Below are 288,358 nucleotides of genomic sequence, written 5' to 3'. Positions count from 1 at the left end.
CATGGATCTTTCCATTAGGATAGAAGACAGATTTTAATCTAATAAACATAAAAATAATAAAATTTCAATTGTGATCAGTCCTATGAATAAGAGATGTATAGTGAAATAAAAACTGCATAATTGGAAGGTACATTCTGTTTAGAAACAATAGGAAAGTCTTTCCTAAAGCAAAGAATTGACATGAGGTGGTAAAAGTCAGAAGTTACCTGACTTGATTTACTTTTGGATCAGGTACTTTTACTTTTGCTGAAGCGCAAGCAAAAGTGTGGTAGAGTCAAACAGAAGTGTATCAGCTAGTTGGGAGGGTAGCTAGTAAGAGAGGAAGACTATTGTAACTTTCCTGGTATGATATAGAAAGTAGCTTAAGTTAAGACATTATTGGAAGATAAACTAGTGGCAAATGTTACTTATGCTATTCATTGCATGACATGATCTTGTCCCTCAATTTCCATTCAAATATATCTTCTCAAAAAGGCTAACTAACCTAAGATAGCCAAATATGTAAGTCAATAAACACACACACACACACACACGTGTGTGTGTGTACATGTGCTTTCTGTATTAAGTAACAATAATAAAGAAGTTTTGAGAAGCAGGTTCCCAGGAAATACTTGAAAAAAAATTATTCCCCACTGGAAATCATAAGCCAAAATATCTTTAAAATGTGATAATTATTGGAGTGCCAGGGTGGCTCAGTTGATTAAGTGTCTGACTGTTGATTTCAGCTCAGGTCATGACCTCAAGTTCATGAGATTGAGCCTCACATCAGGGGGTGGAATCTGCTTGGGCATGGAACCTGCTGGGAAATATCTCTCTCCCCTTTCCTTTGCCCCTTCCCCCTGCTCGCTCTCTTTCTCTCTCTCCTTCAAAAAAAAAATATGAGAATTATTGCAGAAATATGGAGCAGCTGAATAGAAAATAGTGAATAGAAAAAAATTAGAGTACTACCTAAGAATTCTGAACAAATAAGAATTTTACAAGATTATGTTATCTCTGCTTGAGGGTGAAACAGAGGAAAGCATAGCTGCAGATCCACCTATTATTGCTGAGAAGAGATAACTTTGCAAGTCTTATACCCAAGTCACATTCAATAAGAATATATGGGACCTTATATTATCTGTTTTCCTTTCATTTATTTGAATTTAAATATAATTAATATACAGTAAAATTCACTCCTTTTATCATACCATTCTGGAACTTTTAACAAATGCATAAAACCTTTAGGTAACCATCATCATAATAAACATACAAGTGAGTTTCATTATTCCAACATTTCTTTGTGTTCCCTGTAGTCAGTCCCTCCTCCAACCTATGTTTTTTTTTCCAACACCAGCAGAATCGAATATAAGTGGAACCTAAACATATGTAACATTTAGAGATGATCTCCTTTCATTTATCACAATGTAATTAAAATTTGTAATGGGCTAAACTGTGTCCCCAAAGATATTTGGTCCTTGTACCAGGAAACTGTGAATGTTATTGTATATGGCAAAATGTTTGCTGATATAGTGAAATTAAAAATTATTCAGATAGGTCATAAATGCCATCATAAATGTCTCATAAGAAAGAAGCAGTGGAATATTGCCCATACACACAGAAAAGGATGAGGTAGAGACTGGAATGATATAGCCACAAGTCAAGGAATGCCAGCAGCCACCAGAAGTCAGAAGATAGGAATGAATTCTCCCCTAAAGCCTCTGGCCAGAGTTTGGTCCTGCCAACACCTTGATTTTGGCTCAGGAAAAGGCAACATATAAATAAAGTCATGCCCAATTAATAAAATTACCAATTCCATCTCTCATTTTTATGTTTAACTTTGTGAACAAAACTAGTCCATTATTGCATTTATTTCTAAAATAAATAGTGAGATATCTTTTAGAGAACATTACATAAACCATACCAAAAATATTTTCATATTACAGAAAATGTCCACAAGTCCACAATGACTGAATATTATTCATGCCTTAGGATATACTAAAATATGAGCCTGTTCTAATAAATTATATGAAAAACTTTGATATCTATGTGTATATATAATTCATATATATATGAGTTATCAGCAAATTTTGGAAGGTTTCAATCAACTTTGATTTTTGTTTTGGTTTCCTCTTTCTCTTCTTTCCTGATATATATATATATATATATTTCATTTTGTAAAAAAATACTAAAGTAATAAGTGTGTCTGGAAATAGAATTAATTTCTCTCACTTAGAATATCTTAATAGAATATGATTTCACTGGAAACCTAGGAGTAGAGCTAATATTCTCTTTAATTTATATCATCAAATGAATAGAAAGGAGTAATAATAGTAAAGGTATTCCAAGTTATTATTTAATAAACAGATTTTTAACTGTTATAAAATACTTATAAAATACTTGAAGGCATGCAATGAAAAATATCATATTTTGTGTGAAGCAAAAATTGATTTGTCTGGAATCAAGGAAGAGAAAAGCTTTGCAATTGGTACAGCAATATTATAGAATATAATATAAATATAATAAAAATTCATATGCTTGAAAAGAAATGACAAGTAATGAAAGACCAAGAAGCTTATCTGAATGATAAAGAGGATTAAATTATATGCAAAGGATATACAATGTTTAATGTTATTTTGTATTTTTATCAAAGCTCCTTCCCATTCTAATTCCTCTTCCCTCGAGCTGTACCTCTAATTCCTTCCTTTCTCCTTCAAACTTTTTGAAAGACAACATAAGAGGACTTAGAAGCATTTCAGAAAACTGCAAAATTCTGAAAAGATATTAATCTCAGTTCTACCACATACTAGCTAGTTGCTACCTTGCAAGCGGCTTCACCTGTCCTTGCCTAGACGACACATCTTCTAACTGGTAGTAGTAACAGTACTTTGGCCAAAGAATTAAGAATATGAAATAATTCCCAATAATTTAATGAATTGGTTTTATTTCTAGTTAGGAGGTAGGTGTTAATGTATATGTAATTATTTTGGATAAGCAAGGAGAAAATGTTCTGCTAGATTTTGCTATGTATTATTGTAGAGCTAGCCTACATGACGTTAAACTTATAGAACTTGTATATTGGTAACACAATATGGACCCCTCCCCAGCTTCTTAGGGATTTTCCACCTGTAAAATGGAGTTATGAATATTAATAATATTAATACATGTTACCAAAATAGTCACTGTTAAAAATATTTAGATTTATTCAAAACTATAGCTCTATTATTGGTAGTGACTGGAATAGAGATTTGGCATGTAGAAAGTTACAGTAGATCTACAATTCATCAATTCCTCAAGTTACTCCATAAAATGTTGATAAGTAGAATGTAAATTCATGAAGTTAAGGATGGCATCATTTTTCTTATCGTTATATCTTTCATAGCACTCTACCTGGCTGATGCTGTTTTTATTCTGGCTTCATTTTTGAAAGATAGTTTTGACAAACATAAGATTCTTAGTTGGGAGTTGTGTTCTTTCAAAACTTTGAATACGTCATCCACTGCCTTCTGGTCTTTAATATTTCTGATGAAAAATCAGTGATTAATCTTATTAGGGTTTCCTTCTATAGGACCAGATGAATATTTTTCTTTTACTCCTTTTAAACCTTTATCTTTGTCTTTCAACATTTTTACTATGATGTGTCTGGTTGTGGTTCTCTTTGTCTATTCTACTTGGAGTTTATTAAACTTCTTGAAAGTGTAAATCAATAGTTATCAATAAATTATGGAAGGTTTCAGTAATTTTATCTTTCATTTTTTATCTTTTCATTTTTGTTTTTGAATATATCTTTTTTCTCTTCTTTCCTGATATTGCCATTTAGCATATATATTTGTGTCTCACATTTTCTAAGGCTTTGTACATTTTACTTTATTCTTTCTTTTATCTCTAATCTTTGAATGTATATTCTGTAATGATCCATCTTCAAATCTATTGTTGAGTCTTCTAGTGAAAATTTTTTTTAAGATTTATTTATTTATTTGAGAGAGAGAGAGCAAGGGAGAGGGGCAGAGAAAGAGAGATATCTCAAGCAGACTCCCCACTAAGCTGGAAGCCAGTTGCAGAACTTGACCTCACGATCCTGAGGTCATGATCTGAGCTGAGATCAAGAGTCAGACTAAACATAACCGAGCGACCCAGGCGCCCCAAAATTTTTCATTTCAGTTGTACATTTTTCAACTCAAGGATGTCCATTTAGTTATTTTTATAATGTCCATTTATTTACTGCTATTCTCTGTAGATACATGAAATGTCTGTCAATGGACTTTTACATTAATTTTATTAGTCTGAGGACTGGGTTTCTACTTTAGATAAGTAACCAAACAGGTCAGCTGAGAATATTAGCTCCTATGGAACTCTAAAAGATTTAAAAATATATCTGTGTAAAATCTACAGATGATTAAGGAATTTTTCTTTAAATGTGTGCAGAAGAGGTCACTACTTTTTGGGTTATATTTATTGAGTCAGTATTATGAAATTGTCATGAGCCCAACTGCTCACGCTCAGTCCTAGCTGTGACAATGAGTAGCTGTGCAAGCTTCAGAATGGGGAAGTTATTTAACCTTCTCATGCTTCAATTTCCTTATTGGTAAATTAAAGAGAATAATATTTGCTATTGCTTAGGATAGAAATTAATTAGTATCTAAAAAGTCATGTAACACTGCTTGTGATGGAGTAAGGCCTAAATGGATACCACTTAGTATTATCCACTAGTTCTGGCTATTTAGGAGTTAATTTGTTTTTGATATAATTCAAATTTTGTCATTTTGTTTATTTGTTCCATTTCAGGCTCTTTTCCTTTGGACGTTACATTATTTTCTTAGCAGGACAACAAAATTTCAGTGTGCATTATCATCATAATACAAGCTTCTTAAATTTCATATTTTGTAATTATGTGGAATATTTCTCATTTTTGATTCAACCATGTAATGTTTTTTCCTTCACGTCTAACTTTGAACAGGACAAAGGTAATTTCCAGTAAATTTCTGTAGTAGAAGATAGATGAGCTTACTTAGTATAAATCCTTCATTCTACAGTGAAAAAGGAAAAAAGGAAAAGGACCTATAATGTGCTTTTCCCAGAGCCATGGGCCTTCAGAAATCTTCAGGGAAAAAAATGAGGCAGAGATCTGTTTATATCAGAGGATTTGTTTGTTTCCATGTAAGGACAAACACATAAATCCTGCCTTCTTAGGTGTTTGCTTATTACAGAACCCTCATCTGACTGTGAATCAGAATCACAAGGGTGCTTGCCAAAATGCTGAGTTCCAGATTTCCACAATAAATCTAGGGAATCATAATATCTGGTAATCTGCAGTGTGAAAAACACTTCAGGTGCTCCTATTACTACGCTTGAAAAAAATACTGCCAGAACTGTATTTTTCCTTCACTTGAATTTAATAAACTGCTAAAGGCTACACATAAAGGGTATAGACTTGATGGAAACTTTAATTAGATGTGTCTATTCCCCTGAAATGTGAAAATTGAGAAGTAATTTTAATGTGCTCAATGAATGTCATTTTTCATTTCTGTATTCTTTTTTCTTTAAAAGAAAACCTTAGATGGAAATGAGACATTTACATTTGAAAAGTACAAATTGGTCTGTAGTAATGTAATTCAGAGTACATGCATTCATCAGATTAAGAAATTATTGAATTAGTGATTGAAATTTAGGCATGGGAAAATTTTATTGGTGATTTCAACTATTATTGTGCTATTTTATATACTGTTGGTAATTATTACAAAATTATAGACCCAGCAATGGAAAGTTTAATATATACATGCCACTGCTGTGCAAATTTCCACCTACACAACAGTGATATTCATATACTAATGATAAAGAATTACTATTACTTAATTGGCTCTTTTCAATTTAAGTTTTGTTCTTCTTTGAAAATGTTTTGTTCATTTTTTTTTACAAGGTTTCTAGGAATTTCATCAGTGTCTTTAAGTTATTATATAAGGGAAATGTGTGAGTTTAATGGAAATGTAAAACTGTTTATTTTAAGCATGCTGAAATCAGCAGATCCCCATGGTATGCAAATGCTCTGCACTTATGAAACATTATCCTGGAGAGGATCAGTTTTCTGTTTGAGATTTAAATGACCTTTGTTATTTGTTCCTTTGAAATCCAGGTGATATTGTGGAGGTTACATGAGCTTGTAGATTTTGTCTATCTTAATTTCCTTGGGGATGAAACTTAAAAGTCTAAAAGTCAAATTTTAACTTATTTTGCAGAGGGAAATAAGCAATAAATGATGTGTAGGGAAAAGTGCCTTAAGAAAGTAGCAAGGAGGGTGAAATATTGTCTGAAAGAGCATAATGAGCTAAAATGCATCTAGGTTGGCGAGGGTCTTTGAACTTGGAGTGAAATGCAAACTCCTAACTGATCCTACAAGACTCTGCAGTATTTGGAATCTGCAAACCCTTTCAACCTCATGTTATGCTACTCTCTAATTTTCTCATTGTCCTCCAATATCAGTAGAGCCATAGTGGTCTTCTTACTGCCTCGGGACCTTTTAAACAAGAGATCACCTCTTTGAGGAACATGGGTCCCTGACTCTTTTTTATCCTGACTCTTTATTCATGAATGAGTCTTTGTCATTCTTTATCCCTCAACATAGATATTACCCTGCCTTGAAGGTCTTCCAAGTTAAGTCTATGCTCTTTCATTCTCTATGGCAGAACTTTCTGCTTTTTTTTTACAAAGTATTTGTACATATTGCATTTAGTAATTTTATTTTTTTAATTTTTTAAAAGATTTTGTTTGTTTGAGAGAGGAGGAGTAGAAGAGAGAAGCAGACTCTTCCACTGAGTAGAGAGCCCCAAATGGGTCTCAATCCTAGGACCTCAAGATTATGACCTGAGCCAAAGGCAGACACTTAACTGAACCAGGTGCCCAGCATTGAGTTATTTTAGTGATGTATTTTGGTTTCTCCTGAATAGTCAACAATTTCCAAGGGGACAGGTAATATTGTCATCAAGTTAACTAGTGTAACTAAACCAAACACTTAGCATGGAAGCTCAATAAGGATTTTTTAATTGAGTGAACACTGTTTTAATATTTCCCAAGAATGTTACACACACACACACACACATCAAGTACTTATTCTCGTTAGCTTATTCCTCTTAGTACTTGATGTCAAAATATAACAGCTCATCACAAATGGCTCAACTAAACTACAGAATCAGAATTTTACTTGTTTTAGAAATAAGAATATATCTCTGGCTTTTTATGCCGACCCATACAAAAAGGGAGGACTGTATTGTTTATTTTTATTTTACATATATCCATAAGGCCCAAATGAAAAAAAAAAACATGGAGAATAAGAAATAGTTTCATTACAATGTTTTCCTTAGGCAAAATTGATGCATTGTTTCATATTTTCATTATTTTTAAAAATAAATCTCGGACATTTGTTCATATTGGTATTTTAAATTTTAAATTAAAATGTGCTCAACTGAACCACAAATATAGTTAGGATGAGTTTTGCATTTATTTTTTAGGAAAAAAAACATAATAGTATTCTTTAGGAAATTCTGATTGTGCAGGCTAATGTTTGCTTACCCTTTCTTCACCCCACCTAATGCTATATAACTGTGAACAGTAGTTAAAATAAGTTGAGTATACAATATGATAAATGCTTTTGTAGGAGCATTACTTCTTCTTCAGTGTCACAGACAAAGAAAAAAGCAATTCTACCAGGATTATCAGGAAGGGCTTCACAGAGGAGTTATTTGAGGCAGGACTTGACATATGAAATGAATATAATTGGATTATAGAAAATGCAAGGTGAGGATTTACATAAATCTTTGACCTTTGTTAATAAAATAAAACTAAGATCATTTAGGATTGACAATAGAGGAAAAAACTCCATTTGGACAGCGGCTAAGTGGACTATAAAATACTGACTTGAGTTATGTATAATTCACTATAATTTTTAGGATAATTCACATATTAGAGCTGTTCACTATATTTACTGGCTTCTAGAGAACAAAAATCTCAGCTCTCACTGTGCTTACTTTATAATGAAAGAAGATAAACTTTTTTAGTATATGTAGTATATATATCTAAAGTATATGTACTTTAGAATTAAAAGAGCTATGGGGAAAAAAGTTGAATCAGAAAGAGAGAAAGAAAGCATATTTTTTGTGAGGTGGAATTTTAAAGAGTACTCAAAAAAAGACCTGAATTAGAAGGTAACATATCAAAAAAAAAACATATGAGTAGCATATGAAGGAGGTGAGAGATAAAGTCAGGTCTTATGAGTTGCACATTGGGTTTACTGTTGTAACTTCTGGACCTAAAACAATGTCCAACACATAGTGAACACTCAGTAAATATCTATTGGATACACGCATGAATAATTTAATTTGTAGAATAATAATAAGGTAGCAGGAGAAAGTATCAAGAAGAGAGATTGGATAATTGTTTAGGTTGGATATATAAAAGGACACTTGTTTTCTGTTAAGTGAAGAAAAAAATTAGTCTTGTAGGCAATGAGGAGTCCATGAATACCTTGATATTTTTAGATTTACTGAAGATGCCATCAATCATATTAATTTATTGGGAAAATATGAATGACAAAATAGTGGAATAAAGAGAAACATTTTCAGACGGGCCATTTGGAAAGGAAGCTGATGATAAGACCATAGATATTTGATACTGGTGGTAGATTTAATACAGAGAGGTTATGAAGGTTTGGACTTATTTTTTTTTTTATGAAGTACTGACAGGATTTTAATTGTCAAATAAAATTGATGGTGAGGCATAGTGTATTTTATTTATTAACAGTTTCTAAGTTTCTGATTTGGTGGCTGAGATAGATGGTAATTCCAATCACTTACATAATTGATTTGAGAATATGAGCAGTTTGGCTTGGAAAGGATGAAACATTGAGTTCACTTTTGCACATACTGGATATGATGTGCCCTGAATCATAAGACTGAGATATATGGTTTATTATACTATAGATGTTAAACAACATATACAAGTACAAATAAAAGGCCAATTACAGTGTGTTTGGGAGTAAGAAACTTTAAGGAAAGCAACAGAGGGAAAGTTTATTTGAGGTGAATCATGAAAGATGAAATAGCCAGTGGCAAAAACAGAGCACAGTTTATTCCAAGCAGGAAAATCATCATAAATTCATAAAACCCTGAAAGTATATGTTCTAGACAGAGAAGAGGTTTAATGAATTTACACCACTAGCATCTTTATTTATGTGAGGAATAAGAAGGAACAGCCCCATAAACAAACATGCTGTACATGGAAATGAGTTCTTCACATTGATTCCGTACATGGAAATTTGCTTTCATTTTTAGGAGTAACTTACCAGTTTATATTCAAAGTCCCTAGAGGAAGATTTACTCTTATAAAACATAGGCATATTTCTGAAAGATGTAAAAGACTGCTGGATTTGACTATTATGAAAACAGGCTATCACCATGGTCACTTAAGTGTTTGAAGAATATTTTGTTTACAATGGAGTGTTTGTGATATTGCTTGTCACTTCCCATTACCTTTTGATCAACAGGATAACAGGAGTGGCATTGCCAGAAGCAATTGACTTTGACATTGTGAATGTGTTTAATGGAGTTCAGTTGTGGGTATGAGTTTCATATGCTACCCATTTGATTTCTACTGTAATCAATTATTATAACTTTGGGGGACAGCTAAATTGAGTGACCTCTAGGGCTACATGCTTGAAATAACATTTTAGTAAATCTATATAATATATAGGCCAAGTAGCAAATCCCAACTTCAGTTCTGGTAGCATCATTTACATGAACTTGGAAAATAGCCTATTTCAAATATGACAGATGCTTTTGACAAAGATGATATTTGTTTATGCTCCAGTGGATCAGACAATTCTAAAGAAAACTCTAAAAGCTTTGTTTTTACTTCTTTATTGCCGTTATCAGACTTTTTTATTTTAGTGCTGTTGACACTACTTCAACTATCTGTGTACATGCATATATAGATTAAAATGTATTACTAATAAAATTTAGAAAGTAAAGTTTGGGTTGTTACTATAGTTACTCTGAAAAATTTTCAATGTTTGGAATTCTCTAAAATCCACTCTGGATTAACTAGCAACTGATCAAGTATTCATTTAATGCATATTGTAATCTGCATTATTTTTATATGTATTTCCAGAACTCAAGAAACATAAAGTTTATTTTGGAGCTATATTTTAAGATTTTAAAATAAAGTTAACAATATACCATACTATAAGGAAAATGCCAAACACCAAATGCTGATGCCAAATTATAACAAACAAAAAGCATTCGTAATATGGAAAGAAAGAGGCTTGCAAGTTTATATATATATATAAACTAAAATATATATATAAAGTATATATAATTAAAATATATAAATTTTAATATAACTTTGTAACTTTATAAAGTTATTTTATAACACATATATACTATATAATTTAACCAACTTTTCTCCCTCAATTTAGCGTGACTGTCTTAATAAGCATATGACTAACAAGTATATGACTGATAATATGACTAATGCTGACATCTGATGAGCATATAGGCCACTTTCTTCTGTAAGTATTTATAACATTACTTGCTGTGTTTCTCCAACATTAGTCTGTTTTCATATATTGAAACTCTTCATATTGAAGTATCAGGTTACCATTTACAGGTATAAGCACTTAATTACTAGTAATTGACTTGCACATCATTTTTCTTTTTTTTAATTTTTTAAATTATTTTTATTTATTTATGATAGTCACACACAGAGAGAGAGGCAGAGACATAGGCAGAGAGAGAAGCAGGCTCCATGCACTGGGAGCCTGACGTGGGATTCGATCCCGGGTCTCCAGGATCACGCCCTGGGCCAAAGGCAGGCGCTAAACCACTGCGCCACCCAGGGATCCCAGCACATCATTTTTCTAATCAACTGCAGAGTTCTAGACTTGGACATGGATTGAATGACATCACAAAGTGAGTTTTCTTTCTCCCTTAAGCAACATGTTTGTTTTCCCACCTACTGATCTCCAAGTAGTAGCATTCAATATGAGCTATGTAATAATAAAACTTCTCAAAAATAATTCTTAGGAGTGGAAAGCTGTGGACAATCTGTTTCCATAATGCCCTAAATGTGTTTCGGCTTCTTACATTTGATGTATCTTACATTCCCCAAATAATGATTGGATCTAGAAGAGGTGTTCCTGTGTTTTGAATAAACAGGCTAGATAGACTAAATTCTACTCCTGAAACCAATATTATACTATACAATAACTAGAATTTAAATAAAAATTTGGAAGAAAAAATAAAAAAAACAGGCTATAAGCTTACAAGAATTTAAACAGTAATAATAGGGCAGCTCCCGTGGCACAGCGGTTTAGAGCCTCCTGCAGCCTGGGGTGTGATTCTGGAGACCAGGGATTGAGTCCCACATCAGGCTGCCTGCATGGAGCCTGCTTCTCCCTCTGTCTGTGTCTCTGCCTCTCTCTCTCTCTCTCTCTGTGTGTCTCTATGAATAAATAAATAAAATCTTAAAAAAACAGTAATAATACAATAACTAATAAATACTAAAATAAAATCATAAATAGTAAATAGATTCCTTATTGCAATGATTAAATTAGTAGAATGCATACAGAATGTTTAACACAGGACCTGGAACATAGAAAGGTATGAATAAGTTATATTGATAGTAATAGTAGTACTACCACACCAAAGCCACTACCATGAACATTACTACTATTATTATTTGATTTGGTGCTCCATAAAATAGAGATCTCCACTTCTTTTATTATCTTTCCTATAATTGAAATGAAAATAGGGATTAATTTAATTTGATGAAATAATATATGAAAAAAGAAATTTAATGCTTACCTAACATAATGTAGAATTACTATCTTCCCTTTACTTATCCACTGAAGGTTCTGAGAAAAGATCAGAACTAAAGGTTACCTGAGCTGCATTCATCTAGAGATATTTAAACATTCTCATTACACACTTCTGTTGCCTTCTAAATGTATTGCCCAATTTCATTTTTTTAGCTCTGCATTATCATATCAACATAAAAGTGTCAGTATTAAATTCAAGTAATAATAAAGTAATTATTCAACATATTATGAGCAAATAGTCATAACCAGAGCCATCTGCAAATTTTAATATATGACTTACTAAATTTTCCAGATCATTAATAAATTTGTATGATAATAAAGGAACTAACACTGACCTCTAATGAGCATAATAGCCACTTTCCTCTGTGAGAATTGACAGCATATTACCTTCTATGTTTCCCCATCATTAGTCTGTTTTCATATATTGAAACTCTCCTTTTGGAAGCCAACATAAATAATTTCTGTGGTAATTTTATTAGGAACACTATTATTTCTTTGGCTAAGAAACAAATATGAAAATGTTATCACTCTTTCTCATTTTGTAAGGATGCAAGTTTTTGAATTCATTTAATTTGTTTAATGCTTGTATCTACATTGTGCCAAGCACATAGTCTGTGTTTTAAGTCAAAACATAAACTTCTTTTAAAATTCTCATACCACATGGGGCTCCTGAATATTTCAGCTGGTTAAGCATCTGACTCTTTTTTTTTTTTTTTTCTTTTATTTATTTTTATTTATTTTTATTTTTATTTTTTTTATTGGAGTTCAATTTACTAACATACAGAATAACACCCAGTGCCCGTCACCCATTCACTCCCACCCCCCTGCCCTCCTCCCCTTCTACCACCCCTAGTTCATTTCCCAGAGTTAGCAGTCTTTACGTTCTGTCTCCGTTTCTGATATTTCCCACACATTTCTTCTCCCTTCCCTTATTTTCCCTTTCACTATTATTTATATTCCCCAAATGAATGAGAACATATAATGTTTGTCCTTCTCCGACTGACTTACTTCACTCAGCATAATACCCTCCAGTTCCATCCACGTTGAAGCAAATGGTGGGTATTTGTCATTTCTAATAGCTGAGTAATATTCCATTGTATACATAAACCACATCTTCTTTATCCATTCATCTTTCGTTGGACACCGAGGCTCCTTCCACAGTTTGGCTATCGTGGCCATAAGCATCTGACTCTTGATTTTGGCTCAGGTCATGATCTCAGGGTCCTGAGATAGACCCTGATATAGGGCTCTGGGCTTCAGGCCCTGCGCTGAGCAGAGAGTCTGCTTGTCTCTCTCCCTTGCCCTCTGCCCCTCCCCATGCTCTTATGCACAAAGGCACTCTTGAATAAATAAATACATAAAATCTTTAAAAAAATTCTAATACCATGTGTTGCATCTCTTTCTATTTATGTATTTTCCCATGGACAAATGTTTTATTCCTTTTTTATAAAGCTTGTCATTTGCACTGCTTTTATAGTATTCTTTCCCTTTAATCTTTTTCCTTGTTATAATTATCATTATCTTCATTTCTTTTATTTTTAAAATTGTTTAAATCTTATTTGTCTAAGCATTTATTTATTAATCCCTGACCACCATCCCAATTATATTAATATTTTTAAAATGTCCTAAGTCTTGTAATTGGATAATTTTCTATCTAATTGGATACTTATTTTTGTCAGGTGTACCCCTAGTACATCTGGTCTGCAACTGTCCAAAGAAGTATCCTGCTCAGATCTGAGTAAGGAAAAGTGCAAATATTTACACATAATATCCTGGGTGATGATTTTTTCCTTGTTTTTTTTTTATATATTTTTGTTGTTCTGGACATTTGAAAATTATTATTATACTCAAGTATTAATGGGGTAGGAGAGAGTGTCCTTGAAGACAGTATAATTCAGTACCACAACTATCAAGAAATAACATACAGAAACTAGGACATTATGTCATTGGTTTCATGTGGCTGCTGAAGATTATCTGTAGTCCTCAATAAGGAGATCATATTATGACACATAATATGACCAGAAAACAATTCAAGCTTAAGGAAAGTATCATTTTTAATGTTCTTTAAGAAGACATTTTTAAATTCCATTTAATGGAGATGCTTGCACATCATAGAGCTAATCTTGCATGGGATTCAAATATTCATTGTTTCTGAATTGTGGCCAGCTCAACAAAATATGAGGACATGATGAAATTCTGTTTTAAGATACTGCATTTTTGGGATCCCTGGGTGGCACAGCGGTTTGGTGCCTGCCTTTGGGCCAGGGCACGATCCTGGAGACCCAGGATCGAATCCCACGTCGGGCTCCCGGTGCATGGAGCCTGCTTCTCCCTTTGCCTGTGTCTCTGCCTCTCTCTCTCTCAGTCTGTGACTATGATGAATAAATAAAATAAAAAAAAAGATTATTAAAAAAAAAGATACTGCATTTTTTAAATAGAGGTATATTTGAAATATTGATTTACCTTTTAGTTTCAGTAACTATCATGTGGTGGTTTCTCTAAAATAGGTACATTCTCATCTTTAAGGAGAGAAGGATGGAATGCTAACTTACCATTTCATGAATGATTTAGTGAATCCATCCTCTTCTATAAAAATCAACATTAGAAGAGCCATATATATATGTGGTGTAAATTTCTCTCTTCAACACAATACAGTATATCAAGAATTGCTAAAAACTAGAGAACAAAAATTCTAATTTATTTCAATAATTTTATTATAAAACCAAATGTTTCAAATGTTTGCACTTATATTTTATATTCTTGAATATTTTATATTCTTGAATATTTTATATTCAACAATGTTGAATATGATATTTGTAAGTGAAGTTAGTTTGAATTAAAGTAAAAGAATCATTTTACACTGTCCATATATTCAGTCACCCTAAGTCACTGACCAATTGGAATAAGATATTAAGCATCTTCTGGGCTAGAACAAATTGTACATAAGGTCCAATGGAACTATGAGATCAGCACTCATTCTACCCAGGTAGTGTAATAATTAGAGTATGTGGTATTTTTAACCTTCAGCCTCCAATATGTATAACGAATAGCCAGTGGAAATACGTTTTTCACCTTGCAAGTAATCAGCCAAAGGAAAAAAATATTTGGTAATTATGGCAACGTCCACAATTAGTTGATCATTGTGATCCTTTAGACAGATAAAAAATCAGTCAAATGTGTTAAACATTCTTGGAATTTAGAGAAAGGAGGGCAATCTTTGATTTGAACATCTCTGTGATCGAAACAGTTGTGCTTAGGCCGCCTGGATGGCTCGGTGGTTGAGCGTCTGCCTCTGGCTCAGGTCGTGATCCTGGGTCTCCTGGGATCAAGTCCCACTTCCGGCTCTTCGCAGGGAACCTGCTAGTCCCTCTACCGGTCTCTGCCTCTCTCTGTGTGTCTCTCATAAATAAATAAATAAATAAATAAAATCTTGAAAGAAAGAAGGAAAGAAAGAAGAAAGAAAGAAAAGAAAGAAAGGAAAGAAGAAGAAAGAAAGAAAGAAAGAAAGAAAGAAAGAAAGAAAGAAAGAAAGAAAGAAAGAAAGAAAGAAAAACAGTTGTGCTTCCAAACACTTAGGTCACAAATATCAACTGATGAGCTAATTTTTTGGCTCTAGAAAATTTTTGTCTGGGACTCAAGTGATCAACTGTTTAGTACACTATTAGTTTCTTTCTTTGTCTCAAAAAATGAGTTGATAGTTAAAACAATAAAAAAGTTCTTAGGCAATTGATTTGCATGATACATTCAATTAGTTTAAAGAATTTATTTATTTATTTTTTTTTTTAATTTTTATTTATTTATGATAGTTACACACACACAGAGAGAGAGAGAGAGGCGCAGAGACACAGGCAGAGGGAGAAGCAGGCTCCATGCACCGGGAGCCTGACGTGGGATTCGATCCCGGGTCTCCAGGATCGCGCCCTGGGCCAAAGGCAGGCACTAAACCGCTGCGCCACCCAGGGATCCCAGTTTAAAGAATTTAATGGAGGCTGTTGGTAAGCTGATTACAGGAACAGTAAAATTTGCTTTTTTTTTAATTTGCTTTTCTAAACTCAGAATTAAAACTACTTAGTTTTACCATAAATCTATCACATGATTCATATTTTAAAAAACAAGCATAGGACTCCATTTTTATCCACATGTGTTGATATGGAATAATAAATAGAAGAAAAGGAATATGCTTATCTTCAAAATCCTTTGAAATGTCTTATTTGAAATGTAAGATGGAAGGAAATTGATTTAGGGGAAAATTTGCTTGGGAGAAAAAAATTGACATATCATCTATATGTTTGGTTGCTTTTGTGGTTTATTTAATTTAAAGACTACAGGGAATATATGAGAAACAGTAGATTTTAGACATCTTTACAGAAGCTACTGCATGTCTGACCTCAGTACTTGAACAATTACATCACATGCTGTTAAATTGCTTAGAAAAAAATATATGTCTTCATAAATCCGAAGAAAAACATGCTATTTCTAAGTCAAGTTCTTGTAGAAACATCTACCAGAAAGAAAAGAATAAAGAAATGCTAAGCCTTTAGCAAATCTTGTGGAGGGACATGTCTATTCTGTAACTTTGTAATTCTAATCAAAGGAATGCTAACTTACCATTTCATGAATGATTTAGTGAATCCATCCTCTTCTATAAAAATCAACATTAGAAGAGCCATATATATATGTGGTGTAAATTTCTCTCTTCAACACGATACAGTATATCAAGAATTGCTAAAAACTAGAGAACAAAAATTCTAATTTATTTCAATAATTTTATTATAAAACCAAATGTTTCAAATGTTTGCACTTATATTTTATATTCTTTGCTTTAATATCATAGCTATATTTCTCTTTTGCAAAAAAAAAAAAAAACATGCAAACCAGCTTCTAACTGAAATTACTTTCCATATGTGTAGCTAAGATACCAGTAGAGAAAATCATCATGAACTGTGAAAATTGGCCTGAGAAGCTCTATTGTCACAGATAGTGTGGATTTGCAGACCACTTAGGTCTGTGACTTGTTTAAAGTTTTTAACAAGTCATGCCAAATTTGCCCAGCAACCCTTTAAAAAAAACACAGTTGCTTAGAAATTAAAGAACATGTTTTAATTGTTGTGCTTAGCATGACTTTTATTTTAATCCCAATAAATAAAAATATATTTCAAATAAACAGTAATTTTAAAAAATTATTTGCATAATATTATGACAATCATCAAGAAAACAATCCCCACTAAAAGAGTCATACACAGGCTAGCAGTATATTTCTAAGTGTCAGCATTCAATAAACTTCATCTCTATAGCCCAAGTCAAGTTTAAATATTTTATCCTTTATGGGCCTTATTTTAATTTCTTTTAGGGAATAGTTTTCAATTACTTCATCACAAAACTAACAAGCCACTATCATTCAAGAAAAGAGATCCGTAATCATTTCAATGTAAATTTAGATGCAACCATGTGCCACAATATGAATTCTTGTTCTCTGTTAGGCTAACAGTAAAAAATAATTAAAATTAGTTACTAAAAGATAAAGATTTTGCAGTGTCACGTGTTGATGTTGTGGCCAAATAATCTTGTGAATATCATAATGGAATTGTAATATATTGAGAGTTACCAATCAGTATTGAACAGACTAATTTGGCTTCAAGTGACAGAACCCAAGTCAAACAAATTAAACTCCAAATTTATTGCCTCATACACCTGGAAATTTAGTGTAAAACGAATCTCAGGCAAAATCAGGTCCAAGGACTAAGATCTTTCTCTTTCTCCTAGTTCTGCTTTTTTGTACCCAGCATCATTCTTTTCTCTGTACATCGAGCTTCTTATGTGATGAGTAGTATCAAGGCTATCAGCTGCTGCTTCACACCTAACCACCTCTATAACTGACTCCAAAGGAGGAAAGCTGAGTTTCCAAACAAATTTTTTGATGTGTAATAGAAAGTAATTTGTTTGTTTCTGTATAAATGCACATGCAAATTTTTCTAGGAAAAGTTTCCATAATCTTCAGATTCTCAAAGATGACTCCTAGTTTATCTATCCAACAACCCATTTCAACTTTCCTTTGGGTTACTGCTGCACCCTTACTTCACTCACATGATTTTGGCCAGCTTTCCAATACATTATTTCTCATTGCTGACTGAGGTCCCATTGAATTTTGGTACTCAACTTTCTGACCGTTTTGATTAGTTCGGGATGCCATAAATGACAAATGACCCATCAAGAGGTGTGATCCTTTTGATGAAAGGTCTTTTCCTCCATGTTTTTATTTTGATCTGGCAATAAAGAAGCCATGAGCCTTAAACTTAAGGCTTTGGTTTATACTAGCACTGTAATAGATTGATTCTGTCTGCAAACAGCTGCCCACCAGGGATTTACATAATGCTTGTATTTGCTTGGTTAAATCAGTAGGCATTGGGAAATTAATTCAATTGATTCAAATAATGTATATATATGGCAAACACTATGTGCCAGAAACCATTCTAGAGGCTGCAGACTTGAACATAAATGAGATATAGTCATCTCAGAAGTGTGCATGTGTTTTCTTAAATTCTCAGAGCAGTTGACCATGGTAAGAGATGGAGAAGACTGAAGTAGCCTGAAGTAGAGCAGTGATTCTCCAACCTATAAAAGTCCCTTCTTCTATGAGATTATTTCATAATCCCCTTTTAATCTCCTGGATTCAAATATGCATAATATCACCTTTTACATATATTTTTTAAAAAATATTCAGTATGATGCCCTTAACTCTAAAAAATAAAACATGAATAATATTTTATGATAAAATAATGTTTATTTAAATATGTATGTGCTACTCAAAACCAGATGGCTATTACAGACTCACAAAATACTCCCTTGGGGAAATCCTACCACCCAGGTTTTAGATTGTAAATCATTGAAGTGGTCTGATTGCCAGTAATAGTTTTATTTTGTTTTTAATTTCCCAAAGTTCCATGCACTGTGGGCCAGACTCAACCTATGCTCTGCTAGCATCTTATTTGAGTATATACAGAGAATAGTTCATTCATTTAAAACACTTTCCTAATTACTACTCCAAATTTTTTAGCTTGTATAACATACAATTACTTGTACAAATCCCAATTACTACTCCATAATTTTTTTAACTTAAGCACAATCTGCAATTTTGGCTCATTTTCTTGATAAAAATCAAAATATTATGATGATCAAAATACTGCATTGTTCTAGGCCATTCCTGTGACAGTTGCCATGGCCACTTTACAGTGGAAATTTCTATCTTATCATGATTCTTACATTTAGTTTATGGCATTTCTTACTAATATTCTATTTTTGAATGCCTGCTTTGTTAGAATTTTATTTTGGCTTCTCTCTTAAAGAGATATTAAGCAGTAATATTAAGTAGGAAGCTAAAAAACTTTGCATCCTGTGTTTTTTAATTCAAATATTATGGAGAAATTGGAACTTGATTTTTAACAACAGAAAATCAAACATGAATAAGGACATTGCAAACCTAAGAATAAATAACAGAGTTGACAACTGTATTGAAATTCACAGCATGATAAAAATTTCATCACTATGTATAAACAAGTCCAGGACTTAGAGTTAAAACTTTAACAAGCAGTTTGCCATAAACTTGAAGATTCACCATAAAGAACTGGCAGCAGTCTCAAGAAACATGGTGCGTAAGCAAGATTTGGTCATGAAAATTTGGTGATGAAGTAAAAAGCAATGATTCTTTTTCCCTTATATTCCTGAATAGCTTTAAAACTACCAGAAATATTATATCAACAATGAAGTTCAGAGAAAGATGAACATGTGAATATAACACTATGTTTTATTCAGTTAAGGCATTATTTTTTGATAACAGAAATGGTAATTTAGTGAGAAGTAGTAGATGAAACTCAAGACAAATTTTTTTTGTGTGTGGATTGAGGTTTTATAGCTATTAAATGGTTGAAGCTGAAGGAAACATTTTATTTAAAAGTGACATCTAAGTTTTAATACCTAAAAAGATTGAGATTTGAATTACCTTTTGGATTATCTTTATTCTGAGCAAATCTTATGAATAAGTATTTAGTTACATAAATTAAAAGCAAGGGCATATTCATTCTAAAGAAAACTGACATAATCTGAAAGCAAATATTTTAGGCTGAGACACTAATTGTTCTGTTAGGTAAAGCAATTTTTTTACTTGAATTAATTAAAGTTGGCTCCATAATGTTATGTGTGTCTATCACCTATCCACCTATGTACCTGTCTATGATCTCTATCTAATTTCAGAGCGTGCGCGTGCGTGTGTGTGTGTGTGTGTGTGTGTGTGTGTGTTCAGGCAGGGGGCATAGTTCTTCTGGAGGATCAGAGGACAAATCCACACCACAGTTTGAGGATCTAGAATTTTCTCTAATGGAAGTATTATTCACACTGGCAGTTGTCCTAAGAAGAACAGGTTCTGAGGCAGAAAATGAGAACTAATTAGGTGGCTCATATTATAGAGGAAATTTCCTGGCTGCCATTTAATATAAGTGCCTTGGCAATTAGAAGAAAAAAAAAAACAAAGATGCTAGCTTCTCTGTAATGCATACACAGCACTGAGAGATGTTCACTGGAATCAAACGCCTGTTTAAATCATCTATGTTTGGAAACTAACTCTGTTTCACATATAAACCAAGGTGGGTTTTGGTGAGTTTAATATAGACAGGTGTTCTCCTGCAAGGCCACTCTTGTGAAAATGAAAATAAGTTGTATTTTAGGTAGTGCATCCTTTGTTCACTAATGACAGCACTGTTAGAGATGCACACTACATCAGCATTGTTAGCTGCTCTTTTATTAGCTGCATTGTAGCTATTGATTCTACTTAGAGTTACAAGCTTTTTAAAATTATTTCCCTTTTATTTTTATTTAAATATGTTTTTGAAAAGCCACATGTTTATGTTATGCTCTGCCCACGTTTCAATTCATTATACTAAATAGAAATGCACCCCGATGTTTCTAGCAGCAATGTCCACAATAGCCAAACTGTGGAAGGAGCCTCGGTGTCCATCGAAAGATGAATGGATAAAGAAGATGTGGTTTATGTATACAATGGAATATTACTCAGCCATTAAAGATGACAAATACCCACCATTTGCTTCAATGAGGATGGAACTGGAGGGTATTATGCTGAGTAAAATGAGTCAATCGGAGAAGGACAAACATTGTATGTTCTCATTCATTTGGGGAATATAAATAATAGTGAAAGGGAATAGAAGGGAAGGGAGAAGAAATTGGCAGGAAATATCAGAAAGAGAGACAGAACATAAAGACTCCTTACTCTGGGAAACGAACTAGGGGTGGTGGAAGGGGAGGAGGGCGGGGGTTGGGGGTGAATGGGTGACGGGCACTGAGGGGGGCACTTGACGGGATGAGCACTGGGTGTTATTCTATATGTTGGCAAATTGAACACCAATAAAAAATAAATTTATTATTTAAAGAAAAAAGAAATGTGAAAATCTTTGCTATCAAAAAGAGGATTCAATGTACTAGGTTTGGAATCCCTGACAGGGCAGGAGGTAAGGAACTAGGCAATGAGTAGCATTATAGTCATCTTTTTGTCAAACTCCATTTTCATAATGCTGAACTTCCTGGAAGTATTCAAAGAATCTCAGCTACAGGTCAGCGGTAACAAGAGAAATTTGGGAGATCTCTTGGCCCGGGCTTAGAATTATAATAATGAATATTAAAATTATGTCTCAATGTTGAAATGCTGATTGGTTAAAATATTGTAGAGATGTGTTCGACCCTGATTTAAATAATCTATAAGAATTCAGTGATTCCCTATAGCCTGTATGCTTAGGGGGTAGTACCTCAAGTTTGATCTCTGAATCGTCTTGATTCCGGGCATTGCTTTGGAGGTTAGTGAAATTCTGCCTCCAGAATATGGATGATTCTCACATGCATCTTGGTGAAACTTTATATAAATGAGTTCAAAGTACTTATAAGGCTGTGAGGAGGAGTCTAATTCCACTCTTAGATGTTTGCTGACGACTTTTAAGCCTTAACCTCTCTCTTCGCCTGGTGCCCCACGTCTGGACAAACTGAAAAAAATGTCTGGTGCCCACTCCTTTGGAGCTTTTGTGAGATTCAAACCATACAATCCTCTGCCAGTGTAAAGGAATTTTCATTCCAGGCCCATGCCCAACCACAATAAAAGCCAATCTCCCTGCCGTCCTTTCTCAAGCCGTTTTGGATGGGCTTAAGAGCCGTTTCCTGCTCATCTCAGAGCCCTCAATTGTGTAAGAAACATACAATTTCACATCTTGGTGTGTGTGTGATGTATATCTTGGCATCTGAGTAAGAACAAGTAAATCTAATTTTGATTCATGAACAATATTGAAGGCTAGAAACAATAAAATAATATCTTTAAAGTGCTAGGAGTGGGGCACCTGGATGGCTCATTGATTGTACATCTACCTTTGGCTCAGATCATGATCCCGGGGTCCTGGGGTGGAACCCGCATCAGGGTCTCCGCAGGAAGCCTGCTTCTCCCTCTGCCTATGTTTCTGCCTCTCTTTGTGTGTCTCATGAATAAATAAATATAAATCTTAAAAACATAAAAAAATAAAGTACTAGGAGTATATAGTCATCGAGCAAGGATTGCATAACTACCAAACCTCAGAATGAAAGTAAAGCAAAACGTATTTTCAGATATTTTAAAAACAAGAGCTCTCTAGCTTCCCCAAAATAACTTATGAAAAATATACTTCAGAAGATAATGAACTGACCTCAGAAGGCCAGGTATCTGTGCCTGAAGATATCTGAAGAAACAGATGAAGAGATAAATGTCAAAGAAATCGGTTTCCGTGTAATTGTATGAGAGCCTACTGCACAAAGATGTTCATTATTACATGACTTCTAATAACTAAAACTGAAACAAAGGAAAAACAAAACCCTAGATACACTGAATTAGATGACTGGTCATTTAAAATAATATCTTAAGAGAGTGATAAGATCCTGAGACCCTATGGTTTGGAGCACTAAGAACTGAAGACGAGGAGTGATGGAGACAATGCCATCACTCTATGGATGGAAGAAGATTTCAAAGAAAGAAAATAGAAAAGGCAATCTTAGAGAAGAGTTGAGATCAAGGAAAGCAAGCAACATGATAGGAAGCTGGAATCCCAGCTGCTTAGTGGCCAAACAGCTTTTAGGGACAAGTGTGTATAGAATTCAACACCGTGACAATTTTATGTCTGAGTAAAAAATCTTCCGGTCTCTAATGACTCAGTGAAACCTCCTATACATATAAAATGCTTTGATGACAAGGAAAGAGGCAGAGCTTCTTATCTACACTGCCAGTGTCTGAACAGGAAAAAATAAGTTTGGTGGAAGAAACCCTAAACTAAATCAGTATATAAAAGGGCTTGAGCTTGGAGCCAAAAGTGATCCTGAAAAGGAAAGACAGAAATGAACAGAAATCCTGGGAGAGGGAATTAGTATTTCCAAAGATCGTGTAAAGGTGTTGTGAATTAGTGTCTATTATACACAACTTAGTGGTCATCGAGACCACAGTTGTACTCTATTTGAATATACACACAAGAAATATACATAAATATATGTGCCAGAATATGAGCAAGATTTTTAATAAAAAGTTCTTTCTCTTTTCTTTTCTTTTTTCTCTTTCTCTTTATTCTTTCTTTCTTTCTTTCTTTCTTTCTTTCTTTCTTTCTTTCTGTCTTCTTTCTTTCTTTCTTTTCTTTTTCTTTCCCTTTTGCTTTTAAGGTTTCTGTAACTTTCATCACTGTCCCAGAGAGTTAATCCCCCACCTACCCTTATGCTAGATGTAATATTCATGCTCTTCAAATGGTCTAAGTCTCTCCTTTTTAGTCCTTATCATAGTTTGTAATTATAACATCCATATAACTTGACGTACAATTATTTGATTAATGTCTTCCCTTCTGGAGTCACTTTTAAGGGAATGAGAAAGCAAGGCCCAGATCAGATTTTTTCATACCATTTTATTCCCATTCCTACTGCATGGTACCTTGCACACAGAGGTGCTCAAGAACTGATAACATCATGTGCTTTATTTCATTTTTCATCACAGGTAAAATGCGGCCATTCAACAAATATTTATTGAGTCCTTACCACATGCAAGATACCTTCTAGACTCTGAGTCACTTTCACCTTGAACAAACATAGGCAGAAATGTCTGTCCACATGGAGTTGCTGTTCTGAAAGGTGGAACTGAACAATAAACCATTAAAATAAACCAACAAAAAATAAATTGCAGTTGATTAGGAAGTAATAAACACTATTGATTTAAAATAGGGCAGAAATTGGGATAGTAAGTGTTAAGGGTTGTAATTTTAAGATATTCAAGGAAGGCCTTAGTGTAGATCATAACACACATTTGATGATAAGAAAGGGACAATAATAGTAGCAAGTTCAAATAAAGTAATTCTTGGTACAAAATAAATTCAACATGTGTGCTAACTACTATACATATGACTATTATTTCATGTTAATAAGAGTCTAGTTTTTTGTGTATGGAAAAGACACAGCATACATCTGGGAAGTGAAGACGTTTATTTAATAATCAGGCAAGCTTGGGAACATTAGAGCAAATAGAAAATCAATATTTTATGAAATCAATATTTTGAGAAAATCAAGCAGCAGGGACATTTTTAATGAGGTGTCTATCAAGCTCTAATCTGTCATGCCAAGGTTGAATACTATTTATAAAATATGTACCTATGTCTCCCTTTTATGTCAAACCTAAAACCATACATATTTCTTTGAAGTTTCTATTCTCTGGGGTGAATCCAAGCAGCAGTTAAGAATTCCTGCTGCTATTCATTTAGAAACAGAGGGAATAATAAACTAACATACTAACAAAGAAGGGCTTTATTTATTAAAAACAGGCTGGAAAATATATTCTAGTATTTTAATAGAAAGTATTTTGGCCTGCAAAAGCTTGCACATCACACTCATGTCACTGAGGGATGCACCACGTGAAGGAAGAGATGTTAAGTAATAGATTTTGTAGCAGTTTTGGTTGAATCAAACATTTTAGATACTACAGAAATAAACCTTTTGTAAAGTAGCTCTCATTAGATGTTAAGCTGCATATTCACCAGGAGCTGTCTTTAGATTCTGATATAATTTAAAAATAATAAACAGATATACAAAAGTCTAGCTCTTTTTGTAACCAGTGCATCGATTTTGATTTGGAGATGTAAGCCTGACAACTAAGAGCGTGGTATATAAACCATGAAATCAAATTGATTCAAAAACATATGGAATACAAAAAAGACTATATACAAGTTTGTACTGTCAAATATTCTGATTTTTTAAAATTTTTTTTTAAATTTATTTATGATAGTCACACAGAGAGAGAGAGAGGCAGAGACACAGGCAGAGGGAGAAGCAGGCTCCATGCACCGGGAGCCTGACATGGGATTCGATCCTGGGTCTCCAGGATCGCGCCCCTGGCCAAAGGCAGGCGCTAAACCGCTGCGCCACCCAGGGTTCCCAAATATTCTGATTTTTTAAACATACATACAACTTACAATCACAGAGCATTTAACATCAGGAGGGATGTTAGAAACACATTACCAAAACACTTGAGTCAATGTCAGAATCCTCAGCAAATGGTCATGTAGCGTATTAGTGACCACCCGAGCAATACTGCTCTTATTTCCTCATGGGGTTAGTAGCGCCAATCTCAATGCCTCTCCTGGTTAGGAAGCTCCTCCTTGTATGGCAGTGTAGTGGGATTCCTGGATGGCAATGGAGGCTCAAGGACTGTGGGGTTTGAAGATGATCAGTCCTTACCAGAAGTAAGAGTCTGATAAGATGACTTAAAGTCCCGAAATTTTGGTTTCTTCGGCTGTAAGATGGAGATGATGACATCATCAGGAGGTAAAGAATACACATGGCAAGCATATTTTAAGGACTCTAGAAACATTATACTCATAAAATAACTATTGAGTCATCTTCGGGTTCTACTTTTTTTGGCCACTTGTAGAAAGTCTAATTATAATTTGACTACATAAAAGCAACATGTAAATAAAGGGTTGAGCTCAAGGATAATTTCCAGATTTAACGTTTCATGATTATTTCTGGCAGAACATCAAATCGTTGAGAGCTATCATCTCCTCTCTGCTTATTCTCTCCTGAAAGGCTTTTCATCGCAGACTCAACATTCTTGATCCTTTCATTGCTCTTACGTGATAAGGCTTTAAGTTCCCTCACCATATTGATCTTTTCCTCGGTGTTCTCTAGTTATTTGTAGCCTTTCTAAAACAAAATATGAAAAGTTTCATGCAATGCTTCAAATGCAGACTGACTAGTATTGAGCAGCATGGGACTCTCACTTCCCTTTTTTCAAGGTATTATTTTTCTATTCAAGCCATCCTCACAATGAGCATCAAAGTATTTTCTTTGGGATAATATCTATATGTAATCTGATTTTATTAATGTATTAATTATAAATAGTAATTTTTTTTTTTTTTTTTTTTTAAATTTTTATTTATTTATGATAGTCACAGAGAGAGAGAATGAGAGACAGAGACACAGGCAGAGGGAGAAGCAGGCTCCATGCACCGGGAGCCCGACGTGGGATTCGATCCCGGGTCTCCAGGATCGCGCCCTGGGCCAAGGGCAGGCGCCAAACCGCTGCGCCACCCAGGGATCCCATAAATAGTAATTTAAATAACACTCTGGAAACTCTGTTTTCAAATATCTGAAAAAGCAAACATGCATTATGGACACAGGATCCTGTATTCTTCCTGGAACACAGAAGGCATGCTCCTGCCCTGAGGTCTTTGCTCTTGCTGATTGATCTCACTAAAATACCCTGTTCCAGTTATCTATATGGCTTACTCCTTCCCCTTCTTCAGGTATTTGCTAAAATGTTACAATTTCAGTAACATTTCCCTTTGATCATTTCATCTAAAATTACAAATCTCCACCTTGAAATTCTCTCTCTGCTTCTCTGGCCCTTTCTGCCTTTCTGTTACCTAAACTTTTATCTGCTTTACTTACTTGGGCATTGACTGCTTCATCCTATTAGAATGTGAACCTCATTAAGAGGGGGGATGTTTCTTTATCTGTTTTGTTCACATAGTATTCCTAGTGATATAATAGTGTCTGAGTAAAGTAGATGATCAATAAATATTCATGAAGTAAATGAATTCTTTTGAAAACACTCAGTAATTTCAAATCTTTTTTTTTTCTTTCACTGAAAAGGAACTCAACCTGGCAAGTTACAGATGTCACTCAAAGGCAAATACAGTAAATAAAATTTTGACCCAGCTGATCAAAAAAATTAGGTTTTTGTACATTAGTATAAAAATCATTAGGTTTTCATACATTAGTTCATTAGTTTGTATATACATACATATACATTTCTAAAATAGAATATAGATGTTATTGAGCTTCAAAACATATGCTCTGAAACATTGGTATAAACATTAAAATAAATGAATGACTTCTTAGTACTCAAATGTAAAACTATGTAAAATATACATCCTAATATTACTATGAAAAAATAAATCTCACTGCCCATTTGTGTAAAGGAAAAGTATATGATATTCTATTTTGAATCTTTCTGAGTGAAAATTACAATTTGGTACTTAAGATGAAGATCCGTTTGTAAAGTGACTCATGAAAATTTTCCAGGACTTTATTTAAGATCATGTTACATTTCATTCACATGGTTTCGATAACTTGCTTACTTGTATTTCAAAGTGAAATAAAGTAAATATAGATATATATAACAATTATTAATCTTCCATGAATCCTGTCATCCAAAAGAATTTTAAATACCTCTTTCTTTTTCTTTCTTCAGGAATAATTACATTTAATTATGCTAAGACTTTTAAAATGTGAACTAATTTTAAACTTTATTTTTTATTTTTTTTAATTTTTTTATTTATTTATGATAGTCACACAGAGAGAGAGAGAGAGGCAGAGACACAGGCAGAGGGAGAAGCAGGCTCCATGCACCGGGAGCCCGACGTGGGATTCGATCCCGGGTCTCCAGGATCACGCCCTGGGCCAAAGGCAGGCGCCAAACCACTGCGCCACCCAGGGATCCCATAAACTTTAAATTTAATAGAAGAAAACATCAAAATACAATTGATCTTTTCAAATAGGTATCGAGATTCTTCCTTTTTGGTTTTTGTTTTGGTTTATTGTTGTTTTAAGTAGAAGAAAAGAAATGTCAAAGATGAATGGACTGAAAAAGAAAAAACTGACAAACTCATTATCTAAATAATGAAATAACACTATATTAAGATATCTTTTTCTTTCTTCAGGCAAACTATAAAAATTTAGACCTTAAATGCCAAATCTGAGTGTTGTGGCTCAGATCCATTTGTACTAGCTAAGCTAAGGCTTCCTTAAGTTTCCTATTTTTACAATGATGAATTATTGTATTCTTCAAATCAAATCATAAACAAAGAGACATTCTTGGGGTTAAATGGCCAGTGTTAATGAGTGAAAAGTTAAATAATAACACTGAGACTGCCTCAAAAACAATAACCAAAATTAGTTCATTAGGCTCAAAATAGACCATACAAAAGAATTTGAAAGAGAAAAATGTAAGATCTGCAATTCTTATAGGAAATCTCACAACTATATATGTTTTGGGTTTTGGAAAGCTAATATTATACAATTATTATACATGGGAATCTGGGGTAGCATACTATAATAGAATATAGTAATATTTATCAGAGAAATTTATAAATGTTCATGCTACATGTCAAGAATATGTTTTTCTTCTACATGGTTATGCAACATAAAAACCTCATGTTTCTCACAAACTTCTGAATTTTAGAAATGAAAATACAGAGTTGCAGATCTGCATTTCAAAAGCATAATGGTATAATTATAAAATACATGAAATTGGTTAATGTGCACAGTTACTAAGGCATGCTAAGACTAATTGAGAAGTAATATAACTAAGAATGCTTTTTTATGCAGCCTAATTTTCCACTTTACAGAGAAAAGATTCATAGAAATCACACCTAGATTCCCACCAGGGAAGTGGAAACAGGAAAATAAATATCCACCACTGATATAATGCAGCTCCAATCTCAAGTGTATATCAAACCCCGTGTCTTAATTTTCTTAACAGCGTCTGATATTCTTTTAGATGAAACGTATTTGTTTTTAAGTTTATCTCATGTTTATTCAAACATCAAGCATGTAAGTTGCCATATCATTTCTTTATTATCATTATCAAAGCCCTCTAATTTTAATGAATTATATCTTCTCACTTTAAGGGACTCCATGGTATTTTTTGTGAGAATTCAAGTAAAATAACTACATATTTTCTAGAGCAATCATGGGTAAGATGAGATGAAAAGAAATAGATTCTTTTCCTCCAGATTTTGTTAGGAAAAACAGCTAACCAATTGCAATTGCTCTTTTCAAGATTATCTTATCCATGTACTTGAGAAGAAGTATTCCACATAGAGCTTCATCATTTTTTATAAATAAAGTTGGCTGAAATAAGGTAGCTGATTAGATTTTGTTTCATTTACCAGAAGAGTTGACATATTATTTTTCCATTTAATCATTCAGTCAAAATCAGAGAGGATTTTTAAAGAACCAGTATATGCCATGGTTTCAATGGCCACAAGAGAGTTCTCAGATTATTTATTTTTCTTCTTCTTTTTTCAATTAGCCAACATATTAGTACCTCATTAGTTTCAGATGTAAAGATCAGTTATTCATCAATTGCATATAACACCCACTGCTCATCCCATCACTTGCCCTCCTTAATTCCCATCACCCAGTTGCCCATCCTGGCTCCGACCTCCCCTTCAGTGATCCTCAGTTTTCCTAGAGTTAAGAGTGTCTCATGGTTTGTCTTCCTCTCTGATTGGATATATGGTTTCACTCTTATGTGGAATATAAGAAACAGCGTAGAGGATTATAGAGGGAAGGAGGGAAAACAGAATGGGAAGTCATCAGAGAGGGAGACAACCATGATCAGATATTTCTGATTGCTTTCATGTGCTGACTCTTTTCCCTATAATAATCAAAACCTGCACTACTGGCTATCTTTTCATGAGGTTAAATACATTGTTGGGAACATATACATCTTTTAAATCTATTTTTATCACTCCTTGTTTTCAGAGAGTGGATAACAGATGCACTAGGAAACCAATTTCCTTGAATTGTTTCATATATATATATATATATATATATATATATATATATATATATGAAAAAAAAAAGAAAGAGAAGAAAAGAAAAAAGAAAAATCACCATGAGGCTAAACTGGGTTTAGGCATTTCTCAGAAAGTGTTTTGACTTTGAAAAGAATTTGAGAGCAGACTGAGGACTTCTTTCCCATTGCACAAAAAAATAAATATTCCAAAATTTGCAGACAAGAGTGTGACTAGTTAGATTTAGGTTGTGAAAAAATGCAACAGAAATCACAGCTATACTTTGTAAAGAGCACTGAAAAAGTAAGATCTTGATTTTCAGTACAGTGGACATGTGCAAACTTAATCTGGAATTCGGGATATACGTATGGAAATTTCAAAATTTTCTGTCAGAGTTTTCACAAGTCAGCTAGGAATTTTGTTTAAGGAAACAATCATATTATTTACAGAATCAGTAGAAGTAGGACCTAGAAGCAATAGCTGCAGGGATGGTTAACAGGACAGATTGTGCTGTTATAGTCATTGTACAAGAGTTCCAGGCCAGGCATCAATCTTGTCAGCTACTTCTGTACATTTGAACCACCCTGCCAGAAGCTTCCTTTGCAAATTGGATAGTATACAGATTATCATCTTCTGCTTTTCAGAGTTGGCATGAGGCCACTTCACTTTTACAAAAACCAACGTTAAGTACCTGTTTTTGCTAGTCAAAAGAAATCCAAAGAAGATTTTCACTTTTATGAAAAAAGGAGAAAAATGAAAATAGTGTTCAAGGTTTATTTTAAAGCGAGCTATTTTATGGGCAGCACACATCCCGAGCAGTGACAGCCCTCACTGCCAAGCTCCTTCCCAGGGACCTACACTCAGCATCTCAGCATCAAGCTGCCATGGCTTTGAACTCTGTGAGCATCTGTTGCTTTGCCTCAATTTATTTTGTGCATCTGTTAGCCAGATGTGGCCTAAGGTATCATAGAAACCTAAGAGAGGTTATTTTTCAGGTCTAGGAATAGTCAAAAATGTTTCCATATAAATTAATGGCAGTCACTTCTTTCCTTATATCATTTAGGCCTATGAAAGTTCTCCCGAGAGCATTTTACTTTTGGATAGCAAGGGAAACCTGTATAAGCTCCTGAATTTCAGTTCTTATGATTCAGAATTCACACAGCTTCACTTGACTTTGAAAAGGGAGGGAAAAGAAGAAGTGTAGATTTATATCATTTGGAGTTATTTTTAATGAAACAGATTATTTATTGTAAATTCAATATGTCCATACCAAAAACACAGACAACATAGATATATCCTTATTGTTTCAACTGTCTTTATCAATCTGTAATCCACTAAACCTAAGGATGCTACTTGAAAGAAGTCAAGCATCTATCAGTTAGTTCCCAATAATTGAGGCTAAAACTATAGGCCAAACTCAGAGCATATATGTTTTAAAACATAAAGCCGAGTTAAAAAGCTAATCCCAGAAAGGGAGACAGAACATAAAAGACTCCTAACTCTGGGAAACAAACGAGGGGTGGTGGAAGGGGAGGTGGGCGGGAGGTGGGGGTGACTGGGTGACGGGCACCGAGGTGGGCACTTGATGGGATGAGCACTAGGTGTTATTCTATATGTTGGCAAATTGAACACCAATAAAAATAAATTTATTAAAAACATAAAAAGCTAATGTGAAGAAATGTGCATCCCAGCTTTGGTGCAAGAAAAGATGTTTGACTCCTACAAGGACCCTGGCTCTTTCTTGGTATGTATTATTCAGATCCTTATTTGCACTTCATAGCTCACAGGACATGCTTTAGAGCTGGCCCACATTCCTTATAAATAGCATAACCAGGGTCACACTAAATGAGGTAACTTTTAAAGAATCATTAGCATAATTGTTAACTTAGTCTTCAATGCATCCCATTTCTCTTTCTTTATTCATTGCTGTTCCAGTTTGTACCTTCCAACCTTTTAATCCACAACTTCCACAAAAAAAACAAGGGACTTGCTGATACAGCATTATCTTCTGCATAAAAGGCATTTGTACTTATTTCTCAACCAGTTATGTATACCTTTAATATTTTGGTCTCTAAGTGTGATGGAAAACATGCTTTTTTCTCATCAAAATACTTTAAGACAAGAGGTGGAAATAAGGGTAATCTTGTGGAGGTCTACACAAAGATTTTATGTATTCTAATATGATGAAATGTTGGTACAGTGGGTTAGCATGTTTCCTTAACTTTTATAATTTTAGTGTCTCTGAACAGTTCATTGCAAACTGATGGAATTCCATCTAGTCTCATACTGCAAAATTTTCCCTTCTTTTTTGGAAAGGATGAATTAATTTTATAATTTTATATGTAAAGGCATAAAAATCATATATATTATAATTGACTAGATCTCAACTAAAGTGCTCAAGAGAAGGGAATGGAATAACTTCCAAGAAGATTAAATAATCATAAAATTGTATGCATTTAAAAATTGCCTGGAAAAATCTAAAACAATAAAATAAAACTGATCCAGTTACAAAAAGAAAAATTTTAAATATCTTTCTTCTTTTCTAATTTAATTGCTATTGAGAATATTATCTGTGAGATCCTGATTCTTATAAATTTGTTATGGCTTATTTTGGATGCATCACATGGTTTTAAAAGTAGAATTTATTTTTTAACTATACAGAAATAAATACCAAAATAATTAGCTAAAACCCTGAATATTATGGCTGACAGGGAGCAGGAAGTTGGAAAGATGCTGCTTTTTTGTAGCACATCTTGAAGGCCGACTTACCTCTTTAAAATATATGAATCTACAATTATATAAGTCTAGCTTTATTCTTAGTCACACAGAATGTAGCTTATATGTAGACAGAGCTATGAATCCAGGATTCTCCTACATATTTAGCTATGGAATCTTAGGTAAGATTCTCAAGTTATTTGAATCTAGGTTATTTCATTTGTAAAATTAATACAATCTCATTCACCTGATAGAGTTGCCACTAAAGTTGAGTTTTAGAATATGCAATATTCTTAATACATTGCCCATAATAGGAATAGCACATAATAGGAACTAAATAGATAAATGTTAAAAATACACAGAATTAAAAATTGACTTTTAAAATATTTTGGAAGTTGTTCTAAAGGCCATCTTGCATCTTGTTAATGCCTTTCCACTATAATATACAAGAGCTTTACTTACTCTAGAAGATTAAAATTTAAGACATGGGATAGATCGAGTATATAGGTAATGTAAAACAAAACTATTACAAGATTAAGTACAGCTTGATGAGGTTTAATAATTGATATTTAATCAGTAACCATTAAGAATTTAGTATTTTATTGACATATTTGCCATCTTTTTGTTGTAAAATTTTGAAGTATCCTTAATTTGCTTTCTAGTACAAATATAAAATTAATTATATCCATTGCTTTTCTTTCTGTTCATAATGCATTTTCTGACTGCAATATTCTTTGGTCCTGAGTTGCAAATCCTGGACTGAAAGTGTTGAATCATTTCATTGCTGCTTCCTCTCCCAGTTGGTGCAGGACCACAGTTATTTTACTCTCTGACTGGTCTTACTGAACCTCAACAAATGCTTACCTTCTTGGTGCAGTTTTATTTTATTCCACAGTTAAGAAGCATTCACATTGCGGAAAAGATACTGTTAAGGTCCAATAGAAACTCTTTGAAATGCAAATTTTATTTTGATTTCCTAATATTTTTAAGGAAACTACACTGGGAATAAACAAAGGCTGATGTTTATAGAATGCCATAAATATTTATTTTGAGAATTTTAAAGAAAAGCTAATTGATTGATATCAATGTAAATGTTTTACATAAAATTAAACGTATCAATTTATCCCCTCTCCTTGTTGTGGGCAGGATAGGGTATGGGAGAAGAGAAACTAAGACAGTAATTTTATGAAAACATTGATGAGTTTTCTAATATCACTCTTCTATTGTTACTGTTGTTCTTATTTCCCCCACATTTTTTGCAAATAACAGCAAACATTTATTGAACACTTGGTGTGTACTAATCATTAAACTAAATTCTTTACCTATGCCATCTCTTTAATCCAGACTATACAAATAGCTGTTTTTCTATTGTTTTCTCCATTTTACACATGAATATAAAAAAAACAGAAGAGGGAAAATGCCAGGTCTTAGAGCTAGTATTTTTAAAATTAGACTCTATATTCAGGTATTATTGGTACTCTTTTTACAAAGCAAAATTCATAGTAGAGTATTAAGAAGATGTCTTTTCTGCAGAATTGGCAGTAGTTCTGAATTGTCACCATTAAAACTAAATTATTTTGAATTAAATATTCTTTAAATATTAGAATATTCTTAACTGTTTACATATTAAATTTAACATAGGTCTTTGGTGTCTTAGGGGAAACTATTCGATCTTTCCACACACACACATATGAAAAGGTAACTGGAAAAATCTCTCTTGTGTCTTGAACTAGTCTCAGATCAAGGCCATATCTTTATCTGAAGGGAGAAAATGGAGTTCATGCATGCATTTCGCCAAATAATGCAGCCTAAATCTTTCTGGGTTTCTCCAGTCCATCTACTGACAATGAGCCAGTATCCTTTTAGGGGGGTAATTCTGATATTGAGTTTAGTCCAATGATTTCAATCAAAATTCCATTCCTCCTAAGATCCAAATAGAAAATTTTACTATCTTGCCATTATAACTATACTCTTTCCTTCTTTCCAGGTTTCTAGAAGTGAGCGATTGTTAGGGTCAAGTGCTGGAGGATGCTAGGAGAAACTCAAGAACTTAGAGTTACAGTAGATCTGATTCTTCTGGTCTAAATACCTCAGAATATTTTAAATAATTTTCTCTGTAGATGAAATAAGAGGTCTTTTACAGGTTAGAGTTTATGAAATTAATTTTCTGCATACAGTTTGATTTGATTTTATTTTTTTTACAAATGGATTGTTCTTAAGTTAAGAACCAGTATTTCTTACTTTGCACACTATCCCTGGCAGAAAGTTATGAACCTTGGAGACTGCAATCATTCTTTCAAGCCCCGGGATATTATTTAGCCTAATGTAATAGTAATTTACTAAATGTTTAGTAAGCATTTAACATAATCTTAGATTTCCACTCATCTTGGAATGAGCCTATTACTTTATTTGTTCAAAAGAGTTGTAACTTCAAAAGATATGAAATTTTTGATAAGGCCTTGTATTGCTAAAGCTTTAGGAGAACTTGACTCTTCTAGTCTCATTGTAATCTTTTAGGATTTTATAAAAACATTGCATTTTCCTGAGCATAAAGGTCTTAGAATTTATGTGACTAAATTGCTTTGTGTTACAAATAAGAAAGAAGAATCAGAAAGTAGCTTATAGAACACTATGCATCTACATTTGCCTCTTACACACACATACACATACAACAATCTCCATTTAGTTATCTCACTGATCCTCCTTTTCATCCTTTAAATATCAGGTTGAAATTCATTTCTTCTAGTAAAAATTCAGTGGCCTCCCAACTAGATTATTTCTTCCTACTATGCATTTTCTCCTACCCTGACTTCTATCACAGTTCATAGATTACTTAATTACCAATCTACATCCACGAGACTGTGAGTATTTTGTGACAGAGACCATGCTTGTATTGTTCCTGGTCATTTTTCTAACTTATGCGGTTTAAGTTCATAAGGCATGCTCAGTAAATAGTTGATGAATGAATAAATGAATGGTGAGTGAATAAATGTAGGAAATAATGAAACTTTAACTCAAGATTCAAATAGAGGCTTACCTATCATTACTACTCTGGAACTTCTGTGTATTATATGGGCACATCAATGTATAACCATATATATGCAGGTTTCTGATTGCCACATATTCTTCAAAATAACATTATATTGTTTTTATCTTGCTAATGGAATATTTAATAAGTATTATTTACTGAAAATATTTTTTCTAGTGTAATAAGTTTATTTTGTTCTGTTTCCCACAAGAAATATCAGAAGTGTGTGTGTATATGTGTGTGTGTGCACGCACACGTACACATATATGAACATATGGTTTCTTTAAGCTAGATGATAAAAAAATACCAAAGATGAGAAAGAACCTTGGATTATGTTAATCATGAAAAATCACTGGAAGGGCACATATCTTACTAACTATATCTAGTCAGATGCTAATCAGAGGCTCATTAGCTTTAAAAAAATCTACCTGGTATACTTCCTGTGTTATGCATGTTCTCAGAAGACTAATAAATTGCATTAGAGATACTTCACTAAGACACACATATGAATGTACTTCCCTACCACCTGTGTATTGCACAAAATATGTGAGGAAGAGAAAATAACAAAGTGCCATTGGGAAAAAAAAAGTCAGCTTTATATCATCCTACTATTAATGGAGAAGAAGAAAGGAGGGAAAATGATTAAGTGGAAAGGAGGTATGATCTCCATTAACCAACTCCAAGTACACAAAAATTTTACTATTCTAATATTTTTTTTATTTTATTCTAATATAGCAGAACATCTCTACACAACCCATCTCACTGTGTTATCTCTCTGAGACAATACAGACAGGGACTTTACATTTTTCAAATGTATTAAGCGTATATACATTTTATCATATAAAGAGCAAATCATCTGCAGAGTTATACAGAGTTATACAGAGTTATTAACTAAGCCTAATTTTTGGCTTATGGAAAAATGTGAATATTTGTCTTAGAAATTGTAGTCTTCAAATTGATATCAACTTATACAAAGCATTCAAAAGCATGTGCACGAGAATAAAGAGCCTCAAAAATATGAACCCAACAAAAAGATGCTTGACCACTAATAAGAGTTTCCTAATTCCACCACTTAGGACCTGTTTGATCTTAACCATTCTAAGTCTCAGTTTCTTGTCACACAGGATGGGAACAGAAATAATCCCACCTCACAGGTTGTGAGGATTAATATTTAAAAGCCCTTAAAATAGTGTCTGGCATAAAGTACACATACAGTAAATATTAGCTATTATTCCTTGTTTGAGTTTCTAGATTTAGTGTATAAAAGGTTCAAATACACATATATCACCAATTATGATAAAATGACACTATTTCTAAAATGATAAATTCTTGAAATTATACCTTATTTTAAAAAACACCTTTTTTCTTAACAGATAAGCAAACAAAGAAAATTTTAATATCAGCTCCAGGTTTGTTTGTTTTGTTCTGCTTCATTTTATATTGCTCCCTATCATTTTGAATTTTATTTCCCAATATTTAAAAGATTGGAAGTGAAAAATATAAGCATTGAAATACAGGTTAGAGAACGAGAGTCCTAATGTTATTTAAACTCATTTCAAGATAATTTCAGCAAGCTCTCGCCTCATCAATCCAGATTAGTCGAAGACTATTCTTTAGTATTTGGTATTTTTCATAAATCCTCACAAACAACTTACATTGGCAATATGAACTAACTCAATTTAACTATGTTATTTGGATAATATTCCTATTAGCTCATTCCCCCGGCTCAAAAGACAAAAATACAAGCATGTGAAAAAGAAAAGCCCACATGCTCCTCCTTTCTCCAAAACAAGCCACTCCTCTTTCCTGTGCCTCTAGTTTCTTTTGATTATGTTTGAATTAAATTACTAAACATGGAAGAACACCAAAAGAGATTGCCAGAACACTTCCCAAAACTAAGCTTATGAGTAGCTGCTACTTCAGCTCTATTGCTGCTCAATTTGAAATCTTTGTGATGCCACACTCTTAAAGCAAGAGTATGAGGAGATCATTAAACTCCAAGTATTTAACAAGAAGAAATTTAACCCTCAAAACAGGAATGGATATTAGGACAAATGAAAAATGAGTATAAGATTTGGTGCCTTCCCCAAAAGAATATATTATAGGACATATGTAAACTTTAAAACCACCACAATAATTCAAGAGACGCCAAGAGGAAAGCCCTGTAATATAGGGAAACATGAAATAAGAAGCAACTGAGTGTTGAATCACTATACTGCACACCTGAAATTAATATAACACTGTATGTTAACAGTACTGGAGTTAGAATAAATTAAGTATAGTAAAATAAAATAAGCAATTGAGAAAAACAAACACATTTAGTAAACAAAACTTTTCCAGTTTCCATGAGTCATTTTCCTAGGTGACATATTAAAAACAAAACAAAACAAAACAAAACAAAACAAGAAGGTGATGATGCCAGGATGAAGTAGTAGCTTTTTCTAGTATGCAGGTGAATACATGACATATAAAACCACAAAAGGAGGGGTGCCTGAGTGGCTCAGTTGGCTAAACTTCTGCCTTCAGCTCAGATCATGATCCCAGGATCCTGGGATAGAGCCCCATATTAGGCTCTCTGCTCAGCTGGGAGCCTGCTTCTCCCTCTCCCCCCACCTACCTCTGCCTGCCATTCCACCTGCCTGTGCTCTCTCTCTCGCTCTCTCTCTGTCAAATAAGTGCGTAAAATCTAAAAACAAACAAACAAACAAACAAAAAAACTACAAAAGGACAGAGATTTTTTTTTTATGCATTAAAATTCCAGGAAAGAAGATCTAAATCACTGACAGTTTAGTCAGAATCAGTTTACCATGTCCACCTTTCTTTGTGTGAATAGATTCAGGGAGCACCAAAAAAACACTGAAGAGCTTTCCTTGAGCCTAATATTTTGGTACATATTTCTAAGAACTTCAAGTGATTCGTGAAAGGAATAGCTAGTCAAAACTAGTATTTACAGAAAATCTTATAATTTGGGATTCAGAGCTTGTTGGGGTCCATCAGCTCGAAAGCTTTCCGGAACACTAACATTTTTCAGACAGGAAAATCAAAACTGCAATTGTCTTCTTAAAAATAGTCTTTTGGGCCATTGCTCAAACAATAATAACAATAGATGGCTTCTTCATGAAGTGTGATGGACACTATTTTTCTTAATTAGTTATTCTGTGCTTGAGTAATGTATTACTTGAGTAATAATGAATATTATATTTTACATAACACATATTGTATTATAGGATATCAATCAAAAGCAACCTACTACACCAAAAACTTCCATGTATGTACCCATATTATGATGAGCAGAGAGAGGATGATAGAAATAGAAGATCCTTCTTCATTTTTGTGAAAGTAAAGCAATACAGGTCGTGTTGTTTGCAGTGCAATTACTGTGAGGTGACAGTGACTTATGTGTTAGTCAATAGGGCGATACTCATTTCTCTCCAGAATTCTGTGTTTAAAGATGACCTGTGGAAAATCGGACTGGTCCCTAACTCAAGATCAAATCTGTTTATTGGTGACATTTTTCTTAAACCTCCTAAAACAGTGAATTGGCAAATGGTATCATTCAAGTCCATATCTACTACCATTAGAGTACCCCATTTACAAGTGGCAAATTGTCTTGATTAGCAATTCAAAGCACAATTGTTTTTGTAAAGAGACATTAAAGTTCTCTTCAGTGGAGTGTGGAGGGTCATAACAATTGCAATTGCAATAGTCTCATTTATATATAAAACCATTTCCGTGGTTAAAGCTTTGTCATTTTCATAATACTTGAAGTAAGTAATATAATAAAAATTTTCTTTAAAAAATCATCTGTTAGAAAAAACATTTTGAAACCTTTTGTACATCGAATGTTTATGACATGAAAACAAATGTGATTTTATTGCCTCAAGTGGGTATTTCTGAATGAACATTTGCTAAATGAGATGAGAAATGTTTTGTGTGTACACTCAGGTAATTTTTTAGTAGACTTCATGTATTACTTCTTAAAAGAAAAGCTGAAAACTTGTACATATTCTGAATTATCTGCATTTGAGGTTTTGATGTATTTATATTGTTATGATTATCATCAAAGCACTTATTATTCACATCATATGACATTCATACTTGATGTTGAAATGCATACATTTTGCAGGGAATTGTTAGAACACGTTAAATGTATATTTGAAGTTATTATATTTTCCTAGTATATCAAAATCCCTGTCCCTTGTAAAATATTTTAAATTGCAGCATATTAAAATATTGTATTCTATCTCATATTATAATTTTCTATTATTTAATTTTTAATAGAACAAATTTCAACTACTGTATAGGTCAAATATTCAGTTGTAGGACACACCAAGATATATTTTTAAAATGCAAGGTGTGCAGAAAAGTGTTTTTGATGTTCTTAATAATGATCTTTCAAGGAAATTTACAGAATACAGTCCATTTTTAAAAAGTTATTGGCTTACATTAAAAGCAATTCAACAATATTGTAAAAAGACACCTTATATAAAACCCAGACACTGGGTACACAGCGTTTATTACAAATCACAATGCAAGTACAAGTACAAAATATGATACAACTTTAGATATACTGGCTATTTCATTCATCTACATGGCAAAGTCAGGTTATCATGATTAACACTGTTATGTGTTGATCAACACATACACAATTTATGATATTTAAAAATGTAATAACCTCACACCCATTTGAGTGATTATACCAAAAAAGACCCCAAAATAAGAGCAAGTCTTCATAAGATGTGGGAAATGAGAACACCTATGCACTGTTGGTAGGAATGTAAAATGATGCGGCCCCTGTGGAAAATGATATAACTGTTTCAGAAAATAAATAAATAAATAAATAAATAAATAAATAAATAAATAAATATAGAATTTTTGTATGATCCAGCAACACTTTGTCTGGGTATATACCAAAAGAATTGAAAACAAAGTTACAAAGAGATATTTGTATATTTATAACAAAATTATTTACAACCACCAAAAAGTAAAAGGGACTCAAGTGCCCATTGATGGATGAATGCATAAACAAAATGGAGTATATCCGTACAATGGAATCGTATTCATCTATAAGAAGGAAGAATTTTCTGACACATGCTACAACATGGGCAGACCTTGAGGCTATTATGCTAAGTGATATAAACTAATCACGGAAAGAGAAATACTTATGTCTCTAGAGCAGTCAAATTCATGGAGATAGAAAGTAAAAGGGTGATTGCCTTGACCTGGAAAGACAACTGGGGAGTTCTTGTTTAATGGATACAAAGTTTCAGCTTTGCAACATGAGGAGAGTTCTGGAATTAGATGGTGGTGATAGTTACACAACAATGTGAATGCTCTTAATATTATCTCTTTATTGTACAGTTAATAATGGTTAAAGTGGTAAATTTTATAATATTTTATATTTTATATTTATTTTTATAGTTATAATTATATTTATAATATTTAAATTTTATAATATAATATATATTACAACTCAGAAAAAGATATAAACCATTACAAAAATATATATATATGTAATGGCCTATTCACCTAAAATACACACTTCTGAATACATGACTGTGACATATTCAATTTGGCCCCAAAGAAAAGCTTAACAGTAGTATGCCAACTCTGCTTAGTGCTACCATGGAGATGAACCACAATTAAACAACAAATTAATGGTCAGGTTAACAACCCCAGCCTACACAAATGAATTCAAATAGAACTGCCTCTCCCCTCACCATTGCCTCACTATGACCAGTCAGGATTTAATGGAGATCTGATAGTTGTGAAACTTGATAAGGATATTAGCAAAATTGAAATTGAAATATCCTTTTCCAAATATCCCCTTAGCTGCTGAACACTGACTATGACCCAGAGCTTTGCTTTTGAATAAAAAGATTGGTTAGTGGAGATGTAGCAAAAGAAGTTTATTCTATATATGTGATATGTCTATATTTAGAACCCAATTAGATTAACTAGCATATTTATGCACTTGAGCAACAGGCTAAATTAGATTGACAGAAAATTAAATGAGGGATTAAGGAATTATCATAAAAGTGAATTTGAATGACAGATATGTTATTTTTACATTCATGTGGACAAATTGTCTTTTAACCAAAAGCAGCTGTAACTTGCAGCTGATACGTGAAATCAAAATACTTAACCATTCCTTCCAACATCTGGCCATATTAATTGGAATACTTTCCACACTATAGCAATTTAGCCATGAAACATGACATCAAAACACAAGATTAACTGCTGACTGAGGACTTAGATGATAAAGGTCACATTTGAAGTTGGAAAAAATAAAATGGCCAAGGAAAATTATGAACTGCTAATGCAGTAAAAGCAAACCTGTTTGGGGTCTACAAAAGAGTAGGTAATGACTTTAAATTCTAATGTTTTATGGTCATAAAGTAATTTAACTTTTAGGGTAAATAGTTCCCTAAAGTTAGAATATATATATATATATATATATATATATATATATATATATAGAGAGAGAGAGAGAGAGAGAGAGAGAGAGAGAATATATATATATTCTATAACTAACTATAACTATATATATTCTATAACTATAACTATTTATAACTATATAAATATATATTCTAACTATATATATGTTAGTATATATATATGTGTGTGTGTGTGTATACACACACATACACTTTTTTGAGAATCTCACGATGTTTACCAACATACAAACTTTTTAGCAGCCCTATACATGCTGACATTTTGCTACAGAATACATTTTTTAAAGATTGTATTTATTTATTCATGAGAGACAGAGAGAGAGGGAGGCAGAAGGAGAAGCAGGCTCCCTGCGAGGAGCCTTATGTGGAACTCGATCCCAGAACCCCGGGATAAGGACCCAAAGGCAGATGCTGAGCCACCCAGGTGCCCAACAGAAAACAGAGTGAACTTTATCCTTGACAGTTAGTGATACATTGGGTAGTGTGTGAGGATTAGACTTAACTGCATGTAAAAACATATCAAAATGATAGGGGCTTAAATAAGGTATATGTTTATTTTTCTTTCCCATAAAACAAGATTTCTTCAATATATCTGCTCTACCATCTTGAGTGCATTAGCTCCTTCCCCAAGGGTACTTTGTAGTTCAGGAGACTTGCATAGTTTTCATTACCAGCAGCAAGAATAAGGAGAGAAGAAACGATGCCCATCTCTAAAATTCAGTTCTTTGTGCCTCCTCTAGATGCTCAACAACTATTTTATTTTCATCTTATTGGCTAGAAACCGGTAACATATCACTATTGGCTATAAGAAATTTTGGAAATGTAGTATTTTAACTCTCTCATTGCTGCCTAAATGACAATGGAAGTTCTATTACTAAAAATGTAGATAATGGCTATCAGGTGGAAAATTATAGTCTGCTATAAATGTTTAGGTTCATATTAAGTCTCTCTCTCTCTCTTTTTTTTTTATTTTACCACATCTTAACTTGTTTTTAAAAACTTTGAGCCCGAGGCTGGCAGATACGTTCGTTAGATTACTCCTTTCTGCCCCAGGACGCCGCCGAGTAAGCATCATTAAAGTCTCCCCTCCCACCGCCGTCATGTCTGAGTCACAGCCTCCCAAAGAGCCCGAGCAGCTGCGGAAGCTCTTCATTGGAGGTTTGAGCTTGGAAACAACCGATGAGAGCCTGAAGAGCCATTCTGAGCAATGGGGAACGCTTACGGACTGTGTGGTAAGGAGAGATCCAAACACCAAGCGCTCCAGAGGCTTTGGGTTCCTCAGGTACCCACCATGGAGGAGGTGGATGCAGCCATGAATGCAAGGTCTCACACAAGGGGATGGACGAGTTGTGGAACCAAAGAGGGCTGTCTCACGAGAAAATTCTCAAATACCTGGTGCCCACTTAACTGTGAAAAAGATTTTTGTTAGTGGCATTAAAGAAGACACTGAAGAACATCATCTAAGAGATTATTTTGAACAGTATGGGAAAATTGAAGTGATTGAGATCATGACTGACCAAGGCAGTGGCAAAAAGAGAGGTTTTGCATCAAATGTCACATTTGATGACCATGACTCTGTAGACAAGACTGTCATTCAAAAATACCATACTGTGAATGGCCACAACTGTGAAGTAAGGAAAGCCAAGAGTGGCTCTGAGCAAGAGTGGCTAGTGCTTCGTCCAGCCGAAGAGGCTGAATTGGTTCTGGAAACTTTGGTGATCATGGAGGTGGTTTTGGTGGGAATGACAACTTTTTCATGGAGGGAACTTCAGTGGTCGAGATGGCTTCGGTGGCAGTTGAGGTGGTGGTAGATACGGTGGCAGTGGCTATGTCTATAGTGGATTTGGTAATGATGGAAGCAACTTTGGAGGTGGCGGAAGCTATAATGATTTTGGCAATTACAACAATCAATCCTCAAATTTTGGACCCATGAAAGGAGGAAATTTTGGAGGCAGAAACTCTGGCCCCTGTGGTGGTGGAGGCCAATACTTGGCCAAACCACAAAACCAAGGTGGCTATGGTGGTTCCAGCAGCAGCAGCAGCTATGGCGGTGGCAGAAGGCTTTAATTACTGCCAGGAAACAAAGCTTAGCAGGAGAGGAGAGCCAGAGAAGTGACAGGGAAGCTACAGGTTACAACAGATTTTTTAACTCAGCCAAGCACAGTGGTGGCAGGACCTAGCTGCTACAAAGAAGACATGTTTTAGACAATACTCATGTGTATGGGCAAAAAACTCGAGGACTGTATTTGTGACTAATTGTATAACAGGTTATTTTAGTTTCTGTTCTGTGAAAAGTGAAAAGGAATCCAACAAAGGGTTTTAATGTATATATTTTTTTGCACCCATGTTGTTGATTGCTAAATGTAATAGTATGATCATGACGCTGAATAAATGTATCTCTTTAAAAAAATAAAATAAAATAATAAAAAATAAAAACTTTGAATCCCTTGCTTAGGTCAGTGACAGAACTGTTTATGCAATGTGAAAGAAGCCTAGAGAAAGTTCTATAAGGACAGCTGTATTGATTTTACCCAGTGTAGGTGTCCAAATAATGATGCTTTTGAACAGATAGAGTAGCTCTGAGTTACCTACATAGAAAGTTACTTTAAGTTGCTGGTTCTTGTTTACTTTTATTTACAGGTTTTCGGATGATTAAGACTGATTCTGCTGCACATGATTAATCATGTTGAAGATCTAATCCCACAAACTATGAGCAGTATCTGATAAACACCCCAATGGTAGCCACATGCTTAGGGAAGTACTGTTGGGATTCTCTGGTTTCCCCTCTCTCTCCTTTTAAACCAGGACATCCAATAATTCCTTCGTAGCCCTTATTAGTTAAGTCTAGCCATTCGCCTGTGTATATGCTCTATATAGAAACATTAAACATTGAAACTTCTATTGTTCCTCTAGCATTGTTAGCTTTATTCTATCCCAACCCCCCTCCTAACTTGAGCACTGCCTACATTCTATCCAGAGGAACAGGATCTGTTAACTCTGGAAATATATTCTCTCTAGTTTCAATATAGAAACATTTCAATGGCATTTTAGCTGAATGCTTAGAATTTGAGTGGAATATGGGCACTCTAATTGAACAGTGCCATGATGATTCAACTAACCAACATGAAGTCAGGAGGAGGTTGGGTCACTGAATGCCCGCTATCATTGGGGTTATATCTGGATCTCAAATTACCTAAACCTTTTAACTTACGAGATTTCACTAGAATCAAGAGGGCTTTTTAGTTTCAGTTATTACTGTTTGAAGTAGAAATATTCATTACTTCTACAAACAGTAAAGTTCCATCATTAAAGAAATTTTTTAATATGCCTCTGAATTAGCCTTCTCAGACTATTTTCAGTGCCAAATAACAGTACTACCAAGGCATAATTAGTGAGCACAAATCTTTCATACGAATGCAAAATAAATTGATAATTGTAGTAGACTGAAAAAAATGTCCCCTATCAGATATTCACATCCTAATTCCTAGAATCTGTGAATGTTACCTTATATGACACTGGGCAGATGTGGTTAAATCAAGGATCTTGAAATAAGGAGATTATCCTGGATTATTCAAGTAGGACTTCACTGAGATTTTATGTATCCTCTAAGAGCAAGGCAGAGGGTGAGCTGACATATACAGAGAAGAAGGTAAATTAAAGACTAAAATAGAGATTAGAGTAATGCAGTCATAAACCAAGGAATGCCAGCAGCCACTAGAAGTGGAAGAAGAAATGGACTCTCTTCTAGAGCCTTCAGTGTGGGTGTGACCCACCTAACACATTGATTTTGGACCAGTGATGCAGATTTCAGACTCCTGGTCTCTAGAACTGTAAGAAAATAAATTTCTGTTGTTGTAAGTCACCAAGGTGGTGGTAATTTGTTACCACAGCTACAGGAAATGAATCTAATAATTTTAAACAACTAAGAATACTTTGAGGCCTAATTTTTAAAATTGATTATGTGTATTTACTTCTTTCAGCCTACCTGCACAAGTAGGATTATGGTTACAAATGATTTCAGGAAACTGATAGCAAGAGGACTTTCTTTAACCAGTACTGAGAGGAGCCTAAAAGGTTATTGATGGCCTGTGCTATATGTCAGGCTCTGTACACAACACTGGTTTAAAAAACAACAACAACAACAACAAAAAAAAAACCAAACAAAGGGAAACAGCCCTTCCTGCAAAGACTGAACAGTTTATTGACACAGAGCAATTTTAATAAATACTGAACTGTAACAATTCAACATGTAGTCACACTAAGAAGGACTCCTTTCAGAATGGTTGCTCAGGCATAACCTCATGAACAGATGATTACATTTAATTTGAGACCTAATTAATGGCAATAACTGAGTTATATGATGAATTTAAAAAGTGTAATCTGACTCTGGGTTTCAATACAATAGTGATGAATAAAATAAATGTAATAGGTTGTAACCATCCATTAAAAATTGAAAATAAATAGAACAAAAAAGAAGATATATGACATATAGCAAAGACAAGTAATGTTTTAGAAAAATTCTCATTGCAGTTTTACACACACATATACAAACACATATGTATATGCCTGCTGGATTGTAGTATTGAAATCTAATATTTACTGTGGACTATGTCCACAAAAATTTAAAGGATAATCTTCCAGGTAGAAGCAGCAAATGAATAAATCCTAAAGAGAAAAAAAAATAGTTTGAAATATCCAAGGAACTAAAAACTCATTTGGCCTCACTTCAGTGAGCACTGGATGTGCCCGTGGTTGGGCATGGTAGGTATGTGAAGGAAGTACTTAGACAGGAGGAGGGAAAGGTTGGCAGGGTCTGTTCATGCATGGTGTATAAGTCATGGCTAGTGAGTTTTTATTTTATTCTAGAGCCATAGAAAGCCACTAGAAGATATTAAATGGAAGGTCTGCTTTCCATTTACAAATATTCACTCAGATGTGTGAAAAACATACTGGAAAAGAGCAGAAGTAGGGATGTCAGTTCACAAGACAAAACACTGGTCTAGGTGAGAGTTAATGGTGATTTGTGCACCGGTGGCTGTGACGGTGGAAAGAAGATTCTATTGGGAAGAGGTTGAAACACATGACAGTAATGTCAATGATATAACATTTTAACTAATTTGGAATTGGTTTCCTTTTCACTTTTCTTCAGATAATCTAACTGGAAAGCATACATCACAGAAACGGTTGCCATAGGATATGGAGTTGTTTTGAAATTATATTAATTTTCTTTTCTTTACTCAACATGACCTCAATTTTCCTACTTTTCTTCCTTCTCTTACATTGTCATTTTTTTCGTGATTGTCTGAAAAACACAGAGTGTAAAGTGTTTAAAATTTAGTCAAGAGTAATACAAATGAAAGTGAAGAAAATAAAGTGAAGCTTTGTCCTTCCAAAGGGCATCATGTAATTTATTATTTAGTTTTAAAATTTCACAATGAATTTCACAGAACGTCAACATGAGACAGCAGTCAGCCAACTAATTCCAGGACTGTCGATGGCCCTAGAGTTACACCACTTGACTTACACATCCCTGACTTAAAAATATACTATCGGTAAGTGATCAAATTCTTTTTGTTGATACTTTGCTTGATTTTTGCTGTGTTGTTTTTATATTCTAGTTGAACATGTTTTCTACTTTTTCCCAAAGTAAAATAGGCATAATCTCTAGATAGGTAAGGAATCAGAAGTGGGGTGGAGTTTTGAGTTAAGTGGTAGCATATTTCAATGTTTTTCAGTTATCTTTTAGTGACTATTGCAGACTGAGAAGTAAATCTATCTCTTAATCCTACTATAACTTATGTGCAAAAATAAGGGGCAGAGAAAACTGCTAAAAGAATTTAGGAGTTCTCCTTCCAGATTCTTGGGCATCTCTTTTTGGCTCATGCAGAAGGAAACTTGTGGGTAGGGACATTTTATTTAATGAGGATGAGTCCTTTATTCATTGTGTATATTTACTCTGGTCAATTGCCAGGTCCACACAAATGCTCTGAAGGGGAGAGCCAGCTTCATGCTTTACCAATGCAGCACTTTGCTATTCTTCCTTTTATCAAAGAAAGCTAGTTTGGCAATCTTCAGGTACACCTTTATGCAATAGTATTTTTGTGCATGAAATTGACACCTCTGTGCATAGGTGTATTTCCCAAACATAAACTTAGATTTGAAATTGCTTCAGATTTTCCTGGAAGAAACAAATTCCATATTCTAAAGGTTGGTTTTTCCAGTTGTTTTGGTAAAATTAAATGCTGTGTCACCCTCTTAAGTATTTATCTATGTAATTTTACAATGCTAATTGGCAGAGAAAAATTTGAGGCACTAGCACACACAAAAAAACATTAGTAATCCAGACTCTATATCTCTTGGAACAATTCATTTAAGAAAGTTTTTTTTTTTTTTTTTTTTAAATTACATCAGTGACTCAGTTATTATTACAGATAAAAGTGAACAGCACCTGACTTGGCATATTTGAGCTACTCACTGGAAGATGATCTAAGGACTTGCCTTAATTTTGATCTAGGACATGAATACATCTTGCCTCAGTGAGACATGAGTCGATCCACAGGTAATAGTTAACTGGATCTCTCCTTGTCTAATTCAGGAACTTCAGGCTATTGCAATTTGATGAAAAAAAATCCAGTTGAGTCGTTTTTAATGTATTGTATATTTTTATTCCACATCCATCAAAAAACAAAAATAGAGGAAAAACAACACAGGAGTGAAGATAAGGTAAGCAGAAAAATCACTTCAGTAAGTGCCAGTTTTTTTCCCTTTTTATTTCTCATTCCCTTCTTATGGGCATAGTATCTCTTCATATCAACTTGAAAAATCTGGAAGAAGCTATTAATCTTATTTCCAGTTGTTGTTAGAGTTATAGTCTTGTTCAGGAGCTTGTATTGTGTTCTGCCTTCAGAGTTCATCAATTGCCTTTTTTTTTTTTTACATAAAATCTCTGCTATTCCACATTTTTAAAACAGAAATCCCTCTAATGGAATTTACCAATACGCAATTACTCGAGTTTATTTTGTGAGCTGAGACTGGCATCTACTGGTAAAATAAATTTGGTTCACAATCAGAATAAATTTTTTTCAGTCCGAAGGTAGTAGTGTATTTTCTTGTGAGCTACTGTGATATTGCTTTCATTGTATTCATTGATAGCAAAATAGAAAATACATAAAATATCATTATCTGTATTCATATTATATTACATTTAAAAGGTGAAAGCTGGCTAGTGTCCCCCCAAGTTAAAGAGATTTAGTATATGTAGAAATTGCTACTTAGGTTTCAAAACAAAGTAGAATCTGTCTGGACTTATCAAATATTAGTGTGTTCCAAAGGACTGAGTTAAAAGCCACAGATAGACATTCGATTGAGATTACATCAGCAAGTCCTCTTAACATATCATATGTCCAAAACATATCATATGTTTATCTATTTCACTTAAACCGTACTGTTAACTATGCTAAAACACCATTTTCTTACCTGGAATAGTGATCTACTAATCAAGGCAGAGAGATGGGAAGGTGTCTTGCTTCTACTATATTGCAATTCTAATACTTAATTGTATTCTCAACACAGCAGAGTGATTTTTTTTAAAAGCAAATCCCATACTTAAATTGGATCATGAGATACTGAAGGGAAAGTGCCTGGCACATATTATATCTGTAAGATGAATAAATGTTTTGTCATTACGGTATTCCAAATACAATTTCTTTAGTCTATAAAAAAACAGTATACTAAATTCTGTAAGTCATACACATGCTTTTAGTTAGACAATATTTTTAAAAGATATATAAAGACACATTCACAGGATTAAGCCTGTGACTAAATTGATTACATTTTTGATACATACATAGCCTCCATTTTCTGTGAGCAGAAGAAAATATTACTTTTTATAATTGTGGTTGCACAAATTTGCATTCCAGGATTAATAAACTTATACATGTTAATTGTTTATGTTCGACTTTTCTAATTATGTACTGTGACTATTTAAATTACAGCTGTCAAGTACTACTCTGGATATCCAGAATATTTTTAACAGCTTCATGAGATATACCTGACATACAAAAAACGTATATTTAAAGAGTATAATTGATAAGTTTTGGCATGTGTAAACATCCATGAAATCATCATCAAAATCAAGGTAATGAACCTATCCATAGCAATCAAAGTCTCCTCCAGCCCTCCTGTAATCTCTACTCCAACCCTTTGCCACCTCTCCCATCCCACATGAACATTAATTGATACACTTCTGTCACTACAGATCTGTTTGCACTTTCTAGAATCTTATATAGTTTTGTACTGGATTAAGTCACTCAGAAAAAAAATATTCTGAGACTACTTATTGCAACATGTTTCAATAGCTGATTCCTTTTCCTGTTAAGTAGTGTTCAGTTGTATAAGCATACACTCTATGTTATCAATTTACCTGTTGCTAGTCTTTGACAGTCTTTGAATACATACATACCTACATATGTATGTGTATATATACATGTATATGCATGCACGTGTGTGTGTATATATATAAATGTCTGGGTCAAATGAAATGTATATGTTTAACTTTTTAAAGAAAAGTTGTTTAAGGCAGCCCTAGCGGCTCAGCGGTTTAGCGCCGCCTTCAGCCCAGGGCCTGATCCTGGAGTCCCAGGATTGAGTCCCACATCGGGCTCCCTGCATGGAGCCTGCTTCTCCCTCTGCTTGTGTCTCTGCCTCTCTCTCTTTCTTTCTTTCTCTCTCTCTCTCTCATGAATAAATAATTTTTTAAGTTGTTTAAGTTTTTAAAAAAAAAGCTTAACTTTTTTAAGAAACTGCCAGATTGGGATCCCTGGGGGGCGCAGCGGTTTGGCGCCTGCCTTTGGCCCAGGGCGCGATCCTGGAGACCCGAGATCGAATCCCACATCGGGCTCCTGGTGCATGGAGCCTGCTTCTCTCTCTGCCTGTGTCTCTGCCTCTCTCTCTCTCTGTCTGTGACTTAAATAAATAAATAATAAATAAAATATTAAAAAAAAAAAAAGAAAAAGAAACTGCCAGATCTTGTCCAACCTTCCTCCAAAGGACTAAGTTAAGAACCACAGATGGACAATGCTTGGAGGATCTCAGGTAAGCTTAAAAACAGTTGGAGATTAGGAATAGGTTGTCTCACAAGGTAGTTAGTGTTAAAGCATTGGTGTTTCTAAGCCTAGGCTATAGGAATATCGATAAAATATATAACAAATTAGTAAATTTATGTAGTAAATACAAGGTAGCTAAGACATTTAAAATACCTGTTTTTCCCAAAAAAAAATAAATAAATAAATAAAAATAAAATAAAATAAAATACCTGTTTTCTGTCCCCCAGATCTGTTCTTACACATTCAGAATGTAACAGCATTATCTATCTAGTTGCCCAAACCCAAATATTTAACAATCATGTGTAATTTACCGTTTTCTTTACTCTTTATTCAATTCATCAGCAAATTCTCTGAATTCTTCACTCAAAATAGTAGTTCAGTAATTTTCCAGAAATGTTTTCCTATATTACACTCTGACTTTAAAAAAAAAAAGATGTTTTTATTTTAATTTTTTTTAGAGCAGTCCTCAGCAAAATTGAGCAGAAGGTACAGATACTTCTCTTATATCTCTTGCCCATGCACCTGAATAGACTTTCCCACTATCATCATCATTCACAAGAGTGGTGTATTTGCTAACAATAGATAAACGTACATGGACACATCAATCATCATTCAACGTCCATAATTTACATAAGGTTTCATTCTTGCTGCTGAACATTCTGAGCGTTTGGACAAATGTATAATCACCTCTATTATTATATCATACAGGATATTTTACTGCTATCCCTCTCTTAAATAAATGAATAAATAAATAAAATCTTTGAAAAAAATTATTCTCATATTCTTATTTTTTAATCATCTTATATGCACTTATTCATTTAACCAAGAGTTATTATGTGTCAGTGAACCATTACTGTCTGTGGTGAAAATATATTTTTATTGGCAACATAACACACATCATGGTTTGGAAGAATCTAATATATATATACATTTTATGTACTTTGATCCATTTCTAGCAGCCAATTTTGGGGGACTAAAGACTAAAATCATTTTTAAGAACTTTGATCTATATTCAAATTCCTATATTAAAGTCTGCAGCAATTTCCATTTTCATCAGCCCAGCATATTTTCCTCTATAGTTGGCCACATTTCATATTAACATGGAAAGAAGAGGTGATAAATTGAAATGAATTAAATACAATTTTACTGTCTTACCTTTGAACCACTTTAAAGTATTATTAAAAAATTGACATAAAAGTTTATGCTCAATGAAACAAGAGTTACAATCTCAATCAATAAACCAGAATGGACATAGCAAATCCTATATAGGGGCACTAAGCGGCTCAGCTGGTTAAGCATATGACTCTTGACATCAGCTCAGGTCATGATCTTAGGGTCATGAGATAGAGCCCTATGTCAGGGCTTCTCTCTTCCTCTCTCTCTTACTCATTTCACAACCTCTGTGCCTAGCAAATTGTGTGGAATAATGTAGGTGCTTATTTTAGGCAGCTCAGGTTGCTATAGCAAAATATCATAGACTGGGCAATTTCAACAATGCACACTTATTTTTCATAGTTCTGGAGGCTGGAAAGTCAGAAATTAGGGTGGCAGTTGGGGGCCTCTTCCTGGCTTGCAAAGACTTTCTTGCTGTATCCTCAATGGTGGAGAGAGCTCCTGTGTCTCTTCCTCTCCTTATTAGGGCACTGACCCCATCATGGAGACTCCACACTCCCCCCCCAACCAACCCCGTAACCTCATCTGAACCTAATTACCTACCAAAGGCCCTACCTCCTAATACAATCACTCTGGGGGTTGGGCTTCAACCGATGAATTTTGTGGAGGACACAAACATCTAGTCCATACCAGGGCTTAAACATATTTGTTAAATAAAAATGAATTAAGATAAAGTACCAATGGCAGGAGTGATCATTTCCAGCATGCTCATTTAGGTAGGTCTAGCCTAGTAAATTGGTCAAATGCTAGACCACATTTGACTCAGCTTTGTACTAGTGCAATTAATGTAATTGATCTCAAATATCTTAACGTCTTGTGCGAATCTTGTAATTCCCACTGTAAAAATGTTGACACTTTATTGTGTATGTAATGTTAATGGAAACTTGCGTTAATGATTTCATAAAGATTCTTCTACAGCTATTCCAAGGATCTTCTCTGCATTTTTCACTTAATCTTTTGATATGCTCTTTTACGTGCTTATATAATCTTGCTAGAAATCTGCAATTATTTTTTTCATGGAAGAGGGACAATACTTATTGAATATTAATTCTCAAACCTATGCAGGGCCTATTTTTCCCAAATACTATGCAAAGTGGTCTTTGCAATCATATTTTATGGTTGAATTATCTAATTGTTCTAAAATATAAAAATATCTCTGCATTTTTCACTTAATCTTTTGATATGCTCTTTTACGTGCTTATATAATCTTGCTAGAAATCTGCAATTATTTTTTTCATGGAAGAGGGACAATACTTATTGAATATTAATTCTCAAACCTATGCAGGGCATTTTTTCCCAAATACTATGCAAAGTGGTCTTTGCAATCATATTTTATGGTTGAATTATCTAATTGTTCTAAAATATAAAAATATCTGCATGAGTCTTTTACTTTCCACTGTATAGATGTTGGGAGTTCCCAAAGTACACTCTTTATTCCCTTCCCCAATTTCACCCTAAGCGCCCCTCACTTACTTCCTTCATTTTTTGCCAACTAGTAATTTTGTAACCATTCTTCCCTCTTCCTGAGGAATTTTTAAAACTTAGAAACTGATATAACATGAAGCTGGAGAGAACAATAGGATATGAGTATAATTTGGCAAGCCCTTGGAAAATATTGCATAATACCAATCTTGGACTTAGGAAAATCAAATCAAATAATTATTCCTCTTCCTTCTTTATCCTAAATTTGATTTCCCCCTCAATTCAATTGTACCACAATTGGTAATATGAGTAGACTGTACAATTTCTAGTAAGTGGGACTGGTGGGAGCTTTAATACCTGATGGCCAATTATAATTTTCTTGCCATAAGGAATCTCCTCTGAGTTGGAAACAGCCACTATTGAAATAACCTTTTAGAAGAGAGAAAATAAGAACTCTGCTAGTAATAACGGGGTCTGCATTTATGATATTGAATGAATACAGCTATTTATGTGCCCTTTGGTCCCTTTTACACAAACAGTAGTGAGAGAATAATTTACAGACTTCTATTTCCCTGGAAAAGCTGTGATGTGAACTCAGTATCTCCTAACACACAGTTTAAAGAACAGTTCAGGCTTTAAAGAAATTAGTAATGGTTGGGCAGATCAAAAAGCAAACCTAGTTTTATTTGTTAGCCACCAGATAAACTATCATCATTTCAGAAATATTTTCAGTAACTTTCTATGCACATAATATTGACATTGTTCTTGTGGTGAGAAGGGTTTAGATTGTGAAGGAAGTCTCTGGAAAATCTTGAGGTCACCTCTGTTACCTTTAGAAATAATTGCAGGAAACTCTGAATAGAAATCTAATTGTCAGAGTTGCAGATATTCTTAACATTTTTTCGTTTAGCAACTCTGCCCTACTTTCTTTTAATAAAGAATTGCACGGCCGTGTTATTTAAGGTGTCATCTATTAATTGGTTATGAAAAATGCTCAGTGATTTGTTTGAGACCTGACAGTCGCCTAGCATCATCGTAAGCACAGCCCTATCTTACTTGCTGCAGTCAATTAAAATCTGGGTCTCCTGGGCCATTTCTAGGTGTAGACCCAATCTGATAGCTCATCATTAGTTCACATCCTAATGGCACAAAAACATTCCTGGAGACATTTAATTTTCAGCGCCAGAGGCTTTCTTGATAAAAGCTTTAAAAAAAAAAAAAAGTAGCTAGAAAGTCTTACTTTAAAAATCAGAAATGGCATCACTGCCTGGTAAGATAAAGGAATAATCACTGAAAGGAGAAGAAAAATAATGGTTGTTGTCATCATTTGACAATACATGGTAAGTGCTACTTGGTGCAATAAGAATTGCTTATACACTCGGAAAGAAAATAACATGATAGAACTAAGATTATTAGACTAAATTGCACTTAGTTCTCCAGCTTTTTTTCCTGAGGTGTATCTGCATGTTTATTACTGAAAGTGTAACATACTTTACCAAGACTTGCTTCCATGATAATGTTGAATCAGAAAGAGTAAATATTTTAACCATTTTAAGGATGATTTTCAAAATCAATTTAAGGAAATTTTAAAAATCACTCTCATCTTATGAAAACAGTGACGAAAGGAAAAAACCCATCCCTTAAATTTAGAAATGCTTTGAAAATACCATTAGCTCCAAGTCATTCTGATACGATCTCTTAGTGACTGGATTTTGACTTTTATATTACACAGCATGCCGATAGTTTACTCACAGCTCCCCAGCTTTTGTCCATTTTGTTCTAGCATGAAATTAATGCTCTAAGAAAAAAAAATACTACTACCCTCCTCTAAAATAGTATATCATCTTCTCAGTGAGCTAAATTTTGTCTTCTAATGTGGATTATATAAAATGTACTCACTCTGTAGATTCATGAAAAAAATAATATAACCAGAAAAATTTACAAATTTCTCTCCTGGCATTCCTCAGATCCTAAGGGCTACTTCTCCCTACCCCTCCCCAGCCAAACTTTCTTTAAAAAATTATCTTGTGCTAACTCTGTATTTCTTTAAGTCTATCCATGCCTTTCTTTTTCAAGCTAACATCTGTTCCTGTACTTACTTAAACTATTCTCATTTGGGTCACCAATAGCCTCTAGATAGCTAGATCCAAATGGACATTTTTATATCCTTATTTTATTTCACTCTGTGGATTTTAACAATGTAGACAACTCGCCACCATTTAAAATTTTCTTTACTCTTAGCTAATGTGACAAGATTCGCTCTTACTGTGAAGGTCTGAACTTAAATATCACCTCAGAGGCATTCTCTGATCACTCTATTTAGAATGACCTATTGTTGGGATGCCTGGGTGGCTCAGCGGTTGAACATCTACCTTCAGCTCAGTGTGATCCCGGGGTCCTGGGATCAAGTCCCACATTAGGCTCCCTGCAAGGAGTCTGCTTCTCTTCTACCTATATCTCTGCCTTCTTTGTGTGTCTCTCATGAATAAATAAATAAAATCTATAAAAAAATGGAATAATCTATTGTCTGGATACAAACCCTGTTTTATCTTCTTCACGTTACATATTATTAATTGAAATTGTGTTATATATTCATTTGTCCCCTTGATTCCTATAATTTTTACCCTGGATTTTTAAACTTCAGGAGAGCAAAGGTCTTGTCTCTTTACCATGGAACCCTTGGGACTTATAACAGTGTCTTAGACACACACACACTCACACACACACACACACACAACCAAAATGATTGATAAACAGTGACTAAATGAATATTGTGTCCTACACCCTTAAAGTGAATTTAGATTTTCACTTAGATTTTCCAGAAATACCTCAAAACAAGGTTTTAAAACTCAATTCTTTCTTCCCAAACATGATCTTTGAATGCTGTCAATCTAAATCCCTTCATTTCATTACTCCTCACATTTAGCAAAGTAGAAATGATTTTCTAATGATAATTTCTGTAATTTCCTTGAATGTTCTTCATATTTATTTCTACTTCCCCTGCTTTAGCTCAAGTCCCTCCATCTACCACAACAGAAATCTAACTGATTGTTGTTCCCAGTTTTGGCTCTATTCAATCTGTCCTCCTCATTTTTACCCATGAAGCTTTCCAAAATGTCAACCTACTCATTTTAGTCCTTAGGTAGAAATCTTTCAATACTCCACAATAAAGTAGCCCTTCTGTTGCTTAGCTCTGTTGAAGAAAGTTCTTCATGCTCTCCTTTCTCACCCCTTACCATTCTCCTCCAAGTTGTCATTCTTTAAGCTTCTCCAAAGCTTCTTTCAGTGATATAATTGCAGCGTACTTTTTTACTACACTCAGCCTTCATATATGCTGTTCTCTCACATGTTCACACTCCCTCTCATTCTGCTCCTCCAGCCCTTCTAGCTATTAATCACTCATCCTTTAACAGCATGCCAAGTGCTAAGCTGGGTGCAGAGAGCTTAGCAATGAGAAAAAAGCCAGACATGGTCCCTCCCTTGCTGAAGCTTACAGTATGGTGGGGGAAGCTGCCATTGGAGAGACTAGAACATGAGGAGGATGGAAGCTTGTATAGTGTTGTTTTAGAGAGGCCATTTATCATATTAAAATTCTCAAGAAAATTTCTATCACACTAAAATTATCCAAAGATAACTCCGCCACTGTTTTGTTAATATAATAGTTATCTGAAGCAGGCCACTCCAGTTTTCAGAGTTCCCACTAGCATATGCAGTTTAAATTAAAGATCTCTGCTCCATTTGGGCAAGCTCAGGTGACCAGCTAAAATTGACTCCATCAAAGGTTCCTGCAATACACACAGTAAGGTGTTTTTCCAACTAAAAGAAAGGTGAGGATGCTAAGACAATAAAAAGCAAGGAACATCATCTAAACAGGTAGCTCAAGAAGTTTGTAACTTAGTGAGACAAAGCAATAGATTCATAATTATATTTTCCACCCAACCTTACAATTAAACTTAGCTTGTTACCAAATATTAGAATGACATAATATTCAAAAATTTTACTGAGTTCGAAGCAATGATTTGCTGTATTCAAAGTAGTGCTCTAAGCTATCTAGTGCAATCCATGAGGCATAAATAAAACACAGTCTGTGCAATTAAGATTATCTGCTTTATGCGACATAGCGAAATTTCATGTAAATAAAGAGATGACAGGTCATAGATAGCAAACTGTAGCAAACTATATGTATATACAATAGAAGTGGAAATCAATCAAAAGGTATGAGATTAACTCCTCTCTTAAGTTATGTGACTTAAAGCAATTCAACTAATTTCTTTAGGCTATTATGTTATCTGTAAAATGGAAATAATATTATCTATATATCTCATACACTTATGGGAATTAAACATGATAAAATATCTGAAAATTTTGTGCCAGTGGTAAGATACTTTCCACATAAGACTTTTAGAAAGTTTTACAAGTAAATAAGTAGTTTGTGCTACTTTGTACCAATACCTTACTGTTATTACAGTTCCATTAATTTACTCTTGGCTTCAATGGCTGCTTGGAGTTTTACAAATAATAACAAACTCCAAACCAATATATTCCATTTAATGTAACTGAGGTTCCATGAGCATTTAATTTCCTAGAAGAAGAGAGGAAAAGCTAAATTAGAAATGAGAAATTGTTAAGAGGCATTTTTAAAATCCCATGTAAGGGAAATAAAGTATAATTTAAAAAATATTAACTGGAAAGTGCCCATTTCAAAAGAAATAGTATAATTACCAGAATATACACTGATAGTCTCAGCAGAAGGCAAGGAAGCTATTTGAATTACTAGCTATGTTGAGGTGAGTGTGTAAGAAATAGGTTGGCAAACTTTTCTGTAAAATGCCAGATAGTAATTATTTTAGCTTCTGAGGACCTGTTCCCTGTCACATACTCAACTCTTGCCAGTGTAGCACAAAAGCAATCACAGATACTACATGCATAAATATGGTTGACTTGATGCCAATAAAATGTTCTACAGTAAAAAAAAAAAACTGGCTAGATTTGGCCCAAGGGCAATGGTTTATAGACTCTTGATGTAAGGCCACAAAATCATTAACAAATCTAACTGGATATGAGTTGATTTTTTCTGCCTTATGTCTAGCTTTTGTTAGGTTTTCTAGCAAAAAGAAAAGTAGAAGGAAGGATTATAAAAATGTCTCCTCATTATGACAAAATATCACTGTAAATTATAACCTAGAGGTAGAAAACGTTTTGAAAGTTATTTTATAAGCCTCATTTTGATGTGATTTGACTGAACAATGAAATTGTATCCATAAAAAGGACCCCATCTTCTACTTCATATTTACCCATCTCTCTCACCAGAACAAAAGCCAATTCAGTTACAGCAGAAACTCGAATTCTTTAATTCAAATAGGAAATAGTTTCAGATCAACTTTGTAACCAATAAGCCAAAAAAAAAAACCTTACAGGAAATAGGCCTTAATGAGTAGTGGTTACTCTTATAACTAAATAGATAGGGCCAGTCATTTATTGTTAATTGAAAAGAGAAAGACGTGGTAATAATGCAGTGTATACGTGGGTGAGAGCACACATGAGCAATGTGTATGATGGGGCGGTTATGATGAGAAATACATAAAATAGTTGGAAATGTGAAAATCTTTTTGAATTTCCAAAACCATTTCACCATTTTTCTGATAATGGTTCCCCCAATTTTGAGGAATTATTCTTTTCTACTCTAGCCATGAGGATCTCCCATTTTCTATACATAGGCCTGAATACGTGGCCCACAGTGAGCCAATAAGAACATTTATCCCTTCCAGTCACAGTGGTTGGCTGGGAGTAGAGTATTCATAAGGCCCCTCCAAAACTCGCCCCAGAATTTTATGATTGGAGCTGTGAGAGAGTCACTATGTATCCTACCAGCATTATGCTAGGTGCTTATGGAAATATTCTCTGATTATACATGTCTATCCACAGAAAAATAAGCTTTTTTTCCTTTTCTTCTAACTAAAATGAGATCATGATATACCTGTTGTTATCCAATTTTAATGTACAAGTGTACACTTTTTATTTATAATTAAATTATAAGCTACTAATATTAGTACATAGACATGATCTAATTCATTTTAATGAGTATCATACTTTGTGTACACAATCTCACACACACATAGACACACTACCCTTCCAAAATAGGATAGTAAATATCCCTTCAAATATGGAATAACATTTACAGCTAACATCTATTCAATATTTCTTGTATGTTAGGCAATTTTTGCAAATATTAACCTATTTACTATCCCCCATCCCTATCAGAGAGTTATTTAGTGTAGTAGTAGTAGTAGTGGTCGTAGTAGTAATAGTAGTATTCTTTCAGGTGAGACAACTGATTCTGAGGGAAGTCCCATAACTTGTCCATGATTACACATAATTGGCATAACTGGGATTTGAACCAAGGCAATTTAGCTTTTAATCACTATGTTATTGTACTTTTATGTATCTGAGAATGTTTCCTATGTCCTTATTACCATACATATATCCAGTCTTTCCAATTTCATCAAACTAATGTTTTAAGAAATCTCAATTCAATCTCTTTGATGGGGATCCCTGGGTGGCGCAGCGGTTTAGCGCCTGCCTTTGGCCCAGGGCGCGATCCTGGAGACCCGGGATCGAATCCCACATCGGGCTCCCGGTGCATGGAGCCTGTTTCTCCCTCTGCCTGTGTCTCTGCCTCTCTCGCTCTCTCTGTGTGACTATCATAAATAAATAAAAATTAAAAAAAAAAATCTCTTTGATGAACAGTGATTTTTGAGCATTTATTTGTGCAGATTATTGGCCATTTCCTTTTCTTTTTCTATGAATTACCCATTTGTACATCTTTTCTATTTTTTCTATTAGGCTATATGATTATTACTTATTGATTTAAAGAAAGTCCGTTATATGTCTTGCTAAGATTCTCCTTTATACCATCATTTGTCTTTTACATTTCTTTATGATGTTTTTCTCCATAAAGACCTTTCAAATATTTTATGTGGTCAAACCTGACAATCAATTATTATCTCTCAGTTTAGAGACTGACTGAAGATGACCTATAGCTAAAGAATACAAACAGCTTTTATCCTAGTGTTTTTGTTATCATAATGTTAAAATCTTTACCATTATGAACTAAAGGGCTTTAATTTATGTTTACCAAAACTAATAACCAATTATGTCATCTATTGAAAAACAAGTATTTTCCACTAATTTGAGATGCCACAAGTATCATTCCAAAACTTCCACAGGTCCTCTGTCTTGATTCTGAACCTGTTATTTTGTTCCATTGATCTATGTCTTGTCTTGAATCAGCACCCTCTTACTTATATCTCTAGAAATTTACAATAATTTTAGACACCAGTTAAAGCAGGTCCCACTTAATTGTTCCTTGTCTTCAATTTTTTGGCTATATTTATAATTATTCCAGATGGATATTAATATGATTGTAGTTAATAACATCCTTGTAATATTTAAGCCTTCTACTTAGAAAGTGTTCTTTCACACTATTTATACAAGGTTTTTATCTTTATGAAATATTTTACATGTGTCATCATACATGACCTGTGCATTTACTTTCTTTATGTTTTGATGTCTCTATATGAGTAGTATCTGTTCCCCCACAATATTTCCTTACTAGCTTTATATCACATCTCGCCTATAAATCAGCCCTTCTACTAAACTATCATCTTAATTATAATGATTTATAACTGAATCTATCAAAATTTTCTGATAGTTCTATCAGAAAATATATAATATTATAAATATATATTACATATATTTAATATATTATAAATAAATATATAATATTATAACTCTATTAGCTATTAGTAAGAATAACTGATCACCTATCCAAATCAGTTTGTCTTATTTCTTATCATCTAAAATTATTGACATAAATATTCAAAAAAGTAGTTGAGCAATACATATCTATATCCTGCCACAGTAATATTGTACTGGATTGGGTGGTGTCCACATGAATTTATGTCCTTCCTGGAACTTCAGGAAAAGACTTAATTTGAAAATAGGATGGCTACGGAGGTACTTTGTTAGGATTTGGTCATACAGGAATAGGATGGGCCCTTCATCCACTATGCATCCACTGTTATATGAAGAGGAGGAGATAAACTGATAGATACTTGGCAGAAAACATGTTAAGATGGAGGCAGAGATTGGAGCTAAACAGCCAATGGATGGCAATGCCAGTAGGCAACCACAAAAAGCTAGAAGAAAATCATAGAACCATTCTCTTTCAAATCTTCCAGTAGAATCCAACCCTGCTGACAGCTTTAATTCAGACTTCTACCATCCAGAACTGTGACAATAGATTTCTGCTGTTTTAAGCCACTTATTTTGTGTTATTTTGTTGGGGTTAAGCCTAGGAAACTAATACAGGTGTTGACTATAGAAAAGACATCTGTAGGTTTCTAAAGATATTCTTTATCAAGTTAAGGAGATGTTCTTCTACTTCTCTTTTACATAAAGTTTGTATCATGTTTGTTAAATATAATGACCTCTCACCAGGTACAATTGATATGTTCTATTGTTATTTTCCTCTTTATTAATATTGTGACAGATTACAAAAAACCTCAACGATTCTCTACCTCTCCCTATAGGTATACCTCTTTAAAACATGCTTTTGTAGCTCCTGACAGTAAGAAATCAATTTCTTTATCCTTTGAATTTCTACTGTTCATATGCCTTACTGTGTCCAGTAGACTGTGGCAACAGCAGTATTTTTCAATTCTGAGCCTTGGTCTAAAAAGAATTTGCATATTTCCATGCTTCCCGTTGAAATCTGACCACTATGAGGTGAGCAAGTCTGAGCCAGGTTGATGAATGATGAATTTTCCCTAAATCCCAAACCAGCCAACTATCCATTGAGTAAATGAGGTTATCAACTACTAACTCACTACTGAAGCATGAATGAGTCTAGTCAATGTCAGCCAAGTCTGGCCCAGAACAAGAGCACTTCCTAGCTGACTCACAGACTCAAGAGAAATAATTAATGGTTGTTTTTTAGCCACTAGGATTTGGAGTGATTTGCTATGCAGCAATAAAATAAATATAAATAAATACACCTAATAAATATAAGTGACTACAAAAATATATGTTTATATAAACTATAAACAACATAAAAATATACTGATATGAATGTAAATATCAATAGATTTTATAAAATTAAAGCATCCTTGTTATCTTATTAAATAAATAGTCATGCTATAGAATTATTATAAAACACTACTAGATTCAATTACTAATGCTTTATTTAGAATTTGATCTGTGTTCCAGGATAAAGGATCTTTTTAAAATTTTTTCTATTTAAATTCAATTAGCCAAGATATAGTACAACATCAGTTTCAGATATAGTGTTCAATAATTAATCAGTTGTGTATTTCCAGTCACTGAAATACATTAGTATGATGTTAAAATTCAAATAATAATGAAAATGATAAATGCACCCTTTATGAATCAATAAAGGTACTGATAACAACTGTCAAACATAGTACATTTTTTTTTTTACCATTTACTGAATCCTTACTATATTCAAGAGACCTTACCTGATTTCTTCACCCAGTAATCTATAAAATAAGATTACTAATCTCAAATTACTGCAAGGAAACTGAAGTTCAAATAAATTAAGTAGCTTGTCAGAAATCAAGCTATTAGTAGGCATTGCAGTTAAGGTTTGAACTCTTGTTTGAATAATCCCAAAACTTAATCTCTAGACCATTTTAGGAGTTCTGAAGAACAAAGATCTGAGAAAGTGGAGTAGAATGACTCTAAATTAATGTTATAATTTATCCTGAAGAGCAAAACTGTTCCTCTATATTTTCAAGACTCAAGGAGTAATACTATATTCCCTTTTTTCTAATTTGGAATTCACAGTTACTTTGTATAAACATGCTTAATATTCATTCTAATACTTAATTTAACTGAATTGTCACTGATAGTATGAACTCATAAAAATGTGCTGAGTTGTAAGACATACTACCTAGATTTTTCCAAGTCTACATTTATGAATTAAATAGGACCTAACATGAAAATAAAGTTGGTGACTATAAGCTTTCTACTAAAGCCAGTAGATATTCAATATATTAATACATGATTCTGATAAAGCCACACAAAACTAAATCTTAATGGGTTTAATATGTCAAAATATAAAATGATAAAAAATGTAAAGTATTGCTATCATGGATTATTTAAAACCATGAATAATCAATGCATACAGAAGTCTCTGTTCTGAAAAGAAGCACACTATAGTTGACATCACAGGACCTAGAAGTTGTATACGTATAAGTGGCATATATTAGTAGTAAAGAAGAGATTCGGGTTGTAAGCCCGATGTGAAAAGGTAGCGATTATTGCAGATAGGATACTTACAAAAGACGTGCAATTTGAGCTGAATCTCTGAAAAAGTTAGAACTTAGAGAAGCAAAGACATATACGGATGTTCCTGTCATGGGGATGACTTAAGTCAGAAATGACAAATATCTGATGCTCGTCCTGTCCCCACTCTTCAGCCCATGGCATACATCACTAATGAACTGTGGCTTTCTCCACTTCCTGAGTTTAGAGGCAGCCTCAGAATGCCCATCAAGAAGTAGCTGCCAATCAATTAGAGATGGAATACAGAGAACTGTTCTGTTCATCCATGGTGGCCAAAAAAGATTACTGTGGAATATAATAGAGAAAGAATAAGTAGACTTATTTGAAACAGGGTGAATATAGGGAAAATTAACTGGAATGTTTGTAAGAACTGTAACTGCTGGCTAGAAGTTTGGATTTTTCTTGTGTACAATAGAGAATGATTAAAAACTTCAGGAAAGGGGTGAATGAAGGAGCAATTGAGGACAGGGAAACCAAGATTACATTAATCTTGTAATGAGCATGTGACTAGAAGGGAAATAGCATTAATGAAAAAGAAAATTCAAAATAATAAAAAAGAAAGAAATGAAAATGCAGAAATAAAATACATAATATGGAAAGACTTGTCAGGGATTAAGATTAATATGGGCAAAGAAATAGAAAGGTCATTAAATTTCTTGCTAAGTCCAGAATTTATGATAAATAATTTAAATGTGTTTTCTCATTTGACCCTCATACCTATCAGTGAGATAGAAATTTTTACCATTTCCATTTTATAAATGGAGAAACTGAGGCACATAGATACTAATAACCTTGCCATATTTTGAACACTAAATAAAATACTGAATAATTTTACTGGTTTTGATTTCAGAATAATCCTAAATTTGCCTTTAATTTTCCACAGCTCTGATCTCTCTATAGACATTTATAGACTCCTGCTTTATGAATGTCTGCAGTGGTTTCCTCTAAGAAAAGGACATGGAATTTTCTCAATTTCACATTTTACTCTCAAAAAAAGTCAATTACACTTGGTGGAAATTATATTTGAAATTTAAATACAGCATGTGGTCACAGTTGGATATATTTGTAGGATAATCTTGTCATCTACATTTTTAAATTCATTATATCTTTTTTGTTTAAATTTTGTTCTTCCTTATTAGGCCAGAAACTCACAAACTAAAGCTAAAATATTTTGTGTGCTCACTAAGTGCCAGATAATGGGCTAAACACTTTGCATTTATAATTTCTCTTGGACCTCACTTTACTTAGGTGAGTAGACATAGTAACTGTCCTTATATAGATAAACTGACACCTTGAGTGCTTAAATAACTTACCAAGGGTGAAGTAGCAAAGCCGAGAGTCAAATTTAGATCTCTATGACAGTAAAGCACAAAGCCTTAAGCTGTACCATCAGAGTATTTCAGGGAAATATATTCTATCTTCCTTCACAAAACTATACTGTGCCAAATATACCCTTAGAGCACAGTTAGTACTTAATTCATTTTGACAAATCTATCGCTTTTTAAAACCAGAGGCATTAAGTAAATACTAAGGAACCCAGCATTTAGAGAGTAATTGTTATATATTCCAGGCTTTCCGATAAGACTCTGGGCATGTGATAACATTCATTCTGTCTTTTACCATTTTTAGATATCATTAGGTATTTAGCATTGTTCAGAGAGCCAGGGAGGCAGCAGAGAATAAAACAAAGTCCATGCTTTCTCATGGAGAAAGAGAGGTAGATACATCCACATACACAAGTAGCCCTTGCTGTGTGCTGTTGTAACATACATAACTTCCAGATACCAAGGTTTAGTTAAGTGGCACCAGTGTCACAATAAAATTGTTCAAATTTCAGTTAGAGTTAGAATTAGAATGAGGGTGAGAGTTACAGTGAGTAAACTCATAAAGTACAGACTTCACTGCTACCTTTTCAGCCACGAATTACCACATAAATAAGAGATGCACAGATGTGTAGCCAATCACATCACTTCTTTCAGTGTTTGGCACTGATTGATCACTATACATTTTATATTAATTTCATACACAAATAGCAAAATGTTATCTGGTAGTATCTGAGAGGAAAGGTGTTGCCTCCTTTTCCCAGTGATAAATCCATGTGATGGTGTACAAGAGTGGAAAATCAGAAAAACCCATTGGCCAACAAAGATAAAAATGTAGCAAAGAAATGAAAGTGGGTGTGGCTGACAGGAAGAGTCATCTCTACAGCAGTCATATAATTATCCTCTGAGTTAGGTTAACATTCCCCTCCCCCATTTTATTTGTGAGTAAATGAAAACAAAGAAACAGTGAATTACTGAGCCATGGTTATGCCAATATCAAGTGCCTGAGCTTGAAATCAGACTCGTATTTATCTGAATTTCATTTTTCACTATACTGTGCACTCTTCTTGAAGAGTTTTTATATATGTGAAGCTCTCTTAAATGGTATTAGTTGATAAACTATGGTGTAACTAAAATCATTCATATTGAAGTTTTGCTGATTGAGAGGCCTACACTGCCCTACTAAAATGGCTTTTCCAGTCTGAATAAATACATCTATTGGCAGGTCAATACCGACAACATTTCAAGTTTTCCATAGTTTAAGGGCCAAATGTTTACTGCTACCATAGAAAAAAGAGTATTTGCTTAAGCTAACACATGTCCCAGAGTTTTTCATCTAGAAAGACAGGAAAGTCATGTAGAAATACATGAATACTTCACCAAAGAGAGTGTAGATAGCAGTGCAAGCACTTTGGGAAATGTGCATGGATATGCACCATGATTTTAAAATATTGCTTTTTCCTGGTGGGAAAATTAAATTGTGATCAAGATCTCTAAATGTAGAGAAGAAAAAAATTGGTCTTTAATTTCTTTGCATTTAATGGTCTTTAATTCCCTTGCATTTAAAAGTCTTTGGCAATCATGCAATCATCAAAACACTTCAGCAACTTCCTAACTAGGAAACTTAACACCTACTTGCACTATTGTTAGCTTCAGTAGTTCAAAGAATGCAAAGTCAATAGCAATTAGGAAAGAAAACCTTTGAGAAAGGAAAAGATAGCTATAAAACACCTAATTGTTTCTCTTAAAACCTATTCCCTTGGTACCTCCAAATGCTAATGAAATGTCATTTCGCCATGACAAGTAGCACATAGGTCTTTCTCTTCTTGAGTAGGAAAAAAAAGGCATACTGTGACAACATATGTAATACCCTTCATTATTAAAACTTCCATTATTCTCATGTTCCTCATGTTGCTCACTTATAATTAATGTGTAAGTGATTCTAGAAGCTTAACCCCTAGCCCCTATTTGTAGCTTAGCAACAATCAAGCTAAGTGAAACACTGCTAGAGTATAGACTATGAATCACCATAGGGAAAGCTGCTTGGGAATTACTGAGTTGGGATTGCTCTCTCTGGAGTCTCTTAAGCGTTGTCTCTATGTAATTTAGTTGAAGCAAACTTGCTTTGCTAGCAGGAAATCCTGTATAAAGAAATCTGTGCCCATATGAAAACAGCCCAATTGTAGACTTTTTACTACAACAAACATGACCATTATTTTTTCAAGAACACACTGAATTCCACTGCTTCTAAGGATTTCTTACTTAGACATAAAAATTAGTGTTAATTGTCCTGTCCAATGCAAATGCAATTGTTTTGTTCTTTCTTAGATTCTCAGCAGAATGAGCAGGTGTATATGGTCACAGGAGCATTCCTATATCTACATATGCAAAGTGAAGTCAGCGATTGCTATAAACTATATGTTTGTTTCCATTACAAATTAGTGTGTTGAACTCTAATCCTCAGTGTGATGGTATTTGGAGATGGGGTCTTTGGGAAGTGATTAGCTCATGAGCGTAGAGACCTCATGAATGGGATTAGTGATCCCAGAGATTTCACTTACTTACCTCTTCTGCCATGTGAGGACACAGTGAAAAGATAACCATCTATAAATCAGAAACTGTGTCCCCACTAGATACTAAATGTGCCTGCACCCCCAGGTTCCAGAACTATGAGAAATAAATTTCTGTTGTTTATAAGCTACCCAGTCTATGGTACTTTGTTACAGCAGCCCAAACTAAGACAGGGGAGTCCAGGAAGTTCAGGTCCAAATCTCTTGCAATAAAAGACAAAGAAAACAAAGGCAAAAATATGTGGTTTTAATGTGCTAAAACTGTCCAAATAGTCATGAATGTGTACAATACTTTCATGACTACTTGAGACTTTATCAACTCAAATGTTACATTTGACAGCCTGAAGGCTGGTAGAGAACTTTGATCTGAGTGGATACTAAAGCCAAATACCTATAAGGTTACACGAGTCTTATTCTCTTTTATAGTAACTTAATAGTATTTATAAAGTTATACTAAGGTCTTCTGTCAGATATAAAACTGTAGCATCAAGATTATTTTGGTCCTTATCCAATGTTGAAAAAGTAATGTTATGATCATCTCTTGACATTTTTCTAGAGTGCTCCTAAAACATCAGTAATGAAGATGTTCTCCTTTCTAGTCTAGTGTCATTTGATAGTATATTGCCCCCTCTTAATGAGGATCTAAAAACATTTTTTTAAAAATAATGAGGATCTATACAGAAGTAGCCTATAATGGAGGAGATTTTAAATATGTGGCTGTGAAGACTTTGTATATGTGCAGATCCAATCATGTAACTAAAACTAATCCTGCATTTAAGTCAACTTTGTTAATTACAAATATGAAGGAAATCTAGAGTAGGTGCGACCAAAGAGGCAAAGCTGTCAATATATTTCTATTGCTGTCCATTGAAGAGTGCTTCATTGCTCTGGATATTTGAATTTACTATGTCAGGTGTAATCATCAAGTGAGAAAGGAGATATCAAGCTCTCAAAACCTAATAAAATTAACCATCAATCAATTACTTAGCTTTCTCTGTCCTAATTACCTACTCATGTCAAACAAGCTTTTCATTACAATTTGACTTCACATGTGGATTGGTTTTCAGAAGAAAAGAGTGTTCTAAACAGCTGATGTGATAATAATATATTATTCACCATTTTGAAAGTTTCATATATATGAAATATACATAACTTTTGTTGTTTCCTCACCTAGGTTATCATTTAAGCTTGATTATCCTATGTCAGGAATATGAACATAATTGTTTCTGAATACAGACTTAACCAAATTCATACTGCCAAATATAATTGTATCTCAATCTTGGTGAGCATTAGATTCATCATGGGAATTTTATTAAGTAAACACTCAGTGGAAACACCTCCAGAGATTCTGATTAATGAGGTCTGAAATGATGCATCTCTACTTTAACTAGAGATTCATTTCTGGCATAATGAAGTGGGTAGATCAACACACCCTCTCTCAAATATCCAAATAAACCCAAAGCATGAAAAAGATAAGGAAATAATAAAAACTACAGGGGAGAGCAGTGAACTAGAAAACAGAAAACAAAAGAAAAATATCAATGAAATAAAAAATTTATTTTGTTAAAAATAACAAAACCGATAAACCCTTTGGTTAGGCTGTCCACGAAAATAAAAGATATAAATAACTAAAATCAGTAATAAAAGATAAAATATCATTATTGGATTACAGTTACTAAAAATATGTTTCTTTTATCTCTTTTCTTTCTTCCCTTTTCTCTTTCGTTCTTTCTTTCTTTTCTTTCAAACCCAGTTTAAACTGCTGAGACATAGACTAATGTTTCAGAGTCCCAGTGGGATCAGACTGAAGCTCTCCTCTATGAGACTTTTGCCTAAAATCACAGTTTAGCTTGGCTTCCTCCTCTTTCTTGGCTTTCTTTTCCTTTACACATTTTTCCTGGGAGGAGATCCATAATCAATCTCTTGCAATCTAATCCCTGTCTCAGGGGAACCCAATTTACATCCAGCACCTACCATGGGCTGGGCCCTTTGAAAGGACCCTGGCAATTCAACAAATGATTGAGACAAAGCCTGGGATTTCAAAGAATACATTGTCTGTTGGAGAGACCAGTGCATACATTGCTGACTGCAACATAGCGTGTGAGGTGTTGTAAGAGAGAGAATCTGAATGGTTAAGGGAGGTGTGAAAATAATGTTAAGAGTTGTTTCTCCATTTGAGGGAGACAAGGAAGAGCCATATAGAGGAGGTGATGCTATAAAAGCATTTTTTTTTTAACAAACATGCTAGCAAGTTTAGAAAATTTAGATGACATGAAAATTTTTCTAAAATGGCAAAATTACCAGGGCTAACTCAAGAGTAAAAAATACAAATAGTAAATATATTCAGTTGGTAATTGAAAAATTTTCCACAAGAGAAAAAAAAGCTCAAATCAATTTGTCAACTGAAACTTGATATTTAAAAATGAATGTTATTCTCTCACATGCTATACTTTATTCTTCCCATCTTAATAAATTGCATTATGAATCAGAATCACGTCCCACCTCCCCACATGAATGCATACATAAACAGCAACAAATACATGTGGGTATACATATCTGTATACATATCAGTAACAAACTGTCTTTGATTCCTTTTTTTGCTATCATCCCCCAAATTAATCTACTATTCTCATTTTGCTGCAATTTTTTTCAAAATATATGTCAAATTCAGCTACTCCCCACTACATATACGGCTTGCTAATCCCAAGATCTTCACTTTTTACTTAAACTCCTAAAAAGAACCTCTTGGGGCACCTGGGTGGCTCAGTTACTTAGCATTTGACTCTTGATTTTGGCTCAGGTCAAGATCTCAGAGTGTGGGATCAAGCCCCAAGCAAGACCAGCTCCTCGCTCAGCAAGGAGTCTGCTTCTCTCCCTCTCTTTCACTCCACCTGTGCCCCTCTCCCCTCCCCTCTAAAATAAATAAGTAAATAAATCTAAAAAAAAGACCCTCTTAATTATGCCACTATGTCATTCTGTTCTTTTTCAAACACCAGGAATAATATTTTTAAATGTAAATTAGATTACATCATCATTGTTTTTAAAACATGAAAATTGTTTTCCATAATACTGAGAATAGAATCTACTTTGACTTCATATGCCTGGCTTTGGCCTGGAGGCTGATTCCACTTCTGGTTCATTACCTGACACTCTTCTCCTTATCAACAGTGTTTCAACTACATGGGATTTCTTGATATTCTGCCTCAGAAAATTTTCTTCTCTAGATCTTTGCATAGATTGCATCTCACATCAGATCTTTGTTTGAATATCATTTTGTATGTTTGTTTGTTTGGAGGAGACAGTCTATCAAAACCGCCTCTACAGAGCCTCAGTTTATGTCCTCTCCAGTTCCTTACTTTTGCTTTTGTTTTCTTCATAGTCTTATTCACTCCCTGAAATGATATTATTTATTTAGTTGTTTCCCTTTTATTGTCTGTTGTCATTCATCATAAAGGAAGCAACAGGGATAAGAATATGTCAACCTTCAGTGATATTCACAAGAAAATCAAAAAGCTCCTGGTGCAGAAAAAGCACTCAATAAATCGGCATGAATGAATGAATTTTCTCATTGAATTGCCCTTGCTTCCCTGCAAATAAACACTGTTTGGTCATGATGCAATCAAACTTCGTTACATCACTACCTACATTAGTTAACATATTAGAATATTTGCATCTATATTCAAATGAAAAATTAAAAAAAAAACAAATGAAAAATTGGCCTATATTTGTTAGTTATCTTAAAAATTGATATTAAGCTTAAACTAGTTTCATAAATAGGAACTGTGAAATTTTTTCTTTTTATAGTCCTGGAACATTTCCAAGAGCACTGAAACTTCCTGTTCTTTAAAAAGTTATTTAGTAAAAAAAAAAAAAAAAAAAAAAGTTATTTAGTACTCGTGTATAAAACATTAACTTTTTAACCCTCATTTTTATCTCTTCATTGATAAGAAATGTGTTTAAATTTCAACTTCTTCTTGGGCCAATTTTAGCAAATTTACATTTTACTTGGAAATAATTTATTTTCTCTAGAAGTTTAAATTCTTCATTGTTTCATAGATTCTATAATTTAATTTCTTCTCTGTAGTTATATATCCAAACTCATTTCTAAACCTTTATAGGTTTCTTATTTTTTAATCAATCATTGTATAAATTCTGTTGTTCTGTTTCTAAGAACCAATTTCAGAATTTATCTATTCTTTTATTTTTCATGTGTGTTTTCTAATTCTCCTATAATTTTGATTCACATTATAATTTCCCTAAATCAATTTTTTAAGATTTTATTAAGTTATTTGAGAGAGAATGTGCACACATGAGTGGGGGAGGGGCAGAAGAGGAGAGAGAGGGACCATCAGATTCTGTGCTCAGTCTGGACCCCACACCAGGACTTGATCTAATGGCCCTGATATCCTGACCTGAGCTGAAATCAAGAGTCAAGGCATCTCTCACTAAATCTTTAAAATGAGTAATTTAGTCCTTGAATAGCAATGTTTTTCTTTAGCAGTGGAGGCATTTAAACTATTTATATTCTTCAGAATAATGTTGTAGCTTTGTCATATATTTTGTATAAAGTGCTACACTTTTTAACTCTTCAGATAGTTTAAAATTTTTATTTTGTTTTCATTCTTGTTCCAGAGAATATTTATAAAAATATTTCTCAATTTGCAATCAGCTAAGACTTTCATATTTCATTTACTATCTATATGAAACATTTCTTTCTTGTCAAAATGTTATTGGGAATTTTGGAGTTTAGGAGCACTTGACTAGGAGTCCAAAGACCTGACTAATATCTAACTGAAAATTCTGACTTGTGCAAAGTGCTTAACTTATCCAAGAATGGTTTTCTCATATTTATATGAAATGGTTGAAGTAGATGACATTGAAGTTTCTAATTATATTTTATCCTCTGTCCCCACCTACACATAACCTGTACACTGTATTTTATTAAACATTTGACCTTTGAAATGATAGGAAATAATAACTTTTTACATCTTAGAATATATTGTTATAAATTAAAAACAATAGTAGCTTACAATCATTTTTTTAAGTCAGTAGTCAAAAAAATTTAAGGTATCATCAAAAACAAAATAAAAAATACTCCACAATAAATATACCTAATATTTCACTGATAATTTGTAGAGATTTTGGAAAAAGCCCATGAGCCTCAGGGACCTCTTATATATTCTATTAAAAACTTCAGCATATTTTTCCTTTAGAGATATATTGTAATGATTTCCCTACTGCTCAAAAATATTGTAGGTAGTTTTATTTTCCTTAATGGTTCAAATAATAATTGCCAGACATCTCTCTTCAAAGAAAGTCTGATGTTTTGTGATTCATACCTTCACTCTAGGGATTCTAATAGACCTTTTACTTCTAATCTTTATTGTTCAAATAACAGTAATCTCATTTTGTCCGCTAACAGGTATATTAGTATACAAATAGGCTATAACTTAAAGGCATAGTTTTATAATATTTAGAAACATTTCAAGTGTCTGTTATTATTTTAGTAGTATTTTGCAAGCTTTCTTTCCCTATGTTTGACTTTATTATCATTCACTAATTTCCTTTCTGAAAACTTATATTTGGATTCCAATCCAATGATTTCCCTCTGGCTTATTCTTCTGCTGCAAGCCTCATAGGCAATTAACTTTCCTTGCATGATTGCCTGCTTGGCCTCCCCTACCAGCATTGGGAAGCATCAGGAGAGCAATTTTTGTGTGAATATTTTTTCAACTTACTCAAATTTCTCCTTCCTGATGATTGCAGTCAAGAATTGCCACTCATTTCTGAAAGATTGATCTCCTCACCTTTTCAATCTCTAGTTAACTAGCTGGGATAGAAATTCTGTTTCCCTCCAGGGTAAATTTTTTATTAGAAGAAATTTTATGTAGTTTTGACATTATCAATGGTTTTTAGAACTTTGTAGTTGTTTCTAGGATAGTTGTTAACCAACTGATAATATGTCAGAGTGGCCATACTTCAGGAACAGGTAATACCAGGTATTCAAGGCCAAGTGAGGTTAAAAGAAGAATGAACTATGGAAAGGAATTTTTAACTAGTGAACTGTGGCCTATAATTCTGCTCAATATAAATTATTAAAAAGCCTGAAATTCTCTTCAACCAAGCATACACAATTTAAAATCTGAAGGACTAGTTTTCCAGAACATAGGTGGGACTTCCTTACAAAAACCAGGAGGTAGTATTTCATTGAAAGTCTTGGGCTTTGTCTGTGTGTAAACTTCTATTAAACATATTCCAGCATAAAGGATGTGACATATGTGTGTCAACAACACTAAGATTACTTTGACAGTGCATGAAGTACCTTCAGTAAGGCAACAATACTCCAAACAATATTATTTAACATTTCTGATATCAATGTTAATTAGCAAGAGGATGTTAGAAGCAATACTTTCATTGATGAAATGGTGATGTTCAAAAAAAGTGTTTGATTAGGAAGATAGTACAAGTCTCATTTTCTTAATATTGGGTTTAAGAATTTGGCAAGCAGGGCATGTAGATCTTCTTTCTATAACCTTGTTGGTCCTGGGGCTAGATTGTTTTAATGATTCCAGTTTTTTACCTTTTCCTACATCTATATCTTTTACGATCTGACTTTTCTGTTTCTGTAACTAAAGAAGAGTATATTTCTCTATCCCTTTATTACTGATTTGACCATGCCTTACCTTAGCCAGTAGTGTGAGCCACATAACTTAAAGTCTTAAAAAAGCACTTGTGCCGGTAGACTTGCCCATTCTACCTCTCTTATTTTCATAAGATGAGCTAACCCAGGTAATTGCTTCTCTAATATATTGGGCTCCAGACCAAATTATATCTTAGCAAAAAGGCAAGTCCAGCCATACCTTAAAGCAGAGCCCTTAACCAGTCAAGTCCCTCACTTTCACCTGCCAATATGAAAACACTTGAGCTAAATATATATTTTTTGGTTTTTTATGCCATTCAGATTTTGTGTCTTTTAGTAGTGTTATTGTAGTAACTGCAAACTAAGACATTCATTCCTGTATCCAAATTCACAGAGAACATATACTTGACCTCACTATAAGGTTGGCTAATTTTGTTCTGAAGAATTTATGAGTCCAACTTGGACTTAAGTCTTCATAAAAATTTCCAGTGAAAATATTGAAGGAAGAGAGCTACTGAATAGGCCATAAGACTGTTTTGTGCTTTCCTGCTATTAAATCTTTATACATTTGGCAATATTTGCCTTCTTTGATATCTAACACTTGGTAGTAAGTATATTATGGAAAAGAAATACATTCCTACCTCCTTTTAAACTCTAGAGACTGAATACTTATCAAGTGATCACTGACATTTGCCGAATGGGCAAAAGGACCCATTTCCAACAGTGGAGAAGAACAGTAATTCTTTTAAAAACTATAGACCTTTTATCAGGGAAAATTTCATGTCTTCTTCATGGGAAGATGTCCTATTGTCACACAGGTAGAGTCTTCCAGCACCCATAACACAAGGATCCTACCTATAGGGAGGAGATGTCTTTTTTTTTTTTTTTTTGGTTACTCCCTTCCTCAAGTTAAAGAGTATTTTCCAAATTGGCAGCTAGCAGTCCTAAGGTGGGATTGTATTTTCAACATAAGCTACAGCCAGAGATGTTTGAATATTTTACACTGTCTTAATTTATGATTCGTGGATTTTTACAATTTGTAGTAAGTTTTGTCAACCTCTTTCACATATATAATGTTTTCTTCTCTTCTGGAATTCATTCTGCATTTGTTTATGCTCACTTCTTCTTTGCTCACATGCTGAATTTATATCACTTGCCATTTTCAACCCTTGGAACCATAATTCAGGTTAGAAATTACTACCCAGAGATGTCATCAGTCATTCAATCTATGCTTTAAATCCTCTAATTCCCAAAACTCAGTTAACTTTAATTCATCTGATCTAAGATAAATGCCATATAGCAACCTCAAAAAGAAAAAGGAAAATTCTTTAAAAATAATTGCACAGCTAAAAGAACTTACTAAGCATAAATCTACCCTAAAAATACAAAACAAATAAGTTTACTTGTGATAGGGAAAAAAGTTTGCTGGCCTTGACTTGGATGTTGCTTGATTTGAAGGACAGTAAAAATCAACAAATTTTAAGATTATATCCACAAATTCTGAAGCTGAGAGGAACAAAGCTTACTAGGAAGACCAAAGAGCCACAAATTCTAATTTAAGGAAAAAGAGTGTGTATATGGAGGAAAAATAAGGATCTTTCCTTTACATCTATATTATTTGGAATATAATAAATCTATTAGCATCTAAATATTGAACACTAATCTGAAGGCTGACGTCATGAAATTATCAAATTAATGAACTTCTATTTCATTTTGAATTGCAGAAAATAAAGACTAGAGTAAAATTACTGTCTTAAAAACCACAATATGACTTTCTAACTCGGCAATGACTCACCTATCAAGTTATTCCTACTAAAGAATTAGGTATTTTGTCCTGTATCTAATCAATTTATCTATAAATGTGTGTGTTTATAAATATTTTGCTCTTTGTAAATAAAGATCTTGGTTATCTCAAACGTGTTAGGTAAATGTAGATACACTTGGTTACAAAGTTGGCATTTGCAACCATAAAGATTATGACATGTTGAATTTGAAGAAAGGTATTTTAGAAGTTCAGATGTCACCAGAAAAAAAATCCAACTGGCCAGCTTTTGGGAAGTATCCCTGCACAATATCGCCTAGATAAATTCACCATGGTCTGGGGCTAACTTTAGTTGTGAAGGTCAAGACACACAAATTTGTCCAATCAGGGAATGACTGAACTATAGTGAATTGACTTTGACAATGATATTACTTAAAATTTATTGTCAGTATTCTAGATTTTGCATAGTGTGTCAAATATTTATTCAACTAGTAAATAAATAATAAAAAGGGTCAATGTTGAGAATGTGGGATTAGACTCTGAGACAATGAAGTAGAATTGCTGGATAACATTTCTTGAGAACACATCTTAAAAGACTGAAGGTTTTTTTTTTTCTCCCTGAAATTCAATTTATACCATGAAAAAAAGAACTCCTGCAACTAGTCATGAATGAAAGGAGAAAGGACCTTTCCTATGTATGGACGATTCACAATGACAAAGACAATTTGCCTGTGGCCTTAATTCAAAGAGCAGAGAATTTAGCTCTATTTTATTTAAATCACCAATATTTTGGGTTTTCTTTTTCATTTAACCCATCATTATCCTAAATGATACATTCTTTAATTATCAAATAATGTGTATGCATTTGCATAACTTTGGTTTGATTCTTATTTTGGAATAACTAATAGAAAACAATGTTGACAATTCAGGCAACAATTTGATATCTAAATTCCCTAAAAAGTAAGACAGAAATAACTAAAGAAGAAAAATAACTTTTTCTTTTCTTCCAGGTCATTTACTACAGAACATAGTTTTGATCACCAAAACAACACATTCTCACCAGTAATAATAACTTTTGTACAGGTAGGACAATTTGTAGGCTGCTCTTGATTCCCAAGGCCTTTTATGTGACTATATCTTTCTCTATGATCTATGACAGAACTTGATGATTGAGTCATATGCCCTCAGTTTATATACATAGCACAACCTGACATATGCACATCTATGCGCTTATACAGACATACATCCACTCCATGTACACACACACACACACACACACACACACAAACAGGACTATTTATAGTACCTGCAAATTTGCCAGATAATTGTAAGATAACTTTATATAAAAACTTAAAGACATTAAGAGTTCACTAGGCACTGAGCTTCTACAATTAGAGGAATTTGAATATTGCCAAAAGTTTAGGTGAAATTTGGGTAAACAGAAAGAAAAGAAATTGATAATAAAAATATTATAAAGAAGTAAAATGATGAAAGAGAGTGAATATTTTGTTTGAGTATGAAAAACCACTGCTTTATTTGGCTGAGTATAAATGTACTGAATATGGCTAGAATTCTGAATGTATGATTTCTCTAGAAGTCGTATACTACCATTTCAGTATTCTGAGAGCTATCTTTAAAATCAACCAACATTTTCTAGAATATATTTAGCAGATTAGAGGTTCTTGTAAGATACACTTTACAAAAAAAAATGGATTCAATGATCAAATAAATTTTGCCTGTTGAATAACTTTTGCTCTTTACAAAGTACTTAGTTTTTTGATTTTGAGCTCTTCATTTGTAAGCTTTGACCATTATGGATCTAGGGACTATTATAATATTCCACATCCAAGGCATGTCCCAAACTAAGCCTGCTGTATGCTTCCTTTTTTATTCTTTTAATTGAAAAAAAAATGTAAGATGGAGCACTCTCTCTCTCAATCTCTCTCTCTCTCTCTCTCTCTCTCTCTCTCAGTAAAAGCCCTGGGATCCTGAGATACTAGTTTGGAAATGTTATTAGAATATTCCATTACATAGAGAAAAAGCCAGTCTTAAGGAGAGAGAGTAAAGAATAAAATAAAACTGATAGGAGCAGAAATAAGATATGGAAAGAACGTGACAATATCCCTCTCCTTGGTTCCATGCCTGCTTTGAACTACCGCTTACTTTTGCCATGCATTTCTGTGGTTTGGAATCCATAAATTGTCTTCCCCCCACTAAACTTATTCCACCTGGAATTCCCTCGCTTACAACCAAAATAAAGCTGATTAATTCAAACTATAGGCTGCTCTCATCTGTTGAAGATGAGTAAGGCATATTAGCATATACAAAATTCTAAATTGACTGCTTAGGCTGTTTAATTTAACACAACATTTCTCCAAAATTGTGAAAAAGGAAAACCCTTTTGTTTGTTAGAATGATGGCTCCAAATTCATATATACTCTTCTTTCTGTGGGGAGATAAACTACACCAAAGATGACCTTTGGGAGCTCTTTTTGTCCCTCTATTCTTAGAAAGGATGAAAAATATACTTCATCTTGAATACCAATTCTGACGGATTGGGAGTGGCTACCTATAATGTTGTATTGGGAAGGATGGTGATGCAGAACGCAGGTTAGAGGAAAAAGTGCCATTCCATTAGCAGCAGACCTGGCATGGGGATTGTCATGTAAGAAAACAAAGCAAAACAAAACTAATGGTGCAGGTAACACAAATTTCCCCTTTTTAACAAGTAAACTAGTTCCATATGCTGACCCTTTTCCCCTCAGGCATGAAAAAAACGAATCTAAGAGAAAGAAAGTAGAGTTGGCTCAAGATACATCTGCAATGCTCTTTTTTTTTATTATTATTTTTTAGGAATGACCTTGGGTTCTGTTTCACCTTCTAAATTGAGGGAACTCTTTCATGTGGAAACAGGCTAAAGTTCCTTGTATTCTACCAACAGAACAGATCCATGAAAGACAGAGGAAAGGCTAAGGAAAAAACCTCCCAAATGACACTGAATAAAAAGCAACAGCATTTAACAATCTTTTTTTTTTTTTCTTCCAGAACTGTATATAGCACTGTCTCTTGAACTCATATAAGTTCTCCTTTGTTGAGGACATTCAGTGAGGTATTGAATCTGATCCCTTGCAAGGGCTTTCTATTGTCCAAACCAAAGGACAAGGAAGTCTGGTACTGCAGTCTATAAAGGTCAGCCGCTAGGACACAGAGATGGTGTTAGGAGTGGATCTGGAGGAGTAAATGGACAATATCCAGCACAGACGTTAATGGCCATTAGTGGAGCAGGAAATGTGAAAGAATAGGAAAAATGTATTAACACTTTTCTCTCTGAGTCAACAAAATGGAACCAAGAAAGGTTGTAGGCATAAAATTAGAACTCCCTTCTTTATGAATGTAAAGAATTCATGTGACCAGGTTTCAGAAATACAGCAGTAGGCAAAGCATCACTGTCAGAATGTAGGGTTAAACCAGGAAGAATAGAACTTGAAAATTGATTAAGAATTAAAGAGAAATGTATGGTAGCAAGAACTTAGTTTAGGCAGCAGTTTACATAATTCTAAAGAGATACAGGCAGAAAACAAGAAGTTTATTTTTGCTTTGTTTTGTCCCATTGTTTATTTTACATTAATGGCCATTGTTATAAGTAATTTGCAAATGTTAACTTATTTTAATTCATTTAACCTATTACATGGGCACTATGCTTTATTTTAGGACAGAAGTAAATCCAGTACAAGAGCACTTCATGAGCTTAGAAAAAAGACAAGCAAGTGATCACTCTTCACTGACAAAAATCCCATTCTCTCTAATAAGGGGGACAGACCACCACAGGTAGAAGGACACTGTCTCCATCTTACAAATGGCTGTGAAGACAGTGAGATGTCAAATATTTTCTTTACAATATTCACATGATAACAAAGCTTAGACAAGCTATATTTTCATTAATTTACTATTGCTGTCCTTTCCTTCCATGACCTCTCCCATCCCAGCTCTTTTTCCAAAACAAAAATTGAGTTAACCAAAGAAGTAAAGTAGCCAAGTTCCACTGGGCACTTGAGAATGCTAGTTATTGATGACTCCCCAAGTCTACACAAGTCAGCTTTTCTGCAGTTCTGCTATCAGTGGCTATCTGTTTCAGGGGTAGTCTTTGAGAATAACTCCTCCATGCATTTTTTTCATACTACTGCTATCACCTGAATGGTCTTCTCTCCCTATCTCCATTCTGTTAAAAGTCTAGTTTTGAGAGACAGCAAAAGTCCTATGTGCTCCATGAAAACTATTTTTCCTCATCATCCTTAGCCATAAGTAACATAAGTAACATTCTGCCTGTTGGGATGTTTCTCCAATTGTGGTCTACAGACCAATCATTACAATCCCTTGGAGATTTAACTAGCCTCAGCAGTCCAACAACAACAAAAAAAAATAAAAGGCATTCGAATTGGCAAAGAAGAAGTCAAACTCTCCCTCTTCACAGATGACATGATACTGTACATAGAAAACCCAAAAGCCTCCATCCCAAGATTGCTAGAACTCATACAGCAATTTGGCAGTGTGGCAGGATACAAAATCAATGCCCAGAAGTCAGTGGCATTTCTATACACTAACAATGAGACTGAAGAAAGAGAAATTAAAGAGTCAATTCCACTTACAATTGCACCCAAAAGCATAAGATACCTAGGAATCAACCTAACCAAAGAGGTAAAGGATCTATACCCTAAAAACTATAGAACACTTCTGAAAGAAATTGAGGAAGACACAAAGAGATGGAAAAATATTCCATGCTCATGGATTGGCAGAATTAATATTGTGAAAATGTCAATGTTACCCAGGACAATTTACACATTTAATGCAATCCTTATCAAAATACTATGGACTTTCTTCAGAGAGTTAGAACAAATTATTTTAAGATTTGTGTGGAATCAGAAAAGACCCTGAATAGCCAGGGGAATTTTAAAAAAGAAAATCATAGCTGGGGGCATCACAATGTCAGATTTCAGGTTGTACTACAAAGCTGTGGTCATCAAGACGGTATGGAACTGGCACAAAAACAGACACAAAGATCAATGGAACAGAATAGTGAATCCAGAAGTGGACCCTCAACTTTATGGTCAACCAATATTTAACAAAGCAGAAAAGACTATCCACTAGAAAAAGGACAGTCTCTTTAATAAATGGTGCTGGGAAAATTGGACATCCACCTGCAGAAGAATGAAACTAGACCATTCTCTTACACCAGACAGAAAGATAAACTCAAAATGGATGAAAAATTTAAATATGAGACAAGATTCCATCAAAATCCTAGAGGAGAACACAGGCAACACCTTTTTTGAACTTGGCCACAGCAACTTTTGCAAGATACATCCATGAAGGCAAGAGAAGCAAAAGCAAAAATGAATTATTGGGACTTAGTCAAGATAAGAAGCTTCTGCACAGCAAAAGAAACAGTCAATAAAACTAAAAGACAACCTACAGAATGGGAGAAGATATTTGCAAATGACATATTAGATAAAGGGCTAGTATCCAAGATCTATAAAGAACTTATTAAACTCAACAGCAAAGAAACAAACAATCCAACCATGAAATGGGCAAAAGACATGAGCAGAAATTTCACAGAGGAAGACATAGACATGGCCAACAAACACATGAGAAAATGCTCCACATCACTTGCCATCAGGGAAATACAAATCAAAACCACAACGAGATCCCACCTCACACCAGTGAGAATTGTGAAAATTAACAAGGCAGGAAACAACAAATGTTGGAGAGGATGTGGAGAAAGGGGAACCCTCCTGCACTGTTGGTGGGAATGTGAATTGGTGCAGCCACTCTGGAAAACTGTGGAGGTTCCTCAAAGAGTTAAAAATAGATCTGCCCTACGACCCAGCAATTGCACTGCTGGGGATTTACCCCAAAGATACTATGCAGTGAAATGCTAGAACATATGCACCCCAGTGTTTATAGCAGCAATGTCTACAATAGCCAAACTGTGGAAGGAACCTCGGTGTCCATCGAAAGATGAATGGATAAAGAAGCTGTGGTCTATGTATACAATGGAATATTACTCAGCCATTAGAAATGACAAATACCAAAAAAAAAAAAAAAAAAAAAAAAGAAATGACAAACACCCACCATTTGCTTCGACGTGGATGGAACTGGAGTGTATTATTCTGAGTCATCGGAAAAGTCAATCGGAAAAGGACAAACATTATATGGTCTCATTCATTTGGGGAATATAAAAATTAGTGAAAGGGAATAAAGGGAAAGGAGAGAAAATTAATGAAAATATCAGTGAGGGTGATAAAACGTGAGAGACATCTAACTCTGGGAAATGAACAAGGGGTAGTGGAAGGGGAGGTGGGGGGGTTGGAGTGACTAGGTGATGGGCACTGAGGGGGGCATCTGGCGGGATGAGCACTGGGTGTTATGCTTAATGTTGGCAAATTGACCTCCAATAAAAAAAAATTTAAAAAAACCAATCCCTTGGAGATTTAACTAACATTGCAAATTCTAGGTCCATCTTAGAAGGAGGGGAATACAAATATTCATAATGTCCAAGATCCCAGAAATCCTGATACTCAAAGTTTAAGAAACACTGCTCATTCTAAATTAGCACAAAACTTTTCTTTCCTGTGGGACTCATCAGTTTCTGTCACGTGTTGAAGTTACTTTGTGTCCACTATTATATTGTCAGTACCTCACACCCATGGGCCATGCCTTCATATTTGTATCCTTAATAATATCTGGCATGTTGCTCTTTATTAGATAGGTGTTTAAGAAATATTTGTTTTATTTTTATGATTTTCCGAGGAGTTTTATTTCAGAAATAATTGCATTATTCTTTTTTTTTTTTTTTTTTAAAGATTTTATTTATTTATTCATAGAGACAGAGAGAGAGGCAGAGACACAGGCAGAGGGAGAAGCAGGCACCATGCAGAGAGCCTGATGTGGGACTCGATCCAGGGTCTCCAGGATCACACCCTGGGCTGCAGGCGGCGCTAAACCGCTGCGTCACTGGGGCTGCCCCTAATTGCATTATTCTAATCAACAATTTATAATAACTCATTTATTTTTGATGGATAGATGTCTAGATATGCATAGACAGATACAGATACACTATGTTTTGTGTATATTTACAGTTGTACTTCCTTATCGGCATTAATAATTAAGCATGGGGTTTAAAAGTCTCTATTCAGATACTTCTACAACTAGACTCAGCAAACTCGAGCGATAAAATGTAAAAATAAAAGATTCAAGAAAAGTCCAAGATATCCCATGAGCTAAAGAGAGATGCAGCTCAGTGACAGGAAAAGCTCCAAGGAATACGTTCCCAATCTTTAATCCCATGCTTCCTCTCAGATCCTTTAAAGAAGTACCCAAGCAGGTTGTCTTCCTCCTTTTGAAATTATATCTACTTCAGGCAAAGATAGCCTCAAAGGGACCAATTACAGTGAAACCAGGGTGGTTATTTCCTTTTCAATTCCCTTGGCTCAGTAAAGTTAGCTCCCCTTTCTCAGGCCTTCCAGAGGTCCTTCTTAGGACTAAAAACCTAGTCGGGCCAAACAACTTTCTTCCTTATAATTCCCTCTAGTACCTCACTCAGTAGTCCCTGTACCACAGCCAGGACCTTTAATAAATTGTGTTAGTAAAGTTGATGATAAAATAATCATCTCCTTGTTTGTACTCCATAATGTTCAAGTTCATTTCATGGACGGTTTAGCTTTATAAAGGCAACGTATCTCAAGCAGAGAGGATTAAACTCTGAATTTTCAGAAAGGTTAATATCTGTCTAGTTATCTAGAAAGTTTCACATGAAGATCAATTAATCTATTTTTTTTCTTTCAAACTAGGCTTTCCTGTCTTTGGGGAGGCTGAGTATCTTGAAAGTCAGTCAGAAAGGTTTTTATTAAATAGCTCTACAGTCTAGCAACTTTCACTCTGAAAACCTTAGCCAGACATATTACTACAGAAGAGACCTCAGGCAATTAAATCAAAGAAACCCAGGACACACACCCATTATCCATGTTTCAACAGCTCTCTTTGTGACACGTACAACTCAGGTGAAACTCTCTTTTGTAATTCTTCTTAAATTTGACATGGTTCTATGAAGTCCGTTACAGAGCAATTAAAAAGAGAATCCAATCATACAATTCAACTCTATCTTAAAGTTGCAGCTTGTTCAGCTAAGACAGGTGAGACTTTTAAATAAGGAAAGAAAAAAGGTTTATAGAATGTATTTTCTATACCATTTTTCAATAACTATGAATTTGTGTACACTGTAGAATAACATTCAGATACCTATAATACCATATTACATTTTTTGCTATACAGTCTTATTGCTACAAGTTCAATGTGCCAGTTACTTAAATGTTAAGATTAAAGAAAATTTAAATTACACTTAGATACATATATTTTAAAATCATAGCTATTCTCAGGTAATGCAAACTATGATTGGTTCTCATTCCAATTAGTCTAACAGGAGGTGGACAAAGTTCTATGTTAATGAATCACGACACTAGACTTTTGATTTCTTTGGGGGCTAGAAATATATTAAGAAAAAGAAAACCTATTATTTGTTATATTATCAATCTTACAAAGAGAACTGGATGCAGTGAGGACAGTGCTCTTGAATTCTAGCCTTTGCTTTACTGTTACTGATCACAAGCATAAAACTCTGGGTGACAAGGGGAATGACAACAGATGGGGAAAGGGGACTATTTTGAGTGTGCATTATGTGCCAGAAACTTGATAAATGTTGTAGATTAACATCACCAGTAACCTCCCAATTACTTCCCCATCATAGAAATTTCTGCATGTGGATCAAGTCAGTAAACCTCAACAGTTCTGCTCCTTGTTGTCAGCTATAAAATGAAGTAAGCGTTTGCACAGTTGATCATTAAAGCATTTAAAAATGTCTTATTTAATTCTTCCCTATATCTATGGACTCCTAAACAAGAGAAAAATGGAACACAGAGGGACAAATAATCCTGAAGTTTGGGTTATTTAGGAGGCATTTGCTAGTCTTAGAAAAACAAGGAAAGCCTGACAAAGAAAGGGGAACAAGGCTATATGTGGAACCAGAACCATGCCTTATTTCTATGTAAGGACAGAACTGATAAAAAGCTGGACTCTTAGCAAAAGGATATACTAGGAAAAAGGAGAAAGTTTATCTGATTGATTTAGGCTCCACAAAGAAAAAAGAGTCTCCCATAGGAATTCACAACAAAAGTCTATCCTGTTGTATGTGAGTATTGAATTGTCACTATCTGTGTTGTCCAGACACTCCAACGCTGAGAAGTTGCCATAAAAAGCCATCCCAGGCTGGTAGCAGCCTTGTCAAGACACCAACTAAAATATCCTCTGCAAGAACACATCCTCATCTTAAACCTCACAGAATTCTCTCAGATAACGCCCTGTGTACATGAGCTTATAAGCTCTAATTTTACAATATGTACCAGGAAATTAGTCAATATTAGACACAGTTTTCAGGAAAACAAACTGCAGAATTCCACTTACAACTCCAGGTTAAGACAAGAAGGCAATGACGAGTTCAAACTGTTACACAGATGTTGGGTGGGGGAAAGGAGAGGAAACTAAAAAGATTAATTAGCATTAAGCATTGCTAAATAAAAGTATAGGTATTAATATTTAAGATTAACTTCAAAAATAATAAAATGCGTAAACTTCAATTCAGTGCAAAGGGTGCTGGGGAACAAGAATTAAAATAAAACAATCCACTTTTAGATACATTCTAAAAACAAGTATGTTCTCCAGAAATATCAAATTATATGTTGAAGAAGTCATCTAGATAGCATAAAATAGATACGTATAAATCTATCAGTAATAATAAAGAATATAAATTTTTCACTTTTTAATACTGTTACTGGAAGATTTGTTTCCAAAGAGTAGCCTTCATACTGCATAGCTTTTAGTACTTCTCTTAGGATTTGTGGCATATTGCAGATATCAGATTGAGAACCAGCCCCAGTGTAGTATGTATTTAATGCTGAACAATATAGTCATGTTTTCCTTTCTGATTAAACTCTCAAGGAAGAGAAAAGTGTTTTTGGTAACAAGAAAGTATTTATTAGTACCTAATTAATCTTGTTCATATGCTTCCCCAGAGTGTCATAGTCACAGTAACAAGAGTGTTACTGGTAAGAGTAAGAGTAACGTGTGTGATATGGACCCAGCATCCACCATCATACTTTCAAACAAAATCCTAGGAAATGCTTATCAGTGTTCCACTGTTTCTAGATGTAAGCTCTCACTGGTTTTTCTTTGGCACTAAGTGACTTGCTTTTGTTATTACTTGCATTCTGGCTGTGTCCCTAAGAGAAGAACCATCTCAACGGTTGAATTTTTAAAAATTCTAGCTGTTCTTTCATCTTTTATGCCTAGAAACCTATTTCTTCAGATGTAGCTTCTTGGGCAAAGATCAGCTGAGCCATATAGGAGGAAATAAAAATCTAAGATTATTAACAGACATTCCCCCATGGGATGTATGCAGTAGCTTCTGGTACTCCATTAGCTTAAAATTTTCATCAAAGCTTTGACTTCTTGGAAAGAGAAAAGTTGCATTTAGTTACTTGATTTTGGAAACTATGGTTGACATGGGACCTTATATAACCTCCATGCCTTTGAATTGCCTGTGGTCTTTCTTGACTCAAATAAAAGGAAATAAAATTGCAAAAAAATCAAGGGCATCTGGAGGGCTCAGTAGGTTAAGTGCCTGCCTTCAGCTCAGGTCATGATCCCGGGATCTTGGGATCAAGCCCCATACTGGGCTCCTTGCTCATCAGGAAGCCTAGCTTCTCCCTCTCCTGCTCCCCCTGCTTGTTCTCTCTCTCTCTCTCTCTCTCTCTCTCTCTCTCCTCTCTAATAACTAAATAAAAGAAAAAGAAAAAAATAATCAAACACATGATTTTTCCAGTGTTTGAGATAGAACTTTAGTCCAGAACCTTTCATACTGTTTGAAAATAATTTTTCATTTGTGAGAAGTATTTGCATCGTTTCCAGTCCTTGCTCTCCTCAAACACGCCTGCTGTAAGATCATGCCCCAAGGTTGTACTTTAATAAACATTAAAGTTGTTTATTAAAATAAAAAAAAAATTGTGGGCTTTTTTTTACTTCTGCCTTACAATCTGTTTTCAAATTTAATTTTCAAGTGAAGACCCATACTGCTGAAATAAGATAAAGGCACAATATGTAGTGAATTTATAAGATGGCATGAAACTCATTCAAATATGCACAAGCTGACATTTTCATTCAAGATGTTAATGTAAAGATTTCTAAATGGATCACCTGCTTAAAACATCATCTTTAAAATAGTAAGAAATAAATCACTATTATCTTAAGCTTATCTTCTCCAAGAATTTTATTTAAATGGCCACAGCTCCATCTCCACTGGAGGAAGGTATACTGTTGTAACCATATCAAATCTTTAACAGTCATGCTGTTGAAGAGTTGTCCACTCAATCCATCTCATTCTTAAGTTCCTCACATAAGTGAGTAGGTTCTGGTTAGTAAAGTTCACTGTTGTGTGAAAGACACCACAGAGCAAGGATGGTGTATGACTGGCCACCTTTTTGGCCAATAGCATGAGTTGGTATCAGTTTGGCCTTCTCTTTCTTCGTGTCTTTAAGATAAATCTGCATGACCTGTTTCAACATAGCAGTGAGGTACTTCCTTCTGCCTTCCTCCCACAGGCTCACGTTCATAAACTGCATTGCCAGGTTATATACTAGTCTTAAGTGGATGCTGTGATTCACCCGGGCTCCTATTTGGGCAGGTTACCTGGTGATATTCCAGATGATTTCCTCTCAGAATCTGTCTCCTCCCTTTCAGGAAGTGGCTGCACCAGTTGGCATTGTCTGTAGTTCATGATCATGGTCCTCCTGCAGGGAAGCCTGCATGGTTATTCGTGATGCAACACCTCCAACTCTTTGTGGAAACTATAGCTGGAGCAGTTGTAGAGGAAGCCAATCACCAGCAAGTCTGTGATGAGTTCCCCCTAAAGGCCTGAACCATTGGTGACCTTAGACTCCATGGGGCAGGCAGCCTTGCAGGGATCTGTCTTACTTCTGGCTTTTCAAGTGTCCCAAGTTAGCACCTCCAATGGGGATAAAATTTTAAAAGGTCCCTCTGTCCATAATTTTTTAGATGTCATACTTTTGCTGGTTGCTCCAGCTAGCACGTTTCTTGGATATTCCCGACTCAATTCCCCACTCACCAACCATGGCAGGAAGATGAGAGGTGGGCAGCAGAGAATGTGGTGCTGGGTGCCAGGTAAGGCGAACTGTAAGCAAAGTCCCTGAAGCACCAAGAATATAAATTTATTAAATTCAACAGTTAAAGTTAAAAAGAAGTTATTTGATTGGATAAAATACAAGCTATTTGCAACTTAAAATCCACATATTTAAGACATAAGACCACAGAAAGTTTGAATGTGAACTAATAAAAAAATGAAGTTAATATCATAGCCTAAAAATGGATTATGAAAAAATATACATAATTATAAAAAGCAATGAGTAAATCCACAACTACAAGAAAGTACAGCTTAACACAACTCTCATAATGGGGAAATAGATCAATGGGAAAAAATTTAAAGAATAAAGATCTGAACAATCTGATTACAAATTAATAATGAGCACATTTAACCCTGCAGTCAACAATTAGAAAATACGGTTTCAAGCATTTGCAGAAAAAACAGTGATACTGTCATTTATTTAACTCAAAAGGAAAACTAATCACATTTCAAAGGAACAATGTTTTGTCAGTTTACCATTAGTTAGAAATCAATATCCAAAAGATAAACAAGGAATGATAAAATAAATTTAAATTTTAAAAGTATATTTCTGAATAAGTGTGATGAAATAATAGAATTCCAGAAATACTTAACACTAAATGTAGTGAAAACTAATTATACCCTTAAAATGCTAATGGAAAATAAGCTATATAAAGATGAGAATAAAAAGCTGTATAAATATAAGCTTTATAAATATAAAATAAGAAATTAATAACAGAAAACAAAAATGCAATACAGAAGATCCTCAAATACAAATATGGGTTTATTTTTTTATTTTTGTATTTTATTTACTTATTTGAGAGAGAGAAAGAAAGCACAAGCAAAGGGAAGGACAGAGGCAGAGGCAGATTCCCTGCTCAGGGACTCAATCCCAGGACCTTGAGATCATGACCTGAACGGTGGGCTTAACCAACTGAGCTACCCAGGTGCCCAAATATTATTTTGTTTTGATTTTATAAAAGCAAAACAAGTGAACTAGACAAGCCACTCACAAGACTGATCGAGGAAAACAAAATAAGTTCCAAATAAGCAATATTAAGAATTAAAAAGGGGAAGGAATGCCTGGCTGGCTCAGTCCTGGGAGCATGCAACTCTTGATCTCAAGGTCACGAGATCAAGTCCCACACTGGGTGTAGAGCTTACTTAAAATAATTAATAATAATAATAATAATAATAATAAATTTTAAGAATTAAAAAGAGGAATATAATAGTGATTTTTTTTAAAAAAAGATATATAAAAAGAATATATTTTGAATAATTGAGCTTGAAAATTTAGAAAGAATAATCAGTAAATGAAAAAAATATAGCTTACCAAAATTAACTCAGTAAGAAATAGAAAACATTAATTGACTATAAAGTTTAACAAGATTGAGTCAATCCTTGAAAAAGGACAAATAAAAGGACACAGTAAATTTTCTTAGATTAATAAAGTGTGTCTATCAAAAGCCTACGGCAACAACATAATGGATATTAAAATGTTAGAAATATTAGATGAAGAGTTTGAATAAAACAATATCCAAATATCGCAGTGTGTATTAAATATCTTACTAATGATTCAGTCAGTGCAGGAAGATAAGAAAAATAAGTAGCAGTTTAAAGATTGGAATAGCAAATATGTTCATGTACTGACAATATAATTATTTAAGTGAAGCTACACATTTTTATACTTAATAGGACAGGTAAAGATTTTAGATAGAAGATGAATAATGCAAATCAATATACATGTTAAAGATAAATCAATATATAAAAATCAGTAATAAAGTTAGAAAATGTGCTTTAAAATAAATAAATCAAAAAAATAAAATAAAATAAAAAGTCTTCTTGATTTCAATTATGAATGTATAAAAGAAAATAATTCCAATAACAATTGTTACAATTTTGTGTGTGTGTTGGCAGCGGGATATATCCTAAGATTTATACAAAAGAAAAAAAAGACAAGAATAACCAAAACGTTCTTTAAGAAAAAGAACTGGTGTGTGTAAGAGGTGGATAAACTTGCACTATAAGGTATCAAGTGTTGTGGAAAAAATAATAAGACAGTAAAGTATTAATGTAAAGATAAAATCAACACACAAATGGAACAGAATAGGAGCCATCATAAAAATATCTTGTGTAGGGAAGTGTCATTTGTGATGAGAGATACAATCAAACATCAATGGGAAAAGTTGGAGTCATTTTTCAAAACAATGCTGGAATGATATACTAAAAAATATAAGTGGATTCCTATTTCACATCATTTCCAAAAGAACATTATCAGGAAAAATAGTATTAAACATTTAGAAAAAATATATACCTTCTTAACTTCAAAAATGGATGATATCTTAAAGCATACAAACAAAAAAGTATAAGCCATAAATGAAACTATTGACAGTTTTAGCTGTATTTAAATAAAAATTTATGTGCTCCAAAAAACAACAAAAACAGTAAAGAAAAAGAAATCACAGATGTGGGCAGCTAATTGCAAAATATATTACCAAGACAATTAAATAGCAATAACACATGACAAATACATACAATTCAAAAGAGAAAATGGGATTGTCAATACAAGTAGAAAATGTTCAATCTCACAAGTATCATGGAAATAGAGGAAAGCCAGAGTGAAAATCAATATCGCATACAGCAAACTGGAAAAAAAAAAATTAAGTTAATTAGAATGTGAATACACTGAAAACTTTAGCCATTGATGGTGAGAGTGCAAATGAGCACAATTCCATTTAAAAATCAAGTTGCTGAAAACCTATTAAAATTGAAGAGTTGCATATGCTTCACACAAGCCATTCCACTTTAGATTTATGCCCTGGAGAAATACTTGAATATTTTCTCCTACAGATATGACAAGAATGTTCAAAACAGCAGTATTTGAACTCCTAGGAATTTAGAAATAAATGTCTATTGGCAAAAGAATAGATGATAAATTCTAGTGTATGTATACATGGGGCACTCTCCAGCTCTGGAAGTACATTATACAGAGCTACATGACTCACAATGATAATATTTCTATAAAAATTAAAACAAAAATGACATCATATATTGCTTTTGTTTAATTTGTATACATATATAAAGTATAATTGTAAACATACATAAAGTATCAAGGAACAAATGAAATTTGTAAACACTTCAAATTCAAAATGATGATTAACTCTAGTTGGGAGGGTGGAGAATATGATCTAAGAGGATTAGGGAAAGGTGATATGATTGAAATATTTTACCTCTCAAGCTGCATTATGGGTATATTGCCATTCAGCATACAGTTCTCTCTCCCTTTCTCTCCATTTGCTTTTTGAAATCAAGATAAAAATAAATATATTAAGATAATTTGACTTTATAAGAAAATCAGTTTAAAACAAAAAATGCTGAAGTTACATTTTTCCATGAATTGACAATACTGTATATACCAATTTTGAGAGTAGAACCCAAACACAGTGGGATCATATCTTTGAAGGATCTAATCTTTCTGATTTTCAATCAGATAAATTTTCTCTGACTCAGGAACATGTAAATAATAACACTATAAAGGTACTTGAAGGCACAAAGAGCATGTCATCATGCTGGGAATTCATCTGCCTTTCTGATTAATATTAGATGTGAGCAATTTCAGACTACTGATTAGATTTATCAATAATTAATGTAATGTTATTGTGGATGATTAAGGTTATTTCTTTTAATGGGATTCTCAAATCACTTTTAACACCCTGAGATAAATTCTTCATGACATATAGCCCTGCATACACTTTAGCAAGCCTACCAGACATGTTTTATAATAGTGATTCAACCAATCTCAGGGCACCTATGAGAAGGAATTTTTTTCAGGCTTGTCTAATAAATGCTTATAATAAATGCAGAAAACCTTTAGGGGTAGCAAGACTGCTCTCTATATTTACTCTTGGCAACTTTCTTTTACCATTCTGTGATTTAATTTATTTCATAGTCAGTCATGTTTATTCTGTAATTTTATTCACATATGAGAAAATAAAGTAGAAATAACAGCTTCAAAGTCTATTTTTTAAAGATTTTATTTATTTATTCATGAAAGACACACATACACAGAGAGAGAGAGAGAGAGAGAGGCAGAGACACAGGCAGAGGGAGAAGCAGGCTCCACGCAGGGAACCTGATGTGGGACTCGATCTCAGGACTCCAGGATCACACCCTGGGCCGAAGGCAGGTGCCAAACCACTGACCCACCCAGGGTTCCCCCTTTCAAAGTCTATTTGGTATGCAGTATTGTAATACATCAACTGGTAGTGGTTCTTTTTGTATATTTATAGAAATATAAATTTCTATAGAAAAAAGCTATTTATCTTCATAAGAAAAATAGACTATGCCATTATATCAGAATGTGATTATTTTCCCTTTCTGTGATATTCCCTGGTGTCTTAGAATAGTTACTTTAACTGGGTAAAATTAATATGCGTTTATACTCAAGGTTTATCCTGAAACATAAAAGTTAAGGAGATAGATAATTTATTGAGCCAAAGAAAACAGCTATTGGGGGATCCCTGGGTTGCGCAGCGGTTTAGCGCCTCCCTTTGGCCCAGGGCACTATCCTGGAGACCCGGGATCCAATCCCACGTCAGGCTCCCGGTGCATGGAGCCTGCTTCTCCCTCTGCCTATGTCTCTGCCTCTCTCTTTCTCTCTGTGTGACTATCATAAATAAATTTAAAAAATAAAATAAAATAAAAAATAAAATAAAATAAAATAAAAATACAGCTACTGAAGATAAAAAGGTGATATCATAACTTTAGAAGATCTAAGAAACATTTGCTCAGGAATCAAAGTAAGGAAACCACCAAGGAGGAAAAATATTGACTCATAAAAATAAATAAAACCATGAAATCTCCCCAGTAAGCAAATAAATGCAAAAGACATCATTGATGAGCTATCAGTTTCTTTTGTAAAATTATCAAAGATTTGTTTAAAAAATAATAATACTCAGATTTGGCACAGAATTATTACAATTTCAAGTATTTGAAGAAATGAACATTCCCATAAACAGCTAAAATAATGCAAATCAATATCTTTAAAGATCAAAATGTTACAAAACCATTTTGACCTAGTAACAATTTCCAAAATAATTAGACTCATCAAATAATCTTAGAAGTAAAAGTGGTAAATTTAAAAAACTTTAGTATATTAAAATATTTATTGCCACATTACTAGTAACAAAGTTAGAAAATATTTAACACCTAACAAGAGTTTTTGAATAAACAATGACATATAAAACCAGTAACAGGAAGAGGTAAGTTAATTAGATTACAAAAAAGAATGCATATTGTGGCCACATTTTTATGTTTTAAACAATTTCACACACACACACAAACAAGTACAATTTATTTTCTTTTAAAGATTTTATGTATTCATGAGAGACAGAGAGAGAGAGGCAGAGACATAGGCAGAGAGAGAAGGAGGCTCTTTGCAGGAAGCCTGATGCGGGACTCCATGGGGACCCGGGATCACGCGACTCCGAGATCACACCCTGAGACAAAGGCAGTCGCTCAACTGCTGAGCCACACAGGCGTCTCTCTCTCTCTCTTTTTTTTTTTTAATTTTTAAAAATTTATTTATTCATGACACACACACACACACACACACACAGGCAGAGACATAGGCAGAGAGAGAAGCAGGCTCCATGCAGGGAACCCAATGTGGGACTCAATCCTGGGACCCCAGGATCACTCCCTGGGTGGAAGGCAGGTGCTCAACCACTGAGTCATCCAGCGTCCCAACACAAGTACAATTTAAAGAAAACATTATTTTATTAAGCCAAATTAAAGCCAGTTCTAAATCTCAAGCCTCCAGGGGCCTGGGTTTGAAAGGTATACAAATACGTCTTTAATAGCAACACTTCCTTGGCCTTAAGTCATGAAAGCACACTCAGGCTTACACAGTCCAGAAAGTTTAGAAGAGAAGCTGGGGTGACATCAAGAAGATGGCCAAATAAGACACCCCTGGATCATATTCCCCTCAACGATAACAATTTGGCATCCATCTACAGACAAAAGTGCCTTTGTGAGAGCTTGTGGGATTTAGGTAAAAGATTGTGAAGTGCTGATACAGTCCAAACTCCAGGAGTCATTTTGAGAAGACAAACCCACAGCCCAAGCAGCTGATGTGCTGACCTGTGATTCTGTCTATAGATCTGGAAAAGGCTCCATATCCCTGAATACTTGGCTATAGCCATTCTGGCTTTGGTTCAGTCACCAGCTCTATATACCAAGGGACTGGGAAGAATCTAGCCAATCTGTGCATCGGGTAAGAAGTAAACATACCTCAGTCCTGGCTGTGGACCCTGATGTGAACTGGGAGCTAGCTCCAGCTTCTCTTGGCCTTGGTGTGGGAGTCCCTGGACATCACTGATTAGACAATCACTGGGGGATCATGGAGCCTTTGTTAAAGTCCAGGAGCCCAGCAGAGAAGTTCCAGCACACTGTTGGAGAACAAACCACTAAACCTGAGATTGGACACACTGGAGAGGGTAAGCAGAACAATTTGACTTTACCAATGTCAGTTCTCCCCCAGGGTGGCACAACCCAGTGCCAGGGAAGCTCTTCATGGCCCCTGATTTTTCCCACAGGGGAAAGTGAGAGTATGTGAGTGAGTGCCCAGCTTCCTTAGCTGTGTGGGATGCTGCCAGATAGGCCCATTTCTCCCTCACTGCACCCAAAGTAGAGAGTAGTGGGAAAAAATTGTCAACTAACTGAAATGGCAACTTACATAATGAAAAAAAATTTTCAAATCATATTTCTGATAAGAGGTTAATATCCAAAATATGTAACAAACTCATACAACTCAATAGCAGAAAAGAGAACAATCTAATTAAGAAATAGAGTACCAAAATAGACATTTTTCCAAAGAAGACATACAAATGGCCTATGGCTACATGGAAAAATATTCAACATCACTAATTACCTGGGGAATGCACAATAAGATATCACCTTACACCTGTTAGGATAGCTATCACCAAAAAGGCAGGAAATAACAAGTGTTGGCAAGGATATGTGAAAAGGCAACCCTTGAGTTCTGTTGGTGGGAATGCAAATTGGTACAAGCACTATGGAAAACTGTATGGAGGTTCCTCAAAAAATTGAAAATAGAAATACCAGATGATCCATCAATTCCACTTTTGGGTACCTATCTGAGGAAAACAAAAACACTAATTTGAAAATATATATGCACCCCTCTGTTCACTGCAGAATTATTTACAAGAGCCAAGATATGGAAGCTACTAAGAGTCCATCAACAGATAAATGGATAAAGAAAGCACACATATGTGGAATATAAGAAAGAGTGAAAGGTACCACAAGGGAAAGGAGGGAAACCGAGTGGGGAAAAATGAGAGAGGAAGACAAACTACGAGAGACTCCTAACTCTGGGAAACAAACAAAGGGTTGCAGAAGAGGAGGTGACAGAGGGGATAGGGTAACTGGATGATGGGCATTAAGGAGGATACATGATGAGACGAGCACTAGGTGTTATATGTTGGCAAATTGAGTTTAAATAAAATATTTTTTAAAAAGAGAATGTGTTGTGTATATATACACAATGGAATATTATTCAGCCCCAAAAAGAATGAAATCTTGCCATTTGTGACAACATGATGAACCTTGAAACATTATACTAAATGAAATAAGAAAAAAACAAATACTATTTGATATCATTTATATGTCGAATCTAAAAAAGCCAAACTCATTGAAACCAGAGGGAAAGGATGATTGCCAGGGGTTGGGAATAGGGAAAATGAGAAGATGTGTGTCAAAGAGTATAGACTTTGTTATAAGATGAATAGGTTCTTAGGGTTCAACGTATAGCATGGCGACCATAGTTAATAATACTGTATTATATAATTGAAAATTGCTAAAAGACTAAATCTTAAATGTTTACACCACAATATAAAAGTTGTAATTATGTGAGGTGATAGAAGTGTTAACTCACTCTATAGTGATAATCATTTCACAATCCTTACATGTATCAAACAATCTCATACATGTTAAACTTACACAGTGTTATGTGTCAATTATATCTCAATAAATCTGGGAACAAAAAAATAAGAAAACAAATCCCTTGTTTAGGTACATTTAAAACTTCACATCTTTGTTCTTTACAGGAGTAAGTCCATTTATGTTCAATTGGATATTGGTTATCTTAGCTTCTGCACGAGGGCAGAACTAATTTGTGATGTGCAAGCATCTTTGTATCAATGTCAATAAATATTACCTCCTCAAGAGGCTTTGCTTTCTCAAACGCCCCCAAACTCTAGGAATTCTCTATTCTTTTTTGGCATTTCTTGAAGGACACTCCTCCCTACACCCTCTAGATTTCTCTTCTCTCCTAGGTAAGACAGTTTGATTACTCATACTTTAGGATTGCAATAACATTTCCTTAGTAATCACCTATGAAGAGGGAATTCAGGCCTGCAGGACAGGTAGTTTGGGTAATTCTTTAAATGTTGGATGGCTGAAGACAAAAATTGCCTCTCATTTTTTGGTGATCAATTGAAGAAGAAAATAAGACAAGTGAATATGAAATTATTGATTAATCAATAATTATATACTAATCAATCATAGACTGATGTGTTATGTATTATAAGTAATTAACAGCACATTATTTAGAATCAGATTATTTTGCTTTGAACTTCAGCTGTGCCACCTACTAGCTGTGTGACATTGAACAAGACTCTTAATTTATCTGTGCTTTAGTTTACTTACATTACAAGTCAAGATAATGTATGTGTCTATATTATAGGATAGTTATGAGGATTATAGTCAATACTTTTTAGGATAGTTATGAGGATTATAGTCAATCCTTTTTTTTTTTCTTTTTGAGAGAGAGAGAGAGAGATCATGCAAGTGAACAGGGGTGGAGGGAGGGAGATGGAGAGAATCTTAAGCAGGCTCCACTCCTGGCGTGAAGTCTGATGTGGGACTCAATCTCATGACATTGAGATCATGACCTGACCCAAAATCAAGAGTTGGATGCTTAACCAACTAAGCCACCCAGGCACCCCAGTAGTTAATACTTTTAAAGATCTTAAGGTAGTGCATGTGGTATTATATAAATATTGATAAAAATAGTATAAAGTATTCAAAAACAGCACATCTTTTTCTTTATACCAGCTGTACAGAATACAAGGCAATTTGTCCAGAAGCCTCCAAATTTGGAAGATGTTCACAAATAGAGAAGGAGGAAAATCAACCAAAATCCATTAGTTCAATAACTTATTAATAATGTCATTAAGTGACAATAGTTCAAGATGACAGTTCCTGGAGAGGAGTAAGATAATTAAAGATTTTATGGAACAAACTAAGAAAGATTGATCAAAGTCCAGTTTTCTTTCAAGAATTGTTCACTGTTAAAATTTTCAGAAGGCAAAAAAAAAATTTTTTTTTCAGAAGGCATGGGGAATCAGAGGATGTGTTAATGATGGGAAAGGTTGCAAGACCTCAAGACCAAGAGTGCAGCTAGCCATTAATTGATTTAGCCATTAATTGGCTGCTCTTTTGATTAGGGAAAAGGGAGGACCAGTTTGGAGGCTATGATCCTGTTAGGGTCTGCTGAAAATTTTCAGTTCTTCAGCATCTTTAACCCAAGACAAAAGAAAGAAGAGAGAATTCCAAGAAAATTAAGATGCTAATGAGGAATTAGTTGAGGGCAAATGAGGTGCTTTCTCACATTCAACTCCCTGCCAAAGACAAACTAGTCTAGATATGCATGGAGGTCACCAGAGATAGAATATACAAATATATAGTTACAAAAAAAAAAAAAAAATATATATATATAGTTACACTGTTTACATCACATCCCTGGTGTAGTGAGTTGCTGTAATTATTAGAAATTTACATCCCAAGGATCATAAAGTAGCTAGGAAGAAAGGCAACTTACTAACCAAACATTATTACCAGAGACTCTTGTATTCACACATGTAATGTTAGAAATGGGGTTTTATGGGTAAAATTAATGGACATTTGGGTAATATATATCAAAAATGAGTTATCATTGGTGCATAAGCAATAAAAGGTATTCAAGAAGTGTGAGTTTAATAAAATATCAAATATTCTTCCCATATAAATGAAATATAAAAGTCTATGAGAAAAAAAAAGAGTCTATGAAGCACAATAGCCCCTAAATTTAGAGTAAGTGATTAAAGCTTAAACTATAAATGATTTAATGTCCTTGACTACTTTGGAGGATTTGTGGCCTCTTGATTCAAGTAGATGCTCAGCTGAATCCTCAAGCTAGAATCCTGTTAAATTATCTTCAGGTGAAAGTTACAGAAAAAATGTTTGCCAAAGTGGCCAAGGACCAGAAAAAAAATTCAGAGAGAAAGAGCCACAGCCGCATCAAATTTAGAGAACAAGTTGTATGACAATTTTTTTTTTTTGCTTTGTAGTATATATGTGCCATGTTTTATATATGGAGGAATTTTGTCCCTTACTCTCACCACTTTTGAACAAAGCAAAACCAACATTCTAACAAACAAACAAACAAAATAGGTCAGCATGACCAAATTGGTATAGATTAATTTGTATTTTAATTTTATTATATCAGTGACAATAAAGCATTGCTTCTCACAGTGAACAATTGTAGGTACTTACATGTATTTAGATTTCATGTCATGCCATTCAATCATGTTATGCTATATCACTATTTTAATACTATACACATTTAATTTGGGTAATAAGACACATGGACATTTGATTGTCATTATTTTTTAACCTGGGGGAGAGAGTCAGGTGAGAAGGGAACATCAGGGAGTTAGCTAGGAAAAGACAGATTCTGTATGGGTTAGTGGGTTCTAGTACCATTGTTAGGTAGATGAAAAGTTAGTGATACTATTAACTGTCGATTGATTTATTTGACACTTATCAGAGAACACTGTGGACAGCCCACTAAGTAATACGCTTTTACAACAGACTTAAATTTGCAACCATCTGTGCAGCTTAGAAACAGATGGTGAAAATTCTGGTTTGTTTTTGTAAAAAAAAACAAACCTGGAATTAAGGAAGGCAAAAAAATACTCATTTCACAAATTGGTACATGCAGTTACATTCAACCTATTTTAGTTTCTATAGGTTCTCAAACAACTGCTTTTATAAATCATTATAGTATCTTTAAATATAATCACTTGATTTATTTTGCATTTGCAGTGTTTCTTAAATTAGATTTATGCAATAAAGATGAGCAATATATTTATATCTGTAAGTATACAAATAGACTAAAATTACAACTCTATTAGCATGGTCATTACATTCTGTTAAAATACTGCTCCACTTATCTCTAAATTTGATTTATTTTTATTAAATAGTTTCAACACTAGCAGGATAAAAAGAGGGGCATTTGGGAGTTTTTGCAGTTACAACTTTGCTTTTCATTTCAAACAAGTTGCCTAATTATCTGCCGAGTGTTTGAGACTAAAAATCCCCAAGTACAGATGGTAAAGAGATTCCTTCTGCATTGCTTATTGACATTTCTTGCTTAGCTTGAGAGTGCCTTAGGATTCAGAGAAACCAGTTACTGTAATCTACTTTCTAGAAATGGCTAGTGTCTTATACTTTGTGATTAATTTAAATTTCAACAAAGTATGTTAGAATGGTGAGGATGTTACATGGTACCAGTCTAATTCAAAAGAATGTCCAAGACCTTGCCCTTCCAGATTTTCAGCTAGTGGGAGATAGAGGCATGGTGAAGGAGAAAGAATGACAGGAAATACTTTCCCTTTGAAGATAGAATATTACCCATCTCGTGATTGCAAAATTTGATGGGTTAAAAGACAATCCCAAATATCTACCCCAACTCTGTTTATCCACACCCAAATTTCCAGCTTATATGCATAAATTTGAGTCTGGCTTGAGACCAGAAATAAAGATGGGGCCAGCCATATTGGAAATAGAAGACTTAGTCTGTCGTAGAAACATGACATGGAAGAGCCAAAGCCAGCAATAGAGTTAGGGCCAGCTGGATCCAAAGGAAAATTGGCATGAAGCAGTGGTGGGATGAGTTCCCAAAGCAAAAATGGGGCTAGCCAGAAGGGAGGAGAACAAGTGGCCACATGGCTGAAAGAGAGCCAGGCTTTCAGGATTCCCATATATCCAAATCAGCCCCATTCCCCAGTGATCTAGATATAAGAAGTTTTCTTTTATTTCTATGTAAAGACACAGTATTTGGTATGAAGCCCAGAGCCAATACAAGGTCTTTGCCAACAACCATAGCCTAATTCAATCAAAATTCATAGGGAAAAATGTTAAAAATAAAAATTTAAGCATAATTATAATATTGTATTATATTACAGATACCTGAATTTGGGAGTAATACTATCATACTGATAATTTGATGACAATATCAAAATTGGTATAAAGTATAGAAAATTCAAATAAAGACAACATTAAATGATTCAAATATAATTGTCTATACAAGTGTGAATTTTAAAATTCAGTGAAGGTAATAGTGATGCTTTTCATGAAAATATTATTATACTCAATTGTGCCTCTTAACTAGTACTAATAACATGTGACCTCTTGTTATATTATCACCTGTGATCTGAATCTCATAGCCCTCCTTCCTTCTCCTGCTTTTGGAGAAATTTCTCCTGCCTACTGGCTTCTTTTCGAAAGCATTTAAACATGTTCAAGTCTATCTTGCATTAAGGTAAAATATCTTTCTCTGGCCCAGAATGACCAGGATTTTATACTTCTACATCTATAGTTTGATGAATGAGGGCCAACCAGGAAGGGGTGTAACCTTGCATAATCCCTGAACTGACAGCTAAAGTCTCTCTGCAGAGCACACTCCCAGCATCACCATCAACATGTCCTTCCTTGAAAGAGACTGGGTGACATAGTGCAATGTCAGCATGGTTCATTCCTTTAGTTGTTTGAATCCACATCTTCAAACACAATTCTTGAAGCAGTTCCACCGGGATTCTGATGATTCTTTCTTTTTTAGGGAAATCATGGAAAAATAAAACCAATGCTCCACAATTGCTGCTGGTCTCATCATCGTCTTCATCTACTATCCATCCCAAATCCTTAGTAACACCTCTGCCATCTTGGTGGCTTATGTATAAGTGGCATGACCCATACTCGTATGTCTGAGAGTTCTAATCCCATGATCATCATACTTTTTTTCAGCCCAACTTTGATGAATGTCCATTTACCATCAAAAGACACATTTAATTGGATGATTTGGCTGACAAACATATCACCCTCCTTTCCTCATTGAGTAACAGGAGCCCTATAACTTCCTAATCAAGATTTGTTACCCCAGCCTGGATAGTGACTCCCCTTCTTGCCTTCTGGTCCCTTAGAACAAGGAGCCTGAAGTCCTCAGGCAACAATTATCACTTAAAATTCAATGTCTGTTTCCTCAGTGGAAGGATATCTCATTTGAGAACTAGAGTTTAAACTAGCAGCCCACACTGCAAGACCTAGAAGTAATCTGCAGATAGGGTCAGCTGTTTGTTATAGTGTTTTCTAAAACATCAATAGAATTTAACCATGGCTAATTTTGTTTTCCTTATAGCTGCCAGTTTCTCATGATTTCTCAAATCCCTAATGTACCATGCTGGCTAATACATCCCCTTCCATCAGTATATAATCCCAATTCTTTACCTTATGCTAGGATTCACTGCTTCACCTACAACCAGTGATGAAATTCTCATTGTTGGCTGGGTAGCAAGTGATCCAGCTTCAAAACTTCATATTTCTCACCTGCTTTCTCAGACATGTTGGGCTTCTCTGGAAGTTTGTTCCAATATGGAATTTAGCATGCAGGTGGTTTATGAAGGAATGAACGGAAGGAAGTGGGAGGGAGTGGAGGAAAAATCAAGCTGTGATGCAGATCCAACAATAATTTACAGCAACCTCATTGGAAACTCTGGAGCTAGAATGGTCCTTCAGTTTATCTCAACTGGATAGAGATGTCCAAAGCTTTATCTGCATCATATGAGACAGTGGGTATGGGTCTTCTATAATAGGCTTGGGCTAGATGGTCTTTGCAGCTATAACCTCGGTATGCTCTGAAGGAGCTGAGACTGAAAGTTGTTTACTGACAACAACTTGTTGACAACAACAATTGTTGTCAGTAAACAACAATCTTAGCACACAGTTTAACAAATCCTTCATTGAAGGAAAATATAGTAGATACATAACTGTGCTCACCAATTATGTAATTGTGAAAGGTACCTTCAACTCTGCACTACTCAGGAGTGGGATTATTAGACATATGGCTAAATTTTAGTAAATTTCAGATGTTCTTAAACATTTATATTTCCAGTAACCTCAATATGAGTGCCAACTCCTCAGAGTTTCATCAACACCTAAAGGATGTTAGGTAATAGCATACCTTTCTGATTATAGCCCTGCTATTTGGTAAAAGGCAATTTTTACTATTTTTATTACTAATGAATTGGATATCTCTTCATATACCTATTAGCCTTTGGATATCCCCTTGGAAGTTGCCTTTTTACCTCCCTCTAGCCAATTTTTTTCCTTAGTGTTATATCTTATTTCCTTATATTTTTAAGGAACTATAATCTCTTTACAATTTCAGTTGTTGCAAATAACTTGTTTCTGCTTGATCACCTGTGAAATAATAAGGAATATATATATTGGTCTCCATTTCTGTTTTCTGACACAGAGCTCCTAAATCCCTTGGAGTCTTCTGAGTAATAGGAACAACTTTTGTTCTAAGGTGGAGACTCTCAGTGGGCTCGTAGAGAAGGGCTAATCACTAAAAATATCAAGCCAAGGTTAGAAGCTTGGCACTTTTGGCCCCATTTTCTGTTCTCCAGAGAAGGGTGAAGGGCTGAAAATTAAGTAAATAATTGATCATACCTACATGATGAACCCTCCATAAAAATCCCAAAAGTATGGAGCTCAGAGGGCTTCCAAGTTGGTGAATATGTTTACTTGCCAAGCAGGGAGTGTACCCCAACCATGTGGGAACAAAGTTTCCTGTGCTTGGGTCCCCTCCCTATGTATTTCTTCATCTAACTGTTTATCTGTACCCTTTGTTATATATTTTTAAATAAACTAGCAAACATAAATGTTTCCCTAAGATCTGTGAGCCATTCTAACAAATTATTGAACCCAAGGAGGGGGTTGTGCAATTTATAGCCAGTAGGTCAGAAATACATCTGATAATCTTGGATTTGCAATTGGTCTTTGAAGTAGGGGGCAGTCTGTGGGTTTAGGCATTCAAGTTGTGAGATACGGCGCTAATTACAGATACTTTGGTAGTTGAGCCCAGTTCCTTTTCCCTACTGAAAAACCCCAATTATTAGTCCCTATGCATATCGTGATAGTCCTGAATAAAAACTGCTTAATTATTTTAACAAGTGTCATAATAATTTTTTTGACATAATGCATGTGAAGACTTAGGAAAGCACCCAAAACAAAGAAGTCTGTAATGTGGTTATTTCACCATTATGAAGAGTGTCATATTATTAAGATTATTTTAATGGCCAAGATTCATTTTTAATAGCTCTTTCACCCATTTTGGTGGTGCCATGTAGGGCTCCCAGATTATGGTACCACCGTGGAAAAGGAAGGGTCCCAGCAATGACTAGAATTTAACACTATTTAATACGAAGTGACTTCAGAATAAAAATAATTTGTTTTAAAAAGAATACAATGATTTTGATTATATATATGAGAATGTAGACTCAGGTTCAGACAATAAAAGTTACTAATGAGCACCTAACTATGCAAATACTAAGGATATACAGATATCTTGAGAGTATTCTGATGGAGAAGACATTATCTAATGTCATAACAAAATTTTTAAAACATGCACTCCTTATGTCATTCTCCTTCACAAAGACTTCATCATTTCAACTTACAATCAGTGAAAGCAATTTTGTAGGAGTATTAATAATCTAAAGTTTATTTAGAATAATGGTTCCCAGATATGGGGGAAATTTTTAAAATAAAACTTCCTAGGTTCAACCTCAGAATTATTGAAACAATATTCCTAAGGATGGAGTTAGGAACACTTTTCATTATATGAGTGCTTTGAGTCATGTTTTATGATGACTGAAGAAATGATGGACAAATTATTAATGCCATATCTCTTGTTCAACGATTTTATCCAATCATGCTGCATTCATTCACTTCTTTACTGACAAAATATTTACTAACTCTCTTCTCTATCTAGCACTGTGCTAAACATTGGGAATATAATAGATACAATTCATACATTATCATATTGTCTGTTAAGTGATACAGAGAAATAATTTACAAAATAGCATAAGAATAAATATGACAGTTCTGCTACAAGGATGATAGGGGAGCATTTAGAAGGGGTTATTTTGAATGTTGGAAAGCTTTGGTGGATATTGAAGAGATTTTGAGCAGTGAGCTTGACATTGTCCTAACTATAAAATACCTTCCCAGGTAATAGAATATCCCCAGCATAACACAACCTTATTTCTAGGAGTGATTGACTCCCACTAATTATTTCCAGTACATTCTTATGATCATTCCTCATTCAGGTGTGCATCCTTCCAAATACCTTAAAATCTTATAAATCACAACCAAAATAGTACTTTTGTTTTACCCTCAGTACCACTTTTAGACAGTTAAGCTCACATTCAAGCTCATATATGAAAAATCCTTTGCTGCCTAGCTCTTTCAAAATACATATCAAAAGTCCCCTCAAAGAAGGATTTGCACTAGGAAAGTAAGTGTATGCCACATTCAATAATGTAGCCATCTATATTCCTTTACTCAGTACAAAGACAGAGCACAGATCCACCAACCTGCTCTGGGTATCCTTCAAGATTGTTATAGCTCAGAGTCCGTTATCCCTTGTGAAATGTCTAAATTAAGGCTTCTGAAGGACTTAACTAACTGCATTTCTCTCTTTCTTATTTAGCAGTGGCACATATATCGAAATCAGAACAAGAAATATATACATTAATTCATCGATACAGTTATTAAGCTAAACTTTATAAAGATCTAGGTTATTTGTGAGATCCATAAAAAATAAACCCTAAACAAGATTGACATTTCTGGAATTATCTGGCTCATTTTAAAACCAAAATTAAAATGAAGAAAAAGTTATAAGCCACTGAAGAATTTAATAGTTAAAATAGCATATACTAAGAGTTATACATATTTAATAGTTATAATTTTATTAAGCCTTAAAACTATTTTCAGAATGGAAAATAGAGAAGGAGGAGAAAATAATTTTTCCACAGAAGTTTCTCAAAAAGGGATAGGTAGAGGGATCCCTGGGTGGCACAGCGGTTTAGCGCCTGCCTTTGGCCCAGGGCGCGATCCTGGAGATCCGGGATCAAATCCCACGTCGGGCTTCCAGTGCATGGAGCCTGCTTCTCCCTCTGCCTGTGTCTCTGCCTCTCTCTCTCTCTCTCTGTGACTATCATAAATAAATAAAAATTTTAAAAAAAGGGATAGGTAGAAAGATCCTTCAGTTATGAGACTATGAAGAACCAACAATAGAATAGAATCAAATTGATTTTAAAGAAATAGGTCAGATTTTTAAAAGATTTTACTTATATATTTGAGAGAGAAAAACAGAGCACAAGCCAGGGTGAGGGGCAAAGGGAGAAACAGACTCCTTGCTGAACAGGGAGCCTGATACCTATGTGGTGGGACTCAATTCCAAGCCCTGAAATCATGACCTGAGCTGAAGGCAGACACTTAATCAACTAAGCCACCCAGGTGCCCCGAAATAGGTCAGATTTTTAATTTTTTGTTTAAACAGATCTTCAAAAACTCAGATAAATCTCATTTTACTTACTTGTGATAAATTTAAACATTTCTGATATTGCAGTAGGAAAAAGAAATAGGAATTGGATATATAACTGATATAATTGATTAGGTATTTTATATTCCTTGGATTTCACTATAAATGCAATGTACATATCTACTAAAATACCATGAAATTTCATTAGGTATTCTTGCCTAACTTTCACAAAATACAATGTGAAAAATCCAAATTAACAAATGATATTTTTAACAACTTATCTAAATTGAGTGAATGTTAGAACTGAGCTACTGAGATACTAATGATCCTGAATGCTAGCTGCATGCAATATTTAGCTGTAGTCATTGGATCGAGATAAAATATTACTACAGTTGTATAGAATTTTAGGAATAGCTTTGTATTTGAAATTATGAAAATAGCAGCATCAAGTTCAGAAAATGAGTACAAAATCAATTACAAAATTAAATAAAGGCTCAACTACTGAGATACCTGTGACAAAAATAATCTTTCATTTTTGTACCTTATACCAATAGTTTAGAAAAAATGAAAGCATGCATTCACCTCTTCTTCATTTTAACTAAGTTGTGATTTCTAGTTTAGTAATAGATTTCCCTAATTGGCTTACAAAATAATTTAGAATTTTGTCTCTAAAAACTTGAAGCTCTCATTCTAGAATATTATAGAGCAGATGACATTAGCAATGAATATGGGATGCAGGGGACCAAGAGGTGATGCAACCTCCCCCAGTTAGAGGTCATTACTCTAACAACACTCTGAAAATGCATTTCTACGTGTCTAAGAGATTTTGTGATCTCAATAGCTCTATGCTGACTATACACTCAAAGACAAAATAAAATGTACATGTGTCAATGAATTTCTCACTTGAGCAAGCTACTCTGCTATAAGTGGTCTGTGCTCCTCATCTCTACCAAGAGAAACAGCCATGAAACTTATAATGAAACGTCTTGTAGTACCACCAAAATTGTGGTTCATTTTATCCAATTGAATCAGACTTCTAAAAATGCAAAAGACCCATAAAATAGAGGGGAAGTGGAAAAGGATAATGGATCAAATACTAAATAATCAATAAATATCAAAAGACTAAACTTCTTAGATACATGGCAAAATCAGTCTAATGGATTTGGATCTTACTAGAGACTATTTAATGTAATTCAAATCTCGATTTTTTTTCAAATATCTTTTGGTTAATCTTATCAGAGGATGTGAGATGAAAATATGAAGATGAGAAAATGTTTTTTCTTGATGATACTTAAACAAGGTTGAAGATCAGGCCAGATTCTATAGAGAAAATCTTGGCTCATAACTTTTCAACTCAAGATGAAGTAGAAAAGAGACCATAAAAGGACAGTAAATCAGTCAGATTAAAATGGAGATCTCAAAAAAAAAATTAAAAAATAAATAAATAAATAAAATGGAGATCTCAAATCTTATACAGCAGAATACTGGAAGTTGGAGAAGTTCTTTATTTTTTGCTTAAACAAAAGACTTAAGTATTTATATAACAGCTTACTGGGGTAACTGGAGCTTGCAAAACCATAGAACAAAGTCAAGAGTACAAAATGTTTGTGTAACTTTTAAATATAGTGGACATCATAACCTAAATGTGTTTTCATCATAATCAGCATAAGATATGAATAAGTGTTACAGGAAAAAAAAAAAACGTACACAAATAAGTTTGGCAAATACAGGGTTTTGGTTTTTTTTTTTAAGATTTTTTTATTTTTTTTATTTTAGAGAGAGAGAGAGTCAGATGGGGTGAAGGGCATAGGAAGAGAGAGATAGACTTTACACTGAGCATGGGGCCCCTACACAGAGTTTAATCCCACAACCCTGAGATCATGGCCTGAGCTGAAATCAAGAATCAGACACTTGACTGAGCTACCCAGGCACCTCTGGCAAACACAGTCTTGATATAATTGATTTGCAGTAAAATAAGTAAAAACGTTCTCAAGGCTTTTCTTTTGTAGTTTCTATGTGAATTTCCAAGAAGCCAATATAGAATACAAGAAGCATTTCCAAATTTATTTGAATATGGAGTTTATTTATCACAGAGCACATCATTGGTCTAAATTTATTTGGAATACACTTTAAGAAATGCTGAATTTAAAAAAAAGGATATGAAATGGAGCCATCAAAGATAGAAGGCATATAATCAACTTTGCCTGAGCCTAGTTTTTGATACTCTCTACCAGAAAACGTAGTAGTAAGGATTTAAAGAAAATACATGATTAACTGCAGACAAAATGCCTGCCACTGCTAACAAGAGATAATCATTGAAAGAATGAATTTCTTTGTATTTATTGTCAGTCATTCTGAAAATAATTACCAAATACTAGAGACTCAGACACTGTATGAGATTTGGGGTTTCAAAGATAAATAAAATTAAAATGCCATATAATCCCTGCCCCCAGGGAGCTCACAATCTAGTTGGGTGAGCAGGTGGAAGGAGGAGAGATATTTAAAAGATAATAAAAATCTGCATTGCAGACTTCATAAAAGAAGTACATAACTTAAGTCCATGACCTGTTCATTTAAAAAATCAGTAAGATAAATTTTACATGCAAAAATCATTTTCAGAAATATATACTTTCAAGTTACTTTAAAAGAACTACAGAAAGTGTAACAATCCTGAGTGACATGCATCTTCCTGAATAAAATGGCTTTGTATGAAAACTAGACTTCCTTTGTGCATGCTGCCAGTAATCTGTTTTATACTTTCCATAAAATCCTGTAAATCAAAATCAAACCTCCTGATACACCTTGGAAAAGACAGAATTACAAATAATGTACAAAGGCTAACAGCTGTTGCACCAGATTACCCCTCCTGAAAAATGTGATAATGCAGATCCTTTTCTTTCCTGACAGTCATTTAATAAAATAAAGTTCCCCCAAGTGAGAAGTGCCTGCCAACTAAGCAGGAAAAAAAGGTGTTATGTACGCCAACACCTTCTTTTTTTTTTGCTGTGTCAGGATCCATAAGGGAACATTCTAAAAATGACTTCCATAAATCCCTTTCTTTTGTTCACGTTTTTCCAAGCGTTCTTGTTCTGTGTGATCTTTTTTTGGCTTGGTTCAATAAAGTTATTTGATAGGTTTGCCATTTGTTCTTTCAGGATTATCTAAAGATGTCATCTATGTACTCTTGTCATAATGTCCCAGAATCTGTCACCTAAAATAGATTAACAGCAGTTGGCTTCAATGGTTACGGAGCTCACTTTGCATTTTGTTTCTAGAGAAATTGAAGTAGAAATCAGGAAATTTTTTAATTCTTGGGAAATTAACATAAACTCATTATTGTGTTGAAAGATTGCAGCTCTATAAATACAAATAATTGAATTCAGGAAAAGGCATAACATTAAATAATAATATTGCTAAGCAATGCAAGAAAGAGGACATTTGGTCTATTACTTTTACATATATAATTCAAATGTATAATTCTCAATATATTTTGAGGTAAAATCCAGGAAATAAAAATCTAGTCTTTGGAATTATAAATGGCTTTTAGAAGTCTTACACCATTAGTTGATTTTTTCATCTATTATTCAAAATTTTATCTTATTAAAAACTAAAAAGTAAGTCAAGTACAATAGAAATCCATGGATTCAAATAAGGGAAAAATCCAGAGTTAATGAATGTGGTGCAGATACCTCTTCAAGATCCTGATTTAAGTTCCTTTGGATATATACCTAAAAATGGGATTGCTGGTTTACATTGTGGTTTTATTTTTTAAATTTTTTGATGAAACTCCATACTGTTTTTCATAGTAGCTGCCCCATTTTATATTTCCAGGAAGAGTGCACAGGGTTACAGGTTTTCCACATTCATACTAATACTTGCTACGTTTAGTTGTTTTTTTTAAATAATAGCCATCCTAACATAGGTGAGGTTTTGATTTTCATTTCCCTGATGATTAGTGATGTAGAGCATATTTTTCATATACCTGATGACAATTTTTATATCTTCTTTGGAAAATATCTATTAAGTGTACAAGACGTCAGTATCCACTTTTAATAATGAATAAAACATCCAGACAGAAAAAAACAATAAGGAAATAGTGGACTTGAACAACACTAGATGAAATGAACCTAACACACACTACAGAACTTCTTACCCAATAGCAGTACAGTAGTATATAGTCTTCTCAAGCTTACATGGAGCATTCTCCAGGATAGATCACCTGCAAGATCACAAAATATGTCTTTCATTTGACTTCATAGACTTTTCACCCAGGTTAGTCTTCTGAATTACCTAAATTTTTCTCTTCTGATGGATTTTCAAATAGCTTTACATTTTTACTATAATAACTAAACTAACACTGAAAATCATTGTACATATATTTTTCCTCCCACTTTTAAATTAGTTGCCGGAAATTGATTCTTTGTTTTTTTTTTTAATTTTTATTTATTTATGATAGTCACACAGAGAGAGAGAGAGGCAGAGACATAGGCAGAGGGAGAAGCAGGCTCCATGCACCGGGAGCCCGACATGGGATTCGATCCCGGGGCTCCAGGATCGTGCCCTGGGCCAAAGGCAGGCACTAAACCGCTGCACCACCCAGGGATCCCGAAATTGATTCTTTGAAGTAGATTCAGTCACCTAAAGCTCAGGAAAATTTTATGGTGATGGATGATTAACAAAATTCTGTACAAAACTTTGTGATCCTTCACTCTATAGTAGAACTTCTTATATTCTGATCTTATTCTTCATAGGATATATTTTTTTTATTATTGGTCATCATTTTCTCACAATACTGTTTTGAAGATAGATAGGGCTTATGTATTAATTAAAATTTTTTAAATTAATTAAAATATTAACAATCATCATAAATTGAATGCTCACTATATACCAGCATACCTAAACTGTTTTATGTGCTAATTTTCATTATTCCTATTTTACAGATAAGGAAACTAATTTTTCAGTGAAGTAATGGGAATTTTCAAGTTCTCAGACTAGAATGACCTTAGCTTGAGGTATAGAGGTATTTAAACTAAGTCTAACTCTACAACTGTACCCTACCTGAGAGTCAGAACTCAAGTACCCCAATCAGGTGATGGAATTCTTTCATCCCTCCTTATACTTAAGTCTTAGTACCAACCCATTACTTAGATTCCATTATATCTGGGGCTCTATTTTCCATCCCAACTCCAGAGAGAAATACATTTATATATCCCACAGTGGTTTGACTTTATCCAATTGCTTACCTACTCTGATTTACAAGTTTTCTAATCTTTTTATCACTCTGTTTTTCATCCTGTCCAGTATTTATATTTAGTTATTGTTTAATTCTCATATGCAAACTTTTCCATGCTTACTACCTATTGCTTACTACCATATTCTTAGAGTATTTTGTTCTAAATAAAATCTCTCTTTGAGGTGCTTGAGTGGCTCAGTCGGTTAAACATAGACTCTTGGTTTCTGCTCAGGTCATGATCTCAGGGTCATTGGGATATAGCCCCACATTTGGCTCCATGTCCTGTGTGGTCTGTTTGAAATTCTCTCCTTCTCCCCCTGTCCCTCCCCCTGCTTGCACACACACTCTCTCTCTCACTCTAAATTAAAATAAATAATTACAATTTTTTAAAAAAGTGTGTCTCTTTATCTGTATCTGGTTTGACCTCACAGCCTCTCTATCCCAAAATCAAGCTCCAATTTTCATCTCCATGAGATCTCATCTCCATATACCACTTAATATAATTTGCACTTTGTCTTCCCCCATATTATCTGGCTTACCATATTTCAGAGAATAAAAGGCTATTTTTCCCATTTGTGTTAGATTCTAAATTAGTTTTTAAAATTAACTTTACATAATAGCTAAAGGATTCTCTTTGAGAAAAATATATATTTCTTATCACTTTCTCCTGTTACTACTGATATGTATACTAATACACCCAGAAGACAGCTAAATGTCATATGAATTTTATAGTTCCAGGCAGACCTTTGATAATCACAGCATCCCTCTTCCCTCTAGAAGTCCATGTATTCAATAATGCTTGGTCCATGATCTTTGATTGCAGATTTTGGTCCAATGGTCTCAAAACTGCTACCAAGAGACCAGGTAAGAAAATATGTGAAAAACGCATATTAAGTTATCTTTATCCCTCTATCCCGTGTTGCAGTGCATTTCCAATATGTAACACTCTTATCTCGGTGATACTTTCATACTATCTTGGGTCCTTCTGCAAGAAAGAAAAGTAACATAAGGAAAATATTAACATTATTGATATTATGGACCCCTTCTCCTGTGACATACTAAATTTTAAAAGAAGTGAAAAAAATTGGAGAGCTGTATTTCATCATAAAAAAATCACCATTATTACAGAATTAATAATTTATCTGACACAGTCCAGCTGGCCAATTTGAAATGAATGTTGGAAGATAGTAACTCTATTTATTCTCCTCCTAATAAATTACTGTGTTAAAAAATTAGGATAAAAAAGAATAAATTAGTATTTTTCATGTTTCCCTTCCTTTCCTTCCCATTATTTCATGTTACCCTTTAATGGATACTCATTGCCCAGCCAATAATCCCTAGCAGTCAAGATTTTACATGGTCTGTTCTCAATTTACCTCTTCATTCTTCAATGAATGAATCCTATAAATCCTATGTTCAAGCCAGAATTGAAATGACTCAATATTCCCTGAAGCAGCCGTAAGCATTCCTACCTCACTAGAATGCCAACTTCACCTTCAGCCTCTCTAAATTCTCCAAGACCTAATTTAATCATTTTTAATTTTTCCTAAATCACATGGGTAGTCTGAAGTACCTGAAGAATGCTATGGTCTGTGTCACTAGAAAAAAAACACACATGATGGCACACACATTTTGCTTATAAAATCTAGAGTCTGTATTCCTTTACATTTAGGAACACTTAGCCTGCTTGATACACCATTTCTTTATGAAATCTTTATTTTTGGCAATGTCATATAATGAGAAGTATATTAGACAATGATAGAAAATCTCAGGTTTCCGAGTTCTGCAATTAACTTGGACAAGTCATTTCACCATTTTGTTCCAGTTTTGAACATAAAATAAGAACCAAGGTATATTACCCATGAATTGCTATCCAACTTTCAAACCCTAATTTTGAAATCCACATTCAAAATGTAATCATAGGATGCAATGTTTTTAGTTGTCTCCATATTTTCATCCACTAATTAATTTAATTCACATTTTTTGAGAGCTAATATGGCATCAGACACTGTAGTTAGATATTTTGGTATTAGTAGAATGAAAAACTCTAGAACTTATTAGAAGATTTTGGTAAGCTAGAGATATACTCTAAGCCATTTGCACCTAAAAGCAGACCTCATTACTTTGGCTGAATATCAGAATCTAATTTCTTTTATTTCCTGCTCTCACAAGTGGCCAATAAGTCTTCAATAGCCATCAACTTTCTTTCCCGATTACATGTTAAACAATAGGACCTTCTCATAATTAAAAGTAAAACATCAAGGAAAAGCTCTAATGGTTTGCTTTATTATTATTTAATCATGTGTTTTCAAACCTTTTTTATATTGAAAATTACATGTTTGTGGGGTGCCTAGGTGGCTCAGTTGGCTAAGTATCTGCCTTTGGCCTAGGTCATGATCCCAGGGTCCTGGGATTGAGCCTTGGGTCAGATTCCCTGCTCAGAAGGGAGTCTGCTTCTCTCTCTCCATCTGCCCTTCCCTCTCCTCATGCTCTCTCCCTCCTCCATTCACTGTGAATCTCAAATAAACAAAATCTTTAGAGAAAAATAAAATTACATGTTTGTTTATTGTAAACTTTAGACCTTTTAATCATCTTTGTATTCTATACACTTTGTATGTAACTGAGGATCAGTAGACATCCACTGATTTGAATTGTAATACTTATCCCAAATCTATTCCTGTCAATTTTAGTGCCTAGTATTTCACAGAGCAAGATTTAATAATGCCATTTTGGGCCATCCAATTCAAACAGCCCCAAAGAAGAAAGGTAAATTATTTCTTATCATTTAACCTACTTGCAACTCTCCCCAGGTTGATGCTTCCTGGTACTTAGTAACAACTGTTGTGTCTTGAATAACTACTAGATCATGTATGTACTTTATTCATATCTATTAAGTTTATCAGTTCAACAAATAATTATTGCCTACTCTGTCAAAAAAGTTAGTTCTAGACTTTGAGAATTCAAAAATAAGGCATCTTTGATTCCCAAGGAATTTCATTCCAGTGAGAGAAACAAGCAATAAACATGTATATAAATGAGCAAGATAATTTTAAAAAATAGTCTATGCTATGAGAAAAACAGAAACTTATGGTGATACCATAGATTGACTGGATAGGAGAGGACTGTCTGAGATGACAGTAAGCTTAGAAGTGATTGACAAAGTTGACCATGTGAGAATTTAAACAATCTAGGTAAAGAGGGCAATGTCTTCAAGATGCAGAATAGAGTTCTGTATGGCTGACATTTGATTCTTTAAGAGCAGTTGCAGTAGATCACATTCAAAGTTGTATGTAGGAGTCAGAATAATGTTACCGCTCTAGGAGAAATAGAAAATGTGTGTGTATATGTGTATATATATATATATATATATATATATATATATATATATATAGCAAGAATTCCATATTATCTAATTTAACCTTCAATGGTAGGTTTCATTCATCCCAGTTCATAAGAAAGTAATTTGAAATTCATTACCTTTGTGTAACTTAGCTAGAGAGTAGGATGACAAGAAAGGATTGTTTCCAGATCCCATATTAATCCTGCCCTGATTATGTTTTCCAATTCTTGATCATGGTCCATTTTAAGGGCACACTATTCTCCTTCTCCTGTATAATCCATCCCCAAAGCTTCTCTCCTCCACATGGATATGCTAGTTAAATTTTTGAAATCTCCCTTGACTAAATTTTTGGTACCAATGGTGACAATCTTCCCATACTGTTAATATCTGGGATTCTTAACTAAACCTCATAACCCTTAATATTGTGTGCCACATAGGTTTCACTTTAGCCCAACCCTATGCTATATCTAGTGGGGCAGCCTGTCTGGGATTCTTGACTTATAAATTAGAAAGTGATTAAACTTCTCCAGAGAGAAAAACAAAACATTTTTTTTTCCAAAACTAAAAGGAAAAAAAACATGTTGGAGATATAGTTTTTGGATTACAATATTCAAATAGTGAGTAAGTCAAAAAGAAAGCAGAGAACAAGAAAGAAATTTTGTTATAAACAGAAAAGAAGTTTTAAACAGATGGAATCTTTAATGAGTAGGATGATAGAATCTAATCAAATTTTGCTAAACAAGATTGAGTGGCTAAAAACCAAACTCAATTGTGTGTTGCTAGACTCCAGGGTCGGTGAATTCTGAAGGAGGAGATGATTTGATTGCGTTTATGAAAATACGGATTCCTAAGTTACTGAAGACCGATACAGAGAATGATCAAATTAGAGTAAAAGGGCATTTTCAATGCCATCGAGAACTTTAATAATGTAAGAAAACAGGTGGCTCCAATATTTAAAATCTCTGATAACAAAATGAGTCATAGATATTTCCAAAAAGGACAGATAAAATCACTTTTTTTAAATTGTCATTCATTCTGGCTGTCTTACAAGAGCAGGTAAATGAAAGATAAATCTTCCACTTATTCGTGCTTTAAAGAAAATAGCTATGATAAACAAAGCCTATAGGGAAATCCTTAACTAAGAGGTTCTGGCTTTTTTTTTTTTTTTTCTATTGCACCTCATCAAGATCTACAGTAATGAGATTCAACAGCAATGGAAAATACCAAAAGTAACACTAGTTCAACTGGTCACCTACTCAGAATATTAACTATCTCGTATACACTTCTCATTATGTGCCAAGACTTTGATTTTTTTGTTTATAAGTTGTTTTGTCTGTTTTTACATATATAAACTCATTTTAATACAACTTTCTGAGGTGTTTATATTGGTTTCTTTTTACAAATGAGAAAACTATATCACAGACATGTTAATATCTTGCACAAGGTTAGACAGTAAATTATGGATCATAGATTCAAACCCAAGAGGTCCAACTTGACATTCTATGCTCTTAACCACTATATTTTTCCACAAGGCACGTGACTGATTGCGTAATGTGCAAACATCCATTACTCAGTTAATTTAACCTTAAGGCACAACTTTTCCCTCTCAACTATAGCCTCAATCCATCTTCTCAAGTTAACTATGTCTGTTATACAGTCTTTATGAAATCAACTGCCCTCTTTCAGTTTATCTTTACTTCTGCACAAGTCAAAACCTCACATCATGTCTGTTCATCCCTTCTGGTCATTCTAAATGGGTTTTTTTTTTACACTCAAAGAATTATTTTCCCAAATAAATTTTGGCGTAACCAACAGAATTTGAGGAGGTATGCTCCTATAATTGCAAAAATAATACTGTTCAGCAATTTCCAGATCAACCTTCCAGAGATAAGTTCCGAAAAGTCCCCCTACTCTTCCTACTAGATCACTGCTTCCATCATCCTATTATCCCTAATTATTATCCTGGGTGCAAATATCTCTCTACCAATTTCTTTAAGTCAGTGACCATACAGCTTGGAATAATAGTCCAGAGGTTCTTTCCATCCTTAGCTAATCTGATCATTTTGATATTTCTACTGGATTTCAATAAAGTCATCTTATTACCTTGATCTTCTTCCTAAGACCTCCTCCCATGTTATTTCCAAGAAGATCATGTTTGTTCGAATATCATCCCTTTCCTTAAATCATCTCCAGTTCCAACTGCACTATTGCCCACTCTCCAAAGAAAAACTGTGATTACAAAGCCAATTGGGAAATTCTGCTATGACCCTGCCCTTTTTAAAATTTCCACATCCATCATGCAAACAACTTGTACCCACTTTCATTTCAGCAAAGCATAATAGTTTCAGTGACTGAGTCACAATCTTCCTCTTTATTCTCTCCTTATTCCTTTTCTACAGTCCAGTCTCACTTTTCTTTACCATCTTCATCATCAGGACCCTGCTTCACCTCTTCTGACTTTAATTATTTTTTAAAGATTTATTTATTTATTTTGGACAGAGAGCAGAAGTGGGAGGAGCAGAGTCCGAGCAGACTCTGCTCGGCACAGAGTCTGATGTGGGGCTCAATCTCATCACCCAGAGCTCAGGACCTGAGTAGAAACCAGGAGTTGGAGGCTTCACCAATTGCACCACCTAGGCGCCCCTCTCTGACTTTATAAAACAAGAAGCAAAATATTACGATTGGTTTTGTAAGTCAATCAGAATGTTTGCAATTCCAAGACCACAAAGTCTAAAATTTAACCTTCTAAACACATTCTGACAGTGACTCACTTACCACAATTCTTGTTCTGGAATCTGCTCCAGAAAATGTAATTAGTTTTTACAAATATTCAGAATTTGAAATGGCCTCATTCAGTCCTTAATGAAGAACATTTACACTTCTCTTGAGATGGCCCTTGAGAGTTTGCTAAAAATATTTAAGGATGGAAAGATCAACACTGGTGGACAAAGATGTTAAGAGCCACTTAATTTGGACTTATAGACACTTAAATTCATCTGTTGGTTTTATTTTTTTTTTCATCTGTTGGTTTTAGTTCTCAATTTCAAAGCAATGTGAAATTCATTTGTTCCCTCTATCAAAAAACATATCTTCACCTACTTAAAGCAAGTCTTCTCATTTTTATCAATTTCATTCTTTTCATCTTTTTCATGTTTACTTTGGCTAAATGGATGCTAATTTGCAAAGCTTTCATTAAAATAAGTTCTAGAGAAGTGAGTAGCTTTCCATGGCTTCAGAAATGCATACACTATCACACAGAAAAATCAGATGTGGACATGTATTTACTTTGGTATCTTCAGTGTTTAGAATAGTCCCTAAGACACAGTAGATATTCAAAAAAATTAAACAATGAATAAATGAATAAAGAGTATATTCCAGATGTGCTATATTTAAATCAGAGTATAATGGAATAATTATCACTGTGCTTGCAGTGATAATATGAGTTACTTTTTTTTTTAATTTATTTTTTATTGGTGTTCAATTTACTAACATACAGAATAACACCCAGTGCCCGTCACCCATTTACTCCCACCCCCCGCCCTCCTCCCCTTCTACCACCCCTAGTTCGTTTCCCAGAGTTAGCAGTCTTTACGTTCTGTCTCCCTTTCTGATATTTCCCACACATTTCTTCCCCCTTCCCTTATATTCCCTTTCACTATTATTTATATTCCCCAAATGAATGAGAACATATAATGTTTGTCCTTCTCCGACTGACTTACTTCACTCAGCATAATACCCTCCAGTTCCATCCACGTTGAAGCAAATGGTGGGTATTTGTCATTTCTAATAGCTGAGTAATATTCCATTGTATACATAAACCACATCTTCTTTATCCATTCATCTTTCGTTGGACACCGAGGCTCCTTCCACAGTTTGGCTATCATGGCCATTGCTGCTAGAAACATCGGGGTGCAGGTGTCCCGGTGTTTCATTGCATCTGTATCTTTGGGGTAAATCCCCAACAGTGCAATTGCTGGGTCGTAGGGCAGGTATATTTTTAACTGTTTGAGGAACCTCCACACAGTTTTCCAGAGTGGCTGCACCAGTTCACATTCCCACCAACAGTGTAAGAGGGTTCCCTTTTCTCCGCATCCTCTCCAACATTTGTTGTTTCCTGCCTTGTGAGTTACTTTTAATTGTAACTTCACCTATCTTATACTAATTCAATGTTTTAAAAATCCAAGTGTAAGTTTTTAGTTTTCCTGTTACATTTCATTTTCTTAAATGTAGCCCATCTTATTATTCAAAATCTTTCTGAAACATAATGCTTTAGTGCATCACATTAGAGATTCCTAGCTTTGTGTCTTCCACCTCTTTGATTCAAATGACTTCATAGGCATATGATATAGAGAAATGTTATTTATTATGTCTAGATTCCAAGCATTGTGTTAAAAAAATTTGCACAGAGCTTTTCCTAACACATCTACTCTCTTTGCCATCTTCCCAGAATTTCCTCCCATGCTGTTGATAAGCTGCCATATATGCTGTTATATAATTACTGATTAAAAAGTACAATTCTGTACAATTCAAGAAATCCCATCTCAATCATTGATTCAGACATTCATTGATCCAATAAATATTTAATGAGTGCCCAGGCACCGCTTTTGTAGTGTCAGGCACTTTTGAGGTGTCAACGTTATTACGTTTCAAAAAGTCCTCACCCTCAGGGGGAAGACAAATAAGTATAAAATATGATGGCAGATTCTGTTAAGTTCTACGAAGAAAAATAAACTATGGTAATATGAATTGAGTGTAAAAGTACCTATTTTAAATAAGTAGTGAGGAAAACCTTCTTAAAGATGCAGAAACTTAAATGAAGTGAAAGAAAATCATGTAAATAGGTGAAGAGGAACTATGAAGCTTTGGGGTGAAATTATGCCTGGTCTATTAAAACAAACAAACAAACAAACAAACAAACAAGAAAAAAAGCCAGTGTAGCTGAATCAGATACCCAGAATGAATCAATTATTATTCAACACATCTTGGCTCTGACCAGCCAAGTAGTCACTTATTCTTATAATCTTACCATGACTTACTTAGCTCATATTTATTCATTTTATGGGCAGAGACACCAAGAGAAATAATGTGAAAAGTCTTTCTTGATTCCAGGTATATGGTATTTCTAATGCTGCTGGATATGGTAACTCACGGACTTCCTAAGTCTACTTACCTTCTAAACCAACACCGACATGGGGCTTATCCAGTCAATTATTAATTCTATGTCATTCTACAACCCCATACTTCTTTGTTCTGCTAAAACTGTATGCTGATTAACTTTCCACTAATTCTCAACGTTATCTGATTTACTATGTTATCAATAGCAGCCATTCTAAAATCCCTACAGCTTAAGCTTCCATGACAACATCTCATTTGAGGTCGTCCACAACATATTGTTTTCTCAATATTGACCTTTCTCACCAATAAGCTTTTTGACTATTTGCTCATTATCACTTTTTCCCAGCTTTCTCAGTTTGCCCTCCACTGCCCTCACATACTGAAAAGTTTAATTTTCCACAACTATGATTTTAGAGTATACTGGTATAAGGCTATCAGATTTAGATTTAGAAGAAATTTTTATTGTTGACTTCATTAGCTCCAAGAAATTGAATGATAATGTCTCCATATGTCAATTTCTTCATCTGTAAGTTGGAAATAATACCTTCTTGCATGGATCCTTAGAATAACTTTACAACATCTCTTTCTCTTGCTCAATATTCTTCCTTTTTTAGTTTAAGTGATTCTTATATCCCAATAAACATTTTCTCTATAATGCTAGAACTACAAGGCCTGTGCCTCTGCATAGATTGCAATATGGACACCGCAATCAGTGTCCAGAATACTTTTGCAACTAACCTCCCCCCCTTCTTGTTAAATGGCTGTGTGTTTTGCATACATAGCTCCAAGTTGTAGGACTTTGTGTATGTCTCTACTATTATATCTTGTCTTTCCCATGGGACTAGAAGATACTCTAGTTTTTAAAGCCTTAGATACTATTCTATTTCCTCTTCCTATGTATGTTCTTTTTGTGTCTCAAAATGTGTCTTGTATATATTAGGGGATCACTGACAGCCACTGCATATAGCAGTGTCTGCAACACTGTAGACACTCAATAAATGTTACTGAATGATGAAAGAACAGATGAAGTACTACCTTTCTGAAGTGAATTTCACAGAAGTTTTACTCCAGGAAAAACTAAAATGTCTAGGTATAATGTAACTTTTCTGAGAATACAAAGCCAGCAAGTAAAAATTATATCTTAACTTTGTAAACATTCTAATTTTACAAAGTACTTATTAACACACTGCATTTTCATAATTGATCTGCGTGTATTACACACAAATAAAAGTAAAGAGAAGAAATGAAAAATGAAAGATTAAGAGCAGGAAAAAATATATTCAATTTAATTAGTTTATTAACCAATTGGGGCAGCATTACAAATGTTGCTGACTGTTAACCAAAACATTATTCATGATTTAAGATTTATGATGCTTCCCTTGACTCTTACCACTTCACAGTGCCTTCATCTTTACTGTATCCAAACATATACTTGGTACTCCTTCCATAGCAAACTTACCTACCACTATTACTTCTAACCATTTGTTCTATCTGGATGCGCAGTGTGCAATTCAAAGAGATTCAACTACATGAAATATGGTCTAATTAATATTTACTGAGAGTCCCTAAGATGCATCATTTACTAAATGAAGAATGATTTGTTTTTATTTAGCAGCAACATGATATAATTTAATCTAGAAGTGTAGTTGAAAGCTCCTACAAGTAGTAATTAGAGAAGGATGAATGTATAAATGACCATGCAGGCTTTTGCCTTTTAGGAAGGAGAGATCTGTACGGCACACACAATCGAAAATGAAACAAAGGGTTCGTTTATTTTCCCTTCATATTCTAGATCCAAATTTACTGGTTTGAACACTAACCTAAGTTATTTAGAACTTCACAGGAGAAATTCCATATAGTGCATGCTGACATCTGTAAGCACCATGAACTGGGTAAAAAAAACAAGAATATAATGTAGATTTTTAGCAACTTGAATAAAGAAACTCTTTACACAAAGATGTTCATCATAAGTAATGAAATAAAATTTATACTGACTTTTACTCCCTGAGCAGATCACTGACAAAAGAGAGATCAACTTGCAAAATATACTCAAGGAGACCAGAATGTCTTTCAGAAGAGCTACAAAGATTAATTCTACCAACTAAGTTAAAGTCTCCTTGGCAGTTATGTTGTTCCATCTTATTTATAGCTGTGGTCTATGAATTATTGCAGATGTAGTAACAAGTTACTACAGAGTAACAAGTTACCAACCAAAAAATTGGGAGAACAAATCCAACAGACAGATATATTAGTTATCGCAGGATAAAGAACTGTATGATCCCACAGCATCTGCTAGAGTGTGCATTGTACTAAAGCTGGCATGAGCATGGTGGATACTGCAATGTTTTGCACTGCTGAGCCAATCATGTCTGAGCAAATCATGAAATCTGAAGTGAATTTTCAGTAGCTTTTAAATTCATTCTTTTCATTGCTCATATCTCTTTCCATATGGACACCCTCTGCTTAGGTGCTAAAATCCAGGCTTTTCTTGTCCCTTAACTGAACTGTTCTTGCCAGTTGCTCTCCTTTCGTGGTGGAAATGTGTACCGTTTCCTTACTTTCTTTTTACATTATGAAAACTAATCTCTTCTGTCTCTACCCTCCACATTAGATCCTCCTTACTTTCTTGTTACACACACATGGCTGAAGAGTCACCCCCCAAGTTTCTGATTCAGTAGACACTTCCAACAAGTTCCCAGGTGATGCCGATGCTTCCAGTCCGGGGACAATCTTTGAGAACTACTGATATCAAGTATTTATAAGTTCTTTAATATTTAGTCACTAAAAGATAATGTTAACAGCTTGAAGTCCCTCCAAAGGTATTATTTTTGTAATATTAGATAATATAATTAATATAAATGGGTGTATCTCTGAGCACATGGAAGAGTTCCTGGCACATAACAAATTTCCATAATGAGAATTTGAAGATTATAAAACATTTTCATAGCCTGCATTTACTGGGCTCAAAATAGTTAAACGATAAATCTCAGACTGCAGCATACTAGAGAAATCTTCGAGTGTGTGCAGCCCAGTAAGCGTCCTAAAGTCAATGACTTCCACACAGCAGGGAAAGCTTTCTCAGGTGGTGACCAACCTGAAAGCTATTCACTTACAGCCAATATCTGAAACAATCCAGATGACCTTTCTCCTGCTAGAGAAGGATATAACCTCTGGCTTACAAGTAGGCATTTTGTACAATAACTATTAAAAGAGAACAAACATTCTTAAAGCTTCAGTCTCCCAAAAATCTATTCAGGACCAACTTAGAAACAGTGAGAGCCAGAGCAACAGAAATCCATAAATGTAGAAGATGTAGTTTAGAAAAATGCAGATAGAGAGAGGCCCTAAAAGTAGCTTAAACCCTAGAACAAAGAAGAGCCCATTTTTGATTCAACAGGTGTGATGTAGGAATGGCATGGGGCCCAGAAAATTAGCAGGGCAACAAAAGAAAACGAGTTTCCAAAAAAATTCCATTTGTCACAATGTCCATTTTTTACTGTTGGGGTAAAGGATATACAAAATTATATTTAATTTGAAACACATGTTTAAATTAAACATATATAGAAAATTCAGCACTTAGGAATTATAAAGAAATTCTTTCTGAACATTGAGTGAGCATAGGAAGTATTATTCTTTAAGAATTAGTGTCATAACAAGATATATTTCTCCCCTGGAAGCACAGCACTGCATTTTGGTCTACAACACTCAATCCTGTGAACTCATTCATGGTATGCCCATGTGACAGATAAAAAGGAAATTGAAGAGTAGAGCTGGGGCTAGAACTCAGGTCATTTGAGTGCAAATTCAGAATGCATTTCATATCCAAAGCTATCTCTTTTTAGTATCTTGCAGTTAAAGTCCTAGTAATTATTTAACAGAATGCTACAACAAAATCTAGGAGGAACATATCAAGAATTATCAACTGTGCAAGTATTCTAACAGGATCTATTCTTGAGACAAAATTATACTTTGTGATTTTGAAGCAAGTATTTTTCATCAAATACCTCCTTCTCTTCAGTCAACACTTTAGTTTGGTGGATAATATTAACTTTAGTAGCAGTATTTGAATACAAAGAAAATGTATTACAAAAATGCAAATGAATATCTTTAGATTAAAAATCTCACCATCCTGTATAGCCTATGCTTTACCGTATCTCTACTTATTTTAATTTTTGAGCAGTATTTCATTAGGAAAATCTTTCTAATAATATCAAAAATAATTAAAAGATCAGTATGGAGGCAGTTTTACAGTTACATCACTGACATCCATGAAAGCCTATGTCACATGAAATTCAGCATCTTGGGGTCCAAAGGAGACTTATCCAGCATTTATTCCAACCACCCACTGGAATAAAATAGAAATGGAAAATTTGAAATTGGGTTGACCTAAATCTGAATTCCAACTCCAGCACATATCAGTGGTTGAATGTCAACCTCTCTGAGGCTTGGTGTATTCATCAGTAATCAAGATTGCAGAAATAGAAATTCCCTAACTTACCTAACACCCATATCAATTATTCCCTCTTCATGTAATTTTGTCTATTTCATATTTTGCATTTATAATAATATACAATTTATTTATTTGTTCACTTAATTACTTGTCTCCTGTACCAAAATGAAAGCTCTGTCAAGTTAGGAACCACATATGTCTGGTTCACCATTATATCCCCCATGTTGAGCACAATCCTGGTATACAGTTGATGATCAATAATTATTAATGTCAGACTTCTAAATCATTGTTGCATTTTGTTCAAATGCAAATCAACTGAAAATCCTAACCAAAATGTTTGTCAATTGGTACAAAAAATATCAGCTTTAAAAAAAAAAATCCAGTATAGGGGTGCATGGGTGGCTCAGTCAGTTAAGCATCTGACTCTTGATTTCCACTCAGGTCATGATCATAGGGTCCACACTGGGCATGCTTCAAATTCCCTCCTGCCTCCATCCCCACCCCTGCTCTTTTTCTCTCTCTCTCAGAAAAAAAGTATTTTTGGTTTGTCTCTTTTATTTTTCTTTGTTTCTTAACCACATATTAATGGAATCATATGGTATTTGTCTTTCTCTGATTGACTTATTTCATTTAACATTATACTCTCTTGATCCATTCAAGTTGCAAATTGCAAGATTTCATTCTTCTTTATGACTGAGTAAAATTCCATTGTATGTGTGAGATATATATATGTATATATATGTATATATGTTCATCTATTGATGGACACTTGGGCTGCTTTCATACTTTAGCGAATGTAAAGAATGCTGCAATAAACGTAGGGGTGTGTATATCTTTTTGAATACTCTTTCAGTAGATATCCAGTAGTGGGTTTACTAGATCATATGGTAATTCCATTTTAAAATTTTTGAGGAATTGCATACTGTTTTCCATAGTGGCTAAACCAATTTGCATTCACACCAACAGTCCAAGAGGGATCTTTTTCTCCAAGTTTTGCCAACACTTCTTTCTTGTGTTTTTGATTTTAGCCATTTTGACAGGTGTGAGGTAGTATCTCATTATGATTTTTATTTCTACTTCCTTGATGATTAGTGATGTTCAGCATCTTTTCATGTGTCTATTGACTATCTGTATGTTTTCTTTGGAGAAATGTCTGTTCATGTCTTCTGCCCATTTTTAAACTGGATTATTTAATTTAGGGGTGTTGGGTTGTATAAGTTGTTTATACCTTTTGGATACTAACCTTTTGCCTTATCAGTTATGGCATTTGCAAATATCTTCTCCCATTTAATAGGTTTTTAGTTTTGTTGTTTTCTTTGCTGTTCAGAAGCTTCTTATTTTAATATAGTCCCAATAGTTTATTTTTGCTTTTGTTTCTCTTGCCTCAGGAGAAAAATCTAGAAAAATGTTGCTTGGCCAAAGTCAGAGAAATTACTGTCTGTGCTCTCTTCAAAGATTTTTATGGTTTCAGGTCTCACATTTAGGTCCTTAATTCATCTCAATTTATTCTTGTGTATTGTGTATAAAAGTATTCCAGTTTCATCCGTTTCCATGTAGCTGTCCAGTTTTCCTAAGATCATTTGTTAAAGAGACTCTTTCCCATTGCATATTCTTGCCTCCTTTGTTGCAAATTAATTGAGCACATAACCGTAAGTTTTTTTCTAAGCTCTCTATTCTGTTCCACTGATCTCTGTGTCTATTTTTGTGCAAATATCACACTGCTTTGATCACTACATTTTTGTGATATAACTTGAAATCTGAGATTGTGATATCTACAGTTTTGTTCTTTTTCAGATTGCTTTGGCTGTTCAGGATTGTCTATGGTTCATACAAATTTTAGAATTATTTGTTCTAGTTCTGTAAAAAAAATGCTGTTGTTATTTTCATAGGGATTAAACTAAATCTGTATATTGCTTTGGGTAGTATGGGCATTTTAACAATATTTGTTCTCCCAATCCATGAGCATGGAATATTCCCATTTGTTTGTATCATCTTTCACTTCTTTCATCAATGTTTTTAACATTTTCAAAGTACAAGACTTTCACCTTCTTGGTTAAGATTATTCCTAGTTATTTTATTATTTTAAGTGAAATTGTAAATAGGATTGTTTTCTTAATTTCTCTTTCTGCTGTCTCATTATTAGTCTATAAAATGCAATGGATTTCTGTATATTAATTTTGTATTCTGAGACCTTACTGAATTCATTTATCAGTTCTGGTAGTTTTTTGGTGGAGCCTTTAAGATTTTTTTAATATATTGCATTATGTCGTGTGAGATAGCAAAAGTTTTACTTCTTTCCTCCTGATTTAGATCGTTTTATTTCTATTTCTTGGTCAGGGCTTCCAGTACTATGTTGAATAAAAGTGGTTAGAGTCAATATCCTGGTCTCTGATCTCAACGGAAAAGCTCTCAGTTGAGTATGATATTAGCTGTGGGTTTTTCATATATGACCTTTATTATGTTGAAGTTATGTTCCTTCTAAATGTATTGTGTTGAGGATTTTTATCACAAATCGATGCTGTATTTTGTTGAATGCTTTTTCTTCATCTATTAAAATGATCATATGATTTTTATTTTTCTCTCGTTAATGTGATATATCATGTTGATTGATTTTTGAATATTGAACTACGCTGTATCCCAGGAATTAATCCCACTTTATTATCGTAGTTGATTTTTTAAATCTATTTTTGGATTTTGTTTGCTAGTATCTTGTTGAGTATTTTTGCATCTATCTTCATCAGAGATATTGGCCTGTAGTTTTCTCTTTTTGTAGTGTCTTTATCTGGTTTTGGTATCAGGACAATGCCGGCCTCATGGAATGAGTTTGGAAGCCTTCCTTCTCCTATTTCTCGGAATAGTATGAAAAGAATGGGTGCTAACTCTTCTTTAAATGTTTGGTAGAATTCACCTTTGAGGCTCTCTGGTCCCGGACTTTTGTTTGTTTGGAATTTTTTATTACTAATTTAATTTTGTTACTGGCAATTATTCTGCTCAAGTTTTCTATTTCTTCCTGACTTAGTTTTGGTAGGCTATATGTTTCTAGGAATTTACCCAAGTCTTTTAGGCTGTCCAATTTGTTGGCATATAGTTTTTCATAATATTCTCTCATAATCCTTTGTATTTCTGTGGTGTCAGTCATAATTTGTCCTCTTTTGCTTCATTTCTGATTTTGTTTGAGTTCTTTCTCTCTCTCTCTCTCTCTCTCTCTCTCTCTCTCTCTCTCTCGTCTGGTTAAGGATTTATCAATTTTTTCAAAGAACCAGTACCTGGTTACATTGATCTGTTCTATTGTTTTCTTTTAATTCCTATTTTGTTTACTTCTGCTCTATTACTTATCATTTCCTTCCTTCTACTGGTTTCAGGTTTTGTCTGTTCTTAATTTTCTAGCCCCTTTAAATGTAAGGTTGGGTTATTTGTTTGAGATTTTCCTTGCTTCTTGATGTATGCCTGTAGTGCTATAAACTTCCCTTTTGGAACAGCTTTTGCTGCATCCCAAAGATTTTAGACTGTTGTGTTTTCATTTTCATTTATCTCCATGTATTTTTTAAAATTTATTCTCTGATTTATTGATTTACCCATTCATTGTTTAGTAGCACGTTATTTAGCTTCCACGTATTCCTGCTCTTTCCAGATTTTTTTCTTATGGTTGATTTCTAGTCTCAAAGCATTGTGATTGGAAAAGACGTATGGTATGACTTCACTCATTTTTGAATTTGTTTAGACTTGTTTTGTGGTCTAACATGTGACCTATTCTGGAGAGTCTTCCATGTGCATTGAAAAAAATGTGTATTCTGCTGTTTTAGGATGGAATGTTCTGAATATATCTATCAGATCCATCTGGCCCAATGTGTCATCTAAAGCCACTGTTTCTTTGTTAATGGTTTATCTATTCATTGATGTAAGTGGAGTGTTAAAGTCCCCTACTATTATTGTATTACTATTAATTACTTCTTTCATGTTTGTTATTAGCTGCTTTATGTATTTGAGTGCTCCCATGTAGGGTGCATAGTTACTCTTGTTATATCTTCTTGTTAGATTTTTCCCCTTATGATTATATAGTCCTTTTTGTCTCTTGTGACAGTCTTTGTTTTAAAGTCTATTTTGTCCAATATAAGTATTGTTATCCCAGCCTTTTTTCACTTCCATTTGCATGATAAATGCTTTTCCATCCCTTCACTTTCAATCTGCATGTGCCTTTAGGTCTGAAATGAGTCTCTTGTAGGTAACATGTAGATGTCTTTCTTATTTATCCATTCCATTACCCCCATGTCTTTTGATTGGAGCATTTGGTCAATTTACATTCAAAATTATTACTGATAGATATGTATTTACTGCCAATGTGCTATTTGTTTAATCATTGTTTTTGTAGTTCTCTGTTCTTCTATTGCTCTCTTCTCCCATAGTTTGTTGGCTTTCTTTAGTGATATGCTGGGATTCTTTTCTCTTTATTTTTTGAGTATCTATTGCTGACTTTTGATTTGTGATTACCTAATGGTAATGGTGTATATATAATATCTTATGCATCTAGCAGTCTATATATTATGTTGATGGTCATTTAAGTTTGAACCCATTCTTTACTCTTCTCTCCTCCCACACATTCTTAGGTATGTGGTATCACACTTTACATGCTTCCATTTTGTGAGTCCCTTGATTGATCTTTATAGATATACTTAATTTTACTGCTTTTGTGCTTCCCACTTTTCTTACTCTTCTTCATGGTCAATCCTTTCCACTCAAATGGTCCCCTTTAACAATTCTTGTAGGACTGGTTTCGTAGCCATGAATTCTTTTAAATTTTGTTTGTCTGCGAAACTCTTTATCTCTACTTCTATTCTGAAGGATAGCCTTGCTGGATAGAGTATTCCTGACTGCAGTTTTTTTTTTTTTTTTTTTCTTTCAGCATTTTACAGACATCATGCCACTCTCTTCTGGCCTGCAAGGTTTCGGCTGAAAAAAATCAGTTGATAGCCTTAGAGAGTCTCCAATGCATATATGTTTTATTTTCTTTTGCTTATTTTAAAATCCTCTATATCACCCCTTTTTGCCATTTTAATTACTATGTGTCTTTATGTGGATCTCCTTGGAGTGATTTTATTTGAGGCTCTCTCTACTTCTTGGATCTGGATTACTGTTTTCTTCCCCAGACTCAGAAAGTTTTTGGCTATTATTTCTGCAAATAATTTTTCTGCCTCTTTTCTTCTGGGATCCCTATAATGCAAATGTTATTATACTTGATGGTGTCATTAAGTATATTGTCATTTTGTATTACTCTGTCCTCCAACTTACTGATCCGTTCTGCTTCCTCTAGTCTACTATTTTACTCATGTATGTTTATGTTTCAGTTACTGAGTTCTTCATCTCTGATTGGTTTTTATTTTTTCTAATTCCTTGAGGGTCTCAGTGAGGTCCTATAGTCTTTTCTCAAGCCTAGTGAATATCTTTATGATCATTACTTTATTTTTTTTTTAAATTTTTATTTATTTATGATAGTCACACAGAGAGAGAGAGAGAGAGAGGCAGAGACATAGGCAGAAGGAGAAGCAGGCTCCATGCACCGGGAGCCCGACGTGGGATTCGATCCCGGGTCTCCAGGATCGCGCCCTGGGCCAAAGGCAGGCGCCAAACCGCTGCGCCACCCAGGGATCCCTTACTTTAAACTTTCTATCAAGCATATTACTTTTATCCATTTCATTTAGCTCTCCTGCTGTGATTTTGCCCTATTCTTTTATTTGGGACATATTCCTCTGTCTTTCATTTTGTATAACTTTCTGTGTCTGTTTCTATGTATTAGGAAAGTCAGCTATGTCTCCTGCTCTTGAAAATAGTTGCCATATAAAGAAAATGTCCTGTAGTGCCCTGCAGTGCAGTGTGCCCTATTTATCAGAACCTGATGCTTCAGAGAGGTGTCTACTATGTGCATTGCATGTGCCCTACTGTTGTGACTGAGCTGCTTTTGCCTTCAGTCCATCCATCTGCAATAGCTCTCTTTGCCTGTTGTGGTTAAGTGTGGTCCCTGTGTTGTTAGCGGGCAAGTCTGTACCTGCCTTGGGCTTAAGTTGAATCAGGCTGGGTGTTTCCAGAGATGTGATAGCAGTGAACTCCAGGGTGATTTCCCCGTGTTTTGCCCTGAGAAGGTTGTGTTGGTGGGCAAGATCTATAGTCAGACCAGATGTGTGCCCACAGCCCACTACTTGGGCTGCCATCAGACTGGTGTGTGTGGTTGTCTTCCTCTCTCCATGTGGCAGGAGTCACTTTGGAGTGTTGCTAGTCCTTGTTGGGGCTGCTTGCACACTGCTAAATTTGTGACACTGATTAGAAAGAGCTGTTAACTAAGGACATATTGGAGGGGTCAGGTACTCAAGAACACGGGAGCAGGGCACATGATGTTAGCAAGGTTTATGCAGGTCTTTCATGGGAGGGAACTTTGAACTTGGCTGAAGGGGGCATGTCTACAGAAGAACATGAGGACAGGGCATGTTGTTAGTAAGTTAGGTAGTGGGTGTTTGTGCTGCACTGGTTCCCCTCAGTGTCCATGAGTCTAGGCTAGAGGATGGGGTAGGGAAATGGCACTAACCTGCTCTTTTGTTCTTGGAAATGTTTCCAACCCCTGCCCCTCCAGTACACACTCTAAGATCTGTAAACAAATGTCCTACCTGTATATCCCAGGCATTTTTCAAACTGTTGCTTCTATGCTGTATCTCAGTGAGGTGGTTTGTTATGCTGTCTCTTTAAGGGCAGGGACTAAGTTTCCTCTTACCCTCTTGGCTCTCCCAAAGCTGAGCCTGTTTTTTAAAGTTCCAGGTGCTAAGCCCCACTGACTATAAGAACTCTTGAAATTATGCCCCTCTGGTTTTCAAAAAAAAACAGTTATAGGGACTTATCTTCCTTCTGCAGGTTCCTCATGCCTTGGGTGCCCAGTATGAGAGTCTGTTTCTGTCTCTTCTCTACACCCACAGTGTCCCTCCTTCCTGATGAGAGGTCAGGTTAGCTCCTGACCACATTTCTGCCCTTCCCACCCTCTTTGACATGGCTTCTTCTTTATATTTAGCTGAAGAGTCTGTTTTGGCAGTCTTCATGTCATTTTCTGGGTTATTTCCATTGCTGTTGGTGTTATCTAGTTGTATCCAGGGAACAAGGTGATTTTTATGGTCCTCCTACTCCCTCATTTTTCCCAGAAGCTCCAAAAAGTATTGGGTTTTGAAGCTTGCTTTATTAAGTAATTCTTGAAAGCTATTCTAATAGTAAAACTTTGAAATTTATGTGTATCAATGAATTGGAATAACAGAAAATGAAATGATGGAATTCAACTATTATACAGGGCTTAATTCTCATATTTATGATTGTGCTTTGAAATATCTTGAATTATAGAAAGAATCTCTTATTGAGGCTCCTATTTTCTATTGTTTAAATTTATATTGTTTTGTAATAAAAATGCATTGCAAAAATCTACAACTCTTGCAGCATGTAAATACTTAGAATCATCAAAAGAATCATACAGACAGATTAACTTAACAGTTTTGTATTTAAAGAAAAACTATCACGTAAAGGTATTCTCAATGGAGACAAAAAGGCAGTAACCCTGAAAACGTTTAGTGTAAAATATTTATACCTTTATGAATTTATGAATTATGAAAGAGTATTTTTTCAGAGACAAAACTGTAGTAAGGGGCAACAGTGGTTATCAAGAGTTAGAACTAGAAAAAAAAAAAGAGTTAGAACTAGAGGTAAGGTATGACTACAAAAGGAAAGCATAGGGAAATTTGGGGGAGATAAAACTAATCTAGCTCTATAGTGGTGGTTTCATGAATCTATAAGTGTGGAACTTTTCAGCAGATAGAACTAAGCTAACTCTATATTGGTGGTTACATGAATCTATAAGTGTCATAAAATTCTTAGAACTTTATACCAAAAAAGGTAATGTTATATGTTACCCATATTTTATATTTTAACATTTTAACTATTATTACCTACAGAGAAGAATCAATTTAAATTATCAACAATATCAAGTGTGTTAGCTATAAAATGCAATCGTTAGAATTGTAGGTTCCTTTATGAAATAATAAGACCATACTAGATACTAGAGATAGAATCTAGAGACAGAAACAACCAAAAACTCTTGTCATTAAGGTGCACCAAAAATAAGTATTCTGCTCCTATTGAATTTCATACTCAGGTAATTAATAATGAAGAGAGAATCTTAAAATATTCCTTAGTATACAGATATATTGCTTAATTTTTAGAAAAAAAGAATGCTTTTGAAAGTAAATTTTCTTAGAATTATTATATTCTATCAACTTAATAAATTAAATTTGTGGGTCAATAAGCATTCAAAAAGTAATGTAATTTTAATTCTAGTGTCCTCTTTTACTCTCAAATGCATTTCAGTTTGGATGACAAATGATATGGTCCTCATACACAACCACCAGCTTATTGAAATCTTTAGGTCTGAACATTTGTAACATCCTCTGTGTAAATCTCCTTTACTCTTTGTTCATCTGACAAACCCCAACTCATCTCTCAAGGTTCAAGTCAAAGAGTCAGGGAGAATTAACTTCTAAATCAACCACATCCCAATAACACCCTTGATGTAGGTGCATGTGAGTACTTATTGTTGTCAACAGGCATATTAAAGAGATTTGTGTATGAAAAGAAGAATATGTAAAAATTAGTTACTTCTATATAAAATGAAAGCCTACATTTTGAAAAAAAAAGAATCAGATTTTATGAGGTCTGAGCATGTTAGATTAAATAAGGACTATGCTCTTTACCTGTGAGGAAACATAAGCATCTCAATTCTCCACGAAGTAAATGCATTTATTTTTACTCACTTCTCCCTGAGTTAAGAATCTGACAGCAGCAGTAGTCTCTAAGGATTTGCAAGAGGCTCACACTCTCTGAGATAAAAACTGTCTTCTTGATTCCTGTTTTTGTTTTCATTTGTTTTAGAGGTGAGCCCTATTTCTGCTAATGTGAAGATTTTTATGAGTGCTATCATCTGAGCATTTTTTTAATTTTTGAGTTTAACTAGGAACATAAACATTCTTCCAGTTTAATTCTCTGAGAAGAAATCACCAGAGATCTGTCAAAAATAACCATAATGTGAACACTTAACAGCAGGACTTGAACATTTTTGGAAAATACATTCTCCTAGTACTCTGCTCTTCCCAGTGAAACCAAAGCTTTGAGTTCACCAAAACGTTTTTAGCTTTCTACCCACAATTATGGTTAGTGACTCCTGTATGAGAGGAAGTATAAGCATTGTAAATCTCTTAGGGGAAATATCAAGTGAGAATTTGGGGGCGGGGGGAGGCAAACACTAGTAATGACCAGAATGACAAAATTCAAGGCATATTTTTTTACATAAACATTTTAATATTTGCCCTTTGTCTTGTGACTTTAACAAATCCTTAGTTATCAAAAACTGGAATATCATATGAACTTCAAAATAAGTACTTGAATATGTTCAACATTTTATAATATAGCTCACCTGTGTTTCTTGTGTTTATTTCATAAAATTACTTTAGAAATGAAAGAGATCATATGTGTAGTATATATGGTGCTTACTGGTTTGGAAATTTATTCAACTGCAATGTCATGCCTTGACATTTTACAAAGTTTGGAGCAAACCCATGAGGACACACCAAAAAGAAACTCACTGTTTTTAGACCTTAGAAAATCACTTTTAAAAGTGACTTCATTTCATGAAATATAATATTATCTTCAACTCCCTTGGTTCTCATGACACGGAGTTTATTTTTGATTGAGGTAGCTACAGAAATGCTGTTGAAGCAAGAATGTGGGGTTTTGTGTTTTTATTCTGTCTATAACTAGAACATAAGGGACACAAGGGAGAACACTCATTGTTCGCAATTCTAATATCATCTTTTGAGAGGGTGGTGTTCCGGGAGTCACTGGCAGTTCAATTGATTTAGGTTGTCTGAATTCTTCTGGGAATGCAGGTTGCCTATAAATAATCAGTTGGACTGCATGAACATTTTCTTCTCTGTATAACACCTCATAAAAAGGAAAATACAGAGTGAAGGGGCCGCAGCTTCTCCATTTTTGAGTGTGTGTCTTTACAACACTTTCTTATTTATTACCCACAAGGTCTCTGTGAATCGAGACCTATTGTTATCCCCATTTGGTGAGAAAACTCACCAAAACATAGATTTTGAGAAAACATAGATTTACCCAAGGCCATACTTGAAGGGAGACATTGAAACAACAGATCCTGAGCCCATTCCACCTCACCACTTTTGGTGAGAAAACTCACCAAAACATAGATTTTTGAGAAAACATAGATTTACCCAAGGCCATACTTGAAGGGAGACATTGAAACAACAGATCCTGAGCCCATTCCACCTCACCACTTTTATAGAGACCTTGTCAATTTCAGTCTCAAATACATATTTGAAAGGATTCCAGGAAGATGATAGTGTTGGAAGTGTTAGGAATCTATCTCTCCACCGAGACAACAATAACACTGGCAGAATCAGTCAGATGTAACTATTTTGGAACTCTGAGGTCTACTGAAGGCTTACAGCTTCCACGAGAAGGCTTGAACAGTAAATTGTGGTAGCTTCAGTCAATTCCGCCTCTTAACGCAGTAGTAGCTACCCATCTCTCAATCCCCAACCTCATGGCAAGCATTTGTGTGTGATTTCTAGAAGCAGCTTGCATGCAGCTTGTAAAAGCCAAACTGAGCAAAGAGGAGCTATCCTCCAGATATTGGGGATGTGTGCTATGATCACTGCTTCTGATCTCAGAGATGCAGACAGAGGCAGAAAATTGTTCCAAGCACCTGCCTTCTAGCTATAGTGAATTCCAAGGGATTTAGAAGTTGGAGATTTTAGATTTTACATTTCCTAATTTTAAAACTAAGCACAAAGTTATATTGATCAAAAGAGCATAGTAGTGGCATAAAAACACATATAAACCAATAATATAGAATCGAGAAACCAGAGATAAACCTTCCCCTGATTTTTAACAAGAATGCAAGACCATTCAATGGGAAAAAGACAGTCTTGAACAAATCATTCTGGGAAAACTAGATATCCACATTCAAAGAATGAAGTTGTAGCATTACTTAAAATCATAAATAGACATTAACTCGAAAATTATTAAAGATCTGGGATGTCCGAGTGGCTGAGCAGTTAAGCATCTGCCTTGGGCTCAGAACATGATCCCAGGATCTGGGATCAAGTGCCACATCGGGCTCCTTGCAGGAAGCCTGCTTCTCCCTCTGCCTATGTCTCTGCTTCTCTCTCTCTCTCTCTTTCGTGAATAAATAAATAAAATCTTTTTAAAAAAGTTATTAAAGACCTAAATGTAAGAACTAAGACTGTAAAATTCTAAAATAAAACATACGGCAAAAGGTTCATGGTATTGAATATGGCAATGGTTTCTTGGAAATAACACCAAAGGCATAGGCAACAAAAGAATAGAGAAGTCAGACTTCATGAAAATTTAAAAATTTTTGTGCATCAGAAGACACTATCAATAGAATAAAAAGGTAACCCACAGAATGAGAGAAAATATTTGAAAATCACATATTTCATAAGGGTTTAATATCCAAATTACAGAGGGAACTCCTAAAACTCAAGTCAACAAAAATAAACAATCCGACTCAAAAATGGGCAAAGGAGTTGAACCGACATTTCTCTAAAGAAGGTATACAAATAGCCAATAACCACATGAAAAATGCTCAATATCACTGATCATTAAGTAAATGCAAATAAGAATTACAATGAGAGACCACTTCATACCCACTACGATAACTACTTTTAAAAACAAACAGAAAATAAGAAGTTGTTGGCAAGGATATGGAGAAATTAGAATCTTATACACTGTTGGTGGAAATGTCAAATGATATGGTTGCTGTAGAAAACAGTACAAAATTCCTCAAAATGTAAAATACAGAATTAACATATGACCCAACAGTTCCACTTCCAGGTATTTATCCTTAAAAACCCGGTTATTTACAACAGTTAAAATGTGGAAGTAACCCAAGGGTCGGTCTATCATCAATAGGTGAATGGATAAGCCAAGAAACTGAAACAATCTAATTGCTACAAGTTAAACAGAAAAATAAAATATGGTATACATATACAATAGAATATTATCCAGCCTTAAAAAGAAGGAAAATTTTGACATATACTGAAACATGGATGAATCTTGGGACATATGCTAAGTGAAATAAGCCATTCCCCAAAATATAAATACTATGTGATTTCACTTATATGAAGTACCTAGAATAATTCAAAATCATAAAGACAGAAAGAAGAATGATTGTTATTAGGAGCTAAGGGAAGGAGGAAATGGGGAGTTATTATTTGATGGGTACAGAGTTTCAGTTACACAAGATCTTTTCCTGTATCAGTCTGGAGAGAGAATGTGGTTGTGGTAGCACACATTACAAATATATTTAATCCCTCTAAACTGTACACTTAAAAATGGCTAAGATGGTAAATTTTATGTTATGCGTATTTTACCACAATAAAAAAATTTTAAAGATATATCTGAGGAAGAAGCCATGGAGAAGTGATCTGAAAATTCTATGATAAATGCTGGGAACTCAAGTGAAAAAGCAATTTCTGTGTTGAAGTTTGGTACCATCGGCAAGCTCCATATTTATATTATATTAAACACTCATAAAATATTATGCTAATATATTTTCATATGCACATGGAAGTAGTACACTTCTACTCACAACAGAACTAAAATATAGGTGGACTTTGTTAAGAGAAAAAAAAATCAAGCAAGTAATAAAAAAAAAAAATCATTGCAATTTCACCACTCCACAAAAATCAGTCTTCTTTCTTCCTTCAGAGTAATAATCATGGGGTTAGAGCTAAAAAGAGCAGAATACACAGAATGAAGTCTTAACTACTGCTAAACCTTGCTGAACAGGTTCTGCCTTTGTGATTTTTTTTCCCAAAGACCTTTGAAATAAGCCTCACTTGGAATAAAGCCTAAGAGGCAACTGGGCTGGAAAATATCCACTATGTTCTTGTAATTTTTAATCTCTTTTCTAAGCCGATAGCCAATCATGTCACATAAAACACTATTAAGAGCCACCCAGAGGCAAAATTCTTACACCACTGCTGAAATATTCAGCAATTACTTAGAAAATCAAATACCTGCACATTTTAAAGTATTACATTAATGACTAAAGGGCAACACTCTATCAAACCTTTATTTCTCCCCAGAAAATATTTAGGAAACTGCAGATTGGTTACATTCACATTTGTAGAATGTCCTGCTATGCGGTGCTCCAATCTCCTCAGTTCAGCTCATTAAAAAGGTTCAAACCTCATTAAAATTTCTTTGGAGATTTTTATTTTTAATCATTTGCCTTGTAACTGGGATCCTAAAATCATGGGTTGTGTGACCTACAGCAAATTTTACAAATGTGGAAATATATTTCACTGTTTACAACTTTAGCTACATGTACTTCCTTTAATTTTTTTAGCGTTTTCTTCAGAGATGTTTCTTATTGAACCATTCTACTCACAGTCACCTGCTACTAGGTATTATTTTACTGATTTCAATAACTTTCATTTATTCTCTCACTTAAAAGCTAACATAAAATAATAATGATAATAATGAAAAATAAAATATCCATCTTAACGTTTGATTTAGCTATTTCTGTACCCAACACAAATGCTCATGCACACACACATTTTTTTCCTCTGTGTTAGATTATAAATTATCGGGGATGGGAAAACATTTAATTTCTTTTGATTATACTTCTCAGAAGCATGCAATAAATGTAGTAAAGTTACTACGTGAATTAAGCAAGATTCCATCATCAATGGGGTTAATAGTAATGAAGATAAATAATGCAATAATAATAAAGATAAAATGATGTAAGGAGAGAGGTCTCTTAGAAAAGCAGTCACATAATCAACTTGTACTTATACTGCCTCATCCTTGTACTACAAAGTAAGATGACAGAAATCTATCACAGTAGGAAAGATGTGTTCCCTAACTCCCTAGTTAGAGCTAATGTCCATTCACTGTAGATAAACTTTAAAGCAGGATTAATAGGAATCTTAGCTGCCATTGTTAATGTGTCCCATGCTTTTATGAACACCAACTTTCTGTAAATAAGCTTTTTATATAATTTAACTAGATCAGTAATAGGCAATTTGCAAATATGTTTAAAATATACAATTAATGATACTTCTTATTTTTGACTTAAGTAATTATTCTACCCTTAGATGGGAAAAGCAAAATAAACTTAATAGTCATTTAAATGTCAGTGGTGCTATTATTCAAGGTGAAATGCAAAAATAAACTGGACAGTGACTAATGTGAAGATTTTATGCTAACTTGTCCACTAATCAGACTATGGAGCATTTATCACATTAACACATTTTGAATTAAGAAAGCTTCTAAAAATGGCTCTTTTACCCTCAGATATTAGCCCATTTTTCTCAGTTCATCAACCTCTTGACATAGTCACAAATACTACATAATGCTACACAACTTTCTGAATATATAATGTAAGCAGAAATAATTTTTGAAGTAAATTTTCAAATATCAGAAAATTTTAATTGGCTCTTGCAGTCAAGTGAATAAGAATGCTCATGCCAAAATTACGATTAACTCTGTCATGTAATTTTTTAGTTCCTTTTATAGGTCTTGAAGGTATTCAATGAATTATTTCAAAGTAAGTGACATTAAATTCCAAGCACATCCCAAGTAATGTAGGATTTTATATCTATTATTCTTATTTTTAATTCATTCTTTTTTGTTAATATAATGAAGTAATTTTAAGCAAACGTGCAGGTTAAATATTTGGTTGTATCCAAATGGTACACAACTTTTTATTTTGTTACAAACCATAAATAAACTTCAATTAATTCAATTAAACACATGTATAGTTGAATTCTGTTGACATACAGCAATTGACTAAAATTTTTGTTTTTGTATGGAACAGATGATATTCTTTCTTTTTTGGTATACATTTTCATCAGGTTTGCTATTGCTGTTGTTTTACTTATCAATCATTTTCCTTCTTTAACAAATGCCACCTGCTTTTTCTTTGGGGATCTACCTAGCTCCCAATCTCAATCCATGTTATTTGAATATGGCTGACCTTAAACCTATCTCCAAGAATGTTGTATGGCCCAGGACTAATCAATATAAGCAATCATAGCTCTGGTAGAAAAATTTCTTTCAAGTATACATGTATGACTCAAGATGGTCTAATAAAGACTCACACTGATCATGTGTCAGAGCTATTGAGAAAAACAAACTTTTACCTTGAAGTTTTTAAGATGGTAAAATACTTTTAGCTTGGAGAAGCTAGTGACTATCTTTCTACCATTTGGGAACTGAGACTCAAGTAGACACTAAGGAAAGCAGAGATAAGAGAGAAAGAGAGAGATTCCCAGTGACCTGGGTCTAGCATGCCTCAAATGATATGAGGTCATCCCTTCAGAAAACAGCACTTCTGAAAATACTTTTAAAATATGTTACTAAAAGCAGCTCTCTATATTTTTCACTTTAATTTGAGCAAGCTTTTAATTTTCACTAGCTGAATTAATTCATGTGAGAAAACATAATAAAATATAATTTTAATATAGATCTGTAGAAGTAAAATAAATCCCTTCATATCAAAAAATTATTTTATATCAAATGCATGAATGAGCTCCTCTTGCTCTCTAAACCTAATCCAGTCACCTGAATTCTGGTTCCCATTCCCTTCTCCCATTAGAGAAAATTGTTTCCAGTTGGCTCCCTTTCCATTCAATCTTCATCAGAGCAACCAGTGCTATTTCTAAAATACAAACCAGACCAGGCAATCTCTTACTCAAAATGTTTTAATGCCGTCTCTTCACTTAAGGAATGTGCTTTTCAGAATGGTATTCAAGGATTTTCACAAATTGGCCCTCCAATCTGATGAAGCACATCTGCCACTCTCCACGTCCTATTATCTGTATCCCATATTACCATAAATAGTTTCCCAAATATGGAGAACTTTCTCAAGCCTCCATGCTTTCCACATGTTGGGTTTTGTTTGTTTGCATCTTTCAGCAATGCTAAGGAGTGGTCCTATACATCCTTCCAAGGATGACTGCTTCAGAGTTTACCTTTTTAATGTAATTTTTCCAATGCTACCATGCACTTTATATATACCTCCATTATAGTACATATCACATTATTTTGCAATTATTTTTTGAACAGAGACTGTTAAATGTGGCTAAAAGCACTAATTAGGCTCACAGATTGGTTTGGTCCACACCATATTTCCTCACATCTAAAATTTAAAATGTTTATATCAAAGCCTGGATTTCTGGCTTCTCCTAAAAATACAAAGACCTGTTACTACACAGATACAATTTCTCTGGCCCAGTAGTACCTGATACTTTGTACTTAGAGCACAGACACTTTTTTTCAATTCACCACTCTCTGAACACTCTCAGTTGTTTCTCACAAACCTGACTTACTTGGCTCATGTTACAACTTGATTCCTTGGATATCCTCCTTGTTTTATATGTCTATCTTTCCACTGTAATTTCCTTTAGGATGGAGACAAATTTCATTATTTTAGCCTCAAAGAACATTAGTCAAATCCAAAAATCCAGGATTCATGTGAAAATAACTTGCTATATGAGAAATCTATAATGTTTGAAAATTTTTCTAAAAGAATAGAGATTATTAAAAATAGAATAGATCAACAGTTAGTACATCTGATTAAATGTTTTCATGACAATAAATAATTATGTTTGTCTTAATTTTCTTAGCTTTGTTGATTGTATGCTTACTCAAATGTAAAATCCTTACATAAAAAACCCATCAAGAGAATGAGATGACAAGCCACAGACTGGGCAAAATATTTTCAAAAGATATGCTCGATAAAGGACTATTATCCAAAACATGCAAAGAATTCTTGAAACTCAACAGTAAAAAAAAAAAAATGTGATTTAGAAGATCTGAACATACTTGTCACCAAAGAAGATATACAAATAGCAAGGATGCTCTACATCATATGTCATCAGGGACTTACAAATTAAAATAATGAAATATCTCTGTACACACATTACAATGGCCAAAATCCAAAACACTAACAACATCAAATGCTAGCAAGGACATAGAGTAATAAGAACTCTTATTCATTGTTGATAGGAATGCAAAATGGCCACAGCCACTTTGGAAAGAAGTTTAGAGGTTGCTTACTAAACTAAATATACTCTTATCCTATAATCCACAATCACACTGCTTGGTATTTACCCAAAAGAGTTGAAAACGTGTCTACACAAAAACACGCACACATATTTAAAGCAGTTTTAATCATAATTGCTTGGAAGGAATTTGGAATTGCTTCCAAAACTTGGAAGGAATCAAGATGCCCTTTAGTTGATGAGCGAATAAATAAACTATAGTACATCCAGACAATAGAATATTACTCAGCATTAAAGTAGAGTGAATTATCAAACCATGAAAAGATATAGAACAGACTGAAATATATATTACTAAGTGAAAGAAGCCAATTTTAAAAGACTACATACCATATCATTCCAACTCTACAAACTTCTGGAAAAAACAAAACTTTCGAGATGGTAAACAGATCTGTGGTTACCAGGGATCTTGTGAGGAAAGAGGGATCAAGAGGCAAAACACAGAGGAATTTCAGGGCAGTGAAATTACTCTGTATGATACTACAATGATATATACATGTTACTATACATTTCTGAACTCCATAGAATGTGTAACACCTAAAGTTAACCCTAATGTAAACTATGGACTTTGGGTGATACTGATGTGTCAATGTAGTTTCATCCATTGTGACAAAAGTACCACTGTGGTGTGGGATGTTGATAGTAGGGGAGGCCGTCTATGTGTGGGGCAGAGGTATAGGGAAAATCTTTGTATCTGCAGCTTATTTTTGCTGTGAATCTAAAATTGCTCTAAAAAACAAAGCCTTGGGGTGCCCGGGTGGCTCAGTGGTTAAGCATCTGCCTTTGTTTGACTCAGGGCATGATACTGGAGTTCCGGGACTGAGTCCCACATCTGGATCCCAGCATGGAGCCTGCTTATCCCTCTGCCTATGTCTCTGCCTTTCTCTCTGTGTCTCTCATGAATAAATAAATAAAATCTTTAAAAATTTTTTTTAATAAAAAACAAAGTCTAATTTTAAAAAATCCAAATAGAATTTCCAATGAAGCCTATCAATTCTAGTACATATAGATAATAAAATTAGGCTTCATAAATACCTCTAGAGATCTACAGTTCTGCAATATTTTTTTTTTTGGATGAAAAAAATCATTGCAGAACTAATCCAAATAGAATGTCTGTGGCACTCATTAGTCCTAATATATCAATATCATAAAATCATGCCTAAGTTTCCAGAGACTGGCCTGTGTAATATACAACATGAACAAATTTACTTAGTAAAATGACTACTATAATAGTTTCAGAATGTCTCAGTTGTCAGCTGTACTCGGCAGTGATTAGTCTATTACCAAGAACTATTAAAGGTCTGAGATTTTACGTTACCTGCAAGCTAATAAGTTAGACTGCCACAACTTTATGGGTTATGATGGAAGACACAAGACTCCTAGGTCAAAAATGAGGATAGATTCTTGCACAGAGCAAGTAGAGGCACCTGGCTGCTCCGTCGGTAGAGCATGCAATTCCTGATCTTAGGGTTGTGAGCTTGAGCCCCACATTGGGTGTAGAGATTGCTAGAGTATCAGCATTCCTGTGCTGTTTCCCTAAGCCACAATTCCCACGTGGCTGCATGAAGTGAATCAGATAGTTACACAGGCAGTAGGTTGGACTATGATAGTGGAACTCCAAGATTAGGGAACTAGAATATTTTCCGATGGCCAATAAGCATACTTGAGGAAAGCATTATCTTATTATACTGGATAGTAGGCATATTTGCCCTTTGCTCTAGGAGAAGATACTAAATCTTTCAAGATGGTTTTCTACACAAACATTACAAAATACACTATGGAACAAGGAGTATTCAGCGCCTTGCTAAAAAGATGTGCAAAAATGCTGAAGATAAATGGGGAATTGTTACTCAAAAGTTATAAACATTGAAACTTTTGTATGCTTACAAAATAATTAAATAATGATCCAAATGAAATTTAATTGCTATGACAGGCTATTAAAAACAAAGTTTTAAGAGAGTATTTTCTGTTTATTTCTTTATTAACTGTTTGTTTTTCTTTAATTTATCAGATATTTTTGACATTTTATTTGTCACCGAAGTGTAAGTCCTATCTATGTATGCCAGGGTTTGGGAATCACAAGTACTTATTTCAAATATTAAACTGCAAGACCTGAGGGCACTTGTCACCAGTTACAATTAGAGATTCAGAACAGCTATATTTGAATAAATGTTTAAACACTCACAGAAGTGAAAAATGGCTGATACAAACTGACTTATTTTTCTTTTATTACATTAGTGCAAAGTAGCCTCAAGGTGAACTTTGTGTCTATTTGAAGACATTATATGGTAACATATTTTTTCTCAGTGTAACCTCACTAAAATCTGGGAAACATTTTTATTCCTCTCCCAAACTGAATACATTAACTCTAGAACTTCCTACCAGGTGAAAGCTGAAAAGTTTATCATTGAGTGCAAGTTCATGCTTTATTTTTAACACCTGCATTCTATATAATCAAATATTATTGAAACAGAGTTAGAATAGAATTCTTAAAAAAAATTGCAAAGAAAAAACACAAATATTGGTTTATTTACATTTTAGACACTTCAGAGTATCATCACAGCTAATTGCTTAAAAGATTATATGCATCTTAGATAGAATTTAACAACACACTAAAATTTTTGAGCTGTTAACCATATCGGGCATAAGTCATCTTGTCTAAATGAAAGCCTTCATAACCAGTTTTCAAAAAAACAGAAAAGAAGCCAGTACTTATAAGCACAGGAAGTTCTGACTTCAAAGAGAAATATCAGAAGAGAAGTAGATAAAATTTTTATGAAGTAAGTAGGGTATCATTTTATTTTTTCTAGTTCTACGGCTTGCTGTTAATGATAGATAGTCTTGACAAAAGAAGTCAGCCATCCAAACCAGAAAATGTGACTCTAGAAGACAATGATATATTTTTTGGTAATAAGACAGTAAAGAAACAGGGTACTTTATGGGTCATTGTAGCAAATACCATAATGGAGGGATTTTTAATTTTCATCCACATTTATATAATCATAAAGGAAAAAATTATAAAATATAACCATTATTTTAAGGAATTGATCATTTATTTTTGAAATCTTTTAATACATGTATAAAAATAAAACTAATGCTGGTTAACACATTTTTTCTCCTTTCCTGGAATTTATACTTTTGTGCTTTAGCATATTGACATGTATATCTGCCTCTATTACCAGACCATAAGTTTTTTGAATGCAGAGGTGTCTCATTTTTAAAGGATCAGGATAGAATCACAGAAGAGTATCAATATAAGGAAATAGCAAACATGAGGATCACCTTAGAGTCTGTCTACTACAGAAAAGCCCACCTGAAAATATAGCAATCATAGAAGAAGGATGAAGGAAAGGTAAAAATCTATCATGAAAGCTAAAACCTCTTGAACCTCTGGATTTCAAGATGGCAAAATCAATCTTAAATTTAGCCTTCTCCGTGACGAGAAGAAGGAAAATGATGCTTAAGAACCAAATGAAGTGGGATACCTGGGTTGCTTAGTGGTTGACTGTCTGCCTTCAGCTCAGGTGCGATCTCTGGGTCCTGGGATCAAGTCCTGCATCAGGCTCCCTGTACGGAGCCTGCTTCTCCCTCCACCTATGTCTCTGCCTCTTTCTGTGTGTCTCTCATGAGTAAATAAAATATTTTTAAAAAGAACCAAATGAAGCTAATTTAAGTTGGATTTATGCCACTCACAGCTGAAAAAACATGCAATCTTATACAGGTAAAAATCATATTCCATGCTTATTTAGTATGAAAAAGTGAGTTATCATCACCATTAAATGCCATGAGAACTAAGTGAGCACATTGCTCCCAAGATCCATATTTTGATCTTGAAATAGCCACTGTAGGAATATTTACACCACAGAATTTAGCAAATGCTACAAACCAGGCCTATCCCTTCCTTCCCCTCAGAACCAGTTGTTAAACATTTATAATATTTAATACTACAGGTTATAATCCACTGAATCATGTCTCTCAAGTTAGATTCTTATGGCCATATCATCCAGCATGAAGCCTTTGAAAATTAAAGAGCTATTAATAGTTGTAATTTTCTTCATGTCTAAAGATATATTCCATCATTTTGGTTTTAATTATAAATTATACCTACTCACATAAACCCTGAAACCAAACTTGACTTGATGGGAAAATGTCCAGAATAATTTATTAAATCTTAATTCCAAGATATCGCTGAAATATTGAAATGAATAAGACCTTCTGGTATCTTAATAAAGATAAAGCAGTTGTTTGGCTTTTGAATAGCAGAGACTGACAACCGTGATTATTAATATTATTTCTCTGACTCTAATTAGCTTCTTTTTAATCAGTTTTTCTTGTGACTATGTATTTGGCTCTGCTCCTAAATTTTTCTCCACATCTTCCATGTTTTCCCCTCAAAACCAAATGCAGTCTTTTTATCTTTTTATTCAGATGTTTCTTTTGCTCTTTTATGTCTCTCTATAAATTCTCTATGCCCCTCTACTTTTGCCTCTCTGTTTCCATGTTTGTCTATTTCTATGATAAGCTTGAGATGATTATTTTTGTTTAATTCTAATGATAACCTAAAATATCCAAATCTGAACAATAATTGTAATTTTATTAATACTTTATGAATACAAAATTGTAAAAATTCCTACTCCAATGTGAACAATTAAATGCATAGAGTTAGTTAATTTGACCATTAACTAACAGTCTACATGCAAATTAAGTATAAAATTTTGTGTTTACCTCTGCATTAGATGCAGGTAGGTTAAAAAGCGATGCTTGCTGTCTTTACAGAACAATGATCCAGATTCATTAATGTGCTGTTAAAATAAAGTCTGAAAATGTGTTCTGTTGGTATGTACACTGTGCTAGGGAATTACACAAGAAAGTCATCATTAACCAGAACTTAAGTGATCAGGGAAGACTCTAGAAGGAACTGCTCCTTTCTAAGCTGAAATATATTCTTTAAAAGGAGAAACTATCCAAGAGAAGAATGGAGTGGGAAGAAAAAATATCCAAGGCAAAGAGATGAGCATATGCAAATGTCTCAAGGTAAAATAAATAATGGTTAGAGAGAAAATGCATGTGTGAAAATTGGGAGAAAATGGCAGCAGTTTATAATCAGAGAATTCTGATGAAGAAATTTCCTTTTGTCTATCTTACTCTTTTCTATGCCATTTATCTGTCCATAGTCAATTCAATTACACAAGAATCAATTTTTTTAAGATTTTATTTATTTATTATGAAAGACACAGAGAGAAAGAGAGAGGGAGAGAGAGAGGGAGAGAGAGAGGGAGAGGGAGAGGGAGAGAGAGACCGGCAGAGGGAGAAGCAGGCTCCATGCAGGGAGCCCGACATGGGACCCAATCCCGGGACTCCAGGATCACGCCCTGGGCCGAAGGCAGGTGCTAAACCGCTGAGCCACCCAGGAATTCCCCAAGAATCAATTTTTCAATGTCTTTGTCATTTGCTTTAAGCCCTTTGCTTTTTGCTATCACTTGATTTACTTTTGAACTATTTTCTCAATCTCTCTCTCTTTCTGTCCCCCCTTCTCTCTCTCCCCTCCATGACCACTACCCCCTCTCTATTGCAGCCTCTCAGTGTCCAATACATAATCTCTCACTATTGCCAAGAGAGGACATAAGGACCTGATCTATATTCTAAACTTCACGTTTCAGATAATCCTGATTTTTTAATATTGCATTAATATCTAACTGTATATAATTCACCTATGAAAATTCAATTCACTTGTATGGCATTATGTATTTTTTTTAACCAAGGGCACTTCATTTTATTTGTAAGTTTGCATGAAGTTTTCTGGGTATAATCAGACATCTGGTAAAATTCCCCTTGAGAGTACTTCTCCATAAATTCTTTCTCAAGAGTTTCTTCCCTAACCTCTGCTTCTGGAGAATATAACCTGAAATAGCACCCACACTCTGTTTTGGGAGATTAGACCAGAGTGTGTGAGAATTTGGCATGCTGAGCTCCTGAATGGTGACTCTGGAAGAGCACTAACATAGCTTGCAGGGCATCAACACATACATAAGTATAAAGAAACTATACCATGGTTTAATGATATGAAGAGTTTTTTAAAAATGAACACAAATGAGGCTTTTTAGATGTCCTATTTTTGGTTTTACTTATACTTCATGGAAAGTCCTTGAATGACGTGTTCCAATGTGACTGTGAGATATGGATCTTTGTGGCATAATCTCTTCCCCTATACTAAGGCTTAATTAACATGCAACTAATACTACAGAACTGTTTTTTAAAATCAGTGTGAAATCTGATCGCATTGAAACAACTACCTTGACTTTGAGCCAGAGGTCTGAATGGCTGGGATAGATAAGCCATGTCTTTGGGTTTTTTACTTTCTTTTTATGATATCACCTTAACCCCTCTTTTCATCTTATTAGAGCACCAAACCCTGATTCCATAATAAATAATCTGTGGATTCTATTTTCTACCAACAACCATTAAACTTGGAAATTAATTCTACCCTAGCTGTGCTTCAGATGAGACTGCAGCCCCGGCCATTATCATAACTGTAGCCCTGTAAGACCCCAAAAGAAAGGACCCAGCTGAGTCACACTAAAACTCCCAGAAAATATAGTTTTTTTTTAATTTTTTTTTTTTATTTATGATAGTCACAGAGAGAGAGAGAGAGAGAGAGAGGCAGAGACATAGGCAGAGGGAGAAGCAGGCTCCATGAACCGGGAGCCCGACGTGGGATTCGATCCCGGGTCTCCAGGATCGCGCCCTGGGCCAAAGGCAGGCGCTAAACCGCTGCGCCACCCAGGGATCCCGAAAATATAGTTTTTTAAGTGTGCTGTTTAAAGCCATAAAAACTGTGATAATATTGTCATATGGACAGTTGTTCACTAATATATCTTTCCAAAGGAAGAAAAAAATCTAAACTTATTCTCACTGCATGCAGTTCTGAATTAAGGAACACCTCTTTCCAAATATTCCAAACTAAATAAAATTCTCCAGGGTAGATTGGATCAAGTGCCCATTGTTGAATGAATCAGTTTGAAGTCTGATTTACAAACTCTGGGTCATATATCAAAGGAAAGAGCTTGTGAGTACTGATAATATTTGAAGGTCATTTTCTGAAAGGAAAAGAGGAACTGTGATATCAGAAGAAGGAATTCCTGCCACCAAAAATAGATGTTCCCCATAACATTCCTGAAACACACCACAAATCCTACTTTCTACCCAAAACTAACACAAACTAGGGGGGTCTGAGTGACTCAGTTAGTTGAGCACCCAACTCTTGGCTTCAGCACAGATCACAATCTCATCAGTCTTGGGATCAAGCCTGCATTGAGCCCTGCTTTGGGCTCCATGCTCAGCAGGGAGTCTGACTGAGATTCTCTCCCTCTGCCCCTCACCCCATTCATGCCCCCCTCAAATAAATTAATAAAAATAAAATTCTTTTTTTAAAGTACCTCAGACTAGAATAATGACTGGAAGTTGCAATTAGATATAACTTATATTATGAAACTAACTATTTTAGGGATTCTAATAGAAAAACTGAACCTTCAGTGATATGTGACTATCAAATATAAAACTATAACCTAGATGAAAAATAAGGAAAAATGGAAACTTGGGGAAGTTACTTAGACTGTAATCAGATTATTACTAATTACTTAGACTGTAATCAGATTATTAGATCTTGATGATGTCAGAGAAGCAAAGATATTTGTGTCATAAGTATATTCTCTGGGTTTGACTTTCTGCATTGGTCCTAAAGCATTTATCAATAAGGCTAAAGCTTTTGGCTTTTCTTTTCTAATTAAAAGAGAGCTTTGTAGTACTCATAGCAAAAGCACAAGCTACTATGACAATCACAAACTATATCCAAAGATTCAAGTTTGTGATGATTTATAACTAAGGATAGATATGGTTACTTAAACTCTTAAACTTATCCATATGTTCTTTGAAGATATTTTTAAGATTAAGTTTCCAGCTGTCAGGATGTTTTCTTTTGGTATTAAAGAAAAAGATGTCTATAGAAGAAGGACAAGATAAGAAGTTGACTGGATGTAGAATGCTTATTCTAACTCTACTTTATCACTCACATCTTACCTGATTCAGAGCCCTTCAAAGTACAAGCATCCCAAAGGCAAGAACGTTTCCTAGTTCATTTATATTCTATTTGCAGCCAATAACAAGGAAAATGCCTAGGAAATACACCCTCATAGAAAAGCAAACTGATTTGAAAAACTTTTAGATAAAATATTTCAGTAACAAAATATATCCTTTCATTAAGGAACTAATGTTTATGTCCATGTGACTTCATTTATTATTGTATAAAATGTTACCTTGTCATTAAATGCAGTAGTGAAAAGTGAGTTGCAGGCTTTCAACAAGATATAACCCCCAGAATTAGAGGGCAAGTTTAGGAAATATCATCACTGAAAGTAAAGCTAGTATGTAGATCAAATAAACCAAATAAAGTAACTAAGAGATATCTGAATTCCATTCAGGCTATTTCTTATCATCATGTTACTTAATATGAAATGAATCCCATGATACCACCCTTTGTAAAGACAAATATTTACTAAGAGGAGGGACTATCTACTTCTCTAACATAAGAATAGGGTTGCATTTCATATAAAGGCTAAAAGAAAAGAGCCCACGAATTAGAATTTGTTCAACACAATTAAAAATATAAATTCTGAGACTAGAAATGTAGAATACAAAAGGAAGATAGATAGAGAAAACACTCAAATTTATACATTTGATAAAAATCTCCAAAAAAAAAGAGACTATAATTATACTACTAGATCTAAGATGTTGATGGAGTAGCTAAGAACCCACATAGCATAACTATTTTCTGGGTAAGTATGTTGTAAAGAAAGTTATATCAAATGTCTTTCATGACTACCATATCCCTTTGCTCTGATTATGTGATCCTCAAGTCATTTTTGGTCTAAGACAGCAATCAAAATTAATTGAGCATCTTATATTACTAAGAATAGTTAAAAAAATAAGTAGAGTTTTCTGTTGATCTGAGCATTCTAAACCCCGAAATATGAGGATCTGATCTTAAGTCTAGAGGCTCTCTCTCAAGGTACACATCTAAGACCCCACTGCAAGAGACCACTATACTTTTCTCCCTTTCTGTCCCTTCACCATCTATTTCTTCACTATAAGTTAAAAGAATAAAAGTTTAAGTACTTTTAACATTTTTTCAAAAAAATTTTTTCTACACCTCAAATATTATTGTGGTTTTGCATGCAATAATAGTCCCACATTGTACCAATTAGACATTAATTGCAAAGAAGGCCAATTCACATAACAAAAGCTAATGAAAGGATATTATAATAATCAAAAAGTTTAAATTAACATATTAAAATTGAGTGAAGCCCCACTATGCATTCTTAGTTTTTGATGAAGATGTTTAATCAAGTGTTATATAAATTGCATTGTTATAGCAACTATACTAAAATTACATTATTATAACATATCAGCCTATATTATTGTCAATATACTGGAATATCAATCACTCCTTCTTGCTTTGACCCTGTTTATTAATAGAACATGGATTGATATTAAATTAGCAAAGATATATTATTTAAACCAAATTCAATTTTACCTTAACTCCATGATCATAACATTAATGCAAAATTGTGCTAGTGAACCTCCTAAGGAAAGAGGTTCATAAGAAATGTGCTTACACTAGAAAACAATGTATGATCATAAGTAGACGTTATGGTTATCTACCTCTTTCCTAGTTAGGTCACAAGAGAAAAGAAAAAGAAAGAAAAGACAAGACAAAATTATATCCTCATCTTTCTTATTTTTTCATAATTAACTTTTCTAAGCCAACTTCCAAGCTCCAAAATTATATCCTCATCTTTCTTATTTTTTCATAATTAACTTTTCTAAGCCAACTTCCAAGCTCCAGATATCAGGATACCATGTCTCCAATTGCAGATGGGGAGAAGTCCAGTCTTTCTAAACTATCAAAATAAGCACAAAATTGAGTGAGAAGTTAGTTGAGGAGGAGCCAGAAGAAGTAAGGTCTATCTGATAACACCCAAGGTGAGAGAAAATCTGTATTAAACTAACAAAAGCTGGGGGAGGGGGAAGGTTGGGGGGGATTAATTAAAGTAAAATTTCATAAATGCAAGTTGGAACTAAGTTTGGTCTATGGAGTAGGGAGAATTTGGTCAGTGGAGAAAGCCTCCTCTGCAATGTGCCATCGGGACCCCAAATACAATAGGTGATGGGTAAGTTATTACATTTTTCTTAATTTAAGCTTCTTTTTGTTTTAAATAAAAGTACAAACATATAACATAAACATAAAAACAAAATCATGCAAAAATTTAAAAAATTATTTTAAAAATATTAAAAATTAATGATAATGCAAAACATGTGCTTGTGTCTAGTACAGTAAAGAAATGAAGTATTAGTAAAGTAGGGTTATTAATAATAGGATTACTTATTTTAACTACTGCCTAAAGAGAAATGTGGCATCTAAGTGATTTCCATTAATGTCTGTAAAGGGACCAATTGACTCCTCGATAAGAACCAGAAAACCTGGGTGCCTGGGCAGCTCAGTCGGTTAAGAGCCTGCCTTTGGCTCAGGTCATGATCCCAGGGTCCTGAGACTGAGCCCCACATAGGGCTCTCTTCTCAGTGGGGAGTCTGCTTCTCCAGCGCTCTCTCGATCTCTCTCACTATCTCAAATAAATAAAATCTTTTAAAAAGGAAAACAAAATGAACCAGAATACCTTCAGAAGCAGCTGGAATGGGAATCTAGAGTTTGAAGGTAAAGGTTGACAGAGTCCGAGGCAGAAACCAGAAACAAATTGAAGGCACTGTTTAAGGCAGACCTTTGTCGACACGGAAAGCAGTGTTAGTTCATAATTCTCCAGAGCCAAACTGTATGAGCTTGATTCTGCCACTTTTCTACAATGCCAAGATCTACAAATAGCAGAAATTTTAAAGCTTGACCCAGCCTTCTGCGTCTCTGCAGGAATGCACTAGGAGAAATACTCAGTTGATTAAGGACATTCTACAGGCTTTTTAATTTAATTTCCTAACTCTCTACTATTTAATTTACTCTTGGGGGATGCATTTAATTGCTATACCAATGAATCATTAAAGAAAACATCATTCAGTTAAGCATATGCACATAATATATAATAGAACTTTATATAGTTTCTGATAGAGTTCTGAGGTCTATAGAAAGCTTTATTGTCTCACTTGTATCTTTAAAGGGTTTTTTTTGTTGTTGTTAAAGACTAAGGTTCAATATGTGAAAAGGTCCTACTATAGTGTTTAGATATTGTTACAGAAATATAAACATGAAACCCATTTCACATTTTATCACTTGGTAAACATTTGTTTAGCACTTGCTGCTGGGATCTATAGGGAATTATAGGGTAGCTACAGTTTTCCTAGAGACACAAAACACTCTTCCTATTTATGCAGCCCCTTAATCATTTCTGCCAGCCTCAGTCAAGCTGGTGGTCTTCTGTTTTCCCTATTTATCATTCACTGACTTACTTTATATTGGTGATGAAAAAAATAGAAAATGTCAAATTGTTAAGAAGAACTAAAAACTATGAAAGTGGCAATGAAACATGAAACCAAGTGATATGTCACATCTGGATCACAGAAGGTTTTCAATGAAGTAGATGATGACCTGAGAGAATGATTCTATTAAAAAAAAAACACACACGCAAAAACTAGGATGCAGCTCCACAGACCCCACCAGTTGCATCTGTTACTTATGCCTGCAGTTAACCTTTGGCATGCTGAACAGAGAAAGCCTTCTCTGTTGTAATCTTCTACGCACAGTCATAGCACATTATTCATGAATATATGGATTGTGTCAAATGCAATTCAACCTTCAGAGTGTCATATAAGTTAAGATAGATTCGTGTCTGAGTATTTGATAGTTTAGAAATATCCTTGGGTTTCTAGCCCATGTAAACATTTAGAAAGCTTTTAACCTAGTGACCATGATAATTTATTTGAACTACTAGTATATTAAAAAGAAATCATCAAACATTTTCATCAACTAAATGAAATTTATCCCCAAAGGCAATGATATCCTAATTGACATTCTAATATGTATAATAATTAGAATATTAAAAAAAAATAATTTCTATAGAATCTGTATACCAATTTTACACATGAAAAGGATATATTTTAAAGAACATTATAGTTCCTCAAAGAAAGATGTATTCATATCTTTGAATTTGTCTCTCTTCATTTGTTACTTTTTTTTAAAAGAACTATATGTGAAAAAAATCACATGGATCAAAATACATTTCTCAGTCACCTGAGGTTCTACATTATAATCCTACTGATTTCTAACCTCATCAAATTTCAACAAGTACCATGGTGACAACCAGAGAAGTAATGACATTTCCTGACATCAGAACTTGAGATACCATGAATGTTCATAAATCTTGAAAAATGTTTGTTTTCCTTATTTTTAGTATTTGAAATATGTCTCTCTGAGGCTATATAATGGTAAGCTGAACTAATCACTCCCAAAGATATCCAGATCCTGATCTCTGAAATCTGTGAATATTACTATAAAAATAAACTTTACAGATACGACTCAGTTAAGGATTTTGGGATGCAGAGATTTTCCTGAATTAACCAGTGGAACTTAAATATAATAAAAACAAAACAGAGGGGGAAATACTCCTACAGAAGAGAAAAGGTGATGAGATAACCTCAGCAGAGAGAGAGAGATTTGAAGATATGCTATTGGCTTCAATGGGGGAAGGGACCACAAGCCAAGAACTGCAAGGAGCAAACAAACTGCAGAAGCTGGAAAAAGCAAGGCAAACTCTAGAGCCTCCAGGGGGACCAGAGCTATTTAGGCTCACTGAAACTAATTGGGACTTCTGGCCTCCAGTACTGTATGAAAATAGATTTGTGCTATTTCAATGCACAAAGGTTGAGATAGTGTGTTACAACGATCCTAGTAAATGAATATGGTATCTGTCAAGATAGGTTCAGGCAACTTTCAAACAGTAAATCTATGAAGAAAGTGTTAAAAGAAGTCAAATATATTTACCTTTTAGTCAATAAAACAAGAAACTTGTGAAGAATTGACAAAACAAAGAATTTGGGGCTTGGGGCAGTTAAGTTAGTAAAGAATTAACAAGTTTGGTTTATTTGACCTTCTCAGCCTTGGATTCCCTATCTCTGGCAATAATGATGTCACCTTTTCTCCTGGTACAGAGAGGGCACCTTTCACATATGAGATTTATTTCCTGGGACGCCTGAGTGGCTCAGCGATTGAGCATCTGCTTTTGGCTCAGGGCATGATCCCGGAGTCCTGGGATACAGTCCCACATCAGGCTTCCCACAGGGAGCCTGCTTCTCCTTCTGCCTATGTCTCTTCCTCTCTCCATGAGTCTCCCATGAATAAATTAATAAAATCTTAAAAAAGAGAGAGAGTGAGAGACTTCTTTCCTGCCTTTAGGGAGACAAAGGTCATCAGTGTCCTTCTTGCACAGGCTGCTTCTTATGTAACTTTAATTCAAAATAATAAATATGCCAAGGTGGCATATTTTGGAGGAGCATTCCCTGACCCTCATCAAAGCATATGAAAGATGGCAAGGAATTTTAGAAATACCATGTTGTGTTTTTAATAGCTCTCTGTGGTATTATCTCTACTTTTAAGATGTATTGTGTCTTTAATGTGCCAACGTTATATTCATAAAAAGTCATGCATACCTCTGGTGAAGCTAGACCTTGTTATCCATTCACATTTACTAATCTTGTTCCTTCAAGCCTAATTAATGGCAGAAGAAAGTTTGGAAATTAAAGGTTGCCCTTGTGACATAGTCACCAGTTTTTGAAAGATTTGGAAATCAATATCCTCTATTAATTAGTAGTGATTTTGCTTTCAACTAAGCAGATAATAAAAATGGGCATGTCTGCATCACACGACATAAGATTAATAAGTAACACCAAAGCAACCAATTCTGCCCTTACATACAAATCTTGGCTATGAGACTTTGTGCCATTGTTCAAGGACCTAGATATCCTACTTCACCTTATGTAATAATGGCTGATTGGAATGATGGAAATGATGAAAAAATGATGGAAAAAAATATTCCAAATATCCTCGAATGCTTTTGAACAGTACTTCCTATTTTCTGCACTTCAGTGTATCCAACCTGAAGAGATAAAGCCAGAAAAGAGTATAATGTTGAAAAAAAAAAGGCACAAAAAATAGTGTCAAAACCAAGAATGGTAAAATTGATTCCACCTTTTCTGCCAAATCTAATGTAGCACTGAATAACCTAGACTGATTGAAAGATTTGTAAATCAATGCACTTTACTATTAGTGTCTCTCCTTTTCAGTTTATCTGCTAATAAATGTATCACAAGAAAATGCATTTTTTTTCTTTTTTCTGCTGTAGCTCCTTTGTAGCAACTGTACATCAGAGGTCCCGAAGAGCCTCAATTATTTATGTAAACAGATTTTCCATTTGCATCTCAGGAACTGGTTGAGCCCCAGGTTAACTTCTCAATAATATCAGAATTGATATATATTTAAACTAGAATTGTCTTGACTGTTAACTCCACATTAGATCCTCATAAAAACAATGAGCAAAGTTGAGAGAGGTGTGCAGTTTTCCAGGAAATCTTTAACGTGGGCGATGGGAGGGCTGATAAAATCCATCTGGCTTTACAGTGTGAAAGCATGTCAGAAAGAGGAAACTGGGATGAAAAGGACTGGGGCTGGTGCTGAGAAGAGTGTTTCAAACATGCTAAGTTGATAATTTGATGCAAACAAAACGCCCATGCAGGGAGGGCAGGGGAATCATGTTCCAAGCAAATTTGTATTAACAATGATCTCCTTATCCATTCCTTGCCTCAAATATGATCTTTCCACAAGATTTTCTTCTCATCCCTCTTAGTTATCTCATCTACCACAATAAAGTCAGCCATCATCCTTTTGAGAGCTTCCTGAATTATTGTATGGTGGTTCTGAATTACATAGAAATGGGTCTGAGGGCAGCTCTAGTGGCTCAGTGGTTTAGCGCCACCTTCAGCCCGGGGTGTGATCCTGGAGACCCAGGATCGAGTCCCATATCGGGCTCCCTGCATAGAGCCTGCTTCTCCCTCTGCCTGTGTCTCTGCCTCTGTCTCTCTCTGTATCTCTCATGAATAAATAAATAAAGTCTTAAAAAAAAAAAAAAGAAATGGGTCTGAATTTTGCCATGTCAACTTATCTTGCCTGTTGCAAGATAATACAACTCTTGTCTGTATAATGGATAGAATATTGGCCTTAACCATATAAGTTCATTGTGAGAATTAAATAGGATAGAGAATTAAAACAGGGTATTTTAAATGTTTAATAAAATTTCAACCAGAGTAAGTACTCAAAAAATATTGAAAATTGTAATGATTATACCTACGAAAATTTGCTCTTCTATTTCCATTTGAATCAACACACTGATTCATCCCTTTATTACTTTACATCTAAATGCCTACAATTGCTTTTTCTTTTTACCAATCTTTTTTTAATTCTTTTCCATGGTCAGTATTTTAATAAAGAATATTTAAAAAAGGAAAAGAGGAAGGCATTACTAATATCACTATAACATTTACTGTGCATGTTTTAAATAATTTAGTTTTTAGTTTTTACTGCAAATTATATTATATAATCTTTAATTTTACATAGCAATATAAATATGGTACTTCCCTCATTATTAAATAAACATTGCATAAAGATTGCTTTAATGGTTTCATAGTATTATTTTATGTGAACATATTAGAATTTATTTAACCAATTATTTTGTTTTTATTATTTAAAGAATACTGCAGTGACTGTGTATAAGAATTTTTCTTGTTTGAGGATTCTGTGAAGCTCTTTTTCCCTCTTAATGCAAATTCCTTGAACTGATATTTCTGAGACAAATAAAATAAGCTTATACATTATACATTTTTAGTAAATTTTCTTTCCAAAGAATTCACAGTGATGTTCACTCTCAGCAGCCATATATATTTTACTCTATTCTCATATTACTGAGTGACACTGTCTAAAAATATTTGATAATTTTGTAATGATGAAACTGCCTTTTATCTCATATTCCTCACTTCAGTTTTCCTTTCAACCTATCCAGCTTACCACCACCAGATTAGTATTCACAATCACTGACTTTATAAAGTAGTTCCTATACAAAACATCCAATAACTCCCCCTTGCCATGCAAGCTCAGTTTTTACCTTAGAATTGAATACTTCCAGTGTGATCATGACTATTTTTCATGTCTTATCTACTTAACTATACATAAAATTGTCATTTCAGTCCCCTTTGGGACCGACCTTCAAAGTTCATTCTATATTCTCTGAAGAATCCCTCACTTACATGAGGTCTCTTCATATCTCCAGTTCTTGTACTTAGCTGACTTCTTAATATCAGCCGTTGGATGTTTCAAAGCCACCTAACCCTAACACACCCAAAACAGTACTAACTAAAACATATCCCTATATCTTTCCCATTTCTAAACATGGCAACACCATCCATACAGTTGCTCAGGTCAGACACTCTCTTCATCAAAATCACCATCTGAACTACCAGCAAACCTGTTGTCTCTATCTGTATGATATATCTTAAGTCCTAGCATGTTTCTTCATGCCTACTGCAGCCACCTGGCCCAACCTACTTGCACACTATCTGAGTAATGCTGCCGCCTATTGGCACATCATCCTAACTCCATGCTAAACTTCTCTCCCCTTCTCCTCATATTGGCCAGACTAACAGAAAAGTTTAAAGAAAAGACCAGTTGAATTCCACCAAATCATTTTTCTATGTATGTTTTTACTTATTTCAGTTTGTGCTGTAAATAAGAATTTTATATTCTGTCTTTTTAAAATTCATCATTAAAAGATTATTATAACATTATAACATAAACATTATGTCATTCCATAAATAAATTTTTCAGTGGCTTCTTAGTATACATGCAATAAAATGCAACCTCTTAATCATGCTTTATTAGGTCTTGAGCAATCTGGTCTTGCCAATCTCTCCAGAAACATTGTGTGCTACTCTACTTCATACACTGTGCTCCAGGTATATTAGCCACCTCTCACACCCTCAAATGCCAAGTCCTTTCTTGTGGTAAGACTTCTGCAAATGTTGTATCTATATGAAAAACCCAAGTCAGCCTTTCCTTTGATTTTGAATTGTATGTTTGTTTTTACAATGGAAATATGGCTGTATGCCACCCCTATCTAATAGAATGTACTCAAGGGGATTCAAGGGCTCTCAGCTTATCAAGGCAAAAATAACAACACAAAAATAGTAGCACACACAAGCTTTCTTTGTTGAAACCGACAGATTTGCATGCAAGGTAAGTCTCTCACAGCATGGAATCACCCAAGGTTATAGTCTTAGGGAGGGGATACCATCCAGAAGAGGAATACAAAGGGAAAGAGAGATTGGCTACAGACCTTAATGTGTCTTGATGGATGTTGCTCAGCAACATGGTGTGAAGTTTCCAGGTTAGAGAGCTTGGAAGGGCAGGAGTATTATAAGCCATATTACCTAGATTTATCTAATGTATGACTAGTAGATGTTAAGCATAGTTTCCCTAGATAAGAAAATCAGACAGCTCTAATGGCTAAAACAATTATATGTATAAAATTTTGATTTTGGCAGAGAGATTATGAACTAACAGCTCTCATCCTGTTGTAAAGTAAACAGCTTAAGGACCAACATACAAAGACTATCTTTGGTTCATTTCTATAGAAGATATTTCTTTGAAAAATTTTAGTATAGCATAGGGAATTATTATGAATTCCTCCATTGAGATTCTCCTATATATATGATTTCCTAAACTTTTGAGTCCAAAATAACCCATAAAGTCTATATTTTTAATAAGTGTATACTTACTAAGGAATCTTTTTTTTTTTTTTTTTTTTTTGAGAGAGAGAGAGAGAGAGAGAGAGAGAAAAGGAAAGGTGGGTTGAGGGTCAGAGAGAGAATCTTAAGCAGACTTCATGCCCAGTATGGAACCTGACACAGGGCTTGATCTCACAATCCTGAGATCATGACCCGAATGGAAATCAAGAGGTGGATGCTTAACAGACTGAGCCGCCCAGGCACACCCTAAGAAAGCTTACCAGGAACTATATCACATTGAAGTTTTCAGTTTTCCCTAAATCAATTTTCTAGTTTTATTTTTTTAAGATTTGATTTATTCATGAGAGAAACAGAGAGAGAGAGAGGCAGAGACACAGGCAGAGGGAGAAGCAGGCTCCATGCAGGGAGCCTCATGTGGGACTCGATCTGGGGACTCCAGGATCATGCCCCAGGCCGAAGGCAAACACTAAACTGCTGAGCCACCAGGGATCCCCAATTTTCTAGTTTTAAAACCAAAGTCATGGGACTGAGAGAATGTAGGAATTATGATTATTAATCATCTACTTGATATTAATGATCCTCCTAAAATTACTCTCCCACAATCTTTACTTTTTAGAAGATTTCTTATCTATCCTGACTCCAGTTTGGTAAATGTCAGTAATATTGCCTTACTTAGAATTTTATAGCTATCCATTACAACACTAAATATATGCTAGATTTTCTTACATTTCTTCATTTTTGACAAAACTTTAGTTAGGTCAGGAAAAAAAAGGGAGAAGACACAAATAACTAAAGTGAGAAATAAAAGTGGGGATAAACCTCTGATCTTACTCAAATAAAGAGGAGTATCAAAGAATACAATGAGCAGGGTTATGCCCCCAAAATTAGATGAATCAAATGAAGTGGAAAAAAATTTCTGGAAATATGCAAATTAACTAACCTGACTCAAGAAGAAATAGAAAAACTTAATAGGTCTATAAGAAGTGAAGAGATTGAATCAATAATCAAAAACTTCCTAAACAAAAGACATTCAGGGCCAAGAAAAGTCTAGGACCAGATGGATGGTTTCACTGGTGAATTCTACAAAACATTTAAGAAATAACACCAATCTTTCTCAAACTCTTCCAAAACACAGAAAAGGAAGGAACACTTTCTAACTCATTCTATGAGGCCAGCATTACCCTGATACTGATACTGAAGCCAAATAAAGACATCACAAGAAAAGAAAAATGCAGACCAAAATCTCTTAGGCAAACAGATGTAAAAATTCTCAACAAAATGCTAGCAAACCAAATCCAAGAATGTATCAAAAAGATTATATAACCCAACCTTGTGGGCTTTATCCAAGGAATGCAAGGATGATTCAACACACAAAAATCAATTAATGTAATATACCACCTTGATACAATGAAGGAAAACAATGACATGATCTTTTCAATAGACACAGAAATGGCATTTGTCAAACTCCAACACTCTTTCATGATTACAAAACACTCAGAAAACTAGGAATTGAAGGGAATTTCTCCAATATGATTAAAAGATATTTATTTTAAAAACTCAAAGTTAACATCAATTCAGCTTTCCCCTCCTAAAACCAAATTCAAAAAGGTGAGGGGATGGGAAGTTGGGAAGTGATTGCTGAATAGGTACAGAGTTTCTGTCAGGGGTGACGGAAAAATTATTTTAAATGGTGGTTGCACAGCATTGCGGATGCAATTATGCCACTGAATTGTATATTTAAAAAATGGTTAAAATCACATATTGTACGCTATATATCATTTTACCACAGCAACATTTAAAAATGCATTACTAATATTAATTAAACCAAATATATATAAGAGATACTTAAATACTCAAACTTTAAAATGATTTTTAGTGAGTTTGTAGCATTTATTGGAAGTTACTAATGCTTAAAACCACAAAGAAGAGTATATATTTAGTACAAAGCATATTAGAAATATATAACTAGGGGCACCTGGCTGGCTCAGTCAAAATAATAGTATAGATTGTATGGAGATATGACAAAAAATTAGTTTCTAGCTAACACTAAACTATCTAAAATGCAAGGTGTGATAACTTTATAAGGTATAAAAGACAGGAATTATAATTCCTATTTTGCAAATAAGAAGAAAAGAGACTAGATAAGTAACTAGAAATGTACATTTATTGTATCCCTGGCACACTGAAGAATATCTAGAACAGAGAAAGTACTCAGTGAATATTTTTGAATCAACAAACACTGACTCAGTATCAAATGGATCCAACATTAAAAAAATATATATAAATGATGCCAAAACCATATCAGGTATTTAAGACCAAGAATAAATCACTAAGATTGAAAAGAGTAGGCAGATAGTTTGGGAAAGCAACTTCGAAGTCATTCTCCCTTTAACTAAAATCCTAGCTTACTGGCAGCAATCTATCCTTCCATGGCCATCAATTTTGCATGTGGCTAGATGCTGTTTTACGTATTAAAGACACTTATTATGAACATGCTTTATCCTGCCACAAGCAGCTTCCGTATAATTATAAAAGGTATCTCCATCCCACTGGTTCTGTAAAGCTTTCCATAATGACTTCAAACCTCATTGATCATGTCTTGTTGAATGGGATCCTATCACACTGATTCGTCTCACTTTTATTGTTATTTTTCTGAATACTAGGTCATGATAAAATAGGAGCTATAGTACTTTGGTTTGCTTTGATCGCTAGCAACTAGAATTTTGTCCATCAAGCAGTAGCTTCAAATTATTTGGGAAAAAAAGATAGTTGAGGTTGGAAGAAATATAACTGAGAAGAGTGTGGTTTTTACTCTTTTTTTTTTTCCCCTCTAAACAGAGAGCTATAGATTCAAAGAAGAAAGATAATTAGTAGTCACACTGTGCTTTTAAGACGATGGTTTTTCTGGCAGACGTCTTACACAAAACACTGGAACATTGGTAAATGACTAAATATGTCCAGCTACAAAAGCAGTCTTCATGCTACACAGAAATGAGGAGAAAAATTCTATACTTTACTGTTTATTATTAGTAGATTAATAATACAAAATCAATTTTGTACTCAAGATTGTTGGACTGAAAACAAAATCCAGAGAAGAAGCATCAGGGCTAAGTTCTTGGTTTTTGTTTCCATGTATAGCAGTATGGCCTCTTAAAGGCAAAAATAGAAATGGAATGAGCCTGTAACCATAGAAACTGCATGTGGCAGTTAGGGGGAAATGCACTTAAGATGTAAAAACACCAAGTGAATATACAGTACATAACAAAAACATATTCATAGTTGTCAAACTGAAGTACAAGTGTGAATATTGTTCACAATAGTTTGGGCTAGTAATCTTACTTCTTAAGGACACACCTGCTAAAAACATAAATTTTACTGTCTAACTCCAAAGATTAAAAGGGAGGGAAAAATCCTCTTTTCTGATAGTTGTAGTCTTTGAGTATGCTAGAAAGAGATTAATGGGAAACATATAGGACTTAATTAAGTTAAATTTTACTTAAAGATATATTATAGTCTTTAATCAATGACCAAAGACTGTTTATTGATATGTAACAGTCGCAGTGAAAAACTAGTGTAGTGCTGTACTTAACTTTCTAGAAAAATAAATGATAGCATTTATTTCTCAAGCCAAACTAACAAAGACCTGGGCATTAGGAAGAAGAGTACTTAATAAGGGGAGTATAAAAAGGATCAAGGGTAGAGAATTGATTATTTAACAGGGAAAAGGACATGCCAAAATTGCATAGAATTTACATTTTAAAAACTATTAGTATATGTATACACTATGCTTTTCCATTGTAGACTTTATTAGAATAACATTTAACAATCAGAATAGTCTTCTGCTTACTGTCTGACTCCCCAAGCAGACAATAAACTCCTTGAGACTGAGAATCACACCTGTTCATCCCTATATCCTTAGTGCCTAGCACTGGAGTAGAGACTTCTGCCAAATTACTAAAAGAATAAAAAGACTTTCTAAAAATCAAACAAAGTGGTTATGATCCAGGGAAGAAAGGTGGTAAACTGGGGGGAAAGAAGGTAAGAGACAAAACTAAAGATATTAGAAAGTCATTAGAGTTCCCAGTCAAAGAAGAACAACCACCAGATATAGGCATGTATGAAACTATCTAGAGATGTATATACAAGAAGCCGACTGACTTTTGGTATTTGTATTGCCAAAGGAACCACAAAGCCTGTGACTGCCCCAAAAATCCTAAGTCCTTAAAATGCATTGACAGAAAGCAAATGAAAGCTCAACAGCCCACAAAAAGTGAATTCTCTCCAATGGACATGTACAGGGGACAAATAGCAATCTTGTAGAATGTGAAGCAGGCCAGGAAAGAAGGCAGACAATATATAAAAGGTACCATTTTTACCTGGAACTCAGACCCAGAGAGCATCAGATCTGACAACTGAGGCTGTTATTCCATTTCTGGAGTAGGCAGAGAAGATGATTTTTGCAATTTCTGCTCAATGGGATTTGTAAATTTCCATGAACTAGTGACTAATGTCTGTCTTCATTCTTTCCACTTATCAGTAGCAGTTTTATGGCAACTGTCCTGTTCTTAATCTGTCATCCCATAGTAAGGGTATGCTAGCTAGCTATGGGTGGGGATCCACAGAAAATTTATGTTTTATCTTATAGTGGGTGAGACCATGATGATCAATATTGAGACATAATGGAAAGAATGACAACTTATTTCTGGACTTTGAACTAGATACACTCTGATTGTTACTTGGTAAGAGATGAATAAATTCTGTGTGTGGGAAGAAAGGTACATAGACATTTGACCCATCACAGTAATTTTTTTTAGAAGAGATGACTGAGTACTCAACAGTATCGGTTCTCCAGTTCTTCACTCATAGTTTTTGCTAAGAACATAGCCATCCAGCTAAAGGCTATGTTTCCAGCCTCCCTTGCTTCTTGGTATGGACATGTTTCTATAGGCTGAGCAGTGGAGTGTAAGCGGATCTAAAGTAAGCAAGTGATTGATCATGTTCTTAAAAGGAGGACGTTCTGCATTTCTTCTTCCATTCATCCCACTGGTGGAACTCAGATACAATGGCAAGTGCTACAGCTGCCACATTATGCTACAGGACAGATGTGTAGAGAAAAAAGAGAGAAGAAGCAGTTTCAGGTATGGTGGGGGTTACCATATCATCAGACCTGAACTTCTGTTTTCTGGTTCTTGTAGAAGTTCAACCAGCATTTCAATTATTAAGTAACAATGAGCAATTTACATAATTTTCCCAACCTTAAGTTTCTTCATAACTGAAATGGAGATAATAATGCAGCTGCTTCTCAAGGTTGTTGAGAGGAATAAACAAGATAATTCGGTGAAAACGGTATGGTCTCTGGCACAAGGTAAGGCTTCAAAAAATGATAGCTAGCATAACAAACCTGGTTCTACTTTAATTCAAACTCTTTGGAATACAGGAATGACTACAATTTTTAAAAAATATTTTATTTATTTATTCAGGAGAGACACAGAGAGAGGCAGAGGCATAGGCAGAGGAAGAAGCAGGCTCCTTGTGGGGAGCCTGATGTGGGACTCAACCCCAGGACTCCAGGATCACGCCCTGAGCTACTGAGCCACCCAGGTGCCTCTAGGAATGACTACAATTAACAGTGGCATTCTGCCTCCTTCATACCTGGTTCTTCTCACTCGCCAAGCTACTCTTCAACATTTTAAAAGATCATTGATTTTTGGTAAAATGAATAAAAATTTACATTGACTCTTAATTATCAATCATGTTATTACTCCACACACATCCCTCCACACTAGTGAAAATCTCACAGAGCTAAATTAGCCATTGGCTCCACATTCAGATTGTATACAAAGTAAGACTTTTTTTTACTTCTTTGTAGGCCAATTTTATTTCTGAAAACTCCTTCATTCTATGTTTTGGGTAAATATCTAGGAGTAAATTATTTTCCTATATAAACCAATAGTAATCATGTCACTTAACATTGCCTAGAATTTATCCTTTTGTGACTGGCTTATTCACTTAGCATAATGTCCTCAAATTTCATCCATGTTGCATACTACAAGATTTCCTTCTCTTTTAAGACTGAATAATATTCCACTGTATGTACATGCCACATTTTTTATTAATTTATCTTTCAATGGACATTTTAGTTGTTTCCACAACCTAGCTACAGTACACTTAAAAATCTGTTAAGAAGGCAAATCTCATGTAAAATGTTCTTAAGCACAATAAATTCTTTCTTAAGTTGTCATATTAGCTGGCCTTTTTTTTTCAAATATCAAAATTTGCATTTAAATAGATCACCATATCTCCAGACGGGGAACTATTTCCCTTCTTCCCACATTCAGCATGTATTTTCAAAGCTTTATATCAACTAATTCAAACATGCTTTAGTAGCCATTATATATTTTAACAGAACATTTCATTAATACAAAATAAAAACAGATCAGACAAGAATTATTTTGAGAGAAAGCTTCACAGATGTTTTCTGATAGTAAATATCATTTAATGACTTTATGGAAAGAGCTATATCTCACCACAAACTTCAGCACATAAACTTTGAAGAATCAACTTCAGTAAATAATACTGGTGGTGATTTAGCATTATATAGTGGTCTATATAATGGATATCAAATTAGTCACTGAGAAGACTCTTCTACTTGACTATCTCCTTCTCAGTAAGTTATTTAACTACTCAACTTACAATTTTCCTTACTTGTAAAAGAAAAATGGGAATAGTTTAACTCAAACAGATGTAAAGATTAAAAATTATAATGCATATGTGGTGCTCATTGGATGCTGGAAAACAGAAGTCCCTGCACATTCCACCTAATATCATACTTTTTAACTTTTTATTTTAAAATAATTATAGATCTATGTGCAGTTACAAAGACATGTACAGGTAAATGCCATGTATCCTTTACCCAGCACCCTTCTATGTTTACATGTTGCATGTAATGTTGTAATTACAGTACTAATACCAGAAAATTGACATTGGTAGATTCCACAGAGCCTACCCAGGTTCTTCCAGTTAAACATGCAATTATTTGTGTGGTATGTGTGTATATGTGTGTATGTGTTTATAATTTGTATACATGTAGCTCTATGCAATTTTAATCACATGCACAGCTTCCTCACATCACCAAAATCAAGATATTGAGCTGTGCTATCACCACAAGAGTCCTTCATGTTACTCCTTTGTAGCCATACCCACACCCCATCAGGCTTCCCACCCCTAACTTCTGGCAAGCAATGATCTATTCTCTATCTTTAAATTTTTGTTTCATGTTTTAATGTCATGTGAATAATAGAATAAGAAGAGCTACATGCCAATTATTTCTTTAACCAACAGTTGTGTTTCCTAAAATATGATAGAAGATCCTCATGTTGTAATATAGCTGAAATGTTTACACTTTGTTCTTCATACTCCTGGTCATTTCTTGAAGAGCTCTTTTCCATAACTATCAAACACAAAAATATAAATGAAGAAATAGTGCATGCATTAGGATACCACTTATTTCAAGCTTTTATTTTTAGTTCCTATTATTTTGAAGGTCTTATGCTTAGTCTAGGATTTTAGAGTCCAAGGCTTACAAAAAATTAGCTAAAGCTCTTAGCTAATTTCCACAACTAAAGAAAAAAGAAAAGTCTGTGTTAACATCTTTCATTTCAATATTGATTGTTTATACTGAGGAAAGAAGACTAACATGCTACTAAGTTCCAAAAGTGTACTAAGTACTGTGCTAGGGAGCACTGTATGCATACTTTTGCTTTAGTCTTTGTAATACTTCTAAAAGGGAATCATTATCATCCTCATTTTAAAGCTCAAGAATCTAAGTCTCCAGGAAATTAAATATTCATATTATTTTTTTGATGTCTTGGTTATCACATTAATATTCATCTTAATATTTATACATTATGTCCTCTACAGGCAATAAAATCTTTATATTTCTATTAGTTTTACCTATAAAATTCTCAACCAATGATTACTTAAACAAAAACATGTTTATTGTGTTTAATAAAGTAGTTGCTCATTAGAGCAGGAATACTATATGAGTCTCAGTTTCTGATTATCTAGTTTATCAGTCTCTTACCTCCTGCCACAGATTTCAGTCATTTGATGGATAAGGTTATGAGGACATATAGAGATCAATAATTCAACACTTTGACAGCTCCTACAGTTTCTTAGTTTGACAAATTTATAGTATCTGCAGAATCCTATGGCTGTTACACTGACATCTGCCCACTTATTCATTAGTCAGTACAAATATTGCCCCTATTATTGCTATCAGTAAAAAAGGTAGTAGTATAATTTTTTTTTTATTTATTTATGATAGTCACACACAGAGAGAGAGAGAGAGAGAGGCGCAGAGACACAGGCAGAGGGAGAAGCAGGCTCCACGCACCAGGAGCCTGATATGGGATTCGATCCCGGGTCTCCAGGATCGCACCCTGGGCCAAACGCAGGCGCTAAACCGCTGCGCCACCCAGGGATCCCAAAAGGTAGTAGTATAAACTGCATTTTAGGCTGTAAGAAATGGTGAGCATAGATTACCATCATTTGCAACTCCCATAAGTACTACAAGAAGGTAAGAATGGCAAAACTTTAAGACTGATACAACAATAAAGAATTTTTAGAGAAAGGATGTATCTCTGATGTTCAAAATTTCCTTGGACAGAAAAATTTGTCTAAGTACAAAGTCAGGGTGAAAGTGTCAAAGTGTCTATCTGTAAATCTATTATGGTAGGTGATGGGCTTCTGGATGCTTGGTGGAGAGTGTGTATGTGAGCATTTGAAACAGGCTTTGCCACTAAATTGCATTCAAGATCAAGCAACAGTCAGTTGCTGAGTTAAGTGCATATCAATTCTGTCAAACTTTGAAAGCCTTTCACTTGGCTTGAGAACCATGCTCAGTAGTATTCACTTCCTATCATAACATAGGAAATTCAAAGCATTTCTCAGAATACCAAGTAATTATCCATGTAAGAGATTTACATGTCAACAATAAAAAATTGTTTTTTTTCACTAACTTAATCTCATAGTCTTGATACCTATCAATAAGTTCAAAAAAATTTTTATATGCAAGATTTTAGGTTTGTTTCTAGCAAGTCAATATCCCAAAAGTCTCTTGGTATGTCTTATTACATGGTGGATAAAGAGAGAGACTTTTTCTAGATCCAGATGATCTGAGTTTAAATCATGGGTCCAGTATTCACTGTCATATGACTCTGGACAAGTCAGTCCACCTTTCTGACTCTTTTTTTCCAATCACTGAAGTGCGGGTGAGTAATGCCCATTTCTCAGGGATCCTATATTAAACAAAATCAATCACCTAAAGGGTACAGTGTCTTTCCTGGTCCATAGTAAGCACTATTAAAATGGAAATATTACTATTACAATAGTGAAAGTATACCAGACATTCTATTAATTCTCAAAGACTTAACATGAATAAAATATGATCCTGACTGCAATAAGCTCACTGTTTAGTAGGTGTCAATTTCTAAAACAGAAGTTTACACAAGATATAGCTGTTAACAGAGCAGAATAGCCAACTATATCCAAGGAAATTAGCCATGGATTTCTCGAAGAGGTGTCATTTGATCTGAACTTTAAAGAATAAACAGGAGATTAAAAGAAAGGAGATGAGTCAGGTATCCTGGCAGGTAGGAACACCACCCACAAAGTCAAAGAAACAAGTAATTGTCAGAGAAAATGTGGTGCAGTTCTGCTCAGCAATCAAGTATCAGAGGAAATTGATGGGAGCTGGGGCTAGAGAGACTTGGGATCCTGGTAATGCATTCTGTATTAAGGGGTATAAACATTTTGATTAGGAAATTGGAGGAAATTGGTATTTAAAAGGTTTTTAGTAAGAAAGAGACATATCCCTTGAGGGTCAGTGAAAGAATTAATTACAGGAAGGCTTAACAAGAGAATTAAGGGAAACTAATCTCATGAAAATAATCACAATAATTGAGGTAGAACTAATGTTTCTGAAGTTTTATATCCCCATTTTATTCTCATTGAAAAAAAACTTATCTACAGATTGTAGCTTCTAGGAAAGTTATTAAAACAAAATCTAAATATAATGAACACACTGAATTAGCAAACCAGGTGGTGTGGAGGAGTGATTTAGGCATCTTTCAACCACCAAACACAAATTAATCTATTTATATGTGTCATTATCGTTATTAAACAGAAAAAAAAGGACAGGATGTTAAGTGTGCATTTTACAGATTAAAAAAATATGTATTTAAGTATCCTAGAAAGTTGCAAAGAGAAATATAGACTGCATTTGACTGAGATATTTTTGAGAATTCTAAGAGAAAATAAAAATGTGAAGTTTCAATAGAAATTAGTTCTAAGTGAAAAACATTCAAAAGGTTGCTGAAAGGATAATAGAAGTGCTACCACTGACATCTTTAGAATGACAAAATTGGTTTTCATGGATACAATAAAATTTTCAAAGTATTTTATCTAATTCTATTTACTGGCTAAATAAAATTTATTATTCTACTAAAACAGCTTAGCTTCTTATAAGATATATTAAACTAGATATACATTTCTGATATTCTATTGGCTATTCAATGACTGATTCTTTTTTTTTTTCCAATGACTGGTTCTTATAAGAATTTTCCAATGTTTTAAGGAACTCCTTTATAGAAATATTAACCAAATAGTTTAGCTCTTAATCCACATATACAAAAACTCCCATGTGCATTATTGTAAACCACTTTTTAAAAAGCAGATCAATTATTTTGAAATATCAAAAATACCAATAAATATTAAGACTAGAATGGTAAAATTACTTCCCTGGTCATTTTAGGAAGAATTTTCTAAAAAGTAATACATCAATAACAAATTACTTGAAAATACAGATGGCAGGCTCATTTATCAGTTTTCATTTGTATATAAATGCCATATTTGTTTATTCTATTCTATCAGAAATGAAAGTCAAGACATTTTGTCAGTTCTCATAAAAAATAATAAAATTTGTTTTTGAAAGTGATTAATTCTATAAAAAAAAAAGCGAGTATAGATAAAAAGCTGGTTTGTCTGTATGGGACCAGGAGGGTTCATCCTAGCCACAACATCTCAGTATCATGGCAGGTGGCATAGTTTAAGTGGGCACAAGCCTTCTGCTAGGGTCTGACTCTATTGCAGATGCTACCTTGCGTACTGTCACTTCAGGTTGCATGATTTGGGCAAATTAATTGACCTCTCTGCTCTCATCGTTTTTTATCAAAAGAAAAATGGAAATAAAAATAGTAGCTAAGCCATAGGGTTGTTATGAAAATCAAATAAGTTCATATTTTAAAGCACTTAGAAAAGCTTCAAGAATGGAGTCAGCACTATATAACTATTAGCTATTATTATTTATAAAAAATAACTGTTTTGCCCCCACCTTTGTACCCAGGTATGTATACACACACACACAAACATACACATCAAGAAAGCAGAAACAATACAAACAAAGATAAAGATACAAGGCATTTTCAGACACAATGTAGTTTGATTCTATGAGAATCAAGCATAATAGGGAAAATGATAGGAACTGTGACCAAACAAGAAACTGAGATACAGGTAACATATGTAAGAAGAGCTATCATTCTCAGTAATTATTGATCTTACTTCACTTCCCCCAAAAGACAACACTAATTTACACCTTTATTTCAAAAATAAACATAAGTATTTATCAAGCAACAACTAAGTATGTGAGTTAGAAGGTAGGTGCCACAGCACATCCCATAATAAAACCATAAAAGAAAATGGTTATAGTTTCAAAATCTTTAATCTATTAGAGTGCATGAAATAAAAAGAACACCAGTCCCTCCAATAAAAGGTTGAATATGAATAATGTCATAACATAATTACAAAATATTCTCAATATTTACTCTTCAGAAGAATAGGAAAATGGGAGAGAAAAGGAGCAGTTGTAGGAAGTCGAGGTATTCAAGGATGTGCACAAAAGAGGGGTTGGACTTTAGTGTCTGGAAATGGAATGTACAGCATCCTTCCATGTTTTAAGTGGAATATCACTATATCTCCCTCTTCAGCAACATAAAGCCATAAATCTGCAGTTATGCAATTTCCACCAGAGGTTTGGTTAGGATTGTTAACACAGTTCAAGTTGCTTTTCTCAAAATCCTCTTTAAGAGCTACCTTTAAATTAAATTAATAATATGATTGAAATATCTTCTAACTTCCTGATATCAGAAGCCTACACCAAATGTGGCCTTAGCTGGCAGGGATCCCTGATCTTTCTTGGGCAGAGACAACAAAGTCTAACATCACATTAAATATTTACCCACACATTTTGAAAAATTTAAGACTAAATTACTTGATGCAATTAAAAAATTTAAAGGATACATAAGATACATAAATTTGTGTTGATGGTATTTCCACAATTCCTATTAAAATTGCATATTATGATGCATGAATTTAAAATGTCATTTGTAAATAAAAATGAAAAGCAAATGTTTACCAAAAAACTCTTCAGTGACTTGAATGCTATAAACTTTTCAATATAAAAGATGCTAACCAGCAGATAAGGTCATTTTCTGGGCCAAACATACATTATTCAAAAGGATAGCACTAGCAGACCATGGTGACCTCAAGAAAGCTAGAAAGTGCAGCCTTGCATACTGCATTCCAAATGCAGGAGCAGAGAAAAAGTAACCCTGATGTTTGATTCTAGAGAGATGTATTTTCCTTAACCTTTGGCACTCTGCTCAATATTAAGGGTTTCATTCTCTAGCAATCTTATTTCCCCTAGCTTCTCTTGCTCAGAATTTCTTCAGATAACAAGATATAAAAGATTTTAATAGCAAAGAAGGGCAACTATGAGGCTAAGACCTGGCAGGAATTTGGGGAATGCAGCATGATGTAGGAGCAAAAACACAAGATTTTGAGAACAGAACTGGGTTCCATCCCAACTCTGCCATTTATTCGAAGGGTGACCTTCCCAGGTAACTTGACTTAGTGATAAGCATCATCATTAAAGTGGCTGACAATGCCCTCTCTGAATTTGTAGAGATGGTTAAATGTGTTAAGATATTTGGTCTTAGTTTACCACTGTAGGAAGAGTCAGTAATATCAGTTTTTTCACTTTCTATGGAAATACAAATGTAGAAATCACAAGTATGCAACTGATTTTTTAAAATAAAACAAGTGATCTAATTACCAACTTTTAATCTCCCTTTTTAGTTCTCATGCTTGTTGATCCTCCACTTCCTTACATAAAATTTCTTCCTTTAGGTACTTTCCCTTCAGTCTCTTATCCTACATCTCATATAATTATTTCTCTCTCCCTATTTTTTTTTGCTCTTTTCCTTATGGAATATCATTAAATATTAGATATGTTGGTATTCCTGAGGGTTCCATCCCAGTTCTCCTTCTCTATTTTACTGAACGACTTCATTTGTTCATATGGATTAACTTCAAAATTTACATCAATAGCTCCAAAACCTTAGCTCCTGTGATTCATATATTATTTGAAAATATCTAAATTGTCTCCAAGTTAATATATAAATCCAAACTCATCATCTTTTATGCCAAACTTAATCCTCCGTAGCAGTCAACCAAAGTAAAACCCCAGCTGTTTTATTTTTTTCTACTCCTTCACCTACAATACTCAATCCATTACCATGTTCTGTTGATTCCATTTTGGTTTTCTTTCTCACTATTTTCATTGCTATTACTCTAGCTTTAATCCTCAACAGCCATCTCTTCTATTAAAAAAATTGTATCCATTCATCTCCACATCTTTAATTCTTTTTCGTTCATTATCCAGTATGGAAGCCGCTAAACACATGTGGTTCTTGAGCACTTAAAATTTCATGACTAGTCCATATTCAAATATGCTATACATTAAAATACACACACTAGATCTTGATGACATAATATGGAAAAGAAAGTATAAAATATCACATTAATAAGGTTTTTATTGATTATACATTAAAATCATAATATTTGGGGTAAATTGGATTAAATAGAACCTTAAAATTAAACTTATTTTTATTTCTACTAGAAAAAAAATTAAGTACGTATGTGGATTACATCCAATTTTTTTAAAGATCTTACTTATTTATTCATGAGAGGCAAAGAGAGAGAGACAGAGACATAAGCAGAGGGAGAAACAGGCTCCTTGCAGGAGCCCAATACAGACTCATCCCTGGAAACCTGGGATCATACCACTGAGCCACCTAGGCGTCCCTGGATTACATTCTTTTTTTTTTTTTTTTAAAGATTTATTCATGAGAGACAAAGAGAGGTAGAGACATAGGCAGAGGGAGAAGCAGGCTCCTCATAGGAAGCCCAATGTAGGACTCAATCCCAGGACCCCAGGATCACAACCTGAGCCAAAGGCAGATGTTCAACCTCTGAGCCATCCAGATGCCCATATATTCTATTTATATTAGACAGCACTGTCTACCACTTATCCATTTTCTTGCCAGAGTCATCTTTCTAAGATACAAAATGGATTGTGTCATTCCTATTATAATCCTCTTGGGTAGGTTTTCAGTATCTCTGAGGCAGGGCTGCCTCATTATGCAATTCTAGAATACAATGAGAATGGTGCTACTTCCGGTGTACAACTCCACCTGTAAAACAAGCTTAAATTCTCTACCATGCCTTTATTTCACCATCTTTGTCCCCATCATACCCTGCCCCAACATCAAACTCTGACCATTTTACCCACACTTGGCTACTTCAAGTTCTGAGCAATCTATTCACTTTTATGACCTTATGCCATTTAATATGCCATTTTTAAAGATTGGAAATGCTCTTGTCTAAGTAATCACTTACTAATTATCACAGTGCAACTGAGGCTTCCACTCTCTGTAAAGGCTTTTCCTTCAAACCCCCCCCCCCCCCCGGAAAAACTGATTACATTATTTTGTTCTCAGTAACACTTAGCACATGACTATAATTTGTGCTTATTACTTACAAGGATTGATTTATATCAATGTCTCATATTACTATACCAAATGGCTCTGTTGTGAAACTGTGATATATTTGCTAAGCCCATTTTTTTGTCTCTACTTAGATTCCACTCTGCAGTAGTGTAATTACTCTCTTTTAACAGAAAGAAAAAGACTTGGCTAGACCCAGAAGACATTGGGAATTTGGCTTTAATTGGAAAACTAGGGATACCTGGATGGCTCAGTGGTTGAGCGTCAGCCTTTGGCTCAGGGTGTGATCCTGAGGTCACCGGATCGAGTCCCACATCAGTCTTCCCGCATGGAACCTGCTTCTCCCTCTGCCTATGTCTCTGCCTCTCTCTCTCTATGTGTGTCTCTCATGGATAAATAAATAAAGTCTTAAAAGAAATAAATTGAAAAACTATAAATTCTTCAAAAGAAAAAAATTTTGCAAGTTTTCATCTAACAACATAACAATATCTCCCCTTCCTTTTTAGAAAATTATAATTTCATTCATAGAAAATACAATATGCATTGGAAATACTATTTAAAATTAGAAAATTATGTTTAATCAAAATGGGCACAATATTTTCTATAACATATTAAACTAGATATTGTGTTGGAAAGTCCCTCTCTTCTAAGGACAGTGGGAAATAATCAGTGAGAACTTCTCAAACTTGTTTCTGGCTTGCGAAGACATATCTAAAGAGAAAATGCATTCGTGAGCCAAAAAGGAACCCAAACTATCTTTAAAGGGTTTCTAATTAACTCAGAGTTCATGTGGTTTACAACAAAGCAGTTAATCTACCTTACCTGCCTTTGAGCTTCAGACTAGAAAGATGGAGACAAATGTTATTCTGAGCAGAGTGGCTGAGAATGGTTCCATCAAGACATGCAGCTGCCAGTTACTTAAGGATAGATTGTAGTCTCTCACAGTTCTACAAGCTTTTAGGCCTATATCCTTCTGGTCCAGTGCCAATTTTTAAAGGGTTTATTGGACAATGAAAAAGGCACTGAGGGGCTCAATCAAATTAGACTTCTTGAACTAAGTATATACACCTTGGAATTCTAACTGGGGTAAAAGATGATGACTTAAATTTCTACTATGTGAAAATACTTGACAAAATACCAATTGTCATTTCCATTATTCTATTGCTTATAAAAATTTATGACACATTTAATCATTACTTTTTATATTTCAGGTATTATGTGAAGACTTTACATGAATTATTTCACATGGTTTTCCTTCATTTCCCATGAACCATATAGACATCAATTAGAGTTCTTGGGTAAAAGGGGTAAAAGTTACTTCTGCCTAATTAAGTAAAATTAAATTTAATAAAAGACATTTGGATCTTCTCAGATTTAATTGGAGCTGAAGAATCATAAATATTGGAAACAGAAAAACTGACGTCCTGAGATTGAGAAGTCAGAAAGACAGAATCTGGACATTTGCAAAATGGTCTACTGAGGATACCACTGCTACAGTGCATGACCTCCAATGATGCCCTTCATCCACTTACTCACTCCCTCACTCCAGGGCTCACATCTGAGAACAGAGTATTTTCTGACTATGTAGGTCATGTAGTCTTACCCATGGGAGCAGAGGGAGGATCTGTCTCCTTCATCTTCCCATACTTCTTACAGAAAGTACCTTTGCACCAAAACTACACACTGTTAGGGCATGGGAGGTATCCCCAAACAGAAAATTAAGATGCTATTGCAAAGTATATAAAAATGCAGAAAAATCAGAAATTACAAAGATGCATTATACTGTAACCTCTTTGCTGCCCAGAATTCACATTTATATCTCATACTTTCAAAAGTGCTCCAACCAGACAAAGTAAAATTATCCCCTATAAAACTGAAAATGAGCTCATCCTTTTCCTCCAAACATTAACTTTGGTTTTCCAGTATCTTACTTAGTACTATGACTCCAAGATAACAAAGGCTCCTTAAGCATGATCAGTGAAAGTACCCGATTTTCAGTCTGTGTATACTACACAAAAATAGAAATTTGAATTTATCATTGTTTTTCTTTAGTCCATTCAGAATCATCAATGATACTACCCCAGCTGCAGTTCCTGAATTCTCCCCAGCCTTCATAATATTATCTTTAGAAGCTACATGTTATCAGAGAGACTTACCTTCCAAATATGCTCTGTTGTAGGGGAAAATGTATTTGTTTTTTCTACCAAGGAGAACAAAGTTGACAGATTCTCCTCCCAAATTGCAAATAGAAATTTTTCCACCTTGTAACCCCATCTTGGTTAGAAAAGAATAAAAAATTACCCAAATTTGCCTGAGGGTCTTTGGCCCAGCATCCAATTTTTCAATAGCTCTTCTGATTCCACAAAACAATAGCAAGAACAAAATTATGGCTGAGTTTTAAAAAGATGAAGAACAGAATTAGAAGGTTTTTAGAGGTCTGCAGAATTCATGGGAATTGAAATAATTGGTTTGAGAATAAACAGGAACTACCACATCTCCATATGGCTAATAAGCAGGGAACTCTATCCCTCCTTGGTTGCAATGACTTACCACAGCTGCATAAGGTGTCTCTAGAGGTCTTCAGAGAACTCAACTGAGAATCTAGAGGGCTTGCTCTTTTGTTAACATGGAGCCTTTGTCTCTTCAACACCTCATGACCACTGAAATCTCTGCTTAATTCCTTAGTTCTTCAGCAACTACTTTCTGCTTGCCACTGGCGTCTTGTCCATGCATGAGTACTAAGAAGTTGGCCTTAAAGAAAAATTGTGAGCGAAGTGCCAGGTTTACTATTCTTCAACTTCTCTCTCTTGCTCTCTCTGGGTTACTGACATTTTGAACCCTGGCTGCTTTGTACAGTTAAACTGTGGCAAGTTTCAGAATTTATGACTTTTAGCTTATTTTGTCTATAGCAAAAATAGGCAAATGTCTCAGGAGCAAAATGGAGGCAAATATAAGCCTCACTTCAAAGTTCTATCTCTGATTCAGGAATCTTAGCTCCTTTGTTTATCTGCCTTGGTTGTCCTCTGATGCTTTCATCAGTTGATTTTATATTTTGTCCAGATTTCAAAAATATTGTTTCCAAGAGGATTAGTCTTAAGAAGTTGCCCCATTATAGCCAAAAGGTGAAGACCTTCCAGTTGCTGAGTTTTATTTAGTTGTCTTTGAGAAAAAGGAAATAATTCAGACTTTTGAATTGGGTTACATTATGGATGATAGAATCATCCACCAAGATAGCAGATATAGAAAGAAGAAAAGGTATAGAAGAAGGCATGTAGGGAATGTTAACTAATAACAAGAACTGGTATTTTGGTTCCTTTCTTTGGTAGAAAGCTAAGTCATACATGTGGATCACGTACACACACCTTCAAGGAAACATAACAATATACTTTCTTTATGTGGACACCTGATGACATAATTGCAAATACTAGGATTTGCCACCACGAATCTCTGTATCTTGAAAATTGTCAAGATTTCTGGGCAGTTATCCTGAAATACTCTACTCAATCAAACTTGCAAACTCAAGCATTTTTGTAAAATTATACCTAGTCTAAAATTGTAATTTCACAGTCCTTCTAGGGCAACTCTTTATGTGCTTTGGTTCAAGGTACTGAAATAGGTTTATATTCTAAGAGAAAAAACGTAAATGACATCTCTGATGGCTTATCTATGTTATTTGTTCTTGGTAGTTTAAGTTTGGTCAAATTGATATGGCAGAACAGAAATCCCAAAGCTCATAGAGCCTGGGAACACAGATATTTGAGCCTATTTGATGTTGCCTGATCCATGATCTTATCTTTATTTTGCTTATTAGATAATAAATTTAAAAATGTACTGATATCTTCAAAACTCAGGCTGCTTTCTCAGGTTATCTGTAGTCTTCCCAATCTAAGTACTATCTTCTATCTTTTGACCAAAACTTTAATAAAAAAAATAGTGAGTCTGGAAAGATTTTATGTATTAAATTTGTCATATACTGAAAAGAGTTCACAGAGGTCTAAGGGGCAAAAATCTTTTCAAATGGATAACTGTTCCAAAGGTCATAAGGTATACACAGAGCCTTTAAACTAATTAGATTGAAAAGCTTGATTCAGCAAATGCAGTTTACTTACTACAAACCACATTTGACCTCCCCAAGTTTAGAAATGATTTCCATTACTTGTGACATTAGTATGATGCCTCTATAACTTTTCATCAATGTAAGAGGGCAAACCTTCAACCCTGGAAATGATCTATTGTACATCTCTTTACAATTATTAGCAAATGCATAAAATTTCTGAGTGCTTTATAGTAGCATGTACTTACCTTTAAACTTGCTTTTGTAAAAGGGAGTACTTCTCTTCCTTAATATGTTAGGGCATTTTCAGCCTTGAGGACAAACAACATCTTTGTGGAAATTACAAGCAAAGGAATCCATTTGTTTTCCTATTTTCCTATTTTAATTTTAAATAAAAGTTACACTGCGTATATCCTATATGGAACTTGGAAATTCAGTTAATCGAATAGTTAACTATATAACTCTGGGAAATGAACTAGGGGTGGTGGAAGGGGAGGTGGGCGGGGGTGGGGGTGACTGGTGACGGACACTGAGGTGGGCATTTGACATGATGAGCACTGGGTGTTATTCTATACGTTGGCAAATTGAACACCAATAAAAAATAAATTTATAAAAAATATATAAATAAATAAAAATAAATTATTTTGGTCAATATTGAAGCTGCTGCCTCGGCTCCTCCAGCTGACTTAGTAGTCTTTAAGTTGTAGCAAGCAAAAAAAAAAAAAAAAAGTTGTAGCAAGCACCTCTAGCCCACATGATTGACTAATTAAAACATTCTTTCTATATCTGTAGATCATTCACTGTTTTATAGAAAAACTCAGAACCAAATCCTCTTGTATTACCGCCCCACACCCCAGGGCACCAATATACACCCTCTAATCACCACCATAATCTGTAGCTGGCACCTCTGAGTTTACATGCAATCAAGAAGTGTTGCAGGCCAATGTGATCCCCTTTTACTGATTAACTACCCTAAAGTTGCTTCAAAACTCTTTGGGACAAGCAGAAACCTTGGAGTTGGTTTTTGGACAGGAGTCTGTCTTCTCTCCAGGTGGCTGGCCTCCTGAATGAAGTTTATATTCCTTTCCAATCAAATCTTGTCTCTTAATAATTGGTTTTTTGAGTGATGACCAGCCAAACTTGGGTTTTTCAGTAACAATATTACATAGATCTCATTTATCTTAAATATGTGACTAGGTAAGATGCAAAGATAAGAGAGGTAAAATTAAGAAGGGGTGGGTAAATAGAAAAGCAGTTTGTCTTAATGTATCTATGGTTTAACTATATTTTATTTCTGTTCATATTCCAACATATTACCACATAAGCCAGAAAGGTACATTATATATTATGAGAATACAAACCAAGTTAGGTGGCTGCCTGGCTCCCTGTGGAGCCTGCTTAGGATCTTCTCTGCCCCTCCTCCCATTCTCTCTCTTTCATAAATAATAAATAATAAAAAAACAGAGAGGAAGGCAAACATAAGAGACTCTTAAGTATAGAGAACAAACTCAGGGCTGCTGGAGGGGAGGTGGATTGGGGGATGGGCTAAATGGTTGATGGACATTAAGGAGGGCACTTGTTGGGATGAGCACTGGATGTTATATGTAAGTGATGAATCACTAAATCCTACTCCTGAAATCAATACTACACCATATGCTAACTAACTTGAACTTAAAATAATTTTGATAAAAATAAATATATAAATTTCAATGGAAAAAGCAATTTGATCTGAAGTCGGTGGAGTTGAGTCACTTGCATTCAAGAAAGAAGAGGTCCCTGAATCCTACCAGCATAGTCCCAAAAGAACTTTATGTGTTTGTTTTGAACAGTCCTTCAATTCTATTAGCTACTCCAATATACTTACTATAAATTATTTACTTTTTCCCAAGCCTTCTGTGCAACTAACAGGAATTCAACTATGAAGCTGATAGTAGGCTGTCATTTACCCACTTCATTTACCCACTTTCCTACATGTATCACTCATTCATAGAGAGGCAGGATAGGGTATGATAAAGATAGTGACAAAGAGATTTCTGTGATCTACTTTCAACTCCAAAATTTGTTAACAATACAACCCTGAACAATATATAAACAATATATAATTTTTCTGCATCTCGGTTTTCTCATTTGTAAAATAAGACAACAATTCCATATACCTGATATAATTGTTGGAATTAAATGAGCTACCATAACTAAAGTGTTAATTTTAAAACCGCCACATAGAAAACAATCTAAGAGCGTTATCACTGTTTCATAGTCATTGAATCATAGACATTGCAGTACTGAGAGAAAAAGAGGATTCAGAGCTAACAGTAAATCCAAAAGAAAAATCCCAGCACAGGAACACTAAATGTTAGGGTTCTGGGGCAGATAATGCAAAGAAATTTCCATAGATAAGTGGCTTTAATGGCTGAACCTCTTTTGAAAACTCATGTACTTGTTTCCTAAAGTAGCCCTGCTTTTAAAGAATATACAGTGTAAAAATCATATGCTTTTCTCATGATGTGACACTGGCAGAGATAAACATACTGTTTTATACTGAATGAGAATTAAGCCTGTAAATTACCAAAAATCAAATGACACCATGCTTGTCTTGGCTATTTAAGTTCCTTCATTTTCTTAAAGAAGATGAAATAGAGGTAGATATATTTGAAAGAATTTCTACATTAAGATTGCAGCATGATGAAATTATGCCAAATAACAGAAAAAAATTCCTTAACTAAAACATTAATAGAAGGAAAAATAGCCAATGACCCAGGAAACATAAAGCTGTAGATAGGTAGCTAGCAACATGAATGCTTTATGAAATGAACAATTATTTTAAAACTTTAAAAAATCATTTAATTAAATATTCATAAAACATTTCACTTTATGCTCTGTGATTAAAACTTAAGATAAAATATCTGTTAGTCATTATTAGCAAAACATAGATCATCATTTGATGCATGGCTATGTTGGATAAGCTTTCTAACATTAGTACAAATTAATCTTTATAATATAAATTAAAATAATGAAAAGATATGTAAAAGTACGACTCCTATCCTCAACCAATTTAAACATTTTGGAGAGACATATGTGTATAAATGGACAATTAAATCAAAGTACTGAGTTAAAATGTAGATAGAAAGAAGGTAAAATGGACACAAAGAAAAGAGTCCCTGAGTCTTCCTATGGGAGTTTTGAGAGGAAGAATTTTCTCTACACTCCAAGGTCCTTCTAGCCTAAGAATCAAATTGGCACGAGACAGATTAGCAAGAAGAAATCGAATTTAATTTCATACATATGTGAGATCCACACAGACATGAAATTCTAAAGACAGGCAAAATGAGTTATAAGTGTCATCCTGAACTAGGAAGAAGGGGAGAGGGGTCTGGGACTTCAAAAGGAAGGAATGTAACTCATAGGAAGATGAAAAAGAGTTAATATTTAGTAAACAAATATTTTCAGGGCCATCCTGAAGCAATGGGACACAGAGGCCTTTGATCAAATAGGCCTTGCTAGATTCCTCCCTGTCCACCATACCTACTTCATGTAATAATGTAGTTCTCTCAGTAATAGCTCTCTTTCTGGCGCCTTTCTTCCTCTATCTAAATTCTTTTTAGGCAGTTGAGGGAGATGTAAAGAGCTTTTCCAGGATCTGCTGGGTTTTTATTGCTTTTAACTCAAAAATTATCTTTTTACCAAGGTGGTCCATGTTGGGGCAGCCTGTCTTTGGCTCCTACAGGAGTCAGGGAAGTCCACAGAGAGTGAGACTGTAATCTATGTCAAATGAAGAGCAATACATGAAAACATGACCGAACATTTCAAATTTAAAAAGCTAAAAATTATATGATATCTCTGAAACTATCAAACAGAATTCCTGAGGAGAAAAACTGGACAAGTAAGCAGAGACCAAATAATGAAGGGACTGCTGTTGCTAAGCCCAGGTGTCAGCATTATATCTTACAATGAAGATACATAAAACCATTTTATGAAAAAAAATTTAATATATTTAAAGGCAAATTACTCTACCTATACTTAGTATAATCAGAAAGGATCCTGGATTAAGAAGAAAGTGACCTTAGTTCTAGAGCACTGGTTATTTTTATTCTCTAACTACCTATTAATAGAATATGACTTAAAATCTAGTAATAGAAGTGCTGATTATTGCATTCCCTATTCTTCGTTGAAACATTATGTGAGCATCTGAGAGAACATTTCTGAGTAGCAATAAAATTTAGGATGTCATATTCTTATTTATGTTATTAACATTAACATTTTATTAAGACCATAAAATATCTGGATTTAAAGTTTGTAATTTGTATTTTACTATCCAGACCATCTGTTTCTATGTATTTGGAACTTAATTTGAATGACAGTAATAGATAAGTAAATTTCACTTTCCATATCAACTGACTAATGACAACTGAAAACCATTTTCATGGTAAATTATATAAATATATATATAATTTATATATAAATATTTGTAAAATTTATATAGAAATTTAAATATTTTATATATAAATATGTATATAATTTATTCCTGATTTCACTTTAGAGGGGGAATAATTGGTAAATGAGAAATGAGATACAGAAGTTAGCTCATTAATAAGAGCACAGTCTCTTAGCTAAACAGCTATAAATTAGGCTAAGGCTTTGATTACTCCAGTAGAAACCTAAAATAACAGTTGATTCAACAAGATAGAATTTTAGCTCTTTGGGTACAAATATTCCATTATTAAAGTGATGATTTCATGATGCCAGGAATACAGTATCTTTTATTTCTTTGTACCATTATGGAACGTTGTTCTCATTTTTGTGATTTGAAATCACTCAACTACATGTAAATATTCTGGCCAATAAGAAAGGAGAAAGCAGAAGAAGTAGTATGCTTCTGTTTGTATCTTCCTGGACAGCATTTAATCGCATGAGCATTCTTAGTTTCAATAGACACTTGTAAGTTTAATTTTTATTATGAGTATCCATGAATCTAGTAAAAAACTGAAGTTTCTTTTCCTAAGGAGAATGGATAGCAGGAGTAACCCCATATATGTCACATTATATGCTCATTGCATCATTATCTACAGTAGCCAAGATACAGAAGCAACCTAAGTGTCCATCAGTAGATAAATGGATAAAGAAGATATTGTACACTCATGCTCATACACACACACACACACACACACACACACAGATACACACACACACACAGTGGACTATTACTAAACCATTAAAAAGAATGAGATCTTGCTATTTGCAGCAATAGGATGGACCTAGAGAGTATTATGCTAAGTGAAATAAGCCAAAGACAAATATTATGTAATTTCACTTCTTAGTGGAACCTAAGAAAAAACAAAACAAATGAACAGAGAAACAAACAAAAAGACCCATAAATACAGAAAACAAACTGATGGATGCCAGTATGGAGGGGAATGGAGATGGGAAAGGTGGGTGAAGGGGATTGTGAGATACAGGCTCCCAGTTATAAAAACAATAAGTCATAGTAATGAAAGGTATAGCACAGGATATATAGTCAATGGTATTATAATAGTATCATGGTGACAGATGGTAGCTACACTTGCACTGAGTATAGCATAATGTGTAGAGTTCGTACCTGAAGCTAACTTAATATTGTACATCAGTTATATTTCAATTAAAAAAAGAATTCCATAAAGAAAACAGGTGATAAGCTTGCTACTAAACACTAATGTGACATGTAAAATGTTTCAAGTATTTTTAAATCTTCTAACAAATTTCTTTCATTCTCAAATATTTAACAAGGAAGAGTAAAATGATTTTTATAAATTATAGCTGAATCTATATAGATATTGTAGATGAGATTTTAAATAATCATTTTTATTTATTTTATCTATGAAAATTCAATTTGTTTCCTTCCATATCCTACAGATTACTGAGAAAATATCTAACTGGGACAAAAAACAAGGTTCAGCAAAAGGAATAGTTAACAGACTTTTAGTGTTTTCTATGTGAGAAGTGCACCACATCCTGTGTTAGGTAAAAATACGTTTTGAATCTATACTTTAAAAGTAAAACTAGGGACCCCTGGTCCTAAGGGGTTGAGCAGCAGTTGAGCACCTGCCTTCAGCCCAGGGAGTGATCCTTGGGATCCTGGGATTGAGTCGTACATCGGACTCCCTGCATGGAGCCTGCATCTCCCTCTGCCTGTGTTTCTGCCTCTCTTGCTCTGTGTCTCTCATGAATAAATAAATAAAATATTTATAAATAAATAAATAAATAAATAAATAAATAAATAAATGTAAACTTAAATTAGGACCTATGATTATCATATGATGAATAGCCTGTACATTTTTCTACCAAGAATTCTCTACTGGGAATTTTAATTGAACATTATTTTGGTATCTTCCAAAAGTAAGCCAGATACCATCATAGAGACACATAGCATTCCCTGCCTAAATAAAATAAGGGAAGTGATAAATCATGCAATGCACAAAATGGGTCATTAGACTTTATTTGTAGATTACATGATGAATAACATGGTCTCGATTTTTCAAAATAAATTTTAAGACATCAAGCAAGACACTTAAAAAGACTATGCTATTCATTGTAACACTTCATGTTTAAGAGCTTTGAATAAATTTAAGCAGTAAAGAGTATGCATTTTCTAAACTGTGAAGTGGAACATTACTTTGAAATTCAAACCAAATCTAAATTGTTTAACAATAATCTGGATTTTAAATTAGAAATTATGCTAAATTATATGATAATGTCTTAAGGCCTTAAATTTATGATGAATACCAAAAATAAACCTAAACAGTGAGTCCTGACCATTTACCATTCTGCCTTGAAAGTCAATGTTGAAAATATCGTAACAGTTTCATATATGAAGAAACTGAATTCATCTCACATTTCTATATAAGTCTGCAAAATTTGTCAATCTCAACCTACATGGGAAGATATAATTTTTACAAAAGATCCAACATGCAGTGGTTGAGAGTACAGACACTAGAGCCCAACATGCAGTGGTTGAGAGTAAAGATGCTAAAGCCATATTTACTACTTCAAATCCTGGCTCTTTTATTGGCTGATTTAACCTTTCTGGGCTTCTTTTTCTCTATTTTTAAGACTAGGATATTATATTCTTAGAGTTATTGTGGAAGTAAAATTCTTTAATATAATAAAGCACTTAGTGCCTTTAAGTGTTATCTATTATTATCATCTTAGCTATTACAACCAGAATTCTCAACCTTCTGGAGCATAAATGTATCCAAAATTAGGCAAATATGTGCCAACTTTCAATAAAAATCCTTCTCATATTTGATCTTTTGCAAGAAAGTTCCAAAGAAATACATGTATTTAAGGTAAAATAAATGATATAATAAAAGCTTGATCCAAATTGGCCATTTAGGGATCCCTGGGTGGCGCAGCGGTTTGGCGCCTGCCTTTGGCCCAGGGCGCGATCCTGGAGACCCGGGATCGAATCCCACGTCGGGCTCCCGGTGCATGGAGCCTGCTTCTCCCTCTGCCTGTGTCTCTGCCTCTGTCTCTCTCTCTCTGTGACTACCATAAATAAATAAAAATTAAAAAAAAAAAATTCAAATTGGCCATTTAAAGAAATCCTATTGTTAATTCATTTACAAAACATCCAATCCATAAATCCTCTGAATGTATTAAAATATTCATATAAAAAAATAAAAAAAATTTTCATATAGTCTGCTCTAAAGGAATATATTAAAATCTGAAATTACAAAAATATACATTTGTGAGAGAATTAGTTTCCTTAAGAAAAAGAAAAATTTAAGTAGGCTCCACATCCAGCATGGAGCCTAATGATAGACTTGAACTTATGAACCCTGAGATCAAGACCTGAGCTAAGATCAAGTCAGACGCTTAACTGACTAAGCCACCCAGATGATCTGAAAAAGTTTTTATTTAATAAAATTTATACAATAACTACATAAGAGAGAGCATTTTGGTCAGTTAAATTGATCAATTATTTTAAATGTTTTATTCTTAGAATAGTGTCCATTATAAAACCAACATAATCATTTTAACAATTATAAAACAGATAACAGAAAATAAAATTCCAATGCTCTAACAGAATTGTTTTCAGCATGTTCTTTTATTTCCCTATATTATTTTCTTTGCATATTATACTTAGATATAATCACAGTTGCATATAAAAATTTACATCCTGGGTGTTATTCTGTATGTTGGCAAATTGAACACCAATAAAAAATAAATTTATTATTAAAAAAAATTTACATGCTACTTTTCTTAAGTTGGTAGCATAAATTTCTTACTAGTACATAGTCTTGGGGATCCCTGGGTGGTTCAACAGTTTAGTGCATGCCTTCAGCCCAGGGCATGATCCTGGAGTCTCGGGATTGAGTCCCACCTCAGGCTCCCTACATGGAGTCTGCTTCTTCCTCTGCCTGTGTCTCTGCCTCTCTCTCTCTGTCTCTCTGTGTCTCTCATGAATAAATAAATAAAATCTTTTTTTAAAAAAAGTACATAGTCTTAGTAAATACTCTATGATTTTTAATAACTGTATAATATTTCTTACAGAAGATTTATCTCAATTAACTATTTCACAACTTTCTTCTCCTTTATTCCCTAACTTAGTGACATCCTAAATGCCTAAACCAGAAACCTGGGAATCAGGCCGGGCTGCTTACCTACCTCTATCCTTCAAATCAAATCAATTAGCAAACTCTAAATATTCTATTTTCTCAGTGTGAAGTGAATATAGCCATTTCTCTGCATCCATGCTGCTGCCATCTCAATTCAGGCTACAATTTCCTTGAGTATCAATTATGATAACAGTCTCTTAACTAATCTTCCTGCCTCTGTCTTGCCTGTCTCAAATCTATTATCTATTGTGTAGCCAGGGTGATTCTTCTAAATGACAAATCTGAGCAGGATGTTTCAGGCTTAAAATGCTTAACCAGTTCCCCAATACTCTCCAGGTAAAGTTCAAACTCTTTACTGTGTCACACAAGGCCTTCCCTGATTCCCTGATCTATACCTTAATAACCACCCTAGCCTTATTTCATCATGCTATTCCTTTTATTGCAGGCTGTGGTCATAATAAAACATTCTGCAATTGTGACAAGGAGCCCTTGTTACCCTGGACCTTTGCACATGTTATTTTCTCTACTTGATTTACTTTCGTGCTCTCCTGTCTACCTTTTACTTCTAACAACTGATAATTCTTTAAGATTAATTTGAGATTAATTACCATTTCAAGCAAACCTTTGCTCACACAAGAATGAATAAGAAGTTCCTTCTACGGGCTTCCATTGAAGCCTGTGATTACCTCTTTGCCAGCATTTACCATACTCTATTGTCCTTATCTCATTACAAGTCTATCCTCCATATCCAACAGTGAAGTGTTGAATTCCATATTCAACAGTGAATCAAGGTCTAAGATTACATCTTGTCCCTCTTTATTTATACTTCTGCATTACTGAGATATAATTGACATATAGCACTGTGTAACTGTAAGGTGTACAACATGTTGCTTTGATACACTTAGATATGCAAAATGATTACAACAGCATTACTTAACACCTCCATCAACTGCATAGTTACCGTGTGGTGTGTGTGTGTGTGTGTGTGTGGTGATAAACATTTAACATCTATTCTCAGAAACTTTCAACTGTATAATTCAATCTTGTCAATTATAATCACCAAGGTGTACATAAGAGTCTTCAAAGCTTTTTCTTAATCATATAACTTGAAGTTTGTACTCTTTGACCAATATTTCCCCATTTTTGCCAGACTCTGAATCCACCATTCCAATCTCTATTAGTCTCTAAGGAAGAATCTGTTTCACACCTTTCTTTTGTTTTCTGGTGTTGCTAGTAATCTTGGTATTCTTTGGCTTGTAGATTCATCACTTCAATCTCTGCCTCATCATATGATATTCTCCTTGTCTGTCTCTGTATCTCATTTTCCCTTCATATGAAAACATCAGTCATAGATTAAGGGCCCACACTTCTCCAATATCACTTCATCTTAACTGAAACTCCTGTTAATTACATATACAAAGACCTTATCTCCAAAAATGGTCACATCCTGAGGTTTCAGGAAACACATAAGTTTTGGGAAAACATTAGTCAATCCAATACAGTTTTGTTTGCTATCATTGTTATTACTAATTGGAGATTATTATGAATAAAGAAATGAAAAAATAGCAATGAATAGAACATTTTAAATGCAGTTTGAAGGAAGAATACATAACACATTCATGCAGTTATCATACTGAACCAATCATTTGTTCTTCAAAAAAATTAAGGAACACTTCAACCTTATTTCATTCTTTAGCAAAATTATCTAACATTCCAAATTGGCCCCAAGTTAATGAGACTTAACTGAATTTCTTTTCAAAGTTCATTTCATCTTAACACCCTTTAATAATTAACCTTATTCATTTTTAACAACTCTACCGAGTTATACTGATATACAAATAATCACACATTTAATGTGTACAATTTGATAAGGTTAGATATATGCAAACACCCATTATACTATCACCACAAACAAGGAAATAATATATATATATATAATATATATATTTCCAACACTTTCCAATGTTTTCTGTCCCTTTATTGTTTTGGGCTCTTTTGTGGTAAGAACATTTTACAAGAGATCTACTCTCTTAATAAATTTTGAAGTGCACAATACCATATTGTTACCTAACTCCCACAACTTAATAGCAACTAAACAAGTGACTAAAAATGGGCAAATAACTGTTACCTAACTCCTGCAACTTAATAGCAACTTAACAAGTGACTAAAAATGGGCAAATAACTGAACAGACATTTCTCCAAAGATTACATGCTCAAGGCTAATCGATTTTAAAAAGATGCTCAAAATCACTAATTATCAGGGAAATGCAAATAACCACAATGAGATACTACCTCACACTAGTTAGGGTAGGTATTACCAGAAAAAAAATGTGTTGGTAAGAATATGGAGAAATTGGAAACTCTATACCATGGGTAGGAATATAATATAAAATGGTACAACTATTATTGAAAAAAAGCATACAGTTTCCTCAAAAAATAAAAAATAAAACTACTGTATAATTCAGCAATCCTACTTCTGAATATATATCCAAAAAAATTGAAATCAGAATTTTGAAGAAATATCTGTACTCACATGTTCATTGTAGCATTATTCACAATAGCCAAAATATGGAAACAAACTCAAGTATTTACTGACAGATGAATGGATAAAGGAAATGTGGTATATACATACAATGGAATATTATTCAGGAACAAGAAAAAGAAATCCTTCCATTTGTGACAATATCGATGAACATGGAGGACATTATGCTAAGTAAAATAAGCCAATCACAAGACAAATAATGCATGATTCCAAACTCATAGAAAGAATACAATAGTGCTGCCAGGGCCTAGGAAATGGGAAGCTATTCAATGGATATAAAGTTTCAATTATGCGAGAATAAATAATAGTAAAGCTTATCCTTTATTTCCTTGTAAGTGAAAGAATATAGGTTAAGAATTGTATGAGATTTGATTTAACTATTGCAAAGTGGTGACAAGTTTAGAGTTTCCAACAAATATTTCATCTCTGATTCATGGGAAGAATAAAGTGTCCTGACCCTTTCCTTCTTCCATTAACCTTGCAGAATAAAATGTGCCTTTGAGACCATTTCCCAACTCTCACTCATGCAAGAATATGAATAAATAAAATAATGTTTGCTATTAAAGAAAAATCCAGAAAAATGGAAGGAAGAAAAGGAGGGAAGGAAAGCAGCAAGAAGTAAGGAAGAAACCAAAGGAAGAATGAAATAAATACTAACTTTTGAATTTGCCTAATCATTGCATTTGATTGTTAACTCCCAAATACAGGTAAGTGTGCTTTGATATTCAACACAATGGTGACCCAAAAGAAAGAGGCACCAAATAAAACATTTACTTCTTTCCCATTATTATTAATAATTATTTGCCTAGCACTATTTTTTAATTTAAGATTTATGTAAAAAAATGGTAATGTTCCCAACCCCAGATTTTCCCATTAAAATGAGTGTTCATATGTCTGTGATATTTTTAATATGAAACTATTTATGCAGGATGAAAGAAAACCAGAAATGGTAGTATCCATTGCAAGAATACAGAAATTTACTTATTTATTTAAATGAATATTTTAAAGAAACTGAATTTTGAGGGAATCATGAAAGAAGAGTTTTAAGGAATTGCAGAATACTCTCAAAACTTAGTGGTATAAAATTATCATCAGACCAGCATTATTTCAATCAATGCAGGTTTGAAAATCATGAATCTTGAGGAATTTATCAAATAAAATCATGAAAAAAGTTATTTATAGTACATGGATATACTCATTCAATAGGTTTGGAAAAATGACTAGCTATTAGTCACAGGCGAAAATATCTAAAAGTTCCTGAATGATTGAGAGTTGATTATATTTATATCATCCCCACCAAATAATCCTTAATGTTCTGCATAGAGCTTTGCAGTTGGCAAGGATCTAAGTCATTTGAATAATAAAGTTTTACAATAGAACACAACAAATCCACATGACATAAGTAAAATTAGCCAAATGTATATAAACATAAAGAAAAAAATCTCCACTAACAATAAAATGATAGTATTAATCAAATAGATACTGAACATTTATGTATACTCATCTCTTTTCTAGAAAGTCATTGTTGTTGATTTTGTCCTTTCTGATTCTCCAAGCCACCATAATCAGAGGAACCAAGTAATCAAAAATCATCCCAGCAACATGATAACTAACTCAGTGTTAGTCTCTGAGTTCTCCTATTTAGTCCTCTCTCCAATTAGGTTGACATGAAAATCAGTGTGCTCGCTATGTTGACCACTGGTCATACAGTGTTGCCAGAATAGTTTTCCTGCCTGTTCTGAATCCCATGACTATGTTACCCTCTGTAGATGGGTTTATGCTTGATATGTAGTGCCCTTATTCTATTTTCGTACATTGACTGGTTCCCATTCACATCTGAGGGCTAGGAAGGCATTTTAGTTTGGCAAATACAACTTCCAGGAAATGAGCAATGTCCCTAATCCAAGCTGTGATACCAGAACCCAAATGCTCATAAAATAGCATATTGTGGCCCCTGATAGCCTATCTCCCTTAATTTTTTCCTGCCTCTCTGCTTGACATAAATGGTGAGGAGAAAGAAAGGACTGGAACAGAAAATTGGAGTGATGAACCAAATAAACATAATGGATGCCTGGAAATTTTCTGTAAAGAATGATGAGTCTAAATCAGCCAATCCAAGTGTATTCATATCTCAGCTAGCTTCACTATCCAAAAGATCAGATGGAAGTGAAAAATCCAGTAATATAGACAGAGTATCATTTAGTGCAATTCCTGTAGCAAGGAGATCCAAATCAGGTTTATAGAGTATGTGACCAGGGCTAGGGGCCAGGTACCTTAGGAAATTAGAACAGTCAGGGTAAGGATCTAGACCCAAGATGAGACTTTTTCAGAAAAAATCAAGAGCAAGAAACTTGAACATAAGGTTGGTCAAACTGACTTGCATTAACAAAGGGAACTTTGGTTTAAATTCTCCATGCATATTAGGAATAGAAGCAATAACAAATCTCAACAGTGATAACCATACTTTTGCCTGAACTCTTGCCTGAAAAGTTGGGACTCAACCTGATACTTAAAGGATAAACAGGAAAGTGAAGCTGAGTAACCAGGGTACTCCTCACTGGAGGCAGAGATGATAACCAAGGCCCCAAAACAGGAGAAATTGTCCTGTCATTTCTGGGAGACAAGAAGAAGACCACCTGCTGTTATATCTATATTAAACTTATTTACATTTAGATGATAGAATCGTGATGAATAAGCATTAATTAGTACACAATTTGGGAAATTCTAATGAAAAGGTGGACTTCCAAAAGATGAACTAATTTTATTACATTTAACTACATTATCTACTACACATCATTAAAATGCAGTGAAAACTGAGAGTTTTTAAAATAGATATGAGGCCAAAATGAATTTGTTTTGCTTGAATTATAAAACTCAAAATTCAGTTCTTCAGTTGACTTTTATGATGATAGTGCTAAAAAGTGGAAGGAGGCTATAACATTTCACCAGAATGGAAAAATTGAAAAAAAAATCCTTTTGGTATGCTCATATAAAGTAGCAATAATATCATATTTGGTCCCATTCTCTAATACTCTAAACTAAAACTAAGTCATAATTTTTTATTTTCTCAAAAATAGAAATCTTTCATAAGAGACTGTAATTTCAAAGTTAAGCTATTCTGACTTCATAATACAGTCAAACACCTTGAGGACATAAATGGCACATAACTCTCATAACCTATAAAACATATAAAGTATATTGCTCTCATAAAGATAAAGGTTACATTAGTAGATTGCCTTTAGTAACATGCCCAAAGGTTACTATAGCAACTCTTCTATGCAAATCAGCACGCGTGGTCCCTCACAATTCTCAGATGGTTGAAATAAAAGAATTAAACAAATGGAAGATCACTGGACTTCTCAGTAGTCAGTATTATTCCTTTGCCAGAAGGTTACTAAATATCTGTAACACACCAATTTACTCACCCACAAGCATGTGTTATGGCTACTGGCATTGTTTTTCCTCCAATGATGTGGACTATATAGCAGCTCTACCAAATTAATTACATAATATAATTATAAATAACATATATGTTATATAAATATATATAATTATATAGCAGCTCTACCAAATTAATCTCAGAAAACTTATTAATTGTTTTTGCCACTCAATCAGCTCCCATAGAGAAAAGAGATAAGCCAAACACTATGACCTTAAAATTTTAATGACAAATGACAAATCCCAGAGTACAATGAATATGGATTCTACAACCAGATATATCTGGGTCTAAATCATGCCACAAACTGCTTCATAAGTGATCCAGCACACATTATTCAAATTATCTAGACCTCAGGTTTCTAGACTTAAAATATCAATAGTGTCTACTTAGTAATTGTGAGAATTCCATATAATCCACATAAACACTTAGCCTGACATATTGGTTGGAATATAGGAGGATCACTATAAAGTCTAGTGGAGACTATTATTATCATAATAGATTTTCAAGGGAAATATGTTTCTAGAAGCATCACTGCTCTAAATAAAGTATAGCAAAACTGTTTTATCCTGGGCACATAATTTGAAGAGTAAACATTAACTCAGCCCAGTTGAAATCATCATATATTGATACTTCCACGGTGAAGCCCTTGCTAACACTGAATCCATCTAAAAATTGGGTGTTTCTATCTGCAAATATATAAATATATTATGTAATATGTATATGTTTATATCTGTGCAAATGTATATATATAAAATATGTATATATTTACATTTGCGTATTTATATGCTCATGCCATTTGTGTGTATTATGTATGTAAATGTGTATATGTGTATATACATAAATATGTACATGTGTGTACACAGGACAAGGTTAAAAGCCTTTCTAAGAGCTCTCCAAGGTGCTGACTCCAGGCCAACCCCATCCTTTGTCACTCTTCTCTATTACAAGATACCTACTCAAGTGGTAAGAGCATCCAACGCCATAAGAGTTCCATAGAGAAACTTTACTGTCAGCACATATCTTCCCACAGGCAGCACCAAGATGTCAGAGAAACATACTGGATACTTTTGGAAGCATTGCACAAAGTCTTTTGCAATAAATGAACACAAAAATTTTCCTATCTCAATAGCCACAGATGAGCTAGTAAGCATACAAAGAAGATTGCAGTTTTGATCCTAGAGTGATAGAAGTTGAATCTGTTGTCAGAGTAATGGACTGTTACTCAAGAAACCATTCAACCCTATTCAATAACTTTTTTCAGATTTCCTTTTCATTAGTGATTAAATCTAAATGCTTTCATTCACTGAAAACTTAATTGAATCCACAAGAATGAACTCATCCCTACATGTATTATCAAGTGTAAATGAGTCTAAATAAAGTCCATCACAATAAGTATATCCAGAAATAAATGTAAAAATGTAGTCCATATCATCTTAATCTGGAACAGCAAATTAATTCATAAATCAGACATTACAGCTGAAAACACTGTTGTGAATGAAAATACAAATTCCTAGGGTACAAAAGATAGACCTTCTCCTTTGCATATCTTTCAGTTTAGAACATGCTTTTAGAGTGTCCTGCATAGTTCAAGACCTTACAAAATATTGGTGACTCAGTAGCAGCAGTAATAGGATACTAGTTACCTATTACTTTCCAACTACTTCTTGTATCTTCTCTACTGATTCAACTACAGTGAAGGACAAGTAAATCTTAACTGCAGTTTATCTTACTTTTTCCCATGACTTTTAGCTTTATCTTCATAAGAAACATTATTTCTAGATAGTTCTATTGTGTTTTTAAAAGTTTATAACACGGATTTAAAGGTATTCAAAGCTATTTGGACATCAATTTAAATGAGATGCACTGAAGAAAGCAAAAGGAGGTTTCCACATTGCAATTAGATCACAGGCTTAGAGGGTTTCCTTGAAGTTGGCATCATATGCTGATCTCCATTTTCTAAAAATGTAATTCTGAAAAAATAAAAACTAAAAATAAAAAATAAAAATGTAATTTTGCAATGAAAAACCATAAAGAAAGGCTTTAAAGCAGTACTGTGAATGGATAGCTGGTCTATGTTAACTATTGACTACTGCCATAAAATGCATTTTTCCTGATGCAGCTGAACTGTATTTATTTCCTGAGAGAATCCAGGAGGTCAAATTCATTATTGTGAAATGGAATCTAAAATAGAAGCTCTACAATCAGAAGTCACTGCTTTAGTTATTGGTGGCATGGTTCAGATGGCTGCCAGCCCTTACAAATGAAGAAGCTACATAGTTACCTCTATAACATGCTCAGTAAAATATACCCCATGGTATTTTAGAGTTACCAAAAGCAGCTGACAAGGTCCACAGGAATACTGGAGTGAAGAGTTTGCAAAGATTTCCAAAGCATCTTTTGTTGACTCCTGGGGAACTTTCCACCATATAGGAAGAAAATTCTGAAGGCCATGATAAATTTTACTTAGATGCAGTTTAAATTGACAATAAATGTCATAAAAGGCTCCATATTGCAGCAATAGTACTAGGTTACACCATCATATACTCCCCTAAGAAATACCTGATTGTTTTCCCAAAAAGCTGCTTCCTGGAGGAACAAGATCCAGTATGCTACATCTCTGAGAAAAAAAAAAAAAATCCCCAAGAATAAGAGATGGCACACACCTCTGCAATGTCTTAATTATACTAACATATTAAGCCCTTATGACCAGTGCTAATGGGCAACCTATTATAGAAGTTCTAAAAGCATACCTATCCTTGTGTTCAATATGGTTAACATGTGATAACTAACTTTGGAACAATCAGAAAAATAGTACAAATGTTCTAAACACTGAAAAAAGCATTTAACCACCATTTTCATAATGTTATCCATCAGGCAGTTTACATATATTCTTTCAGAAATGGGATTTTTTTTTCTCACATAGCACAGGTGAAAAAGCTGAGTCAAAGAATGTAAAGCAGTTTGTCTAAGGTTGTTGAGAATCATGATTTGAAGCCAGAGCTCTTATGCAAGAGGGCTTTTCACTCATCACACGGTTGTCAGAAATGGTCTTTCTTAGCCTTAATAAGATAGATATAAATATGGAAGGGGAAAAGAGGGAAAGAAAGAAAGGAGAAAGATAAGTAAAAAAGAAAAAAGAGAAAAAGAATGAAATTTTAAAAATAAAAACATGACTGCTGCAAGAAGAAACAGTGCATTGTGTTTTAAGTCAATATAAAGACAATTTGGATATACATCATAAGATATAAAGACTAATTTGGAAAAAAAATAAGGCAGCCAGAAAACTAAAAAAAATATTTAGGTGATATTAAGTACATAGATATGATAATAATAAAAATAACATTTATTGAGTCCTATGTGCCATGTCCTGGGGGCAGGACTTTATTAAAACTGCATTATTCCATTCCATTTATAAAATAACTCTATGGGCTAAAAACTATAAATATGTCCACTTTACAGATGAACAAAAACTGAGGCAGAGAAACCTGAAAAAACTTTGCAAAGTCTGCATGTCTAGATAGTGGTAGATCCAAGGCTTGAAATCCAAATAGCTTGATACAGAGACACTGCTCTATATATACCAGTCTGTCAGCCCATATCATTTATTCTATTCCTGTGATATTCCCATTTTTTCAAGATTTAAAATATGTCATTAGATATAAGGAGGTAATAAAAACATTCAAAGCAATGACCCTATTTTCCCCACAATAATCATTATCTTGTTTTTCATTCTATCAACAGAGAGTCCCTGGTTTTATTATCTAGTTATATATCATACAAAATATATTATAAGAGTGCAAGAAGCAGGAGTAATAGTTTTTCAGAAGTTCTACTGTTTTTATTTTTCTCTTAGAACGAGTAATAATAGGACATTTCCATAGTGCTTGGGAGCTTCTATAGCACTCCCAGACCTTCAGCTTATCTTGCTCCTCACATTACGCAATTAGTATTAAACCATTTCACAAATTTAGGAATTTGAACTTAGAGCAGATAAGTGTCTTACTTAATATCACACAGTAAGAGTTGAAAGATTTTCAACCTAAGATTTCTTACCTTGAAACCCTTTCGAACAATTCATCATTTTTAAACTACCATGTATAAACTTTTATAAAGAGTAGACATTTAAAAATATATTTAATCAAACCAATTTTAGAAAACAAGATAGATATCTTTGTCTTATGATGGATCTCCAACTGTTTCACTGCTGAAGCAAGTGCCTATCAATACAAGAATATATTTAAGTTACTCGTGATATTGATATAAAGGCATGGAAATAACTACTTGCTGTTTTGCTTGGGGAAAATAAAAGCGTACAGTCCTATTTAAAAAAAAAAAAAGGAATGCTGATGCCATGGTTTTATTATTAGCCTTAGGAAGCAAGATCTAAATAAAAATTTGGTGTGGGGGCTGGCAAAAGCTTTCTCCTTCTTATTCTTTTATTTTTTTTTAATTCAAAGCTAGCTTAGCATTTTTATGTGGGAATGTTAATACAAGAACCTCATTTTAATTCAACAAGTTAGCAGTACAATGTATCACAAAGTATGTTTCTGCAACATTCTCTGAAGTGGAGTCATTCACAAATTGCCTGGGTGGTTCAAAACATGACAAAATGCTGACTCTTCCTATCTGTTTTACATACATTGGTGTTTTATACTCACAAGCCAAGAGCAGCAGTAGAGAGCTTGGGTATCCCTAATTACCAGTATTTTTTTCAAGAAATTTAGGTCAAACATGGAGCAAAACTGCTTGCAGCTAGACAATAGCTTCCGTTTGATGCACATTTTGAAAATGATAGACTAAGTAAACCAAGGTGTCCTCTTAGAAGATATGCAGCAGAGAACCTGATTCTCTGTGGAGACTGGTGGCCTGGCAACCTCTGACTTACTTTGGGATGAGGATAAACTTTGTGAAAATTGCAAAACTCTCCCCTCTTTTCCTCCTATCCATACTTCTTGTAGAGAGAGAATGAGATCCCAAGTACTGACAAGGGCTTTGAAAGTGTGTTTAGAGCATACCACTGAACAACTTCAAAAAGAAACTAACTCCATATATATTTTAAAGGCAGCAATTTATTTAACAGAGTCAATTCCATGAACACAGAAAAAAATGTCTTCTTACCTTTAATAAGACTTGGAACATATATCTCTTTAATGCAAATCTTTTTGGCATAATAATTATCCTTTTGCCATAACCTATAAGCCACATTTATATTCTAGCAAAACCCTTTTCATTTTTTGTTCCCTTTTTTTCTTTATTCTCAGAATTATAATTGTATTGTCTTTTATTATTATTATTAAGGAACTGAGAAGATTGAAATCTTAGTTCCCTCTCCCTCCAAAAAAAAGAAAATTTAACATGATTGTTAATTATTATGATAACGATTGAAAGTTAGTATCTGGATATTCCCCCAAAGGAAAGATTTCATATAATAGTATTTTATGCAATTACCACAACCTACCTGACCATAAGAACCAATATTCCATCACAGACGGTCACTATAAAGAGAAGCAAGTGCCATTCTTCTTACTGCTCATTAGCTGAATCCCTTTCCAATGTTTGCAAAGCCCCCCCCCCACCCTATGAATACCCTTAGACTGTAGAATCTGAAAGTGATCGAGATACACATCTGTAACTCCCATGCATGTAGTTAGTAAGCACATGACCTAGGCCTACCAATAAGTGTACTTACCAAAGTTTTGAAGCAAGAGAGAGTGAAACAAAAGGGTGGTGGAATAACTGGAGGTAGTGATATTATTTGGGGTCCAGAGCTAGTGGTGTTGATGCACAGGCTTCCTTGACTAATATTCATCGATGGCAGCAGGGTAACTAAACTGTACCATTTCTGGGGCAGACTTTTTCTAGCTGCATCATCCTCAATGTAAGTATCCATTCTTCTTATTGATTACATAAGTAGCAATATTCTCTTAATAAAATGTGTTTCTGCTTAAATCATCCACAGTTTTTGTTAAAAACAAAACAAAAAAAAAAACAAAACTCTCAGAACCCTGCTTGATTCAGCAAGATTGTTTTGCTTCCATTTAGGAGTTCTGTCTGTGTACTTACATCCATTTTGTGAGCTTTTGAATTCAAGGGATCTAAAACACTACAAACAAGGCAGCAAATGTGGATTGCCACCCAGTATAATACCTCAAATATATTGAACACTGAGCATTTAAAAACTAAAAATAAACAACTCTCAAAAATTACAGATACCAAATATTATATATAAGAAGGAGATAAAAAAAAGAATGTCATTATCTTGTAGTAACTAATCTGAAACAGGTTTAAATCAGAAGTTAAACACAAAATGCCCCATGATATTCTTTTCATTAAATGAAGTGTGTTTTAAGAACTTAGCCAAGGCAGATTTGACTCTATACCTTATCTCATTTCTGGTTGAAAACTCCATCTTTAAGGAGATATCAACCCTTATGCTTTCTAAAAATCATAATAAAGTCAAAGTAGAAAAATGCTGGAGGAAAAGATATTTTTTTGTGGCTTAGGTTACAAAGAATCTCGTTGGGGGAAAACATACTTTAATTTTCATTAAAGAGCACAAGTAGAGAAAAGAACATGGTATACTTTTACAAAGGGGGTGCCAGTAGTAAAATCTATAATAGGGGGAAAAAATCTTTAAAAAGCATCACTCAATTCTTTCTCTGATAATTGGAAGAAAGTTTGGCCCTCCAAAGTCTGTATTCTAAGTATGCTATTTTAAACTTATTGCATATTTTCTAAACCTATTCGGTTTAACCAAACCAGCATAAGCCATGGTTATTTCTACATGGTCAAAAGGATTTTTCTGTACTCAGTTTCATTTCATTTTAGTATACAATGCTTACCTCATACCAAGAAATCTATCTTTTTTAGAATCGAGGTACACAATTCACCTGCTTTCATAAGTTTCTTAGCCTTATCTGTGTCTAGTCTAGTGTCTAGTATGATGCTATGATAATTTTCATTAGAAGAAAATGCATTATTTGGGATGCCTGGGTGGCTCAGCCATTGAGCGCCTGCCTTCAGCTCAGGGCGTGATCCTGCAGTTCCCGGGGACTGAGTCCCACATCAGGCTTCCTGAGGGGAGCCTGCTTCTCCCTCTGCCTGTATCCCTGGCTCTTTCTGTGTGTCTCACGTGAATAAATAAAATCTTTTTTTAAAATGTATTATTTTTTTCATGAAATCACCTTTAATATTCTTCAGATATGCATGTTATGGCTAATATATTTAGAATTGTAAGACATCTTCAAAAAAATTAAGATAATTTAGTACACTGATTATTATCCTTTGAAAAGAAAAATAAATCCACATTGTAATGGCAGTATCTAGTCAAAAGCATGACTAGAAATCATTGATCAGTAATGTCCAAGTAAAAAAGTATGAGGTTTCTTTTTCAAAAAAAATGGTCCAAATTATTTAAGATTTTTATTTTCTACTTATCTTCCAGATGATTTTATATGAAGAGGAAGATTAATGCTATACAAAACATTTCAGCAACATTTTCCACCTACTGCTCTCAGACTACCCAGGATGAGACATCAGTATTAAAAATTTAAAAATTAATACTTGAGGCACTTCCAATTCACAAATATGTGGAAATCTGCTAATAAAATATTTGAGAAAATTAGACTTGAGAGAATTCACTTAAAGCTCACTCTGCGCGTGTAAGTAGATGAGGGCGACCAGAAAATGAGGAGCTTTAGCAGTGATCACAGCAAGAAGCTTCAACTTTTTTAGCTGTCTTAAACAATGTTTCTTTATTTGAAGGGTGTGCTCCAAAAAAATTCTAGGGAATACTCTTCTCTCATGCTCCTGGACAGACACTCAGAGGTGGCGAGGTTTGGATTCTCATCTCATCAGCTAAATTATCAATAAATAACAATGGCTAGGGCAGCCCGGGTGGCTCAGCGGTTTAGCGCCACCTTCAGCCCAGGGCCTGATCCTGGAAACCTGGAATCGAGTTCCGCGTCGGGCTCCCTGCATGGAGCCTGCTTCTCCCTCTGCCTGTGTCTCTGCCTCTCTCTCTCTTTCTCTCTCTCTCATGAACAAAATAATAAATAAATAAATAAATAAATAAATAAATAAATAAATAAATAAAACAATGGCCATTTTAAGTATAGAAGGACAAAATTTTGTGACCATGAGAGCTGGAAATCCAGGCTGGAAAAGAATTGAAGGGAGGTGGTCGGAGATAAGCATTAAGGAGGGAACAAGGAAAGGTGGAATTGGTAACTTTAAGCTACTCTCCTGGGCATTTCCTGATTCTGTGCCTCTGAAGCTTCCAATCTCAGCGGATAAATTTGGATTTAACTTTATAAAGTGATAAAGAAATTCTATCTAAAATTTTTGTTATAATAAATTTAAAGCAGGAAGCCCCTGTTTGCATTGCCACCTGCAAATTAAATGATTTAGAAATACTACACTTTTCTTATGGCTTTTGTGAGAAATGACCAAATTTCTTGCTAAATGTCCCCAGAAGAAATAATTGCAACTTTTGCTAAATCCCCCTGATTCTTGCAAAGGAAAAAAAAAATAGTTCGAAATACAGTTTCATGGTATTATTTGACTGAGATACATGCATACCATGCCCAAAAGGACCATTCATGGGTTGTTTTGGTTACTTATATTTACTAAATATTTATGTTAAGTGTTACTGATTTGAGTCTAGTTGAGATCAGTTCCTAAATGAAACACTTAAATTACAAAACAGGGCATAAATTACTCCTCTTTCAGAGGGGAAATACATCTTGGAAATATTGTTACAGATTTTTAGAGTCTTATCATCTTTGCACTAGATTCATATACGTACATTTTTGCCAATTGATTTCAAGACTAGCACAGTGACAGCTTACAAAATCTTGTACATATATATCCATTTTTTCCTATGAGAAGAATGTGTTTCTCTTTTATAGCTATGATTCAAATAATAAGGGCTATATAATTTGCCAAATCAAACCTCTTCTGGATCACAAAGGCTCTAGTTATTCCCTTAAAACCAAGTGTTTCATAGATGAACAGTGCTCTCCTGTGATCAAAGAAAGGAACTGCTTGCATCATAAAACAGGTAATTACTGTCTTTTTATTGCCAATGTGTCCCCTCCTGTTTTCCTACAGTTATTAGCAGGATTATTTTATATGTATTATGCCCATTATCTCTCTGAGGAAGCCTTCATTTTTCCTTTCCAAAGTAAACATGCTACTATACTAATTATTTTATTCACATAATTATAATTGAAGTTCTTTTAGCTCCTTTTTACCCTTGTTCAAGTCATACAGAAACAATAGTTGTGAAAAGAATAAATCTTTCTAGAACATATTACATAAATGCTGGCAAATTGAAAGATACATTACTTGCAAAACTGCCCCACATAAACCAACAAGAGCTTATAAAATTAGAACCTTGAATTCTGCAGTTTGGTCAGCCCTGCCTTTTATCAGAAAGCAAGAAAGATTCATGCTATAGCTTCAGGAAAAGAGCTTCTGAGGATACTTGCCATTTTAAATGCCCACAATTTGCAAAGCATCAAATAGCACTTATTCTCAAACAATTTCTATTTCTATTAAAAAAATAGAGGTTTAGGCTTCCACCAATGCTATTTATATTCATGAGAGGAGTTTCCTGAGGTTTCTGTAAAACTACCATAATTTCCACTGACACATTTATCTAACAGTTGATGTCATTTTGGAGAGAAAAGGAGGGCAGCTAGGAAACTTGTTCCCTGTGAGCACTGATCCAGAACACACTGCAAACAGGTCTGTCAAAGCAGCCTTCTTTGGGGAGAGTAAACCCAATTGCTACATAATCAGGCTCTGGCACCTAGATTAATGTCTTACAGAAAAGACTAAAATGTGTGCCTCTCTTAAGATGGTGGACATGTATCTGTCACATAAAACAGTGCAGAATTTCTGAGAAACTCTTTTATCATATCAAAATTGATATACAGTTAGTTACTGAATATTTGGATTACATATGGATAATACACACATATCAATGTATAAATAATATAAGTATTAATTGTGGTGAAGTTGGTATATACCATCTGTGGATATATTTGGGGCCACAATCACAGCTGGCAAACATTAGAGTGACCACCTGCCATGTACTTGCCAAAGTCACTACTGATGGTGCTAACAGCAGTGGAACAGGGATCAATTTCCCAGAGAGAGAGAGAGAGTAAGTCAGACCCTATGGGAAAAAACAATCTCAGGGAGGCATACAAGAATTTGACTTGTGTACTAGAGTGTAGATCATGTTAGTTGAGCAAAGAGAACACCAACATCTAGGGAAAGAGCTTAACAGACATGCTAATGTTCATTAATTAAATCAATGCCCCATTGGATCAATTTGTTACCTGAGACTTTTAGGAAGACAAAGAGAATTTCCTGGACATGAAATCACAAGGCAGTAAAATCTCAGGTATCAGCAGTGATGGTAAAATTTGGGGTAAAATATCAGAGGGGATGGGGAGTAGTACAACCCAGAAAATAAGTCATTTTTTCACATTAATAATACTCTTTCAATTAGCAAAAAATAAAATAAAACAAAACCTAGGAACTATTTTCCAGAAAAGAGAAATCGCCTAAACAAAACCCGTATGTAGTGGATAACTGCACATCCTGCTCCTCTCTGCACCACATCCCTACCACAATATACACCCACTTAAAGTTTCCTGGTATTAACAATTGACATATGCAGCAACAAAGTGAATATTAATAATATGACTCCTTGGCAGAGTCACTTGGTTCAGAAATGGGAACATGACCAAGGTCTAGCCAAGGAAACTCTCTTCTAAAATTTGGTATTACGGGTGCCTGGGTGGCTCAGTCAGTTAAGTGTCCAGCTCTTGGTTTTGGCTCACATCGTGATCTTGCAGTCATGAGACTGAGGTCCATGACAGGCTCCATGCTGAACGTGAAGACCGCTTAAGATTCTCCCTTTCTTCTCCTTTTGCCCCTCCACCCCCACTCTTCCTGTCATGTATACTCTCCCACTAAAATAAATAAAAAATAATAAAAAATAAAATAAAGTAAAATTTGGAACTGAAACTAATAGAGAACATAGGAGCCTCAGAAATTCTTAATTGCTATTTTTCAAAGTAGGCTAGCTAATCTAGACAGAGTGTGAGGACAAAATCAAGGAGAAAAGAAGGAAGCAGATATTCAAAATATGTTTAGGTGAAACAAGGAGAAAAAGAATCTTTACTGTCTTCAAATCATTGGTCTCAGTAGGTCTTGGTGTCCACCTACGTTCATGTCTTAGGCTGTAATGCACATCATGCTTTTTTTCTTAAACCCCCCATTTTTGTAGAAGCTAGTAAAAATATGATTCTTGTGCTTGCAATGAAAAAGTTTGAACTAATGCACTTGCTAAGAATTTCAAAAATATGCTAGTTAACTGGGACCTATAGATTGTTCTATGGATAACTATCTTAATATTAATGGCTTGGTAACTATATAAAGATCATTCCATTTACTAAATTGAGCAATTATATTCATTTTATTGTCATATGTCTCAAAAAATAATTATTTCAGGTACTATTTATATGAAACAAGTAATTCCCAATGACAGGTCAAGGTTCAGGGCCAAAAATGAGTACACTAGATAACCAGTGAAAATGTGACAACTCTTTATTCAAAACCATTCACTCATATATGTTATTTATATAAATAAAACTTAATTTCATCTTTCTAAAGTATGACCTAGCAAATATTTGTATATTTGTAAGAGCTATTTAACAGTGCACCAATAGTCTTCAACCCTATAAGAATCCCTCATCAGCCCATGCTATCTTCCCCTTCTGCTAGACTCATCTCAGAATTTAACCAAGGATAAATTTATTTTGGGATTTTTATATATTTATTTCTCTCTTCTTACCCACACACAACACTCATATTGATAGAGTAGGATCTAGAGGACAATATCACACATTAAGAAACAGCAAAATCAAACCAAAGAGACTATGTGTGTGTGAAATGTGGGTGTGTTTGTGTGAATGTAGTAGTGCACACCCAAATTAGTTGTAATTCTCAAGCTGTTATAATAGTTGTAAATATATATTTCTCTAGTTAAAAGCCTAATATTATCTCCTGGGATAGGAAAATTACAGGCTAATCACAAAGCTATAATGAGAATAAAATCTGGACAATGGCCTCTTTGAAGGAAAAAAAAAAAACTTGTCTCCCGTATCCTCAGAGCAGTTAGTGAGATGTAGCAAACTGGGAAGAGAATTGGATTAAGAGGAAAAGAAGAGCCAGATTTAAACCAGATTCTGTTTCTACTATCTGTGTTGACTTTGACTCACTAACCTTATCCGAGCCTTGGTTTCTATACTTCTAAAGTGGATGAAAGAACTCTTGCCATGTAGAACTGTTTTAAGGTTTAAATTTATTCTTTATCCATTAAGCAACTATTTTGGAAATCCCTTTTTCCTATCAGACATATATATGTCTTATAAATGAATGGTAGGAGAAAAGAGAGAAGGAAGGAAGGAAGGAAGGAAGGAAGGAAGGAAGGAAGGAAGGAAGGAAGGAAGGAAGGAAAGAAGGGAAAGAGGAGGAGAAAGGAAACTAAATTACTTTTTATTCTGGATTTCATGCTAGATTTATATTAAACAAAAATTATTGCCTGCTTAAAACCTGGATCTAGGGGCACCTGGGTGGCTCAGTAGTTGGAGCATCTGCCTTTGGCTCAGGTCACGATCCTGGGATCTGGGATTGAGTCCCACATTGGGCTCCCTACAGGGAGCCTGCTTCTCCCTCTGCCTGTGTCTCTGCCTCTCTCTGTCTGTCTCTCATGAATAAATAAATAAAATCTTAAAAAAAAAAAAACCCTGAATCTAGAGACTACTTGGTAAAACAAGAAAAACTATATACAATAGCAGTCAAATTTGTCATGTGAAAATGTTTTAAAGCCATTATTTCGTATTAAAGGGAAAGGGAAAAGGAGAGCACTGTGCATTTTTTCTTGTTTGGTGTTAAAGCAGGATTTTAGAGATGCTCAACTCAAGCATTCAGACAAAAAGATAAAGAGTAAAGGATTGTAATTAACTTGAATTCGCAGAATGATTACCCCTCTATGCCACATTTCCTTGCTTCAAGAGCCCTTGCCAGAAAAAAATTGTTTGTGATTCTCTCTAGTTAAAAAATCTATTTTTTAAATTATTATCTTTACTCCAGAAAGAAATAAGACAAGAACAAGAACTTAAACATTTCAGTTATTCAAGATGAATACGTTCTAGAGATCTGCTGTATAACACAGACCCCTGCTGTAGTAATACAGCATTATATATTTTTAAATATGTTAAGAGGATAGATTTCATGTTACATGTTCTTATGACAAAACATACACAGACACACAAAAACACAAGAAATTTTTGGAAGTTGTAGATATGTTTAGCAACTTGATTATAGTGATGATATCATAAGTGTATGCATATGTTCAAATTTATCAGGATGCTTACATTAAGAGTGTGCAATATTTTTAAATCAACTATATCTCTACAAAGCTAAAAATAATAAAATAATTGAAAGAGAAAAAAAGATAAACAGAATGTGTTTACAGAAGTTCCTCTTCTTACACATCCATACAGCTCAACAAATATTTGTAGAATAGGATGGGTACTATGGAAAGAACTAAATACAGAACTGAAGAAGCCATTGCCTCTAGACAGAGTTACTCAGACAATCTATTGGAGAGATGTAGCAATAAGCAACTGATGTAGGGTGCCTGGCTGGTTCAGTCAGTTAAGCACCCAACTCTTGATTTCAGGGTGGTAGAACTGAGTCCTGCATCAGGCTTTGCACTCAGTGCAGAGTTTGCTTGAGATTCTTTTTCCCTCTCCCTGCTCATGCTCTCTCTCTCTCCCTCCCAATAATTGAATAAAATCTTAAAAAAAAAAAAAAAGCAACTGATCTGATGATCCCTAATGGTCCATTAGAATGAACAAAATTCAATGAGACCCACAAAGATGGCAATGATTAGGTTTGTGAGGACCACATGGAAGCCTCACAAACTAGATTCAAGCTGCTCCTTGAAGTATGAGGAGAAAAGAGACAGACCTGCAACCAATGAACACCCTGTTTTTTCCATTAAGATAGAATTTGTGGCTTAGTGGAAACTTTTAGAAAATGATTAGAGAAATAATGAGGTCTGCAGTCAGGGCATGCCAATGGCTGAAGCAAGGTAAACCTAAAGTTCCTGGACTCACAGTTTTTTGTTCCTTCTTCTATCTTGCAGTCTTCAAAGTCTCAAAGAGAAGAAGCACAGAAAAATAGGAAGAGGGATAGATAAGTCACATTGTTAAGTGGCTCTTGGTCTCCATATTAGAAATAAATTTAAAGCTGTCTTTGGTGAATAGGAATTACCCTTTCACGAATATCTTTGGTGCACCAGGATTCACATATATTATCTTATTTCAATCTAGCCTCTAGTGACAAAAATAGTCACTATGTAAGGGCATTGCTATTGCTGTTGGTTGTCATTATCAAGTTCAAAATACATCTATGACTTTTGTCATTTCTACTATCACAACAAAAATTTTATACTCCCAGATTTTGTCTAGGAGTATAATCACTTATCCTTTATTTTCTGCAAATATCAAGTAAAGAGATATAAAGAACTGTAAAGGGGAAAACGTTGTTAATTCAGTGAAATAGAGGTCCTGAGAATCCAACAACAAACTGATGTGTGTCAGACATTTTTTCACAGTTCTGAACATTTCCTCCATCTTAACATCTGCATGTAAAATAGGAATAAAGTCTGTATATATTTTCCATTTAAAATTAGTTTCCTAAGCTTATAACAAAAGGCTATCAACAAGTATGAAACATCTGAATTGTTAAAATATGCTTATTTCTCAGATCAACAAGTTAAAACAGAGAGATTTAGTGGACAAATTAAAATAAAATTTAAAAAAGAAAGAAAGTTTTAGAGGGCCAAAAGAGCCACACATCACTTACTTTCTTTATTATCTATTACTTTTCTATTGGTTTGATTCCCCTTTCAATTATGTTTGAGATGTGGCTATCTTGATCAAATTCAAGGTTTCCTGACCAAGTGTTGTAAATAAATAATGATATTCTCTTTTACTCTCTTCCTCTGCAGCTAAGGAGATACACAAGGATATTTCCTTTCACACAGCTGCTGAATTATATTTATGTCCTTCCTGTATTTTGTCTTTTGGCTTCTGAAATGCAGTGTTCATATGTTTCAGAGTTCTCTGGGTAGAATCTGATGTAATTTCTGGCAGATGCTTTCAGAGGGTTCCAGGCTGTTGAATTCTGGCACTCGGGGCTTGGGAGGAAGTCAAGCAGATCTTTCATAATAAGGGATTGTTGAAAGGTGCTTTATACACTTCACAATAGCTATGCAGCTATTCTGTGGCACATCCCTCTTAGCCTTGGTGTCTCAACAGTTCTCTCATCTGCAACTGAGTATCCTAGTAGACCTTTATAATCCCTCGAGTATGCTAAAATCCTAGTAACCCAGTAATTACTAGTAGCTTGACAGCTATTCGAGCATGGCTGCCACCGAGTCATATAAGCACACATCAAGAACATGGAAAGATTTTTGAAAAGAATGGTCACATCTCTTTCAAGACATTTTTCCAAAAATATTTTACATACCTAATCTATTTTGATTGCTGTGAGTTATGCAATATTTTTGCCTCACTCTAATTTTTATTTGAGGTGCGTGGTTAAATTCTTTCCAAACCTTTTGTTTTCTAGCTAGTGTAATGTATTATTCTTTGGAGATCCTCCCCATGAAAATTATGTTGAAAGTATGTGCCATAAAGCAGTCACATTTTTTCTAGGTTTAAGAAGTCACTTGGAAAACTCATCATTGTTATTTAACCTCCAAAAATAATTAACAAGTTGATATCTGGTACAGACCACAGAGCTGCAAAAGAACATTATGTAGTACCAAAATGTTACTGTTATCACTTACTATACCAAAAAAGGAAAGAGAGCAGGATACATTGTTCTTGAAGTTTCTCAGAATCTTTTCAGACACTTGATCTTAACCATGTTTTTTAACTTTAGTTTCTGGAGAGACAAATTGTCCCAAATCTCCTTTTAATAAGATTGACCTTGTTCGTTAGCTTGAGGCTGAGTGTTAAGTAAATGAGAAAAATATATTATGGTCCTTGCTTTTGCTCCCAAGGGACCAGTTTAGATGCCATTGTAAACCTGTTCATTTTAAAAATATCTCTAGCTTATTTTAAATTCTCAAGTATTTTATTCAAAGAGAGAGAACATAGAAATTAGCTAACTGAAATAATGTTCTACTAACTCAGATTTAAGTGTACGCTCCTAGATAAAACTGGTGTGTGTGTGTGTGTGTGTGTGTGTGTTTTCAATTGACAGCATTCATCAATAAGGTGAAACCATTTGGCCAGAACTCTGAAGCACTAATTTTCTTCTCTCTCATGCAGTATGAAGTTACTCTTTAGCAAATCAGAAAAACTATATATTATAAAACTTTACCAGACATATGGATTCGAACAGGCATGCCAATATAGCCTAATTATCCTGGCCATTAGCCAGGGAGTAAGTTCACACAATTTAAGGTGGAATTCTTCATATTTTTAACAGCTTTATTGAAATACACTTTACATATCATGAAATTCACCCATTTTAAATTTACAAATCAATGACTTTTATCAACTTTACTGAGTGGTGCAACCATCATCATAAATCAGTTTCAGAATGTTTTCATTCCCCATGACATTTCCTAGGCCCTCTTACTGGTAAGCCTCATTCTAACTCCAGTGCCAGGAAACCACTAATCTACTTTCTGATGCTTTAAATTTGCCTTTTAGAACATTGCATATCAATAGAATCATCCAAACATGGTCTCCTGTGTCCAGATTATTTCGCCTAGTATAATGTCTTTGAGGTTCATTCATGATGTAGCATGTGTCATGAGTTAATTCTTTTTTCATTGTTGAGTTGTATTCCATTATATTGAGACCACATTTGACTATCTATTCAGCAGTTGATCAATATTTACATTGATTCTAGTTTTTAAAATTTTGAGTAATGTTGCTTTAAACATTCATGTGCATATATTTCTATGCACATGTGTTTTCATTTCCCCTTAGTAAATACATTCTGAAGTGGCTACACAAGCAGTGCATGAGGATTCCTATTTCTCCGTATCTTTGGCAATGTTGTTATTGCCTATCATTAATTATAAACATTCCACTGAGTATTAAATAGTATTTGATTGTGGTTTTAATTTGCAATTTTTATTGATTAAGGATGCTGAACGTCTTTGCAATTGGTTACTAGCCATTCACATATACCCCTTAGTGACATATATATTCATATCATACAAGTCCTTTATCATATATGTGTTTTGATAGTATTTTCTCCTAGTATGTCCCTTATCTTTTAATTTTTTTAATGATGTCTTTTGAAGAACAAAATTTTTAATTGTGATGGAGTCTAACTTACCTTTTTTTAAATAGACTTGCTTTAATTATAGTGTCCAGAAAAAATTTGCTTACGGCAAAATCTTGAAAACTTTCTACTATGGTTTCTTCCAAATGTTATATTGTTTTAGAGCTTACACTTAAGCTTATGATAAAATTTCTAGTTAATTTTTGTGTATGATGTAAAATGATTGCATAAATTCATTTATCTGCATGTAGATATTCAGTAGGTTCTATACCGTTAACTATCCTTTCCTCAATAAATTTCTTTGGCACCATTAAATTTTCTGGGATTTAAACTGTGATTCAAACGCATGCTAGATTTTGGCCTTGGGCAAGTTATTTAATAATTCTAAGTCTCAATGCTCTCATCAGTAAAATCTACACTATAAAATTCTTGTGTATACTCCCACTTTGTGAACTTTAGAGTTAAATGAGTTAATAGATGTTTATAGAAGTTTTAGAACAGGGCCTACAACACACTAAACACTCAATAGTGAAACATGAAAATCCTAAGGGATGGCAATCAAGTAACACAATGGAATGTGACTTTAGAAATGATGGGGGAGGTGGTGTTGAGTGTGGGGGTGGGCTAAATGGCTGAAGGAGGTCAAAGGGTACAAACTTCCAGTTACAAAATAAATAATTCATTTGGATGTAATGTACAGCATAGTGAGTATAGTTAATAATGGTGTATTGTATGACACAGACAGTACAAGCTTCTAACAGCAGGTCACATTAACTAGAGGAAAACTGACAAGACCTGGGAGCCCAAAACACTAGGCAAGTAGTTATATTTATTTTCTGCTCCCCATGTTTCGAAATAAGTGAACTAAACTAATGTAACATTTCTGGCTTCTCTTTCCATTCCTATCTAATTATACTTCCCTACAGGAGAAGGCAGATCCTATCAATTGATTACTGATGAAAAAATATACTAAGCATACTCCATTGACTTTCTTTGTTTATTATAGAACCAGCTACCCAATAAGAAGAATGCATAGTCTCCTCCTCCATCACAGAGGCAGACCTTTAGGGGTCTGCTGGCTTCCACTTCACCACGGAGCAAGTCGTTCTTTAGACTTTAAATACAATATTCAAAAATCCAGTTGGCTATATACATAAACTTTATTCTCTACTTTAAGCTTTTATCAAAAGTTAAAGTAGCATTTTTGATCTCCAAATGCCAGACTCCCAGTTGATTCTGATCCATGGATAGATAGCCTCTTCAACACCATCACAATACACAGCTTTTAGGGCTCAAGATGATAGGACTGGTGCAACAAAGTGGATTATAGACAGGGAAAATGAAACCTCCGTTGTCAATGCCCAGGGATCAATGATATGAGGAAAAAAAAGAACTTAAAAAAAAAAAAAAAAACAGAAAACCTGACACGATGAGGCCAGAAAACAGAAATACTTATCCCCAAATCAGGAACATATATATCCTCAAGCATTTGAGATTTTCAAACACAAGGCACCCAAAACTGTGTGTAAATCCTGCTACTCAGTGAGATAAAACATTTCCTTTTTCTTCTATTTTCTTCTAGTTAACCTGATTTTAATTCCAGGGGAAGGGTAAGGTAGCAATCAAATGGCTAGGTACATAGCATAAACATCCAACCAAAGGCATAGCATTACTAGTTCTCAAACTTCATGATATATAATTGTGATGCTTATTAAAAATCCAAGTTTTCATGAGTTACCTAAAGAAACTCTAATGTCATAGGTCCAGGTAGAACTCGGGAATGTGCATTTTAAAAAACATTGATTCAAGTAATTTGCACTTTGATAAACATTTGATAAATGTATGAAGTGCCACAGTGTCATGTGGCAAAGAGAATATCTGCCTTTGCTCTTTTTGCCAAATGGCAAAAAGTCTTAGTTGGACTAAGAGTCCAACTTGGAACAGTTCTGCAGCACAATTGGCATAGATATACCCCCCCCCAAAAAAAATCTTTCCCAAAAATTGATAGGAAAATTGCACGCAGAAAGTTTGAATATTTTCTTCTGAAAAAGTGTCACTTTCTTATCAGTGTCCTAAAAAATTATCATGTGTGGGCCCCTTATCTACAAACAGCAACATCTATTAGACTAACTTAATCCCTTTGGCAACTACTATTTTGCTAGTTCAGTTTCTCAGTCTGGGGTTTGGGGGAAGAGTACTGAAATCTGCCTATATATAAGCAAAAAAAAAAAAAAATCTGAAAATGCTAGTTGTTTGAAGGACTGTATAAGTCTATGTATAAATTTAAGTGACAAAATGCTTCATAAATTCAATGTGTTGTAATGATGAGTTCATCTTATTGGAAAATATCTTGTTTAAAATTACAAAATAAATGAACCCTTGCATGATAACTGAAATTAATAAAAATAACATAGTGAATTTGATATGTTTTAAATAGGACTCTGATTTCTTTGACCTTTCAATCTTAACTATAATATCTTTAGCACAGCCAGGGATTTATGATGTAAAAGTAACTTACTTCCAGAAATTTTCGAAAGCCTAATATGCCATTAAGTATTATCCCTGCCTATTACCACTTCTACAGAAGATGCAACTGGTAGTAACTGAATGAGTAGCAGCCAGTTAGATAAGCCTTTGTTCAAATGTTCAGAAACTTCAACCCTTCAAAGCTAATTTAGCTTTGCTATCATATTCCAAAAAGACTTTAATCAAACACACATAACATTTTATTGAATATATGTATTTAGATTTTTTTCTTCACTAGACTACAAACTTCTTGAAAACAGGCCATCTACACTATTTTTTTCTAGGGAACCTCGAACTACAGCACTTAGCTCACTAAGCAACTGACCTTTAAACTTGGAACATCTTGATTTCAAGTTCTGATCCTGATTCTTATCAGCCATGTGATAAGGCATTTTGCTTAATATTTTAAACCTCTACATTATCATCTTTAAGAAGGAGACAGCAAGACTGTTCTCATATAGTTGTATGAGTCCTTAAATGAGATCATATATATATAGCTGTACCCTGCACGTGGGAATTATGATGAGATAGAAAACTTGTCAGTTGGGACCTCAAAATCCTAAACCCATGATAGCCATCTTTTGCTACAATTGGCGGATATAGGACGTAGAACGAGGACAGTATATATAAAATAACTATTACTCATAGAAAATAACAATTACTCATTTATCCTTTGACTCTAATTCCAGTGCCATCTCCTAGAGAACTTGGTCAAATCACTAATACCCAGAAGCATTCTTTTACATACTCTTGACAAATCAAAGTGGCGAGACTAGACAAAGGCAAATCTTTTACTTATGCCCTACCTTGTCTAAAGAAGGAGAAAGACTCACAATTCTGCTTAGTTTACATAGAGTTCTAAGACAGAGAAGCAATTCAAAGAGGGAAAATGAATTCAAAAGAAAAGATTATAAAAAGCCCAGATGATACAGCATTGGAGTCATTAATCACTTTACTCATCAAGCAAAAACTAAATCTTAGCACTAGCTTAAATTACTTCCATTTTTTGAGTATCCAGCTCTTCCTTGGGTTTGAAATATCAGAGGAGCTGCCTTGAGCACCCCCTAGAGGTTAGAGCACCAGGAAAGAGAGAAATTCAAATTTCTAATTGGAAAATTTTATTAAAATTGACAGAAATTTATCAAACACTAAGAAAAATATGCTTAAACCCTAAGAAAAATACACCTCAGGATCTTATGAAATAAAAGACACAAGAAAGGAATTTCAGATGTTTTTTAAGAAAAACAAATGAATAATAAAATACATGAATTAGATAATCTTGAGACTATTTTTACCTTTAAAGTCAGCAATCCCTTGAAAATAATCAATAATCAATTAACATTTTAATATGAATTTATCACTGAATAAAATGAATGTTTTCTGCACATTGTTAAATCATCTTTAAAAACTAACTTATATTTGGAATCCTGATTCTTAACCATCACTATCTGATTTACTGTCTCTTTACATCTCATCAAAAAGCCATGGAAAAGAAAGAGCCCTATTGGAAAGAAAGAATATTAATCAACATATTGCCAGATCCTGGAGAGAACTGCATCTATAATACATGGATGAAGTTAGGCTAAAGTCATAACTATGCTTCATGCACAATTAGATATTGAAACAGATAGCCAAGGATAGGGAGAAAGTAAAAAGATATTTCAAAGCATTTTACTTCACATTTCTATCAAAAATCAAGGCCAGTATCTAAGAAACTGAATGCAGTCCCTATTTCAGAAAAGAAGGACATTTTCTAAAATTGTCAGGACCTGACGATATGAACAGCTTTCTTCACTTAAAGATGAAAGTCCTTCTAACATAAACAAATAGCAAAAAAGTATAATAGAAAATGGCTCTCCCTGGGAAAACAATCTTACTCTTTGTCTCATCATAGTCTCAACAAATTGTATTTTTAAAAGTCAATTGATAAAATACAGATGACAATAGAGGTGAATATAAATCTAATCTTAATTGAGGAATGAATTTATAAGCTTAAAAATTATGAAAAAACCTTTCAAAGAAAGAAGATGAAAATATAATAAATATTGGACAAAGAATAACTTCAATGTAAAATAAGTCGGCATAAATTGATAAGAAAAACGCTAAAATCCCCTAGTAAATAACAAGTACATGGAAACAACTACATAGAAACACACACACACACACACAAACACACACAGGCAAATGCAACTAGCTAATAACAAATCAATGAATACTTAAATCAGTAAATTCATTGGCAGTTTAAAATAACTACAAAATGTCACATTTTGCCGGTTAGTACTAGGAAAGGGTGTTATGAACTGGGCACTTTATTTTTATATACTACTGGTATTCTAAATAAATATATACCACTTGACTAAATAATTCTATTTTAGGAAGTATGTAACCTAAAACAAACAAAATATATTAATAAAAGTTCATTATAAGAGTTAAAACCTTAACCATGCAACATTGAAAAATAGTAAAATAAGTTATTCTTTGTGGATATAATGTCATTCAAAATCATTAAATGTCATGTTTTGAAGTAATGAAATGATGTAATTTTGGCACATTAACCAAAAGAAGCACTAGTTCATCTACATGAAAAAATATGAATGTTTATAAAAGAATTATTAGAAATATTCTATAATGCTAGGTGTGTTTATACTATAAGTTAAGTATTTTTCACTTATTCCTCTGTATTCCAAATACTATGTCTAATAATTGATTTTATTTATAGACTTACATATATTTTATTTTTCATTTGTTTTAAAATAAAAATATTCATGGCATCTCATTCAAAAAGGTGGAAGTCTCCCTCCCAAAACCTGACCGCCAAGTAATCAGATGTAACCAGAGTTTTTAGTTTATAATAATTCTTTTCAAAGATCTTCTATGTATATAAAATTCTCTTTTTTTCAACACACATGATAGCATATTATGCACACTGCTCTGATGTATATAGAGCACTTGGCTGTATTTACTTAAGCATGTATTTTGGAAATCACTCTACATAAATACATAAGATATAAATGTATAATACTGCTTTCTAGATGTATTCTGTTTTGTTCTTAACACCGCATGTTATCACATTGTAGATTATTTTCAGTATAGCAGGTATGCAATTTCCCACATATGAATATATCTACAGGATATTTAAAGGAATAGAATAATTAAATAACAATTATCACAGTCTCTCTGAAACATTGAACCAAAGTACATAGCTACCATTAATGTATGAATATCATTCTTTTAAACATTTTGGCCAATAATGTTTCTATAAAATTTTTGTATCTTTTCCAGTTGGAAGAAAAGTAATATATTTGATTTAATTTGCATTTTTTTCTTGTTATAAAAAGAAACAAAAACATTTTAATGGATAACTTGAAGATCACTTCTCTAATGATTTTCCCTAGAAATGATCATCGCTGTTCTAAACCCCAAAGTTTTCCCTTATATTTTGACTATTGTGGTTTTTTATTTGTAGACTGCTCACACACTCCAAGTAGATGTTCAAACAGAGCTTCCCTGTGAGCTTAATTTTCCTATTGAATTTAGTCTCCCAAGTGCATGATGCCAAACACATTATTTTGGAAGAGGGTAGATATTTCTGCAGTTCTCACCTTTTAATGGGTTTTTGTTTTACCCTAAAGATTTATGCAGCTCCAACCTAAAACTGCACTCTCTCTTCCCATAGCATGTTAGAATGAGGAAATAGTCTCCTTTTCTCTTCCTTCACATTGAATTTCTTGCCCATAGACATTATGCCCAAGGAGGAAAGCATAAACATTCTGACAAACACAAGCCTGAGCATTCTTAGCTCAATTACTGACCCTAAGCTAGGCTGAACACTCTGAGGATTGGTGTCATAATTTGCTTAAATGTCATGTGAATGCAAGAACATTCTCCATATCTGGAAGGCCTGCTCTCTTGGACAAACCAAAAGAGAATCAAAGAATCTGTCTCAGAGAAGCAGAGAAACAGAATTCTCATGAATGCTTTTCCTCCTACCACATTATCACCTAAGCAACATGTGAGGAACTTTTCAAAATAGTTGCTATTTCCTCAAGGAAAATGCCAAATTAAAAAAAACAAAACAAAACAAAACAAAAAAATGTTTGTCTTTAAGTGCTCTCAGAAATCAAGTGCCATGTGATCATCTGAGGCTGGAGACTGGGACCCTTTCTGATTTGTATCTTAAATCTGAAGACAGCTCATTAATAGGAAGAAGCTTAATTTGTGCATAACAAATCAAAGAGGAGATTCTAAATTAAAACCAAAAAATTGTTCCTGTTCCACTATAAAGGTCAAAAAATTTAACATGACTCTAGATTAGTTTGTTTATATAAAGATAACTACTTTCTTTAATCAGGCTTCTCAAGATAAGTATTTTAATCTGTATCTGCCACAGAAAAGAAGCAGAAGTACAAATAAAAGATTCTTTACCAACATGTTTTATTTCTGTTTTCCAAAAACATGGTTGATGTTTCTTATTCCATTTTCAGTATATCAAGTCATGTCTTTATCCTAGCTCTACCTTTACTTATCAAACCACAGCATTAGAGACATTGAAGAGTATAATCTTCCCTATTATATATAACCTTGCTAATTCTCAGATTCAAGAAAAAAAAAAGTACTTACTAAGAACAAGGTGTTTCAAAGTCTTCCGTTTTCTTGAGTCTTGAGAAAATACCTGAAAATCCTACAAACCCATTCTGTCAAATTTTAGTTTTCCCCCCAAAGTGAAAGAAAGGCTAGTTCCTGCCCTAAATTCTAAAAATGTTCTGCACCTTGTAACTTAATTTTCTTTGTATCAGTTTCAACTTTAGTGTGGGCTGTTAGGACAACTGCTGCCAAAGAGCTCACCATTGTCCTTGCTTGAACATGTTGTAATTAGGTCATTCCATCTACAATTCTAACATCCCACCCATCATTCCACTCACCCTTGAATCATTACCTTTACACGCTTCGATTTACATACCCTTCTGCTATGATTTTTTTTTTTTTTTGAGATTTCTCTGGAAGGAAACTTAGAAATGATATGCTTTGCCCACCTAATTTTGCAGTTGAGAAAACTTCAGCCCTGGAAGAAGTTAAGAAAGCAATGAACAACTATATAGCCATTTTATAGCCATCATCTACCAGTTAGTGACTAACCCGGGTTAGAATCTAGGCATGTATGCCGGCTGTAAGCTCTTTTGCACCACACCCATGCCATGTCCTTACTCATTCTCCTCCCCTCAACAAACTACCACAAAATATTTTCAACTTTCTTTTTTAAATGTGGAATGTATTCAGATCATACTGGAGAATACAAATGACTTAGCCACAATCATTACTAACAGTTTTATTCGAGAATAATTCAAGTTAAGTGACTTAAAGAAGGAATTGTTATGGGAATTCAAAATAAGAACCAGCAAGATCTAGTTAGAAAGAATGTCTACCAAATGCAAATTATTCTTGATTCTTTATGGCCAGACAAAATCTTTCTTCCTGACTTCACATGTAGTTATTTCATTTACCAACTGTATTTCTACTTGAGTATGACATCATCATTATAATAATAATAGCTATTAATAATATTATAATACCATGTGTTAGTTAACTAAGTTAACTAGTTCTTCCTTGAAATATTACAATGAGGGCAGCCCAGGTGGCTCAGCGGTTTAGCGCCACCTTCAGCCCTGGGTGTGGTCCAGGAGTCCCAGGATCGAGTGCTAGGATCGAGTCCCACATCAGGCTCCTTGCATGGAGCCTGCTTCTCCCTCTGCCTGTGTCTCTGCCTCTCTTTCTCTTTCTGTGTCTCTCATGAATAAATAAATAAAATCTTTTTTAAAAAGAAAAAAAAGAAATATTACAATTATTTCTCCCTACTCATTCAATACATTCTCCACTTCCAGGCTAATCTTTTTTTAAAATACTACCACTACCACTTTAAGCATGTCATTACCTATAGTAGTGGTTTTAAATTTTATTGAGACATTTCCATTGAAGAACTAACTTCTCTATTGAATAAGAAGATAGAAATTCTTGAGAATGTCAGTGAAATCTTAAGATGTAACATATACCTATGTCACTGCTTCTTTGCTAACTTCTCTTCAAATCTTACATTCCTATATGCAATGTTATTTATGCTTCTCCAAATGTCACATGTAGCTTTGCCTCTATGCTTTTTAATGACATTGCTATTCTTCCTGGAATACCCTTTCCTTCACAATTTCCAGCTACCTCACAAGTGGCCAACATCTTTAATGTCTTGAGGTTCATTTCCCCTTTAAAGACTTTCTCACCCATGTGGTAGAACTGAATCTATCTCACTTGATTCAAACTCTACAGATTTCAAGCATCTACACATAACTACTTTGCAAGCTTGACTTTCCCTACTAGACTATAACCTCCTTAGGATAATAGCTGTAATATACTTATCTTCCTATATTCAAGTGGCTAGATAGTATCTCTCACTGAGTGATTACTACTAAAAGAAATGAATTAATTAAAAACATTTACTTTGGATCCAAAGAGTTAGTTCACTTGTTAATTTAAGAAAAGGAGAGACTTAAAGTTAAGAAATCTCAGTTGGCCTAGAAAAGGAGACAACTTTTACCTAACAGCAGAGTTCTAGCAAAAGAGCTGAACACAAAATGAGTGACACTGGAAAGAAGAGACAAAACAGTTCTGAAAAGTCTCCAGGGCCATATGGTTGGAAAGGGAAGCTAGCACAGAGCTGGATTTAATCTGCAGGTCAGTCTCCAAGACCCTATAACATTGATGCCAACCAAAACAAAGGTACCACCTCAGATGAACACACTGATGTAGAACTTGAAAAAACTCAAGACCAATTGTTGGGAGATGAACACAATTTTCCATCAATATTTTACATTTCTGTAGTTCCTGTCCCCTAAACAGAGGAATTTACTGTCAATTTAGGAATATTTGTATAAGGAAATATTCCAGAAAAATAAGTCTTAGTGACTGCTTCCTCCTCAGAGATGGTCCAAGTAAGTAAAGAGAAAGACCTCTTTTCTCCCTCCCTAGAGTAAATTTGATTATACTCCAGAGTGAAAATAAGATTTCTCTCTCTCTCTCTGAAGAGAAAGATAGGTTACCAAAATTTTATACAATATCATAGTTGTATTTTGGTTTTTGTCTTTTTTAATTTCTATGTTCTTCTTCTATACTGTACTTTATTTCATGTACAGGTACCATCTGACTCTCACCAAATAACCCTATCTAAATTGAGACTCAGAGAAACAATGCAAGACAACACTCAGGATGCTGCTTTTACTATGAGCAATTGAATAATGAAGTATCTTCTTTTTCTCTGGCCCAAAGCCTTTTTACAACTATAACCAACTAATTTTATGTCTTGTAAATTGGGCTAAACCTCAGAACCTTCACAGTTTCTGACTTAACACCAACCTATATTTTCATGTCTGTTTATTAGTTTAGTGACTTTACCCATTCTTAAGCAAAGAGTTGAGGGCAGAAGAGTTGAGGGCAGAAGAGCAATTTCTATGCTGAAGATGCAGAATTATGAAATATAGATAGAATTAAAATAAGAAAAAAATAAGTATGAATTCCAATTTTCCTAATATTTAGCTACTAAGTAAAAGAAAAGGAATTTTCAACTTTATAAACATATTCTCCTGTGCACAAATTGGGATAGTACTACACTATCTTATCTTCCCAAGGTCCTTCCCAGCCTTACACACAGACTATGATGAGATTATTGATTTCACATTGAAACTTAACGCTTGCTTAAATTAATTTTGGATAGTGTCATTTTAAAAGTGACTTTGTACTTGTTTATTTATTTGGTTGAAATAAATCCATTGTATCAAACTTACTTAGTATGTATTGAAAATTACATAAAAGGGAAGGCCAGGTTGATAGAATTAATACTTATTTCGGATGATCAAATTCTAGATTTTAAACAACTGGAAAAATACCAAAATAATGATTTTATATTGTCTTTGATAGAGGACATTTAAGATGAGTTTAACTTAAAGTAATTAACTTTTATTGTTGAATCATGTTAGAAGGTTCTTTTCATTGGTCTACTTTCTTTTATATGTTTTCAGTTTGATGTTCCATAGAGTGTAATTTTTTTAAGATACTTCAGCTTTAATGACACTTACTTTTATTTCATGTAATGAAAACTCAAATGAATACTTTGGTGACCAAATCTGATTTTCCGACATACAGCATTGTACAACAGTGAGGTTGTTTTCTTTTTTTAATTAAATTCAATTTGCCAACATATTGTATATAGTTTCAGATGTACTGTTCAATAATTTATCAGTTGCATATATCACCCCATGTTCATCACATCATGTGCCCCCCTTTATGCCTATCACCAAATTACCCCATCCCCACCCACCCTCTTCCAGCAACCTTCAGTTTGTTTCCTATAGTTAAGAGTCTTTCATGGTTTTTCTCCCTCTCTGATGACATCCTATTTAATTTTCCCTACCTTACACTATGATCCCCTGCACTGTTTCTTATATTCCACATATGAATGAAACCATATGATAACTATATTTCTCTGATTAACTTATTTCACTCAGCACAATACTCTCCAGTTCCAATCATATCAATATAAGTGGTAAGTATTCATCCTTTCTAATGGCAGAGTAATATTCCATTGTGTGTGTATATATATATACACACACTATATATATATGATATATATATATATCTCACATCTTTATCCATTCATTTGTTGATGGACAACTGGGCTCTTTCCATAGTTTGGCTATTGTGGACATTGCTGCTATGAACATTGGGATGCAGGTGTTCCTTCGGATCACTACATTTGTATCTTTGGGGTAAACACCTAGTAGTGCAATTGCTGGGTTGTGTAGGGTACCTCTATTTTTAACTTCTTAAGGAACCTCCATATCATTTTCCAGAGTGGCTGCACCAGCTTGCATTCCCACCAAAAGCATCAGAGGGTTCCCCTTTCTCCTCATCCTCACTAACATTTGTTGTTTCCTGTCTGTTAATTTTAGCCATTCTGACTGGTTTGACATGGTATCTCATTGTGGTTTTGATATGTATAACAGTGAAGTTTCAACTCTTGATTACCCATGTACCATCTTTTTTGTGTCTCTGATCTGTTTTTGGAAGTTATTTGAAATATATATGACATAGACTATCTTCAAGTTATACTCTTTAAATGTGGTAGTTAAAAATGTAATGAACTGAAGCAACACCCTTGCTCTCACAGCTTGAAAAGTAGCAGCACCATTTCTGTCCCTATTTCAGCCCTCCTAACAGGTAAGTAATAGGACTTTAAATAAAGGCATATAACAATGGTGAGCTGAAGAGTCCTCTAAGAAACCTCTAACTCACTTTAATTGTAGCTGAGTGTCAGAGGACGTGAAATACAAAGAAGCCAACAATGGAAAGAAAGATGAAGTAATCTTCAATGTGATTTAACACTACCATATATAAAAAGCACTGGAAAAATAGTCATTTGGTTAATATAAAATTAAACTTATTAAAAAGTTCAAGAATATGCCTTAAGAAATAATCCCACACCATTAGGTGAATTGATGAGGTACCTTAATGGATATTTTCCTCATCAACTTTCTGAATTATGCAAATTGCACCAAGCTTCTATATAATTTGTACAATTAGAAACAAATTTTATCTTTCATTATGCATATTTCCCTTTAATTCTAACAGATCTACATATTTGAATAACTTGTCCTTTTCAAAATTTTTATGTATGTATTTATGTTAAGCAGTAAAGCCTCAGTAACTTTTTCCCATCCCCCTCTCTTTCCTGCCACTTGAGTTATAACAGTTATAGCTACAAAACTATCTGAAAGGCAAGAATTTAAATCCACTAGAGCTTTCCTTTTCTGGCATTTCTAAACCTGATATAATATCTGGTAACAATCTGGTGCAAATGACTCCAATTTGTTTGCTTCTTCACCTTATGGGCCAGATGAATTAGTTGGTGATGTGAACTAGGACTCTCCTCCTAATTCTGGCCATCCATTTCATAAATTGGCTCTTGAGTTCTAAGTAAGAAAACTTGAATAAAAAAATAGAATATATGAGCACTCCAGAAAAATAACTTACACACACTGTTTTATTGACAATACAGTAATGTCACAACCCCACCCTCACACACATACACACATACACACAGACATTTCCCTTTATAAATGCAGCAACATGTATTTGTTCTAAACATTTACAAGCATAAGTACATCAAAAAAAAAAAAAGGCTACTACAGGAAATGGTAAACTGATGACTAGACAAGAGATTTAGAGTCTCATAGTTCTACCACAAATTAGTTATAGAATACTGAGCAAACAGTTAAACAGTTTCTTCTTTCTATAAAAATATATCAAATTATTTTTAATTTTCCTTTCTATATAATTCTGAAATATTGGCTACAGATTGATATTAATATCTTCTTCTCATCTGATGAAAGTACTCTAACATTTTTCTTTTCTTATATTGTTTTAAATCTGTCATTGGTTTCATGTCAAAGAAAGCTGATTTGGAGAGTGTTATAAACATTACATTATATCTATGCAGAGAAAGACTGCACATCTATGTATTCCATACAATACAGTGGGACTACTTTGCCATAATACTCCTTTCACCTAATATAGACTCAAAATTACTTTATATAAATCAAGCATTTTGTTTCCAAATTTTTAGGAAATGGATATTTACATACACAAAGCATTTTCTTCATTGACCTTGGACTTTTATTTATTTACTATAGATGACATATTAAGAGACTTTTATGATTTTTTCCCCTTTATTCACAAAGCTTGTATTAAGTACTCACCATTCTAGGCACTGAGGGAATTAAGATTTAAAAAAAGAAAAAAAAAAAAAAAAAAGATACAGCCTTTGTCCCGGAGAGACTAAGGAATTTGAGAAAAAAAGAAGCAGTAGGCACAGAGTAAAAATACTGAAACAACACTACCAAAACCAAAGGTGATAAGGAGAAAAACAAAAGAGATGCAGGTAAGAGGCAACTATCTACACAGCTAACTTTAGAAAGCCTATAATCCATCAGTAATCAAATTGTATGGATAAATGAGTCTAATGGGCAGTATATCCAGATACCAAAAATAACTACTGCTATTATTTAAAGGTTATGTATTTCCTCACGTCCATATGGCCAATTTCTAATTCTACATAAAACACATTCTAGAGACACACCCACTCACATTTGCTAGTGATATGACTCCAGTGGTCAATGACAGCCGATCACCTCATGTATAGCATCTAATTACGAATATCCCTAAAAAGTTTTGCAAAACCAAAATTCTCATTGTTTATAGCATTCTATTCTTAAATCCCACTCTTCCCACATTAAAAAAAAAATCACTCTCGGGAACAAAATTGTGTTTACTTTTTAAAAAAAATGCTTTCTCTTACATTACATTTCTATTATAATAAATAGCAGAAAATCTTGAAAGTTTCAAGAAGTCACTTTTAAATATGAGTTAAAAATAACAGTATAAATGTGAATTCAAGTAATTTTCTAATTAAAAGTAAACTATTTATTTCAATATTTTTATAAAGTCATAAGTTTTATTCCTTGAAAAGATTAGAATAAGTATTCTATCCATTCTAACAATTAACAGTTTCTTTCTTATACAAGAAAAATGTATTGCAAACTAGATCGTTCCGATTTACTTGCTGGCATTCCACTGCTGGAGTCCCTGTAGATTCAGGTGCGATTGGGTTTCTAAATCACAGAGTCAGATATCAGTAGCAAGTTTTTCAGAATTGTCCCACACTTAAGCTATGGTTTCCTATGACTTTTAATCTTACCTTAGTGCCCTTGGAAAGAACTTCATGAAAGTTCCATACTCCCTGGAAGGTCTTATTTATTCTCTAATAATAAATAAAGCTTTGTTCTTTAGAACTAATAACCTAAATATATTTTAAAATAATACCAAAGATACTACCCGTGTAAGTAAATCATTTGAAAGTGTAATTTGTTTGATTCACTCTACTCAAAATTTACATAAATGTTTAAATTAATAAAAGCTGGAATTATACTTCATGGTAAATTTTAATTTTTAGGATGAATGAGGATTATTGGTTTATCAGAAGATTTAACATATGTGAAGAAACTACTGATATTATAAAATGGTTTAAGTTTTAACATATTGTATCAAACATATTACTTAATGAGTGCTTAAAAATCTTTTTCAGGGGCACCCCAGGTGGCTCAGTGGTTTAGTGCTGCCTTCAGCCGAGGGCATACCCTGAAAAAAAAAAAAATCTTTTTCAGGCAAAGCAGTAATGCCATATTCAGTAAACTCCTTTGGAAATAAATCAAATGGTTCATTGTCCAACCTACATATCACTATTAATGTACTTTCTATATAATGGCACTTTGATGGAAAATAAACTCAGTTGGGGATCCCTGGTGGCTCAGCGGTTTGGCGCCTGCCTTTGGCCCAGGGCGCAATCCTGGAGTCCTGTGATCGAGTCCCGCGTCGGGCTCCCGGTGCATGGAGCCTGCTTCTCCCTCCTCCTGTGTCTCTGCCTCTTTCTCTCTCTATGTCTATCATAAATGAATAAATAAATCTTCAATTAAAAAAAAACCTGTCAATTTACCTAATAGCATGTATAAAAGTTCCTAATAAATAATCTGATCAACACTTTCACTGAATTCATTAGTTGTCTGTTTGGAGGCAATCAAGCAAACGTGACCATACAGGCATACATGCATAAAAATCGCCTCTAAAAATTATGAGATTCTTATTCTCAATACATGATTGCCTTTTGACACAAAGATATTCATCTACCATCAAGATCCACAAAGATGGTAGACTCAAAGTATTCACATTACAGTAAATATGGTACTGATGGCCCCCTATATTTTTCTACTGTCTTCTATTATATTTGACATATGTTAAGAATATAGGAAGAGAGTTTTATCCAACATAAGGAAATTTTTCAAAAAGACACGTTTCAACACTTTGAAGTGCAATCATTTCCTAAATTGCCTTCAATACATTAATACACCTTTAAAATTACTTGACCATATTACAAATAGGAAATAAAACTGCCATGGGCTTGTTTTTTCCCATGAAATTATAACTATTAAAGTGGGGTTATTTGGAACATTAGCAAACCTAGGGCAACACAGATTATACCAATGAGACAAAGGCATTAAGATAAAATGAAAACCAAATGTAGCTTGCATTTTGATGTATTAATATTAACTAGTTTACCTCAATATATAATATATTCCAAATAAAATAAAATAAAGAGAGTCTATATTCTTTTCTTCTCAAGCAGTACAGTAAAATATTCTTGGTCTCTATGAAAATTTTAAATATAGAAAAAAATCCTTTATAAACGATGCATAGAAGTTTCAGGTACCTATAAAACACCGAAAGCACATGAATACTAAAATTTAGAGAGCTACACTTCCTGAGCCAATTTATGATTTAACAATAATCAATTAATATCACTTCCCAAAGGATAAAAAATATATATACATTTTTTTGTTCTGCACCTATAGAAAAATCTTTGGGATTTTTTTATGGTGGCTAACATAATGAGTTTCTTAGAAAAATGTGTTTCTTTTTACAGACTTTGAAATATCATTAGTTTCATTTTTTTGGCTGGTTAAAATGAAATGAATGTTGGCTATAGGAAGAAAAGTGATTCCATTTTTTAAAGGGCTGCAGCTTAAAAATATTTAAAGAAGAAAATGATTTCACTTGCTTCTACCTTACAGTAGCAGCAGTAAAGCCTGGCAAATGGTTTAGGCTCCATATTATCATAGTATTTAACACATGTAACTATTCATAGATTCATTGATCTTAACATTTGGTATTATTATTACTTTCTCTGGGAAAAAAAAACACTTTTAAAAGATGTAGTATATCTATTCGTTATTTGGATTAGTAATAGGTGAATATGTAAATTTATTTCAAATCAAATTAATGAACTATAAAACAATAGACAGGATTATCTTCAAGAAGTAAGAAAAGGGGGAATATTTTAACAATCATTTGATGAAATTTTTGCAACATCTAAAATTTTCTTGTTCTCATTTGCTGAATTTAACTTGAAACATTTTTCTTATACCATCGTTAGTTATATTTGATGATGTCATCATTAGTTATATTTGATTATGCCATCACATATTTTATCAGCTGGCAATAAAAAGAGTAAGTGCAGACTAAAATAATTTCCAAATACTAATTCTGGAGTTCCTACCATCATTTACTTTTTGGGAAATCATTGCTAACCTGAAATTTGTGTATATTTCTTTTCTTTGCTTAAAAAATTGGTTTGCTGATTGTTTTATGTCTTGTTTTTGAACCTTATTAAAGTGACATTATATTGTTAAAAAAATATTTAAAATGTTAGTGCTAAAATTGGAGAATCTTAATGTGTACCTCTCTGCTTTTCCCAATAATAAAAACCATACAGCCAGGGTAAAGTTGGCTATGTGATATAGCTTGACAATCCCCTCTGGCAAGTAGAAATAGTTTAAAAACAAATATTCTTAGTTATTATTCTTTGGTCACAAATAAAATGGTAGCCATTAGGATAATTAAAGAAAAATTACCAAGCAAATTTTTCAGTATCATGTTTGTTGGGTTTTTAAATTTTTTTTCAATATCATGTTTCTAGTTGATTTCTTAAAATTCTATAGTATTACACAAAACTCTAGCACAAATATCATGGTATTTTTTAATCATAAAATAATACTTCCCCTTAAATTTTAAAACTACAACAGAATAAAAAAAGTTGGCATGAAAAGGGATGGGATTTCTTTCTTTTCTACATAATCAGATGGAACATTTAGATTTTAAAATAGCCTGAACACAGAGAAGGATCAACATTTTCAAAAACACAGATAGAACATAATAGTAAAAGAAAAACTAAGATGAATGCCTTATTTTAAAAATAGATCTGCCAGTAAGTTTTCAAAGTTGTAGAAAACAGCTATTAATCTGTTCTGAATAATATCTGACACAACACCATGTATATTTTGATGGACTTGATAATGACATTTTAAAATACCTTCTATTACTTCTCAACAAGGTGGCTTTGAAAATTTTTGTTTGAACTAGAGAAATTAATTTATCTGATCTTTGCAAATATTTCATGAATTGGTAGAATGAAAAGAGCAGAACAGATCAACTAATTTCCCCTGCCAGGATAGAAGAGTGAAATCCCATTGGTTGGTTATCCAGAAGAATATAGTGGATTTTGGGGTGGACAGCTAGCTGAGAGGCTGAACAAGGACTCTAGCCAAGCCTATTGTTTCCATAGAGGAATAGGAACTCATGGTGAAATAAGGAGCTGATCAATAACAGTAATTTAGCAAACTGAAATCACTTCAATTTGGCCAATGTTTGCTGAAAAACAATTTGAATCTTGAAAACGAGAAAGACTAGGTGGTTATCCAGAAAACAACTCAGTGGAGATAACATTTTTTGAAAGTTTGCAGCCTGAGATTTCAAATATGCAATACACTTAAGGAAAGTGGTTGGAGAAAATATCCCAGTGCTCGAAAATAAAGTTACCACCACAGGAAGAAATGGAGTTAAGAGTTCTTATCAGTTTTAGGAGGCTTTAGTTTCAGAAAGAGGCATTTAAACTAAAATTTAATCTCTCTAATGAATCCCTCACTAACTTGTACCTTGATTTCTTTCCTGTTCAATAGAAAAAAGGATTGGTTTTATTCATGTGGCAATAATGTAGAATGAACAACTCACTGGTGTTTGCTCACATTCTACCTGGAGCTGTATTCATGCAGACACCTGGAACATCCCAGCAGACAAGCAGGTCCTTTCCTCCACGTTTATGCCTTGGTTTCCACCACAGACTAACACCACCTCTGAAAACAGGATAAAATAGAAACTGCAATTGCACTGCTATTGTAGACTTTCCAACTCTAGTTTTCTTTATCTTAGACTGTCTCCTCACAATCTAGCAAAGTAAGTTCTCAAATGTCTTTTAAGAACATCAATTCACTCTAATATCTACAAATGAGAGATATGTCTATAGTTCAGATGGTATGTATTGGCTCCTGAGAAATGTCAGACTCTGAGTGTATAAAACAATTAAAAAGGGGACATACTCTTAAAAGATATTTTAATCACATTAGCACTCATGTTAGTAGACTGATGAAAACCAAAAGACTTTCTAAATCAACAAGATGTTTCCCCTTGTATGTTTATTATCAGGACTAAAAAGTTGACCTATTTTGGGTTAAGACACTGAGCTTCTTCATAAAAGGGATATGATTTTTAAATAAGAGACTATACCAAGATTTTGCCCACTATTAGCTCTACAACATAAAGGAGTATGTCACATGACCTAATCAGCAAGTAAGACAGTGAGATAGGGGTATTGATTAATAGATAAATCAGGTTTTGAGAAAGAAGCTCTAGTTAGGCCTAGATACTTTGGCATTGTTAGAAAAAGCAGGTCTATGAGATCATTACTGTAAAGGGCTCTGGGTAGTCAAGAGTGATCTGAGACATCTGGGTGCCCTGGGGACAGAAGTATCAAAGAGCACATCCGGCTCCCTGCAGGGAGCCTGCTTCTCCCTCTGCCTGTGTCTCTGCCTCTCTCTCTCTCTCTTCTCTCTCTCTCTCTCTCATAAATAAATAAATAAAATCTTAAAAAAAAAAAAAAAAGACAGCATCAGGACTCTGAGGAACCTATTCTGTTTCTCTCAACTCAGTTCTGCTCCCCTCCATGTGTTGACTTTATTCTCTGATGGGTTTTCCCTCAAGATGCAAGACCTGTGAAACAGTTCCAGGAAAAAAAAAAAAAAAAAAAAAACACAAAAAAACGTAGGTAAAGAGAGCTTATCTCTTTCAGGAGCTAAACAAAAGTCCTAGATGTGCCTCTCTTTTTCTTAAACTGAGTCACATTGTGACCAGAAGGATGGGTAAACTAATGAATTTATGAATTAGCCCTAGTGTCAACCTCACTCAAGCCATGAGAATAAACAGTAGAGAAGTGTTTCCCATTGGAAATTGGAGGTGTGTTATCAGACAAAGGAAGAACGATGCTGAGGAGGAAAGCACACATATCTACTATATTGATGGTTTGTTTTAAGGGAGAGAGTATTACTCCAGAAGGCCTCCAGGTAGGTACCTGGGTAGTTCACAGTTTCACCTCCATTTCAGAAAAGGATATAACTGTCTATAATGTTCAGAAGGAAGTTTACTTCTGAAGAATTTACCAGAAATACAGATTATTTTCCTAACATGCAGATCTGCTATCTATCTGCTTTGTCTATTGGCTTCCTTTTTAGATTCCTTCTTTAAAATTTTCCTTTAAAGACCTAAAGAACTTTGATGGAGCCTGGCTGGCTCAGTGAGTTAAGCATCTGCCTTCAGCTGGGGTCACGATCCCAGAGTCCTGGGATAGAGCCCTACATCAGCTCCCTGCTCAGCAGGGAGTCTGCTTCTCCCTCTCCCTCTGCCCCTCCCCTAACTCCTGCTCTCTCAAATATATAAATAAAATCTTTTTTAAAAAATAATAAAGACCCAAATAACTTTGAAAAATAAATCAAAATATACCTTTTCATTTAAAAAAAAAAGACAGCAAATGTAGCCAAACTATATAAAACTTGAGGTTCACACATCAGTGTTCCTATCTTTTTTCACCTGTAACAAAGCATAAATATCTAGATCCAGATGAGTGCAGGCCATGATGTAAACAAAGATCTGCCAAAGTAGTAGGCAGCAATGGAAACTAAGATCCAAGTAAGACTGAGCCAAAACATCTGGGGAAGAGTCTGTAAATGTTCCTCGAGAGAACAGTACCATGGTGGACTCTGGTGACCAGAGGTGATTATAGAAGACCAGCAACTAGGTCAGTGGTGGAGAACTACCCTGCTAACAGTAAAGGAACAAAATAAGGTAAAGAATAAAATTAAGCTCTTGTAAGAAAATCTTTCTCATTTTTTGATAACCAGGTTAAAGCTCTCTCTCTAGGAAAATGCATAAAGGCACTTTGTGTGCAATTACAGGGGCATCCCCGCTGCCCTGAAGTGCAACTGTAGACCTGCCCAGGCATATATGCCCAGGTTAAAAGACCTTATTATGGACTCAAACTATGAAATTACCCAAGCACTTAATTCCCTGTGATGATAGTGTTTCAAAATAAGGTGACTGGGACGCCTGCATGGCTCAGCGGTTGGGCATCTGCCTTCAGCTCAGGACGTGATTCCAGAGTCCCAGGATCAAGTCCCACATCAGGCTCCCTGCATGGAGGCTGCTTCTCCCTCTGCTTGTGTCTCTGCCTCTCTCTGTGTGTCTCTCATGAATAAATAAATAAAATCTTTAAAAAATAATTTAAAAATTAAATAAATATAAGGTGTCTTACAATAAAAATAAAAATGGGTATAACAAATTATAATAAAGAAACCAGCTTTATTTCAGGAACATAAAATATATGGGAAGCCTTGAGATGTCTGAACATATTATCAAAGAACATATCAACCTGGTAGGAGACAACCACCTTGTTGTCTGATGTATGTTAACAAACAGTTTAACATAACACTATAAATACAAGAGTGAGAAAATTTAAGGAAAAACATTCCCACATAGTGGTATAATCACGTTCCCAACATTGATTGGATAGCTTTTAAGAAGCTAAGATACTTTATTTGAGCGTTGAGCATTCTTAAATTTTCTCTTATGTGGAATCTCATCTCACACATTTCATCCCCCCAAGATAACCTCTTCAAGAACAATGACCCCCAAAACAAAATCCATCTATAATCTCCATAAACTTAGTTGGAGGCAACTCTTTCTGAGATGATCACTGAACATATCACACTCGATGAGCTGAGTGACTGGCTGGGTGGCATAGGTCCTTGTGAGGTCTCCACTATATTCGAGAGGTTTCATACCCTCAGTAAGTTAAATTAAACTACACAAATATTAATTCACTACTAGAAAAAGCAATCAGCATTTAGGGAAGATAAATTCTTTAAGTATTAGGTGACAGAAAAAGTTCCAAATTGGTCTCACATCATTGTACATGTAGCATTTTCTTATCATTTTAATGACAGTTAAAGTTTAAACAGAATATACCAATAAATAAATAAATAACAACCTAAATTAATCTCATGAGTTGCAAAAATGCTTACTCTAGTTAATAAGAAGTCCATTTGGAATTCTAGGTAAAGATATGTCTGGTTTGTAAATGTTGAGCTAACACAAGAAGATAAATAGGGGAGAAAAGGACAGAAAAATGTTCTATTAATTTTGATACTATATTTTTGTGGCTAGAATAACTTAACTAATGAGTGTATTATGGAGATTCCTGCCTGAGAAAGTAGTTTAGGACAGAATCATCATCCTGATTCAGCAGCTCCATTACAGCAAAGCTCTGAGTTCCTCCTATTCAGAAGTATTCTGTGTAACACAACAGCAGGACACAGACTAGAACCAAATCATTTAATTCCAGTGGACTTCAAATCCTAAAGCTCTTGAACGTTCAAGTTAGATGTTTTGTAATATAATATACATAGCAATTTCTTTGTAGCAGTGACTTGAAGGATTAGAATGAATAGCACTAGGGTAAGCTTTAAAAATATATAATTACATTTGGCCCTTAATAAATGATATTAATTATGAAGAGTACTACTCTTCTTCACAAGTCAGGGGACAAATAAGTGAAACTTCTTATTTCAAGAAGAATTATCTCATAAGCACTACTTGAAATTATAAATGGTTCGAGAAAGCTTAGCTTATAGGAAACTGTGGTTGGCCAAATTAAAATGAGTTAATTAAATCAAATCCAAGGTACCATCAGCTTTGAAACTAGATTGGCCTAGTTCTGGCTGTTCAAACTAGATTGGCCTTGTTCTTACTGAAGAACCTCTAAAAAGTCTCTTAAGTAATGATACTCCAGTTTTCTTGTCAGCAAAATAGATATTGTGATACCATAGGAACTTCAGGTGAGGATTAAATGGACTAATGTTTGGAAGCAGCCAAACAATGCCTCGCACATAATAGCCATTCAGGGAAAGATAGTAAGTAGTAAAAATGAAAGTGACATAGGTAATATGCATAGCAGTAATATACCAGTCTCTGATTTGCACAATTTTAGTATGCATGAATTCCAGTTACCACTATTTAGCTAAGTATAAATAACACAGTTTTCCAACAACATGGTTGAAATTTTAGTTACCATGGTATACTAGCTGTAGTTGCCTAAAGTACAAGCCTTGCTGCTAGATCTTTGGTCCAAAAATCACCACACAGGTAACAGATGTGCATCATAATTATTGACCAAACACATCACTTCCTTCAAATCATGTTAATGATTGGTCATTACACATCTGTAAGCAGTTCATGCAAAGACAGCTAAGCGATAAACATACATAACATTTTGTGAAAGTGAATAATCAAAAAGGGGAATCGATAAACAAAAATGTAAGTGAAGCCAAGAAACAAAAATTAACCATGTAAAATATAAATTACAAGCAAATGGAATTAGAACTAATCCTGGGAATGTTGACATTCTTGCCATTCGAGACTGCAGATATGAAGCCAGAAGGACTTAGAGACTCCAGATACGAAGCTAGAGGAACTTAGGGACTCCAGATATGAAGCTAAAGGAACTTAGTGAAGGTGAACTTCTCAACATAAATGAGAAAAGTGGGTGTGACAAAAAGAATGAAGATGTCTCAGACAAACTGACACTGGCCAAAAAAACTCTGCACATTAAAGGGATTCATGGGGATATTTCACAATATTGAAAAAACTAGAGATAATAAAATATTGGAAGCTGATCCAAACATTCAAAAACTATGACAATTTGCCAAGGCATATATGGGATCCAGGTTTCATACTGTAAGTTATTAAACAAGAAAAAAAATAAGAATAACTATTCAAATTACTCCTTATAAGTTTTTAACAAATACTTTGTCAATGTTACTAATGTTTTAAAATATGGTGTACTAAATAAATATTAGTTTCACTATTTTCTCTTTTCCCTATAAATTAATAATAGACTATAAGAAAGTTTCTAAAAGATTTCATTTATATATTTGAGAGAGAAAGCACAAACAGGGAGGTGGGGCAGAGGGAGAGGGAGAAGCAGACTCCTCAGTGAGCAGGGAGCCCAATGCAGGACTCGATCCCAAGACCCTAGGATCTTGACCTGACCCAAAGGCAGATGCTTAACCAACTGAGCCACCCAGGCACTCCTACAAGAAAGTTGTCAATGTTGTAACAAAGATCATTAAGGATCCCAGAAAAATAATTATTTCTTTCTTATTGATTATTAATATTGATTTGCATGGATTCAACACAGTTATTTTTGTGGTTTGGGGCTATATGCAAAGTCCCTATTTTGAAGGGAGACTACTGTGTGTATCTATCCTCCTCTGCATCTTTCACTTAAATACCCTTAGTAATATAGAACATTACTTCCTGAGTTTGAAGATATCTACTCCCTTTAGCCTGTATTTGAATGAATTGTGGAGGAGGGCAAAGAACAAGGCTATAAGATCTACTAAGAATTGCTAATGAACCTACTTTGGAAACAAGCAGTCTATTCTCAAGGTAGGTATCTCACATTATCCTCTTTCATTCCCCTAAATATGCAGTTCCTAATAACTAAAAAACACGTTTCTAAAATGAAAAAACTTGAAAATTGAATAGACACACGATAACTTTTACAATTGTCCTTTAAAAATTAAGAACAATGATAGAAAAAGAAATGTATTGAATCTAAATAAATCTCCCTGCCTGTGCAAAATTATCCTCTTCAATAGACTTTGTAATACTTCATCCAGGCTAGTTTTAAGTGTCTCCAGGGATTATATTAGAAATATTGTATAGAATAACTCAATTCTCTACACTTGCTAACTATAATGAGTTGTAATAAGGGTGGAGTGGCAGCCAGAATAATATTTCCATTAATTTTTGTCAATTTAAGTAAATCATATAGCAGTATTTTCTTTTGTGTAGATTTTTAAAATTATTTTATTTATTGGTCTCACATATTTTATAGAAAATTCAGAAAAAAATGAATCTATTTTTGGTCCTAAATGGCAACCATCAGGATATGTAATTATTATAAATGACATCAATACTAAATTACAGGTAGGTAAGAGTTTTACTGAACATTTGCAGAACAAATAGACCAATAAAAAGCTATACTAAAAAAAGCCACAGTCTTAATCTATTGTGGAATAGTTTCATTTCACAAGATGTGCTGAATTTTAAGAAAAGCAAGAAAATCTTGAGGGAAGACATAAATCAACATTCTCTTCACATACTAAAACATAAGAAAGGTTTCAGTTCACAATTTCTTTGAAATCAGTGAAGACAGAAGTGGGTTTTTTTTAAGATTTTATTTATTTATTTATAAGAGACACAGAGAGAGGGGCATAGACATAGGCAGAGGGAGAAACAGGCTCCCCGGGGGGAACCTGATGTGGGACTCAATCCCAGGATCCCAGAATCACGACCTGAGCCAAAGGCAGATGCTCAACCACTGAGCCATCCAGGTATCCCAACAGAAGTGGTTTTTAAAGCCACTTTTAATTTCAAATAATCATTCATTTCTCAGGACAAAGATTTAGCTACAAATCAGAGATAATAATAGATATTTTTAGGGTTATTGTTATCATTAAAGGAGAAAATGTGTGAAAACATTCTAGCACAGCATCTAGAGAGGACTATTAAGTCAGACTAGCTTTGGAGTCAAACTTATTTAAGTCTGGTTCTGCAACTTAGCTATTACATATGATCCATGTGTTGCAGTGAACCTTAGAAATGGACTGATTTGAGGTTGCTTTATCCAACACTTATTAGCTATGGGATTTGGTCAAACTATTTAACATCTCTGTAGCTTGATTTTCTCTAATGTGAAATGCAAATAGCAATAGCACTTAACATAGCTTTTTGGTGAGAACTAAATGAGATAATATATGTAAAGCACTTAGAGCAATGCTTGGCATGAAATAAGAGCATCTGTTCACATAACAAACAAAAAAACTGTGCATTTACTATAAATAAGGAGTTCGTCTAAGAACTGGATATGAAGCAGTGAATAAAACAAAACCACTCCCTTCGAGTAGCTCACTGTGGAAAGACAGGTAAAACTTTTCTAAGTCACATAGCAAATAATTAAATTAGATAACAGTTCTTTGAAAGTGAAGGAGATAGTAGGGGATAAAATTTAATTAGAGTGTGTGTGAGCAATTTTTAATAAAGTGCACAGAAAAGACATCTCTGCAGGTGATGTCTGTGCAGCAAGGAAGGAAGCGAGAGAACAGCCCATTTCCAAATGTCTGGAGATAGGAGCCCATACAGATGGAGCAGCAGGGACAAAGGACTTAGGATGGAAGCTCTTCAGGAAGAACTGGGAGGCCAGTGTAGCTGGAGCACAGAGAGCAAGGGCATGAATAGTAGGCAATAAAGTACCAGAGAAAACAGGGTACTCTGGGTTCCAGAGGAAATGTGATGGGGTCAGTAGGCAGCACAAAGGCCCCCTTTTTTAATGAGAGACCAGCCAACATGAGAATGGCATTTCTGCAGTCACATTCATCTGTTTATATTACTCTTTTATCCATCCCCTTAGGTACCAACATCTCTTAGCTCTTCTTCTCTTCCTCAAAGTCCTCTTCTTACTCCACCTGCTTGTGCTCCTCTTATTGTCTCTCCTCCTTCTCTTTCTCCCCATGTTTTCCTCTTCCTCCTACTTTTCCTCATCCTTTTCTTTTTCTTCTTTTTTAAATCCTCCTCCTGATTCTTCTTCTTAGTGGTCATAGAGATATTTATCACATACTATGAAATAACGTTCCCTTTTGACTCCCCATGTCTTCCTCAGCAATATGGTATAACAGTTATTATAAAGGTTATTGAGACAACATTTGTCAAAAGATCAGCTGAAGAACGATAAAAAATTTCAAGAGTTTATTTGAGCAAAAGTTGATTCAAATCAGGCAATGCCAGAGGAGTTAACAGCATCCTACCAACCAGGGCTCAGGAGAGACTTATATAGAGAAAATGCAGAAGCAAAGCAAGGAAATCACTGACCGGCTACAGCTTTAAGCAGAGTTGGCTATTTGTGATTGGTTGTCCCTAGGCTTCCATTTAACCTGGAAGCATTTACAGGCTTAGATTTTGGTTTTCTTATAGGCCACCATGGCATTAGAGATATCTCAGTCTTACTGAATCCTTGTTTAATTTAACATGTGTGAAAGCATATACCACAATACTTGACCTATAATTAGCTCTTGGAAAATAATGGTTGGTTATATTCACATATGTCCTAAATAAGTTAATAGTTGAATCTGAAATTATGTGAAGTTTAGAAACATAACTATTTGAGGGTCTGGGACATTGTTTTCCCTGAGCCTTCAAGAAACAAGCTTCACAGAATGTTTTCAGTGGCAATACTCACTTAACCTAGCTTTTTAATTATACAGCAAATCTTTTTGGTTCTTGTTGTATTTAACTCATTTAATTCTAATTGCAACTTCATGAGGTATGTCTTTCATTAGAACCCTATTTTACAAAAGAGGATTTGAGACACAAAAAGATTAAGAATGTGCCAAAGTTACACAGGTATTAAGTGACGAGTGAGGGTGCGAATCCAGAAATTCTGCTCTTCCTTCCATCCTTTAGTCTGTCTTTCTGGCTTTGATGAAATTATCAGCTTAAGACTCAGAGAAATATATCCAAGAACACAATTACCTTAATGAAACTGGATGATAATGGTAGCCCTAGTAGGAGAGAAACGTTTAAAGTTGAAGAAAAAGAAAAATTTGACATCAAAACACCCAAAATAGGCCTATTTTTCTCTAATTCAGAATTATAATAGATAATGTGGCTGATCAAAAAAATATCAGCCAATATAATATTTGCAAGAGCCTGTGGGTAGCATCTCAACTGTCATAGTCTCTGCCCTCTATCTCCCTGGAAAAGATCAGCTTCTATTTATTTTTTCTCATCTTGGCTTATTACTTTTCCATTGTATTTCTCTGTAATGAGTATAAACATTCATTTTGTAATATACTTATTAACTATCCATTTTTTTCTTTTCCTTGACTTGCTTATTTATATTCTTTGTCCATTTTTCCCATTGAGGTGCTTATATTTTCTGACACATAAGAGTTTCTCTTTAATGAAGTCTACATTTATAAGCATATTTACAAGCAATAGTTGTATACAATATATCAGTCAATATACATACAAAGAAATGTATAAAATCTACCACAATTATATTTATTATCAGAGCTGAAGGACAACTGACATTTAAATACTGTCTCTATTTGACATTAGGAATATAGTATCAGAGATTAAGTGATTTGCATAAGACTGCAAAGTACCACCAGATGGTAATAGAATTAGGACTGGACTCTAGGTACCCTAACTCCAAATTCAGGACTTATTTCCAGTAATTCATCCTTCTCCTGAAAGAAGCCATTACTCAAGTTTATGTGACTCTGTATGTGCATGTGAATGAGACCTTTGCCATAAAGTTAATAGTGTTGGTTTAAAAGGAAAGTTTTATCTAAAATATAATTATCTTTCTAAATATCACAGAACATATTTGATTTGGCTACTAATAAAACAAGATGACAAAAAGTGTTGTTCTGAGTTTTTTCTTATCAAAGTGTTGCAAAGTGGATGACTTTATTAAAGAAAGAAAAGCATATTCTCTTCAGGGTCAATTCAAGTGCAGAAAAAAAAAAGCAGCACAGAGAATACCAGTTCTTACATATTTGAAAAGTAGCTTAAAATCTTATTTTCAAAGGAGTATTATAGGTAATTGGATGGTATCTCATTAATAATGAAATGCATCAGTAGGCAAAACTTTACAATTAAACTGAGACGTACATTACTGAAACTCAGAGTCCTTTAATTAAAAGTCCAAACCATTTTAATTTTATCTTTACTTACTTTAAAAAATAAGAGCCGAAACGTATTGACAAGAACTTCTTAGTCAATTTAATAATACATAAATTCAATTTATATATACTACATATAGAACTTGCACATCTCTCGAAGTGTTTTTTGAATGTTATAGAGAGGTGTGATATATCAAATGCATTCCTCTGAGAATCAGAATTTTAATTAGAATTTTAGGAAATCTATTACTTTTTACATGTGAGTCTCAAGAAAAAAAAGTTAATTATTTTGTTCAGGTATAAAAACTTTTCTTTTTATGCCATAGCCATTATGAGATTTATAGTAATGGGAGTTTCATGATTGTACCTTAAGTTGGTCCCTTTCTCTCTTTTTTTAAAGATTTATTTATTTGGGAGAGAGAGGGAGAGAACATAGTTGGGAGGGGCAGAAGGAGAGGGAGAGAGAATTCCAAGCAGAATCTGCACTGAGCATATTGCCCAAGGCCAGTCCTACGCCCCTGAATCATGATGTGAGCTGAAACCAACAGTCAGACTTTCAACCAAGTGCACCTCTCAGGCACCCCAAGTTGGTCTCCTTTTAGTGGTAATGCATTATGCATCAATAATTGGCCACAGAAAATTATCTACCTCTTTCTTCAGAGTTTGGAAAAGTATCTACCTCTTTGTAGAGTTTTCAAAGCTACAATCAACCTGTCAAATCTGCACCTGCTTGCTGTTATTTGCTATTCTGGCTAATTCCTACCAAAAGTCATTCAGTGAGGGCTTTGGTCAGTGTGAATTCCTACATACCACAAGGAAAAGATAGCTCCTCACTCTCACATAACAAGAATTTGTTCATACCCCAGATTGCTTATCAAAGAAAGATCCTAAACGGAACCCAAATAATAGTATCCACCATGTTTGTATCATTGAGCCACAATTTAAATTAATCATTCATCTTTAGTGTTTTAAAAGAATTAATATGATGATCTTCTTTTACACATTCAAAAACTATGCCTGCAAGTCTTAGTTCAAATTGGTGGTATGTGAAATTCTGTAATTTATTTGCACAGTTTTATCTGACTTCAATCATTCAATGATATTGATAACACACTATGTACTGAGTACTAAATGTAGAGAGAGTCCCTTTTGATATTCTTTTGTTCTTGAATAAATATCATAGTTTGTGGGACTTCACTCTGAAATATGCAGTCTTTCTTCATGGTGGGCTGATAGAAAAAACTTGAGGCAATATGAACTTACACTAGAGGATCTATAGTTTATTTTTGTTGTGAAACCAAGCCAGGACCTAATGTCCCAATATCCAGAATTTAGTACACTTTAACTCTGGATACCATTGATCTTTAAGCTCCAATCACTTTCTGATCTGATAGGTAGAATGTAGTACTTCAGAGTTTCAGGACAGAAGTAATAATTACAGTTTGATTAACTGACAGCACCAGATATCCTAGTATATTACTTGGATTGAAACAGAGTTTAAGTCAGTGACTAAAAGAAAACATCAAAGTCTTTGATGAGACGGGGAAATGGTTATTACAATAGAGACCAAACTAAATAGACTGTTCATATGAGTGAACACAAGTGTCATTAAGGTTTTATCTTCAGGATAAAAAGCACTTGGACATTCATACTAAGATTTAATCAAGAATGACAATAACTTGGAAGGCATGAAAATTCGTAGGAGAGTATCTCAAGGTTTCACTAACAGAGTACTTACAAATTCTAAATTAACCAGATGGCAGAATAAGAGAGTCAAAAAAGAAAAAAAAAAAAAACAACTATAAAGATAATAACATTTATTAAACACTCAGATTGCAGAAGAACTGAAAATGAGGAGCTTCCTTTGGCCATCTCAAGAAATTTTAACTTCAATACGACATAAAGCGAATTCATAAACACTTTGTCCCATATTGAAAATTAATATATTGCTAATGTTCTGTAGGTTGTACCATGATCCACAGTCTCTCAAACCAGAAATCTAGGAGCCATCCATAAGACTTCCAGTCTGGCCCATGACCAACCTGGTTCTAATTCTCAGCTATCCATCCTTTATCTTCATTTCCATTATCATCATCCTATCCAAGTTACCCAATCTCTCTTAACTACACTAAAGCCAGGTTAATCATTTTAAAATGCAAATCAGATTATGACACTGCTTTTCTTAAAACCACTCAACAACTTCCTAACACAGTGAAAATAATGACTCAGATCTGGACATGACCTCCTCTTTTTCCTGCTATCTTACCTCAACTATATTCTTATTCTACCTAGGCTCAAGTTATACAAGTTTCTTGTAGTTTCTCTAAAACTTCTGTATACTCATACAGAGTTTTCCTTAGAACTACATATGATAATTTAAAAAAAAAAGAAAATAAAATAAAAAAAAAAATAAATAAATAAAAAAAAAGAAAATAATTCTCTGTAAATAAAAGCTTTGAGGAACACAAAAATTATGTGATGGTCACACAATGCAATTATATAACCAAAGAAAATATTATTTGTTTCCAATAGGAAAGAAAAGCAACCAAGAGAGTGGCTAAATAAATTATGATATATCCAAAATGAATACTATGTAGCTAGAGAAGGAAAATTTTCTCCTTCTTCCCTAAGTTTTTGGCTGGTCTAATAATTAAATTGGCATAAAACAGATTAACAGGAGGAAATAAAATTAATTTTGTATATATAAGAACTGAAGAGATATGAGGTTTAAAAGAAGGCAGCTTTTATACCTTTTAGACAAAAAAAAACAACAATAAATTTTTAAAGAACTGACAAGACAATTCTTGGGGCTTGAGGTAATAAATTAGTAATGAAAAAGTAACAAAGTTTGTTTATAAAGACTTCTCAGCCCTAAATGCCCTAACTCTGGTAATAAGAATGTCTCTCTTCCTCCTGATACACGGAGGGTACCTTTCACATGGAAGGTTTATTGCCTCTTTTCAGGGGAACACAGGAGGGTCAGAGTGTCCTTCTGACACTGGCTGTTTCTTAAGTAGCTGTAATTCAAAATAATTAATACACCAAAATGGCATATTCTGGGGTGGTCTCTTTTGTTCACCCTCAGTGGCAATTAAAAAGGATGCCGTATAGCAAGGTTTTTCTATTTTTAATTTGCATATGATCACTTAAGGATTTTAAAAATGCAGATTTTGACTCAGTAGGACTTAGGGAGGTGCCTGAAATAGTGTATTTCTAAGAAACTAGGTGATGCGCATGCTGTTGATAATTATCATACTTGTGGTAGCAAGATTTTGGAATTATACGTAATATATAGAAATATGTTCTTGAATGTATTATTCAGTTAAAAAAAAGATTTCAACATATGTGTAGTAAGATCTCATTTTTGTCAAAATATAGATTAACTGATAGTGATAAATAAAGATAGGTACATAGTCAATGTTGTGTCCTTACCTCTGTCTTGGATAAAGCAATGATAAGTAACTTTTTAAGTTTTCGTTTTTTTTATTTGAGTTTTCCATTTTAAAGTTAACACATTTTATTATTTTGGTAATAAAAAATAAAAAAAAAAAAACTTAAAATGGTGGTAATAAGGAAAACTAAATATTTGATTTAAAATAAAGATGCAGGTCAGGGCAGTCCAGGTGGCGCAGCGGTTTGGCACCTGCCTTTGGCTCAGGGCATGATCCTTGAGACCCGGGATCGAGTCCCATGTCAGGCTCCCTGCATGGAGCAGGTTTCTCCCTCTGCCTGTGTCTCTGCCTCTCTCTCTCTCTCTCTCTCTGTGTCTCTTGAATAAATAAATAAAATCTTTTTAAAAAAATAAAATAAAGATCCAGAACTTAATAAAAAGTATATGCACAGCTTCTAATGTGCCATGCTTAAACTAAAACCAAAAACAAATGAAATGCAAAAAAAAAAAAAAAAAATTCAACAGGTCTATTTTGGGGGTTCTTAATCATTCTGCTTTTCACTATTCAGCATATTTTCTGTAATAATTTTTACTAATATAATAGAAATATTTATTTAGATTACTTTTAATAATTACTTAACAAAAACCCCTTGAGGAATAAGACTCAATTATTTAAATGATTATGTAGATGAGCCTATAAAAACATAACAGCAAATAGTTGAGACTCTTAATAGCATCTTCTTAAATGACAGTTGTATAAGACCACAATAGTTACCAAGTTAAAAGACAGTAGTAGTGCTTTTTAGTAATTACTAATTACAATGTTATTCACTTACCTTATTTAACCTTTCAAAGGTTATTTACAAAGTAATTACTTTATATTGAACTCTGGTAATTCTCCAAAAGTGTACAAAAATAAAATGTTATCTTTGAATAATATATAAATTCTAGTGGACATTACCAAAAAATCAGATACATAGTATAAGAAATGATATAATAGAACATGCACAGATTGCTATGGGTACACAGACAAAAGAGGGATTATCTCTGCATAGAGGAGTGTCAATATCACAGAAAAGGTAATATTTGTGTTGAGTTTTGAAAATAGAAGTTTTCCTGGTGGATAAAACAGAAAATACCATTTCAGACAGAGAAAATAGTATACAACTAAGCATGAAATTATTCTATATGGTAGGAATTTAGGTTGGATGGGTAGAAAAAGAGAGGTAAACATTACAATTGGACTGGAAAAAGAGAAACATACTTCTAAATGTCATGCTAAATAATAGGACTTACATTGTAGATCATTGCCGATATAGGCACTAAGGATTTTTAAGCAAAAGAGGGACAATCACAGATTCTTGTTACATAGAAGGATATTATTCTACAAGTAATATGAAATATAAATTCAAAATAGCAGAGTATGACTATTGTGGCTATTTCTATATTTTCTACTAAAGAGGTCCTAAGAAACAATTAGGCATAGATAGGGAAGATATGAATGCCAGAACAAAGGGCCATTTGATCAGACTCACCTGAAATCTGAGAATAGTGCCATGGTACTGTTTTGTATTTGTTGGAGAGGAAAAATTTTACTCTACACTTTAAGTTTCTTCTGGCTGGTCTAAAAATTAAACTTCATTACACAGATTAACAGGAGAACATCAAGTTTGATTGTAGACATACAGAGAACCCACATAAGCATGAAAGATTCCAAAGACAGTGAGGAAAAATGAGATATATATGTCTTTATAGACTAAGAAGCAGGAAGACAATTCACAAGAAGAATGAAAAGAGTATACGTTTGGTAAACAAACACTTGCTGGGCCATGAAGAAAAATGAAACAAAAGACTTTGCTGGAACAGGCCTTGCTAGGTTCCTTCCTGTCAACCACATCTACTTCATATTATACTATAGTTTATCTGTGGTGAAATCTCCCTTCCAGGAACATGTCCTCTATCAAATTCTTTTAGGTAGTTAGGGAAGGGGGACAAAAATGAAAAACTTTTTGAGACTTCTCTAAATTAAAAATCATCAGCTTAGGGGCGTCATGCTGGCAAAGTTGGTTGAGCATCCAATTCTTCATTTCAGCTCAGATCGTGATTTCAGGGTCATGAGATGGATGGAGCTCGTGAAATGGAGCTCCATGTTGGCTCTGCACTCAGTAGAGTCGGCTTGGGATTCTCCCTCTCCCTCTGCCCCTCTCCCCACTTATTGTCTCTCTCTCTCTCTCACTCTCTCTCTCTCTCTAAAATAAATAAACCTTTAAATAATAATAATCAACCTAAAATAATATACATGCCAAAGGGATACATTTGGGGGTGGCAAGTTTTGCACCCCTACACATTTACGTAGTTATCCTTTTAGAAACAAAATAGTTTAAAAAAGGTTGGCTCAAAGGAATCAAGTGATTCAATTAATTTATTGAATATCTAGTACAATATAGTTGTTGTCAAATACACTTCAATATCCAGGGCAACCATCACAACATGAGGTAATAACACTATGCCAGCGCTGATTACATTTTTCACTTTCAGAAAACAAGATTAATGGATAGTATATAAATGATTCATTATAAATATTGGAGGCACATATCCAATATTTTACCCAATTTGAGAATTCTTCAATGAAAAATTACTTTATATTGATTAATGATAGGAAACATTTAATTGTGCCCAACTTACTGACTTAAAGAAGAAAATTACACTTTTAAAATTATAGTCAGTCTTTGTTTTGCAAAGCACAATGCTAACTGAAACATATTGGTATAATGGAGGCATATTGGAATGATGTCCTTGCTTTGCATAGCTCAGTTACCAAGGATCTGTACAAAGGAGAGGATTCCAGTAAGTAAGGTTGTCAGCTAACATGGCATTGTGGAAAACAAAGATAGCCAATATGCAAAAAAAGCCACTGTAATCTTATACTGATACAGTTTAATAGTACTAAACAGAAATAATAAATAATCTAAGTCTTTGGAATATTCTTTGGAATAGGTGACTTAAAAAGTAGCAGCCTCTGAGGAAGTTTGCTTTTAAAATAATGAGGCAAGTTTATGAAATCAATAGTGTGTACATTTTTAATAATGTTTGTTTTTAATCTGTTAAAATTTAATATGTTTTAATATAAATATTAATAATTAAAACTTGAAAAAATCTTTTTTTATTGAAAGATTCATTATTCAAAAAAATGGATCATTCTGTAAGATAATTCAACCTAAGATGATAGACTAGTAACAAATTGGCAATGAGAGATGTGCTGGCTAGTACAGAAAGAGTTTCCAATTGTGTAGAACTGTATACATTATGCGAAATCTACAATCCTAATGTGAGCAGTTTCAAAAATAATAAAAAGAGCTAACAACTCATGTCTAATTAGTCAAAGAGACAAGGGACTACTTCAACATTTTATGTAAATGGCCACTGACAATACTGCACAACAGTCACATGTGCTCTAATGACAAGAAAATAAAAGTGTTGAAAATGCTTTTAAGCAGAATGTACTTATCTGTTAGCATAAAATTCAAAAAGTTTCCAGAGATGCCTATAAAAGTGAGAGTTTTGTATTAATAATGAAAATGTGTAACTCGTGGAGTTTTATCCCATTTCCTTGTGCTGAGAATATAAATTTATTCAAGAGGTAGTCTTGGTTCTACTCCAGCAAGCATTTTGGTCCCATAACGTGTGATACATGAAGTGCCCACAAACAGGCTTGCCCAGGCGGCTTTCTGTAAGAGACACTGCTATATCCACCACTCTGACTGCCTGGATAATAACTAGAGATTCATCTTAACCAGGTACTTCTCTCTTCTTAAAAATAACTCACCAGATTCAATTATTTTAAATATTTTGTAAAGATGACAATTCACTTAGTTCAGAATAAACCAAGCTAAACACTTTATAATGAACCACTCGTAGTTCACTTAACTAAAACATGAATACTGATGGCAGCAAATAATTGCTGGAGAAACTCTTACCTACCACTTGGAAATACTGAATTGGAAAGACTGTCCTCTCCCTATCCCATCTCGAAGCTTCTCTTAAATGGAAACATGACCTACTGAATATGAGTTTAAGAAAAGGAACAGGACTTAGTCCTTTCTCCCTCTCTTTCCAATCTGCTAGGCCAGAGAAGACACACAGTGTCACATAATAATTTTGCACAGTGGGCTCCCCCACAGCAAAGCAACTTCTGCAGCACCGGATTAGGGGTAAGATTTCTAATGAGCTGAAACATAAGGAAAACATTGGGGCCACCATCTCAGTCACATCCTCCACCATCTTTCTGACACCAGTCTGTATTTCTTTATTGGAATAAATCCAAGGAAGGAATACAGGGGTGTACTTATTAGCTCTCTAGAAATTAACAAATACTAGTAGAGTGTGGTTATGGAGTAAATGTCTAACTCTGGCTCTAACCCAGTTTGATACTAAATTTCCTTTTGTTGTTATCAATCTGATTATGCCTCATTTTTAGGTATTCTTTCATGCTCTATCCTCTACATTCCCAACAGATCACTCTGCATAATCTGTAGAGCAAACATTTGAGTGATTGTTATGTAAGAGATACTGAAGTTTATAAATATAATTAAATTTAAGCCTCAACAATTGTATAATGTAGATACTATTGTTTATATTCCAAATAATTAAATAAGCTTAAGGAATTTCAATAGTTAGTAAAAGGTCATGTATCTGGACACTGATAGTACCAAAGCTCTAACCTAGTTTTGACTAACTTTAAATCCCATGGTTTTGAAATGTTTTATGGTATGGAATCCTCACAAAAAATCCAATTAATTCTACAGCTATACCAATTATTTATTCAATTATACAAGTTCTTGAACAATTTTTAATAACTACCTATAATGTGCTAGTCATTGTTGTAGGTATAAGAATTGGATACTAAATAAGACTGAGAATTTTTCTTTGCTCAAGGAGTTTACAATCCAGAGCAGGGGAATGAATAGATGGATAGATAGAGGAATAAATTTAAATAGTGATGAGTGCTATAAAGAATTTAAAAGAGAAAAGAAGGTAATTGAATCCATTGTGATGTTAAGTGTGAGGGGTATGTAGCAAGACAAGTTTAGACTGGTTGATATAGGAAGCCCCTCTGAGTCAGTGGTATTTTTTACCTGAGCTCTGAAATGTAAGAAGTCTGTAAAGTAAGTATCTGCAGTTATGAGAAACCATAGTGTAAAGGGAAACAATATAAGTACTACATCTAGACTTTTCATATTTGAGAACTGCCTCTAGCATATACCAGCTATGACTATAGGTAAACTATTTAATGTCATTGTTTATCAATTTCCTCCTCTATAAAAAGGACATAATAAAAACACCTACTTCAGAGAATTTGAATTATTAAATGACTTAATGCATAAAAGGACTTTGATTAGTACCTAAATATATCAAATACTATCTTAGTATTAGGTTACCACCACCACCATCATTGTCATGATCATCACTGTTTTCATTACAGGCAGAATGACTTATTAAGATCATAGAGATGGAACAAGCTTGGTGTTGCTACTATTATCATCCTAACATACAGAGTCTGAACCAGAAACAAACGTTTTCCATGAATAGTGAACATGTTATAAGATAAACCAACAATGAAATATATCAATTCTCATCAGGGGAAGGTCATTCTATCATAGAAATGAGACTCTTACAGAAATGAGAATCTGGGCAGGCCTGGGAGAAGCAATTTCCTGGATCCATCCACGAAGCTTATGACCCAACCTTGGATAAAGAGAAAGATGATCAAATAAATAAATAGCCAGCCAGCATACAGAATATGGTTAGTGAATATGAAGTCCATGATAAAGTAGTAATGAGAGTTACTATAAATGTAAGAATTAATTCAGACATGATAGTTCAAGTTAAAAACTCAAAGGGAGTTTATACAAGTTATTTTAAGAGTAGCTAGATGTGAGGATAGAAAGAATTAATGCCTATGAGTTCCCAAACAAACAAACCAAGTGAGACATATTTATGCTTGTATCGCAGTGTAAAAATATTACAGACTCAATTACAATTAAATAAAGACAAAGTTTTACATGTGACAAGACCAAACAGAAGTCAGAGGAAAAGTGGAGGGTTGTTTTTATTTTAATGATCACCTGTAAAAAGGTGGGCTTGACTTACAAACATCCCAAAGTTGAGATTTTATCTTTTTATATAAGAATCTGAATTGGAGGCTTTGTACAGGCTCTTGGGAAAAACCTTTCTTCCAACCAACTGTGATAGAAATTTTTTATTTTATAAAATGCAGGTTTTATTTTAAAATAGTTATTTCTATGCCATATCCTTGTCTGCCCTAACATGATTTCCTGGTATGGGTGAGCTTCCTCTGGGGATCTGTAGATGGGGAAAGGAAGGTTGTCCATGGAGGAAAGAATATAAAATCCAGGCTACAAAGCAGGTTCATGAAGATGGTTCCAAGGAGTTTGGGTATTACTCTATTGTGAGAGAAAATGGCATAATCAGGTCTGTGTTTCCTGCAGAAAATTTTCTCTTCACTGTGGAAAATAATTTAATGAAGAAATATTAAAGACAAGCAAAGATTAAGAGATTATACAGGATCAATAATACTGAAAGATAAAAGTAGAAGAATAAGTTAAATGACATCATCAGAGGACAAATAAGAAAAATTCAGAATATGGAACATTCTAAAATACAACTGAACTAGTCTCTCCAAAATACAACTGAACTAGTCTCTCCATAAAAAACTAGACATTCTTATGGGGAAAAAATAGATTAAAGTTATTTAAGAGTAATAATAATCACATGAAAGGCATAATGTTTGACTGGATCCAGACTTCCCCCAAATAAAATACATTTGTGAGACTATGGGGGAAATTTGACTATGAACTGTTAATTAGATAACTTTAGGAAATTTTTAAAAATTTTATTACATAATAGTATGGCTATATAAGAGAATCACTTTATGTTGAGAATTGTTAGAAGTATTTAGGAATGAATTATCACCATTTTTGTAACCTACTCCGAAATGATTCAGTAAATGGGGAACGGGGGTGGCTCAGTCAGTTAAACGTTAGACTCTTGATTTCGGCTCAGATCATGATCTCAGGATTATGAGATCATCCCCCAGTTGGGACTTAGCACTGGGTATAGACCCTGCTTAAGATTCTCTCTCCTGGGTGGCTCAGTGGGTTAAACACCTGTCTTAGGATCCAGTCATGATCTTGAGTCTTGGGATGGAGCCCCTGGGATGGAGCATCACATGAGGCTCCCTGATCAGAGAGGAATCTCTGTCTACCTCGCCTCCCAACCCAACTCCTGCACTCTCTCAAACAAATAAAAATATCTTAAAAAAAAAAAATGATTCTCTTTCTCCCTTCGCCTTCTGCCTCTCCCCACGTGTACACACACTAAAAAAGTTTTGTATGCACATATTATAGAATGTATTATATAACATAAAAATATCAAAATATTGAACATATGCTTGGATATAGGTGATAACATATCCTGTTTATTTTATTACTCATTATGTTTTTAAGTATACCTGAATTATTTTCATAACAAATAGGCTACTTTAAATAAACTATTATATTAGTTTAAATTTTGGAAAACTTCAAAATGCAAGAGACCAGCTGAAGAAAAAGAACAGAAAAAGAATCAGAAGAGCATTTTGGAAAATTAAAAGATATACCAGAAAAAAGAAGAGTTTTATCAATTGGGCACTATTTCAATTTAGGTCTTCAAAATTATGCATACATTTTTTTCATTCTTTGGGAGCAAAGCACTTTGAATTTTCAATATAAAGCCCATACATAATTGCCTAGTTAAATATTACCATTTAAGTAATTATATAGAATTTAAAATGCTTCATTAAAGATGTTTTCAGAAACTTTAGAGCAAACTGCTAAGGAGGGCAGGCCCCCCCCCCATTGTGTTTTCCCCCATTTCCTCTTTCCCTGGGTATTTATTCATTTAGACTTGATCTGTACCTGTTCTCTTTCTGTTTATGAGTTCCAGCTTCTGATTCTTGTGAAATTGAAGTGTTTTATCTTCCAAGCACATCTTCCCAGGTCTTGAATAGCTTACATCCTAATACTCTAATTCTCAAAGGCTTATCTGCTACATTGATATCAGAGGGTCCTTATGAAAGAAACATCAAGGACCATCAGAGTTGACAGTTAGACACAAATTATGGAATGAGGTATCTGTGAGACTTGAGAATTTGTTATAGTCTATTGCATCTGGGTTACTCCTTTCAAGTCATATCTAGGACAGTACTAACCATGAAGTCAATACCACTAACATGCATTTGCCACCAGGGTCTTTGACCTGTGTCACTTACTTTTAAAAAGTTGTATTGATGCAGACACTCACATCGCCTTAATAATAGCTTATAATTGTCCTCTTTTGTTCACAGAAATATCCTAGTGAGCTGTGAAGCCTAAAGTACCATTTAATTTCTAAAATAAAACTTTGACCAGAATAACAACACTTCACATGGAATAGCAATACCGACCTTCTCTATGTATGTTTTTTTTTTAATCTTTTTGTTAGAATAAAGGCAGTTTAGAAATCAAATTGTATTCAGTGCCTTCTCTCAAACTATAAATGCCTAAATAATTTAAAGTTCTACAATGACACAAAACATAAATATGAAACATGTTGTTAAAATCCAAAGCAAAAAAAAAAAAAATAGGGTTAAAATCCTATCTGCCTGCAAACTGTTTCAGGAGATGGACCCCACAAAATAGCAGAATTTTGTGACACTCTGTAAGGGAGAGACAGGTCTAACATAAGGCCATGGAAAATACCATTTAGGTAATTTTTAGGTCCCAGACAATCTCTCAGTTAATATTTAAATGTCAGAAGATATAAATATCTTAAGTTCATTTCTTGAATGAAGAAAAAATAAAAATCAAACCAGATACCCCAAGTTTTTAGTTAATGCACCACTATAAATTCTCAAAGAGGAAGATAGTATTCAGGACACTTGTAGAAATAATCTATTATACAAAATTAAAATATTTTGATAGCATATTTAAAACACTTCGTGTAAAACACAACTACAATAAACATATTCAAGTACTTTTATATCGCAGCAGAAATTAGTAATTAGCCATCTTTAAAAAAACATTGCATTGGGCAGCTTCTGGCAAAAGAATTAACATCAAATTTGAGCCATTTCATCTGCATAAAAAGCATTTTTGACTTTAAGAATACATTATAAAAAGTTTGCTGAATAAAATCTATTGGTAGCTAGGAAGATAAAGGTAATGACTGTCTTTTGTAATGATACTTTTTTCTTTAGAAAATCAATCTTTGGTGAGTCAGGTAAATGGCAAAAAAGACAGATCCTGACAGCACAATGAACATGTCCTATTTACAATGCAGCTAACTGCTCAATAGAAAAAGAGAGCACGGTAGGACCGCAATGCTTTCTCTTGTGTGTACTTAGAAGGCAGTATCCCAAGAAACTACACATCAGCCAAGGAGTCATCAGGGTCTACCCACTGATGTGTGCTCATCACTGTATATGAATTCGGAAGATAAATTTTAGCACAAAGTATTCTACAAAACACCAATTATTCTCACCTGCTTTTTCTTTTTTCTTCTTTTTTTAACTCCAGGATCATAGTGTGTTTAAATAGTCTCTGCTGACCTCATAGGCTGTTTATGCTCAAACAATCTCCTAATAGTCTTTATTCGATCAAATGCTTTATTATAGCAACCTGCAATTTATTACTTTTAAAATCATTCTTTCACAAATTTTTTCTAATCACAAAGAAGAATGAAACTTTCTTTTTGCTAGTTTAATTCAGATAGGTAGTATACTTTTAATAATAACCTCTATTTTCCTAGAATATAAATTTTATAATTAAATCAGCCATGTTACATCTTGCTGATAGCTAAGAGGTTCTTATTTTAAATGATTCTTTATTGATTCTGATGCTGGGGTTTCATTTCCTATATCCTTATATTTAAACACTTTTTTAAAAAGGAGCCTGAATTAAATTGTAAATGCTCGGTGTCTTTATACATTTTGTAATTGACATGGATATTATAGTGGTTTCACAACAGATCAGTAGCAATATCAGGGCTAAATTCAGAATTACTAATTCCATGTGCTGGTTTGAAGGGGAAAAAAAGAAAGAAAGAAAAGGGAGGGGAAATTAGCAGTTGTCAAGTAACTTCTATATGCTCAAATCTATCACATATGTTACAACCCTTCCTTTTCACAGCATCTTGGATTTTGCTTATCCTGCTTTCCAGTTTTATAATGAAAATTCTTCCAAGTCAAATAACTGGCAAATGGTAATTCCTGATTTGATCCAAAAATTATCCTATTCCAAAGTGCTGATCCTTTTACTCCAAGGCAGCAGCATCTTTTCCACCTCCTCTTCTTCATCTTTCTCCTTCTCCTCTGTCCTCTTCCCTTTCCTTCCCCATCCCCATCATTTCCTTTTTTCTTATCCCTTCAAAAATGAAATCTTCCCGGTATCCTTCTTCTATCTCCAGCATTCTCCAGAACAAGAAAGATTCGGAGGTAAAGCAGAAAAACAGATGGAAAAAAAAAAACTGCAACCATGAGAAGAACCTTAAAAACAGTTTCAAATGATTTGTAAGCAGAGGGGGAAAAGAAGTTTGAAAAAAATAAATCTACAAAAGTGACCCAAACATTGTTTCACTTGATCATTTACAAAAAAAAAAAAAAAAAAAAAAAAAAGATTTATTTACATCAGTGAAAAGACCCCTAAAATCAAAAGGACTGAGGTTATTAGTGTGTGTGTTAGCTTTCCTAAGGTAACAAAACCCTGGATTACTCGATTTTCATTCTGTTCCCTATACAAATGTTTGAAGTTTGATAGTACACAACACTCAGAATCCCCAAATATACCATGCTCTGATTTATATGCTCTAATGTCTCTCCTTACATAGTTCTTTTAAAATGAAATTCTGTAACTTCCTTTTCTTCTAGTTACACTGTTCATCTCTCAGGTTTCAGTGTAAATGTCTGCTTAGTAGATTTTTCTCCTATCATCTAGCAGCAAGTAATCATTTGCTCCTTTATGCTTTTATGAATTTTTGCTGAATATCTTCCATAATGCTTCTCCAAACCTCCTCTCCTACCTTCTCCATTCTGCCTGTATGCATGAGCTACATGGTTAGATACTCCTACCTCTGGATTCCACTTGGTATTAGCCAACATGGAATAATGACAGAACAGAGGGAAAGAGGAAGATAGGTCAGAGTATTTATTCCCCCCAATTCCTTTGCTGTGTCACTTTTAGTAAGCAAAAATTTCTTCTTAAATTAAATCAAAAACTCCTCTGAGTCCCAATGATCATTTCCTCCCTCTGCTTCTTCAACTCAAAGGTAGTAACAATGTCACCTTGCCTTGCACACAACTTTGGAAATCATCCTTCGTTACATTCATTTAAATGATTCCATTTTCATTCCCTTCTGCTTTCTTGCTGGGACACTGACAATATTTTATTTGTATCTATAGTGTACATGTATAATATGTTTTATATAATTATGTAGACATTTATTTTTCCCCATAAAAGTAAGGTCTCTGAAAAAAATCTTTTATGTATTTATGTCTTCTGGCACATACAAGTGTCTTCCATGTATTAAGCACCCAGGGAATGTTTTTTGAATTGAGGAAATTTACTCTGAAATGTTTGTTCTTTCATAAAAGGTAAAGAACAAAAGTTCAAGCCCTTGCTTTGGAGGCTAACATTTATCAACTTATGGGCTTTACATATGCAATTTATTTTCTTTCTTGAATCACCTTCAGACATTGATGGAATTATGTCAGCTATTGGTGAATGCAGAAAACATTTAATGAAAGGTCATGGCCATGATTAGAGAATCACTGCTCTAAAGGGCACTGAATGAAATTTCATGTTATGTTCTATGGAAGATTAATTTAAATGATTTTCTCTATTGTCAAAAGATTTTTTTTCCTGTTGATATCCTATGAGCTTGACTGAACTGTGTGCTATTATGAAAGAAACAACCAGAACAGTTCTGTGATGGAGAAAATAATGCTAGGGATGGCAAAGCCAACTTCAATTTACAACATTCTTATAACAATTCAATATGTGGCATCTATAAACAAACAGATCACAATAAGTGAATATATAGATTACATAGTATCATAAAACTGTAATGCCTTATTTTTTGGTTGTTATCCTAAAACAAGGTCTTTGGATTTTTACTTATATACACACACACACACACACCAACTCCAAATAGTCCTAATGTTTATTAGGCAGACCACTCCATCAATCTTTAATTAATTTATAACCTATTTGGAAAAAAAATACTTATAACATTTACACAATACAAATGGGAAATAAACCTTTGCTATATCAAAAAAGAAATCACAAAATAGTCATGGTTATTGACCAAGGAAATAGTACAGGTATTAATCGTTATGGAACTTAATAGTTTAATTGTTAGAACAAGTCATGCAAAAGAGGGAATATAAAGTAGACATTAAAAGTAGAGAAAGTTGAAGGAATATCTCCCAGAGGAAGAAATACAAAAACATGGAAATGAAGATTAGGCTTATTTAGAGAATAGCAATTATTTCAAATAGAATTGAATACAATAATAAACATTTGGCCAATAATACACCTTACATATGCAATAAAATAGATTTGATTTTAAAGGGAAACAATAATATTTGAGTTGAGCATTGAAAGTTGTATTTCAGGAAAATAATTACAGGGACCTAGATGTTCATCTATCGACTAAGTAGATGATTTGGACAAGTTACTTTATCTCTCTTTGCCTTAATCCCTTTAACTATAAAGTGCCAAATAAATATTATCTACCATATAAGGCCACTGTATAGAACAATTTGGATAATCTTTATAAAACACTCAGAAAAGTGTCTGGCACATTTTAAGCACTTGGTAAGTATTCACAGTTTTTATTATTACTGCTGTTTTTGTCAGTAGTGACATTAGAGGTATTTTTAAAATACAGAGTCAAGTAGAGTATTCAGAATAGTTCTTCAGTAGTCTAATAATGAAGTAACAAAATTAGCTGTAAAGTTGTACTGGTGACCAAAGATAATAAAGATAAGTGTTCTTTGTATCTACCAAGTTAATGGTAATTTGTTATGGCAATAGGAAACTACTTATAGATGGTACCTGGAAGTGAGGTGCTGCTGTAGCAACGTGACCATCTTTGCAATTGAGCAATGGGGAAAGGCTGGATGAATTTTGAGGAGAAAAATTTTAAAAGCCTAGACTCCAGGGTACCTGGGTGGCTCCGTTGGTTGGGTGGCAAACTCTTGGTTTCCACTCAGGTCATGACCTCTGTGTCCTAGGACTGAGTCCCACATAGGCTTCTGCTCAAACAGGGTATCTGCCTGAGATTCTCTTTCTCTCTCTCCTTCTCCCCCTACCACTTGTGCATGTACACACACACATGTGCTCTCTCTCCTTAAAATAAATAAATCTTTAAAAATAAATGGAATAATTAAATTAAAAGCCTAGATTGTTTTGAACAAAGTCTTAGTAGAAATGTGGCTGTTAAAAACTGTTGATGAGGGCACTGAGGCGGGGGGGGGAAGCGTATCTTAGAGAATATTTAAATCATAAACAGACCTCTACTTGGTTCAGATGCTTTAGAGGATGGGATTTGAGAGTTTTTAGCTGGTAAGTCTTAGATAAAATGTTGAACTTTGAGTTGACACTCTAATAAACTTGAGACTTCTGGTGACATTGGAATAGAATACATTTTGCTGGTGGTAAAAATGTGAATCCTTGGGGTCAGACAGTGGACAATGATAGGCAGAAATAAAGGCCCTCAATCATATCCATGAACTATGAATGTGTTAACTTATGTGGCAAAAAGAACTTTGTAATTGTCATAGCTGTATAAGCATCTTGAGATAGGACTCTTCTGGATAATTTGGGTGGGCCCATAGGCCCACTTTTATATTTATATAAAAGTATATAAAATATACTTTTATATTCCTTATAAAAGTAAAAGAAGGAGGCAGGAGTGTCAGGGTCAAGAGAAAGGTTCAAATAGCCTAGCTGCTCACTTTAAGAGAAAGGAATGAGCCATGAGCCAAAGAATCTGACAGCCTCTAAAAGCCATAAAACAAAACTAATTCTCTAAAGCTTCCAGAAGGAATGTAGTCCTACTGATTCTTTATCTTAACCTGGGAAGACCCATTTCAGACTTTCATAAGTGGAAGATAATAAATTTGTGTGTTTTTTTTTTAAAGATTTTATTTATTTATTTATTCATGAGAGACACAGAGAGGGGCAGAGACATAGGCAGAGGAATTAGCAGGCTCCATGCAGGAAGCCCTATGTGGAACTTGATCCCAGGACTCCAGAATCACGCCCTGAGCCAAAGGCAGATGTTGAACCCCTGAGCCACCCAGGCGTCCCAATTGGTGTTGTTTTAAACTTCAGTACATGGTTGGACAAGAAAGAAGACAATATTATGAAGACTGAGCAAAACTTGGTGACTGATTTGATACTGAATGTAGAAACAGAGCCTCCTGGGTGGCTCAGCAATTTAGCTCCTGCCTTTGGCCCAGGGCATGATCCTGGAGTCCCTGGATCGAATCCCACATAGGGCTCCCTGCATGGAGCTTACTTCTCCCTCTGCCTATGTCTCTGTCTCTGTCTGTATCTCTCATGAATAAATAAATAAAATATTTTTTAAAAAAAGAAAGTAGAAACAAATGAAGTTAATAACAAAAGAGTGAATGTGTCCTTTCACAGACATTTGGTAATTAAAATATCTTATTTTTTAAAAAAGCCATCCATCTTATCACATATTGAAGTTCCATTCTGTTTTGTCTCGGTTATAACAATCTTGATTAATTTTGGTATTATCCTGCTTATGCTGATATCTCATCTTTCTAAAATATCACTAAACCTGTGGTTCTTTTCATTATGATGTAAGGATTCACTTCTCTGTTGAAAATGAGGCCCATAACAGCAGGCACATTGCCCTCTAACTCTACAAGACAAAACTGAATAAAATAACCCTTGAAGTGAAGGGAAATTAGAATGTTCATTCACTTTCCAAATCCACTGTACTTTTCATCACAGAAGAACAGAGCTTTAGAAAGGACAGAAAGAAAGCCTCCCCATGTTTGACCCCAAAGTTCTATAGTACATATTCTAATCGGCCTTATAAGAAGAGCTTGTTTCTCCATTTCAGGAATCATCTTTCCTACATTTTCCAAAAGAAGTGATTCAATAGACATTTTGTAAGTTAGTGAGTGGAGCACACTGCCTCAATCAGGACTCCTCTACTTCACCACTGATGAAAGTTATGCAACAATTAAGAGAGAAAAAAAGATAAATTGGAAAGTGGGAACCTATACATAATACTTTGGTTTCTTTATGAATGTAGTTAGTCAATAGTTAGCCCATGTATATTCTAAATAATTATTTCCTACTTTGGAGCCATAATATAATTTTGACCTATACCTAAGTTCATCTTCCTACCAGTAAGGCAATAGAACAAAATCTTTGACATTTTAGTTATACACACACAGACATGAACATATATATGCAATATCAAATGAATGTTTAAATGTACACTAGGCAAGGCACTCTGTTAATCCTTAAGAAATTTACAGTCCTGTTGTTCTTTGTTGTTTCTGAGCAATAATGGCTAACATAATAACCTTCTTTATTTCCTCATCCAATATAAAGAATGTCTTCTGTGACTGATTAAATTCCAAAGCAAAGACATCTTAACCAATGGTGAATATAGTTAGAAAAGTCTAATAGGCTTAATTGTAAGTATTAATAGTTTAGATTATAGGGTGAACCTAGGAGGGCAGTATGGAGTTTGGGGATAAAACTCATGGTTATGAACTTCAGACTGGATTAGATGTGAATCTCAGCTTTGTCTGGTTCTACTAGTAACTTGGACAAGTTACTGACACTCTTTGGGTCTCAATCTTTTTATGTGTAAAAGTTAAATAATAATACCTATCTGGCAGGATATTGTGTATATAACATGATAGCACAAAATAAGTATTCAGCAAGTGATGTTTGTTGCTAACATTCTTCCCCACCCTAAGTCATCTGAGCAATGATTCAAGAACTTTTGACCTTTGATTTAACATTCCACAGACATAATGGATATGAAATGAAAAAAGTGCTAAATTCTATTTTGATGATTCTTATCTGATGCCATTAGCCTAAAATCTATACCCACTCATGAAAATTTTCACATTAGTAAGGAAATATACAGTTTTTTTTGTTACAGAAAACATTTTCCTTTTATGATAAAATAATTATTCTCCTAAGACATTTTCTGGTCAGGATCTTGAATTGTAAATTAAATCACAGTAAAAATATTGTCAACATTTGTCAAAGTCTAGATAAAACTAAAAATCTGTAGTGACTGGCATTTCTCTGTGTCTTAATGTTTTGTAAACATTACCAACATAAAGTTTTACAATTTTTAAAACCAGTCCCTTATTTAAAGAAAAAGTTTATAATAGCAAGAGTTTTCAAGGCAAAATAATTTTTTGCCTCATTTTCTTTTGTAACAAATGGCTACTGCATGTGGTTATAGTTTCCTTTTCATGTATTTATTGTTACATCCACAAATGTAAAATTTAGAGAAACTTATGGATACTCTATTTTAAATTTTTATTTCTATCCACCACTGTTCATCAATGGTTCAAAATAGAAAGCTAGCTATCTTAATTCTTGTCTTTAACAGAAATTATTTCAACATCAAGCAATCTTTTATTCTGGAAAGTGTTTCTTACAATTAATTTTACTGACTGCTTCTAAGGTCCCACAGTGTACGATATTTGAATGTTGTGGGACCCAGTAGGGTTCCCAACAGGGTTTTAATTAGAGCCCGAACAATGCTGAATATCCTTATTTTTCTTTCATTCTTAATGAAGCAAACTCACTTCAAGAGCATACGCAGCTTATAAACTTCCTTGGTTCCTCAAATATTTTCTGCTGCACCTTTACATAACTAATGCTTTCCCATCTCATATTTGTGATATTTCATTTTCGATTCCTTTACATTCCAAGAAAAGCAGATAAATATTTTGAGAAAAAATTATCTGGTGCATGTATATGTGGGTGTTCATTTTTCAGTAAGAGAATAAAATAATCAAAACGTGTTATTTAAATTTATGTGTCTGCTTTATTGAAGAGCCATATGCCCTAAAACTGATTGTCTATAAATGTTTCACAAGCAAATGGGGAAAGACAGGAAAAACCTGGATTAAAGAATACTTTTTGGGTGGTGCCTGGATGGTTCAGTTGTTTGAGCATCCGCCTTCAGCACAGGTAGTGATCCCAAGGTCCTGGGATCAAGCCCCATGTCAGGGTCCCTGCTCAGGGGGAAATCGGCTTCTCCCTCTGTGTTTCCCCCTCCCTCAGCTTGTTCTCTCTCTCCCTCTCTCTCCCTCTCTCTCTCTCTCTAATAAATAAATAAAATCTTTTTAAAAGAATTTTTTTGGAATATTTTACTAATCTTAATCACATGTGCTTCATTAAACTAAACAAATTTTCAATCTTGGTATCTGTCCTACCCTTTCCTGTCTTTGTGCTTTAGTTTATTTACTCCACCCCAACTGCCTGAAATGCCCAACACTTTCTCTTTGTACTGCATTCATTCCTCTAGGGTTATGCTATGTATTTGTTAGTATATGCTGTGCTATCAGTTTGAAGATACAAATTTAGCCATAGAAACATAAGCTAATTTGAGAAGAGTGAGTAAAATGACTAAGGACTCATTAAAACATAAAACATAAAAAAGACACAGCTAAGAGCTAAATGAATGGAAAAAGTGCAAAAGAAATATAGACATGTTTTAAAATCATGTTGGCCTGAATGGAAAAGTTGGAAGTGGCATTTGAAAACAGAAATCAATCCTATAATGTCCCAGGTAAGAAAATGATCTTAGAATATATAAATATTAGACCTTAAGGAAACACTGAATCCTGGAGAGGAAAAAAATTGAGAGTGAATCTAAAAGCAAAAGTTTAACGTAAACACTTTGATGGCAATTTTGTTGTTGGATATGGTAAAGGCAAAGAGGGTTATTTTTAGATATGATAAAGGCTAACAGATGCTATGCAGCTAAGGATTATTGAATTTTAATGTTATGTAACCCTAAGCATATTTATTCAACATTGATGGGAAGTGTTCCATAATGAAAAAAACCCATAATATCTAATCTGAAGCCAAACAAGAATTAGAAATAAATCAGACAGATACTAGAGGATAAGATAAATACAGAAGTGCATATCCAAATACATCCAGTATAGATTAGATGAAATATTATACGGTTCACTATTGCTTTCTGAGTGAAATCTAGACATGTTGACTTGAGAACAGCAAAATATCTCTTAATAAGTATCTCATGACATTGCAGACCCCTTAGTGTCTAGAGCTGCTCAGTTATTCAAAACTTGTGAGATGGCAGAAAGATAACCTGACTTATCAACCTCAGTTTCCTTTCAATTACATTTGCAGAAGTCATTTATAATTGAAACTCTGTAATCCAGTATAATAGAACAATACCCTGTGTATGAAACCCAAAGCTCAACAACTATAGTGAGTGAAGAAGAAATCACACTTCTAAGGACATTGATTTCACTCAGATAACATTAATCAAGGAAATAAAAATCTCATTACCTCTGCAATTGTTTAACCTAGATGAAATTCAGTTTTAGACAGAATTTTAGATAAAGTTGATAGTTTTAGATAGGGTTAATGGTCTCTAAGGAAGGGTTAATAGTGCCTGGCTACAAAGGCTTTGAGGGGGATGAGCTGAATGGGTGATAGGTATTAAGAAGGGCACCTGTGATGAGTACTGGGTATTATACGTAAATGAAGAATCATTAAATTCTACTCCTGAAGCCAATATTACACTATATGTTAACTAACTAGAATCTAAATAAAAACTTTTTTAAAAGGCGGGAAGCCTGGGTGGCTCAGCGGTTGAGTGTCTGCCTTCAGCTCAGGGTGTAAACCTGGACTTCCAGGATCGAGTCCCACATTGGGCTCCCTGCATGGAGCCTGCCTATGTCTCTCTCTCTCTCAATCTCTCTCTTTGTGCCTCTCATGAATAAATAAAGTCTTTTAAAAAACTTTTTTAAAAGGCTTTGAAAAACTTATATAGGATGAGATACATATTTCTGATTTAGAGAAAGGCTCAGAGAAGATGTTCAATAAACGTCACTTTCTTAATACACTGCCTGCCCTTCATATGGGTACAATCTCTACTAAGAGTCCTAAATGTAGTACAATAACCTTATATCCTTTTAAAGTAAGCTCTTATTATATTGAACCATTCATTTGACTTCTGTACATTGTAGCTACTAGGTATGGGGTTTCTGACTATAACTCTCTCTGGATTTGCTTTTTACCCCAGGTTGTTATAAATGGCATGCCAAATTGTTTTACATGCTAGATCCATAATTCAAAGCAGGAAAAGACATTTAGTTCTTAGAAATTTGATATGCTCTTCCAGGTTTGAAGACAACCATAATTAATGCCTTTATACATTTAAGTGTTTCTATTTGAGGTGAACAAAATACATTCATTGAAGCGGGAGAGAGTGTATTTTTCCTTTACATCATTTCACATAGGTAGATACTTAATGATTGGAAGCATAAACTGGAAAACATAAACTGTAGAATTTTTCTCAACAAGATTATCCATGACATCCTTGCTGCAAAATCTAGTGCAGCCTTTTTAGTTGTGTTTAGGTTGTTTTGCCATTTTTTTTTTAACTTTTCTGCAGCATTTGATGGTGCAGACTTGTGAAAATTTAAACTAGTGGTTCTCAGTATGTGGTCTGTGTACCCCTAAGGTCCCAAGACCCATTGTGAGCGTCTACAAAATCAAAACTATTTTCACAATAACATCAAGATGTTGTTGGCTTTTTTTGCTTTGTTGACATTTGCATTGATGGTGTAAAATCAATGGTGTTAAAAGTTGCTGGAACTTTATCACCAATCAAGGCAGAGGCCCAAACTATACCACAGCTCTTCAGTACAACATACTCATAGTTAATAAAAAATAAAGTCATTTCAATAAATAATATCATTGATGAACTAGTAAAAAATATTAATGTTATTAAATCTCAACCCTTAAATACATGTGTTTTTAATATTCATGACAAAATAGAAAGTGAATAGAAATTCATCAGGATACTGGAGGAAAGAACTTATGCAATTGAATTGTAAGCTTCTGAATAAGCTGCTTTATTCATGTATGAATAAAATTCACAATTTTTATTTGAAAGAATAACTGACAGGTAAACCATGGTTATTCAGTACTGAGTATTTGGCAGAAATTTTGTTGAAACAAATGTAGTGAATCAATCTCTTCAATGAAAACAACTGACAGTACATTTTGCCAATGATAAAATTTTAGCTTATTTTTTAAGATTTTATGTATTTATTCATGAGAGACACAGAGAGAGAGGCAGAGACATAGGCAGAGGGAGAAAAAGGCTCCCTGTCAAGAACCCAATGCAGAACTCGATCCCAGGACTCTGGGACCACGACCTGAGCCAAGGGCAGACACTCAACTACTGAGCCACCCAGGCGTCCCTATAATTTTAGCTTCTGAGAGAAATTTAGAATATTGGAAAACTTGGACCTGCCACACTGAGCTTAACAGTTTTCCAATACTTAAATACTTTTCTGATGAAAACTGTAGTGATATTGATAACTGTACTTTTTTAATATTATATAATGAAATCTGTCAACATTTGGAAGATCTACATAGCTCAGTGAGCTAATTATTTTCCAAATGACCAACAAGAGATGATACCAAATCATGCATGAGTTAAATATTCATTTAAAGTTCAAGATAAGTCAAGGAATTTTAATGTAATATAGAACAAAAAAAGTTCATTAATATGATTTTAGTTTCTCTGTTGTAACTAATCTTCAAGAAACTACCACTAGTGAACTTCTGATGTGATATCAAAGAACAAAATTGACAATTATCTTAAAAGGCTATGAAAATATTCCACTCTTTTCAAACTAAATTTCCATGTGCAGCCAGATTTTCCTTATATACCTTAACCCAAACAACATATTGCAATGCAATAGAATAAATGCAAAACTAGATATGAGAATCCTGCTGCCTTCTATTAAGCTGCACATGGTTCACTCAACTCACAAGAATTTATTTAAAATGATTTGTTAACATTGATTCAATCTATTATAGTTAGATGAATTAGCAAGTATTTTAAACTTTCTAAATATTATTTCTGTTATAGTAAATACTAATAACTATAACCTGCAAATTCTTTGTATTCCCAAAAATTTTTAATGTGAACAAATTCTGAGACCAAAAAGTGTGAGCACTACTAAGTTGAAGCATAATGCATGTGCTCTAAGAAAGGAATATTTTAGTACTTCTGTAGTTATATGACATTGTTCTCATGGATATCTTTCTACTTCTCTAGTAGATCCTTACCAGTCTCCCATTCAGATTTTTCTCTTTATTTCCTCTTCCTTTCAATGCCAGGGGCTCCAATTTCCTTTAATTGGTTCAATTTTGTCCCACTCTATATTCCTCTGAATCCTCTTCATAATCTTTGAATGTGTTAATCACTCCCAAATCTGTATTACCAGACCAGGATCCAATATTCTCAGGTTATTATGTTATATGTAAATCTCTACTGGATATTTAGATTTGCATGTCACACAAACAGGCTAAACTCCACAGATCTAGCAATGAGACCATCAAATATCTTCAGTCTAGATGTCCAAAGCTAATGGTCTTCCTTTCCATGAATGCTATCACTATCCATTCAATCATTTAAGAAATTGATGAGATCAGGGGAGAGACGATCCTAGAATCTAGCCTCTACCATAATCCCCACATTCAGTCACTATATCCTACCGATGTTACCACCAGAATATCTCTTTAATTAGTATTTTCTCTGCTTCATGGGGTCATATTCTTGGTTAAGATCTCCATCATTTCTTATCTGAATTATTGTAATAATCTCTTAGCAAAATTGCTGTCTCCAGTAATACTCTCTTAAAATCCATTCTCTAAAATGTAACCAAAGTGACGTCTCAGTTACTTCCCTGATTAAAATGTTTCCCCATAGGCTTCAGTATAAAATTAAGTCTTTGAATACCAGACCTTCATGATCCGGGCCATATCAAACTCAATGCCTTCATCTCTCACCACTGCTCAAAGTAAAGGACTAGAATTTCAATGACTTGTTCTCAGACAATTGATTCCACATCTCATCTCTAGGCAACATCAAAGAATACACAAGTTGAAAAGATCTTTAGAGATAAAGTAGCCATATAATTTATCATCTAAACCAGGACACTTTTGAGAGTGAAAGCGTGCTATTAAAAATTACATTGGGATAACAGGTGTAAACCTGGATCGTCTTAAGCAAAAGAGCCTATATGATCACCCTACCTAGAGATCAACTAGACTATGACAGAGCTTGCATCATTAAAGTGAAAGTGGTCATGCTGGTTATAACAATGACTAGACTAGAATCAGTCTTTCCCATTTCCTAGTCCACTGCCTTTTCTTCCACATTATGCTACTTTATTAATAATCCTTTTAAGATAAAAGTCAAAGAGCCTAATAGTTTTAATAGTACAATGTGTGCCATTTTTATATAATCATGGTAAATATATGATAGCTTCATTTGCAGTCAAAAGTATCACAATTAATGGGAGTTCAATAATACATAAAAGTGATTAAAAACATCAACATATCTATGCAAAAGTAGATTCCATTTCAATAGGGTGGTAAGCATAAAAGATGGCTAAGATCTCAAAATCCCAAATCCTTGACTAAGGAATTTCATAACCACTGCCACTCTGGCTGGGTTCCCAAAGTATGTATTGGTGCATGAGTGGGGATGTACATGAATGAGAGACTGAGAGACAGAAAAAAGAGAGAGAGAGAGAAAGAGAGAGAGACAGATAGAGAGAAAGAGAGAGAAAGAAAGAGAGAAAGATCCCCAGTAAGATTCCCTGCGTGGTTGAACTAAGCTGAATATGTAAGGACAGAGATTTATCTACCCCAGCCATTCACTAATTATCTACTCAAAAGGCTGGTATACATAACTTCTCTTTGACTCCTACCTAAACCTATCCAGCTTATGCATGAATTCTAAAGTTTTATAAATAGATCAAAAACATTTATTCTTCATCTCATTAAGGAAGGGAATGTCTTCTGTTCTATCCTTTCCAACCACAGCAAAGTTACCACACATAAAAATGCATGAACCAAGGAGAAATATCTTTACAACAAAAGAAGACACTTGCTAGACATGGGGTTAAAATTTCAAATGCTTTATATTGATAGCATCAAAGCAAAATTCCCAAAATTCTGGCAAAGTGAATTTTTTTGCCATTAAAAAATTAGCAATAATCTTAATACCTTTTGTTATACTTCCATTCTGATCTACATTCCAGGGAGCACCATTCAATGGTGAATGTTCTTAGGGTTGTTGTTGTCAGCAGCAGTATTTAAATAATTTTTTCCAGCAAAAGCTATAGACTCCTAACCATCTATGCAATGAGGGATCAAGCCCAGCTGAAATTTTTCTTCTTTCTAACAAAAATCAAGGTGGATAAAGCCATTCCAACTCCCTTTAGCATAGCAGAACACTGAGGAGCTCAAAAAGAGATCAACTAGAAGGTTGCAATGTCACATAAATATTTCTATTTCTAGAGAGCTAATAACTGAGAGATGATCATAACTGGAAAATACTTCCCACAACTGGATGGCATAGCATTTTACTTCCTTGTATATATTTTCAAGACAATTCTATTGTGAATAATACATTATCCTCTCTCATACTATGAGTTTGAGGATTCTTACTTAACCATTTTGCTCTTATCAAGAAGTCCCCTTCAGATAGTTTCAGAATTAGATATTTGGCTCAATTTAGCCTTTAATGCCTGCTGTCAAGATTCTTATATTCTTCACAAAAGTAGTATTTTGACAATATCTTTTTCTGTGACATGCTGAGTATTCTGCATTTATCTAAGCCCTATTTGACTGTGCCATTAAAATGCATAACACATCCTTTCACTTCTCCACCCATCTTCAGGTCTCTCTCAACACCCTACTTTTACCCAGGACCTTGTTTCTAGACTCTGTTTCATGCTGGGCCCAACAGCTTCAGAGATGCCCAACTTAAGCGGTGTCTTCTATTCAGTTTGTCACTGCCATTCTTCAGGACTGTAAATCTATTGCTGCAGATGGATTTTGCTTTCTAAAGCATCTACAACAACTATTTTCATATAAACAGCAAACCAGTGTTAATAAAAAAAAAAAAAAAAAAAAAAAAAACTACTCTTTCACTTCCTTTCCAGAAAGAACAAAGGCATTATGAGGTGACTTGCTTTTATCACTCAGCCTCTATAACTCTAAAATTAGAAACTGGAGGTCCAGTCAAAAAGAGAATAAGATGGAGTAAGACCTTAGAGCCAACATTGTCCTGTGATCTGCATCTTCAAGTACCCCTAGGCAGTTTGTTTACTCCTTTAAATGTCTATGTTGCAATTCTTCTATGTGCCAGGCACTGTTTGGGGCACTGGGGCTAAAGAAATCATGAAATTTCCCCTTCCTCAGGGATGTATAATCTATGAAAGTAAATAATATCTCTGTATATATATATATATATATATATATATATATATATATATACACACACACACACTATATATATATTTATACACACTTTCTGCTTAAGGAATTTCTGCTTAAGGAATCCCTTTGGATATATTACACATATCCTAACATATTTAAAACTAGGAGAGATTACAAATATCATCTAGTCCAACTCCTTCATTTTATGGATGAAGAAACTGAAATTTGGGGGGATATTTGGGTTTACCACCTGCTAAGATCCAAACTGGATTTCAAGTGCCCCAACTCCTAGTCTAAAGTATTTCTATCACCCCTCTCCTCTCAGATCAGGAATTTCTTAGGGACTTAAAAAGAAATCCACCCTTCTTTCTATTACTTTTTTTAGGATTTCTCTAACCACAGAAAATATGACTTGGTGCTCAAATGGAGTGCTGAAATAAAAAATAAAGTCAGAAATAATTTTGCTAAGGATTCAGGCATTGAAAAATGGCATCCAGCCAATAATCATAGTCCTATTGAATTGTCATCCGTCACCTCTCATTATTTGTTGACTAGACACAGGAGTTGGCAGCACATTGCACATAGGTTCTAATTTCATACAGCTAATGGCTTGCAACTAAGCTACATGGATTGTAATACAGAGGCAAAAAATACATGAGATGAAATAAGAAAAAAGAAATATCCCAAAACAGATTTTCATAGAACACTGCTTTTAAAAAGCTATATGGAGCCACCTAGTGGCAGAATTTTGTGTTAATACAATTATATTTTAGGTAAAAAAAAATTCAGACTGTTAAAATATAAATGATGAGGTCAGAAACAGAGCCTAGTTTTGTGTGTATGTAAGACTTCAATTGTGAAGAAAATATGGCTAATCTGTCAAGGTTTTCATTTTTAAATTATTTTTATTTTGCATTTATTGTCAACAGAAAAATGTGCTTTCTGAAAAAGCACAAATTTTTCCAATTTAATAGCTCTTCAACAAAGTTAAAGATAATTGGATTCCACTTTTAAATTCTTATATTTTGCCTGAACTAGGCTCAAAAAGTCAATTTATTTAAATTGGAAAATATCTGTTAATGTTTCCAAACAGAATAGAACAGGCTTTTTTCCCCCTATGAACTGGAAAGTCTTTTATCAATGAGACACATTTTAACAACAAAGCTACAATTCTAAGGAAGCTAAGGATGCAGAAAATTGGCACTCCAATTAAAACCCTTTGCATCTCCAAAGAGAATAAAAATAACCATTGTATGAACTTACTTTAAATGGATTTATACAGACTAACATCTAATTAGAACATTTCAGAAATGCTGTGATTGTCAGGACAAATCCTGAATCAGGATCACTTCAGCTTTTGTTAAACATTTGAATTGCTTTCTTTCATCTGAGCATTGATTTACTATAAATCGATTCCAGAATCTTTCAGAAATATAGATGGTTGGTAATAGTAACAGATAGATACTAAAGATTGATATTTTATATGAATAGCATCTTATGCTATGTATAACTAGATCTTCAATGTATCATTGAAAAATATATTGAAAATTTTCTTAAAATTGTTAATGAAATTACAGAAGGGTATGTGAAATATGATTCAAGATAGTTCATTTAGTTTTATATATTCTTTCACTGACTAAAGATAAATTTTTTTAAAGATTTATTTATTCATGAGAGAGAGAGAAAGAGAGAGAGAGACATAGGCAGAGGGAGAAGCAGGCTCTTCGCAGGAGCCTGATGCGAGACTCGATCCTGGATCCCCAGATCAAGACCTGAGCCGAAGGCAGCCTCCCAACCGCTGAGCCACCCAGGTGTCCCTCAAAGATAAATTTGAAAATCATTTTTGTTTCATTCTTTGTTGTTGAAAAAGTTGATTTAAAATATTGGATGGTCCTACCCCTTACTGATTGAGCCTCAGCCCAATAAGAGACAGCCGTGAGAAAAAGGGCAGATGCAGAATCTCTTGATCCTTGTCTGTGACCTAAGATAACATACATAAAGTACATGTTGATTTCTGATTATAAGATCTTACCATATACATATTGATTATGAGACATCGGCACACAATCAACACTATATCATTGCTTCTAAGCTTTGCTATTACATTCACCTGCAAATAAATCAAATAATAATTGCAGCAAGGTAAAGATCAATAAACTAAAATCCTAGACATATTTAAAAATGATTAATAGGAAGAAATAGAATTTGAAAACCCTAATAATTTTTATAATGGTGTATATGATTCCACCAGAAAAGATACTAAGGTTTATATAGCTCTGATGTATAACTTCAGATAATGTGACAATGGGAATGGGATAGGATTATGAGAAAATCAAGGTGGGGAAAAGACTTAGAACAAAATGGCATGGGATATAAAGGTTTGATTAAATATCTATGGAATATTGAAAACCAAATAACTGATGCAAATAGCAGCAGAATCCTCAAGTAGTCACTATGGCTACAAATCCAAAAAGGCCCACCTGTGTGCATTGGGCAGACAAAAAAACTGCTCTCTGTGGATAAGGCTATTTCAATGATGTCATCATTGAATACAAAGGATAATAGGATAAGGGTAGCTATCATTACAGAATGTCTGCAGCATGTTGGCACCAGGCTAGGAGTTTTACATATGCCATTTCAGTTAACATTTACAAAACCCTCAGGCTGGTATTAATTGTTTTATTTTACAGGAAAAAAAAAAATACTAAGACTCTAAGAAGGATTCTGAATCCTTTGTCTGCCTCCAAAGCCATTCTCTTTCCATAGGAAATACATATATGCATAATATATCAGTGTTAGAGAGCCAAGATGTTATTCTAATTCTGTTTACCTAACAATAAAGTAATCCTTTTCAAGATCAAATTGAAATGCTTCATAAAAGATAAACTAAAGATGCTCGTTCTTTTTTAAAGAATGAGAGTCCTAGCAGTACCCAAACTTCAATCTCACTATGATCAAAATGCAGTTTTATAATTTAGCTGTAGAAGATAGTGAATGAGTGATTCTTTTTTTTCTTTTCTTTTCTTTTGTTTTTTTATAGGGCACCTGGGTGACTCAGTTGGTTAAGCACAGGATTCTTGATTTCGGTTCAGGTCGTGACCTCACGGTCATAAGATGGAATCCCACGTCTTGTGCTCTGCACTGGGCATGGAATTTGCTTAAGATTCTCTCACCCTTTCCGTCTGTCATAATCTCCCCTACCCCGACCCCTGCTCATGTTCTCTCTCTCTCTTTAAAAAAAAAGACAGTGAGGGATTTTTTATACTTGTAAAATATGAAAATATTTATATATATTTATAAAATAATTATTTTATAAATAACTTTCTTCTCTCACTGTATTTTCTAAACATATGCAATTAAAATATGAAATGCATGGAATTGGGATGAATTAAATTCAAAGCCAAATGCATTGGCAGTAAAACATTACAGATCATAAGGATTACATACAAGACTTGTGAAAATGCAGATTCCTCAGCCCCAGTCCCAGATATATTGACTTAGTGATTCTAAAGTGGGGCCTAGGAACTTACATCTTGGACTCATGCTCTTCCTCCACCGACCCCAAAGAATCCAATAGAGGTGGTCCTCAGACAATATGAGAAATACTTTAATATATTACTCCTTTGAATTTTTGTTCAATTTCATAGACCTTCATGTCACATCCTCAAAGGAATCTTATTTCTTTCTTAGCTATATTTATCTCTTTTTCCATGGTAGATCTTGTCAGAATTTTTACTTCATCATAATTTCAAGGAGAAAGGGTCATCTTTGTGGGCGAGATTCTTAAAAAAACTGCTAAAATATTATTATGTTAAGAAATACTACCTTATATTTTTAGAATTTCTAAAGTAAAAAAACCCACGCTAGCAAAATAAATCTATATAATCTATCGTAATTGTTACAAGAATCTGTGCTTTAATGCAATATATTTAAAATTTTACATATGTGAAAAAACACTTATGCTATATCAGCCCTGTCACTGTGCAAATGAGCAAAGAAAGTCCCAGATACAGCTAGCTCATCATGATCCAAAGCTGAAATAGCAAGGGAAAGCAAGACCAGTATTCCCAGTCTCCAACCCAGTATTGTTACCTGGACACTATTTTCTATTAGCCACCACATGAGTATTTACTCACAAATCTGAATCTTAACAGCATTCTTTCAAAACATAATAAATAAATTAAAACACTGGACTCTCACTCTCACTTCAAGTCCCAAATGCTCAAAGCAGACAATGAGTTAATGTAAGTGACTTGCTGGTCAACCAAGGTCCAGAAAAAGAAGACATTTAAGTCTGTTATGGAAAGTCAAAACTATTTTTTCCAGTTTTATTGAGATATAATTGACATACAGTACTGCATAAATCTAAGGTGTATTGCATAATGATTTTACATGTGTATATATTGTGAAAAGATTACCACAATAAGTTTAGTTAACATCTGAGTAAACTATTTATTAATGTGTACCCTATGTTATAAAACATGATAAAATATAGCTGAAAAAATGCTAAATTCAGTCTGTTATTCATTTTTTTGCATGTGCTACTATAAAATGTATTGGAAATGTCTGGATATTTACACATCATTCTGATAAAATATTCAAATGATACACTAAATTCTTCATTTTTATTTAAATGTTTGACATTCCTGATAATGATCGTTGTCTTAGAACTTCACTGTCATTCTGTAGTTACTTTTATGCAAAAGTAAAATCATATGTATACAACAAAGGCAAATAAGAATATCCAGATATGCAGGTATAGATGATTTAGTAATAACTGGGACACCAAAGAGACCTGAGTCCAACCTTCACTTTACTTGCTCTGTTTGAAGTTGAGAAACTTGCTAAAAGTCTCTAAGCGACAAGTTCTTCTTCTGTAGAATAATAATTAAATACAAATATTAAATGATGATAAAATTAAAGATTCTGTCTATAAACTACCGTAATACCAGAGCTATACTAGGTATTCAGTAATGGTATCTAGTGTTTTCTATCCAGAAGTGATTTTCTCTTTTGAATTTTCATACTTTGTCCTACAACGAAGCACAAGATTCTCACAGATCAGGTTCTTAAGCTAAGCCACACCTAGCAAGCTAGGAGCCTTAACATATGTAAGTCAAAATTCTGTTTTAAAAGTGTAAAAGTCGGGCAGCCCCAGTGGCCCCACCCCAGATTGAGTCCCATGTCAGGCTCCCTGCATGGAGCCTACTTCTCCCTCTGCCTGTGTCTCTGCCTCTCTCTCTCTCTCTCTGTCTCTCTCTCTCTCTCTCTCTCTCTGTGTGTGTGTGTGTCTCTCATGAATAAATAAATGAAATATTTTAAAAAATAAATAGAAATAAAAAATAAAAATGTAAAAGCCTATACAATCTCCTTCAACTCATGAACTTTTATTTATTAAAGTTCCACTCATAAGGTTAGAGGCATAAGAATGCATATAAATACAGAAACATCTCTTTAATAGATACCAAATTGCTGACAGAAAAGGGGATTTAATTATCTCCTTGAAGCCAATAGCTCTATTCACATTTACTCTGAAACAAAATGGGTTGGATTTCTTAATAGCGTTTTGTGAGATGATAATATTTAGCAATTTTTAAAATGCCTAAAATGCACATTTTCCTACCCTAAATATATAGGCTAAAATGTTTATACATTTTTATTGCAGAATTTAAGAATTTGTTTTGTTTTGTTTTGTTTTTTTGGTTCTTTATATTAGTTGTATATAAGGTACTCTAACACCATTTTGTCTTTTTGCTACTTGGATTAACTGAGACAGAATTATACATAATAATATCCAGTGTTTCATTCTGTGCCTTACAATTCCTTCAAAAGCTATAAGCCACAAGCTTTCAAATATAATTAATTTTATTTTTCAATGTCATATTTTACCAAAATACTCTAATTTATTGAAAGTACACAATGACCTTTACAATCTTTTAGTATTTAAGCAAACTAGAATGAAAAAAGGAGAAGCTTCCAAAACTGACATATTTCTAAGATTTGAGATTCCAAAAGCTTTACTAGTGAAGAAAGAGCTGCAAATACATACTCTTTATTGGTTTACTCTACCAACAGATAATCTGGTTTGAATGAGAACAGTTAGATTCCAAGAGGTTAAAAAAATAGTAATGCCAAACCTCGTATGTGCCTACCTGGGTGTAATATTTTCAAGTAAAATATTGAATGTCACAGACTCCACTCAAAAACATATACAATCGCTTTTATTGATTGATTTTTTTCTTTTTTGAATCTCAGGTTCAAAAAGTTGAGTTCACCCATTTCTTCAGTCATGTAACATTTTCCTGGTGGGTCCACGTAAGATCCCATTTCTTTTTCACTTTCTCTTTCATTCCCACTTTTCACTCACATCCCCTTCCAAACTGTAATGTGTTAGGTATATTGTTCCTTGTAAAGGCCATAATGCTATTTTGTATGTGACTGTGTTTTTTATTTACATAAAATATATGTGGGCAAGACTCATGACACATTGTAAATATGTTAGTTTTGAGCATAGGAATGACATTATCACTCTGGCTGCTGTGAGGATAAAGGATAGACTTAAGACCTCCAAGAGGAGAATCAAGAAAGCTATTGCTGGAAGACATGTAATGCAGTAAGTCCGGTAAGAGATGATGGTGGCTCCACCAAGGTTGGCAATAATAGAGATGTTAAGTTCCAACATCAATTTCAGTGGAAAATCCAAAACCAGTGGATAGCAGATCTACTGACAGGCCTGATTGGAGACTATCAGGAAAAAGAATCAGAGATGACCCAACAGTTGGGGGATGGGCTAAATAATGGGATAGATTTCTTTATTCTGAGAGATAGAGAAAGAAATTAAAATCTTGTTTTAGATATGTTAATTCTTAAATACTTATTTAATAGCCAAATGGAGCCAGCAAATAGCCACTGAGTTCATTTAAATATCAACCTGAGATTGATAGAGACAATAGGACAGCGATGTGGATGCTATTTTTAAGCCAGGCCTTGAATAAAATTAACTTAGAGAAAATAGAGGATACAAGTACTGAGCTTAGAGCATTCTAAAAGTTTATAGGCCAGGAAGAGGAATATTGGAAGGATACCGAGAAAGAGCAGCCTGTGTGTTAGACGTCCCTAGTCATGAACATCAAAAGACTAATTTTGTTTAAGATGCTTCGAATTCTACTTAATTATCCCTCCAATAGAGGATTTTATTTAACATACATATCATAACATATGGTTTATACTGAATTACTTAAATGATCATATAGACAATAAAAACATAATTGTGAACCATCAAGGATCCAGATCTAATGCTGGATCCCCTGATAATCTACTCTTGTCCACTCTTTATTCCATGTCTAAGGTGAGCTCCTAGCATGGAATTTTGCAGAGGTGGGCTCAAGTAGGGCCCTGGATCTGTTGTGCTCAGCAAATATAAAGTGTTCATAGAAATATGCTCTATCTCACATTACCACAGAGCCACACATCTTAGAGCAAATTGCCTGCCATTCAATTGTGTATAATCCTACTGAAGTCAATGGGAATAATGATCTGAAGTAATAAGAACAGAACATTAGTAGAAAATAGAAGATGCCACAGGAAAAAAAGAAACTTTAGAATTTTCTTAGAAATAACACTGTTTAATTCATCCATTTTAAACTATAAGTCAAAGTAAAAAAATTGATTGCCATTTAATTAACTTTTATTCAATTTAAGAATATTCTAAGAGTATTTTATCCTAAATTATATTTCATTTATTTTTTGGTATCTGGACACTAGATTTAGTTCAGAATTCAGTAGCTATTGATCACAAATTACTTGAATAGCTAAATTTTCTCCAAATTATAACATATACAAATCTATCTGAGCATAAAGAATTTCTAATATCTGATTTGAATAATTTCTAAAACATTTTTAGAATTTTTTTAAAAAATTATTAACACTGACATTCATGTACTTTTCTTGATATGATGCCTTTAGGCTTTTTCACAAATTTCTGCTCTAGTACACTGACTATACTAAATGTGAAGTTTTCCTCTTCTTTCTTTTCTTTCATTCTGCAGAAATTATGCCTCTGTCCTAATCCTCTTACATAGTTTCCAATGAATAAGAACTATAAATACTTGTGTTAGTCATTCATGATGTTTACCAAAATCTTCCTGGCCTTCTTCCAGGCACATAGTAGAATTATATCTCCTGGTTCCTTTGAGGAAACTGGAGATCATACAACTATTTCCAGTCATTGAGTTGTGGGCAAAGTGTGCTTCTCAGTTGGAGCATATAAGTACATTTGTAAACGATGTAGAGCTATCTTAATTTCTGCCATGGTGACTGGAAAAATCCAAGATGGTAGCTATTCTGTCTGCCTGAGTCCCTGAGTGACCACCAGGAGCAGGGTCCACCTGCTGACCTTTGATGAACATGTAGCTTGAGAAAGAAAGAAATCTTCCTGGTCTCAGCCAATCATAATTGGGCTTTTTTGTTTTTTTTACTGCAGCATAATCTATCCTGATTGAGAGAATATTCCAGCCAAATGCACTTTCAATTCCTTCCTAGGACCTCTGTCACAAATCTTAAACAAGTAAGATAGGCTTCACATGGTAAAAGTCTTACAATCATCTCTTTGCCTAATTCCCTTGAAATTAAGACAGAACTAGATCATAGTAGTCTTCCATTATATTATTTTTCTGAGGGTAATCCTTTCCTAGCATAGCCCCTTAGACTAAAGTCGCTTCCTGAGAAGGTAATACACTCAGTCCTATTTTAATTACTCAGCTAGAGGATAACTTTTTAAAAAGCATGTATAAGATAAAAATAAATATTATCCCACCAATAATTCCCATCCAAAGTTTCTATATTTAAATATGATTATCTGTGGGATTTTTAAAAGCCTTCTTTGTGGGGCACCTGGGTGCCTCAGTGGTTGAGGGTCTGCGTTTGGCTCAGGTCATGATCCTGGGGTCCTAGAATCAAGTCCTGAGTCAGGCTCCCTTCAGGGAGCTTGCTTCTCCCTCTGCTCATGTCTCTGCCTCTTTGTCTCTCATGAATAAATAATAAAATCTTTTTTAAAAATTTTAAAAAGCCTTCTTTGCATCTATTAATTTTGGGAACTTTAAGAATTGTTCCTCTACAGACCCTAACTAATTTTAGTGTCAATCATATGACACCCCCCCACCACCACCACCTCCTTTCTACATTACAGGAATACGTGTGTGACCAGGCTGACAAATCAGAGTACATACACTACTATGTGAGGAACATGACTGGTCCAGATATGCACAGCACCCAAGCAAGACCAATCAGAATCCTTTTGGGGGATTGACATAAATTCAGGTCCAAGGAGAGTTATGTTCTTTTCTCTAGTATCACTACAACTAGTGAGGACAATGCACATATTGATCTGTCAGGGACCATCATATTGCCATATGGTGGTGGCCTGCCCAAAAAGGAAAACAGCATAGAAAAAAACAACAAGCTTGAGCAGTGGCAGAAAAGTCTGATGACATCAACCAACTTTCTCTTTGTCACACTTAATCTTTGGAGTTCCTAGTTTTTAATAAAATTGAGGTGTTTGTTTGCTATTTGTTTTGCTGTAGTTAGTTTCAATTGGCTTACAAACAAAAGTGTCTTTTTTCCAGAATCCCCCAAACACATATTTTCCGGGCTCTAACATCCCTTTTAGATTACTGAGTAAATATAGTCACCAACTCAGAGAGGTCTTGCTTGGCCACACTTGATCACCTTCTTCACTTCTGTTCTTTAGTCTTTGTTTGTTGTTCATCATGAGCCTCCAGAAAGTAAGTTCTTTGAGAGTGTAATTCACTGCTACATTTCTCATGTCTAGTATGTCTGTGTATACTTGCTAACTACACAAATTGATGGAAAAGTGTAGTATTTTCCGCATGTCTACATTGCTTATCTAATTCTACTTTTTCCCTAGATCCATGACTCTTATCTACGTGTTTAATATGAAAATACTTTTATGACCAGATTTAAATGGATAATTTTTCCCCACTTTACCTGCCTAAATACAGTTTCTTTGTAGTAGTCTCATATTGCTGCTTAGCTGCATTTCTAAGAAGCTATATTAAATTTCAAAATCACTCAAGTATTATTTGGCAAATTATTCCAGTAAATTTTTATAGGTCCAGTACTTACTACTTTAAGAGACTAATTTACCAAAGAGAACCATTGTGACAATTAAAAAAAAAAAACAAACTTCTTCCAAAAGTGCCTAAAAGACAGTAGCTAAAATAGGGAATAGATAAATTTCTTTTTGTTCCCTAATTTTCACTTCATTATCACTACTCAGCATCACAAACACTTCTCTCCAAACCACTTTCTTTTTCTGTTTGCTAACATCAAAATCACAACTGATCACCTAAATATACAGACAAATGTAATATCTTTATGTATGCACACGCACACACACACACATATATATACAAATATTGATTTGCATTCATCTATGAAATGATGTATTATCTCAAGAATTGTATCAGTATAAATTGAAGCAAATCGATCACACAATATTGAGAACATACATCTATTTTTCTTCTTTCCCAAATTTCTAAAAAAAGTAAATTGTTTTAAAAAACTAATTCACAGGTAAGAGAACAAGAGAAGAGTGGCACAAACGTTTGGAAGTTGAAAAGTAGATGCATTTGAGAAACTAAAGTTTCAAATGGCAATGAGATCCAAGAAGCAAGCTGATTTATCATGCAGAATCACCAAATTGCTCTGGCCATTGGCAGCCTCCAGCCCTTCTGGAAATTGGGCTCAAGAAAAGAAATTAATAAGGAGGATTAACTCAGGGGCTCTTGGATGGCTCAATCAGTTAAGCATACAACTCTTGATTTCAGCTCATGTCTTGTGAGATGGACATCAAGCCTGTATCAGGCTTTGCACTGGGTGTGAGGCCTACTTAGATTCTCTCTCTCTTCTTCCCCCCCAAAAAATAAAAATTAAAAAAAATAAGGAGGATTAATTCAAAGTCTGCATAAGAACTAGTCAAATCTTGGGGTCCCTTCCCTTTCAGTGGCAAAAAAAACTAGTTTTACTCTTTGCAGCAGTAAAAGAGAGTTCCTGTGTATTAGAGAATGCAAGCCATCTTTCAGGGTAGAGAGACACTCTTCTTGACCCCTGTACTTCAGAATGCATACAAAACACTGGGACTCTGACCCACCTGCTTCTCCTATATCCCAAGAGGGAAACATGTGGTTTCTACCAGAGCATCCTGTAGTAAAGCTCACAGTGGACAAATCTAATCATATTCTTGTAAGTTCCTTTAAGTTCCTCATTGTTATTTATGAGCAACAAATAAAGATTATCAGACACCTCATGAAAGCTTTTACTAAAAGATGAAGGCAGGGTAGCCTGGGTGGCTCAGCGGTTTAGTGTCGCCTTCAGCCCAGGGCCTGATCCTGGAGACCCGGGATCGAGTCCCACATCGGGCTCTCTGCATGGAGCCTGCTTCTCCTTCTGCCTGTGTCTCTGCCTCTCTCTCTCTCTCTGTGTCTCTCATGAATAAATAAAAAAATAAATAAAATTAAAAAAAAAAGATGAAGGCCAAATCAAAAGGCAGAGGAAAAAAGCAATTTAAAGGAAACAGAATATGATAGCATGCATATTTAAAAAAAAGAGAAATTATATGAAAAATGCATATTTAAAAAAAGAAAAGCACAATAATAAAATTAGAAAAGGATACTATCAAAATTGAACAGTAAAATCACTCAAAAGGAATGCTCTCTTGTTTCAAGTTTTTATTTAAATTCCAGTTACTTAACATACAATGCAGTATTAGTTTCAGGAGTAGAATTTAATGATTCATCACTTATATATCACACCCACTGCTCATCACAAGTGCCCTCCTTAATGCCCATCACACATTTAGCCTCCCCTCCAGGAACCCTCAGTTTGTTCTCTATAGTTAAGAGTCTCTTTTATGGTTTGCCTCTCTTTTTTTCCATGTTCGTCTGTTTTATTTCTTAAATTCAAAATATGAGTGAAATCATGTGGCATTTGCCTTTCTCTGGCTGACTTACTTCTTAGCATAATACACTCTAGCTCCATTCACACCGTAACAAATAGCAAGATTTCATTCTTTTTATGGCTGAATAATATTCCATTGTGTGTGTGTGTCACACACATTTGGGCTCTTTCCACAATTAGGCTATTGTTGATAATGCTGCCATAAACATCAGAGTACATGTGTCCCTTTAAATCAGTATTTTTGTATCCTTTGGGTAAATACCTAGTAATGCAATTGCTGGATCATAGACTAGTTCTATTTTTAACTTTTAGGAATGCTTTTGAAATAGAAATAAATAGCAAAACTCTTTAAATCTTACTACATAAGTTAAAAGATAAAATGTAGTGCAGACCTTATTTTTTTAAAAAAAAAAAGAGTTGAAAAGATGGAAAATAAAAGAGAAAAGAGAAAACTACAGAGCCAGTCCAAAAAGTCCGATAACCAAAAAACAGCAGTTCCAAAATAAAGGAGCAAAGGAAACTGGGGAAAGGAAATAATCATTGAAGCCATTAAGAGATTTTTCAGCGAATAAGGACATGAGTTTCCACATGGAGAGGACCTACTAAGAGCACAGCATGAGGGAATGAGGGATGGAAATAGACAAACCATGGCATATGTTAAATTTTCAGAACACAAGGAACAAATAATACTGTCCCTTAGTTTCCAGAGGAGGAGAAAAAGTCACATACATGGATCAGAGAGTAAAAATTACTTCAAATTTCATGACAGAAACACTAGAAATTTAAATAAAGATTATTTCAAATTTAGAATTCTGTATCTAACCAAGCTAGCACATAAAATATTTATCATACAAGGTCTCATGCAGGGAAAAGAATCCATCATAATTTTAAGCAATATTCTAGGGTATAACTGACTGAAAAAACTGACTTTAGGTTGAACTTTCAGAATTGACTGAGAGCTTAGCTGCCAAACCAGATCAAAGGGATACTGACTACTGCCTCCTCTGGTCTTCCGAAGCCATCACACTCAGGAGCCTCTGCAAACAGAAGATAGAGGAAATGTTCCAAGACCACGGAGAGTACCGAATCCTGTGTATACTGCATTTTTTCCTATATGTACATTCTTATGATCAAATTTAACTTATAAGATAAAATTTAATTTATAAATTGGGTGCAGAGATTATCAGTAACTAATAATAAAATAGAACAATTTTAACAATATACTTTATAAAAGTTATATAAATATGGTCTCTCTCTCAAAATATTATTGTACTGTACTCACCCCTCTGGTTAGGATATGAGATGGTAAAATGCCTACAGGAGAAGATGAAGTGAGGGGGAATGACCCACACGTTGTGACATAGAATTAGGCTAAAACTGACCTTCCGGATGATTCCATAGAAGGAGGCTCATTTGTTTCCAGACCCGGGTTGATGGGAGGTCACTGAAACCTAGGAAAAGGAAACCACAGATGAAAGTGGACTACTGTTCTGGTGCACGGTGGGGCTTGCAGCAAAGCTTGGCGTGTACTTCACCTACACCTTCAAAACTTTCATGAATGTATCTATCTCATTGGCGCAAATTACTGCACTTCTAGGAGTCCCCCCTGTGAGGAAAGCTGGGAAATGTAGTTTTTAGTTTTATGGTCTGCAGGCGCGTGCGCACACACACACACACACACACACAAACGTTGGGAATTAATGCTGAAGGATAATTCACTATATGCATCACACAAAATCTCAGAACTATATTTCCCATGAGTTCTTTCTCTGGATGTTTTCTCTTCAATATGTGAGTAAGTCCACCAAGAGGAAACATGATAGAGGAAAGAGAAGACCCAACATGGGGAAAAAGAGGAGAGGACTTCTCAGGATAATGGGGAGGGGAGATCCAGGAAAACAGCCCTATGCTAGGCAAGAAGGAAAAACCAAACCAGGTTGGAGTGGGTCAGAAGGTTCTGGGCAAGACATTTTCAGGAAGATGGAATAAGCAGAACACCTGATGTGTCCATAGCCTTGATTTTTAATCGGTAACAAATTTGAGGCTAAATTTGTGACAAATACATAGAAAATCAAGCAAATGATAAAGTGGGACAACTCCTGGGGAGGAAAGGTGAGCAGGAAAGGAAAGTTGTCCAAGTTTAAATATCTCAACATATATTTTCAGCTTCAGCATATATGCTATGTCCTAAAAACAAAAGAGACAGAGTTAACTTTTTCTAATGCCTAAAACTAAAAAAAATAAATAAATAAACAAAAAAATCAAAGAGTAACAATAAATGTATTAAGACATGAAGGTAAATATTAAAATAATTAGTTAGGGATGCCTGGGTGGATCAGTGGTTGAACTTTGGCTCAGGTGGGATCCCAGGGTCCTGGGATCGAGTCCCACATCTGGCTCCCTGCATGGAACCTGCTTCTCCCTCTGCCTATGTCTGTGCCTCTCTCTCTGTGTGTCTCTCATGAATAAATACATAAAATCTTTTTAAAAATCTTTAATAAAAATTAATAAAAATAAAATAATCAGCTAAAATTAGTTGGGTATAATTGCTATTAGAGGAAGAAAATAGGGGGAAAGTATGACTATTTATGTGCATTTATATATTTGGTAACAATAAAACTTGAAAGGGTAGGATTTGAGAAATAGATTACACCTCTTTGTCTTGCTCCACTCTCAAAATGAATCTATTCTACAAAGACATTTAAACATTTCCCAAACTGGGATGCCTGAGTGGCTCAGTGGTTGAGCATCTGCTTTGACTCAGGGTGTGATCCCGGTGCCAGGGTTGAGTCCCACATCTGGCTTCCTACATGGAGCCTGATTCTCCCCTTGCCTCTGCCTCTCTCATGAATAAATACTTTTTTAAAAAAATTAAAAAATAAATATTTCCCAAACTAATCTCACAATAAATTCCCCTTAAAATCTTGGCTATATCTGAAATAGCAAAGGCTCAAAGACCAAAAACAAGATGACATATAATTCAGCAGTAACAATAAAAATGTTCATATGCTACCAGCTTTTGAGAATTCATTAATCATTCACTAGATGGGGCTAACACACTGCAGAGAGGTGACAACTAACTAAAGTAATTCCATTTTGTAAGTAATGCCACATCTGAATCAAGTTCTGTAGATTTGTTCGATGGAAATTTACAATTAAACAATATATTATTAATATTCTGTTATTTTGTAAGATACACAAAAATTCTTCACCTGTAATTCAAAAAGCAAAGTATCATCATAGAGCTTAGTTTAAAAAAAGAAAAAAAAGCTTTAGTGATTACCTATTTGAACTCTCTTATTTTTGTGCATAGGAAAACTATGGTCTAGAATAAAAACACTTACCTGCCATAGAGCTAGGCATGGTGGTTAGGCTAAAGACCTAGATCTCTTGGAAGTCCATCAGCCTGAGTATTATAGGCAATCAGTTTACAAACAAATATATATTGATAATGTGCTAGACACTGGGTTTATGAAAATTATAAAGATGAAATAAGATGTCCTAAAAAGAACAATTTAATGAGAAAAATAGGTATTATATATATATATATATGACAGTAAACAAAACTGGGGGCAGGAGGAGTGGAAAAAGAAGAAGGATTGATTGTGTTTAATTGTGTAAGCTTTTAAACTAGGAATTACTTATGATCTCCTTGGAAATTCAGTCTTAGGAAGGGTAGGCAGATTCCACTAGGATCTAAAAGCTGAGTAGATGGAAGGGCTGCCTTTAAATACTTTCATATGGAGAAAACCTAACTTAGCATGGCAATACACAAACTTAATAATGTGTAATAGCTAATAAAATTTTATTAAAGCAGGATATATTTTACCTTTGCCAAGCTATTTCTACGAGTTATATAGGTGAAGACTTAAAAAAAATAATACTCAATGTTGATGAATTTGCAGAGAAACACCTCCCTTCATATTCACTACTGATGGAATCTAAATTGGTTTAAATTTTATCACTATAAAATTGTAAAATATACATTCCATTAACTTATTATTTGTTTATGAAAACTATCCTAAATATTGATTTATGTAAATGTACAGCTATTTTTTAAATAATTTTAGTGGCATTATTTATATGGTAGTACCTCCTTATCCATGGTTTCAGTTACCTGTGATGAACCATGGTCCAGAGACAGGTGATCCTCCAATGAAGTAGAGTCAGAAGGTCAATAATAGCCTAATATCTCATCATTCACATCACATAAACTCATCCCAGTACGTATTTTATCCTCTCACATCATCACAAGAAGAAAGCTGAATACACTGCAATAAGTTATTATGAGAGAGAGACCACATTCACATAATTTTTATCACAGTATATTGTTATAATTGTTCTACTTTATTATTAGTTACTGTTGTTAATCTCTTACCATGCTTAATTAGACATTAAACTTTGTCATAGGTATGTATAGAAAAAAATATAGCATATATAGGGTTAATACTATCCATGATTTCAGGCATCTACTGGGGATCTTGGAACACATATCTTGGGGACAAGAGGGAACTACTGTAATAAAAAAAAAAAATTTGAACCTAAATGCCAAATGATTGTTAGTTGAACAAATAAAAGTTTACATTAATCTCTCACAGGGTTGTTTGTCCATACTTTTATTTTGTAGGAACTATTCTTCACTCATATCCACCTGTAAATAGCAAGAGAATTCTAGCCACCATTTTGTACAAGATGCTACCTTTCATCACCAAAGTTGTTTTGACCAGAGAGACCTACATGGCTCAAACCGGAGCTTTCCTTAGGAATCTAGAATCAGAACCAAGTCTAAAAAGCCATTGTCCATGCCACTAAATTATAATGTATATATTTGAGATCTATTATTTTAAATACTGTCTGCCCTGTGTACTATATAGTCAAAATGAGCCATTCTGCAGGAGGAAAATTCTAAAGGTGCATGAATAGAAACCAAGAGTATGGTATTACTCAAGTCCTGAATCCAGCTTATTCTTAAGACCACAGTTCTGTTCCCCTGTTCTTAATGATGTGGGACACCAATGTTTTCTTATAATATATTGATATTTAGCATAGGCCAGATCAAAATATGATTTTCTAACTTGCAATAAAAGGACCCTTAATTGTAAGTGTGTGCAATGATCTAGTGAAACATTGCACACTATCCCTGATGTGTGATACTATGAATCTGTCAGACAATATTATATACACACACACATTAAAATGGAAATATGTCCAAAGTATGTTAGTGAGAAAAGAAACCAGCAAAACAATGTGTAAAGCATGAGCCATTTATGTGAAAAGAGAAATTACATATGTGCCTATATGCATATGCATGTATAGTTTTTTCCCTACAAAGCAAATTTTAGAAATAATTAAATTAGTTATCTGCTAATTAGTAATCTGCTAATGATGGCAAACTCCAAGAAATTGAAAAATGGCAAAAAATTCTGAGCCCAACAGAAATATCTAGTGAAAATAATCTGAAAATGCTTAGGAAAACATCTAACATGATAGCAAAGTTGAATAATCAGGGCTTGCCAAAGATCTAAATTTTATTGAGCATATGCACCTGCACTATAAAGTGACTATGGTTGACTCATTACATCCATAGTTGTTCACCCTTCTTAGTTACCACTTCAGCAGTGGGCCTATTGTTTCCATCCGTTTTAGTACTTCCTATCCATGGACCAGTGTCTTTTGTTCAGAGAGTGGATTATTACCAATGACTAGAAAAATAGGACCATCCTAAGTTAAATTCCAGCGTATGCTTATTCAGTGTTGCTTCGAAAAAACCCTTCCATCATGTTTGGCAAGTCAAATATTTGAATGAGCATTTAATTTGATGATGTAATTGTCCAGTTATATAAGAAGCATTAGCCTTTCATAAAGAACATTACTGAAGATGAAATTTCTGAATCAAACAGCATCTGGGTATGCTGATTTGGTTTAAGAGTTCCCAAATATACAAGCAGTCTAAATGCCACATCCAAACCATATTCACCAGAAGAACTTCAGTGGGTCTATGAGGCACAACTGTTACATTGAAGCCACTTAAAATATACAAAATCCAATCTCGTCTAACACCTATAGCCCACCTTATGGAAAGACTGACTTACACCCTCCATTACTCAGGCTCACTTTGAGTAACTAAAGGCTTGACCTAACTTCCTACAGAGAATATCATTTGAGGTGCCATACTGGAGAAGACATAGATCTAAAATCTTATTCATGGAAAGGGTGGCAAATAATTGAACATAGAGATAAACACTGAAGTAAAGAGATATCTATCTATGTGTAGATCTTGTTCATAGAAAAAGTGGCAAGGAATTGAATATTTTCATCAGATCTGATGAAGCTGTGCTTACATTTCACATTATCTGTGTTGCCTGGAAACAAATCTGAAAATATTCAGAGTTTACTTCTCCTGGATGTCATACCTCTTTCCTTTGTAATTGACTTTACTATGAGATTTCTGACTGTCTTATTTTTCTCACCAAACTCCTATCCCTCTAAAACTATGATGTATATTATTATAGATGATAATATCTTTGTTATTGTTTTCTTGCCACCCCTACATTCTCTTAACATTCAGACAATGATAGTTTTCTATTCACAGTACTTCAAAGATAGTCAGTTCTTGGCCTATGTAATGCTCTCCTCCAGTCAAGCCTGTGATGTACAAAGGAAATAATCTCCTTAGATATGTGGCCTTTTGTAAAGGAGAAATATATTTCTTCAGGAAAAAGTACTAAGATGCCGAATCTGGATGAATCATCACCACCATGGTTTCAGTAATCCCAGTAGCCAAGTTATCTATACTTCTCATATACTTTTAATTTAGTCAAAGTGTGCAGCAGATATGTGCTCTGCATGGAGAGCACATAAAATAAGCTGTCATTGGACAACATCTTTGTATTACATCATCTAAATCTTATGTAAAGTCATTGTTCTTTCACCTATTTGCACAGTAGATATTTCTGGTTTTGAGCAACCTTTTCCAACTATTTCAACCCATGAAATATTTCCATGCACTTAACCACTTAGAACATCTTTTTGAATAGGAAAAAAGGTAATGTTAAAGATAAACTCATCCATTTATACATTATCCCCCCACTATACTATATATATAGCAAATACCACCATAAGATAACAATGATAAATTATTTTATGATATAATAGAAATAATGCAAGCTTGGCATCAGTCAAATTGGGTTTAAAAAATATGTTTTAAACAAGTTCAACCAAGGTAACAAATCTTTTCACCTTTCTATGACACAGTGTATTAATTAATTATAAATAGATATTATCAATGTATTAATAATAAATGGATAACTTGGGTGAGCACTTCATGCCAGGCACTGTCATAAGCACTTTTCATGTGTTAATTTATTTGATTCTCATTAAAACTTCACAAGTTATATCTATCAAAATCTCACAGATGAAATATCTGAAGCACAGAAAAATCAGTTACTTGGATTAGGTCATGGTGGTTAGACATGGCAGATCCAGGATTTGAACACAGGAAGTATGATTCCAGAGTCTATATACTGAACACAACTCTACATGACCAGTCCCAGAGTTCAAAATAGAGTTAATATTTTTTCAAAAGTTTTTTCTAAGGTGTAGATGATATAGCATATGCAAACCACTCAAGCCAATAGGCTTTAATAGAATGAAAAATCAGTATTATTAGTTGTCCTAATAATTTGCAGTTCAATGATACACAAAAATCCTCTCATCATCCTTATTGGTTAAATTATAATTCCATCAGTTTCATGATTATTTAAAAAAAAAAAAACAACAAAGGACTAGTCCTAATACCTTAATTAATGGCTCTGTATGGTTTTCACGTCTATGATGTCATCTGCTCCTAATCTTGACTCTCATGAAAGAATAGAAAAGATAATGTCACTTATCAATAGCCATGAACTAAGTTAAGAGATACTAAATAATTTGCCTCTTTCTAAGAGCTAAGAAATGGCAGTGCCAGAAGGTTCTATCTCTAGTTCTTCTGGCCTGAAGTGTCTACTACATTATTCTGCAAAACCTCAACAGATGACACTGAGACACTAAAACCCAGGTAACATGCAGCTTCTGAATGCAATAAAGGGCACTATCACATTACACTATACAAATGCTAAGTAGTAGGGTCTAAGTTATATTTCACTGAAATTTTAGTGCATCATGCACTTCTGACTCAAATAATTCGTAAGGGTTCATAAAATCCTCATTGCCATGAGAGTTACAATTTTTTATCATCCTATTGGATTAAGGAGCAAAACATGATTGAAACTGGGGTCAGCATAAATCACATTTTTACAACCATGATTATTGTATTTCTATAAGTTAATTTGTACAAAATACAATAAAGAAATAAAGAGGATGGGTAACTTGAGATCGAGGATGGGTAACTTGAGATCAAGAACTTGGTTTGTTTATTTCCACCCTTCAATGAACAAAAATCTGTTGCCATGGAAATGAGATAAGCCCATCCTTTGGAAACAATTTTTTTCACTAGAAAAAGATACATTCTGCAACTGGGAAATATCAAAGCAATTTTGTATTTCTGTGGTTGACTAATCTGGCTGAATTTAAATAAAACCATGGAAATAAATATTTTAAAGATTTTATTTGTTTATTTTAGTGTGAGAGAGATTGAGAGATAGCAGGGAAGGGGCAGAGAATCTCAAGAAGACACCATGCTGAGCACAAAGACCAATGTGGGACTTAAGCTCATGACCCTGAGATCATGACCTGAGCCAAAACCAAGAGCTAGATGCTTAACTGACTGAGCCACCTAGAAACCCTAATAGTTTCTATTTTAAAAATACTTAAAGATAATAAAAGAGTAGGATTAGAATTCCAGGAAAACTGAAGCATATAGCAGTTAGAGGCTAAGTGTAAAGCCTAAACTAAAAATCTTCTAGAAGAAAACATAGGAGATACCTTTGTGTTTTTGAGTTACACAGTTTTTCAGATACAACATAATAAGTCGATAAAAGATAAATTAGCTACTTGGATTTCATCAATATCTAAACTCTGCTTTTTTTAGAAGCACTATAAAGAGAAAAGAAGACCAACCATAACACAGGAGAAAATATTTACAAACCATGTATCTAATAAAGACCTTGTATCTCAAAACTCAGTATTAAGAAAACAACACACATGAACACACACATACACACACACACAAAGATTTGGAGACTTCCCCAAAGATAGAGAGATGACAAGCATATGGAAAGGTGCTTAACATGATCAGAGAAATGTAAATTAAAATTACAATGTGTTATGACTATTCAGGTATTAGACTTTTAAAAATTATAAGACTGACCATACCACATATTGGTGACGATGTGGAGCAACTGTTACTCTCATAACACTGCTGATGGACTATAAA

General features: G+C 34.1%; 2 long non-coding RNA genes and 1 pseudogene across 2 annotated transcripts; all 3 read right to left on the bottom strand.

The window, feature by feature from the left end:
- Positions 1–11,825: 11,825 nt before the first annotated feature.
- Positions 11,826–16,617, bottom strand: LOC111098436. Its single transcript, XR_005368272.1, has 3 exons — positions 16,448–16,617; positions 14,392–14,515; positions 11,826–11,875 (listed from the first exon to the last, which is right to left on the bottom strand). It is a non-coding gene; the product is annotated as an uncharacterized LOC111098436 (long non-coding RNA).
- A 32,435-nt stretch (positions 16,618–49,052) lies between these two features.
- LOC119864855 lies at positions 49,053–64,504 on the bottom strand. The gene is made up of 4 exons (XR_005368547.1): positions 64,221–64,504; positions 58,314–58,443; positions 51,578–51,683; positions 49,053–49,818 (listed from the first exon to the last, which is right to left on the bottom strand). It is a non-coding gene; the product is annotated as an uncharacterized LOC119864855 (long non-coding RNA).
- Positions 64,505–87,873: 23,369 nt separating this feature from the next.
- On the bottom strand, positions 87,874–217,972 carry LOC100855601 (annotated as a pseudogene).
- Positions 217,973–288,358: the final 70,386 nt, after the last annotated feature.

Source organism: Canis lupus, chromosome 13 (assembly GCF_011100685.1).
Source record: "Canis lupus familiaris isolate Mischka breed German Shepherd chromosome 13, alternate assembly UU_Cfam_GSD_1.0, whole genome shotgun sequence".
NCBI classification, from domain to species: Eukaryota; Metazoa; Chordata; class Mammalia; order Carnivora; family Canidae; genus Canis; species Canis lupus.
Note: the sequence above shows the minus strand (reverse complement) of the source record. Positions and strands in the feature narration are given on the sequence as shown.